The sequence below is a fragment of the Perca flavescens genome, chromosome 1, assembly GCF_004354835.1.
Source record: "Perca flavescens isolate YP-PL-M2 chromosome 1, PFLA_1.0, whole genome shotgun sequence".
NCBI classification, from domain to species: Eukaryota; Metazoa; Chordata; class Actinopteri; order Perciformes; family Percidae; genus Perca; species Perca flavescens.
Genome location: NC_041331.1, coordinates 37,972,624 through 38,260,981, shown reverse-complemented (window position 1 = coordinate 38,260,981; position 288,358 = coordinate 37,972,624). Strand labels below are relative to the sequence as shown.

Here is a 288,358-nt window from a genome sequence, read left to right as displayed (position 1 = left end):
TCTATCTATCTATCTATCTATCTATCTATCTCAACACACAGGTCCAGGGTTCGAGTCCGACCTGTGACAATTACTGCATGTCTTCCCCCTCTCTCTCCCCTTTCTCACCTAACTGTCCTATCAATTAAAGGCAGAAAAGCCCCACAAAATAATCTTTAAAAAAATAAATAAATAGAAATGTCCAATGCAGAAATGGTTTCAAGAGACTCAGTTAATGCAGATCTTCAGTAATCAATCTATTCATATTTATTTAGTTTGGCATTTTGGGGAATATGCTTATTTACTTTCCTATCAGAATCCAATTTAAGGCTCTGGATGTCCAGGCTTAAAACTAAAGGAGACTGTGACTTCAAGGTTGTTGCTCCTAAACTCTCTCCCTTTGGACTTAAAATCTGTGGGAACCTTTAAAAAGCAGCAACCTGTTTAATATGATCATTTTCAATTTTGTTGAGTTTAAGTCTTCCAAAGTCTGTATTAAAGGTGCTGTAGGTAGGATTGTGAAGATCCAGGACTTAAGTCAAAAAATGTGAACATCAACAACTTCGCAGTTCCTCCTCCCTTTCTGTTAAAGCCCAAAACTGTCTCCTAAGCCCCTCCCCCCACAAGGGAGAATGAATGCATGTGCATGAGCAGTGATTGACATGAAGTTAGACCCGCCCACCGCCCCCCCCGGCCCTGATTGGTGCATCTGAACAGGGAGCCGTGTTTTTTTGCAAATCGCACTACAGGCTGTAGGTGGTGCTGGATTTTTTTTTTTTTTTATTACCTGCTTCATGTAGTTCTACTGGAACATAGGGTCATAAATATGACAGAAAGGTAGTTTCATAAGTCTTACCTACTGCACCTTTAATGTCTGTTTTTATGTTGGTGGCCTCATTTCTTTTGTCAAGTACTTGGTTGTCAAATGTGATGTATAAATAGTTATTAACTTCCTTGTTCAGAGTTGGATGAAGAAACCATAAATATGAAGCTACAGTCCGCAGCTGGTTATCTTAGCTTAGCATAAAGATCGGAAACAGGAGGAAACAGCTAATCTGCCCTCCGTCCAAAAGTTTGAAAAAAAACAACAACCTACACCATACCATACAAAAACAGAAATAAAAGTAGAATGTGGTGTACCTATTTTTTGGTTGGGAACCAGCAGAGACTTGTCACGCCTGACCAGGAACTAGTTACATCACAACTCCACATAAAACCACAACTTTCTGGTTTTGTACGGGAGATATGATGTGTAAATTAGACTGCTTTAGATGTGCAAATAGGCACATTTTGCCACCTTTGGACGGAACAATGCAATCACTTTCAACTTGATTCTTGTTCCGTTTTCAAAAAGTGATCTTAAGTACCTGGATCCGGCAGCGACTCTGGAGCCGCTGCTGTTGAAGACGACATGCGTGGCGTTGGTAGTGAACCGGGTCAGGATGCCATCTGGATCGCCGTCAGGAAACGTGTGGATCTGCACTGTGTTGTTGGAGCTGGCCGTGACCAGCTTTCCGTTCTGTGGAGGGACGAACACATCTCAATCCTCCACTGACAGCTGATTCATTACAAAGGGTCTCAGTAGAAATCAATCATACATTATCAAAGATCCCAAAAAAAAACAGCCACAAGATAAAATGGCCAACCTTGAGTGCGAGAGAGTACGCCTTTTCCCCGACGGTGATGAACTTTGGATCGTCATCATCCAGACCTTCCCATATCCGAACATCTCCATCATTCCCGCACGTTACAATGAACCTGAGGACGATGTCAACATGGTCAAGTGTGCTTTTTTTTCTGTCAATTTACTATTGCGCAAAATGAGGATTGAGAGTAATTAAAAAAAAAATGTATCCAAACCACAGACTGTACATTTAAATGAATTAACATTGCTTTAAAAATGAACAATATAAAAAAATATTTAAGACTCATAGAGTGACCAGTGTTCAACAAAATACACTGTATATATTTTCATTTCCGAGCAAAACTGACTAGAGTTTGAACATCTAACTTAAATAACAAGACAGTAAAGAGGTAAGTTAACGTTAAATGTACATACATTCAGTAAGTAACATGTAGTTATATAACTCTTTTCACATTTACAAATAACAAAACATACAATATGATAGCTACAAACTGAAACAGTGCACAATTTAAATAATACATAAAACAACAAAAACATGAATAAAGTGGGAACAGGGCAACCAAACGCCTGTTTAATAAGACATAATATCGGACTTACTTCCCGGAGTCATCGAAGCAGACCTCGGTGTGTCCCTCCGAGTGGCCGTAGCGCATCGGCTTCCTCTCGCAAGGCATTTTTCACAAAACCACCACACTGACGAGCACAAAAACACAAACAGTAACCAATACGTGAAGGTAGGACTAACACGTGAACATTTCACATTTGTGACACATGTGTAGACCACAGTTATCCACTGCCCTGTCTTTTTAGCTCCCATAGCTGTTTTAGATAACTAACGTTAAGATTAGAGCCGAGGAGTTGAGCTACTTCATCGCTAACAATACAGCCAATGTAACGTTAGCGAACTTACGGTATTTTAAACTCAGCGGTCGGCTCGATAAACGGTGTTTACGAGGTGCTCAACTCTGACTAAACGGAGAGGTTATCTAACTAGTTAAGGCTCGAGAAGAGAGTTGGTCTGACAACTTACAAATTCCCCGACTGACTGTCTCCACAGACCCTTCTTCTTCTCCTGAATCTCCCGCGCTGCGTCAAAAACAAGGAACCGTAGCGTCACAACTCCCGCCAGCTACGTCATTACGCAACTTTCGTAACCCGTCCTACGTTTGAGTGAGATTTTTTTTATTATTGATCTGTCAGATCTTTAACTTAAGTAAAAGTAGCAATACTGCAGTGTAAAATACTATGTTACAAGTATTAGTATCAAAATATACTTAAAGTACCAAAAGTGAAAGTACTCATGCAGTATGACCCTTTGCAAAATCATATATATTAGCCTATGCATTATAAGAGCCTAAGTGATGCATTAATGGTTCATCACTTTAATGGTGCAGCCGGTAAAGGTGGAGCTAATTTGAATAACTTTATAAACAGCTGGGTAGCTTAATGTAGCCTATTAGTTGATTCATATTTTGCATTAAAAATATAAACCTGTAAAATAACTACAGTTACATAGTGGAGTAACAAGTACAATATTTGCCTCTGAAATGTAGTGGATTGGAAGTAAAAATCAACATAAAATCGATATGATCAAGTAAAGTACGGCGAAACTGTATGTTAATGCCGTACTTGAGTACATGTACTAAGTTACATTCCACCATTGGGCTCTGTGCTGTTTCTGCACACATCTGGGACAATTAAAGCACACACTGTAAGCATGACTTTATTCAATTATTGTTTAAATGTTGTTTAAATTGGATGGTAGCTACAGGGCAGCTTTTGATCACCTAACAATGTGATTTTCACATCTAGTAAACCGAAATCTCAGAAGTTTCAAGCCTTAGTCTTACAGTGCACTGTGTATGCTTGTAATTGTGATCATAGTAAATTAGTAAAAATTGTTTTTTACTTTTCCCTTTTAAAAAAAAAATAATATGAACACTGTATTAGAAGTTAGACTCTTAACAATGAATTTGGTTGGTTTAGCAGCTATTCAAGATTTGATTCATATGTATCTACATTGGGTGGAGAATGTATTAGTTATCACTACCAATGTAAGAAAGACTCCTCACATCACCTGCGACTCAGCATCACATTTTGTAAATGTGACTTTGCAAAAGCACCTAAATAAGACAGAAACAAGTATTCACTCACTAATGCTAATACTTTTTTATTATTATTCATTCAAATAGCTATAAATATACAGCAAAAGTACCTCTTGGCTGCCAAAGAAAACCTGCCATTGCCTGTATGAGCAGCGTCTCAGGGGAGAATTTGATTAGTGCAACAGGAAGTACTCTGTTGGCAGCTGGGTGTCTAAATATTACCTGATATATAAACGGTATGTAAAAGCACAACAGCAGTCCTGATACGTGTGCATTAGGCACACATGTCTGTACGTAACAGTCCTGGATGAACTTGAAACATAAAAAAACAGTGTTTCATTTCTCAGATTTGGATATCAAATGTATAGTACATCTAATGTAACACGAGATATTGGCTTTGGAGCTGCTGAAAAATGATGCTGGCTAACTGGATCATACAAGACAACATTAATATTTCATGTGTGTGGTTCAAGAAAATCAATCAATGTGGTTCCTCCTGAACTTTGTCCATTGACTGAGCTTTGACATAGGCAGTCAAAGGGATCAAAGATCGACTTTGTGGCTTAAATCTGACAAAAGTTCATCAGTTGTACAAAGTTGTTAACTCCTGGTGATCAAGTATTGATAAACCTTTGAAAATAATACCTTTTTTAATGGTTAAAATAAAAGCAACAGGCTCAAATATCCCGACTTTTAGTCCCGTCCCTATGAGTGATGATCAAGAAATACTGAATCCTACATTTCCCATAATGCAACTTATAGCTTTATATCTTTGGTCCCTCCCTGCCTGTTAAATAACCCAAATCCAGACTTTCTGTTATAAGTGCGTTCTCTCTAAATTCAAGCTGAGAGGCTGAGTAGTGCTCTCCATGACTAGTTAACTGACCTTTAGGTGTAAAATCAGTGTTCTCCTTTAAATGGGACTAATATACTGTATTTAGAGTAAATTAAATTCCTTTTTATGGTGAAAATCATTGATGCTGATATCATCTGTCCTCTCCAACAGAGAAGCTATATATTTTACAGTGCCTGAATTGGTTCCAAAAAAGGTGCCAGTACCCTAATTCAGCAGTTGCATGACATGATCATCGCATGTGTCTTGGATATATTTATATTCATATGTATCTTGTAGGGGTGACACAAATAGTCAACTATTCAACGATTGAATCTAAAGAGCCTGATTCAACTATCACTGTCCAATCGTCGCAGTGTCTGAAAATGTGGTTATGAAAAAAGGATTTTTCCATTCAGGCATGTCGGATTTTACATAGAATTGCTCTGTATTTCCCAATAAATCATATATAGCCTATTTCTCTATATACATGTATATCAGCCTTTTAATAATACTTTAACAATTAGTTACTTTAACAAAATCAGAATTGTCGTTACTCAGTACTGGCACTTATATTATGGAAGAATTTAACAATTACAGGGATGTTTACTGGGAAAATTAAGTGAAACAAAAGACATTTTATCTTGTTATAGTAGGAAAACCACAGGTATTACTTACAGCATTAACATTATTGCTATTTATTAATTATTTAAGTGTCCCTGTAAGCCATGACAGTGTGATGCACAACACCATAACCCTGAAACGGAAGCAGCTAAATGGAATTCAGCCATCATTAACAGTATTATTTACACCTGTGCTTTTTTCTACCGTGACGTGTGAAAATGTCTTCCGTGAAAATAAGGCCTATTGAGCCTTTAGTTGTCAGCAGATGTTGTTGTTGATTGTTGCCATGGAAGCACAGCTTTTAGATGTTAGACAGTCTATATGTAGGGTGTCTGAATTTTAGGCTTAAAATTAGTCTATATAAGTTTTAAATTGGTCTCAGTTCAGTGTAACTGTCTAATGTTAGAGAGCAAAGAGCTAACATCCTAACTCTGGAGACCAGACCAGCTCTGAATCCCTACATCTAAACCTTAACAGTAATTATGAAATGCACAAAGTGGAAAAAAAACAAGTCTGACAACAGACTGGCCAATTTACTCGAGCATTTAGAAGTAAAATGCTGATATCCGTATGACAAGTACTGAAGAAAAACTTGATGTGCCTGAAAACCTAATGGCCGTATGATGAATATTTCATGCACTGTTTTGTATTCATACAAATAACCTCTGGGCAGATTTTATTTTACACTGCTAGTTCAAGAGAAACTGAATGACACATGAATCAATTGAAAACATCTGTATTCCACCCCACTTATGGGGGGAGAATAGTCTTTTTCATGTCCTTATCTCTTTATTTGCTCTGCTGACGCGCTGGCATTTAGAGGTGTCCTTTGTGGAGAGCGGGATGAATTGTTTTCAGAGCACTACTTCAAAAGCAGCATTTTCCCTACCATTAGCCTGTCTAACTACGACACAGCCCACAGCTGCAGCGTGAACAGACATGGGTGGATAAGCATGACTTGAGCTGTGCCATTAAATCGGTCCAGAGATGACAAAAAAATCGGAGACACAGTCATACGTTAGAGGCAGTGTAAATGGCATTTATTGGTTTCTGTATTAGTGTGGTGAATACAATGTATGCCTCGAGAGGAATCACAGAAATTCAAATGCTTTGAGAATACTGCTTGGTCCTATAGCGTACTGCATTCCAGTCTGTACGGTGGCCCCGAGAGCTAAGAGCACTGCAAGTTTAGCCACATGCAAAAGAGACAAAGCATCATCATTAATTTGATTACACATGTATTTAGAAATAAAACTCTGCAAATAAAAACAGTTTAAGAAAACAGTTACAGAAACAAACTAATGTACTTTTTTTGTTTAAACATTTTGATTGCATGATTCGGATTTGAATTGGCACGCTAGTAATCAGCAAAAGTCTAACACTAGATTTACAGCAAATTCGTGAAATTCAGATAACATTTCATTGCGTTTTGTTAAACTTGAAGCATTTCTGTATTTGGTTGTGTTTCCTCAATTTGTAGCGCTTTCTTTTTCTAAATGCTTTTGGTGAAATAATGAATTGGTGTCTCCATTTATCTACTTGCATGTGTTTTCTTTAAGTTGCAGTGCGCTGAGCTCTCAGGGCCACCGTAACTCCAACATGTTAACAGTTATTCCAATAGCAATACTTGTGAAAGCTGTAGAGGAACAATTGCTGTTCAAATATTCATTTACACAGGAGCTTTAAGAGTGAATGATAAAGAAGCAGCTGAGTTGTATGAAGAATGACATATGAGTAGAAGCTCTGATCGGTGCGGCTGTGCCACCATCTTGTGGCTGAAGAGAAGAATGCAGTCCCATTGAATTAGTTTAAGTCCTTCGTAAGATACCAACATGTTGGAATGGCATATTAAGACAACATTGTGACGTCTACAATATTTGAGCCAAGTTATCAATTATGTCTCTTTTTCTGTCACCCATACTGATTGCCAACAGAGAACTTGAACCTGTTTTGTGTATCAAATAAAAACATCCTCTCGTCTTCAGTTTGCCCGACTTTCCCACGAGAAAGTTAATGTGGTTAACAACATCCGTCTTCACACAAAGTCTTTGGAAGGAGATGTGGTTTGAATTTTGTGATTAGTTTGACTACAACAGTGTTGTTTATATGGCTATGTTGGAAAGGACCACACTGTAAAATGTTGTTTAGTTGGAAAGTTAATGAGGAATTAATGTGTTTGGATATAACTAGATGCAGTTGGATTCTCTGTACCTCAAACCTTTGACAGCACTGGTTTAGTGCGGGACAACAACAATTGCAAAGAATCACATTTTTATGACATTAACGTACATTAAAGGAGGTATGGTATCAGCCAGGAAACCATGAAAGGTGCAGTTCCTCTAGTGGCCACTAGATATACAAGATGCCCAAACAAGACAACTCTGATTGCATTGAAGTCGAGAGGAAAACGCTCCAACTTCATGAGTCAATATTCCACAAAGAGTGAGGGTAACAGTTTAACGTCTTGGTGAGAATCCTTACTCCATTAAGAATATTAAGGCAAGTGTTTTGGGGCATGATCGCTTATTAATTACCAGATGGCCTGAAGCAGAACACAGAAATCCAAGGCTTCAAACCATCCCATAGCACTGAAGGAAGATACATTACGCCCCTTGAGTTCATACAGTAGATGAGTTCAGACCTGTAGAGAAGGCTTTGTAGGTTTAATTGTTCATCTCTTGATGCATCTAGATCAACAAGCATCTTAAAGAGATCTCCAGTTCTGCATCTTTTAGACCTCAAAGATCTGCAACAGCAAATGTACGTGGAATTCAATGGCAAGATTCTTCTCTCTTTGCCAAGGGAACCTGCCTTTGCTTGTGCTGTCTTTGCCTATCACGGTATGAGGCCTGCTTTGGACTGTCACACAGCGCAGGCCCCGTCGCACTTAATGTGGTACTGTCGGAGGTAGTCCCTGAGCTGAGGAGGCAGCAGCAGGTTATCTATGCCCCGGTAGGTGGTGTGGCTACAGATCACAGCCCTGCACAGGTGCTGGAGGGTGAAAGGGAAGGTCCGTGGTAGCGGCCGGGAAAGGAGGGGCTCAAAGAAGAGGCAGGTAGCCGGGTCACTGTAGTGTCTCAGCAGTCCCGTCACACTTGGATCCCGGTACATGCACGGGTCGCGCACATCGAAGCTGAAACGCTTGTCGTTCTGCTCAATGCGTGCGTGCAGGGAGCGGCTGTAGCGTCGGAAGCTGACTGAGAAGAGGAACTCATCCTGGGCAGAGTCTCGGAGAAGAAACGTTCCCTCCGGTTTGCCCTCCAGCAGATCCTCTGCCTCAAAGCGGTTCAACACGCCCCAGTAACAGGAGCTGTTGTTGATCTGGAGGAGATCCGGGACCAGGATGTAGTCAGTGTGGCCACAGCTGCCCTCTGCTCCCCCATGAGGACAAGAAGGGTTCCAGTCCTCCAGACTGGTGCCTCCAGGCCCGGGAGAACAGCAGATGTCCTCCCAGGAGAGAGGGGTCTGGGGTGGGGAGGAAGAGGAAGATGACGTGTTGGGTTTGAGGGGAGCCTCCATGTCCATGTCCTTGAGGGCACTTGGGTGGGTGGCGTGATTTTTGATAAGGTGCCAACATCGGGCCAGTTCAGATTTGGGCGAGAAGGGACACTTGTCCTGCATGAGCTCCGAGACGTGGATCTTGCGTTTGGACCAGAAGAGCACCGAGAAGGGTCGCGAGGAGCCCGATGGATGGTGGTGGTGGTGATGGTGGTGGTGATGGTGAGAGCGCAGAGGGAAACACTGGCCCACAGCATCCTGGAACTTCTGGCGCAGCGAGCGGCGGGACAGGGCTTTCCGACACACTCCATCAATGTCTGCAGATGTCAAGGCGTCCCCGAGAGTGCCGCAGCTACACTTTCTCTCTCTGCGCCGCCTGGGACAGGATGTTGACCGCACACCAAGCTCCTCTGTCCCCTCCGCCTCCAGCCCCCCGGGACTCGACCCGTTGCGAGAGCTCCGGGAGCGTTTCTTCCTCCGCCAAATGTAACTGTCCGCACTCCAACTGCGGAGGCCACATTTGGGACGCGTGTCCGAACCTCGTGGCTTCTTCTCAGACATGGCTGCTTCCTCTTCTTACTCTGTGGCACATTTAAAAACAGGCGTCTCAGTTCAATTTTATTTATAGTATCAAATTATAACAAGAGTTATCTCAAGACACTTTACAGATAGAGTAGGTCTAGACCACACTCTATAATTTACAAAGACCCAAAATATCCCCCAAGAGCAAGCAGTGCGACTGAGTCGAAACACGATTGTAGGGCCATTACTCACATCACATTAACACATTTACAAAACAGTATTTAAAATGTAGTCTATCAGAAAATATTATTTGCATCACTGCTAAGTCCTTTTTTTGTGTCAGAAAGATCAATTTTGAAAAGGTTCTCTTTAGAGTTGGGACCTTAATGGTGCCATAAACAACAATCTTTCAAATCAATGGTATCTAAAATACTTCCTAAGAGCCACGCTGGATTCTTAACTCTTATTTTTTACGCCTTTTTTAGATGTATTTATCAGATCCATTTCGTTTACACCCCAAACAACTTTATTTAATCTGTGTGTGCTGTGCAGGAGTGCTATTTAATCATGTGGTACGAGACTAACAGGCTGATCACCTCCAGGACCAATGGCAAGAAATCAAATTAAGACTGCAGAGTTCAGAAACAGCCTGCAGACGAAAACGGATCAGTTCCCATGAAAAAACAACCGAGATTGGTTTAACTAACCAGGCAACATTTAATGCTTCATTCAGAGATAGTTCAGGAGGAAAGTTTTGTTGGATTGCCTACAAAGCTTTTGTTTTAACACTTCAGTTATAGTCTGTTTTAGTTCTATTTGTACATGGCAGCAGTTTGTAGGCTCAATACAAAATAACACTCTAATTAAACTGATCAGCCTGTGAGCAGCAAGGGGTTTAACATCACAGGCTGGTAATCACTCTCTGCTATTATTAACTCTTAATGCAGGAGATTATCTTACCTTGCAAACAGTGTCAGACATCCACATCCACGGTATGACCAGTTGTTCACTGCACATTAGCGGACATGTGTGACCCCGCCTGCAGCCAGCTCCAGCTCTAACAGACGGCAGACTGTTCCGCTTCCTATATAATTATGATGCCAATTCCCAGAGGGGGCAGCAGTTTCCTCTGTTCCTCTCTGGGTTATGAATGAATGAATGAAGGGAGGGAGGTGGAGTGGGGTCGAGCCGGGAGAGGGGAGGGGAGGGGAGGGAGGGAGGGGTGCTAGGGGAGGTTTGTTTCAGGTTAATGGCAGTGAGACATCCGCTTCTCTCTCTTACATCTTCTTTACACATCCATTGATGAATTCCACATCCAACAAAGAAAGAGAAAAGATCAGACCAGTGCAACCGGAAAGTGCTTTTTCATTCACAAAAGTGAATTATTTCTGTCAGTAATTCTATTTCTGCACACTGATTTGCGTTGATTTAATTTCATCAGAGGCCCGTAGCTTAACTTAAAGCATCAAAGCACAAAGCACATGGGGAGCTTTAAATCTGTTTAAGTCTGTCTGCAGAGGATGCCAAACTGCAAGCAGATTATTCGGGTTTACGAGCAGCCTGTATCGCAGACTCTGTCTAATTAACAATTCAGCCCAGTAGAGGACATTACGAAGCGTTTTAAAAAGCTTCACTTATTGATTGAATAACCTTTTTGAGTTTCCCAGTTCAAACTTCCAGCAAGTGCTGCTGAAAGGACTCATCTGTCAAAGTGATGTCATACACACCGTGTGGATGACATTTTGGAAGATCTATAATTCATGAAACAAATAGACTACATCTATCAGACAAATAATATTACTCCCAGTGGTTTTGTGTGTGTGTGTGTGTGTGTGTGTGTGTGTGTGTGTGTGTGTGTGTGTGTCTAACAGATAAAGGATAGTCATCAATAAATGCCTGACATCTCTCAGATAATGTAGTGACACTCAACTTCCTCTTAAGTGAATATTGAATGCTCCTCACATTATCACACAGCCCAGCAGGAGGATAACGCCACATGTTCTGGCAAACAACCAGATCAATTTATCTGACTCCAAAATAGCAGCAAGAAACTGAAAGTAAACTGTCTGAAGTTTAGCTGAAAGAATTGGACAACCCCAGTTCAGGTCAGATTAGTTAACTATTACTATACTTAGCCATTGGCCCATTTCTTAGTCACACTTTGCCCACTTCAATAGTGGTTTGGGTTATAAACTGGACCCCTTTCTGTTTCTTTTCATTTTCTCAAAATTTCTTCAAATTCATATGAGCAATCCATTCGTACGTGGTACTCAATCTCTAAAATCCAATGTTCGAAGAAAAAGAAGACTTAAGAGTCTACGGCCATGCTAACAGCTCTTTTGTGCTTTTCACAGACACATTATACAACGTACAAGAAAGAAATAAAAGATGAAGAGACCACCCAAGCCACGTGTTTAAAAAGTGCAAAACTAAGAACACAATACATAATGAAGAAAAAAAAAACATACACAATAAAATGACATATACAGTACAGGCCCAAAGTTTTGACACACCTTCTCATTCAGTGTGTTTCTTTATTTTCATGACTATTTACATTGTAGATTCTCACTGAAGGCATCAAAACTATGAATGAACACATATGGAATTATGTACTTAACAAAAAAAGTGTGAAATAACTGAAAACATGTCTTATATTTTAGATTCTTCAAAGTAGCCACCCTTTGCGTTTTTTTGATAACTCTGCAAACCCTCAATGAGCTTCATGAAGTAGTCACCTGAAATGGTTTTCACTTCACAGGTGTGCTTTGTAAGAGTTAATTAGTGGAATTTTGTCCCTTATTAATAAAAAAGCAAAGGGTGGCTACTTTAAAGAATCTAAAATATAAGACATGTTTTCAGTTATTTCACACTTTTTTGTTAAGTACATAATTCCATATGTGTTCATTCATAGTTTTGATGCCTTCAGTGAGAATCTACAATGTAAATAGTCATGAAAATAAAAGGAAACACATTTGAATGAGAAGGTGTGTCCAAACTTTTGGCCTGTACTGCACACACATGATAAAATGATAGCACATTTGATGCAGAGATGCAGCCCAAAGAGGCTTTACAAAACAACTAAAAACAATGTTAGTCCAAAAAAAAGTATGCTCACAATACAATAAAACATTAAATACAATACTAATAAAACCCAGAAAAAAAAATATATAAATAACCACTAGCTCCAATAACCAATCCACCCTGAACAGTATTTTGATTTACAGTGGGTTCAAAAACAAATCTTTCAAAAAGTTTAGTTTATTACATTATTTGTCAGGGACCATGCACACAAAGCATTAATCTCACACAAGCAGAAGAGATGCATTTGACCAGATTCAGCTACTAACTGATTTGCATCTGCACTCCCTGTGCAGGTACACAGACACTTATACAACTAAAATACAAGTCACAAATACAATGAAATACTAAATCCAAATTAGTTTATCATGTTTTTTATATATGTCAGATCTTGCAAGAGCCATCTGCTGCATCATAAGCTGTATTTATTATTTAATCTGATTACACAAAGGGAGGATGACTGTAACTAGGCAACACTTTCATCATGTCACTCACAGATTCTCAGAAACTTGCCGTTTACCGCAATCTCCATGAAACATTCAGCCTCTTCATTGAACGGCAGCACAAATTGATTGGGTGGAATAATGGATCGGAGAAACACACGCACACGCACACGCACAGACACACACACACACACACACATGGTTTTCCATTATATCTACTACTCTCTTATTTAAATTATTGAACTATTGGACACAAGATGCCTCTTCGTTACTAAGAAAAGTCAGTTCTCAGTGTATGTGCACTGGATGCTTCAAGTTTTCCAAATCACAGTTGTGTAAATTGCATATTGGACCACTGTTGGCTTCCAAACTTTGATATCATAAAATCAAGCTGAGCACAGAGAAGATTTCCTCCGTCAACAGATGAATGTGAACGCACGTCAAGTGTCCAACTGTGCATAGCGAAGCTCAAACATCCAAGGGAAGGAACAATAAGCACATTTGTGACTGCAGGGGACTTTAAGTAATGGGGCGTACCCTTTAAAATGCCAGTGTACATTTAGTGACGTGTTTGCTTGATTGACATTACCTTAAGCCTACCACAGCCAGCCATAGTGGTTGTCACTTATACCAAGCGACTTTTCACGCGATTCTACTGTCGCAGACACATTTCTAATATCACAAATGAAAAAACGAGAGTCTTGCAGTTGTGACACGCTCCCGTCGTCTCAATCATTTGGTGTAAGTTGGTCATAAAACTTTTGCCTGTCTCGATGTTCCGACAAAATCAAATGTGTTTGATGTTATCATACGTTTTAAGTCTTGGTAATAAAATCTTCTAGTCTGTGACTCAATGACATTATGACCGATTGTCTTTAGATGTGAGATGGTGCCAGACTTTAGTCTTTTTAAAGTCTTTTCAGAGTCTTCTAGTGTATGGTAGGCATTTCTTGTGCCACTTAAGCCCCAAAGCTCTTGCTACATTTGTATGTGTGGCTCTAGAGGAGCAGCAAAGCTAAGCTTACTTGTACAGTTTTTAGTATAAACACATATGAAGCCTGCTCACATCTGCTGTGATCTTATAAGGTATGTCCGTGGGGTGTGGTGCAGAGTTTTATCCAGGAAGTGCATCCTGCAGTGGGTGAAATCCAGTCGGCCCATTAACCTGCAGCAGCCAGAACTTGACCAGGGGCTCATATCAGTCCACATTACAGAGGCATCGATCTCGGGAGCAGCACAGCCTACAGGAGCAGTTATGAATAATTGATGCTGCTGTGATTGAATGGAGACTCTACTCTGCTTGTATTTTTATATGAAGGCTATTACAGTACTTTTTATTGACCTTTACACAGTCAAGAAGAGTGCAACTACAAAATGCATGTGTTACAGTTTCAGAGGCAGTTTGTTTGCATTCAGCATCAAACGCACGTGTTCGGTGAAATCATAATTTTGGTTAGTTTATATTTTTTTATTAAACTGCTCACTGACTGTTCTGACGATGAACATCACAAACCTGCATATTTTATGGCGGAAGTGGCCATATCACAAACCTAAAGCTGCTCTAATATCCAATGATTTTATATCAAGAAGGGATAAAATGACCATACTATATATAATATGACTGTGTGTAGTGAATCGACTGACTGTGCAGTTCCCCCTCAGCTCTACACGCCATTTTAACTTCGTTCAGCTCATTGTTTTCGTTCTTCAGGGTGCAACATTACTATTTTGGTCCACTGTCACCGCTCTCATCAGTTTTGTTTTTTGGCCACAACAAGCAGCTGTAAAAAAAAAAAAAAAAAAAAAAAGCTCTAAAACACCACTGTCCAAACAGACACCGTTTTCAACTAGCTGGTGAACGTAGCAGAGCATTTAGCAGCTAAAGAGACCGATATGGAGAACCAGAGCTAAAAGGAGAGACCTTTATTACTTTACTGGACAGCTGACACATCCCAGTATCAAGGAATAACATCCTCATGGGATGATCCCACAATTCACAATCGTGGTGGACCATGGACCATGATAACCTTTAAAGGTCCCATGGCATGAAAATTTCACTTTATGAGTTTTTTTTTAACATTAATATACATTCCCCCAGCCTTCCTATGGTCCCCCAGTGGCTAGAAATGGTGATAGGTGTAAACCGAGCCCTGGGTATCCTGCTCTGCCTTTGAGAAAATGAAAGCTCAGATGGGCCGATCTGGAATCTTCTCCTTATGAGGTCATAAGGGGAAAGGTTACCTCCCTTTTCTCTGCTTTGCCCACCCAGAGAATTTGGCCCGCCCATGAGCGAGAGACATCATGGCTTTCAAACGAGCAAAGTGGCAGTTGGTCAAGGCCACACCCCCACCCTCCACCTTGCCCCCCCCTCTCTCCTCCTCAATAGCTACAGACACAGAAATGGCACATCCTAAGGAAAGCTCATTGTGGGACTGGCTCTAGTGGCTGTAGTTCTGCACCAAGGCTGAATTTCGGGGAAAGAGACTTCAGATACAGTATTAGGGGACCACTAAGGTCTATATAAAAGAGACGTCAGATACAGTATTAGGGGACCACTAAGGTCTATATAAAAGAGACTTCAGATACAGTATTAGGGGACCACTAAGGTCTATATAAAAGAGACGTCAGATACAGTATTAGGGGACCACTAAGGCCTATATAAAAGAGACTTCAGATACAGTATTAGGGGACCACTAAGGTCTATATAAAAGACACTTCAGATACAGTATTAGGGGACCACTAAGGTCTATATAAAAGAGACTTCAGATACAGTATTAGGGGACCACTAAGGCCTATATAAAAGAGACTTCAGATACAGTATAAGGGGACCACTAAGGTCTATATAAAAGGAGACTTCAGATACAGTATTAGGGGACCACTAAGGTCTATATAAAAGAGACTTCAGATACAGTATTAGGGGACCACTAAGGTCTATATAAAAGAGACTTCAGATACAGTATTAGGGGACCACTAAGGTCTATATAAAAGAGACTTCAGATACAGTATTAGGGGACCACTAAGGTCTATATAAAAGAGACTTCAGATACAGTATTAGGGGACCACTAAGGTCTATATAAAAGCATCCAAAGAGCAGCATGTCATGGGACCTTTAAAGGAACACGCCGACTTATTGGGACTTTAGCTTATTCACCGTATCCCACAGAGTTAGATAAGTCCATACATACCCTTCTCATCTCCGTGCGTGTTGTAACTCTGTCTGACGCACACACCGCTAGCCTAGCTTAGCACAGATCCTGGAGGTAAAATAACAAGGTCACATGAGACACAGCCATCTTCTAACCGTATACATACTGGGAACTATATTCTCAGAAGGCGAAGCACTGCTACTTCTGCTACTTGGGCGGAGTGATTTGCTCGCAGCACACGCAAAGCCCCGTGGTGAGGAGCAGAGAGTAACAACGGTGCTTTTCAGGTGTTGCGCTAATCACCCGGCCCAAGTAGCAGTGCTTCGCCTTCTAAGAATTAGTTCCCAGTTTATATACGGTTAGAAGATGGCTGTGTCTCATGTGACCTTGTTATTTGTACATGCTGTGACTACACAAATCACAACATGGAAATAGGAACATGTTAGCTAGGCTAGCGGTGGGTGCGTCAGACAGAGTTACAACACGCACGGAGATGAGAAGGGTATGTATGGACTTATCTAACTCTGGGGGTTACGGTGAATAAGCTAAAGTCCCAATAAGTTGGCGTGTTCCTTTAAACGAGTGTTTTAGTTGCCTAACCCTGATCACATACAATTCAATTTTCAATTCAATTTTATCTATAGTATCAAATCATAACAAGAGTTATCTCAAGACACTTTACAGGTAGAGTGGGTCTAGACCACACTCTATAATTAACAAAGACCTAACAATTCCAGTAATTCCCCCAAGAGCAAGCATTTAGTGGCGAGGAAAAACTCCCTTTTAGGGAGAAACCTCGGACAGACCCAGGCTCTTGGTAGGCGGTGTCTGACAGGGCCGGTTGGGGGTGTGATGAACAGTTGCAATGATAGTCACAATAAAGATAATGGATCAGTGACTAGCAGGACGCAGCAGGACACTGCAAGGCACCGCAGAGCATAGCATGGAGTGCAGCAGGACCACGGCGACAGCTGCAACCAGGATTTTGGTGCCGCCTTAATCCAAGGAAACATGCTAGGTTAGTAACAAGCATTTCAGGGACATGGATGCACACAAATGGAAAGAGAGAGGAGAGAGAAGCTCAGTGCAACTAAAGAAGTCCCCCGGCAGTCTAAAACTATAACAGCATAATTAAGAGAGACAGTGTATTCTTGTACACTAATGCCATGACCACAATGTTACCCTCAGATCGTCAGGGTCAGGTCCGCTTTCTGTCCCCGGAGTCAGAACTAAACAGGGAGAAGCAGCGATCAGTTTTTATGCTCCACAAATCTGGAACAAACTCCCAGAAAACTGCAGGTCCACTGCAACTCTCAGATCTTTCAAATCAAGACTGAAGACTTTTCTTTTTGACAATGCCTTTTATTAAATCAAACTATTATTCATTTTATACACTGTACTGTAACTTTAATTCTTGTATTTTATACCTGTTGCACTCTATTTTAGCTTGTTTTTATTTTCTATTCTCTTTCATCGTATTCAAATGTCCTTTTGTGATGTGTTTCTTTTGCACTTTGTCTTGTTGCTTTTAACGTTTTATGTAAAATGATTTGAATTGCCTTGTTACCATGCTTGTTACTGAAAGGTGCTATATCAATAAACTTGCTAATATTGACGTTCTTGTCTGGTGATAGTTTTGCCTGACAAGATGGCAGCACTGGAGTCAATGGATGGAGGAGGTAGGGGAAAAAAGGAGGAGGGGATTTTAAAGGGAAATTGGACACACCCCTTGTTTCTAGACTCACCTGTCTGTGCAGGATCTCAGGTGGTTTAGATCCTAATTGAATCCCAAGTCAAAGTCCAGCTTATTTTTTTATTTACTAGAGAATATATTCTGGTTAACTTGCATTTTGTGATCTAAATGACAGAAATGCTGCCTTTCGTTAACCATTTTTGTGTGTGCATCAGTCCTTGGTGGAAACATCCCACCGTGTGTGTGTGTGTGTTGGCTGGGAGGCTGTATCACCATGTGAATTACAGAGATGGTAAATTGAATCAGCTGGGAGTCTCTGGTTCCACTGGTCTCCAGTTGTTTTCATTGATCAGTATCAGAAGACTCCTCCGACCAACGGCAGCGCTGCACCTCTCACTTTAGATACCACAGGGTCTCGTTACATCTCACTTAAAGAAATATTCCACCATTCTTTTGTACGTGCAGCAACCTGAGCTGTGGGATATTTGCCTCAAAGCAAAGTGGATGTTTGACTTCAAAATATAGATCCACATTTTTACTTGCAGAATGTGTGTTGATGCTCTAGTTGGCTAATTTCTTATTTTTGTACGATTGCTTCTCTCACCTTTATGATTGGATTGTTATATTTCCAGTTCCTCCACAGTAATTCTCGCTTTTAAATAACAGTCCTTACTCTTGATATCTTTTTTGATGCACCTGTCTTAACAAGACAGAATTGCAAGGGATTTTTTATACCTTAATGACATTAAATGAATTAAATGACTACCTACAAATGGAATCAATCTGCAAACTTAGATAAATAATGGATGTGTATTTATGACTTATAATAATAATTTACAGTAAAAGTATGAGGAGTGTTTAGGCCTTCTTATGACAATCATCCCTTTTTTATTGCAGTGACAACACCAGAGACGAGAAGTAACGAAGTACTGGTTCTTTAGTTGAGTATTCCCATTTTATGAGACGTTATACTTTTACTTTACGACAGATGCTGCTCTCCCTCTTGCCCTCCTCTGTTTTTTTTTTTATCTTTCTTTCTTTTCGTTCTTATTTTGTTTCTTTTCTGCCGTCTTTTTGTCCTTCGTTATTTCTTTCCTTTTTCCAACTTAACCTTGACTTTGCTCCTATACCCAATAAGCACTTTTACTTTCCATTTTCACTTCACTTTTAAAGTATAACTTTGTTGGAATTAAGTTCCTTTTCTCCGTGGTACTGCTACTTTTACTTAAGTAGGCCTACTTAAGGATTCAAGTACTTCTTCTACATATTAAGACGGCACATGTTTGCGTGTATCATATGCTCATTGTTTTGTATCCATTAAGATGCAGACAGGGTTGGATATTCATCTGCAGACATGTGAGCTGCTGTATCGAATGTCCTCGGGGGAGATTTATTTATGTCTGCACCCGCTCTGCTTCCCGCAAGCAAGGTGCATCCAGAGAGGTTCCTCCTCTCCGTCATTTTAGAAAGAGCGTAACCCAAGCCAGGCTGGTCACTGGACTCTGGACCCAACACACAAACGCACACATGTACACATTGGTATATGATATTGAGGCTATATATGGTATATTGTATGAAGTGTATGCTTGTATGTATTTTCCTGCAGTGACATGTAATGCCATACAAATATTGACTATGTTTTGTTCTTTGCTACAAGCGTGGTTCGATGGCAGATTGGAATTGTTGAAAAATACGTCAGGCTGGGGCACCTGGGTAGCTCACCTGGTAGAGGCCTCACCCATATAGTATAGGGGTTTACTCCTGGACACAGAGGCCGTGGGTTGGACTCTGACCTGCGGCCCTGTGCTGCATGCCATTCCCCCTCTCTCTCCCCTTTCATGTCTTCAGCTGTCCTATAAAAAATAAAGGCCGAAAATGCCCACAAAAAATCTTAAAGGAAAACGCCGACTTATTGGGAATTTAGCTTATTCACCGTAACCCCCAGAGTACAAGTCGATACATACCCTTCTCATCTCCGTGCGTGCTGTAACGCTGTCTGACGGCTCCAGCGGCATCAGGCCAGCACAGAACATGCAGGTGAATGGTTCCAGTAATCCTACTGCTCCGAATAAGCGACAAAATAATGCCAACATGTTCCTATTTACATGTTGTAATTTGTAGAGTCGCAGCGTGTACAAAAAACAACGTAACATGAGACACAGCCGTCTTCTAACTGTAAACAAACCGGGAACTATATTCTCAGGCGGAAGAATATAGTACTTGGGCGGAGTGATATGCTCGCAGCAAGCCTGTCTGAGAATATAGTTCCCGGTTTGTTTACTGTTAGAAGATGGCTGTGTCTCATGTTACCTTGTTTTTTGTACATGCTGTGACTCTACAAATCACAACATGTAAATAGGAACATGTTGGCGTTATTTTGTCACTTTTGTCACAATTTGGAGCAGTAGGCTAGTTGGAACCAGTTACCTGCAGGATCTGTGCTAGGCTAAGCTAATGCTGGAGCCGTCAGACAGTGTTACAGCACGCACGGAGATGAGAAGGGTATGTATCAACTTGTCTTACGCTGGGGGTTACGGTGAATAAGCTAAAGTCCCAATAAGTCGGCGTGTTCCTTTAAAATAGAAAAGATTTGGTTGTGTAGTGTATAAATGCATGAGGTTGATGTAATGGCGTCTTAGATATGAATAACCTGCCTGTTTAGTTTGTTAAAGGTACCCTAAGGAGTTTCTGACCACAGTGCTATGGAGCATTGATCTTACTGTATGTGTGCATTTCTGCCGATGGTTTTTACATTTTTCCACTGAACAGGTGGTGGAAATGGGCAAAGAAACAGCAATACACAAGCAAAGGCGGAGAGGAATTTTGATAGGAAAGCTTGGATGTGAAAAGAAACTTTGTGTACAATAGAACTCCACATCAGGGAATCTTTAACTGGGAACACCAGGATTCAAGTGCTTTTATTTCACAAGGCAAAAAGCAAATCAAAGCATCACCATGTTGCGGCCTTTGTAATGAAGGGTTTAATAGGAATAAATGGTTCTCATTGGATCATTGTTTTTTATTAAGATCATTTGTAAGAACAAAGAAAAGACATGTCCAATATGGAATTTAGACGTTATCAACTACACGTAAGTTAACTTAGGCTACAGTAACAATACTATTGAATGCATTTCCTTTAGATTATTTTTTGGGGCTTTTCCCATTAAGTAGATAGATATGAAAGGGGGAAGACATGCAGCAAAGGGTAGCAGGTCAGATTCAAACCCTGTGCCGCTGCAGTCCACTCTTACTGGGTGAGCTCGAGGACACCCTTGCAGTTCCTTTTCTTTTTCTTTTTTTTTAAAGATTTTTTTAACATTTTAAAATGTGCATTCCTGCATGGTTTGCACCCACGTTTTCTTTTCTTCCACCTTTTGCTGGTGCATTGCTAACATTTCTTGCCATGTTTTAGTCAGTGGAGTAGCACTTTTTTACAACCGTTTGAGTTTTCCTTTTCTTACAAAGAAAAGGATAGTCACACCTATGAAATTGCATTTTTGTAACCCTTTACTGTCACTTTAACGTAAAGACCCCATCTTCCACAATTCTTTAAAAATTTACTGACAATTAAAAAAATATGTCTTCCTGCTTGTTCATCCTTATGGAAACGGATGCACAGTGCTGTAATTACACCTCACCCTGGCCATGTTGTGCTGTGTCTCTGTGAAACGATAAACTTCAACTGGAAGCAGCAGCATCTTTGTTTTCCTTCCACTGCTGTTTCAAGACAGCAGGAAGTGAGTCAACACTGTTTTACACTCGTCATGTAAAGACGCCCTGACCGGACATCACAGCATGAATCAATATTAAGAGGATGAAGAGGATGAAACTCCAACGACGTAACATAATTATATCTAATTTCTGCCACATGCCACTGAATCACAAGCACACAAGAAGGCAGACATCTAGTTACACTCTTTAACATCATACGCCTACATATTACAGCCTCAGCTTTAAGACTCGCACCCTTTATTTTACACTTTATTTCAACATGCTTTTTAATGTTTACTGGACCTCTTAACATGCAGGTTTTTTGTTCTCTTAGCTTGAAGGTTGAAAAACCCCATCTTATTCCACGTTATTAATTATTAGCATATCATATGTTTGTTTATGTAAAAATGATCTAGTAACTAAAGCTGTCACATGAATGTAGTGGAGTACAAAGTACAAGATTTCCCTCTGATTTGAAGTGGAGTTAAAGTATAAAGTAGCATAAAATTGAAATACTGACGTAAAGTAGAAATAAATGTACACCACTGGTGTACATAGGTACAATAGGTTGACCTTGAATTCTGGTCTCTGCAGAAGGTTACTGTGTTTTTCAACAGCGTAATAATGTGACACTGTATTGATTCTAGAAAGGAAGTTCTTTTTCCTGTCAGAGGGGGGGTCAGAGGTCAGAGGTCAGAGGTCAAGCTCAGCTTAGAAACATAATGTAGCTGGTCCGGATGCAGTGTTGATGCTTGTGATTTCTGGCATACAGACACACAGATTGTCCCCTTCTGGATGATGAAATGGACACACAGATGACAAATGTGAATTGAATTTAGGAAAATTTAGGCGCAATGGCATATCTGATGAAGGAAAGACTGGGACAGTTTATAAGATTCTGACTGAGTAGCAAGATATGAATTCAGTTGTGATTCTGTGAGAATTCACAGATCCATTTTCTCTTTTTTAATCTTCCCCTTAACATTTAAAAGGAATCTACATGTATGTGTGTGTGCTCAAATATGGCTTCTGGAAAGAAAATAAAGGATTAAATATGAATTACTAAACAGACATTAATTAAGAAGTTCCCCATACTTTAAGAGTTACGCAGAACATTCGCCAGGAGTCATTCTTGATGCCTTAACATCTCTCTCAGAGAAGGCCAAGGATGATTGGGAATGTCTTGCTGCTTGTCTGCTGAATCTCTGAGATCTCTCATGTCGCCATCCATACTACTAGTGCTAACGTTACCACCATCATGCTGCAATGATTTGCCGAAAATTAATGCCGCCGAATCTGTCGAGTCGTCTTGTAGTGGTGCGTCAAGTATATTATCAATTAGATTGAATTCGGTATTGATGACGCAAAAAATAATAACGGTAACTCCAGTGAAATTATTTGAAACTTGTTAATGAGGACTAGATTAGGACGATATTTAAAGCTGACCATTCTGGTTTCCAACTTCGCCCCAGGTGTGTCTGTTAAAACACGGACGGAGACAACTTCTCTCTTTTGATGCTTTAATAAGATCAAGCAACGTGCAACCTAGCTAACAGGTGAAGAACACAAACAACAGAATCACTAGCTAACTTACTTAAAGTTTGCAAGAACTATAAACCAATACAACAACAGGCTTAAATTAACTGACAACATAAGTTATACGACTTACAGTCAAGGACGCACACACACGATCTAACTGGTTATCCTCCGGACAGATTGTGTCTTTTTCTTTTCTCTCATTTTTCTCTCTGTGTGGGCCCGCTCGCCAACCCAGTATCACGCCTAAGCGTGTAATACACCCGCTGGTCCACTGGGTTTTGCGTGTCAGTGTCACGGTTTGCCTCGCCGAGGCGTGAACATTACACGCATTATGAAGGTACTATACCAGCAGGGGGCGATACTTTTCCTCAATGCCAACAATTCCCCGCCGACCAAAGAGAAGAATAGTATATTCCAACTTCCTTCCCTACCAGGTAAGAGGAAGATACATCCTTGATAGATTAATGTATTTTAAGTAATGAATTGCTTTTGTTTCAACTGTGTTAACTATATTACCTGTAAGTGTTGCCATGTTAATTTAATTTCGTGGTAGAAAGCCGAAGGTTATTAACGTTAGAGATGGGAATTGAAGGATTTAGGAAATAAGTAGCATAAATAAGCTAGCGCTAGCTCGTTTTAGCATTCCAACGTTAGCTAAAAGGCTAGCTTTATATAGTTTTAATTCATTAATGGCTTTTGTTTAAACTGTTATAGATTGTCTATGAGTGTTGCCATGTTAATTGCATTGCGGTAGAGAGCTGAAGGTTATTAACTAGCTAATAAGGTAACGTGATTTACATGAATACCTAACGTTAGCTCTAACGTTAGCTGCTGAAAGGCTATCTTGACAGGTCCGGCGCGATCCGTCGGAACTGGTCATGTCGTGTCCGGTTGGATCTATTTAAGCAATCGTTTATCCTTATTTTGCGTACTTTCAATAATGCTGTAAAGTGTTGTAAACATAGTTTTAGCCTCGTTACCTCTGACATTATGTGTATTCGTGAACTGTAACGTTAGAGCTTTGTAATAGTGAGCTCAAATAGCAAACGTTACTGTCCCTTATTTTGCTAATATTCATGCAGTTTACATGTTGAGTATGACTAAATACAAATTGTTTACATTAATCAACATCTCCATCAAGGTTATCTTTTTTTCATTTTGATACACTTCTGTATTTTTTATGTGAGAAATTCATGCTTGCTGCAAGATAAATAACCATGTTTTGTTTTTATTTTCCTCTCTTTGACAGCTCCTGTTACCAACCACCCTTATCCCTATTACATCCACCTCTACAGTACCTCCTTTATTAATAAACCAACGGCTCTTTTAAGAGCCACTCCTAATATTTTCAAGACACACACACACACAGACATTTTCTCTCTCTCTCTGTCTCTCTCTCTGTCTCTCTCTCTCTCTCTTGTATTTCACATTACTGTCTTACTGACCAAAAAACACAGTGCATGAACATTTGAACATGCCTATGGCATTCTTTTTTTTCTGACAATGTTTTTGTCTCACTTATTGGCCTATTGTCTTCAAGTGAGTATTGTCATTGTATTCCTTGTATATTCTTTCACATAAGGGACTTGAAAACATTATACTGCACGGCCTTCATATTTAACCACATTCTGTCTAATACAAGCTGCATCATGTCAAAATGCTTTAACGTAATTTACAGAAATATCGTTAGTCTAATATTAACATTTTGATTTCTGATTTGGTAACAAAATGCTTGCACACGTAAAGTCAAGCATGATGTTAGGTTAGTCGATCACAGTCTTCCCATTCTTTCTGCTGATTTCTCACGCCTGTATCCACGTCTTCATAAAGCTGCTTACACACCGACCAGACGGCTGACCGTTGACAGAAAAGTCAGTCGAAATGATCAGTCTTCGTGTTGGTCCAAAAAGTGCCACAGAACACACCAAAGAGATGAGACGTAAAACATCTCTATAACAGCAGGCGGCACTAATCTGTAATGTTGCCCAAGAAATGAAAACCGGCAGCTGATTGGACGAACGCGTCACATGGGTTTGTTTTCTCCGGAAATTCAAAGCCAGACTGTCATGGCGGCTCGTTGAGAATACGATGTCATGTTGTACTAAAATAGTTCACCAAAACGTGTTTCTGAAAACATTTTAAGGAGAAATAGGCCGTGATGCAGTTGCTGAATCTGTCTTCATTTCAGATCAACAACGGGAAACACCGAACAGATTCGAGTCACTGACCTCGCCAGACTGTCCAACGGCTGATAATCTCCTTGGTGTGTCAGCAGCTTAAGAGTTTTTTCATTTTGGCAGCTTATATTTTGTAGTTATATATATATATATATATATATATATATATATATATATATATGTGTGTGTGTGTGTGTGTGTGTACCTACCTACCTGCTATTGGTTCTCATGACATCCCTATTTATCATAATCTTTTTGTGTCCCTTTCTGTTTGTCTTACTGTATTTCTGATAGAAATGCCAGGTCAGGGGACAACTTTAAGAAAGTGTGTGGTCTGCCACACAGAAATTAATGTCGCGTGCAAAACTTGCAAGGCATGCAAAGCAAAGCAACTTCAAAAGCTAAGGCTAAAAAAAGAATTAGACAAATTTGATGAAAAGCGGGAGAGCTGGGTCCATACCCACCAAAAAAATCGGACCACCTCCCACATCGTGGATGAAGCTTCTATGCTGGTATGTAATTGCTTTTATTATTTCCATGCAGTTAAGTTACACAGTGTTGCTCTGTACATTTTCATGTTAATTTATTTTACTGTCGTGTGTGTGTGTGTGTGTGTGTGTGTGTGTGTGTGTGTGTGTGTGTGTGTGTGTGTGTGTTAGCTTGAAAAATTGCAGGCCCTGGGTGTAAGGGCTGTAATAGTTTTGTCCAAGCCCGGAAGAAAAGAGAATGCCTGGGTTTCAGAGGTTTTGGCACCCCGTTGTCAACTGACAGACACTTCTAAAAAGTGTCTTGAAAGAATAAAGACACTCTATGAACTTGTTATTCAAGGTAAGAATGTTCTGTTATTTACAAAAAAACATTATTGTATTTGATGGCTTGTGTTCCTGTCACAGATAATGCTGTGGTTGCCTTCTCTCAACTAATGGAGCAATCACATTTATAATTATGCTTTTTAAACTTAACTTATTGAGATATGTTAAAAACATACCAGCTAGCTATTTGCTGCTCAAATTTAAGTATCAATAAAAAAAGAATACTTGTTTCAGCTTGGTTGGCAAGCAACACAGCAAAACATGCAGTCTCTCTTTTGGTTTTTACCTCTTAATCAGCTAAAGTACAACTGTAAATAATCAGTTGGTGCTAGACTAGTTAAATGACTCATTTATGTCAAACAAATTAAATTGTTGCCTTTTTTTAAGTGGTAACAGTTTCTGGTAGAGTAAATTATACAGCTATTGTTGAAGACTCAAAAGTGTGCTGCTGCAATTGTTTTACCATGGAGGAAGGATACCATAGCAGATCAAACTATAGAGCCATGTTGGTGGCTGATTTAAATGAGCTATTAGGTATTTTCATTACAGAGTTTTTTGTTTCAGGCCTCTTCAAAATTCTTTACTTTTCTCTACTACTGTGAAGACATAAGTATGACAAAGAAGTGAGAAGATAATGGATTTTGAGAAAACAATTTGAATTCTTGTGAACCATGTTAACATTTCTTGAAACAAATCCTAGCCAAAGTCAAACCTGCAAAATAGGATACCACAGGAAAGGCAGGGTTTAATATGACATCATAAAAATAACCCTTTTAAGATACAGCTAATTAATTCACAACAGTCTTCATCACAGGGAACTTTATCTTAAAATAGTCCAAGTATTATTACTGTTAATCATTTAATACTCCTCGAATGAAGGCTGGACCCCACAAGTTGCTGCAGGACATTCATCATCCCCAGTTGAACCCCAAACTACACCTCAACTGGCTCCACCAACAACACAGGTTGCTGTTGCCCAGCCTCATCCCCCTGCAGCTCCACCTACACCTCAACTGGCTCCACCAACAACACAGGTTGCTGTTGCCCAGCCTCATCCCCCTGCAGCTCCACCTACACCCCCAAAGTCTTTGATTTTATCAGTAGCCTCCACTGGAGCCTCCCAAGTTTGTCAAGAAAAAGGTAAGCATAAGTAAGGGATAATGTAGAGTGAGGCATTATCCTGCCTATTACATGGTTACTTAACTAAATAAATAATAAATAAATAATTTGACACCAAATATTAATTTAAAAACGATAGTATTGCTACCGATAAAGAAAAAGGTCTGTTCCGTCTCTATGGTTGGTATCCTGCGTCCATAGCAACGTAAACTGTAGCTGTTTAATATAACCCTCCGTCAGTCACTCAACACCACAGTATCTCCTCCTCCATGCTTGGCATCAGTGTGTGTGCCTACCAGATAGCCAGCTGTTTGCAGCACATGCATTTCTGGCAAAAGCCAGGGTCCAACATGCATTTAATCCCCCAATTACAGGCTGTGGTAGTAGCTTTCTATTTTACCTCCAAAATAAGTCAGGCTGTAATGGGGTGATGCCCTGCTATCGCTAGCTAGGTGGAGAAAACTCCTTCATCCAGCTGCTGTTTTAATCAGTGCGGGTTGACTGAACTGAACATTATGGTTGCAGGATCACACGTGCACAACTGGACAGGCCTCACTGTAGGCAAAAGACATACTGAAAGAGAGAAGTTCAATAAATAGTGAGAAGCTTTAAACAATTATTTGCAATTTATTATTATTAAATTAAAATTTTAATAAAAACAAGGACACAACTTCAACCACTTTATCAAAAAGATCAAAGCACTACCTTGATTGATCAGTGTATATCCGCCATCTTGCTTTACGCAGCACACTGTTGGCTCTATGGGTTTGTAAATTCCCCCAATGCAGGACTCCCTGTTATGGAGTGTGTGTTTTTTGTGGATGTGTATGTCACACTCCGTACACAGCCACTCCTCTGGCATGCAGTCTCTGCATCGAATGATGGCAGGAGATGTGCATTGGCTGCAGTTCTTTTCTGGAACCACGTTGCAGGACAGCAAGCAGCTCAGATGATGAGACCTCGCTTTCCGCCACTCATCTTGGGCTGCAGATTGGCGCAAGCCCCATGATGTGGAGGTGGAAGGATGCCCACTTGCATCTGGAATATTGTCTGAGGTCTGCAGAATGTCCTGCAGTTTGTTCATCTCAGTCTCTGAAAAGCAGGTAAAATAAAACAAACATCCATTTCATGCTTTTTACTAACTTGCTTAATTATAGTAGGGTTTCATCTTACCAAATAACTGTTGAGAGGAGTCTGATTGGGTCACTGTGAGAACCTCCTCAGCTGACTCAAAAGGAATAGAGTCCTCACTGGGAACCACGGAAACTAAAAAGATAGATAGAAACAGGCTGTAATAGGCATAAAAATACAATGTTTGTTTGGTGACTTCAGGCTATAATATGGAAGTGTTACATGTAAATCAATATTAGTTACATTTAATATAATATGAACCTGACCAGGACTGCTTCACTTACATTTCACATCCTTGGATTAGTTTAGCAGAAGTTGACATTAAAATTAACATTGCAGATTGCATTTATAGTCCTAGTTTAAAATATACATTTCAAAATAGATGAAGACAAAACATACATAACAGATCCACCTTATGGTTTTCTAATGGCACAGTTTAACATATTTAAAAGGAAAAAAATATAAAAAATAGGAAACAGAAACCCTATTAATATCCGAAAATAAAAGAAACACCCCCTATTTTTGTGGTCAATGTTATAAAAGGAAACAACAAAAACAAAATGTAATAACATAGGGCTTAGATAAAAACTACCAAACTACATATTGGATCTAATGAAGGTTAATTCCAATTCTTGAGGTGGGTAATTAGAAATAATCTTGGAAGACTACCTGTAGCTGAAGCACGATTTCGTGTCTCTCCACTTCTGCTTCTTTTTAGCAGTGGACTTCCTTCAGCATTTTTTTCCACCCATCGGACCTGAAAACTACTGCCTGTAGCAGAGTCTGCTTCGCCCTTGGCTTTCTTTGCCTTGGATGGCAGAAATATAGCATTGTATGACAACACTGAAATACAGTTATACAAATATAATTTTCTAATTCCCACACTGGCAAGATTACAGTCTTACTTTTTCTTGAGCCAGAAGCATATCAGCAAGGAAAATAGCATCTTCTGCTTCCCAGTCGTCTTGCTGATCAGCCATTTCAACAATACTATGTTGTATAAGTGAGACAAAAACATTGTCAGAAAAAAAGAATGCCATAGGCATGTTCAAATGTTCATGCACTGTGTTTTTTGGTCAGTAAGACAGTAATGTGAAATACAAAAGAAGGAATAGAATGACAATACTTACTTGAAGACAGTAGGTCTTCTAGAGGAGAGTGCAGTGCTGGCCTAAGCACAAGACAGAGAGAGTGAGCGAGAGACAGAGAGAGAGAGAGAGAGAGAGAGAGAGAGACAGAGAAAGAGAGACAGAGAGAGAGAAAGAGAGACAGAGACAGAGAGACAGAAAGAGAGACAGAGAGAGAGACAGAGAGAGACAGAGAGAAAGAGAAAATGTCTGTCTGTGTGTGTGTGTGTGTGTGTGTTGTGTGTGTGTCTGTGTTGAAAATATTAGGAATGGCTCTTAAAAGAGCCGTTGGTTTATTAATAAAGGAGGTACTGTAGAGGTGGATGTAATAGGGATAAGGGTGGTTGGTAACAGGAGCTGTCAAAGAGAGGAAAATAAAAACACAACATGGTTATTTATCTTGCAGCAAGCATGAATTTCTCACATAAAAAATACAGAAGTGTATCAAAATGAAAAAAAGATAACCTTGATGGAGATGTTGGATAATGTAAACAATTTGTATTTAGTCATACTCAACATGTAAACTGCATGAATATTAGCAAAATAAGGGACAGTAACGTTTGCTATTTGAGCTCACTATTACAAAGCTCTAACGTTACAGTTCACGAATACACATAATGTCAGAGGTAACGTAGGCTAAAACTTTGTTTACAACACTTTACAGCATTATTGAAAGTACGCAAAATAAGGATAAACGATTGCTTAAATAGATCCAACCGGACACGACATGACCAGTTCCGACGGATCGCGTCGGACCTGTCAAGATAGCCTTTCAGCAGCTAACGTTAGAGCTAACGTTAGGTATTCATGTAAATCACGTTACCTTATTAGCTAGTTAATAACCTTCAGCTCTCTACCGCAATGCAATTAACATGGCAACACTCATAGACAATCTATAACAGTTTAAACAAAAGCCATTAATGAATTAAAACTATATAAAGCTAGCCTTTTAGCTAACGTTGGAATGCTAAAACGAGCTAGCGCTAGCTTATTTATGCTACTTATTTCCTAAATCCTTCAATTCCCATCTCTAACGTTAATAACCTTCGGCTTTCTACCACGAAATTAAATTAACATGGCAACACTTACAGGTAATATAGCTAACACAGTTGAAACAAAAGCAATTCATTACTTAAAATACATTAATCTATCAAGGATGTATCTTCCTCTTACCTGGTAGGGAAGGAAGTTGGAATATACTATTCTTCTCTTTGGTCGGCGGGGAATTGTTGGCATTGAGGAAAAGTATCGCCCCCTGCTGGTATAGTACCTTCATAATGCGTGTAATGTTCACGCCTCGGCGAGGCAAACCGTGACACTGACACGCAAAACCCAGTGGACCAGCGGGTGTATTACACGCTTAGGCGTGATACTGGGTTGCGCTCGCGGTGTCAGGCGCGTGTCCGCGCTATTTTCCGACATGCACTCACAATCACTCCTGATAGACGACCTGTTGTACAAAACTAAAGTAACGAGCACATTTTCTAAAATGGAAGGAGTAGAAAGTACCGATATTCGTGTTAAAATGTAAGAAGTAAAAGTAAAAAGTCGCCACAAAAATAAATAGTAAAGTAAAGTAAAAATATCTGAAAAATCTACTTAAGTACAGTAACGAAGTATTTGTACTTCGTTACTTCCCATCTCTGCAGACGGGGACATTATTTGCTTTATAATTTCAAAAACCAGGCTCACGGGAGATTATGGCACCAGCACACCTGAGGCACACTTACAGGCTTTCATAATGAAATAATACACACAATTAATAAAACCTTAAAATGGCACCATCTTAGAATAGAATGGAAATGCTTGCACATTTAAAACATATTATTACATTGGCTACTTAAACACCCAAAACACCAAAGTACGATAGTGGACCAGATGCAAGCTTTTATTTTGAAAAGTAGAAGCCCGACGGCACCAGACAGGAGGCTCCAGGCTGCAGCCATACAGTCTTGCATGTTTTTTTCAACGTAGTGTGAAACACCAGTGTTACCCCATTTTTTTAATCTTCTTTCCAGGGGCCCAAATCGGCCCAAGAGTGCATCGGCCCTTCTGGTGTTCGCCAGAACTGCCAGATTGCCAGATTGCCAGATTGACAGTCCGCCTATGGATGCCTGCTGTAGCAGCCTTTGGTGCAACACTACAGTTTATTATTGACTCATGTGAAGCACAGGTGACCCATTTTTGAATGCAACAATGGAAAGTGTAAACGTACTAATGAAAGGTGTGTTTCAGGCCTTAAACTGTACTCAGACCGGAATTAACAAGTAAAGTTTAGTCCCAGTTTATGGTGAAAAGCAGGCAGTTGTAACCGTTATAATTAGGGGATTCTCCAGTTGTTTGAGTGATCTGATATTTAATAAAATCCCGAAATCAATCTTTTAATATATGCCTTTTCACCATGGATTTTTGGTGCATTATAAAAAATGTCTGAGGGTTGCTTCTTGCTTTTACAATTTACACCACAAGTTCTCTGATAATGTCTTATAGCCAAGCAAAATTTGTATTGTATTTGAAATTTCTCCAACCTAACTGATATTAAATAAAATCAGAAATGTAATGAAATCATGATCTTGTGAATCAGAATTAAATCCATTGGGGAAATCATTGGTGATACCCAGCCCAAGTTATAATAGTGCAAAAGTAATCAAAATATAGGGTACTTAGTACTTACTACCAAAAGTTGAAGTATTCATTGTGCATAATAATATACTTATTATATGATGAAATTAGTGATAGATTAATAGTACACATTACTTTAATGTTGCAGCCGGTGGATGTACTGTAAAGCTCATTTAAACTACTTTATATACTGCTGTCCATCCATCCATCTTCGTCCACTTATCCGGTGTCGGGTCGCGGGGGGAGCAGCTCCAGCAGGGGACCCCAAACTTCCCTTGACAATTGGAAGCAACATTAACCAGCTCCGACTGGGGGATCCCGAGGCGTTTCCAGGCCAGGTTGGAAATCCCTCCACCTAGTCCTGGGTCTTCCCCGAGGCCTCCTCCCAGCTGGAAGTGGCTGGAACACCTCCCTAGGGAGGCGCCCAGGGGGCATCCTTACCAGATGCCCAAATCACCTCAACTGGCTCCTTTCGACGCGAAGGAGCAGCGGCTCTACTCCGAGTTCCTCACGGATGACTGAGCTCCTCACCCTATCTCTAAGGGAGACGCCAGCCACCCTCCTGAGGAAACCCATTTCGGCCGCTGGATCTCATTCTTTCGGTCATGACCCAGCCTTCATGACCATAGGTGAGGGTAGGAACAAAAACTGACCGTTAGATCGAGAGCTTTGCCTTCTGGCTCAGCTCTCTTTTTGTCACAACGGTGCGATAAATTGAATGTAACTCCTTCACTTGGGGTAAGGACTCATTCCCTACCTGGAGTAGGCACTCCATCGGTTTCCTGCTGAGAACCATGGCCTCAGATTTAGAGGTGCTGATCCTCATCCCAACCGCTTCACACTCGGCTGCGAACCGATCCGACCGAAAGTCCTTCTCCATGTCTTCTACAAACTTCTCCCACACCCGCTGCTTTGCCTCTTTCACGGCAGAGGCTGCAGCCCTTCGGGCCCTTCGGTACCCTGCAACCGCCTCCGCAGTCCTCCGGGATAACATATCCCGGAAAGACTCCTTCTTCAGTCGGATGGCTTCCCTGACCACCGGTGTCCACCACGGTGTTCGTGGGTTACCGCCCCTTGAGGCACCTAAGACCCTAAGACCACAGCTCCTCTCCGCAGCTTTAGCAAGGGAAACTTTGAACATTGTCCACTCGGGTTCAATGCCCCCAGCCTCCACAGGGATGCACGAAAAGCTCCGCCGGAGGTGTGAGTTGAAAGTCTGTCGGACAGGGGCCTCCTCCAGACGTTCCCAATTTACCCGCACTACCCGTTTGGGCTTACCAGGTCTGTCCAGAGTCTTCCCCCACCCCCTGACCCAACTCACCACCAGATGGTGATCAGTTGACAGCTCTGCCCCTCTCTTCACCCGAGTGTCCAAAACACACTGCCTCAGATCAGATGAAATGATTATAAAATTGATCATTGACCTTTGGCCTAGGGTGCTCTGGTACCAAGTACACTTATGAGCATCCCTATGTTCGAACATGGTGTTCGTTATAGACAATCCATGACTAGCACAGAAGTCCAACAACAAACAACCACTCTGGTTTAGATCAGGGAGGCCGTTCCTCCCAATCACGCCTCTCCAGGTGTCTCCATCATTGCCCCCGTGCGCGTTGAAGTCCCCCAGCAGAACAATGGAGTCCCCCACTGGAGCCCCATGCAGGACTCCACTCAAGGTCTCCAAGAAGGCCGAATACTCCGAACTCCTGTTTGGTGCATATGCACAAACAACAGTCAGAGTTTTCCCCCCCACAACCCGCATGCATAGGGAGGCGACCCTCTCGTCCACCGGGGTAAACTCCAACGTAGCGGCGCTCGTGTGAGTAGCCCCCGGCTACCAGAGCCAGCGTCTGCTGCCCGGGTCTGGTCCGTCGAGGCCCCTGACCTTCACTGCCACCCGTGTGGCAGCGCACCCGACCCCAGCGGTTCCTCCCACAGGTGGTGGGCCCATGGGCTGGAGAGATGGGAGCCACGTAGCTTTTTCGGGCTGTGCCCGGCCGGGCTCCGTGGCAAACCCGGCCACCAGGCGCTCGCCGACGAGCCCACCATCTGGGCCTGGCTCCAGACGGGGGCCCCGGGCTTTTTCCGGGCAGGGTCACTCCATCTCTACCTCGTTTATTCACTTATTATACTGCTGTGTAGTTATGAATGGTAAAGTACAAGTGCCTCAAATTGTATTTAAGTACTGTATCTGATAGATGATGCAATGCAGTCTTTCCTACAAGCCATCACCAACCAACACACTTTTATATGACTTAAGTAGAAGTAGGCTGCTCACCATAACACTGACCTTCATGGAGGAGTGGCAGTCTGACCACTCAGTCTTTCTTAATTATACTTTGGGGGCCCCGGGCTTCCTCCGAAAAAAAAAATACTTTAGCTTACTAGCATTAGAAGCTACAGACCAAAAGAGCAGCTGCATGGTTTTGTGTGTTGTGTTGTAAACCGCAGGCTGAGTATTGATTAACTGAGGATTTAACCGAGTACTTTTGGGAGCTCTTTAAAGCATGACCTCATATCCTACTATACCCCTTCACGATAGGACGCAAAGTGATTTCTGTTGCACCGAATCCTAACGTGACCACTGCTCAGACAGTGAAGCGCGAGAAGCTGCAGCAGTTGTTGCACGTTGTTAGACAGTGACGGACTGACCACCAGAGAATCCCCGACAGCCTTTCTGTCTCTCTGCAGCTTATCGCCCCGGCTCACATCCTGCCTGTTTCCTGGATTCTAATGCACAGAGGTGGAGAGCAAGGGGAGGGGATCATTTGAAAAAGCTTGTGTGTCTCTTGCTAGTCATGTAAACATTTGCAAAAAAAAACAACACAGAAAATCAATAGCAGAGAGGATTCCAGTAACTCTGTGTCCGTGCAGCTTGTCTTACAGCGGCCCCGGTGACACAAATACATTAACATACAGACGCATGAAACATGGTCTGGATGTACACTGCCAGTTTGTCCTGTGTTGGGCCTAAATTCAGCTGTTCTGCAAAGTAAAATTCAGGTTAGCTTAGCACTCGTAAAGCTCCCCTATTTCTTATGCCTGCCTGTTAATTGATCAAATGACTGTGTGTAATGTGAGAAGAGTCTATACATCTACAGAGAATTTGAGCTTTTAGCCTCTTTTAGCCCATTGTTGTTGTTTTTTTGGTTCAGGTCTCAGTGCTCAAATAGCAAGAGTTTGAATGCATGGCTATTGTTACTGTGTGGTACTGCTGCTTTTACTTAAAGGAACACGCCGACTTATTGGGAAATTAGCTTATTCACCGTAACCCCCAGAGTAAGACAAGTCGATACATACCCTTCTCATCTCCGTGCGTGCTGTAACGCTGCCTGACGGCTCCAGCATTAGCTTAGCCTAGCACAGATCCTGCAGGTAACTGGTTCCAACTAGCCTACTGCTCCGAATTGTGACAAAAGTGACAAAATAACACCAACATGTTCCTATTTACATGTTGTGATTTATAGAGTCACAGCATGTACAAAAAACAACGTAACATGAGACACAGACATCTTCTACATTTATACATCATAACTAATGGTAGCCTGGATGCCAACCAAACTTAGCCCCGCCCACAACATTTGAGGTCGGGAAGTTCGGTCTGGACTTGATCCGTTGTGGAGCAACTATGCTTGAACCAGTACAGGAGACGCTCGCAGGCAGTTTCGACTTACATTAGCTGTTTTAGTTTAATTACTAATGTTAACTAGCATGTTAGTGATCAATAATTAGCCTGTGCCTATGTTATCTCCTTACATATACCTACGCTCTCCGTCTCTGTAAGATTGGGAATGATTGAGATTTCTCTTAGCACAGCTACCAGAAGACTTCCAACTTTCAGACACGTTGTTCACGTCACATTTATGTTGTCTCTCTCAGTTGGAGGCTGCGCAGTAACACTCAGCGCTCACCGAAAAAGTGCTTCTAATATCCTTCACTGGTCTCCATCCAGAGCAACAGGATCTGTTGGTCCAGTTTATATAATGTCTATGGTTGAAACATGCCCCATAAATCCCAGCCCAATGGAGCAGTATCAGACTCATATTCTGACTAGAATCTGAGTATGAAGACGTCAGGCTAAACTTATGGCTATGTTAATGGTGAATACACAAATGAGTAATGCTTAATCAGCTATAAACGTTTAACAGTTTTTTAGAACAGTGTTTGAGTAGCCAGGTCTAATAAGCATTTGTAGGTTTTACAATGAATGGCATTAGGTCTGCACTTGTACACAGGGTTCAAAATGATCACCATCCATCAGCCAAATGCTGGTAAAATACCAGTATACAAGTGGCTGGTAGATTTGCTTCACTCACCAGCCAATGGTTATCTATTGACTGGCTGGTAAAATCTGAACATTTACTAGCCGTTTGGCTGGTGGACAAAAAAGTACATTTTGAACCATAGTTGTACATGTTAATAAGTTATCTATAAACAGTTTTTGCAATAATACATCAACTATTCATAAGTTATTAATGGATTTTAGTTTCTTGGGTGCTCTCTTCAAGAAGGTAAGAGATTGAAGTTTTTCAGATCAAATAAAGAAGTAGTTCTCATGAATGACCTATAAAGCATTAATAACAGATAGATTTTCGGAGCCATTAGTTACGACTTACAACCAGTTTTTAAAGGGTGACTTCTTAGAACGTAGGACAAAAATATCAAAGCTTTCAAAGCAAATATTAAGCACACACTAATCATCAAAGTGTACACTAGCAAAATGAATGTAATAATGGCAATCACTGAGTTTTCTCCTGCATCAACTTTACATTATATTCAGATTTATATTTGATATTAGTTTTTTTTTTATTATTATTGGATGTAGCCTCTTACAGATTGGCAACTTATTTTTAGCTATAATATAAAGGTTAGCGTATTCAGGAAGACTTCTATGCTTCACATTTTCTCTCTCCTCTCTCTCTCTCTCTCTCTCTCTCTCTCCCTCCCCCAAACCTAATCAGCTGAATCTTTCATCAGCTGACTCTGGGTGTTCACTCTTTCATTTAAACCAACCAGATTTTGCCACGATCTCCCGCTGTTGTTGCATTCAAACTTTAAATCTGTTCTCCTCTCTGCTGCTGTCAGTTGTCATTTCAGGCCAAATCGATGCTAAATGTTTTTCAGTTACAAGGCTGTAGTTACTTCTACTGTCTTTTATTTTTTCTCCAAGTTTGTTGCTTTTTTCAAAAGTTTTGTCGTTTGTTTTGACCTTTTTTTTCCTGCTTTTTTCTAAGTTTTTGTCACTTTTTTCGAAGTTTGTTGCTTATTTGAATTTTTGCTCACTTTTGTCGCCCTAGTTTTGCCCTCCTTCTTTCTACTGTGTTTTTTTCAGAAATTTTTATTACTATTTTCGACCTATTCTTGCCTTACTTCCTTCTTTCTACCGTCTTTTTCCAAGGTTTTGTCGGGGTTTTTTTTAAAAGTTTTTGTCGCCTTATATTCATCAGCATTTAAATGTTTTCCAGGTACAAGGCTGTTTTTTAGTAAATCTATCGCTGACATTGCTGTATTGTTCCTCTTTATATAGACTTTCTTTTAACCAAAAATTTTTCACGTTGGTTCTGGATCCTGTACATGGCTTAAAAAAAGCCATGTACTATTATTGATAAAAGCTTGAGAGCCACTGGTAAAGGGTATCTGGGTGTAACATGCTGGTACTTGAAGCTCTGCAGTGCCAGTAAAACACAGTGCAGTCTTCAGTGTGTCTTTATGAACAGAGGCCACACACTGTTAATCAACACTGAAACTATTAACGATGCTGTATGGTAGCAGCAGGCGATTATCTCCCATCTGTTATCTGAAGGCCTTTTGTCATCAGCACGTAGAATTTATCAAACTACAGGAGAGCAGAGATGATTATTACTGTCCCCGGGTGGTTTCAACCTTAACAAAAATACTGTTTAGGGAGTTACTTATCCATAATGATCAATTATGTGAGTTGTCTCAATGTCTCAGGGAATCAAATAGTTGCCATCTGCTCAGAAAAAACAACTGGCGCAAACAGAGAAAATAGTTTTACAGATTCTAAAACTCCTTCCCCCAACAAAAGTTAACGAAAATGGCCTGCCGGTGTCTGTATCTGCACCTAACTCCACTAGTCATTACTGAATAGATTTCAAATGTTATTCCACACAAAGTCTTTGCAGCAGCAAGCTGGGTTTAAAGGAACTGTGTTTGCCTCTAGTACACAATAGATGGCAGCAGTGAGACATGATTAGGGCTTTTACACTGACTGAGAAACAACGATGTCACATGTTTTACCTGTTGACAGAGTTAAATATCAAATATGTGATTGTATTTTTTATTTATTTTTTACTGTCACTTAATAATCGGCCTTGAAGATTGTTTCAATCGCTGCACCTGCAGCAGGACCACAGAAAGAGTATAACTATGCTTGACATTTCCAGTTGGAATATTATAATATTACATCACACATTACAAATCATTTCATAGTATGTATGTGATATTAAATAATCACTGGATGAAAGGGAATTTTGCTCTGCATTCACCAGGGAACCCAACCCAAGATTTAAAAGTTGAAATCTTAACTGCCTCTTTTTAAAGATATGATTGATTGATTGATTGATTGATTGATTGATTGATTGATTTTATTTGACCACTTAAATATAAAAACATATATGAAACAGCACTCTGCGTCATACATTAAAAATACATAAATACTCAGGGATAACACAATAAAGCCCAAAGAATTATTTCCATTGTGGTCCCTATACATTATTCCCTATATATTATTATTATTATAATTTTGGTCACTATTTAACGATTATTTAACACGATTACTCAATGACTTTTGGAAAGATGTTGCATTTATTGAACTTTTAAAAAAAACAGTGAAACAGGTAAATAAATCAACAGTCAAAACACGTTGAACTGTGAAATTTCCTGTTGAACCTTTTGAATTCCCCTTAAAATAAATAATATGAAAAACATATTCAAATGTTGGCTGAGTAAGTTTAGCCTTGCGGAGGGGGGGAGCGTCATTCAGAACACAAGACAAAATAAGAGTTTACTTGCAAAACGGAATGTGCAAAATAATAGTTTTTCTCGAATACATTGTTTTTGTGATAGGAGGCGAAATCAAAATCGCGATTACAATTTGATTAATTGCACAGCCTGAATAATAGAATAAGCTGCTGAATGGCACACTAAATGTTGTTAATGATCATCAGTCTGCCCTTACCTTGGATAAAAGAATTCATATTAAAGGTCCCATGGCATAAAAAAATCACTTTATGAGTCTGCCTATGATCCCCCAGTGGCTAGAAATGGTGATAGGTGTAAACCGAGCCCTGGGTATCCTGCTCTGCCTTCGAGAAAATGAAAGCTCAGATGGGCCGATCTGGAATCTTCTCCTTATGAGGTCATAAGGGGAAAGGTTACCTCCCTTTTCTCTGCTTTGCCCACCCAAAGAATTTTGCCCACCAATGAGAGAGAGAGAGAGACATCATGGCTAGAATCTTAAATTTCCCAATTTTAAGACACATTAAAGAAACCCAAAATCTTAGAAATCAAATGAAAGCCTCAGTCTGAAGCATTACATAATGAGATTTTCAACATGTTATGAGTGGTGAATAATTAATAAAGATTAGAAAACAATAAGCAGGTACTGAAAGATGTGACATCACAGGGTTAAACTGTCAAAGACAAAAACAATAAAACAACATTAAGATGTGTAATGACCTTGCACTTTTGGCATATTAAAGCTTTGAAAGTTACTGAGAATATATGCACATTTTTCTTAATTTTTATATTATAAAAAAATATTTTTTTTTGTATACGGTCGAATACTGTATGATAAATTTGAACATATTCCAATAAGGCCAGTCTGGTAACAATAGAACAGTCATTATGCAGCTGCTACTTTGAAGTTTTTTTTTCTGTCTGTGCAAAACAAATCAAAACAACTTTAAATATGTAGTTCAGCTAGTGAGGGTCTGGAAGGAGGCATTAGATGTGTCTTCAACACGTCTTCAAAAACAGCCTCCAGGACAACTTTCTGGCTGCTTTACTCTTATATATGTATTTACAACTTTCAACAACAACAAGGGAAATGTGTACAAAAATTCCCAAGAGCTGTTTGCCAGTTTTGGTACATCAAACTTCTGAGAACAAAAAGGAAAAAGAAAGGATTTATGAGGTTGCATGGGACTGTGTGGGAATCCTTCTCCAGCTCTCCACCCACACTGACACAGAACAGACCTCACACCTACTCAAAGCAAAGCTGTTTCAACCAGTTTAATCATATATTCTGCCCTTTAACACAAAGTGAAGTTGATTTATTCATCCTGAGAAATGAGCTGCTGGCAAACAACCTATACGTTCATAAATGAGTCAATTACAATCAATGAAATAATTCAGTACAGATCAGGACTTGGAGGCTGCCAGGAGAATCGGTCAGCTTTTGTTATTCATTCATTAGGCAGGTTCATCGCAGGGCGAACACATTACCCGCCAACATCTCTGCAGTCTCCAGTCCACCTGCACTCGGTGTCTTTGCAGTGTGGAGGAGGAGGAAGTACTCAGATCTTTTACTTCAGTGTAGAAACACTGAAGTAAAAGTTCTGCTTTCAAAACTCTACTTATGGGCGCCTGGGTAGCTCACATGGTAGAGGGTGCGCCCCATGTACACAGACTTAGTTCTTAATTCTGCTTTTTTTGCTGCATTTCATTCTCTCTCTCTCTCTCTCTCTCTCTCTCTCTCTCTCTCTCTCCCCCCCCCTTCATGTCTAAGCTATATCCTATCAATAAAGGCCTAAAATGCCAAGAAAAATATCTAAAACTTTACTTATATGTAAAAACTGTCAGCATCAAAATATACTTAAAAAAGTTCTCATTATGCTCATTTCAGAATAACATATATATTATTACATGATTATATTTATTGATGCATTCATGTGTAAAACTCTTTAATGTTGCAGCTGGTAAAGGTGGAGCTAATTTTAATGACTTTATATATTGCTGTGTAGCTTGTGAATGTACCCCCACGATCAATTAGTTCTTATCATCAGCTTTAATAATACAGTGCCTGACAAAAGTCTTGTCGCTTATCTAAGTTGTAGGAACTACAAATAATAACTTGGCTTGTAGTTGATCAATTGGAATCAGAAATATCTTATATAAAAGGCAAAGGCTTCTGGATCATGCTTATTATATCAAAATAAAGTATTTTATCATTCATTGAGTTTCATAATTGAATTAGGACAGAAATGTCAGATTTGGCTTGGACAAAAGTCTTGTTGCATACAAAAATAGAGTAATGACAGGTAGAAATTATATTTTATTTTGAATACACAAACATGCTACAATAACATCAGAGCATATGTAAAGTCATGGTGCCTTGGGAAAAAGAAAATGAGCTTGGAGGACTACATCCATACGTCTCGGCAATGACTCAAATAACTTATTGATGAAGTCATCTGGAATAGCAAAGAAAGCAGTCTTGCAGGACTCCCAGAGTTCATCAAGATTCTTTGTTTTAATCTTCCAAGCCTCCTCCTTCATCTTACCCCAGACATACTCAATAATGTTCATGTCTGGTTAGCACCTTGACCTTCTTCGCTTTCAGGAACTTTGATGTGGAGGCTGAAGTATGACAAGTAGCGCCATCCTGCTGAAGAATTTGCCCTCTCTTGTGGTTTGGAATGTAATGGGCAGCAAGAATTTGTTGATACTGCAGGCTGTTGATGTTGCCATCCACTCTGCAGATCTCTAACACACCCCCATACTGGATGTAACCCCAAACCATGATTTTTCCTCCACCAAACTTTCTGGGTGAAGCTTGGGTCAGTGCGGGTTCCAACAGGTCTTCTGCAGTATTTGCGGCAATTGGGATGCAGTTCAATGGATGATTCATCAGAAAAATCAACCTTCTGCCACTTTTCCACTGTCCATCCTTTCACCAATCTGTGGGCCTTTGCAAATGCAACACAATTTTTTTAGTTGTCTTCTGTTTAATGCTAGTTTATGAGCACTAATTTGGCAACGGAGACCACTGCGTGAGAGAATTCGACAAACTGTTCTTATAGATACAGCGGTTTCTGGTGGCCAGCCCAGAAAAAGGGCTGGCCCTGGACTGTCGGAGCCACAAACTGTCCTCTCAAACAGTTGTCTTACGGGGTCTGCCTGACCTGGGCTTGTCATGAACTTCACCAGTTTCTTTAAATCTTTTTCTTATCCTTTCCACTTGACGTTTGGATACATTGAAGACGTCTGCCACCTCAGCAGCAGACTTGGTCTTCAGGCTATTGATGAGCACTTTGATCAGGTTGCACTTCACATGAAGGTGTGGTGTGCTGGAGTTCTTTTTATACACACCCGGGAATGTGTTAATTACAGTATTTGTCACAGGTAAAGCTCTAATCTGTGATTAGTTGAATCATTTAAAGACACGACAAGACTTTTGTCCAAGCCAAATCTGACCTTTCTGTCCTAATTCAATAATAAAACTCAATGAATGATACAAGACTTTATTTTGGTATAATAAGCATAATCCAGAAGCCTTTGCTTCATATATGCCATTTCTGATTCTGATTGATCAACTACAAGTCAAGTTATTATTTGTTGTTCCTACAACTTAGATAAGCGACAATACTTTTGTCAGGGGCTGTACATCCTAATGTGTTTGTTGATTATGTTATTAATCTGAATCTGCAAAGAAACTCAAGTTAATAAATAAACGTGATGGAGTAAAAAGTACAATATTTGCCACTGAAATGTAATGGAGTAGAAGTATGAAGCAGCAGAAAATGACAATACTCAAGTGAAGTACAAGTGCCTCATAATTGCACCATTGTTTAAGTGTGAAAAGGAACTAACACACAAACCACATACAAGGGTTCAGGGGGAACTCAGTGCTCTCTGTCTATAAAGTGATGGCAGTTGCCTTAATTCATACTAAAGATTGCTCAGTTTTTAAAAAGACAAGGCATTGTTAAGCACATCTTGAATCCTTTACATAGAAATCAGTCCACAGGCTGTTAGAAAGTCAGGGAAGGTCCTATCATAAATGTATGTTACACTCCATTCACACAAGGCAATACATGTAAATTGCTTCACATAGTATCTTTAAATAACACATTTTCCCTTTGACCCACACCTTCACTTAGCCTGTGCTATTATGATTATCACCATTGGGATTATTATAATTCTTTTTATTGTTTGCCCCTAATTTCAACGCTAGATGGGAGAAATTCTTACACAATGTAGCTTTAAATAGACAAATTACTCTCACATTGTAAAGGCTACACTTTTTTTTCTTCTCACTGTTGGAAAACTGATCCAACCTTTACTTGAAACCCACACTGAGCATTTCAAGTCTCTATAAGCTTAATGTCTTGTAAACACACATTCTGTCTAATGCTTTCTGTTACACACTGACACAAACATGGTCAGACAGCTTGTTAAGATATTGTAACACAGGTCTCATTCTACGGTGCATGCTGAAACACTGAAGCCAACAGGAAGACGTGCACAAATGCATTTCCCACCATGGCACCGCTTCAAAAGTCACAGAGCTCATAAAGAGTTTTTGGAGTGGGAGTATTTGGATGCCATCCAAAACCCATACTTTTGCTTCCTGGAGATGAAAACGCAATCCCACTCTTCACTAACGATCTCTTTGACATTCATTAATAACCTACAAAGTCAGGTAGAAAGAACATTCATACATTTCCATATAATCCATTTTCTTACTGAGGGCAATGTGTTTAACACTTTATTTTTAAATTTTTTAGCATTTTGCAGAGTCCTTTATTTTTGCTTGGAATAACTTCTTTTGATCACATGATCATACATCTAGTAGCGAGGAGCGAGGAGCTATCAAATAAGGGCCATGGGATGTACCCCAGCCAGGGCTGCATCTCGGTCCTCGGCTGAACCAGAAGTTGTTCTGTCCCTCCTGCTCCGTGAAGGCCATCACATAGATCTTATTTCTACCCCGTGGACTGAGGAGTGAGCATTGAGGAGGGATCACAGAGGAGCTATAGCCGAGGAAACAGGTGAGCAGCCTTCCTGAAAGCCGTGCAGCTGAAAGGGTTCCTAACTCTGCCCACACAGCTGATGAATTCATATTACATTTATTTTATTAAGTTTTCTGCAGACATATAATGGGTGTTACAACAAATGTAGGATGCAACAAGGTGTCTGAAAGAAAAGAAAAATCAACAGAACAGTTCCACACAGCAATATAGACCCACACCCATCAACCCCCCCTTCCCCAGGGCCACCTGTAAAACTCACAAGTAAAAAATAAAAATAAATAAATAGAAAAAATAAAACAAATAAATAAAATATATATAAAAATAATAAAACAGTAAACAGAAGAAGAAAAGTCACGGTAAGGCCTTCAATAGTAGTCAGTATAGGGCTCCAAGTTTTATGAAATGATCTCAGCGAACCTTTAAGAGAGTGTCTAATTTTTTCAAGGTGGATGCATTGCAATACCTCTCTTATCCAATCGTCATGTGACGGAGGAGAAGCATGCTTCCATTTAAGGAGGATGGCGCACCTGGCCAGCAAAGTAGTAAAGGCAATGACGCAGTGCGCTGTAGCTGGTATACATGTGATTGGGGAAAGGCCGAACAGGACACTCAAGGAATTAGGGACAATAGTGTAATTGAGGGCCTGTGAGAGAGTTCTGAAAATGTTGGACCAATAATCTGATAGCACCGGGCATGATCAGAACATGTGAAGATGATCGGCTAGGGATTGTTTGCATCTGTTACAGGCATCACTTCTGTTAGGAAACAGTTTTGCCAGTCTGGCATTAGTGAAATGGGCTCTGTGAAGCACTTTACATTGAATTAGGGCATGTCTAGCACAAATAGATGAAGAGTGAACTAAACTGAGAATGTTTTTCCACTGTTCGTCGGAAATGTCAATGCCCAAATCATGCTTCCAGGTTAGCTTAAGGGAGTCAATTGGGGAAGGGGTTAAGGAGATAATTTTACCGTAAATGGTTGAAATCAGTCGACTTTGACCAGAGTCGAAGGTAAGAATTGAATCAATTTCTGATTCCTGAGGACGATTAGGAAAATGGAGAAATAACTTTTGAATAAAGTGCCTCACTTGAAAAAAGCGAAAGAGATGACTATTAGGAAGGTTAAATTTTGCTGATAAAGAAGAGAAGGAGGAGAACACTTCGTTTTCATACAGGTCATTTAGAGAAGAGAGACCCTTAGCTGCCCAAATATCAAAGAAGCTGTCTGAAAGGGACGGGGAAAATAAGTGATTATTTGAAATTGGCATATAAATCGAAGCTCTATGTAGACCAAATTGTTTTCTGAATTGATGCCAAATCTTAATAGTATTGATAACTATAGGATTGCTCAAGATTTTGTGTACTCCAAGGGGAAGCTGGGAGCAGATATTAGAAAGTAAGCAACGAGAGGAAGATATCTCTACATGCACCCAGGGCGGACAAGAGGCATGGCTTTTGAAGCCAACCCAATAAAGTAATTTATGGATGTTACATGCCCAATAGTAGTATTGAAAATTTGGCAATGCTAAACCCCCTTCAGATTTGGGAAGCTGAAGGACTGACTTCCTAATGCAAGCTGGTTTGTTATTCCAAAGGAATCCATTCAATTGCTGATCTAAATTGGCGAAAAAGGATTTATTAATGCAGACTGGAAGATGCTGGAAAAGATACAAAAACTTTGGCAGAACAACCATTTTAATAAGGTTTGCCCGACCTATTTCAGAAAGGGAAAGGGAACTCCACCTAGCAATATCTGACTTGCATCTTTCCAAAAGTGGTGTAAAGTTCTTAAAAAACAAGTCTTTAAGCGAACCGGTGATAAATATCCCCAGATATTTAAACCCATCCAAGGCTAACTTAAAGGGGAATAAAGAATGAGGAAGAGATGTAGCCAGCTGATTAACAAAAAATAACTTGCTCTTTTGAAAGTTTAACTTAGATAGTATAGGGGGGATAGAAGCTATGGGGTCGGAGACGTATAATAACAAGTTGTCTGCATAAAGGGAAAGTTTATGGACCATGCCATGATGTGTGATGCCTTTAAATGCATTGTGACTTCGGAGCCAGATGGCCAAGGGCTCAATAGCTATATTGAATAACAAAGGCGAGAGCGGACAGCCTTGACGCGTCCCCCGCTGGAGTAAAAAGGGTGGCGATCGAACACCGTTGGTATGTACCGATGCGGACGGGGAAGCGTACAAAAGCCTTATCCAAGAAATGAGTTTGGGGTCAAACCCAAATTTTCCTAAAACAAAGAAGAGGTACTCCCACTCGACCCTATCGAAGGCTTTCTCCGCGTCCAACGAAACTACGACTTCTGGGGTATTAGATGAAGGAGAAAAAATAATGTCAAGTAGTCTCCGAGTATTGAAGAAAGAATGCCTATCCAATGTAAAGCCTGTTTGATCTGATGAAATTATGGATGGCATTACCCTTTGGAGGCAGGTAGACAGAATTTTGGCTAGTATCTTGCAGTCCACATTTAGCAGAGAAATGGGTCTGTAGTTAGCGCAGGAAGTGGGATCCCTGTCCTTTTTCAAAAGTAAGGATATAGAAGCCATGTATAGCGTCGATGGGAGTTGACCTTCTTGAAATGAATTATTGTACATCTTCACTAAGATTGGGACTAATAAAGTAGAGTATGCCTTGTAGAACTCAACTGTAAACCCATCAGGGCCTGGGGATTTCTTATTTTGCATTGAGTTAATCGCTTCTTTGACTTCTTGGGGGGAAATAAGGCTGCCCAATTCCTTAGCCAACTCTTCATCAATTCTAGGAAATATTAAAAATCTAAGGGGATTGGGGAACATTATCGGAGCTGAAGACTGTTCCGTAGTATAGAGGTTAATGTAAAAGTCTAGAAAAACTCTGTTGATTTCAGCTGGGTATATGGTAAGATTACCACTGGGGGACATAATTCTTGGAATTAATCTAGAGGCAATGGCCGCACGGGCCTGCTGGGCTAGAAGTCTACCCGCCTTATCGCCGTGTTCAAAAAACGTTGCTTGGATTGCTGCAGTTGTCTCTCAACAATATGAGTCATCAGACAATCATATTCTGATTGTAGTAGAAGTCGTTTTTTGTAAAGGGCAGGTGAGGGAGAGACAGCGCAAGTTTCATCAACTTTGAGGAGTTTGTCTAGTATATCCTGCCTTTTAGTCCTTTCAGCCTTACGCATGTACGAGGTGAAGGAAATAATCTCACCTTGAACAAAGGCTTTAAGGGCTTCCCATAAGAATCCACTGTTGACCTCAGGGGTATCATTAAATTCAATATAATTACTAATTTGAGCGGCCACAAAGTCCTTAAACTCATGATGTGCTAATAAATGAGAACTAAATTTCCAAAGTGAAGGGGAGATAACACTAAGAGGAAGATTAATATCAAGCGAGGTGGGGGCATGGTCCGAAACAACTATGGGGTGATAGCCACTAGTGGTAACCAGATGCAACAATTTATTATCAATCAGGAAAAAGTCAATCCGGGAAAAGGTTTGGTGAGGCGGAGAGAAAAAAGAGAAAACTTTAATCTGGGGGTTTTTAAACCTCCAGGGGTCCGAAATTCCCAAATGAGATGAGCAGTTAAAAACTACTTTAGCAGAATTGGATAGATTAATTTGCTTAGAGGACGTCCTGTCGAGAATTGTGTCTTGCACTAGATTAAAGTCGCCTCCTATCAGTATGTAATGATTGTCACTGTTCGGGATTTTAGCAAAAAGGTTGATGAAGAATTGCTTGTCGTCCCAATTGGGAGCATAGATAGAGACTAGGACCACTGAAAGGCTCAGTAGCGAGCCCGATACAATGACATAACGACCATTGAAATCCTCAATAACGTGTTGGTTCAAACAATATATTCTTAGTAATAATAATAACAGCCCCTCTAGCTTTGGCCGAGAATTTCGAGTGAAACACATGACTCATCCAAGGCTTTTTGGATATCTGATGTTTTAAGATGCGTTTCCTGTAGGAATATAATATCCCCTTTCAAATGTTGCAGCTGCGTCATTACCTTACCAATCTTAATGGCCTTATTCATTCCTTTGGTATTCCATGAAATCAGGCGCACGCCTTTACTCATCCTCGCCGTATCGACCGCCATTTAGAGCGATGCATAAAGTTGTAAATGGAACTGTATGGGATTCTGCAACGGGAGAGAGGAGGAAGAGGAGACAAAAAAAAAGAAAAGAAAACGACAACAACAAAAAAACGTGTTTGTGGCCTCACCAGAAATATTCCCCCAAAATACGAACATTGTCCGAGCAACACGGCTCAACGCTTTACAGCAACACAAGACTTCCAACGTCTCTTTCCCACCACATTTAAACGACAACCTACACTTTTGTAAAGAAAATTTCAAGTGATCGAACGAATGTGCGGGCACATAATATAAGTAAACAACAAAAATTAGGTTATGACCATATACCATGTAAATTCGCCAAGAGAGAAAAAATAAATATATTGTAAACTCTTTATAACCATTTTCATGTATGTTCAGAATTCGGCCCGAGCCCGACAAGTACATTTTGATTGACAGCTTTGTAAAAGCCCAAACCCGTTTACAGCCCGACATTATTCAAATGTGCGCATGCACACAGCTCTTTTGCCTTTTGTCAAGAATGCGTCATTTATACATTTTTTAACATAATTTATCCATGATTAACGTATGCTGTAGGCCACTTGGAAGTTGGAACAAAGAAATAGTCCTCCAGAGGCCACCTCCTTTCACCCCCTCATGCACTGATATTTTGCTCCTTGCCTCTCTCCTCCCGTGATTTCTTCGTGCCTCTCCAGTGCTTCCTCAGTGGGAGTGACTAAGATGCGAGGAAGGGAGGCAAGTGGAGGAGTCGGGCATGCAATCCAAGCAAAGTGAGCTGCACTAAGGCTCTTTTCCCTTGTCTCATTTTTCTGCGCTTCACTGCATGAGCTATGCTTAATATACAGTACCGTTGACCAGAATGTCCAATAAATCTATGGAAGATGCAAAGAAGAGTGGGAATTAAGTCCGCTGGTGTTGTTTCCCTGATGTTCATGAGCTCATTTCTGGTGAAAGAGCTCCGGATATTGCAGCAGAAAACTGAATTTAGGACAAAAACGAGACAAAACAACGAGCAGCAAATCACCAAAGGGCCCGTGGTCGGCACCATCTTGGTATCTATCTACCTATTGAGACTCAACTGTAAAGGAATTCACACACAAGCCTTAATTTTCTAACTGCATTTTTAAATCAGTTATCTAAAAAAATTATGGCGCAGAAACTTTGCACTTTCAGTTTCAAGGACCTCAGACTGTCCCACCAACACGGTCGATGAGCTGGCACGAATATTCAAACCTTTTATTGAACAATTGTCGTAAATGTGCATCGCTGCCGGTATGAATAGTCATTTTAAGTCAAACTCGCTACCACCTAGTACCAAACACTGTGCTGAGGCAGAGTCATGGACTCCCTTATGTTACCTCAGGAAGTTGATGGCTACTTTTACCTCTGAATTTTTGCCATTATGTCTTGTAAAACGTATTAAATTAAACATTTACATTTCAAATGGTCATTTCAGGAAAGGTTAAGTATAAACTTGCGCTTTAAGGTGTGTTCAGATCGAAAGTGACTGAATAGGAAGTGTATTTTAGAGGCAATCGCACCGCTTCTAAAGTTAAAATTTGTTCTTGGACTGACAATGAAATGTGCTTTGTATGCAATCTAAATGAATCTTTAGAGGCATTGGGTTGTGCTCCATTTAGCAGTGTTGGTGTACCGCTTGTTACATTGCGGCAAGGACGGGACGACCTGTTTAAATGGAGCAAAGGTTCATATGAGGCAGCAGGTATAACGTTGAATCTCTATCAGCTGATAATCAAATAGCAGCAGGTAATGGAGATGCTCTGGTTTGATCATTTCACAGCTTTTGGCAGATACAGACACAGCATCTTTTCCATTTGGATTCAGCCACTACAAGCCTGGTGAAATATGTGTTTGTTTGTATTGTTCTGCGATGCTGTTGGTACATGTGGTATTTTGTTTACTTTTCACTCACAAGTTGCCACTCACAAGCTGCATGTGCTTTTCTGTTTGCTAATTCAAATGGAGTACAAACCATGCCAAACCGGCTGTGGCATCGTGCTGGTTAGGCTTTGAAGCACACCCAGTACAATTCAAAATACGGTCCCTGGAATTAATTCCACTTATGAGCAGAGGGGCATTTTGGTGTACATCTATATATATTTTATAATTGTATACATATGTTCAATGAGTGTGTAGTGTGAAGGGGCTACAACTTACATGTCACTGTGCAACCCCGTGTTGGAAAATCACAATAAATGAACCTTGTAACCTTGTAAAGTAAATTTGCTACAATAAAAAAAAAAAACTGCAGCATTTCAAGATACGTTTATTAAGTTAAGTTTATTAGCTAATAAACTTCAAAATAATCATGTAAAATAAATATTTATACATTTAAAGGTGCAATATGTAATATTGTATGTAATACTGGCAGCTAGCGGTTAAAATAGTTACTTCACTACCAATTCAAAATACTGGAGAGTCGTTTCCCCCGCTCCCTCCTGCCCAGACTCGAAGTTCACGGAGGTTGCCAGGCTGAGACCGCAGCATTCACAACAATGTTGCTAGACGCTTTGTTCTCCCATAGCCAGACATTACTCCACAGCACAGCGGAGTAGCTAACGGTAGATGCTAGTCTCACATAGCCAGACATTACTCCACAACACAGCGGAGTAGCTAACGTTAGATGCTAATCTCACATAGCCAGACATTACTCCACAGCACAGCCGAGTAGCTAACGGTAGATGCTGGCTATATTGACAGTCATAAAAGCCCGTGCTCACGCGGAGCTCTGTAACCAACTGACAGACACACTTTTTCGGCTTAAAATGACAGTATGAACCGCTAAAAACACAACAACCTCACTGTCCTCTCCACGCGCCATGCAGTCAGGCACACTTCCTCGGCTTAGAATTACAATACAAAACGCTAAAAATACCACTACCTTGCCGACGGAACCCACTTCATTGGCTTAGAATTACGGCAACAATCGCTAAACACACTGCAAACTCACAGTCCTCTCTTTTCAATTTACAGCCCCCCTCTCGTGGCTTAAAATAACTCACCGTTGTCGGCTCCAGCCGCTGAAGAGGCTACACGCTGTAAACAGCCATGGGTTGCTTGCCTGGTCCTCCCGGTAACGTTAACAGTTAGCAGGGTTAGCATGCCGGCGTTAGCCAGGACCAGTCGGGATCACTTTACTGACTATGTCTCAATTGTTTTTGCGAGTAACCAACTCGGGTGCTATATAATTCAATGTGAGTACACAAATGTTGAAATGACAAAAAATGCCCATCCCTAGTAGCTGTGATAAATTAGCCTGAAGCTAATGCTTACCTGTTCAGGAGAAAATAAGCCAACTCTGCGTCCTTTTGGGATCTAAGCTGTCTCCATCTTTCAAATACATCTCCAATATTTACCAGGGGGTTGTTACGTCTCTGGTCACGCAACTGTTAGAAACATGCTGTTTTCTTTTTTTATGTCATGTAGAATCTATCTCCGTTGATCCTGTTCGTTTGTTTGCTGCTTTCATGGCTGTACTACCGTTACAGCTGTAGCGTGCTGGGTTTACGTTTTTACAGGTATATCTGGCAACCCGGCCTGCCTGTCAAACTGGGCCGTTGATAACAACACACAGATCAAAACATAAACATAAATTCCGTCACAGAATGTAAATTTCAAAAAGAAAAAATACTGACATTAGCATTGTTGTCAGAAAAGATAGTATTCCAGTTTAACATGTTTCCTTAAAGGTCCCATATGGTGACACTTAAACTTATATTTGTACCGTTTATATGTGTCTATTAAACATTAATTTAATAGTGTTACCCCAAAAAAAGAGTTGGGTTGATTTTCCCAAACTTTTCTGAGAGCCCTTTTTCTCCCCTCCCACACACGCTTGTATTCCCTGCTGGATGGAATGTTCAGCCCACAACTAAAGAGCAGAACACTCTGATTGGCTAAGCACAGATAAACATAGAACACTCTGATTGGCTAAGCACAGATAAACATAGAATGCGGCCTGGAATCAGAATCCTACTATGAACATGGCAGCGGGATCTGCAAGACCTCCCCAGTTAGAGCCTGAATACTCAAGTTCAGAGGATTCAGGCGAAGAGGACCAATTCATTTCTTTTAGAAGAGGTCAGCAGGACGTTTCAGAGTGGTAAGTTGATTGTGTTTTTATTTTAGTATGTAAGGCTTTAGACAAAGTCAGCTAACGTTAGACAAGTGTGTCTTGAGTGATGTGGCTAAGGCTAACGTTATATGGTGGCTGTGTATTTTGGCCTCTTTTGGGTTTTAAACCTTTGAAAGTTACAGAAACCACTTAGAGTGAATGATGTGTTTTCATGTTATTATCATCATACAGTCGCTGTTACCTGACACACACCCCACCTACTCTTATCCCCGGCTCTCTGTGCACGGCGGCAGCAGTGTCAGCAGCATGACGGTCCCCTGGGACCGCCGGTAAACGATATAGTACGACCTTATTTGTAGTTTCATAAAATGTACCAGAATTTACGAATATGAAAGAAATTACTACGGATATTAATGTTCTTACCTCGGTCTTCGCAATGTTGTTCATATGTAATGTTCAAACATAATGTTCATATACATTCTCCAGTCAGTACTAAATATTTGAAAACACCCAGATCAAGTATTAAAGTGATTTTTTGTTTACAAATGCATTCAAATTGTTTTCATTGAATTAAACCAATTGACATACTTTTCCTGTTTCATGCTTCAGTTGATGTTTAATGTTACTACAGGTGCACATGTGGACATTGTGAGTGGATGCCGCCCGAGGTTGAATTCCTGTTTTACAACACAAAGACGTGTGAGGGCCACAGCAGAGAAGCAATTGGCAACAGAAGCATATAAATGTTCAATTCAATTTTATTTAAAGAGACCCAACAATTACCCCAAGAGCAAGCATTTGGTGTGACAGTGGCGAGGAAAAACTTCCCTTTTAACAGGCAGAAACCTGGGACAGAACCTACTGTTCAGTAGTGATATGAACTGTAGTAGAAATAGTCTGATAATAACAGTTGCAACAACCTGAGCTCTGACTGGCTCAGTGCTGAGATCCTCTGGAATGGTGATCTTCTGCAGCTCTTCAGTAAAAGGTGCTGGGTCAGGGACAACACATAGCCTGTGGAATGAAAGAATTATGTTTTTATTTATTTATTAACATGTAATGTTTAATAGCAATTTACTAAATGTATGTGTGACCCGGTGTGTTGTACGAGACAGACAAATATTAGCCCCCGTTTTAATATTTGAACTGATTAGAACCCAAGGACTCAAAACATAAATAAATTATTTTATTACTTCTCTGTATCTCTGTCTGGTCACAGGCTCATTTGAGTACATGTTTTGAATGGGTGAGGTTGTTCCTGCTAAGCTCAGCATGTCAGCAGAGGGCGCTCTAGGCTTTACAATACACTGGGCATCAGTAGCTAATGCTGACAGTAGAAGTAATCGCCAGTACGTGATGAACGAGTTTAAGTGTGTACGCTACGGAGAGTGATCCTGACCTGAACTGTATCTGTATTTTTACAGAAATAAATGTTTAATGTAAAATAATTTTAACATATGAATTAATTATTTTGCAGAGAGAAACTTTCATCAACAAGAAAGGAAGAGATAATAATAGAAATATGACTAATAAAAACAATAGCAATACGACGCAAGATTTGGCATTAACGAGGTAACTTCAGGTTCAACCCAGGGTTTAGTGTATCACGGCGGTGGATCACTTGTTATGAAAGATATAGATTTTCAGCGGAGGTAATTACGTACAGGGCTATTTGTCGGCTTCTTGAGCCGTGTGTTGCGGTTTGAATTATGTTGTTATATAATTTATTTGCCCTCACGATATCTTACCACTGTTGGGGTTGCAACTAAAATAATAGTTTAAAGCAGTTTATGGAAAGCACAGTGTAATTATGGTCAGATCTTGGTCCTGACTGAGTGATATTAATAAGCGTTGTGATTTGCGTGTTTACAGCATCTGCTTTTTTTTGTCAGCTGTCTTCCTGTTTTAGAAAGCAGTGACTGTATTGTGTTTTGCCTGTAAAATAGTGTCTGTGTTCTTCATATTTATCTAGAATTATAGTTTGCTCTTCTGATGTAAAATATGCGGCTCTGGTAGATGTTTGTGATTGTACCTGCTCTACATGAAGTGCCCTGAGAAAACTTCTCTTATGATTTGACACTATCAATAAAATAAAATTGAATTAATGTTGCATGTTGTTGTGATAATTTACTTACAGAATGTTGGCTCAATTTTCCTTCCTTTAAGGCTTTATCCCCCTTTCTTCGCTTTAGGGAAGGCCAGTTTAAAGGCAGGATCTCCCAGAGCACTTGTTGACTGTGGCCGGTTGGCATTCTCATTGAAGTGGGATGCTGAGAGATAGAGTCTGCAACAACAACAATGCAAATTATGTAATGGGTGTGTATTTTATTACTCCAATACATTGTACAAAGAAAGAGAAGTCTACACACTTTGCTAAGCTACCTGAGCAAATGGCACGGATCAAAACCTATTTTTGTAGTTTTTTAAATAATAAATAGGTCAGATAGTATGTAGACTGTTGCTCATTTGAAATAGCAGTAATAACAAACATGATACATAAATACATATCATGTAGTGCGTAGGACAATATATCGGTATACACTCTCTAAGATCAATGTTATATGTCTGCCCACATTATGTACTGTCTGATAAGGTTCCCATATTTGTTTCCTCTTTTTTTCTTCTCCTCTTTCAACTGCAATGGGAATATACTGTAAGGTCCATAGATATATAATTTGGGAATAACTATTACCAGTAATCATTCAAATGATTACGGTACTTTTGACTTATCAGCTTATAAATACAAATGTAAATTAAATACAACAACAGGTAAACTAACATTTACAAAAATTCAATTTCACAAACCTCTGCTTCTGACGCGAGTCTTAGGAGTGTCCTTGGATAGTTGGGTTCCAACAGATCTTTTAGGAAGGGAGTCAGTCTGGCAGCCAATACTCTGGGAGGTATTGGCCTGGGAAACAGGTCTAATGGCTCCCTAAGAATACATTCACATATGTTAGGAAATATATATATATATATATATATATATATATATATATATATATATATATATATATATATATATATATATATATATAAGGTAGCGTCCTCTATCTACTATAACATAAATGACAAATAAAGGCACTTGGATGAGGCAAATAACACTAAACAGTGGCAGTGCAAACAGTGCAGTATAAGAAGGTATTTAACAAGTTAGATGCAATACAGATATATGTGAATATAATAAATAATAGGTAACTACCTAGGTTAATCACATGTAGAGCTTATAACATATATTGCAAAGACAGAAGGGAGAGAGAAAGAAACATCAAAAGGGTTGGCAAGCAGGGGACGCATTGCACAGAATCGGGCATGTATATCAATAAGGTAATAATTTATTTATATCGTTTATAACATAGTATTAATGTACTTTCTTGCCAGATTCCCTCACCAAGAAAATACTGTATATCAGACGCTGCAAATGGCTAGCCGTGGCGCGTCCTGTCTCATAGCAGGGTGGAGCAAAAAAGCTGCTGGCGCCTCACGGGGACTTGGGGGCGATTTTGCCCCTAAAAAACGGACTTGAACCCGGCGAGAGCACCAACAATATCTCTAGTTTCCTCCTGCCCCTTGATTAACAAACAAACTATAATAGTAGACGACATCACTGTTGTTTGCTGTAGCAAACGTTACTATACAGTTAACTTAGCTACAGCACTAACGTTAGTTAGTTCAGTAGCAAACTAGGTTATATAGTTATAATGTGCACAGTCACCCCCCCCCCCCCCCCACACACACACACACACACACACACAGAGATAAACCGTATGTTAGCTAGTGGTGCCACAGCCAGCTAGCTAACCAGCCAGCTAACCAACCATTAGGAAAAACGAAATTATCAACTCTGTTAGTAATCTACGTTATGAAATAGTTTTCTACTCACCGTTTCAATGCTTGGGAGAGGGTCCTGAATAGTGGGAATGGATCCTTTCATCAACAGTAGTTTTGATACGACATCATATAGCCCCTGATTCAGTAGAACTGCGGTGAGAAATGTGCAGTTCAGTAGATAGCTATCGCTAGCTAGCTACATACAGTAGCTACATACAGTAGCTACCTAGCTGAAAAGCCTGACTCGGCACAGGTTGAGGCAAGTCTCCAAAAATAAAATCCATCCACCTGTCAGCGACATCTTTTTCTTTTGGAAGGCGGTGCAGTGATGTATTTGATACTCCCACCCTGGAATGATGCATTTCTCATGGCCAGTTTTCTGGGAAGACATGACTCCCGCATCTTCCGATTCTTCTCAGCAGCACAAAGCGAACGTTAGAAAAGGGGGCGGGTCTAAGTCGATTTTGGAACACGACACCCATTGGTTACCCGGTTTCTACGTAGCAAATACATCAAATTCTAACTGGCCCGTTTAGCTGGGAGGCGGTCTAGTTCTGTGGGGGGTGGACAAATGGCGGCAGTGAGCGATTTCACATTTTCACAGCTTTTACTTTACACCCCCGAGCCTATATGACACAGAATCCCATAAAAACCCATTTTCACCATATGGGACCTTTAATATCTGATGAAGCATTGGTGTCATTTTTGGATTTATTACAGTACAAATATTACATATTGGACCTTTAAAATGTTCTGTTTTTAATTTATATGATTTTGGCCGTCATGGAATTCCATACAGGTCAACTTGGGAGCAGTGGTGGGGTGTTTGGTGTTTTAAGCCCCCAATGTCGTCTTCCAGGCAGCGCTGTATTATTGTACTATTGTACTACTATTGTATTAGGCAGTGGTTAGGGTTAGGTTGTCACAGCGCTGCCTTGAAATCGACGTTGGGGGCTTAAAACACCATCGAGCCAGTGGTGGAGGAAGTATTTAGATAATTCTTTTAAGTAAAATTACTAATACCACAGTGTAAAAAATAAACAAAAAATACTTTGTTACAAGTACAAGCCTGCATTCAAAATGTTACTTAAGTATAATCAAAAATATGTACTTAAAGTAAAAAGTACTTAATGCAGAACAATTTCCGTGTGACTGTTATACTATTATATATTAGGTTATAGATTATTATTTCTACTCATGCATTAATGTAAAAGCATAATGATTATTTTGATTATGGGTTAATCTGCTGATTATTTTCTCCATAAAACGATTGATTGTTTGGATTTAAAAATAGTGAAAATATTGAGAAATAGTGTAGCCTATAGGCTACTGTTGGGTAGTTTAATTTATAACAAAACATCATATTTTATAAACTTCATATGTTTTTTGTGAAAAATAATCTTTTTGTCAAGTAACTAGTACCTCAAATGTTTAATCACGTGTACAGTAGGCTACTTGAGTAAACGTAGAGTTACATTCCACCACTGCTGGACAGACAGGTAATCTTCAGGGGGCAATTATTGGATTTATTGCAAATTATGGCTATTAGCCTAGCCTACTAATTATCATTTAGAAATAGAAAACAGCATGGTAGTCAAATGTGTTGATTAACTTGATCCGAATTAGGCCAGTTTTATTAAAAAATATGAATTATGAATTGATTAGATAATAGTGAGATAATATAACTGCAAGCATTGTCAGCATCAGGTAGATTACATGAGATCATTCCTGCTGGGAGAGGCTGGCTGTGATGTAAAACTGCCACCTCGGGTGTGTGTGTGTGTGTGTGTGTGTGTGTGTGTGTGTGTGTGTAAGCGTCACAAACCAAGATGGCGGCGGAGCGGACAGCCGGCTCGGCACAGTGACTGACAGACAGACCAGAAACCTCGCTCGGCTGGAGAGCTAACGGTTAAACTCTTGAGACAAACAATAAATAAAAACGCCCGTCACTTCACCTTTTGTTTTTTTCCCACCCGGTAACGACAGTGGTGTGATGAAACTGCACCGGTAGACGACACCGGGGGAAGTTGTGTGTGTGTGTGTGAGGACTAAATTGACGTCCACAAGCGGGTAAGTACGAGATGATGAACCGTTATAGTGGCTGACTGGCTGTGGAGGGATTTACCGAACGGCTGCGGGTTATTAACGTGCTACAACGAGCTAGAAATCCCTTATGCTAGCTTTGTCAAGTCACTTGTGTTGTGTATTTTCTGTTTACATTTGTTTTAACTGCCGCTAATGACAATTCTGCCCTCATTTCGTTTGACCCGATGCCTTCCATGCTTTACCGCTGGTTCATTCCTAACGATAAGTGCCACAGGTTGTTTGCAATTAAACGCCGATTTGTGAATAATTTAGTCACTTGCGCTGCGTGTAAACGCAACGCTAGTCACGCCACATTAAACTTGTAGCTAGTCATCCGGTGATATGTCAGTTTTACCCGCTAGCGTGCGGTCGTTAAGGACCAAAAATAACCCCAAAACACCAGCTACCCTCTCCGTGTGCACCCTCCTTGCCTGAGGATATTTTAGGTTGTTCAGTTTGTACTTTGTGTCTCATAAATTTCCTCTGGCTTAACCTGGTAATTTAGGCAGGGGCACAAAATGTGCAAGGAGAGTCATTTCATGAGGTTATGTCATGTTTTTGTGAAGAATTTGATGTGAAAAAATATATACAGCACGATATCACAAATCGCACATTTACATCAAGGGGGTTTACAACCTGTACAGCATACGATTACCACCCCCCAAAAAAAACATTTAACGGGGAAAAATGGACAGACAGACGTGCAATAGATGTGTGCACAGAATAGTAATAAAATGACAGTATAGACAATCAGGATGACAAATTAGAGACTGCAAACATATATGAAAAAGGACAGACATAAGGCTGTCAGTGGTTTTGGGAGGGTTTTTTGTCTGTCACTGGTGTTGTAAAGCAAAATGTAGAGAGTTCATCACTGGGGAAAAGGGGGGGTGAGGAAACGCAGCCTTGCAGATATACTGTAGCCTACAGTCGCTAATGTGTAAGTTTGGGGGATGCTTTCAATTGTATTGTGGTGCATCACTGCAAATATGTCTCTCTGAGCAAACTGAGCTGCAGAAAGGGAAACACATCCGGAGTCCAGCTTGTTTTTAGTCCACTGCTCCTTGTCTGATGGTGACGGCTGCCATCAGGATTTTACATTCTGATTGTTTACCCCCCCCCTCAAAAAATTCCCCATGCATTGTTTAGTGGTGTCGCACACGCACTCTCTGGACAGGGAAGTCTTGTCAAATCATATGTGACAGAAATACTCTCAAGCCTGTCATTTGAAAACCTCAACTCCACATTCCAGAAAGGTAACCTACACTGTAATCCTGTAAATTATCTGCCTGTTTGGCTTTTTTTTTTGCGTGTGTGTGCTTTTCATTCAATGGTCTCTTCACATATCATGGAATTTCTCAATGTGAGATTCTGTTGTTGTGCACATGATGGACAGGATGTTTGGGTTTTGTCTTATTGCCGTGTCTGTTCATGTTCGGAGGGCAGAAGGTGCGTCCTATTGGAATGCCAGAGAGGAAAAAGAGTCATGCTTGAAATGAAGTACGGCACCACAAGAGTCAAATGGCAGGGATTGCATAGGTTGCTCAACTGGGCTGTGTAGTAGTCTTGTGCAGGTCAGAGGATTTACGGCAGTGAGTAAAAAGATCAAGGCAGCAGACAGCTAGACGTTGTCTGCTTGGCTGATGGAAGACTTCAGGGTATACTCAGTAACCCTGGTTCCTTTTTATCCTGACACCAGCCTTAGGGTTAATGCCTGCTGTCCACCTATTTAACTAACACCAAATGTCCACTCCTGTGGCACTGATTGTGCAAATACCTAAAGGCATAAGTTGCATGTTATTCCCATTTTGCATAATTCAGTGAACAAAACCAAAGTGGGCAAATAAGAGTCCCACTTCATAGAGCTGTCCGTTATAGAATGTGGGTGCTCACCCCTCTCATGCTTGCAAGTTGCTAGCATTCACTTTAACTTGTTCATAAGCACGCATGTTAAATCCCTGAACTGGAAGTTTTCTTTTGCAGTGAGTGGAAGTCTGATGTTTCTGTTGCTGATGCAGAGAAGTCTGCAAAACTTTGGATTGAATAGACCCTCGGGTCTGTAATGGACTGACTGAGCTGAGATGTAACTTTGAATGAGAAATGTCTGCAGTGCTGTTGTTCTCTATCTTCAAATGGCCTAAACCCATCTGATTCCGCGTTTTCCCTGCCTTGACAGTACATTGGGCTTTCAGAAGACAGTCTGATTTAATTTAGTGGAACACAAGTCAAAACTCACTAAGATACTTTTCAGACTGAAGTGGCCTAGAAACTTGGAGCATGTTGGAGCAACGGCTACCACACTATGGATGCCCATGGAGGGAGTCACTCTGGGCACTCTCCGTTGTTGGCTGAGATGGACGGCATAGCGCTGCAGTGTTTCAGTGTTTTCACTGCATAAATCAGCCTGGCGGCTAGCAGACTTTTCCTCTGCTCGTAGCTTAATCCCGACAGAACACCACGGCTGAATTTCAGCCTGCACGCACGTTTTTTTGTTTTTAGCCTAACATTGTTGAAACAGAGCAGCTATCCAGAGATCAAAGGAGAAAGACTTGTGCAACCTCACCCCGAAGCACATTAAAAACTCTCACACTGAGCTAAAATGGAAACCTGCGCTCCAACGCGTGTCTTTTGATTTAATTAAAGGCATTCATTTAAAGGATTCTGTTGTTGTACGGTATTAAAAAAAACATATAACAAATACCTGAATTCCAAAATTCAAAACCGATTACCTGCCCAATGAACAAATATCTGAATAGTCAAATACTGGGATCCATCCCTAGATGACATTATATAGAGTTTCCTTTCAGGGTTTAAAGCCGAAGGCTACAGACACTTACGGTCTATTTTCATAATGATTAGGATACATTATAGTCAAGCTAATGAAGGTTATCGCCAAAATTTAAGTTAGTTTCTAACAGAATGGATTCCTTTTTTTCCAAGGACATGGGACTACAATTTTACACGGATAAAAATACACTTTACTTTGTCTCACTTGCATCTAAGCAGAAGGCTTAACGATTCCTTATAGTTACATATTCAATGCCAACTCGATGTATGCAGCTGTGTTTACAGTTGGAGTGAGTAAAAGAATATACCCTTTACTATACTTTGAATATGAGTTAAAACTTTTTTTTTTAAATGCTTTGGTTTGATGTTGTCCTAACACCAATAGGCGTACACTGCTTAAATGAAACGATAAATAAATTACCCAAATTATGAAAGTGGCTACTATCTGATCAGTTAAAAAATACACAATCTAAAATAAAAAAGTTTTCAGCTTTTGATAGACCCAATGTTATTGTGCAAGTATTGAGGCAGGATGGATGGACAGAAGCAGCACTGATGTTTCAGTGATGTGAGTCATTCTTTGATAAAAGCAGAAGATTGTGTGAAGGTCACAGCGCAGCGTGGTTGCCCTTTTTTAATGCAATGTAGCCAAAAGGAGACACTGTACTAAAAAAGAAAAGCTGCTATAGATTTGCATGCAGAACATCTGAGAAAAGGATTACATGTTCCCAGGGAATACCATCCACAAACGCTACTTAGCTGTAAGCTCAGAAGAGTATTGTCTGCAGGGAGAAAGGCGGGATGTGTCCTCATGCAGTTGGTGGGTGGCATCTGGTGTTAGGCAAGATGAATTTCGTCATTGGGCACTGATCTCATCATCTAGAGTGAGATTCATAGCTCCTAGCAAAGTCATCCGTCAGAACCTCAAAACACATCTCACTCGGTTCAGTTGTTGTTGCTGGGCTTTTTCTCTTATGCTGCACTCGGCAGTAAGAGCTGCAAAGATTACTCGATGTTGGGGACCAAGAAGCTGGCTAAACATTGATCTTAACCAAAAATGGCTCAGACTGAGCTGACTGCAGAGACAAAGGATCTTGGCCTACATGTGAATCCCAAAGCCAGTTTCACCAAACTCCTACAGGCAGAGTCGCCAAAATGGAGAATCTACCTTCAACACGTGTGGGACAAGGCAGACTGGTGGTGAGACAAATAACTGCTTCACACCTGTGACAAAGTTTCAGTTTTCCCATTGGCTGTCGGGTCTTTGAATGCACCACCCCGCCACTAGGAGGTGGAGGAAGGATAAAAGCTGTCCGCGTTTGTGTTTCTTCGCTTTCCACGGTGACCTAGGTTGCTGACAGGAAGCACTAGTCCGGACTAGCTAGCCGGCATCATCTCGCTGGTCGAGTTTTGAGCTGGGACCATTTTCTATCTGTCTGATATACAAAGGGGATCCGAGGAAATACTGGCCGAGTATTCCCTCATCTGCAGCGGGTTTATTCAGCCTGGATTCAAGAAAAGGACGGCGTTCTGTTTCTTGTTTTGTCGACCTGGATCACAAGAACAAAGAAGTTGTTGTAACTTGAGTGTACGTTGTCGTATCTGCCCGAAATTTCTCACGATTGACAAGGGTCCAGACCTGAGGACACCTACAGGCCAAAATGTACTTTTGGTCATAGCGCCCCCCGCTGGCAACAGGAAATCTGCCTTATATGACAAACATCATCCGATTTACATGAAACTTATAATGTGTGGTCTACATGTGATACTGAGCCGACCCCTATACTTTAACCACGCCCACGTACTCAGGCTAGGGCTGGGCGATATGGACCAAAAGTCATATCCCGATATATTTTGGCTGAATATCGATAAACGATATATATCCCGATATTTATTTCCGCAAAGTGAGAGCAGTTCAGTCAAAGTCAAAGCCAAATATGACATGTCACAAGTAGTTTCATAGAAACCGGCTATTTCAGTGAACAGTTGCAAAATCAAATGAATAAATAATAAACAGGTTTCTTCACCTTATTCATGATTAAATGCTCAACTGTTCAAATAACAATATAATTTAAACATAAATATTGTATAACAACAGGAGTACCATTTTTTTTTAAATCAAAGCTCCATAAGGTGCACATTTAAATAAAAAAATATCTTTTAATAAAAAGCCTATAAAATAAAAGAGGCCAATCCAAAAGGAGTCAGCAACTTGCTTGGAGCAAGGATCAAATTTGAACTATATTGATATATGCGACATGGTCTAATTCCATATCTCATTTAAAAATATATCGATATATTTTTTATATGGATATATCGCCCAGCCCTACGTTGACTTTAAGACATCAGCAAATATTGTATATATGTCGTTGGTAGGGCTGGGCGATATGGAGAAAATCAGACATCACGATATTCTTGACAAAATACCTTGATATCGATATTGCGGCGATATTCTAAGGTTGACAGTTGGTGCTTTAACAAAATACTTAGATTTTTGCTAAATAATCATCAGTAATGTGGATATAATGACTAAGTGGGTAAAGGCAAATAATAGAACAGCTAGAACAGTCTGATAAGAAAATGACATCACTTTACTGTAATGCAGCCTTTAAAACCAGGAAAAGACAACACTTATGTCATATCACGATATTACGATATCCAAAATCTAAGACGATATATAGTCTCATCTCACGATATTGATATAATATCGATATATCGCCCAGCCCTAACTCAGGCCACGCCCCCTTTCATAACCTTTGAACCGTTTAAGGTAGAGTCTTGTGTGAGGTGTCATTGAACTCAGCAGAGACTTCATTTTTCATTGGTGATGGTTTGGCCCGCCCCTATGCTTTAGACACGCCCCCTTTCACAGCTAATGAAATGTATGACGTAGAGTCTTGTGTGAGGTATCGTTGTACTCGGCGGGGAGTTCCCTTTTCATCGGTGACGATTTGCGGTCGAAATGCACGGTCGCAAGGAGCGGCGTCCGCCGGTAACCCCGACGCGGCAGAGGCGCGAGGGCCCGTCCATCGCTGCTCGCAGCTTTAATTGGAGTTGTTTTTGTGTTAGAACTACATTTTGACACCGCCCCTCCTCTTTCACTCACTCTCTCTCACACACACACACACACACACACACACACACACACGGACACAGACGCGTCCGTGCTGCTTTGTTTTGCTTTGTTTTTGGTTGTGATATTGTAAAAAGGTATAGAAGTTTATTATTGAAGGATTATTGATTACCTACTGATAATTGTGACGTTAATAAATCTTATTATACTTAATTAGCAGTTGCTTGTGATTATTTGTGTACTTGTTGTAATAATTGCTGGCTAAAAAGGTCCGTGCTCGAAATCACCCCTTTGTTTCTTTTAAAGGATTTTCACAGAAATGAGACTGTTCCACAGTTTGATTATTGGTCCCTGACTTGCAGGGTGGTGCCCGTTTTGATTGTTTGTCGATTTGATACAGTTATTCATAACCATATTCATAACTTTATCAATATTGATAAAACATCTTTTGATAATTTGCCAATGATCAAATCTGTACCCTATGGAAATCCAACATCGATCAGTTGTCACCTATTAAATTAATTGCCAACTATTTTGATAATAGATGAATCTGTTTGAGTAATTTTTTATGAAAATATATATATTTTCTAGTTTCTTCACTCCTCTGTGACAGTAAACTGAATATCTGTGAGTTGTGGACAAAACGAGACATTTGAGGACGCCATCTTGTGCTTTGGGAAACACTGATCGACATTTTTCACGATTTTCTGACTTTTTGTAGAGCAAACAACTAATCGACTAATCAAGAAAAATAATATACAGATTAATCGTTAGTTGCTGCCCGAGTCTGCGGTATGTGTGAGTACAATACAAGTTTGGTTCAGCAGAGGTAGTGGAGTAGTTTTAGGACGGGATTGAACTTTTGGAGAGCCAGACAGACAGTGGACCTATACTTACTACAGGTAGTAGTAAGTATAGGTCCACTGGTCCCACTGTTCTAGATGCAGACCAAAGTACTGAGTACTTAAGCAAGGAAATTGGCAGAAAGAGCAGTATGGACATACAAGTGCATGACTCGAATAGGTGCACAATTTGATTAAAAATAAACTACATAGGTATGGTGGCCCTGAAGTGCAAACCACGACAGCAATTCACACAACATGACAGCAAATCGAATGCTGTCGTGTTGTGGGAACTTTTATTACATTAAAGATTTTTCATGTAGGCTTCTTGGATGCAGCTTGCCACAGTCAAGGCTACACTGGTGAAGGCTGTAATTGTCTGACTCTCCCATTATTCTGCTGTTGTGTGGTCTACTGGGTTCACAAGGCTAAAGGATTATTCTCCATTGTCTTCCCTTTTTTCCCCTCAGCATTCAGACAGAAATGGGCACCTATCAGGATTGACTAAAGACGTCACTAAATCAAAACAGCCGGAATCCAAGGTTAACGAATCACAAATCAGAAAACAAATCATTTTGTCCATCTTGAAGCAAAATACCAGCCTTAAGAACGGTTTTCTGCCAACTAGGGAATTAAAAGATCAGGCTGGGAGAGGAGGCAGGTTGGTGAGATCAGGTTTCCCGGAGCCATGGTTTTAATTCCCACAGGGCTCTGCGTTAGCACTTCCCTGTGCTAATACTGTACACAGAGCCAGGATGGTAACCTCCTGTATAGGGTCTTAGCATAGGGATTGTGATCCCAGTATTTACCTTGATATATTCTGTATACTGAAATATGACCTTGGAGTACATTTTCACTGTTTTTTTCACTGTTGTAGCTGTTTTTCAAATCTCTATTGCTGCAGAGGAGCATTTAGCAGGCGGAACATGAAGTTCAGATGTAATGTTAGAAAAACAACAATGCTCCTGTACCTCAAACCACCAGTACACCTGAACCACAGCCTCATTGAAATGGCTGCGTGCAACATATTGTCCAGTCTTGGTTCAAATTGACACCGGATATGAGATGTTAGCGGTGAGTAAGTGTTATTGAAGTGTCCATCCGCATTAAAGGACAGCGACCCACAGACACAGACCTGACCATATCAGAAATAGAGCTGCAAAGATGAATCGATTAATGATGGAAAAAAATTCTCCTTTATCCAGCTATCTTTTTTTCTTTTTTAAATATGTTTATTGCTTTTAGAAAAAAGTGCATAGAACAATAATATAATTACACAACAAACAGAACATGGCACATCAGGATTTGGTCAAATATGGTTGAAAATTAAGTAACATAAAGGGTGTCATGTCAAAAGGACAAGAAGTGGACATCGACGAGTGCAAGAAAATGGACCAAAAAAAAGGTACACACATACCCATAAACATAAATGCACAGTGGGACACTAAATAACATCTGCAGCCTGCCCCTCAAAGAATCAGTACAGGGTCCCATTTCTTAGGGCTGCTCGATTATGGAAAGAATCATAATCACGATTATTTGGGTCAATATTGAAATCACGATTATTTTACAAGATTAGTCAATGACTTTTGGAAAGACGTAATTATTGAATTTAAAAAAAACAAAGTGAAACAGTTAAACAAATCAAGCTTGAGCTGTGAAATTTCCCTCTAATACTTTTCCCGTTTGAGCTTTTTTCTCTCCATTCAGAACACAGGACAAAATAGTGTGTGTGTGTGTGTGTGTGTATATATATATATATATATATATATATATATTTTTTTTTTTTTTATAGTAATAGCCACATTAACCAGCTCCGACTGGGGGATTCCGAGGCGTTTCCAGGCCAGGGTGGAGATATAATCCCTCCACCTAGTCCTGAGTCTTCCTCGGGGCCTCCTCCCTGCTGGACTTGCCTGGAACACCTCCCTAGGGAGGCGCCCAGGGGGCATTCTTACCAGATGCCCAAACCACCTCAATTGGCTCCTTTCGACACAAAGGAGCAGCGGCTCTACTCCGAGTTCCTCACGGATGACTGAGCTTCTCACCCTAAGTCTGACAGTCTATGCCCAGGCTTGTTCAAAGCTTATATTCTTTTTCTATTTTCTTTACTCTAGATGTAATGAGTTAGGGATGTTAATAGGATCAGTTGCTTGCAGGTAAAGTCTGTAGTCTCTTGCTGCTGCATCACCATCCGTCACTGTCCAAGCTTAATTATCCATAACAAACCCGTCACAGTCCTCCACTCATACCAAGAGAGAAAGATTGCTCTGAGTGGAATTTCAAAACGTCTTTTGAAATTTTAGGTCAACACCTTGTACAAAGTTTTTCGAGACACTTGGTATGCTTACTAATGCTTTTACACTGAAGCACCTCGCAGTAGCATTAGCATATTCATGTTTGGTATAGTATAGTATTTGGTTAGTCCCAGCAGGGCACAAATTGCTAACCCTGACATTGGTATTTCCATTCTCTTCCCATTCATTCTCCTCTCTTCTATGTTAACAGCATTACGATCTATTGAATTGGCCATATATCTCATAGAAAGGCAAGTAGTGAGTGTTAATGGACAACCTCAGTGCCCGACCCTGAGCATCCTCCTCTTGCATAACTTTGAAGATTTAAAATGAAGTCAAGGTAGGTTCTTATCCACCGTCATTGACTAAAGCAGCATTGTACTGTGACCTTGATGCTTGTTTAAAAGGTAGATTTCATAAAAAGGAGAGTGGAAATAATGACAATTTTTTTTTTTTTGTGTATCAATGTAAACTGGTTACTCTAAGTCTGATGAGATCCTGCAAGCAGAAAGAAAATGGGTCTGATAATTCATGACTCCTTTTATCCAAAGTGATCCTGATGCCTGCTACTTAAAACTTCTTTAATCTCATCATGTGGGGTACAACCATAGACCGTAGTCTGGTTACAACGTCCAGTTCTATCAGTGTTGCCAGGTGTATGATAATTATTGAATTTATATCATAATTCACCCCTTTGTCACAGTTATCAGCTATTATTTTATAATATTAACAAAATGACATGGAGCTGATTTGGAGACAGCCAACTACTGTCAACAATGTGTCACAGCAAACTGACCCTGGATCTGACCAGATGCTGTTTCATCATAAACCCCGGCCTGTAGTCTGGGTCCATTGCAGTCAACTCTGTGAACCCTGGATGTATTGTGACCTTTGGCACAGATCGATATAAGCTGCAACGCAAATTCAGTTCTCTGTGTGCCGCAGTCTAAATGTTTGATCATTTGCCCTGAAATATGATCATTCTGAAATCTGTGTACAATTATTCGGATTTCAACACCAGGCACAACTGTGGTCTGACATCCCGGTAGAGCATTAAATGTGGTGTTGGTCAATTTTTCATATTTTGGTCATAAAGGACTCTAAAATCCACAAATGACCAACTAATGTATTTGTATCTCTGGATCCGCCTTTTGTATATTGCATCTTAAAGAGCTTTAAAAGCAGAGACGAGACCTGGGAGTATGAATCTCAGTACTGGGCTGTGGCGTTACACATTGCACCTTTGCTCCGCTGACTGGGCTTTGATCCAAGCTAAAAGAATTATACACCTATCAGTCCATTTTCTTTTTGACACTAATTGGCCCGAAACAAGGTGAATATCTGTGGGTAACACCATGTCTATTGTTACCTTGTTAGAACATGGAAAGCTGTCTAAATGACAGGTTGTTGTAAGATAAGATTGACTTCATTTGTCCCTGAGGGAAAACTTGTTTCGGTCTATGAAAAAAGCACTGCTGCTGAAGAATACAAACACAAAAAACAAAATGACAGCAACAAACACTTGCATGTAGGGCTGCAACTAACGATTATTTTAATAATCGATTAATCTGTCAATTATTTTTTCGATTAATCGATGAATCGGATAAAAAAAAAAAAAAACATTAATTTACATCAACTCAATACATGCATACTTATTGTTTTAGTTAATAGTTGTGTAAAGGTAAGTAACCCAAATAGCAGATACAGACAAGACACACACACAGACAGACAGACAGACAGACAGACACACACACACACACACACACACACACACACACACATTTCATTAAATTATTACCATCATTGTCGTAAGTGTAAGTTAAGTTCGTTTATACACCACACACTATTATATTTGTCAACACTAACTGATATGGGACAAAGCACATAATATATACATGACAACAGATTGAAAAATGAATGGGCCAAAAAAGGCGAGTGAATAAAACAGTGTCTTTAGTCTTGCAAAGTATACCACCCCTGCTTTACTACTGTTATTACCGAGCTAACGCTAGCTTGTCATGCTAGTCAGCTGGATAACGAGTAAACGGCAGCACCAGAAGAGCTACTGGAGGGACGGTACGTTCCTCACTTCAGACCGGAACAGAAGTAGGATAGTGTAGTGACTTTACCCTGCTGTTGAACTCCCTTCCTCCTCATCAAGGACTCCAACAGGTTTACGTTTTAGGTGCTGACTCATCACCGTGGTGCGCCCGTGCCATGCCGTGTCGCTTTGCTTATCTTGCAATTAACACGTTTCTGATTTATTTAGTGTGAAATGCTCCCACACCTTGGATGACTTGGGTCGTACTGATTTCTCTGCCTCCGCGAGTGTTTCAGAACAACGTTACGGGTCTCTCCGGTCTCTCTCCGTATTTCCTCTACCCCCGCTCTGCTCTTTTTTTCTTTTCTTTCGCTCCGCGCTGCTCCGCTCCGCGCTGCGCTCAACTAAATTTTTTTTATCTCCGCGACTAGGTGGCCTAATAGTTGCGCGACACAACGAATCGATAATTAAATTCGTTGCCAACTTTTTTAGTAATCGAATTTTATCGATTATATCAATTCGTTGTTGCTGCCCTACTTGCATACCTAATTAAAAATACAATATCTGTTGACAAAGGTTAATGCATCCAGACTATTGCAGTGCACACACACACGCACGCGTTTGTTAAGTAGTAGTTGTTGTGTAATTAAATTGACGGGGATACCAGGAAAATCTGTAGACATGTGCCGGTTACCGGTTTCAAGGTATACCGCGGTTTGAAAGTCACCGTTTCAAAACCACTAACATTTTCTGTCATACAGAAAGTGCAGTTTAGAAATTCCTCTCCCAGTGCCAGTGTGCAGTGTGTTTTTAAAAATCAAATGCATTGTGTTCAGTGGAAAAAAAAAAGTAGTTTTTTACCCAGACATTTAAAAAATAATACATTTTATAGCTGTAATTGCAATACCGTGAAACCGTGGTACATTTGCTGAAGGTTATCATACCGTCAGAATGTGGCCGGGTTGGTTCAGTGGGTAGAGCAGGCACACATATACTGAGAGGTTTATGCCTCGACGCAGAGGTTCAGGGTTCGAATTCGACTTGGGATGATTTCCTGCATCTTCTTCTCTCTCTCTCTCTCTCTCTCTCTCTCTCTCTCTCTCTCCCCTCTCCCTCTCTCCCCCCTTTCTCACCTATAGCTGTCCTATCAAATAAAGGCGGAAACAGCCCAAAAAATAATCTTATAAATAAAAAATCATACCGTCAGAATCTCATACTGGCCCATGCCTAGTTATCTGTCATAAAACATTTCCTTCAGTACCGACAGTAAATATGCAAACTTTTCTAAAACACAAACAAAGCTGGCAAAGGCTGACTAAATGTTGTTGCCCATTCCTCTGTTTACCACGTGAGACTGTTCACTCCGCTGATTGGTCAGATGTGTCTGGGGCGAGAGCAAGAAAGTAAAGGAGGTCCTGTGTTCTGGACTAGTGTGCATTTCTGTGAGAGAAACATTGCTATGCAATCGTACCGCTAGCTGCTATTGCTACTACCCAAGCTGATACAGTTTTTATGCTTTTGGCGCCTACCAGAATTCAAAGCCCACCTGGCTACATGAGCCATTTAGCTCAAACTTGCGGGGTACACCTGGTGTCGAGGTCAGATCACGTTCCCACCACACACGAACCGCTCCAGAGTTCCTTCCAGACCGAGACCACCACCTCCTCCTAAGGTGTCTCGGCGCGGTTGTTGTGGTCCACACCTGCCACACCATTACGGTGTTCACACCTGCCCAAACAAATAGCCCCAAGACGGGGGCGACCTGTAGCTCACCCAGTAATAGCGTTCACCCCGTGTAGGCTGAGGCCTTTGCAGCGGCCCGGGTTCGAATCCGACCTGCGGCCCCTTTCTGCGTGTCATCCCCCATCTCTCTCCCTCCTTTCCTGTCTATCCACTGTCACTCTGAAATATAAGGGGGAAAAAAGCCCCAGAAAAGAATCTTAAAAACAAAAAAGAAATGGCACGGAGACCAAAAAAAACGAACCAGAGAGGATTTAACCGGACTTAAAGGGGCTGGTGTGAAAACAACCTTAGATGTTTGGCTGCGGAAACGTGGGACAGCTGAGTTTGATTTCTCTCAGTATTTGTTTGAATAGGTTGAGTTACACATCAGGTGTACAGATTGCAGTATTACATGGAAAAAGGTAAACATATTTCTCTCAGAGGTCATCTTTCCTCCAAAATGTTACACGACTTGATGCTGCTAAAACCATGACGGCCAAACGCCCATCCCTCTGGGCTAACTAGAAGCAGATGCTTGGCTAGTGAGGCTTCCTACTGGCTTGTGTTTATGTTCTTGAGCACATTCCTTTTCACCTCCTCCACGTGTCTGCCCCGCTGTGGCTGTCTCTGTGCTGGATGTCTATACAGCTGGAGCCGAGAGCAGCGACTGGGCCACTCGAGCCTCGCACGAGGGTCCCTTTGGCGAGTTTCACTGGCCCCCGGTCCTCGTGAACTAGAGACGGCTGGAAATCGTTCCTCTGTCACGTTTGCCGAAAGAAAAACCTTGTGGAAGCAACTGAAGGGCTGTTCGGTCTGGACATCTTATCGAACTCCTGCTGTGGTTATAAGTCAGCGAGTTTGGGCTGGGAAGCTTTGTCTATGGCTTTGGCACCAGGCCCTTCAGTTTCAAGTTTCTGGGCCTGTGATGCTTTTCCACTTTTCTCCCACATCGCTCTCTATCCTGCATGATTACTGTCGACTATCCGATCATTTGTGCATCCAGCTGTGCTGTGTCAGTATCTTTTTAAAGCAAGCTAACCACATCATTAGGACACTCTTAGTCAAATGCTGATTACAGCTTTACGAAGACAAATAGTCTGCAAAGTCTTGGCTAAACCTTGTTTTAAGGCATTTGTGCCGAACAAACGCATTTCATAAATGATTCAGAAACCCATAAATATAATGCCTCAGGAACTCTAAAGGGTTCCAGTGACCTTTTTAAAGAGGCTTTTGGCCTGAGCACATCCTCTTTCATACGTTCACAACTTCTTTATGCTGGGAGGAATCAGTTGTGTGACTTTTCTCTGGGCGTTTACCTCAAGACCAAGTCAAGCTTTCCCTTCCAGGTCTGTCTGCCAGGGGAGAAGTAGGGCAGCCAGAAAATTAAGATATTTGGATTAGAACACTTAAGCGGTGATGCAGATTTCTTATGCGTCAGGCACGGTGTCAGTCACAGCTCTACGTCTTTTGGATGCAGTTCCTGGGAGGGAATCCAGTAATGATCTGTGCATGACTACATACAAAATGGATGAGTGTTTCACCCTGTTATGCCGTCTCAGCACTTTGATGCACCTACTGTACAATTTGTATAAATATGAAAGGGATTGTTTTCTGGGTTTTATCATTGTGTCTTTGCAGCATGGGGTCCATTTCAGAAAGCAGGTTTAGTGAAAACTCTGAGTTTGTTCCTCATTCATTCATTCATTCAGTCTGTACCAGGCGCATTTTAGCGCAGTTTGTTATCCGCATGAATAAAAAACGGGGTTGGTTTATTAACTGTGTTAGGCAGGCTATAAAACTTCTTTATTTTTTCACAAAACATGGCATTTCCTTTTGTCGATGATCCCGTTGATGAAGAAGCTGTATTACTTCGCAGGAAGTTAAACATACGTCGGGAGATGATATCGAGGCCCCCGCTATAGATGCATTTATTTCCAGATACTAGCCTACCTGTGTGAGTGGTATTATTTTCCTTCCCAGTCTATCAGTTATGTAGCCTCCATAACCTTATCCGTCCTCATATCACCAACGTCCCCCATTGCGGACATGCTCTTACATCCCAGCACATTTGTGTCGCATTACGTTTTTTTGCAAACGGCAGTTTTCTTTACAACATTGGTGATGCGGAGCATTTTTAGTAAAGCTACTGTATAGCAAAGCGCCGTCAGAAGAGTGTGACTTGCTCTGAAATGTTTTTTAAATGTTTTTGCAGTGTTCCCTGGACACAAACCAGTAAGAGCCATTAAAAAGGAGTTCCACAGATTATGAATTATAATTCTGTTAATGATGGTGCTGCAGCCTCAGAATGGGATTAGTAGGCCTAGGACTTTTTCGCCCGCAGGATTTGCACCTAATCCTGCCTTGTACAGGTCGAAGTTGGAGAAACAGCTAGCTGATGTGGTGTTAGCTAAAGTGGTTAGCACACACCAAATGTTTCGGCCCATGACGTAGACGGCCCTGCTGATTTTGACCAGCTCACCCAGAGACTGAAGGCACGACACATTCAGAAACCCGTATCTCACTCAAAACCGCATGGACGTTTTTTGTTGTTGTATGCGTGTGGAAGCACCAGAGACACAAAATAACACCTCAAATCCCAGAAAAAGTTTTTCATAATATGGGCACTTTAACTCTGAGTGAGCCTACTCGGAGTTGATTGAACCAACTCAAATCAGCTGTTCTGGAACCGAAAACTCTGAGTTTCCCATCTCAGGGTAAATCAACTCCGAGATCAGGGTTAGACTCAGAGTTTGTTAAACCTCCTTCCTGAAACGGGCCCGTGGTCTCTCAGTGGATCAGTCTTTGTTGTGTAACCCAATAATCCTCACAATCACCTTTTTTAAAAGAAGATTGACTGATGGCTTAGTGAAAGTAGCAAGTGTGAAATCTAGAATACATTTTCTATTCTCAGTCACCTGCTCTGTTTCCGTCGTGAACTCCGCAATGTTTTTGTCTTTCTTGAAATATAGGGCAGGCAGAGACAGTAGAGGCGGTTGGATGTCAGTGGGAGTTTAGGATTGTCCCACATATGCACTACATATAAATATATGTAATCCTTATATAACGTGTGCCACAATACTGCTGCTTTTGGTTTGCTTTGTATTTTTAGCAGGCTGACAGCATGGCAGGGATGAGTATCATTCTTTGGCCAGTCATGTGGCTCTGTGGCCGTTCTAACGGGGGTGACACTGCAGAGCTCTCCACTGCCTTGCCTCCGTGGGACTGCAATAAATTAGGTCAACATCTTTTCTTCTTTTTTTGTTGTTACAGTTTTGTACAAAGTGAGGAGTACTTGCTTTGTTCCATGAAACAATACCCTCCAGTACCGTCAGTTTTTTTGGTCATTAGAGTCTCATGCAAAATCCCTCTGGGTCAATAAAACTGCAGTCATTTGCAAGAAACGAGATAGCCGCAGTATTGGCCGACACCCTGTGTAATTCCACGCCTTCTTTTATTATACATTGATGCTGTAGTCTTTAGAAGGACTACATATGCTTTTAATATGTTTTTAAATGGAGAACAATTGAACTTAGATTGGCTTAGCCATTTCATGCGGTTGTCCTGCTTTTGACGAAACCACACATGTTGACCATTAGTTCCTGTCTTTCATTATGCCTGTGAAATACAAGAATGTGACCCCCAGGACCTCGTGCTTGCACACACGCAAAACACTTTCATCAATGTCGCACCTCTTCTTCAGGCTGTCTGCCAGCCTGTCAGCCTTTCCAGACACATGCAGGCTTTTAATGGCAGAGAGAGTGTTGTAAGCACATGTGAAGGTGCAATTGGAATTTGTGCGTTTGTCCCACCACAGATCCTCTCGTATTTTACTTGCTGTTGTTTTCCTCGTGCTACAGTTATTCTGGAACTCCACCAAAAGCAGACACAATGTTGATTTACAGTTTGAATTATTAGTAACAAAAACAATCCGTGTTCTGGGTCGGTATGATAATGAGTTTAGATGTGAAGCAAAGCTAAGCCATCTCAGTTTCAACTTGCATGAGTGCTGCAGTGGACCTGTTTTCATTTGAAATGAGAGAGGACTCGCTTTTTGTATTTTGTGTATATTGCATTGTGTTCGGTCCTGAATAAACATTTCTGAAAGAGAAGTGAGCACATGTCCTACATCCTGTCCTCTGGGTGTTACACCAATGTGTTGTAATGCAAGTGTCCCAGGAACATTTATTAGTCTGCGCTGTGTGTGTTGGACAGGAAGTTGAGTGTAAACTGTGGTCTTGGAGTCAGGATGCTGTGCAGATGTGCAGCCCGTAGAGCTCAATGTGGTCAATCTTAGTTTAACAATGTATTGCCCAGCCGATAACAACAGGAGCACTGCCAGTATAAAGATAGATTTGATACACTGTATGCGATTAGCCCTGGTGCCATATGAGGAAGAGAAGGACCAGAGGCTATAGGTCCACCTCACTCATCTCACTTCTTCTGCCTCATCAGGGCTCACCAGACATCACTTGGCACAGAGAACAAGCTCACTACGACTGCCTTTTTCTCATGGGTTTCTCACAGAATTGAAGAGCTAAGATGCATTTGTAATGCGAGTATAAGAGCCAGAACGCAGTGTTTTCTCACCATCTGTCAATAGCTGGATGTGAAAACCAAAGAAAGAAACACAAGTCGCTCTTTGTTTGGAGATAATCTTGGCTCATCGTTGACCCTGCAAAAATCATTTTATTAAACCAATAAAAACCCAGCTTTAGCTAGATTTATGCAAACAGAACAATTTTCCCCACAGGAAAACAGCAAATGTTCAAAACCGCAAACAATGGTTGGGCGATATCTACTGAATTGGCATATGACGATGTCCACAGTGAAGGGAGGCAGGGTGATGTGTTAGAATTCAAATTTGATATGAATTTATTTTATATTCAGGCATCTTGCACCCTGCGCGCTCCTCTCTGTTGCGCTGCTTGACTGAGTGCTGAGGACTCGGGCTGCCGACGCGGGCTGCTCGAGTCATCCAGACTGAAACTTGAAATCATAGGCACAAAAACAAAACCCCCTACACAAGCTATATCCACCACGGTTAGTAAGTGAACTTTTAAAGATTTTTTTTTTGCGCATCTTTAGGCCTTTATTGACAGGAAGGTTGAAGAAATGAAAGGGGAGAGGGAAGGGAAATGACATGCGGCAAAGGGCCGCAGGTCGGAGTCGAACCGAGCCCACTGCGTCAAGGAGTAAACCTCTATATATGGGTGCCAGCTCTACCAACTGAGCTATCTGGGTGCCCAATACCTAGTTTTTAATATAGTTGTGCTGTTTGATAGTCAGGGCAGCAAAATGTGTAGGATGACACTTTTACATTAAATGTTTTCAACTCTGCGGCTGATCAAGGACCAAAAATCACATTGTTGTGCAGATGGAGGAGATTCACTGGTAGAGGTCGGAATAGAGAGAGCTTTTGTCACTTTGATCTATTCTTGATTCTCTGATGGTGAGGAGAGTAAAAGGAGGTGATAACAGTGGTTTATGTAGCTGTGGTGGCGGCTGAGGTTCTGCTAGCATACCATCACACAGAGTTGTGAGACTGGAGTTGGCAGCTGTTTTAACTCTTCCCTGATCCAGCGCATTTAGACCAGCTAACACACCCTGCTTATTAAGGCTGTCTTCCCACACCCTCTTACTGCATATGGCTGGAATCACAGACTTTGTCCAGTTGAATCATTCCGAATTAAATTATAATCTGCTTGCAGTGAAACGGCTGTCAGGGTGAGAAAGTATTACTGACTGTGTCACCAGAAAGTAGTGTTTGCTCGTTACTCATTACTTCTTAAAAAAGTAATCAGTTACTTAGTTACCCCCTATGGAAAGTAACTTCTTACGTTACTCGTTACTTTTAAAAGCAGGCGTCTCTGGCAGAGACTGAAGTTAATTATTCAAAAACTATCTTTGACCATAGAGCCAATCTCTGGTTTATCAGTGAAGGGTCTGAACTACACTGGAGACTGGATTCTCTACTCACAGTGTGTCCACAGTGTGAACGAGTCCAGCGCGGGTTGAATGCACATCGTCAGGTCATCGGCGTTACTCGTTGTTAGTGTGTATGTAATGTCCATATCTACTTGTAGTACTGGTCGTGCAGCCACGATGGTCCGTGCATCGTCGTAGACACATGCAGCCTCGTTTCTGGAAATCCTTGCGTGTCCGTGCGACTGACACAAGTCCACAGCGGTCCGCTGTGTGTATGTATGAGGCCATCTCCACCGCATCCATCTGTGATGTTGTCAGCTTTGTGTCTGCCTGGCGTGCTCTGTTTGCAGGACGGCCGATTTAACCGCCAGTCCTCAGCGATGCGTACGTGTGTCAGGTAGCTCTCCGCTCAGAGTGCTGTCCAGCAAAAAGCCACAAAGCTTAAAACGCTCTCAAAAGTTTGCGTTGGCTGCTTCTCGCTTGCCATGCAAAAGTAGTTATGTTACACAACACTGGTCATCAACTTGGGAATATTTTTAAAGATATAAAACAGCCATCTGTGCACTAGTCTGTTTTGTATGAAAACTTAAAGACATGTTTTGAATCGTGTCCCATTTCTTCCATCAAATCTGCATTCTTGCTGTGCAGGTACACATTTCCCACACTTCCTAATTTCAGCTGTCATGAACCCAATGTGTTCTTGTGTTTTTGCACGACTGAGCAGGAGAAGAGCGAGAGCACTGGCAGGGGTAAAGTTTCATTTTAACCCACAGAGACAAACTCGTGTCCCGGAGGCTCGAGTGTCAAGACGTTGAGGGATGAATCTGGTCACTGAGGCCGACTAAGACTTTACACCACCACACCCAGAGGCTGCCAAAGAAAGAAAGTCCACTGTAAAACAAAACAGGCTCACAATATTTCTTTGTTCCTTTTATGCAAAGTGTAGACCTGCTTTGTCAAGACGAGATGAGAAGAATATTACGTAATTTCTCTTTTGGGCGTTAGGGCGCAAGGCAATAATGTTTGTAGACTGAAAATAATCGGGTAGAAAATGGCAAAGGAGAACCATTCCTGTTCACAGTTGTTCTTTGAGTTGTCATTTATACATATGCATCCTTGTGGGTCACAGTAAGGGATCTTGGGAACTGATTTATTTTTCATCTTTGTGTTCTTGGAGAGGAAAATGTAGCTTTTCTTTGATCAGTAAGAAAGTGAACACGCTGGCCGAAGCAATACAAAAGTCTTTGATCTTTGACAAAAGATTCTGACGGTATGAAAACCTTCAGCAGAAATTTCACGTTATTACGGCATTGCAATTATAGCTATAAATTAACTTTGTGTTTTATTTTTAAACACACTGCACACTGGTAGTGGGAGAGGGATTTCTAAACTGCACTTTCTGTCCTTTAAGACTCAAAACAGCTCAAAACAGCTCATACCTTAGGAATGGTCTGACAGAAAATGTTGAAACCGTGACTTTTTCAAACCGCAGTATACCTTGAAACCGGTAACCGGCCCATGCCTAGTCTGGTGCGACTCTATTTATGTGACATAATATTATAACTTGACATAAGTGGTACATTTAGTGGTACAAATCAGTTCGTAATGCAAATGTATTTCAACTTTTTATACTTCAAATTGCCTTACAATGGAACCAAATCCCCATAAAAATCAAATCAAGGAGGCAAAAAAGTGCCCTTTTAAAAAGAGGCAGCAACAAAAATTCAAAAGTAAAGCCTCCAGTGGCTGCTCTTTATAGATATCTCATAGTTTCTCCTCACACCATTAATTCTGTTCTCAGTTGTGTCTTTGCCCCAAACATTTTAGTAGTTTTGCCTGAGACTTTTACCTTAGCGGTCCTGACTTTTCTTGAAATGGCAATGTGATCATGACACAGCAAGCTGGATCAATCACTGGACTTTACAAGCTCTCCTCACAAGGTGGTAAACATGTTTGTTGAGTCTCCCTCTGTTTCTGAAACAGAAAAGGCACACTGTTGTTTGGAGATTCACCGTATCAACTGTTGCCCGACTGAAATGATCACAGCTGTATGTCAGTATGTCAGGCTTATTTTCCCCTAACATATGAGCATAATTTGCCAGAAAAACATCTATTCACTCAAAGCAGCTTTTGATTAGGTGCAGATTTTATTCAACCTTATCATTGAAAAATGATTTAAAAAAAAAAAGGTATTACTTAAGCCTGTGCTTCTTCAGAAAGTGAAGCTGGTGTGGTGCAGTCAGGACATGCCCTTCCTAGGACAGATTAACGAAACTACTGTTTGGCTTTTATCAACCTGCTTTATAGGCTCCATGATATCACAAAGCTTCTAATAAGTAGGTTTTTATTTTTTTTATGTGGGACCAGCCTGTAATTGAGGCAGAATGTCAAGTGTGAAGAAACACCTCACTGCTCCCTTTTTAAAATGCTCCCTCAGGCCTGTGTAGCCAGTCAGGCTTTAACTGTGCTGTTTTTAGAATTAGTGAGAAGTTCAAAACCCTCAACACCAACAAATGATCTGTCCTGTTCAGAGCAATGGGTTTTGTGAAAGCTGAACCTTTAGCAAGTCAATCTGGTGAAAGACCGGCAGCTATCTGCCTATACTGAAAATGGCTGTCATTGTACCCTCTCTTTTCTTTTGCCCTTCTTCTGACCCCTCCCCTTAGTAAGATTTATAACTGTCAGACTATTTTACTGCCATAGCAAGGACGCAAGAACCGTCTGTACCTGCTACCACATTGAAAATCAATCTCCCCTCTCTTCCTCTCCCTCTCTTCCTTTCTATGTCTCTTCGTCTCTCTTCCTCCGTCACCGTGCAGGCAGCCGGCGGGGATGGGAGATGATGGAGGACAAAGGCCCTCGTGTAGCCGACTACTTTGTGGTGGCCGGTCTGACAGACTGTTCCAAGCCGTTGGACCAAGAGATCCACTTCGACGACGTCTGCCACAAGACGGCCAAGCCGAAGGCGCCCATCACGGATGTGGCCGTAGTGATCCGCTCGACGGGCGAGGAGGTGCCGCCAGGGTTCACCTGCGTAGAGGAAACGCCAACAGGCCACTCCGCTGATCTTAACAATGGCGGCCTCATGGCACCCCAGATCTTCCTGTGCTACAGGAGAGGTCGAGACAAGCCGCCACTCACTGACCTGGGGTAAGGACCAAAGGAGTTTACAGCCACACAGTTATGCTTTGTGCCAGATGCTGACACTAATATGCTCACAATGACGATGCTAACATACTGATGTTTAGCAGGTAAAATGTTCACCATGTTCACCATCTCAGTTTAGCATGTTTACATGCTTACATTTACTAATTAAGCACAAATTACAGCTAAGGCTTTGGAATGTCATTAGTTTTGGGGGTATTTGACTAAACCATAAACTAAAAATAAATAAAAAAATAAAAATGTTGACCTGATGATGCTGGAAGACTTAAAGGTCCAATGTGTGGGAATTTCTCCCATCTAGCATTGAGAGTTTGTGAACAGGCAACACAGATTTTGATAATGAACAACTAAACACGTTACGCAATGCATCCTTGTCATCCCTAGAGCCATGCTGCTAGTATGGGTAAAAACATGTAGTTATTTAACCACAGCAAAATCATTTTCAAAGCTCTATAAAAACACTTCCTGCAGTATAATGCAAATCTCAACAATGTCAGTGAACAACAGTCCTGCTCAGTTATAGCTCTTATTGGCTCAAACTAAATCTATGCAGCCAAATTGTGAAGAATAAATTATATTCAAACAACCGTCAATACGTGAATGACCAGAATTTGAAAGTGCTTTTGGGGACAACAAAACTCTTATTTACAATCTGCGTACTGCCTTCTACAGAAAGTGTGAGTTTCAGGAGAAAACGCAATTGTATCAAACCAACTGTGGACAGGTTGTTTCTTGGCATTGCTATTGCATTGTGACCGCAAAATCAAGATTGAAGAATCAATTTGTCCTAATAATTACAAATGCAGCTCTTTATCTCTATAATCACAGGGTACGCTGGGATAGTTTGCTGACAGTGATGATGGTATGTACATATAATAAAGAAACTTACAAAAAAAAGGCAGAATAGTTTTTAAAGGTCCTATGACATGCTGCTTTTTGGATGCTTTTATATAGGCCTTATTGTATCTGAAGTCTCTTTGCCGAAATTCAGCCTTGGTGCAGAATTACAGCCACTAGAGCCAGTCCCACAATGAGCTTTCCTTAGGATGTGCCATTTCTGTGTCTGCAGCTTTAAATGCTATTGAGGAGGAGAGAGGGGTGGCAAGGTGGAGGGTGGGTGAGTGGCCTTGACCAGTTTTCAGCCACGGTTGTACCTCTATTTCCTCATGGGTGGGCCAAATTCTGTGGGCGGCGGGCAAAGCAGAGAAAGGGGAGGTTGTAACCTTTCCCCTTATGACATCATATAAGGAAGATTCCAGATTTTATTTTCTCAAAGGCAGAGCAGGATACCCAGGGCTCGGTTTACACATATCACCATTTCTAGCCACTGGGGGACCATAGGCTAACCTGACTCCACCAGATGGATTGCTTCGCATTTGCTTGGCATATCCATCTGGGAACTTTCTGTTGGAGAACTTTTGGGAAGGGGCGGAGATACAGGTTAGCTGATTGGATGAACCATCTGTCTATCACCTATGTTGGTGATAGACGGGCCACGAAGCGTATGAAAATACAACCACAAGCCCGCACCTGCTGCTGCAGGCAAAGCATAGCTCGTTAGCTCAGCATGCAAGCAAGATGTCGGTAAAGGATATTTGACGTTTGTGTAACGAGAATTTAGGAATAAAAGGCACCATTTCAGGTTCCCGGACCATATTCCAAAAGAATAAGAGAGAGAGAAAAAAAGCATTAGCGAGCGGCTAACAGAATTAGGGCTACCGCTGTCTGAAAATACTGGTTAGCTGATTGGATAAACCATCTGTCTATCACCACCTAAATCCGCCTCAAAACCAACGCTGATTTGCCCGGTCGTTTGGCTAACGGCTCCAAATTTTTCTCTACCTCAAGATGCCAGACTGATCTGCGAGTGGAAACCTGGAGCTCGCGAGATCAGGACGGTCTCACGAGGCTAACCATAGGCAAGCTGGGGGAACTCATATTATTGTTAAAAGAGTTATAAAGTGACATTTTGTATAATAATTTGGTATACTGAAACAGAGATGTGATAAAGGACACACATTTTAAAATGCATCTTGACGTTGTAGTGTCTGCTTCTGCTTCATCTGCTGTAGAACGCTGATTCACATTTTATATTGCTGAAATTTCAGAAGATTGCTTTAAATTGATTTTGTGTCCAGTGTCACAGAATTTTCTGGGCAACTGAAATAAATCACTGTAATAAGGTGCACAGAGTCTGAGCTTACCTAACACACACACACACACACCCGGCCATGGTGTTTATGTATTGCATACATGCATAACCCTAACATGTTGCTGTGTCCATTACTTGTCTCATTCCGAGAAACGATCAGCTGCTGCTCTCAGCAAACATTGTGGCTGCTGTTGTTTCTAGAACTCTCAGCTTTGTACCATGAGACTCTGCCCTGCAGTTCCTTAGTATTGTGAGTGATGAAGTTCAGTTTGTGGCTTAAAATCTGGTCCATATCATTTTGGTTCTGAAAAGCAAAAGCGCTCTGTTCTCCCTGTGCAGCATTTTTCCACAGCAGCCACTTTCTGTCTGCCTGGCATTGCAATTTTGCAACAAAAAGTGGAATGGTATGAAGCGCTGTTACAGGTGTCTTCCTCAGCAACATCTTTTGAACTGGGGGAATTCGATACCATTTGTTGAGTCCTCTCACACTTCTGGCTGGCAGGAGGCAGGTGGTGACGATGCTAAGGAGGCTCACACTGGCCTCTGACACTACAGTGTGCAGTGCTTATCAGGCACTGACACAGTGGCTCTGCTCAGACAGTATCAGCAGCTTTTGTGTGCTGATAGCCCAGAGGGGCTGCACTTCCCAGACACTGGTAGGACTAATGGGAAGCTGAGCTGAGGTGTGTGTGTGTGTGTGTGGAATCAGATAAAAACTGCCATCATTTACGTGCATTTTTACATATTGATTTATACATATTACATATGTGACAGTGACTTCTTGCTCAGACAGCAGAGGGAATCACTAGTGTTATCTGTGACCAGTCATATTAATATCAATTTAGCTTTGTTCAATATTGAGGACTAGAAGGAAATATGAGGATCACTGACATTAAGCAGAGACTGTAATCCACCCAAACACTGACACATTCTGTCTTGTGATTACTTAAGTGAGTATCTGACAGCCTTAACAATAGCCACACTCATTTTATTGTGCAAAATAGCACTTCTGCTCTTTACCCCTGAAGGTTAATGTTTCATTTTGTAAGTCTTTTAATGTTTTATTTAGTTATTTTTGAACAGAGGTGTGCTGCCTCAGCCTAAAAAAAATACTGCACAAAACTCCTCAACCTCTTGACCTCCTCACACAACTCTACCTGTTTAGACAGGCATTAACCCTCCTGTTGTCCTTAGGTCAACGTGGATGGCTCCCTACAACGCTCTTCGCAAGTTTTATTTAATTTTATAGCATTTGAAAAAGAAAATGATAAAAGAACGTTGAAAAAAGTGACAAAAATGGGGGGGAAAAACACAAATGTCAAAAGGTGCAGCAAAAACGAAAAACTTTGAAAAAAGTGACAAAAACAATGATGGGAAAGTAACAAAAGTGTCGAAAAAGACGACCAAAGCGTTGAGAAAAAAAAAGGTTAAAATTTTGATCCAGAAAAACAAAGAGTTGCATGGTTGACGGGCAGACAACACAAGGGTTAAAGGTCTAATTTACCAAACACAAGGACCAGTTTAAAGCTAGGTTTATGGTCGCCGCAGTGTTGCCGGCGCGAGGTGCATGAGCCATAATGTAACTCGCCGTGCTCTGTGCTTTCAATATCAACATGGTCGGATAGGAAGACAACAAACATCTGTATGATTCTTCACGTACAGACCACAGGGAGTCAAATGACCTTAAATATGTGGTCTAAGATACACCACACTGGGAAAAGAAGAAACATTTTGTTGGAGGGTGTGGAAAACCATGAGATTGCTTTGTCAAAGCTAAAAAATAAAAGTGTTCGTAACATCGAGAGGCAGCCAGTCATTTCATTTTGGAGTTAAAGGATAGTCCCGTTCATAATTAGAGCAGATAAATGTAATGTTTGGCGGCACGTCGGTGTTTATCATGGCAGCCTGCTTTCCCTTTCTTCCGCTCTCTACTTCTTCTCTACTACTTTGTGTTTATTCACAGATTATTTTGTTTGTATGCCCACTGGTCTTTCGGAGAGTAATGCAACGAACAGAGCGTTGAGCTTCCGTGCATGATTTTAGCAACCGAGGCTTCCAAAGAATTGGTGGCTCTGTCGATGAAGGAACGCTGTCTGCTGCACTGGTCTGATGGGTAGGATGAGAACCAGAAATAAAAAACAGACAAAATTAAAGAAAAAAATCCCCCAGTTGACCACTTTAAATTCTGTTCTCTTTTCAGCTTTTAGAAAGTGCCACAAAATGCCTGTTGAGATCCACTTGAAACATTAATGGAGGATAAGTGCATAATGGAAGCACAAAGAGTATTTTTTTAGTTTACTACTTCTGTTAGTCGTCTATACCTCTGAGTACTTGTCCACTAAGTGGTTTGTGTGAGTGTCCCCTGGTGCCTTATTACAATGCAGTACTGGGTTAATAAGTTTTGACTGACAGTGTACTCCTATATGCATATACTGCATGACAACTGACGGATGCAACAAAGCAAAAAACTGTATATAAGCAGGGGACAGTGATTAATTAGAGTATAGAAATAACCTTATAACATTTGTTTTCTTCTAATTACAGCGTCATACAAGTACAGCATGCACCCACCAAACTTTGTCTTTCACTTTCCACAGCAAAGCCCACATACAAAAGATATAGAATGTGTAATATGACGGAAAGCATGGGGACCTTTTTTGAACTCATTCCAGGCTTTATAAACATTTATTAATCAAGCACAGCTTAATGGAATTACAGTGTCATTGTGACTGGCGCATACTGACATTTGCTTACTGGCAGTGATTTGGGAGGGATTACTTTGAGTATTTTGGTCTTTCTTTTGCTGTTGTTTGACTTGTGTGGCATACACTGTTTTCTGTTTGTTCCTTTCATACAACCTGTCCTGAATGGGTCGACAGCTTTTTACGTTGCTGCACTGGAAACTAAATAAAAACATTTATGTGTAATATTTTACCTTGTGATTACTCCTGTCAGTTTGTGTTTGAAAGCAGCTAGAGCTCCTCACTTGGCTCGTAGTTTCCTCTGTTTATGTGAGCTGCCGTGTTGCTGTTACTGGACACTGAATATGGCATTTGCATGCAACATAGATGCCAAGTCATTCTTTCACCAGCTAGTATAATCACGAGTTACGAAGAAACTAAAATGCCTGATGACTTACTGTAAGTGAAACCAGAGAATTTGCAGTTTTAAATTACTTGTAACTTTCACTTCATTCTTCACTTGTGTGTCAAAAACTTGATGGCTCTTTTACTTCATAGCGTATGTTGTTGTTGTTGTTGTTGTTGTTGTTGTTGCTGTGTAGACTCCTGTAAGTGTGGCAAAAGTTATTGAGTTTAAAAATGACCCTGAGCTGGAAGTTAGGGAGATATCTGTGCACTCTGCCTGCCACTTCATAAGCTGATATATATGTTGTTTTTTCATGAATCGCATTAATTCTGCTTTGCAGTTTATGGTGTGCAAAGCAGACATTAAGCCTAAACATCTCCATTCTGTCAGCCACTGAAAACTGGGATGAATGCCCAATGCTAGACTTAAACGGGAAGCTCCACCTAATTGGCCCAATGAGATCATGACTGCATATTGTGTTGATTAATTCCAGGCGGTAATCACACTAATAACTACACGCTGATGTGGAGTTTTGTTTGGCTGATTGCTGTGTTGTGCCTCCTCCCACAGCGTGCTGTATGAGTGGAAGGAGCGGCTGAAGCAGGGCTGTCACCTCATCCAGACCACACCCTCCGGTCGCCCAGCCAACATCAGCGGCAATTCCTCCCAGCGCATCTACGTCACCTACCGACGGGCGCCCGAGAGCCAGCCGCACACCGCCCTCGCCGTCACGGACATCTGCATCATCATCCCGAGCAAGGGCGAGACTCCCCCGCACACCTTCTGCAAGGTGGAGAAGAATCTCAACAGCAGCATGGTGAGAGAGACACTGGTGGACAGGGAACGCCTAATCATTGTTGACATGCTGCTTTTCACAATGTACTTTTTTACATTTCATTTGTAGTATTTCTTGGTCAAGTCCAGTTATTTCTAGCGTCTGCAATGGAGTTTTGATACATCAACAGTAAACCTCAGAGTCAAAAAGCAAGGGCTTCTTTCTGGAGTCCCCATTTGCAAAAACGAGAGACCAATTTCCCAGAGCAACAGGATGGATACATGGAATTCATTCAGTTGTTTAAGAAAAAGCACGTCGAACGCCAAAAAGTAACGTTACCTGAAAACAGCATGTAGTTTCTTTTTAGCATCTCACATCACACTTTCAGTCACTATGACCACCACTACTACGGTCAGAAACATTGTGCCAAAATATGAACAATAACGTGGGCTTATCAACGGGCTTATCTGCTAATGTTAGCTACCGACCGTTACCTTGAAACCATCCAGCAAATAGACAGTACCGTACGGTGCCGTTACCTGAAACCGGTGATTTAACGTCACCGCTCATTTTACACACAGTTTAACAACAAAACAAAACGCAGAGCGAACATTACTAGTTACGTTTTTCATGTTGGTTTTTAACGGTATGCACCGCCACTAACCTGGAAACCTGTTTTAAAACAGTAACGCTAATACAGCGTGTCGGAGGAATACAGCGTCTCCTGCAGCGGGGAGTCAAAGGCAGAGGGACCGCAGCGTTTGCTAACATTAGCTTCTTGTCTCATCTGGGGTCTGATAAACAGTAAATTCATCAAATTCAGTGTCCACAATGCTATTTTCCCATAAACTGTAGCTGTCACATTTCACTGGACCCGCGTGAGTGCGGATTTCATGTCGCGGCTTTCGTCGCGGGGAGAGAGAGTGGATGACAGTTCGCTTGAGTTCAGTAGAGCAGACGGCTCGGCATATGCGGTGCGCCGCTTCTACATGTACATAGCGGAAACCCTGTTGTGCGTCTGCCCTATTTCTGATACTGTGGTGGCAGAAATTTTAACCGTAGATCAACATAGAGGAAACACTGGTGGAGAGATGTCAGAGCGAAGGGGTGCCACTTAGACAGCACTCCAAGCAGTTGGGATTTATTGCCTTGCTCAAGGGCACCTCAGCAGTGCCCAGGAGGTGAACTGGCACCTCTCCAGCTGGCAGTCCACACTCCGTACTGTGGTCCGTGCAGGACTTGGAACCGGCCACCCTCGGGTTCCCAAGCCAAGTCTCTGTAGATAACTTCGTTAGAGGGTGCAGGTCGAGGGTAAGTGGGCACCCCAAAAATGTCATGTTCTTCATTACCGAATAACTCCTGGAATGTTTTTCATCATAACAAGGTATTAACATATGTTACACCATGACATTTTGATTTCTGCAGACTTCATTGCTCATCCTGTCAGAGCCTTGTCTGAAATTCAAAATGTCAAGACACTTTTTTTAGCCAGACGTCTTGAATCCTCAACTCTACACTATACCGCCGATGCCTCACTTTTCTCAAATCCTTCTCCACACGTTTTAAAGGAGAGCGAATTAAATTGGTGATATGAGCTTCAGAAATACAGTCAACAAATACAAGATGACGTTGAGCTTCATGGCGATGACTATGAGTAAGCCTGACAAACACAAAAAATACTTTCTTCAGTTAAAGATTTGAAATGATGGGTTATGTTGGAAAAATGTAGAGCAGAGATTCTCTGTGGACAGAGAAGGGCAGGGAAATGAAAAAAATAGACTGCATCCCACCTGCTACTTCTTTTTTCCAGTTAATTGTGGTTTTTATGTTGTAAGGAGAGAGATTTCGACCCCTAGATGACTCGCACAAACTGGCTAGTGCATCCAATTATGGAAAATTGTCTAAAACCACCGTGCATTGCCTCAGGGAGTTTTTAAAATGCCATGTGTGTTGATACGGTTCCACTTTCTTTTCGATGAGGGAAGTCCCTCGAGTTTTATGGCCTCTGCTCTCGTGTTTGGTTTAATCCTCACTAAGTATTTGTGCTGAAAAATATCTCCTTTCCATCCGTTGCCCATCATCCCGTCATATTCTCTTAATCACACACACACACATACAGACTCACACATACAGACACACACACACACACACACACACACACACACACACACACACACACACACACACACACACACACACACACAAAGTCCTTGCTGTGTGCAGCGTGCTCTGCATTTGACATTTCATATAACCGGTGACCTTCCCCACCCCCCCTTTGAGAAACTGTGTGTGGCTCATTTGTCTTAAAACAGGAATTGATTAGTGAGTCTGTATATACGTACATTAAATCTACAGAGACTTGTGATGCATGCAGGAGAAGTTGTGGCTCCTCCAATAAAATTGGGATTTAGCTACCTTAATTTTTCAGTCTGACTAATGTAGGAGCTGTGAGGATCATTTTAATATTTCAGCACAGCTTTGGGTGCATACTTCATCTCTAGCCCCGGGTTGTTATAGATTTATTGCAAATTTGAGTCGCCATAGTCCATCTTTCCCTTACAGTGACTAATTGTCACAAACAAGACGTGTTTATCCGACGCATTATCACTTCTCTCTCTGCATGCTAATGGTTTAGTTACTAGATGCACATGTCTGAGTGTAGTTGGACTTTTGGTTGGGATGTGTAGGTCTAAACTGTTGGAGGGGTAATACATCTTTGTACAGTAGTTTCTACTTTATCGATAATTACACTGACTGGCTTTATGGGGACATTTTAATTGAGGCCAAATGATGAATGATTATAGGCTGCACTTATACAGTGCTTTTCTGCCTGCCAGTGGACAAAGGGCTTTGCAATTAACCTCTCATTTACTTACTCACTCACTCACTCACTCACTCACTCACTCACTCTCAAGGCTTGGTTATACTGGCGCGTGACACCATGGCGCGTGACACCCTGGCGTGAGCCCCCGCTACGTGCATGCTTGCTCGCAGACGTTTATGGTCAACGTATTGTTTGTTGCAGCATTATCCGAAACACCAGGGAGTGTACGAACCATAGACTGTTAATGGAACAAGATAATCCGTGAATAAGCAAGAGATGTTTGTACATGCAGCCTGCATAAGACTTGGCCAGTGTTCCCAGCCGACCATTTTGAACTGAAAACGGAGCGTGCCGCGAGTTACGAAAATTCAGAGGTGCACGACCACGCGCTGGAAACGACCGACGTGGTGACGGAATTTCATGGCTCGCGCCAGGAACACCGCGGCGACCATAAACCTAGCTTCCAACAGATGGTGGTCGAGGAGCTTTGTATGGTTCCCAGAGACATCGTGCTGACCTTCATCAAATTGGGTTATCATTTCATTTTTTTAAATGCTAAGTTTTCCCGTTGTGCTCTTGTTTTCAGTGGGGCTCCTCGGTCTACCTGTGTTATAAGAAGTCTGTGGCCAAAACCAACACCATAGCCTACAAAGCAGGTAAGTCTTCCTAATCCCATAACTACCAGTGCACACAGATCCAAATACTGATGTGTACCTCCTGTTCCCTGGTATATATTTCAGATAACCAATACTTTCTCTCCCCCCTCAGTTCTTCCCCTAATCACTTATTCTACTTTTGTGAGAAAAACAAACTAGTCAGAGAATGATTGTAGATGTATTTGGAAAGTTACTTGTTGTATGAATATGAAATTGGACAAGTTGTACTAAAAAGTAAGTTCATTTTGAAGTAAAAAATATTTATTGCAATAAACATATTGCCTGTTTCCCTATGTGTTGTTATAGAAATGTCTGTAGAGAGGAGGGTCTGCTGCAGAGTAAACTGTCTGCATGAGGACATTCTGCTACAGCTGTGCTTGCAAGTTCAGGCTTGTTGAAGCATGTTGATGCCTCAGAATTGGAGCTGAGATAAGCCTCTGCACACCAATATCCTTCCCCCTTAAAGGGTTAAATGGTTGCCATATATTTACTGGTAATATGAGGCTTATTTTACATTAAATCTTTGCGATTTCAGTTCCAAAAACCGATGACAGAAGATTGTCATTTTCTGATAACACTGTTGGCTCTGTGTGGTTGTGTTTGGCTCAGCTTCAGATTGGCTGGCTGATGTTTTGTTGTACATATCTTGAAATGTGCAGCAGACTGTGAATGGTGCGATGCTATCTGTTTCTCACTAGCTTTTTGGATAAGTCAGCTCACAGAAGTTTTTATTTTCCACATTTCAGGCCAGGAAAAATCCAGCATGCTTCATGCTTTGATATTTGGAAACAAACATGTTCTGCAACATCTGACTTTATTTATAGACTAATGCAACAGTTTTATCCAGAACTGAACAAACTAAGTTTCTTCTGTTGGTGGACAGGCATTGGAAATTAGCAGTAGCTATAAATGCTGTGATGCTATACATTGGAGATTTGTTGCACAAATGTCTGTGTCGTTAGCCTAGAAATCTAGATGCACCCTAGTGGCAGCAAATGTAATTTGCAGCCAGGGGGTCTAGCAACTCTCCGTTGGCTTGCGAGCTGGAAAAGCCAAACTCTGGCCGGGCCAATCACATCGTGTACAGAGTCGGTGGGCAGGCTTATGGCTGCTGCTGCTAGCGAATAGCGGTCTTTCGAATCGGCTTTGGCCGCGACTCTGGAAGACTTGGAGTTAAGCTTTTCTTTGAGAAAAGAACAAGGAACGGCACTGAAGTCATTCTTAAAAAACACGGCAAAAGTTTAATCTGTCAACTAGTTCCGCTACCTTCTTCGTTGCTCTTCTTGGTTGTAGCGATATCCTATTGCATGCAGAGGGAATTTGAAAGACAACTGTTTATCCCATCCCTTGGGTTGAGCCCTGCCAATGGGGAGTTCCCAGACCCAACATCTTCATGTGGGTCTGGCTTGTCAGGCTACTATGTTGTAGCATCTGTCCATTCACATTCAAATAAACATGGAAATATTGTAAATGTGTACATTTAGCTGTAGAGTGTATACAAGACCTTCCCCGGTGTGTACATTATAGTAGCCTAATATTTAGTGAGAAGAACTGTCAGGAACCTCCTGAATTGATACTATGTTAATTCTCAAAGTTGCATTAATCAATTTATTTGTATATGAACTCAAACGACTACAGTATATAATATGAATGGAGTCACTTGCACATTCCATTCCGTGAGAATTATCATCGACTTTGCAGCTCTATGGAGTTTATTAACCCTTTTTAGCTTATTGTTTTGCAGTTACAGCACAGTTTTGGTTCAGTCTCGGTGCTCTTATCATCTCCATTTCCACCAGCCTCAGGCAGCTGATTACAGAGGTTTTTCTTAGGAGTTGCTGGAGATCAAACAAGAGTTAAAATGATAGTGAATATTGGACTCCCATTCATCAGGTTGACACAAACAACTACTTTCCAAAATAATAAGTGTGTTTGGGCCATAGAGAGTAAATATTCAGAGCTCAAGGAGGCGAAATTAATCTGCGCAAATGTTCCACGTAGATTTGAACTTTGGTGAGCTCTGAATACCTTTTTTAAAAAGAGTCGGAGAGTCCAAAATGGATCAAGCCATCTTAGCTTATTAGCCGTGTTGCACCACACACTTTCATTCAACCCGAGTAAAACATGTTTCTCAAAAGAGCAATGGTTTGCAGCAGACTGTTACGCTATGCTACTATTATGAGTTTTCTGGGTGACCTTTAGCAAGCTCCAAATATAATTCACTGTATTACGACAAAAAATGAGATCAACATGCAACTTATATTGCAGCCAATCTAGACACCAGTCTTATAATGCAAATGTGGAAATCTGGGCATTGTTCCAGACAATGTTTTTCGGACTCTGACGTCTGACTTTGTTTTTGATGTTGTGATATACTGTAGGGTACATTTCATTCATTACGGTCTTAAAAAGGTCTTCAAAAGTCTTAAATTTGACTTGGTGAAACCTGTAGAAGCCCTGGAAAGAGAAGCTCCGGGAGATGTTGACCAGCAGTAACCTGGCTGGGCTGGCTGTCCAGTTAATGGTTAGCTCACCAGCTGCAGCATTTCACCAACTGGCCTTGTGAGTAGTGATTATGTCCCCAAGCATCCGACCCTACCTATTTTAACTCTCTGCAAGAAAGCCAATAAGCAGTCAAACTATTCCTTTATAGGGTGCTAAACTCACTGGTGCTGTTGATAACTCTATTTATTACCTGTGTTGTGTACTCTTTTCACAAGGTTTCCATCACCACCATGTAACTTGTTACTGTATCTATTACAACTGCTTCTCATCGTTTCTCACTGAAGTCAAAATGACAGTTTTCCTCATCTATAGAGTCTGTGCATTACTTCTTTAGCTGTGCACTTGCAGGCGTTTTCATGATGAATAATTGTGTCAGATTATGTTAGTGTTAAATGATACAGAGACGTAAGAAATGTATATAAAATTGTACACCAGTTTAACATTCCCCCCCAAGAATGTGAATGTGCATGCTTGTGCATTTACAATTTTTTAACATTTAATGAACAAACCTTTGATGATGTTTGAAGGTTTGTCACTTAGGAGGCATTGAGTTATTTTCGAGTTCTCCACAGTTTGTGCCTGTTAATAACGCTTGTAGAGTCCTTGAGCCAAAGTTTGATGAAGCACAAAAAGTTAAGAAGGTGCAGAAACTGAAAATCACTACATCATTGTTTCTTGTTTGTGTTCACAGACAGTGACTAATGACCCAAATGCCTGATGATTACCAAGCACTGATTGCTTATTACAAAGCCAGGCATGTCTAGTGAGACACTGACTCAATAAAGTACAGTCTCTTTGTGAACTGAACTGGTTTGGTTTGATTTTGAGCTTTGTGGAAAGGCAATTTTGCATTTAAATCAGCTGTTGATTGGTAATCACAGGGGAAGGGTGCACTTTGCAGCCCTCTAAACTGAGTTCTCTTCCTGTTCCAGGTTTATTCAGCAGATATCCAGAGGAGGACTATGAGTCATTCCCACTACCAGAGTCTGTCCCTCTCTTCTGCCTTCCCATGGGGGCCACAATCGAGTGCTGGCCAGCTAACACCAAATACTCCCTCCCTGTTTTTTCCACCTTTGTCCTCACCGGAGCCTCCGGAGAGAAGGTAAAATGGAAAAACAAATGGATAGATTCACTCTTCTCTTACTACTTTTTCTTTCATTCTCTCTCATCCATATGACAACAATGACACACATCTCAGTAGCAGCATCAGACATGAGAGGGTGTCAGTGACTGTTAGACCTCATCAACAGTCTGTAACTGCCATCTATACAGCTGACACGACCACAGACTACTGCACTACAGTGGGGCATGAGAAAACCACAATGCTCTAAATGCCAGACGGGAAAGTGGGTCAGGCAGGCATGTTGTTTTTGTCAGGTGAAAACCTTGTAACTCCACATCTAGTGTTTCTTTTTGAAAGATGATCCTGTTTGCTGAAGAAATGAATAAAACGCAAATAATAGTAGTAAATGCAATTACACTTTGTTAGTTTATTTGTTAAAGGTGCCCTGCCATACAAAACCGTTTTTACTTGCATTTTTTGAAATATGTTAGGTCCATATGTGTTTGTGTTATGTTGTGAATGTGAAAATGAACTGCTACCTCCTTTGTCAGCTCTATCCACTGAAAAGAAATAAGCAGAGAAATCAGGCCAATTACAAAAGCTGGTCAGTCTGACATCATATTGCCTGAGATCATTACTATTCATTAGCTTGCCCAGTTGGGCTGGGTAAAGGATTCTAGCTGTAGGCCAATCAGATTCAAACCGCTTAGCTTGTTGAATATTAATGAGAACTGGCAGAAATCGAGCTGAGTCTTCCTGTAGGCTTTCTATACCACGCTAGAATGGCTTGAAACAAGGTAACCAAGGGATTTTGTCCACAAAAAATGTTACAGAGTCCATGGTAGAACTTCAGACATTACCACAAAGTAATGAAATACGTGTGGCAGGGCACCTTTTAATATTAAGGACAAGGCTGACCAGACATCAATGCATATTCTCTCTCTCTCTCTCTCTCTTTCTCTCTCTCTCTCTCTCTCTCTCTGTCACTTGCATGTAGTTACACACAAACAAACAGCGTAGAGTTTACATGCACACTAGTGTCCCCGAAAACATTATATTGTACTTTTAAAGGCCTGGATAAGTTTTTTGCCCAGTTTTGTTACGCTAGCTGTGTCTAAGGCGAGATGTGGTCATTAGTCACTAAAGCAAGAATTTAAATGATGTAATGATAATCTGCATGATCCAGTGAAAGTAAGCCTTTCACCAGTAATGAGAAGGATACATGGATTACCTAAAATGGACCTACCACATCCAACAGAGACTCTAACAGAAATTTGAGTATTTTACTTCAGTTGGAACGGAAATATGAGGTACCCAGTGAACCCACTGAAAACACATCCTGAAAATTTTTTCTATAATGGGTATGGCAAAAACCTATTTTCAAATTTAGTGGTAACACACTAGACCAATTCGACACACTTAAACACGCACTCCAGTGTGAATCAGTATGTATGAAGCAACTCACAGAAACTCCAGAACCCCTCAAATGACCCATCAGTTCTCATAACCCATTATCCACCTCAGATTAGCCTCTTAAACTGGAATTATGCTTCTTCGAAGATACAGGTAAATGTTTTTGCGAACATATGCAGGAAAGGGTGTTATGGGTAAGGCCAATCAGCACATCTCCCAAATTCCAGCAATGTGTAGTGTGGATCTGCGTGTCAAGCGAGCTGATTGGTTGATCCTACATCCTATGGAGAAGTTTTCTTTATTTTTCCCGTCAGAGTTTGGGTGTACATTAAAGCATAGTACTGCTGCAAGGGATCTTCTAACAGAGCAGAGGAAACTAAACTCCTTTTTAAGGCACTTAATGTTGTTATCATCCTGTTCATTTATGTTAACAATCAAATTCTTTCCCGTTTGTTTCAGGGTTATGATGGTTTGTTTACACCGGACTGAAATTGGCTTCTGTTGTAGTTGTCTAAACATGACACTGCTATACCTTGTAGATTATACCCCCAAATTCCACAACTATAAAAGAAACGCGCACGTGAAAATGTCCAAATGACACCCGTGTTTGTTCACTTACATGCAGCCCAGAGAATCCAAACACAAGCCCCTTTCCTGCTGTGCTTTGGAAGGTGGCCGAGTCTGGACCAGGCTCGTGTTGATGCATATTAGTGAATTATGTGGTGAAACACAATCGTGATTAAAAACAAATAACATCCAAAGCGTACTGATGTTTAGATAGCAGCGGCTCTGCTGAACAAGGCCAGTTAGGGGTCGGCAGCGATCGTTGGTGCCAAACCCTCTGTGGCCTACTGCTGCTGAGTCGAGTTTGCGTGTGTGTGTGTGTGGGTTTTGTTTGCATGCAAGTTTGGAAGTCCTCAGTTGGCTGGGCAAGCCGCCACACCGTGCAAAACGGCCGGAGGAAATGTGCGCAACTGGCAACTAAACGACATGCTGGAGAGCCCAAGAGCCTGGGCGTTCATCTACCATGTGTTTGTGTACGATTAATTTCATCCGGATGACCACTGCAAAGAAATGCTTGGGCTTTCCGTTGGTAGCAGAGTTTACTTATTCAAGTTTAGGGGTAATGAACCCACCGTTATACAAATGTTAAATTCCGATAGTATCAGAAATAAAAGTATCACAGTGTTACATTACTATTAATGATGCATTAACATGTAAACAGCATTTTACTGTTGCAGATGCTCGAGGAAGAGCAAATTTGAACTACTTTAAACACTGTTGGATTGTTACATTTATTACAGCGAATCCTATTTTAGAAACTAATCACGAGATATGTTCCAAAAGTCATTATATGCAAAGTAACTGGGAACTAAAGCTGAAAATAATGATCAGATAATGGTAATAATCAGAAAAATAGAAATACTAAAGTAAAGTATAAGTGGCTCCAACTAGGGCTGGGCGATATGGACCAAAAGTCATATCCCGATATATTTTGGCTGAATATCGATATACGATATATATCCCGATATTTTTTTCCGCAAAGTGAGAGCAAATGTTCAGTCAAAGCCAAAATCAAATATGACATGTCACAAGTAGTTTCATAGAGACAGTTGCAAAATCAAATAAATAATAAACCGGTTTCTTCACCTGGTTCATGATTAAATGCTCAGCTTTTCAAATAACAATAAAATGTAAACCTAAATACTGTATAACAGGAGTACCTTTTTTGAAATCAAAGCTCCATATTTGTGATTCGTTCCAAAGGTCAATTAAGCTTTTGATATTAATATAATCTACTTTGTTCAAAATGTAATGCCTCATGCCTATAAGCCTAGGTTTATAGTCCCATTCTTCCACTTGATACTGCTTCCACTTAAGTAAACTAAAAGATGAACTATCGACTACAAAACAAAGAAACTAATTAATGTGTTAATACAAAGAATATTTATTATGATCGGTTCACAGATCTGAGTCCAAACGGAAACTTCACCCTTCTGAACTAAGAGTTTCTGCTTCAAGGTGAAGTTTAAAACAGACTGAAATGTCCAGGCTCATTCCTCCACTATTTATTTCTGTATGTATTTATGCGTTACATGTCATTTTAACGGGCACTGAGCTCCAGATCCTGCAGCCGCAGACGGTCTCTGCTGCCCCGCTGTAGCTTCTCTCCGTCCGCCTGCTGCCGGCAAACTTATTGGAACTTTCCGCCGATATCGACATACAAGTCGTCCTGGACTACGTGTAAGATCCTACCGATCACCACTCTGTCTTTGGCTGGTCCGATCTGGATCAGCGGGGACCGGCGCAGCAGCGAGGCAAAGCTGTGTTTTTCCCGGGGAAGAGACGCTGCGGCCGCCACGGAGCTCTCCGCCTCCCCGCTGCCGCCCGGAGCTCAGATTGCTGGTCGAAGGCGGCATACATAATCATAAAACACATTGTCACCTGTTAAATGTTATTCATTGCTGTTTGTTCTTTTCATTTCCTCTATCGAACATAATTAAGCAGTACAAAAGTCCGGCATCTTTAGCGTTGATCTGAATGCTTCGGACCCCTGTTCCAAGATGGCGGCGGTTTTGACGTATGTTTAGAACCTCAAGGCGACGTCTGTGTATATATCTATGGGAGCAAGGATCACATTTGAACTATATCGATATATGCAATATGGTCTAATTCCATATCTCATTTAAAAATATATCGATATATTTTTAATATCGATATATCGCCCAGCCCTAGCTCCAACTTGTACTTAAAGGTCCAGTGTGTAACGTGTTAAGTTGTTCATTATCAAAATCTGATTTGCCCGTTCACAAACTTCCTTCCTTCCTAACTTCCGTCCTTTTTCATGAATATTTTAAACCACCATCAATTCCAAGTATTCCTATTGGCTTAAAATTTTACATTTGCATTTGCATGAACTGGGCTAGACGCATAGATAGTAGTATATACTGTCGGTACACGATCCGTTGTGCCTGCACGATCCGTTGTGCCTGCACGATCCGTTGTGCACATGCGCAAAATGTTCGTGCATGCGCTGTTGTACGAGGATTTAGGACAATGCACGATCTGTTCCACACTTCCGGTCGACAGCCAAGCTAACGTTAGTTTAGCTAACAGTTAATTTGGCTAACCGCTAGCTGAGACAGCATGTAATAACTTTAAAAGACCCTCAAAATAAAACTTGAAAATAAACGTTAACATACAGTACAGGCCAAAAGTTTGGACACACCTTCTCATTCGATGCGTTTCCTTTTTATTTTCATGACTATTTACATTGTAAATTCTCACTGAAGGCATCAAAACTATGAATGAACACATATGGAATTATGTACTTAACAAAAAAGTGTGAAATAACTGACAACATGTGTTATATTTTAGATTCTTCAAAGTAGCCACCCTTTGCTTTTTTTATTAATAAGGGAAATAATTCCACTAATTAACCCTGACAAGGAACACCTGTGAAGTGAAAACCATTTCAGGTGACTACCTCATGAAGCTCATTGAGAGAACACCAAGGGTTTGCAGAGTTATCAAAAAAAGCAAAGGGTGGCTACTGCGAAGAATCTAAAATATAAGACATTTTTTCAGTTATTTCACACTTTTTTATTAAATACATAATTCCATATGTGTTCATTCATAGTTTTGATGCCTTCAGTGAGAATCTACAATGTAAATAGTCATGAAAATAAAGAAACACATTGAATGAGAAGGTGTGTCCAAACTTTTGGCCTGTACTGTATATAACAGCTGTTACATCAGTTCTACTTTACTTCTGCTCATTTAAAATACCATCACTCAATATTTGTCTTTATTGTTATTACTATAAAGTCTTAATTTAGCTGTAGCCTGCTTTTCCCATTAATGTTGACTTAACGTTATTTTAGACTGAATCTAACTGTCAGCTAGCGGTTAGCCGAATTAGCTGTTAGCTAAACTAATGTTAGCTTCCCGACATGTATTCAGAATCCAGATTTCAGGAACAGGAGTCTTCTTCTTCTTCACCCAGAAAAAGAAAAAAATATATCAAATATTGAAAAGAGCACGAGACCGGCTTTTTGAAGCGTGAAGTTCTACCGTAGCTGTAATACGTACTTTGAACTGCGCGGTGCGAGAGAGTTGATTGCGATATATGATCTCAACATGGGAGAAATTCCTACACATTGGACCTTTAAGTACCGTACAATACTTGAGTAAATGTGCTTTTCACCGCTGCCTAAACTCTTCATTATTAAAAACAAATCTTAATTCAGACGTGAACTCTTGCCACATCTTGCCAATCCTGTTTTGGTTGTCTTCATTTTTTTTAAAGTTTTTTTTTTTGTTTGTGAATACTTGTACTTGTGTGTTGCAAGTTGTGTATGACAGAATAAACGCAAATCAACCCTGTATGAGGCCCTAGAATAAGTGGGGATTGGTTAAAAGAGCAAAAAAACAAAACGCCACAACTGTTTTGTTTGGATTAAACACATGAATAAGCAGGTCTGATTGTCATTCATATTCATCGGACAAAGATACAATGCCTCGTTTCTAAACACAACATATGACACACACACACACACACACACATTCACACATTCTCAGTTCAGTCATCAGCAAACAAGGACATGGGTCACCTCGGTCCATTTCGCGGTAAAATGTTAAAAAAGTGACTCACACAGGCGGCCAGCAGATAAGCCAGTTAGCTTGGATCCGTGCGTGAATTGGGGAAAGTCTCATATTTCCAGGAAGCAGAGAGGATTTATTTGGCCTAATGCTGCTGCTGGCTCAGCTAACCGCTGTTTGTTTGTCTGCATGGTATTGATGATCAATAAAGGTTAAGCAGAGGTGCACTGTTTTCTTTTTATGCTTATTAATGTTTTCATTTATTTAAGAGTGTAGGGATGATTCAGAGGACTGCATAGAGGTTTCTAAACTGTCTGCTACTTTTCATTATTAGTACATCCGTTGGACTTTCCCATCTGGAAATCATTGTTAAACATTGACAACATAATAATAGTAGTAATAATAAGGTTATTTATTTAGCACTTTTCAAGCATTAAGCACAAAGTGCTTTCCAGATTAAAAGATTTACGGGATATGAATTCGGAATCCGAAACCCATGTAAGGCTGTACCCCCCAAGACATACAACAATTAGAACGAACAGCACTTTAATAAAACAGTGAAAGTGCAGGATAGAATATCAATAACAAAAGCACTAAAATGATAATAAAAATCAAGCATAATTGAAATACGTAATGACAGTAAGATGCAAATAAAAGTAGCAAAAAGGAAATGCAGTGTTGAGATGTTATAATTACACGTGAGGATATTTTGAGGTGTCCCCACTTCTTCAAAAGGCTGTATGAGGGTTAAGATTTGTTTTTTTATATGGTTAATGTTACTTGTTATGTGCTCAGGAATGCATTTTTTCAATAAGACTCCTCGTCGTTATAGAAGTACATATGTGTGTGTGTATACAAACATTACTGTAGATAATTAAATTGGCTACGTAGAGCTAAAACCGTCTTGATTAGCGGATTCGTTGATAAGTCAACTAGCAGAAAAGTAATTTGCAACTATTTGGATAACTAATTGTGGTTTTTCAAGCTAAAATGTCAAACATTTGCAGGTCCCAGCTGCTCAAATGTGACTATTTGCTGCTTTTCTTTGTCATATTTGAATGTAAATTAAATATCTTTGGGTGTTGGACTTTTGATCAGATAAAACAAGCAATTTTGAACGTCAACTTAGCAGATCTAGGAAAATGATAATTTGTTGCTACCCTAATGCTAATGAACACAGAGATGTGGTGGCAGGTGTATTCAAGGAGAGTTTTGAGTGTGGTGACCTCTGAGCTGCACATTTCTACAGCAGGCCAACAGAAATGCTTTCCCAGTTTGCCCTTTAAATGAAGTGTCGGTGTCAGTGTCTCATCATAAATTTATATCCGTAACGATGAGATCCAACGTGGCTTCAGACTGTTTTTAGAAAGGTCTCGTACATGCAGTTACTGTATGTGCTACATCTGCATCTACCGCATCTGGTGAGTTGTGTATCCAACATTTCCTCCTGTTTCAGGTCTACGGTGCTGCCATTCAGTTCTATGAGCCCTTCCCGCAGGAGTGTCTGACTGATGAGCAGTCCTCCCAGCTAGGTCTCTTGAGCCCCGATCCACCCAAACCCTCCTCCAACTGTAAGGGGACAGCCGCCAGCAGCGCCACTAACAGCACCACCACAACAACCCCACGCTTGGTCTTCACCAACAAGTGTATCTGTCTGCTTTCCCACTGGCCCTTCTTTGACGCTTTCCGCAAGTTCCTCACATTCCTTTATCGCTACTCTATCTCCGGCCCTCACGCTCTGCCCATCGAGAAGTGAGTTCTCTTCATTTGGCTCTTAATTACACCATTTTATGCTGTGTTAGTGTGTGCTTATTTTGACTTTTCACATTACGTAGTGGTAGAAGCCACTGGTTCCCAAAGTGTTTTTCCCCCATTCTATATTCTCATTTAAAAAAAATCTTTAAACAAACGCCTCAATGTTACTGAACAATCGAACATGGGACTATTCCAGATCATTTTCTGAACATACAGTGGCTTGAAAAAGTATTCATACCCCTGGAACTTTTCCACATTTTGTCACGTTACAACCACAAATGTAAATGTTAATGCAAATAAAAAAACAAAAGTGTGGCGTGCAAAAGTATTCAGACTGGAGCTGGGCGATATATTGATATCGTGATATGAGACTAGATATTGTCTTAGATTTTGGATATTGTAATATCGTAATATGACAAGTGTTGTCTTTTCCTGGTTTTAAAGGCTGCATTACAGTAAAGTGATGTCATTTTCTGAACTTACCAGACTGTTGTAACTGTTCTATTATTTGCCTTTACCCACTTAGTCATTATATCCACATTACTGATGAATATTTATCAAAAATCTCATTGTGTAAATATTTTGTGAAAGCACCAATAGTCAACACTACAATATCATTGCTGTATTGATATCGAGGTATTTGGTCAAAAATATCGTGATATTTGATTTTCACCATATCGCCCAGCCCTAATTCAGCCCCCCTGAGTCAATACATTGTAGAACCACCTTTCGCCGCTATTACAGCTGCAGGTCTTTTGGGGTATGTCTCTACCAGCTTTGCACATCTAGAGACTGAAATTTTTGCCCATTCTTGTTTGCAAAATAGCTCAAGCTCAGTCAGATTGGATGGAAAGCGTCTGTGAACAGCAATATTCAAGTCTTGCCAGAGATTCTTAATTGGATTTAGGTCTGGACTTTGACTTTGGGCCATTTTAACACATGAATATGCTTTGATCTAAACCATTCCATTGTGGCTTTGGCTCTATGTTTAAGGTCGTTGTCCTGCTGGAAGGTGAACCTCCGCCCCCATCTCAAGTCTTTTGTAGACAACAGGTTGTCTTCTAAGATTGCCCTGTATTTGGCTCCATCCATCTTCCCATGAACTCTGACCAGTTTCCCTGTCCCTGCTGAAGAAAAGCATCCCCACAGCATGATGCTGCCACCACCATGTTTCTAATGGATTTGTTTCAACAATGGCTTTCTTCTTGCCTCTTTTACAAAGGCCCGATTTGTGGAGTGCACAACTAATAGTTATCCTGTGGACAGATTTTCCCACCTGAGCTGTGGATCTCTGCAGCTCCTCCAGAGTTACCATGGGCCTCTTGGCTGCTTCTCTGATCAATGCTCTTCTTGCCCGGCCTGTCAGTTTAGGCCATGTCTTGGTAGGTTTTCAGTTGTGCCATACTCTTTCCATTTTCGAATGATGGCTTGAACAGTGCTCCGTGAGATGTTCAAAGCTTGGGATATTTTTTTTATAACCTAACCCTGCTTTAAACTTCTCCACAACTTTATCCCTGACCTGTCTGGTATGTTCCTTGGGCTTCATGATGGTGTTTGTTCACTAATGTTGACACTAACCTAACCTCTGAGGCCTTCACAGAACAGCTGTATTTATACTGAAATTAGATTACACACAGGGGGACTCTATTTACTAATTAGGTGACTTCTGAAGGCAATTGGTTGCATTGGATTTTATTTAGGGCTATCAGAGTAAAGGGGGCTGAATACTTTTGCACGCCACACTTTTTTTCACAGTTTTTTATTTGTAAAAAAAAATTTGAAAACCATGTATAATTTTCCTTCCACTTCACAATTATGCGCCACTTTGTGTTGGTCTATCACAGAAAATCCCAATGAAATATGTTTGCATTTGTGGTTGTAATGTGACAAAATGTGGAAATGTTCAAAGGGTGTGAACACTTTTTCAAGCCACTGTATAGGTTTATGTTCTAACCACCAAATAAGTCAAGTTTTGTGTCACTTTGGCATGGCGATGCGTCTAAATATTGCAATACCCACAAGCCTTGGCCGCCATTTCTATGTAGAAGAAGCCAGTAAGATGCTTTGTTGTTCAATTGGTAAACATTTTTGCTGACGGGGGCGTTAGTGGCGCATGTTAAGCTTGGTAATTGGATACATTTTGCCGAAATGCACCTTGGGAGTTGTAAGTACCTTCTCCTCTAAATATTTTTATGTACACAGGGCTGTACTTTTTTATTTAATTTTATTTAAATCAAAGAACCAGACACTTTCTAATGCAGTTTTTCATCTTTTGTACTGATTTTGACCAGGTGAGTTTCATTCTGTAAAAGTGCTCCAACTGTGAGTCAGGTAACGTTGTCTATGGGAAAAATAAATGGGACTTTTACTTCTGGAGCCAGAGGCGCCTGTAATAGCTCTGAACATTTTGCAACTCTATTATTTCAGCCAATAAGTCCTCTGTTCTGTCGAAATGCTGCCTGATAATTGAATGATAGTGTTTGACAGGATTAAAATCACTGACAAGGGCAGGTAAAATTAAAATCCCCCACCTCCCCTAGAGAGATAATATACATATATAGTGCTTTTGTCAACGGGCGTGACAAGAAATTTACTATATGGTGTCAACCTTACTAAATCAAAGGAGATATTATCAATATGTGATATGCAGTGCATCGGGACTGACAGCAACACCTGATGTTTATTTTTGGTATTGTAGTGGAAATGTTTTCCATTTTTTCTTTACACCGGAAGCATCTTTGTGCTTGCAAATGTAATACGCGGTGTAATAATCCAATCCAGGTCCAGAAATACAAAATCCATCACCAACACTGTATCATGTTTTAACTTGGAATATATTTACTTGACATTACCTCGGTTAGGTGATTTGTAACAGAATGTTCATGCTTTTCATGTTTTACTGCTGCTCATAACTCTAACCTGTCTGAAAAGCATTGCCTGATTATTTGGCTGCCAACTGCTGATATTTTTGGCCTCACATCCCCCTTATTTCTTTTTTTCCCAGGCACATCTCTCATTTTATGCACAAAGTTCCCTTCCCTTCCTCTCAGAGGCCTCGCATCCTGGTGCAGGTAAGTTTAGATCACACGAGTGATGGGATGTTTGCTGCATATTGTGCACGTTAGAAATGGGTGCTTATCATTTTGCAGACAATAGTGTTGTTTTCTGGAGGTGTTTAGAATTGCCTGTGGGGTGTAGTAGTTTAGGTCCTCCATTATGGATGAATATTTAAAGGGTGAGGCTATTTGCACCCCTGGTAGGCTACAATTAGCGGTGTATGCTATTCGTACCCCAGTGCACACAGCAATGTGTTCTATTAATACCCCGGTGCACATAGCATTGTGTTCTATTAATACTCCATCTGGTACCATCCATACTACTCATGTATTACACATTTTTGGAATATTGCTCTGTGGCCTAAATAAAATCGTTGCAGTGTCCAATATTTCGCACACTTCAGAGAGACGTTGATACATACACTTGCTTGGTTCTCGACCTGGGGGGGCACGCCCTGACTTGTGCAATGGCATGCAAATTATCCAATCCAAAATAAAAGAAACAAGATCTCTTCACTGGGGAATCGCACCCCAGACTCCTGGGCCATAGCTCACTGTTGTAACCACTCATCTAGCAGTTCAAGTGGAATGTAGTACAACCGTTGACCACTTGGTGTCTTTAAGCCTCGGTTGCTAGGTAACCATACTGTATACAAAAAATAGGTACTAACTAACAAACTAATGGTTGTATGCTTTCACTGAAGACCGCGCAACTGTAGTATCCATTTTCCGCTAGAAATTCAATTGTCATAAACTTTAGAGACAAAACTTTCTTAATATGCCAGTTTCTGCTGCCATGATTTCGGTGGACGCAAGCAACATGTTTTTGTTGTTACGTCACAGGGGGTGAATAGCTCAGCTGTGTGGCCTAGGCTATTCGTACCGGGGGTGCAGATAGACGCTCTGATATTGAAATGATTCAGTGCAGGCGTATTTTTGCTCGGTTGGTTTTATCTCACTTTCCAGCTTTTCTGCAGCTTTCCCCTCATGACAGCCTGATGTTGAGCCAGCCAGTGTTTTCTCCTTTACCGCTCAGGTAAGAGCAGCTGCACACATGTTCTTCTGGTGATATCTGACAGCACATTCTGTAAAATGTAAAGGAATTATGCAGTTTATGTACATGCAGAAAAACATAGTTCAGATGTGTTGATTTGTTTGATACCTTTTCAATTAGAAAGCACAAATAGGCCTCAAATACTGTATTTAATCTTTTCTATATTATCAATTTTGAGCTCCCTTCATACAATTGAAAATGGAAAACAGAAAATGCCGAGTTCAGTCACAGTATTATTGGTCTGAAGATTCTTTTGGAACCCAAAATATGTTCAATGGTCAGAAAAAGACCCTGTTCTAGTTCCCTTTATTGAACTTGAATTTAGTACATTTGTTTTTTTTCGTAGTGGCGGTCGGTTTTCCATGCTGCTCCAGAATCTCGGACCAGAGAACGCCGTCACCTTGCTGGTGTTTGCCGTCACCGAACACAAGATCCTGGTCCACTCGCTACGACCCGCCGTACTGACCAGCGTCACTGAAGCGCTGGTGTCTGTAAGTCTGAGTGGTTATTTAGTTCCCTCCAGGGGTTGCCTCACCATATTGACTTCACACTCTTTATGCTGCTGTCCTCTTCTTTGGTCAAATGAAATGTGAAAGAAAGATATTTCAGTTTAGTTAATGCACTTATTAGTATTGTCTTATATGGTTGTTCTAGTTACTGTGTTGGTCACCGTCAGTTAATACATAATACAGCACAACAAATATGCATCTTTTTCTGATTTAAAGAAAACAAAAATATATACGTAGAAAAGAATAAAATTAAATAAGTAAACAAATAAAAAATCAGGAGAAAATAAATACATGGAAAAAAAATTCTAATAAAAGATGTTTGCATTAAAAAGTGGACAAAATAAATAAATTAGTGAATAATATGAATAAAATCAATATAAAAGAAGACTGGCTGAATATATTCAATTAAATTTTATAGTTCTCTCAAGACACTTGAGATACACAGATAGACCAAACATTTACAAAGACCCAACACTTTTCCCACGAGCAAGCATTTGGTGCAGCAGTGGCGAGGAAAAACTTCCTTTTAGGCTGAACCCTCGGACAGACCCGGGCTCTTTGTGGGCGGCATCTGTCGCTGCCGGTTGGGACACGGAGACACTGATACAGGTATAGAGAAACATGATTCATACTAATTATAGCAGTTGGTTTGATGAACAGTGGCAGTTATAGTAACAATAAAGATAGTATAACTATGACTAGAAATAATCGTTGTAGCAGTTCAGGGCGTTGCGGAGTGCAGTAGGGCATGACAACAAGACCACGGCAGCTGCAACCATGATTTAAGTGCGCCCCAATCCAAGGAAAACTGCGAGGCGAGAAAACTCCTAGAGAAAAAATTCAAACAAACCGTAAACATTTGAGTAGACTGTTGACCTGTTTTGAAATCATTCTAATTGACCTGCAACATTTGACAAAGGAGCACTATCTTCCTTTTTTTTTTTTTAATCTCACTTTCTCATCTTCATCCTCGTCCTCAGATGATCTTCCCGTTCCACTGGCCGTGCCCGTATATTCCTCTGTGCCCCCTGGCGTTGGCTGACGTGTTGAGCGCCCCTTGTCCATTCATTGTAGGAGTGGACTCCCGCTACTTTGATCTTTATGACCCCCCACCAGACGTGAGCTGCGTGGACCTGGACACAAACACCATCTTCCAGTGAGCACAGTACACACACAACTTCCCATTGCTGTTGAGCTATAATTCAATGAAATTTGATTAATAGTGTCAAATCACAACAGGAGTTATCTCAGGGGCACTTTACAGATCAGGAGGACTTGACTACACTCTATAATTTACAAAGACCCAACAATTTCCCACGAGCAAGGATTTGGTGAAACAGAGGCGAGGAAAAACTTCCTTTTGGGCAGAAACCTGGGACAGACCCAGGCTCTTTGTGGGCGGCCATCTGCCACTGCCGGTTGGGACACGGAGACACTGATGCAAATATACAGAAATATGATTCACAACAATTATAGCAGTTGGCATGATGCGCCGTGGCACTTATAGTAACAATAAAGACAATAGAACTATTTTCATGCCAAAAATGAAGCACCCAATCTGCGAGGCGAGAAAGCATAAGGACTCCGGGGAAAAAGTTCCCCGGAGATAGGTTAGTAACATGCATTAAAGGGACATGAATGCACACAGATGGAGAGAGAGAGAGAGAGAGGAGGTCAGTGTATCATAGGAAGTCTCCCTGCATTCTAAAACTATAGCAGCATAACTAAGAGCTGGTCTGAGATCTATTGATGTGAGGAATAACATCTGTAAAAAGACAGTTTTGCAGAATCTGTCTTTGTGACTCAGTTGATTTCTCATGGTAAATATTGAAAGGAGTAACTACAGGGGCAGTAAGCCACATATATACTGTACCGCACTTCCAGCTAAGAGCTCAACATTGTTTCCTTTGCTGCATCTGTTTTTTTCTTTCCAGACCACATAACTGCTAAGTCATGAGTTCTAAGTTTAGAGACCGGGCCATTTTCCTGAAGTCTGGGTGGAAATGGTTATTTTTGTAGTGTCAGACCCGCTTTAATATGAAGAGAATGCATTTTTCAGTATAGTGTTCACATAGTTTTGCCTCATTACCAGCCAGACAGCGTTAGGGTGGTCTGAAGTCCTCTGGCCCGACTGTTGTCCATGTTGGTTTAGGCCTCTCAGCCTCTCCACGGCTCACTGGGTGTTTCTGCTTTTCCAGCAATGAAGATAAGCGAGCCCTCACATGGAAGATCTTGCCAAAGAAAGCCTGTAAAAACCTGATGAATGTGCTGAGCAATCTTTACCAGCAGCTGGTTGACGGTGAGTTCTATGCTGATCGGACAAACGATTGTAAAAATGTGTTAGATTTTGTCGTATTAGTTTCATGATCAGTCCTGCATGCAAGTACACTTTCAGCAAACCTTTTTATTTTGTGTTTAGTTGTATAGAAGGTGGCAGGGCTGTCACTTTTTAAAAGATTCAAGCTCAAACTAATTTGAACTAACACGTAATTTGTTCGAAACATAGACTGTATATAAAGATGGTCACATGACAGCTCCCCAAAAGTGAAGTCAAAACATCTGGATCGCCCCCTGGTGAAAGGCTGCGGTATAGGTTCTAAACCCGCCCACTCCATGTTAGCGGATGGGACATGGACAAAACTAAAAAAACAAAGTACCCGTCAAATAAATTGGTTGGTTTCTGTCATTTTTGGTAGTTCTCATTTTGATTTGTTAGAAGTGTTTATTTTTTATAAGTATGGTTGTAATTAGTTATTTGATGCTATATGAACGGGGTGAAACGTCATAATTGACAGCAGCTAGATTGACTCGCGATTGAGTCATGCTAGTGTCTGGGCGGGACCTTGATACCGCGGCTCCACCGCCCGATCGCTACCGCGCAGACTCTGACTCCAAATGACGTCACCAGCGCATGATGGCAGCACCCGTATCCGGGATATTTTGGCTTTATTTTTGTACAATGGGAGGAAGTGGAGACTCGTCGTCCCTCTCAACATACAGTCATGGTCCGAGCCCACATATGGTGTTGCATCTTCTTAAATGATATTTCTAACTTCTGACCTTCAGCGTAATAAAAAGTGTCTTCTTTATTTTTTGGGGATTCTGTTGTCTTTACAATTTGTTCTCCATTCAGTCTGTACTCTCTCAAATCCACTAATTGAATGCCAGCAATAATCCCATCATAGAATAATTTCCTTATTACCCGTCTGCCCCACCATGGTGCTCATTGCATTGTTGTCGACTTTCTCTGCCATTTGTGGAGCGTGCTCACTGGGAGACCATGGAACCTGCTGCTTCTTGAGCTGCAGAAATTGAATAAATGAATTTTCTAAATCAGTGAAGTTGAAAATCTACCCAGTTTCTGCCAGAAGTGCTTAATATTGATATGCCTGCCAGTAGTTTTAGTGGAGACATTTAAGCCTTTAAAGGACTTTCGGAAACTCTGATATCAGTTTATTTTTCCCAAATATGCAAGCCTAATTCTCATTTGCGATATGAATACTTACTTTAAGCAGTGCTCTGGCCATACTGTAAGACCTTTTAATACCTGTCCTTTGATCATAACAACTTAATCAAAATGCAAAAAATGTATCATTTTCAGCGGCAGAAGTGATGATTCAACCTTTATGTTGACATGTAGAGATTCTAATACAGTATGTAGCGACAGCTGCTGATGTCCCCCCCACCTGTCTTCAGGTCAGCAGCGGCCTGATGGGCTGATGGAGCTGAGCATGAGTGAATCGTCAGAGCTGAGCTGTGGGAAGAGCCTCCACGCCCTGGAGCTGGAGATCCAGGAAGCCTTCCTGCGCTTCATGGCGGCTATTTTAAAAGGCTACCGCTCATTCTTACGACCCATCACCCAGGCGCCCTCTGAGAAAGCCACAGACGCCAGTTCGCTCTTTGACTTGCAAGGTACGTGGAATAGAGTCACTCTGACCACTTGTAGCCAAAGCAACTATTTAGCCACATGCGGTGTGTTGGAGCCAAACAGCCAGGTCAGAGTCACAGAGGAAACCGGGCGAATGGATGAACCCAGCTGTCTTTTTTCCCCAGCAGCCCCCTCAAACTCATCACACACAAACCAAAAACAAGTCCCATCTATGAGCCAATTTTTTTTCTCTCTGAAAGAAATGTATCTGAATGACGATTCCCACCAAAGTGTTTACTGATCACAGATGGTTTGAGCTTTGCTGCTTTAATACCAGTAATCTGAAAGACGTGTTCTTTGCAAGACCAGCCAGTCCACCACAAACTCCTAAGAAAGATGGAGCTGATTGAGCGCTTCGTAGAATTATTGGTTTACTGTGCTTTCTTGAGAATAAACAGAAGAAAGCCCATAATAACTGCTTGAGTTAGACACTTTTGTATTCATTTAAATAGAATATAATCCGAAGGAGCTTTGACATGTTTCGACAGGTGTCCTTTTGATGAACAGATTGTAAAATTAATGTTAATAGATAGTACGTGGATTCTGAGTTAAGATTATTTTATCAGACTTCTATTTCCATGGTCAACAATAAACTTTCATGCTCAAGGATTTTAAAACGTTTGAGACAAACCATTTCAAACTAAATTAAATTTCTTTTGGCGCCAACCTGTTTACACTGGTCTCTGATTTTCTGATCTGGACATTTTCTTATTCTTATGGAGCTATTTTTCTGATCATTTGTGGAAAGGGTTCAATGTCAGTCAGTCACTCTGTCAGGTTTGGTGGTATAGCCCTGTATCAAATTGAAGATCACTTCTCAAATTGCTCTACATACCCATTACAACATGAGCTCCTCCAATGTCCCTGCTTGCAGTTTTTTCTACAAACATCTGGAAATCACTGGGGTGACCTCCCATGCGTCGTCAGTTGCTTAGATCATATCACACATATATGCAGTGGAAATGGGGCATTATGCAGGCTCGACTTGCTTGGAAATGTTCTTTTTTGGTTCACTATTAGCTAAAGTTATGCATATATCCTGTACTTTTTTTGGTATCACCTCAGTTGAGGTTCTAAGCGAGTCGAGCCAATACCAAAAGGTGGAGTTAAAACACTGCGGACCACTGATTGGTCAGAGAGAATCATCACTAGAATCATCACTCGACATCCTGCACAAACCCGCCATTTTTAAATAGGTAATCTAATGTCAATAGCCACCAGAATTATTTTATTCACTAGATATTTTTTTGAAATGGCAGACTGCAAAACCACGTTGTGGTCAATTGACGACGTGCTAGTCTCGCTGGCTACTCCACACAGCATGGGGGATGGGAGGAAAACGTGCTTTGGTTTGATGGCATTTCTTAAAAACCATTCAGAATCGTCATGGGCTGCGCTAAGCTCCGCACAGAGCCGCTGCAAAATAGTTGTGCGAGAGAAAACTCTGATTGGACAGATAGTCTAGCTAGCTATCTGGATTTACCCTGCAGAGATCTTAGGAACAGTCAGTAGTAGTTCTTATAAATCCACCGAATTTAAAATTCCAACACAAAGAAAGCAGAAGGAAACGGAAAATACATTCACCCGCAGAATTTCCTGCAGCACCGGAGTATTCAGAGAGACCATGGGCGTTTCCCAATCTGTGTTCTTCTATTGACTTGTGTTCTTGTGTCCCTGTGAAACGTCATCTCGTGTTGCCAAAGTACTGTCCCAATACACAAGTTCGCATTTCGCCAAGAACAGTTAAAATTCCCGGATGTATTCTTGACACGCCCATTTCCCGAGGATACATCGGTTGGTAACTTGTATGAAGTTCGCAGCACCTGTATCCCAAAATTCATTTCAGCATTCAATGATGGTTGGATTTCCAGTACATAGACAGCCCAAAAACGGGACAATTTTAACAATTTTCGCCATCTTATACATCACTAAATTCACTTCTGAGAACATTTTAGGCGAGAAATGAACGGTTTATATTTCGAATATAGGCAGTCTTGCGAAAATCTTTGCCGAATTGACAATTTGCTCCAAAGTTTTCGGAGTTTTCGGAGCTCCGTAAAATGACGCGGCCGCCAGCTTGCGCCTGCCGGGGCTGCTTGCTCGGCGCTCGGACAGTCACACTCGGAGATCCCGCTGTAAGACCGAGGTCTTTTAGACCGGTCCCGTTAACATGTGGTTAACTGTCTTTTCGGAGTTAAACTCAACAAGCGCGCGCCAATTTAATTTAAACTGACTTAAACTTATATGCTAATAATAGTAGGGATCACGTTCCACTCTTTTGAATAAGTAAGAGGTGTTTGAGCTAAACCATAAACAATAAAATTAAAGCTCAATTAGTTTTATTTTTCAATATTATTGCAATAGTTGTAGCATTATGAGGTTTTCTTGTCTGGAGATTGTTTTAATACAAAGTGGTTATATTGTTGTGGTTTTTATTTCTAGCTGGTATTTTGGAGCCCTGCAGGTAGCCTCTGTGCTGGGAGTGTTGAGCAATAACAGGAAGAAGGCATCGTCTTAAACTGTTAACAGCGTTTTCTGTGCTTGTGAACTTGTGAGTTAATTCTTCCAAGAACAACCAGCAAGAACGTTCTCCCCAAGAACACAAGTCCGTAGTTTGCATTCTTGGTATTGAGAAATGCCCCTAATCTAACTTCTAAAAGACTTGGGTTTAGGAAAAGAAAAACAATAAATGGATGGGTTTAGGAAAGAAACATTGGGGAAAAACGCCAGACACGGGACGCGATCCCAGCTCTCCTGGGTGAAAATCCTGTGTTTTACCCATCTACCACCCCCAACCAACCTCACTCCGCGGACTTACGTTCCTTCATACTACTCCCTACGGCGCAAATTCACACGTAATGTAGGTCAAAGGCGGCCGAATGGCGTTGATAAACACGCTAAAAAGCAATTATGCGTCTTGATAACACTCAAAAACGGCAAATGAATTGGCGTGTCATACATACGCCACTTTATAAGATCAGTCTCGATTACAGCAGTTTCACTATGACAATGAGCTAAGAATTCCGCCTACATTGAGAGGGTACTATCTGCCGTGGAAAACGAAATTGAGGACGGTACCTGGTATCAAAAGTGAGTCGAGTTGAGCTGTACTATGCAGTGAAAATTCAGCATAAGTCAAGGTTCTTGGGACAAAGATGCAAGCTGATTTTTATGGCCAAGTCGGTGAAGTCAGTTGTACAGTTCCAGTGCATGATTGGTGCTAATGGGTCCATGAATATATAAATACGGCGTCATCTGTAGCACCGTTCTCTCTACAGCTGGCCAGCCTAAAAAACAGATGGCGTTGTTTAATACATGAGCTTTCCTAACTGTCCATCCCCACCGCTCAGTAAATACACACAGAAACTGTTTGGATAGAAAGGCTGGGATTTGAGAAGATGCTGGGTTTGAAGGTTCAAGGCTGTTTGCAGACTGAAGGTTAGTCAGTTAGAGGCGCAGCTGCTAAATGCTCCGGAGGCGTGAGTGTGGCCTCTGGATGGGAGCCCACGAAAGCTGGTTGACATCACAGCTGAAATGAGTTAGGGTGAAGTCATGGCTGCTCCGCTGGAGGATAGCTGTAGCCAAGGCCACGTCCAGTGTGAGTTAAATGATACAGCAAACAGAAATGGCTGCAGTACATTACATCATGACATGACGAAAGGTGTAACAGCTAGTGCATCATGTGTATAAACTCCTGACCTAATATCTATAACAAAAAAAATTACAGAATGTGTTTGTGTAGACTTTGTTTCCCTGCTGCCCCCTTAAAAAAAAGAAAAAAAGAAAGTTTCCTCCATATGATTAAAGTGCTTTCAGTCTAACATCTGTGACTTTAACAGATTGCATCTGGATTTCCTTCTGCTTTACAAATTGTGGAATTGGGAATTGTTAGTTGAGGTTTGTGTGATATTTGTTACAATCACAACAAATCTAAATTCTTTGAGGACCTATTTTGGTCTACAATATCCCATCACCACTGTCGGGGGTTGTGAGCAAGCAGCAACCTCCAGCGCTGAAAAATAAAGCCAATGCGAAGTCCCAAAACTGCAGTTCTTCAAATTTCCCCCTTCATGACAAGTGTGGGGTATAGATGTTGACATTTAGGACTTTAGGGAACTCTTGTCCATGTTGACTTAAAAGTTGAGTTTCAAAGTTCAATCTTGTCCTGTGGAAAACAAGTTGACAAATCAATTTCACCTCAAGGTTTATTTAGTAGCTGTTCTGGAGTTGTGTCACTTTGTGAAGATCACGTCATATGATCAAAAGCTCCAGAACAGCTATTAAATGGACCTTGAGGTGAGATGGTGTTGTCCACTATTAATTCAATAATTTGTGTTTGTCAACACTCAGTTTAGATTTTTTTTATAATTTACCATATTCCTTATGGAATGACTCAGAGCTTGTCAGGGTCAAGGTTTTAATAAAAAAAAATGTGATCCTTTTGGGTTGATGTTTGGAGGTTTCAGTGTTTTAGCATTTTTTATATTTAATCACATAATGACTAACTATGTAATAATGGCTAAACTAGAGGCAAGTGTAGTCAAATTAGTGATATGAAACAAAGAAAAGCACACTTTCTATTTGAAACGCTTTAACCAGCAAATGTAGGAATAATGTACTTGATTCAGCAATTCAAATCAACTGATCATTAAATCACTAGTTAGGACACTAGGATGCGTTTTTTTAGACTCTCCTGGAAGGCGGTACCTACTGAAGAAAAGACTGTATAGTGAAGTTACTGAGAAGTTTTGTTCAGAGTCAACATATGGTCCAGTTTCAGGATTAAAATATTTATCAGCTTCAGGAATGGTTTCTCTGCAGCGGCATGTCAGTGTTTGGCTTCCACCTCTGTGTTGTGAGCCAGTGGTCATCCATCCTGCTTCCAGTCTCACAACAGCAGCAACCTATTAGTCAGTTAAGCTGCTTTCAGCATCTATTACGGAAGCTATTCACCATGTTGTCGTACATCCCAAATTGGCCATTAGACTAATAACATTGTGTTGGCTTGCATTATCCAAAACAAGACAAATGGAAGAGATAGATCCTTCTAATGGCTTTCTTAACCACACAATCACGTAAATTGCTCTTGTGAGGAGTTACCTCTTTTCTGTTACGGCCATAGACAGTATATAAGAATGGACCAACAGATCCTGTTGCTCTGGACGGAGACCAGTGAAGGATATTAGAAGCACTTTTCTGGTGAGCGCTGAGCGTTAATGCGCAGCCTCCAACTGAGAGAGACAACTTAAATGTGACGTGAGCAACGGGTCTGAAAGTTGTAAGTCTTCTGGTAGCTGTGCCAAGAGAAATCTCAATCATTCCCAATCTTGCAGAGACGGAGGGTGTAGGTATATGTAAGGAGATAACATGGGCGCAGGCTAATTATTGCTAACTATAATGCTAGTTAACATTACTAATTAAACTTAAACAACTTATGTAAGTCGAAACTGCCTGCGAGCTTCTCCTGTACTGTACGGTAATTCCTCTACTATGAGACAGTAAGTTGCTTGGTTATGACACAATCGTTAGCCTATTTTTATGAAAACATCTGCTACGGAGCCATAACGTGAGGTACAAGGTAATGGAGCCTTTTATACATTGCCGTGTTTCTTTAGAAATAAACAATGGACAAATAGAGTCTTTAAACGCTTCAGATGTAAAGTTATTCGCTGTCAAAGTGACGTTGAAATGAATGACAGTTAATGGAATGCTAACGGGAGGTGATCGCTTTGTAGCATCAAAATGGCGCCATAGGAGGTTCGAGTTCTGAAGCGAAGCTTACCCCCCTTGGTTACGGCTGAGGCGAATGTAAGCGAGGCTTGGACCCAAATGCAGTTAAGACAGAGCAGAGTTGCGTTCAAAAGATTTAATAATAGAAAGAGTCCTCGAACAACAGGCAAGATATCCCAAAAATACAGATGATACAAAAACCAGGAACACGGAACAAGCTGGAACACCGAGTACATACCAAACCGGGCAAGAGTAGCACGGCAAAACAAAATCTACTACAGAACAGAGACAGCATACAACAGCAAACGGCACGCAATAATCCGACAAGACTGAAAGGAAACACAGAGACTAAATACACAGGGTAACGAGGTTAAACAAGGAACAGGTGACACAAGGGAAAGGAACAGGTGAAACACATTAGGGCTGGGCAGAACAATCAAAAAAGGCGGGAAAGCACATGGCAGGAAGTAAAACAAGACATGACCAGGGTGAAATGACAAGACTTCAAAATAAAACAGGAAACAGACCATACACAACCATGACATTTTCAGTAGATGAAATGAGTTGAGCTACGAAAATAAAGCTGCTGTTATATCTTAAATTATCTGTAAAATCATTCCTCACTTTAGTCAAGAAAAAAAGTCTGCATAGTAATTTTACTATAATTTTTTAAAAGCTAACCTAAACATATATGTCCTCCAGGGTTCTTGAAGAGCCGCGACCGATCACATCAGAAGTTCTACTCGCTGATGACCAAAACCCAGATGTTCATCCGCTTTATTGAGGAATGCTCCTTCGTCAGCGACAAAGATGCCAGTCTGGCATTCTTCGACGACTGTGTGGACAAAGTAAGCATCGTAGTTATATACAGTATCTTACAAAAGTGAGTACACCCCTCACATTTTAGCAAATATTTCATTATATCTTTTAATGGGACAACACTGAAGAAATTACACTTTGCTACAATGTAAAGTATTAAGTGTACAGCTTGTATAACCATGTAAATGTGCTGTCCCCTGGCATGGGGTACTTTCCATAAGATCATCTCTCAATGCAAATCAAACCAGCTATTAGGCTAACCGACATAAAACCATGCCAATCTCTAGGTATGGTGAAGGGTATGTGATGATGTGGGGCTGTTTTAATTCCAAAGGCCAAGGGAACTTTATCAGGATGCATAGTATCCTGGATCCATGAAATAACTGGCCTTTAAAAATAAAAATCTGCCTGCCTCTATGCGAATTTAACATAGGGGTGTACTCACTTTTTGTGAGATACTGTATATATTCTCTGCATGTCATTCTGTTATGTTTGCACTTTTGTTTGTCTGTAAGCGTGCTATGTCCATAACATAGCGTGTTTGTGACTAAGAATTTCCTTTTGGGGACAATAAAGTCTAAAATCGAAGCCTATACCATATACTGTATGTATGTGTTCATTTAGATGCAGTGGAATTTTGAAAAAATTTACAAAAAAAAAAAAGCCTTTCTCGTTTTCCTCTTTAATTTTACACTAATCTCCGTCTTCTGTCTTTTGGAGTGGTTTTCTTTCTCTCCAGGCCTCTTTGTGCTCCACTTATTGTAGTGTTAGTAGTTTACACTCCTCTGTGTAACTTCACCTGTGTTTAGCCAAACTGCTCCTTTTCCAATTTCTTGTGTTTTTCTTTCTTTCTCCCTTTCTGCCTCTGTTTGCGAGCAGCTCTACAGTTCAGAGCGGAGTGCAGACAAAGGAGGCAAGGTAAGTCTAGTCTATTGTCGTGGGTACATTTTGTTTTCAAATGGGGGATTTGTGCATGTTGCATGGTCCCAGCAAACAACTAGATTACTTGAGATCCAAATAGTTTGTACAGGAAACAATGTTTGTCTCCTAGACTCCTAGAAGCAGGTAAGCATGCCTTTAGACAACCCTCAACCCCTGCAGCTTTAGAGTGAGCTTTAATGTAATTTTTCACCAGTGTTTGATGCAAATGAGTTCCTTGCGATCCAAACTACAGTACATTACATTCTTCGTATCTTTCCATATTTAATGACTATTGGAATATATTTTTCGTCTACATCAAATTTGCCGCAACAGCGATTTGTCCTGAGACAGCGAAAGTACAGTTTCACAGAAAATCCATGTGCACAGTTTTCTGCCCTAAATTTTTCATGACTCGAGAGAGTTAGAGCTTTTAAAGCTTCAGTAGTTTCTGAAGTGCTAACTGAGCTTGAAGTGTTTTTTTTTTCTGCATCCCCTCTGCTCATTTCCTTCAGTGGGACAATATGAAGACCCTTGGAGAGGCTGTCAGTGAATCGCCTGTGCTCCACTGGCAGCATTTGGCGTATCATGTGCTCAGGGTAGTGTCCCTCCATCAGACTGAGTGTATGCTGAAGGTTAAATTTTGTGTTTGCAGTCTTAAAGTCCATGCAGTCTCTCGATTCCCCAATTGAGTCTGTGGGTCACTGGTTCTTGCAGGTGACATTTGTAATAGACCCTGAAATAGACTTGGCTGTCCTTGGTTTACGTGTGTGTGTGTGTGTCTGTGTGTCTGTGTGTCTGTGTGTGTGTGTGTGTGTGTGTGTGTGTGTGTGTGTGTGTGTGTGTGTGTATATATATATTCTGGTTGAAATTGAGACATAGTGGAAGCGAATCAAGAGGCCACTATCTTGCCCGGGTCTCCTCGTCCTCCCTGTGTGTCAGTTCCACGGGCGATTAAATCCTCCGATTGTCTTTCTGCACTGTGGCCCCACACAAACACACACACACACACACACACCCATGGCACACTCTGCTACACATAAACCCACACACAGCAGTCACATACAGAAAGGGTTAGGTTAAGGTTAAATCGTATTGACCCCTGAGGAAAAGTAGCTCATTGCTGCAACAAAACAAATTAAATCCAGCAGCGGAACAAGACAAAAGTCAGATAAATCACACAACTGAAATACAATTACATACATTTAAAGCTGTAGAAATGCAAACCGTAAGGGGAGAAGAGTGGATAACTTAAAGGTATATATGAAATCAGTTGCTTCTGTATTAACTACCCTTAAACCTAATCTGCAGTCATTCAGAAGACACTGGGTATCTCTCTCTCTTGCTCTCAGCCTCTTGGAAAGCTCCCCGTCTGATCCAGATGAACTGAATGTTCTTTGAGTGACATTAACAAGACGTTCCCGTCTCACCTGTCTGTTTTTTTTCTTCCCCTGATTGCTGTACCGACAGCAGGCCTGCTTGTCAGACAGATTGCTTCTTCATCATCACAGTTGTCTCTGTGGAGCAAAAAAAATATAACTCCTTGCTTAAATATCCACAGGTATAAATGACATTATATTTGTGAGTGTGAGGGGTGCTGCAGAACTCTGAGTGATCATGTCTAGATAGGAAGTATTTAGATAGTTTATTTGACATTATGAGAAGGAAACGAGAGCACAGAAAAGACCAGAGAAACAACGAAATAGTTCTTCTTGGCCTAAAAACAGACATATGGGCCCATTGAGACCCGGAAAAACCATCCGGTGACATCCTGTTGTGTTCTTTAACCACCCCAATGTAGTACAAGGAGACTTTATGTTTCACAATTGTTGTTTTCCATCAGATCGTTTATAGATCTGGCCATTTCCGACCACACTTGAAGGCAGCTTCACTTCATGGAGAAAGAGAGAAAGACAAGAGACGGAGGGACTGTGCTTTTTGCTTTGTTGTTGCAGGAAACCGTCTGCTGTTACACAAACTCCTGGGCAGTGAATGCTTGTGTTTACCCTCATAGTTTTTTTTTCTTGTGGCAGCGATGGAGACAGTAATGTTTGTTTACTGTACGGGACTCTCACACCGCCTCAAAAACTGACTGCCAAGCCGATTGCCAGTTACATGATGGCCACCCCAGGCCAGGGTGACGTTGCATTTCTCCAAAAGTTAAATCTGTTTCAACCTTTTGCAGCAATGCAGAGTTTTTTTCGGCTCCCGTCTGCCGCCGCAGCCTAAATGCACTACCCCCATTCAAAATTAAAGATAGAAAGAGTCCCACACTTTACAGCTTTGACTGAGGTTATTATCAAACTTTAATGATTATCAGACCAACAAGACTGAATTATGAACTTTCAGCAAGTGCTTTACTTCTCTTCCATCCGACCATGAATAAAATCATCGCTGACATTTGGAGTTACTGCACATATTTTACTACAGCAGAGCTGACAGATAAGACTTCCAGTTTTCTGAGGATATAAAAAATGAAGGGTCTCGAAGGGAAGCATCATAAATTGAGAAGTGCTTAGTGACAGGCCTTAGAGCTACAAGCGATGATATTATAGGTGTCGTCCATTGCGCTCACTGCATTTCATTTTGTCACAGATGTGTTTTTTCTTCTGGCACCTTTTTAATAAAACCTGAGCACTTTTACTCACCATTAAGCAGCAGTAACCTGTTATGTTCTGGATGAGGGGTCATGTCTGGAGACGTGCTGGTAGAAACTCAGCTTTACAGTAATGGAATGTTCCCACCATGTTGATTGCGGGCTCGTACCTGCCGTACCTCCTACAAGAGCCTTTACAATAGATTGTATGCTACTGTAGAATGTCAGTATAGGTATTTAGGTGATGAATCTGCAAAGTAAGTGATTGAATAAATGTAGTGAAATAACAAAAAATATATAATTGTAGTGGAATAGAAGTATAAAGTAGCAGAAAATGTTCCTCAAAGTACATTACTTAAGGAGATATTTTGCTGATTTAAAGCCAGCTCTGTTTCGTGGCAGTGTGGACAATGTATTTAGATAAACTGTGTTTGGCTTCCCTCCTGGCGCCGGTACACGGAGCTCCCCGCGGAGCAGGGCAGCGAAGGTGTCACACTGTATCTGTAAACAGGGATATACAGTACATAGCGAAATGTTGCATAGGAAGACAAAGTCTGCTGCAATAAACATTGTATGTGCCATGTAATGTTACTTTACAGTGTATGCTACCTTCCTGCTTGGATTTATATTTAACAGTGATGGATAATATGGACATTTTTAAACTGTAACCTATGTAATTTGTATAATTTGACTTGGCATTGAACAAAATATTACACTGTGGACGACAGATGGAGGAAGCCGGAGAACTGAACTGTACAGGCTAGTTTCAGCTTTGTGTGTGTGTTGACAGTGGTGGGCTGCAGAGAGGTAGAGGGAGTATAAAAAAACGAGAGAAAAGAAAGAAAAAGGGAAGCATGCTCACTTGGGAAATCTAGGTCACCTGCTGTCATCCTCCCTCTGCTCTCCCAGACACTCGTTCTGTAGAAATCCTGTTATCAGGGTGACGGCTACAAAGCTGCTTTTAAAATGATCCTCCAGTCAAAAATAAAAGGAGGTGAATCAGCCTGTGTTAGGCCCAAACCTCCCTATGCAAACACTGACATATTTATTACAGGGCATAATGTTAAGTTACTCCCTATTTCCATCAGCAGTGGTAGATGAAGGGTCACGGTACCACCACCCAAACATCTCTGTTTATGTCTGTGTGCTCTGTCCTGCAGGTGGACGGTGACAGGCCGGAGGAGGCCAGGCTGATAGAGATTGATGAATCTCAGCGCAGTGAGCACACAGTCTTCATCACACCTCCAGAGCTGCCTCCTCTGCCTGAGGGGGAGGAATATCCACTCTGCTACAGGTAATAACTCTACTTATGGAACCCACATTCATCTCAAATGGGAGACTACACGTTCCTTTTTTCAGTGGTTCTTAAGGTACTACAATATTACTTGCGTATATCCATTTTTTGCTACTTTGTACTTCTACTCCACTACATTTCAGAGGCAAATATTGTAATTTTTAGTTCAATACATTTATGTGATAGATTTAGTTAACTTTGCAGATTCAGATTATTAATACAAAATGTAAATCAACTAAAAAATGATGACATATTATTGTAGATTAAGCTACTCAGCAATATATGAAGTAATTCATTCTTTGTAATTAATGATGTGCCATTATCAATAATGAGCACTTTTGGTGCTTTAAGTATATTTTGATGCTAATAATTTATGACTTTTACTTTAGAGTTTAAATGCAGTATTTCAACACTGTAGTATTGTTACTTTTATTTAAGTACATCTGAATACGTCTTCCACCATTTGTATTTTTAAACTTTTATTGTTTTATTCTTGGCCATTTCTTATGTTTTGATAACATTTTTATGCTTTTGTAACATTTTGCAGTAAGTTATTGTAACGACCACTAACATGAATCATGAGCCAAGTCAGTGCCTAATCACTCAACATTGCCGAAGCAGAATGTGGAATTTGCAACGCCATACAGCAGGTGGAAAACTAAAACATCTGAATAACACATTGAGTTGAAAGTTGGTTAACTGATTAGCTGATTGAGGGCCAGCAGGAGTCCAGCTCCCTTACTGGGACCAAAGACTGAACACTGCCGCTGGACTGCATGGATCTGAATATGTGCTATTTGTATACTGCAGTCGTGTTTTTTTATGGCCACTATAACCTTGGAATGAATCATTTTATGTTAGATATTGCCAAAATGTACTTTTTTTTTCTATGCAGACACTGGGAGAAAATGTGTGCCTGCTGTCACCAATGTACTAATGTTCTTCATCAGGTACGATGGTTTCCCAGTGTTAAGTCTTGACCTGTTTGACCCTGTGGATGGCCTGCGGACCCCTTCCTCCCGCCTCGCTGCCAGGCACAGCTGTCCCACCAGCCCTGCCCCCATGTTTAGACGCACCAAGCAGGTCAGCACAGCAGTAAATCACTAATGTCACACAATGATTTATTGATTTAGCTATTGAGCTGATGCTCTTCTCCAGAGTTACCTAAAATAAGAGCTGCTATTTTTCTAAATTGTCAAACTTGCAGCCTAAAAAAAAAAATACTATCTCCAAAATTCAGATGATCTTCCAAGAAAAATGACTCTTAAAATAAATGAGCCAAGAAAATTACTCAGTTTTACAATTGACAATTGGCATACATAAAGGACTGCCCTTATCAATCTGTCAGTAAGGAAATGTGGTAGTAAAATGGATATGATTCACGGTGTCAAGGGTAATGGGCTCAATTTATAATCTAAAAGATTAGATTTCAGCCTGAGATTTAACTTTTACATCATTGAGCCTGACTGGTACATTGAAGAACTTCTTTTCCTCACCCTCCTTTTCATCCCCAGGAGATCAAAACAGCCCAGAAGATAGCCAAGAAGTACTCGTCCATCCCCCAGCTGTGGTCCAAGTGCCTCCTCCGTCACTGCTACGGCCTGTGGTTCATCTGTCTGCCAGCATACGTGAAGGTGTGTCACTCCAAGGTGCGGGCGCTTCGCACCGCCTACGACGTCCTCAGGAAGATGCAGGCAAAGAAACTGCAGCCCCCCGACGAGGTACATTAGCCATTCCCATAGATTTTTACTATGTCATTTTTTTTTTTTACAATTATAACAATTTTTTTTTTTTTTTTTTTTTTTTTAGATCAGTCAATTGTTTGAATTGGGCTATTGTTCCACACTAAAGTACATTTTTACAAATTACAGGGCCCAAATTAGAATTGGAAATTACATTGTTGAATAAAATAAATGAGATCATGAGGTTACCTAGGCCTTCTTCAAACTGTCATCATTACAACAGATCAGTTGGTTGACCACATTTTGTTCTGCATCAACTGACCCTCACTGTCTACCGCTACAATTGCGCTTACTTTATCGAGCTGTGTACCACAGAGGAGAGTCTGCAAGTAAGTGGCGGCATATTGCCGGTCTAGATTAAACCAAAAGGAATAATGTAAAGCGCGTTGGAAGTACAACTAAGACAACATTGACAGAGAAGCGGCGCTTCACAGATGAAGTGGTGAAGAGAGATTGGCTTTTTTATGATAGCAAAACCAGCACAATGAGCTGCAGCCTTTGCCGTAGGTACTCGACAAATATGACCTGCTTAATTTTTTTTTTTTGCAGTTTTATGGCCAGTTGAAAAATATTTTGTCCGGTACATTTTTTTCAGTTTACCAGTCATTGACAGATGGACCAAAAAATGTATTTTGGACTCTGTGTACAATTACTGTACAGGTCTGCTACCGGGTGCTGATGCAGCTGTGTGGACAGTATGGCCAACCCGTCCTGGCAGTCAGGGTCCTCTTTGAGATGAAGAAGGCCGGAGTCCACCCCAATGCCATCACCTACGGCTACTACAACAAGGTACAGTACATGCTTCTATTAATCATAATTAAGCCAGAAATGGTCCTGAATGTTTGGTAAAGTGATGTTCTCTAAATCTGCCAGTAAAAGCAGCTTATTTACAAAAAAAGTGGCCTTGGATTTAACGGGGGGGCGGGACTCACCAATGCCTACCCAGTGCAGTGTCTCACATAGGCGCAAATATAAATATATTAGCACTGGGACTCCCAAGTGCTGTACTGTCACCCTGGGTGTGGTGTTCCAGATGTGGGTGTGTTTAGAATATTCTGCTGATTCCGTTGTACGTTTGCCTCATGTGTGAACACACCCAGGACAGCCGAATGTCAAACAAGTCTCTGTGAACCCTGTCCAGTGGGATACTTAGTTCCTTTTCCATCAGCTGTGATGGATGAAGATGCAGACTTAGGCAGAGCAATACAACACAATAAGAGTGAAGGGTGAATAAGGTGAATTGGCTACTGTACAAATTGTATTATTGTGACAGGCTATATATGAAAAAAATATCATGAGTACATCAGAACGTATGTAATTGTAGGTTTCATATCAGATGTGATCAAATAAATAAGTCAAAGTTTGATTAAGTCGATATTAAGGTGCAGAGAAATATAAGTTCCTTTTGGGATATTCTAGAGAAGTATTGCTGTGTTATAAATGACATAACTGTCAAGTAAATCATAACCGTCAAGTAAAATGACCTCTAAAAACAGTGATCAAATGCAGTTTCTCAAAAAGAGAAAGACCTCAGGAAACGGCATGATATATCATAAAGCAGACTGGTTGCAGCCTAGATGTCGATTGTTTATTCATGATTCACATCAGTCGCATAAATTATTGCGTCTAAATTATTACACCGCTGTGCTCAGTTGCTCCATCACAATTCATTCCTCTCTGCTCGGCGCTTCATCACGTTAACATCTCTGCAGACACTCTGCTCGCAGATATAAAGAACCATCGGTGACATTTGCGGTCCTCCCCCCTCCCACGGTTGTACGCCGTCATGTGCGATCATTCCCAGGAGTCAGGAGGATGAATCGTGGCTCTGTTATCATCGCAACCTGTCCTTAATCTGGCAACCCAGGTAGCAAAAAAGTAAATTGGCTGATGTGGGAGCAGGCTGTCAGGAGATGAGGCCTCAGTAAAGGTTACCCCGTTGTGTGTTTTGACGCCTCAGAAGATCTTATTTCATCTTAGAAATAGAAGGCTTAGAGGCACAAATTCCACAACTGACACAGACGGTGTCCACTGTAGCTGCTGCATCAAACAGTTGCGGGTGTTCCCGTGATTTAACTTTGGCGCTCCTCTGTAAAAGGATCTTCACGCCAAAGTCATCCATGTTTGCTGTAGTGATCTGTGTCTGCAGTTTAAATATACCTGTTCCCTGCAGAACAGCACTGCAGGTGAAGCACAGTGTGATAGCATGTTTCAATTCAAAGTTAATTTCCAAAACAGTACTGTTAAGTGTCTTATTTCTTAGGTCAGCTCTCAGGCTTCCGCCAACAATGGTCATACAAATATGAATAAAAAGAGAAAAGCATGCAGATAAGAAGTGAGAAGCTGTGTTAAACTTATTTTTTGTGTAGATGAAACAACACAGATTTTGTTAGTTTTGCACAGAGCCAGGCTAGCTGTTTCCCGCTGTTTCCAGTCTTTATGCTGAGCTAAGCTAACCACCTGCTGGCTGTAGCTTCATATTTAACGGGCAAATATGAGAGTGATCTTAACATTCTTATCTAACTCTCAGCAAGAAAGTGAATCAGCACATTTCCCATCGACTTTTATAGGGAAAAGAAAGTATTCACTGCACTTACAGTCCTCTCTCAGACACTAAAGTGTGACTGTGGCCAGATTGCTGTGCTTTAGTTGTCTTAGCATTGTTATTAACATCTGCAGGAGTGCAGCCTCATTTCACCTGACCCAAATCCTGAGAGCCCTGGCACAGGAGCAGCCAGCGTAATGAACCCAGTTCTGCTCAGTGGCATAGCAATCATGTTTTCTCTCAGGGGGCTTCTGAAGTGTATTTTAGGAGCAGACAGAGACTGTTGAACGTGACTTGGCCACCAACACCTGAAGTGCCTTTCCTTTTCCTTTTCTGATGTCGAGAGCGACTGTGGAGCAAACACCGCTGCAGTTTATGCTGTTTGATGAAAAATGAATTCAAGATTATTTTTATATGGAACAGGGATTGGGTCAGTTTTAGTTCACTCGCTTGAAAATGTTGAAAGTGAATGAATGAAGGTGGAGCTGCACTACACATAATATTCTCACAGTGTTCAGACCCTTCATGTTCAGTGATATATTTAGTAGATGAATATAAGAACATTTCATGGTGGAAGTTATTTGAAACAGAAAAAAAAAAGATCCATATACTTAAAAATGAATTGACTCTCACGCAGCTACAAAACAGATCTGATCAGAGACTTTTAAATTGTTTTTGATATTTCGTTCCTACTTCTGATGTTTCCCCTCCTCCACCTCTGCTGTCTCTCTCCTCTTCGTGTCCAGGCGGTGTTGGAGAGCACGTGGCCCTCCAGCACCAGAGGAGGATACTTCCTGTGGATGAAGCTGAGAAATGTCGTCCTGGGCGTGGCACAGTTCAAACAGGTGCTACGGCGACATGCTCCCCTCACACAGAGCCCTCTGTCAGGTAACCGTAAAGCTCTGCATGTCTGAGAAAAAGAAACCTTGTTGCTGTCTCACTAAACTGTTGTGAAAAGACCTGCAGCGATCCTGCAAACTTCACAAATATCCAAATCTGAGTTTTTTTCTTTTCCGTTTGCGTTCTTTAATGTACACACTTCAATTTTTGTGGTAAAATCCAGCGTTAAAGAGAAATGTAACACTTTGCTTTAGCTTTAACATACCCTCAGTAAAACATGCATTCAAACCCAGAGCAACTCTGAACACACAGATCAGAATCAGTTGATAGTACAATAAAAGGACTGTAGATATAATTTACTCACTCAAAAAATCATTCATTGTTGGCAATAAATATGGAAACACCTTAAAACTTTGCATTGATGGTGTAGGTAAAAAAACAACTAATGTCACATTACAAACATAACTTTAACAAACTAGTGAGTGAAAGATTCTTAGTAACGTTACTAGGGCTGGTCCGAATACCATTTTTTGAGCTTCGAAGCTTCGGTAGTAATGAGCATCGAATATTCGAAGCTTTGGAGAGAGGGGGCTGAAAATATTTAATAAATTAATAAACTTTTAACCTCTCAAGGATCACCCTCCCGTCAACGGGACACTTTGTGACTGGGGCGTCGCTGTAACCTCGATACAACTTCCACTCATGAGCGTTTTTATAACTTTAAAGTATTAAATCTTCAAAATATACAGCCATGTACACAACTGTTACACAACCCAGCCGTAATCTGCGCCGCCGAGAGTGCATGCGAGTCCAAGGAAATGTAATATCCAAGCTTTATATTCCAAAACGATCTCTTCGCCTCACAATGTTGAAGTTTCTGGCCGAATCACAACGGAAAAACGGGAAACGGTTTTCCACTTCCGCACTTTTTATCGCAGCTAGCTTCTCTGCCCAGCTTGCTAAATACTCGAAGTTGGCGTCATCGTGTACCGACAGTCTCTTCTTCTTCTTCTTCTTTGTAGTTTGTTGGCGGTTGGCAAACCAACTTAAATGTGCATTACCGCCACCAACTGGACTGGAGTGTAAACGAGAGATATATGCAGAAAATAAATAAACAAAAAAAAAAAAAAAAAAAAAAAACGAATATTCGAATGTCAAATTTTAAAATCGAATACCAACCCACCGAACGAATATTCGAATATTCGAATATTCGGGTCCAGCCCTAAACGTTACACACGAAAACAATGTGCGTGATTTAAATAAATCAGGCTAGTGTCTAATGATACTCGATAATCCACTATAATCAAAATGGATGATGATCCAAGACTTAGAGAACAAATTAAAGATCCAAAACAATACATGGGGATCCTACTACCATCTGAAATACAAATCGCATCTATCTCAAAAGATATCTCAAGGTAAAATTCTAATAATCATATATATCCAATAGTCATAATAAATTACCAGCAGAGTTCAGAGGATAAACTATAAAACACAACTATGTCAACACATGTGATTTAACTCCCCTGCATGCCAGTGAACACCTGGACACTCTGATGCATGCTAATCCCTGCCCTGCTAATCCCTGCTTTTTTTTTTTTTTTTTTTTTTTAAATACTCCCAGTATTAAGCATTGTGTTCTTAAACGCTCCTCGGTTTGAGTGAGACAAAGGTTCCTGTGGAACACACTCATCCATACACACCACTAAGAGACAAAAGCCACTCTCTCACTCCGCTCCCCCACACATCATACGTAATATGCTTTTATAGTGACACAAAAGGTGAAAACAATTGGCAATCTCTCACTTTACGTTTCCTCTAATTTTCTAATAACTTCCTAAGACGTTTCCTGAAAATAACTATGTAATTTGGTATGTTGTAGGGGAAATAGATGTAATGCTCTGTATCAGTTATTTGAATTAATCGTGTTGAGTTTAGGCCTGCACGATTCGGGGAAAAATATGAATCACGATTCTTTAGCTTAGAATTGATATCACAATTCTCTGCCACGATTTTTTTCCTCACGAAGTGTAATGTTTATTGCACACATGAACCATGACAAAACCAAACAAATTGGCGGTACCAAAGATAGATTTGTTTTTTGGCACCTATAGCACATTGCGCACCACCACAAGCCTGTCAACATAGAGGCTTCAATGAATAAAGAAAATAATATACATACTAGCCATTTAAGTACAGGAGGCTACCAGAAATAGTGACACATAACACATTGAACCTAACATGGCCCTGATACAGGCTCTGTCTGAACATAATTAAAACATGTCAAAGTCAATGTCAAATGCATTCAATAAATTAATTGAAGGATAAAAAAATAAATCAAAGTAATTTAAAAATTAAATCGGGAACAGGTGACTCGAGTTCGCGATTTAATAACGATTTATCGTGCAGGCCTAGTTGAGTTGTGAGAGGGATTTCCTTAAAATCTTGACCTAAAAAACACCTTTTTAAACCCAAGTAAATATTCATGTATTATTTGTAACTTAATTCCCCATATATATTAAATGATTATTATGCTTTCTTGTAGGCAAGTTTCCCATTTGTGCATGTTCATCTCACCTGCTGTGCACTGACTAAAAGACCCTAGTTTATGGTCGGAGTTAGTTGCAGTGCAACAATTGACTCCGGATCTTTGTTTTCCCTAAACTTACAGTAGTACCAATTTACATTTAAATGTTTCTAAGTATTTACAGTTGCACATCAGTTGCTTTCTAGAATATGTTAGGAAACTATAGGACCTGTAAATAATTAAAGTAAATAATTTACCCTGGTAGCTGAAATGTATTTACATGAAAAATGATGTATTTTGAAGACAATTGTCACATCTCAACATTATGTATGAAGTGCTTTTAAGCTTTTAAACGGTTACTTCTTTCATGATGGTCCAACTGGATTCATATCATATTACAGAAGCAAGACACTATCACATTTCTGTTTCTTCGAGACGTTAAAAAACCCTTAAAACACAGACTCAATGGGACAGTTCTTGTCATCTGCTTATCAACACATATTTAAAATGATAAAAAAAAAGAACAGTTGTGGAGCAAAAATGGCGCCCGGCTTCCTTTTTAACGGCTTGTTGTCTTTGGGCAGATGGCAGTGACCTGGACGCTCTGAGTCACGGCAGCCTGGATAGCTCTGCCGACACTAACCTGGCCGAGCAGGGCCCCTACGCCAAAGTAGAGCCCACTGACGATAGATCTAGCACAGGTACACTCAACGTGGCTGCTGCTTGACTCCAATCTTTCACATGCAGCCATCTTGTTCTACATCTTTTTCTTCTCTCGCAGTGACATTTTTTTTTAATCCTCCTTCCTTCATTTGTCCCACTCACTGACCATCCTCCTTCCCTCTGCTGCCTGTTTTTCCACCTTCCTTCCGACCCTGTTGTCCATCCATGTCTCTTCCTGGTTTTGCGGCTGTGGTTTCTGCTGTGCTCTGTCCCTTAACCCCTGCCCTTCACTCTGGCCCCTGCCTGTGTTGCCCTTGCATACAGTCGGCCGTGAGGGCGGCAGCATGGGCGCCAGGGCCCCGGTGGCCCACTCACACTGGGGGGGCTCTGAGCTCAGAGAAGCCACCCTCCACCCAGGTAATCCTCTCTGTCAGTCTGCATGTCTGTCTCTCTGTCTCATCTCGCCGGAGCTGCAACGTTTTTATTTTCTGTCTTCTTCAGCCCATTCATCGTCACTCTTTTCTTTTCTGCCTCTGTGGTCTCTCGCCTTCTCTTTCTGTCCTTCTCTGTGTCATCTCTCTGTCCGGCACATCACAGTCTGCTGCTCCTCTCTTCCCCATCTCTCTCTTTTTTCACCACAGAGTGATTTGTCATTGTCAATTATGGCGAGTAATTTCCCAGAGGCCCATTCTTTTTTTGATTACGGGAAAAAAAATGTGAATCATGGAGATGGCACCTCGGCAGGAGACGTCGCCAGAAAGAAAGAGAGGGAACCACAGCTCAGCAGGAGGGAAGGACCGCGATGTGCAGATCATTGATTATTACAGTCCTGAAATTAGTTTTGTCACTCGCTATCAGTTTTAAAGCCGAGCTGTGCAGCCTCATGCTTTATTTAGAGATGAAGGTTCATGGCAAAGATGAAAGAGGAGAACAAATCACCAGACAGCTGGTTGCCTGGAGACACAGGGAAGTTTTAGAGACAGATGGAAGAGTCGGCCTGGAGTGACGGCAGGGTTTTTTTCCCCCGCGAACGTCATGTCTTAACAGTTAAATTCATTAGCAGCTGTGAAACTGCAGTTAGCTTTCTTTACAGTTAACTGTAGATCTCTGCATGCCCTGAGGAGGATTCTTTTTATCCACCACAGCTTAACTGCTTTTTCCTCTCCCTTCTCTGCAACAGTGATTTGCCTTCCAGAAATGCGGAGATGAAAGGGAAGCCTCACTAGCCTTTTCTCTTAGGGCTGGGTCAAAAATAATTGACTCTCCAATTAAAATCGGTCTTTGTTTGAGTGATCTGATAAAATCCCGAAATCAGTCTTTTAATAAATGCCTTTTCGCCATGGATTTGGTAAATGAAGAACAATTCTTGATGTAAACATGAACCTGGTGCATTATAAAAGATATTTGAGGGGGGCTTCTTGCTTGTACAATTTACAGCAGAAGTTCTCTGAGAATATATATTATTTATATTCAAGCAAAAGTGGTATTGTATCTGAAATTTCCCTAACCTAACTAATATTGAATCAAATCTGAAATGTAATCGACTTGGGACCTTGTGAATCGGAATCGGTTCGGGAAATCATTGGCGATACCCAGCCCTATTTTCTCTAAATGTACGTTTTATTTACTTCACATTTTAAATGTCAAAAAAGCTTTTTGTTTTGGCTGTTTTCAGTAGATACTGTGAAAACCAAGGGCGCTCAAACCTGAATCAGTAATAGGAGAGGTGTCACATACAGTGCTGTTAAAAGTGCAGCTATTTTGAGAGAAGTTGCCGTCTTGAAAAATGTGTTCCTCTGCATAGGCTTTCCATGCGTTGTGTTGCATATTTCTGTGATCTTGTGGTTTAATATCCGAGACTATTGTGGCCTTTGTATCTAATGTATGTGTCTTTCTCTCTGTTCTCTCGGTTCTCAAGGGGATCAGTCAGATTTGGGTTATAACTCGCTGTCCAAAGAGGAGGTTCGGAGAGGAGACCCCAGTGCTCAGGACGCCGCCCCTGACAAAGATGACAAGAAGGAGAGCGACTGCAGCTCCTGTCAGTAGTCTGTCTGATCTCATATCCCCTGATATTTCTGTCCACTGTACATTCTAAAAAAGTATAAGTTGGCAGCCACACAGGATTTCCCCTTCCCTTGCCTTGATCGTTCTCCTCCAGAGATGATTCATTCTTTTAGTTTTTTTCGACATCAAAGCATTGTCGTCGTGTGTTGTCTTTCAATGGATTTATTTTTAATGAACAGTGCCGTGTTTCAAGCTGTGCACTTGGTAAAAAACAAATACAAATAAAAGCTGATTTAAAACTGTAATTTCTGTGTTTGCAGTGTCAGAGACAGAGAGTGCCAAGGGGAGTAAAGACTGCCTCCCTCAGCTGGACATGGAGATCCATTCCTCCTTCAAACCCCGCGGTATTGTTCGCAGCAGCTGTCCATATAACGATTCATCCTGTAAACCCAAGAGCTCCGCCAGCGCAGGTGAAGAAGAGAACTTAAGTAGATTTAATAGTTTTGCGGAAGTGGGTGGAATTGCTGGTACATGTTTTTCTCCACATTCCCCCTTCAAAGTTTTCTTTTAATGATATCCTCAAATAACACTTGCCGGTACTGTAGATCTCTGTCATGGGCATCAGTTTTAATTATTTCAATACCCATGAGCCTCAGCTGCTGTTGCTATGGAGAAGAAGCCAGACGAATGAATCAGATCTGTAGTATATGAAGAGCACTTTGCTCTTTTTCAGAATTTGAAAAGTGGTAAGATTTCAACTGCTGAATGGATTATTATCTTATCTTTACAAAGCATAATCTTTGCAGCCCATGCAACCAAATTTTGAGCTCAGTGTTGTAGATGTTTCCTACTGAAATGTTCCTTGGTCTTAGTTTGCATAAGTACACAGATTTGTGCCTTTGACTTATCAGGAGAGTTTTATGTCCATCCAAGCCTTGAAGTGCCCTCCAACAGTCAGTCACCTGACATTGTCTATGCAGAAAATGAACAGGACCTTTACTTCTGGAACCCAAAATAACCAGCTCCAGCTTTATAACTCTGTTGCTCACTCATGTCACTTCTTCCCCTCCCTCTCTCTCAGGGCACGTTGCAGGTCTCCTCTTCACTTCCTCCCTGGAGGAGATTGGTGAGGTCCATGCCAACAGTTTGCTCAGGAGACATAAGAGTGCTCTGGAGGAGGTGGTGGGCAGCGCCAGCAGCGGCACGGCTCTGGACTGGCAGGGCGTGAGGGCCCGCCGGCTGAGCGGCGACACGGTGGGCAGCAGCGGCAGTGGCACCACTGTCCTTGGCCTGGGTATGAGCCAGGGCGAAACCGACCCCGATAAGATTGCGGGACACCTGGGCGCGGATGTCAAAATTCTCTCTTGTGCCAACTTCAGTAAGAGTAGGAGGCCTCGTTCGCTGGCTCTGGGTGGGTTAGAGGGGGCAGGTGCTGCCAGAAGTTGTGACCACAGGGAGGAGGAGGAGGAGGAGGAAGAGGAAGAGGAGACGGAGGGACAGGACTCCAGTGATGAGGACAGAAGTAATACAGAGGCCATTTTTGATTTGGAGGACATCGATTTAGACAAGCCTGCCACAGGGGCTGGCTTCAGCTCCCACAAATCCAACAAATATAATAAGAAACCTGTCAAGCGCAGCGTCAGCTACAGTGGCATGAGCACGGTGACGTCCAGAGGAGCAGTGAAGCGCACAGACATACAGACGGGCTACGACCCTCTATCCCTGCTGGCGGCAGAGTCCCAGTCCGAGCAGCAGACTGAGGACCAGTACCCAGACGGGGACGAGGACAGCACGCCGAGCGCCCGTAGAGACCTAGCTAGAGAGATCGAGCTCTACATGAACCACATGGGCAGCCCGCTGAGTAGCCGCGCACCCAGTCTGGACCTGCAGGACCCGGCCAGCCCCCTCCTCCTCCACCCCTCCTCGCTCTCTGCCCCCCGCAGAGCCAGCCTGCCCTACAGCTCCCCCCTCAGGACCGCCGGAGTACCCCGCTCCCGCACCTTCCACCCGCCCTCTCCCTCCCAGCCTGTCGCACGCCAGCGTCTATTGTCGTCGCCCTCCTGTCGCAGCTCAAGCACCACCCCCAGCGCCAGCCCTCGACCCAGCCCCTACAGGGAGAGGACAGACAGGATGAGCCTGGCGTCGCCTTCGCCGTCCTCGTCCTCTTTCGCTCTGGACACTCTGCTCACACCAACGCTCGACGTATTCAAGACCAGCATGTTCTCTGCTGGGAAGGGCGTGGCAGAGAAGGCAAGCCGCTGGTACTCCCGTCTCGCCACATACACCACACCAACCAAGGTACAGAGTCTTGTTGTCTACCTTGACTTACTGTTGTGTGGAAGTGATTGAAAATAGAGATTGATTTTAAAAGGGATTAATTACCCAACACATGCAGGTTTTAGTCTCAGCAGATTTATTTGATGTCATACAGAAAACTTACCAATGTAAACCAACGGCTGCCTGGATTAGGAAAAAAAATCTAAATCACAGGGTGTGTAAACCTCTTCTGGCCAATGACCCTGTTTTTAGGCCCCAGTATTTTTTTTAGATTGAATTGTTATGAGAGTCTGAGACGTGAATCTTTTTTTGTTGTTATCTTCTGTTTTTAAGAGCACAAAGAGCTCGAGATAAACCTATATAACACTGTTGGGATTGTATTTTAGGACTATATCGGTTTCTGTGGCATTCAGTATTAAGCTCTTATATACAGTAAGCAGTAGTCCAAGATGAGCCTAAAGTGGGAGTGCTGCTGCCATCTTGTGGCTTTTTGAATGTCAGTGACACTATTCTCCCCGTGGATGGTGTATAAAGCCTCGATTGACCAACTATCTATGATAAACTATCTTAACTAAAATTTAGTTTGGAGATGTGGCAACACGACTGTGTGTGAATTCACAGTCATGTTTCCTTAATCCGCAGGGCAGTTTGTTGGTTTCCTTTCTAGTGTTTGTATATAACATTTCTAGATTGTGTTGAGGGAAGGTGCATGCACAAAATGTCTTTATTGTTCCCTTTAAAATATATAAAATATTGTTTTGGGGCTTCATGTCTTAGTTATTAATGAACTAACTAACTGTATCTACTGTTGCTGTGAGTGTTATAGTTTTCAAATTAGACATCTGTGCACTCTATGATGACACTAACCTGCCCGGCTCTCCTCTGTTCATCCAGGACGGTCACAGTGACCGTGTGAGTGTGTCCTCCCTCGGTGTTGGAGATCCAGACTGCTCCTCCCTGCTGGATGAGGAGGACTGTGGGCAGTCAGAGGGCTCCGTGATCTCTCCACAGAGGAATGGCCCTGCGGGGCCCCGCAGGAGCCCCAGACGCAGCAGACTGGACAGCCCCTCTGCAGGCTCCAGCCTTGGGAGGCCCACATCTCTGCTCCCTGGTAACAAAATGGCCACACATTCTCATTTCACTGATAGAGTTGAAGGATCATTATATATACAGCTTTTCTTGTTAGTTTCTAATATGATCAAATGCCAAAACAGTGGTTTACTCTGTGACCCGTTTCTCCAAACAAAATGTTTGATTATTTCAGTGTTGGCCCTCTCGATTCAATATTCATTCTTCATCAACATATTTGCCTCATGCTTAATGACAAACAATGAGACACATAAACAGAAAATGTAAAACAGGCTATATGAAAGCACAAGACATATTTCCCACTTTCCCCAAAACAATACAGTAGACACGTCAACAGAAGAAGTGATTGGTTATGTCGTCCCAGATGATGGTGAAATGTGAAATATGTGTTGACCTGTTATGTATCGTCACATATTCTGATCATCCTTCATACTCCTGCAGGATGTGTCCTCTCGCCTCCCGGCTTCCCTCTGCCAGATAAGTCGGACCTCGGCTCTTCGCGCTACACCAGCAACACCAGCATCTTCAACAACTACGCCATGGAGGTAAAACTACATGGTGGAAAGTAGAAAAGTAGAATTCAGCAGTTGGGTCACAGTAGTTAAATACTGTTAATGTCCGGAAAGCAGAAATAATGGTTTGGACAAAATATTTTAATGTACAAATATATTTTAACCAAATATCTTTATGGAAAGCTTGGATTAAAGTGTGTTTTCTTGCATTTACTCTGGATTTTTGCAAAAGATATAGAATGTTGTGAATTCTCATTTTCTGGAGTTTTTTTTTACGGTCCTTGCTGCCGATTCTCAGAAAGTGAGCATTTAGCATCTAAGGCTTTTCTCTGCACTTATTTGCCACTGTATGTATATGGTATTTACTCTGTATTAATAGTTTTAGAAAGTTTTTTTAATAACTTCCAGGAATAATAAACTGCGTTGCAAGCTAATCATAGATCCTGCCTCAGTAGAATATTCCATTACATTGGTATACACTGGCTACAGCAGTTCAAACTCACATTATAATGAAGCTGAGGGCATACAGCAAGAAGTATTTATCCAGTCTGTGACATAACATTGTACTAATAAAGTAAAACCAACTGTAACAGCTTTTAAAGTTGCTTTACAGGCAATACAAATAAAATAAACATAAAGATAAGGGAAATCAAAACGATAGGGGATCCTTGTTGCAGAATATAACGGATCATTACATTACATGTCATTTAGCTGACGCTTTTATCCAAAGCGACTTACAGTTGCTACATATGTCAGAGGATGCACGCCTCTGGAGCAGCTATGGGTTAAGTGTCTTGCTCAGGGACATATTGGTTGATGTATCACAGTGGGAATTGAACCCAGATCTCCCACACCAAAGGCATGTGTTATATCCACTGCACCATCACCACCCATCATTAGTGGTTTAACTAGATGTTATTTAAAATCGTAATCACCTCCGTAAGCTCGTGTGTGTGTGTGTGTGTGTGTGTGTGTGTTGTGTGTGTGTGTGTGCGTTTCCAGCTGCTGATCTCCAGCTGTTCTCGCTGTAAGACGTGCGACTGCCTCGTGTACGATGAGGAGATCATGGCTGGCTGGACCGCAGACGACTCCAACCTGAACACCACCTGCCCCTTCTGTGGAAACCCCTTCCTGCCCTTCCTCAACGTGGAGATCAGGGACATGCGAGGACCCGGCAGGTAGGCCATTTCATTTTTAAACTATCCACTGATTTTTTTTTTTTATTAAATGTTGCTCATAACTCTTTATATTAGTATGTTTGTATACCTCATAGTAAAAAGTTGACTGAGAAAATAAAAAGTTGACTGAGAAAATAGGTTTTCCTGGTCTGTAAAAACTAGACTTTAAATCTCAATAGGATGCATTTGTCTCCTTATTAATTTCTGAACCCTGCAGTTTGATAAACCAGTCATCTCATAAAATGAATTACCCTGCAGAAAATAAACAACCGCAGACTTGACTTTCCCTCTTCTCCTCTCCACAGGCTTTTCCTGAAAGGCAGCCCGTCGGTGGATGAGGCGATGACCTCGTCATACTCCGCCTCCACAGGTTTGGACACGGGGACGTCCACCTTGTCCACCCCCTGTCCTACAACAGCTGTCTTCCCTCCCTCCCCTGTGATTGCTGTCCAGGAGTGCTCAGGGAGTGAATGGTACTCACTGTCACTCAGTTTTACACTGCATTCTTTTCTATCTTGTTTTTTCTTTTTTCTTTTTTTAAATGCTGATCTTAAAATTAATAGTTTTTCTGTTTGGTTTGTACTATTTAATAAGTTGTAGTTCAATCAGGGAAAGAGGGTGATTCAATCATAGAAAAGATTTTCCACATATTCAATTTAAATTCAAAACAATAAAAATAAAAATGAGTCCAATAAATTCAGCATATTTTCATTCTGGATCACCACTGAAAGCTGTATCAAAAATCTGCAGATTCCGTTTGAGTCGGTTTATTAGAGATAAACCATATTGAAATGCTATAAGACGAGCAAGATTGTTAATTGACTGAAACTGGGGCAGTATCTTTTCCCAGCTCGTTTTTTATTCAGTTTCCAGTTTGTCTGATGACACAATGCTTTTGGAATAGTGGCCTACTGTAGCTGCATCCACGTGCTCCCATCTGCATTTTAAAAGAGTGATGTAAGATGATCTGCAGCACCTGGTCCTTACAAAGCTGTGCGTGTGTGCGTGACAGAGAGACCACGTGTTTGTATAAAAAACCATCATGAGGTTATAAAATGTGTGAGCATCAGGGATGAACAGAGTGCATGATACCCTGATGCCAATACATTAGGCAGCAGAATAATATTGTGATTTACTGTATATTGTTTGTGTTTTTGCTGAATATTATTGTGATTTAAACATCTGGATTCTGTTTTGTCTGTGTTATGTGTTCTGTATGTAAAAGTAAAACTGAACCACACCTTGATTCACTGTATTGCAGACTAAAAACACCTTTAACACAAAAATAATTGTGTTTTTATTTTTTAAATGTTACAAGCTGACTGTCCTCACTGCGTCTTCACAGGGCTCGATCAACCAGAGCTCAAGGTATCAACATCCCCTCGGAGCACAGGAAGGGGGCGCTGCCCCCCGGAGCGCCCATGGCCCGCAGCGTCAGCGCCTTTGGTCCTCTGGACGAAGCATCCCGACTCGACCGCTGTGTGCCGACGTCAGGCAGCCTGCCCAGTCGTCTCAATCAGACCACGGTATGTCTCAACACAAATATCACTGATGTTACTCCTATTTCCCACCCGGCGCGTCTGCGCATAGTAACAAACGCACAGAGAATTATTACCGGGCCCTGCAGTTCCCCTTGGCTTAAATACAATACTTGTTTTGGTTTTATGTTCAGCAACTTTACGTTTGCATCATCAGTGTCTCAGAACACTATGGAGTACATAACCAATTTATAGTGACATTATTATAATGACAAAACAGTTTCACAAGAAAAAATAACTTAATAAATAATAGACAAATATTAAAAAACAGAGTGAATGCTTTGAAAGTGTCACATTGTTGAAGATGAGAATGGAATTGGTTTTCATTCTCCTTATGAAAATCTTGGTAGTGTTTGTTTTTTCTAATAGAGTTTTGGTACTGGTATTTGTTGTACAATATTAGATTGTCTATGCACCAGGCTTAGATCAGGTTTTGTTATTTAAGCCCACCTTGACCAGCAGACCATTCACTTATGGCAAAAATTAACCTCTCCTCATTTTATTTTTGTCCCACCCAGGAGCCGCTGAGCATGGATTGGCGGCTCCACAACCCTGAGCCGGTGACGGTTCCCTACCTGAGCCCGCTGGTGCTGTGGAAGGAGCTGGAGAGTCTGCTGGAGAACGAGGGCGACCCGGTGATCACAGAGGCCGACATGGTGGACCATCATCCCATCATCTACTGGAACCTGGTCTGGTACTTCAGACGGCTGGACCTGCCCAGCAACTTGCCCGGTCTCATGCTCACATCTGACCACTGCAACAGAGACTCCCAGGTCAGACACAAACACACACACACACGCACGCATGCACACACACAATTATGATTATCGTATAGATAATTTAAACTTTCTTAATAGTTACAAAGTGCTGTTGGATTAAAAGTTTTGAGTTGCACCTACCTTATCATGCCCAATAGTGATGTCATAGTGTACTGACACGCCTTAAAGTACACTTCTACATCACCTGTTAAAAGGGATTGGCTTAAACTTTTGTCATGAAAGTGGAGACAAATGGTAGGCAAAGTGTTATGTCAAATAAAAGTTAAAGTAGTATTGTAGTGCGAATAGTATTTTCGAATGTCTTTTTTTTACGATAAACAAAAATAATAAGCCTGATTTTATACGGTAAAAATGTTAGTGCCTGTGGCATTAATTCTAAGTAATGCACATGATGTAGTGGAGGTTAAATTATGTGAATCAGAAGAGTTTAGGGAGACACAGGTAACGATATATTTTGTCTGTAAATGTCAGACTGACTCAAGGTGCCTCTCTCTCTCTCTCTCTCTCTCTCTCTCTCTCTCTCTCTCTCTCTCTCTCTCTCTCTCTCTCTCTCTCTCTCGTCAGGTCCCTCGTCCCTGGATGTCGGAGGACAGTAAACACGTGTTGATCCAGATCCTGTGGGACAACCTCAAGCTGCACCAGGACTCGATCCAGCCTCTCTACATCCTGTGGAACACATACAGTGAGTCCCACTGCTCTCACTCTCTCTGTCTGTCTACAGTTTCAAATTCATAACTGGCAGTCGTGTAATTTACACTCACGCGAGTACTGACTGCTGCTTAAACTGTTTTTTTTTCTGTGAAACAGTGGAACTAAACTTTAATGTATCCTCAAAGCAGCAAAAGAAACCCGAAAGAAAAACAGAGCAACAGAAAAATTTATTAAAATAATAATAAAAAAAAAAAAAAAAAAAGCAGGAGAGACTGAGATTAAGAAACAATTTAAATATAGATTTGTTGTGTTTTGTGAACTTCAGGGAGCTGGAGCTTCTCCCAGCATGCTCTGAACCAAAGGCAGGAACAGATCACTTGTCTGTGATCTGTTGTTGTTTGTCCTCAAATCTTAGCTAATCTAATCTCTAATCTTAGTTTACTTTTGAAGAAAATGAAAAGAAAAAAAAAAACTTTAACCAATTAGTTGTGTGACTACAATGGTATGTATTTTGTGTTATGTAAGTTCTACAAGTCGTTATAAGATCTGTTGACATGCCAAAACATTTCCTATATACGGGAGTCATGGTTTAAGTTTTGGAAGCACTGGTCTAGATAGTGTGGCGGTGTGTTTCCACCCATCTGTTTTTATGCACATTTTCAATTTGCACCGAAATAAAAGTTGAAATATCACAAACGTTTGGCTGAGTTGGAAAAGTTGGTTTATTGTTAAACGCAAAATGCAACAAAGTACAGCAGAAACCGACTTTAAACATGACGTACGTCAACGTCAACTAAAGAGATGAAAAATGGCGGCAGAGGAAATGACCAGATCTGTGTGGAGCGACGAGGAGACGGTATCCTTCTTTAAAAAAAAAATACATATTTCCATTATGTTTGTCCATATTGTTTTCGGTCGTTTGAGTTTGGACTGGCACTCTTTTAATTGCAGCATCTCGTTTGAACCATCTTCTTCTGAAATGGTTAAATGGCGCCTGACTGGAGAATTAGCACCCCCAGCTGTTTATCGTGATGTGCCTAACTCCTAAGATTTGCACGACAGGAGTGGATCGAAACGTGCATCAATTTGCATTACGTTTTGTCAAATTTCTGGAAATTTGTTTAAAATTTGCTCTAAATTTGGTTCAAAACTTAACTAGTGAAAACAAATACTGTTCACAGGAAAATCGCACCTTTAGTTTGCTCCCCAGACCTTCAACCATCATCAAATCATTTTACAGTAGGTAGGAAAGGAAAGTACAATTGCGTTTTTGTCCCTTTTTTAGACTGTTGATGCTTTTTTCCAGGTCAATAAACCTCGTTTATAGGAAATCATACCAAATGTTTGAGTCAAAAAAGCAGAAATTATTAATTGTTTTGACTAATATTAGAGAAATGTATATGTTGATGGATAATGAAAGACTTGTGTATATCAAAGTTTAGTCAGAATACTGTTTAGAAACCGTTTAATTTATTTTTTTCAAATGCTATAAAATGGAATAAAACTTCAATGAAAAAACATAGTGGTGAAAGTAGTGATCATTAAATTGTACTTGCGAAGTGCCTTGTAGGGAATCATCCATGTTATTTTGGGGTAATTTGGTTAATAAGAAAAGCCATATTTTTAACATAGACCTTTTGATAACGGGTCAAGTTTGACCCGAGGACAACAGGAGGGTTAAAAAAAGAGCGGAAACACTGAAAATTCTGAAAAAAGGCCAAAAGTCGTGAAAATGTTTTTATGCTTGACTCAGGTAGAAAAGTGTCTGGATCGACGAAATGCTACAACGGGAACAGGCTTAGTACATTAATCATGATGTACGTGATTAGTAAGTGACTTGAACATCCACCGATGAAGAAGGCGGCGGAGATCAGATCAGATCTGCGTGTAGCGATGAGGAGACTCTAGAAGCTCTGACTGGAGCTCTTTTAATCACGTCATCTCGTTACAACTCTCCCATGTGAACCCGTCTGTTGCTTAGCCCAGTTTGTAGTCATTGATTATTTAATGGAGAGGGAGGCGATGGGCGGCAGCTAGCTCCTCCTGGGAGTCGGCTAATCCGTGTGCTAACAGGCTCTGTCTGCTCTCTGTCTTTCAGGGCTTAATTGTACTCTGTTGTTAGAGAGTGAGTGTTCTTCTCTGCTGCAGACTCCCACAGATGAGTCCTGTTGCTTGTTACTGTCCGAGGCCTGCTGCTGCTGCTGTGTCTCCCTCTGTTATGTGCTCTTTGCCTGATGCATTGTAGTGTCGTCTGTGGAAAGTCAGCCTCTACTTTTTCCATGGTTTCACAGTGTTTTTGGAATGAAAGTCTCTGTGCAGTGTGACATTTTACAGAGGGATTCTTTTTTTTTTGTGGTTTCGTGAAACTCTTGTTGGAAACGTGTTTGTGTCAAATACAACCCTGCTCTGTATTTGAATGTAGGTTTGCATCTCTGGTGAATGTGTTTCTCCACTCGCTGACATCCAGATGTTTTATCCAGCAACTCCTAAATATGGACATTGTTGTTGTACTTAAAGGGCTGGGTACTGAACACCAGCCTCTTCCTGCTGGTTCTCCTCAGTACCTTTTAGTTTGTATTTTAAGGGGTTAATTTTCCCATTATATTTCAGACAAGCTCATCAATCCATTTCTAAGAGAGAAATAGTGTAACAACATTCTTAAAAGAGTGCAACAGGTATCATGGAGAAGAAGAAATGTAGAACATAATAAATAATGCTCTCAAATTAATAGAAATTACTTCTTTGAATCATAATTACGTAGAAAGCTCTATGAATTATTTTCTCCATTACACTTGCTGGGTTCTGCATAAAAGTTGTGTCTCTAAATATTATAAATAAGTTAATAATAATAATCTGTGTTGTATGGTTTTGGCAATTCTAAATTTAATTTAAATTTGTATAACCAAGTTTTTATTTATTATAAAATTTAAATTGTAACATTAAAACGTCTTTTTTATTAAATATTCTTATTGAAAAAAAGTTGTATAATAATGAAATATTTCAGACTACTTTCTATAGTACATGCCAAGCTTTTATGTAATACACACTACTCTAAGTACTAACAACTTTTTTTTTCCAATATAGTTTTGTTACTTTTACTAGATCTAACTCAGCATACACTATATGCCAAATGAAGTACTGCTTTACACCAGTACAGGTACCCAGCCCCAAGTACTTTTCATCGGAGTGAAAACCTGTTTCATGAGAACTAATCAGAGATCGGAGATTTAAAAAAACAAAAAAGAAACACTTTCATTTTGCATTATTGTTTCATGACTCCAGTACTAATGTGACGGCTCCAGTGCTGAACTGAACTATGTGCGTGTGTTCCGGCAGATGTGGGTTACCCTCTGTCCCGGCCGGTCCCGGAGGAGGAGAAGCCGTTCAGCGAGGAGTTGCTGCAGAGCGTGGTGAAGAGCATCCAGAGGAACGACGTCAGCCGGCCGATGGCTCAGCTGCTGCAGCTGCTGGCTCAGACGCTCGGAGTCAAAAGGCAGAGGTCAGCACCGACGCGGCAAATCAGGATCGCTTATTTAAATTTAGAGCAGGGCTCTTCTCTTGTTCGATACCGGTACGGGTACGGATACCAGTACCGTGACGTTGATACCGGTTCCTAAATGAAACTTTTTTCGATACCAATTTCATAAAACAAAAAGAAGTTAAAACATTACACATTACGGCACAAATCTTATTATTTATTTTTCTGCTCCGACTACTTGAGCCCCGTCTCTGTGCGTAACATAGAGTTTTTTCTGTGCATCTCTACGATGTGTAACGTTAGACAGACAATCACAAGCATTAGATCCTGGTAGAAACATGCTGCATGCTTATTGGCTTATTCAAATTGGGTATTGAATGACAAGGCATTTTTCGATACTAAGGGACCACAATGGAAATAAGTCGGGGGCTTAAAACACTGATAAACGAGTTGTACTCTGATTGGAGGATGAAATTAAACAGTATGCTGGTATATATATTACTTCTTGATGGAAATAATAAAAATAATTATAAAAAAAATAGATTATTAATACAAAATATATATCATCTAATAAATTATGATATATTATTACAGTTTAAACTATCCAGTAGTATATAAAGTAGTTAAAAGCAGCTCCATCTTTACCAGCTGCGTCATTAAAGTGATGAACACACTAATGCATCAATAATTATGATCTCTATAATATATGTATTTTGAAACTCTGCATAATGAGTACTTTTACTTTTGATACTTTAAGTATATTTTGATGCTGATACATTATGTACTTTTATGTAACATTTGTAAATTTGAATGCATGACTTTTACATTCACTTACAGAACAATAACAAATTTAGTGGCTTAAAAAGGGAGTCTGACGATTTCAAACAGTCCCATTGTTTATGAAACTGATATGATAATTGCTATGAAGGCAGTATATCCAGTGGAGTTTGCCTTGTAAATCAGTCTGTATTATCATTGAGTTCCACTCGTATTTTCCACAAAATATGGCTAAATACACTGCGTCACAGAAGAGTATGTTATTTAACAAAATTAATTTTGGTTTAACTTATAATGTGGTTGTATTGAAAGAGTAAAACATACATTTGTGTTTAGAAAAGGAAATGATGAGAAGGCTATGTTTTAAAGCAAATTGTTAACTCCAGTGACTCTCTCCTCCTCAGGAGTTTGTACAGAGACGTCCTCTTCCTCTCTCTGGTGGCTCTGGGGAAAGATAACATTGATGTTGGTGAGTCTTAATTTGGTGTTTAAATGACTACATGATGTCATAATATCACATATTCCAGTTTTAAAGACACAAACGTACCATTATTTTAACAGTCTCAGTGGTTTAATCTTTTGTTTAATATATACATTTAATTTAAAAAAATGTATTCAAGTAAAAAAAAAAAATAATCAAGAATTTGGTTTAAACCCGCAATAATTGATTTATTTGGCCACGAGGGGGCAGCATGAACAAGCTGACCCAAAGCAGAGCATGGGAGTGAAGTGGACAGGTGAGAATTTCCGCTCCTTGGTCACGGAGCTATTCCCCGCTCAAAGCCGCTCCACGCTCAACTCTGATTTCATCCCGCTCACCTCAAATCGCTCACCTCTCGCTCCAAAAAAAAGAAAGAAAAAGAAAGCTGCGTTGTATTCGTCAGATGAACGGCGCCCACCCTCCCTTAGTGCCCGGAGCTCCGCAAGCAAAAAGTCCGCCGGTTGACGGGCGCTGGAGGCATGGAGAGGGAGGGCTGAAGTAACACAGAGACGGGCTCTGGCGTGCTTCGACCTCACAGTGTGAGCTAGTACCGGCTCACACTAAAATCTTCCTCCACAGCGCTGCGGAGGAGGGTCTGGCTAGTCCAAACAACATTCTGGGATGGGAGAAAAACGTGCTCTGGTTTATTGGCATTTCTTTAAACCAATCACAATCATCTTGGGCGGTGCTTAGTACCGGACGGAGCAACGGCGCTGCTGCCAAACAGCCTCGGGAAGGAACTTGTTTTGGTGGAACGTGTGAACGTTCAAAAGTAGTTTTAGTCGTGCAACAGAAAACTCAGATTGGACAGATAGTCTAGCTAGCTGTCTGGATTTACTCTGCAGAGATCTGAGGAGCAGTTAACCATAGTCCTCACAAATCCACCGGAGGTTAGAACGCCAACACGAAGAAAGAGGAAGGTGACGGACGTCGGGCCGATAAGAGTGACATCTGGCGGAATTTCCAGCGGCAACGGAGCAATCCTGGAACGTCGTGGATATAGACTAGTAGGACACTAAAACGCTCCATAGAGCTGAGGAGAGCTGCAGAACCAGTTGATATTCTCCGAGCGTGAGCACATAGTCGTTTGATCTAATGACGATGGAAAAATGTTGCTAAGAGCAGCTTTAAAAGGATAGAAATGGTGAAGCTTGATCAAAAGACTGTTTTTGTTTCATCTCTTCTCCCCTCAGACGCCTTCGATCGGGAGTACAAGTTGGCGTACGACCGCCTGGTGCCGAGCCTGGTGAAGCTGACCAATAACTGTGACCGTCCTCCCAGCGCCGGGGTCATGGAGTGCCGCAGGACGTTTGGAGAGCCTTACCTGTGAAACTCTCGCCTTCGCACAAACCAGGATCAACTATCACCGCCTCCCCTTCCCCCCCCACGTCATCGCTTTAAGACGAGCTCAGGAAACCTGTTGGAAGACTGTGAATGTTTTTGAGAAAACTCATGCAAGTGATCATGAACAGGTACAGTGGACGGCGTTCAGCGTTACGTAGCCTGAAAAAAAAAAAAAAAGAGCCCTACAGACACTCACACCGTTCATAAACACGTTTCTTTGGAAGTCCTGTGGAAGTTATACTGTACATACACAGCAGTAGAGGATCTTTTTTTAAATGCAACATTTCTATTGTATAGTCAAACAGCAAATGAAGACTAATATTAGCAATATTTTAACTTGAAAACTCTATTTATACAAAGTAAGCTTTATTTATTGTAGTGTCTTTACGTCGGCGTTTAGTGTTTTATCGTTGTCGCCGGGCGTTTGCCGTCTCGCAGTTTCAACCGGAGCGCCCGAAAACACAATGTTGTAGTACGGATTTTAGTGTCTGTTGTAAAAGATGTCTAGGTTTTGTGTGCTTTATGAGTCAGAGCATCAAACACACAAAAAAAGGTTTAAATTAGAGCTGCAATGATCAGTAAATCCACAAAAAAAAAAATGTATTCAAGGTTTTGGACTGTTGGACTGAAAATGATGACATGCTTTATGAGTTGACAAAATAATCAGCAGATTGACCAAATGTCATTAGTTGCAGCCCTAATTTAAATGTTTAAAACCACTTTTGAACGCTGCCTTTAATCTTGAATGTTAGTGCAGAATCTGAAGCTAAATGTCCGCTGTACTGCCACAACCATTAACTACAACGCTTTATATTTCATTCAAGTTTTGTTCCTAAACTGAATATTTTTAGTGCGTTTACAAAACTTGTTTTTGAACTTTAAAAAAAAAAAAAAAAAAGTTATCGTTCAAACGATGACGAAATATTTACCTTGCTTCATCAGTGGAGCGCTGCGTACTAAACGTGCCGACTCACTACAGCGTGAACGCTTTGTCCTAAATATACGGAACCAAATAAGATGCCAGCCCAGTCACTTTTCTGTACGTAGTCACTGTCGAAAAACACCGTTTGTGATTTAATGTTTTGGCAGCCATATTGGAGGTTTAAAGTTCTTTTTACAAGAAGCCTGTTGCATCTCTTAAAACAAAAATTCTGGTATATTGCAACTTGGGATTTTTAATTTCGTAATGTTATCCTTCAATTCTGTCAGCGACTATAACATTGTACTCGCCAAAATAATAGCTCACGGCGCTACAACAAAGTCTGACAGGACAAGAAACTTTTTGTTTTGGGGCATTTCTGCCTTTATTCGATAGGAAAGCTGAGACATGAGAGGGGGGGAGAGACACGCAGGAAAACCGTCACAGGTCGGATTCAAACCCTGGACCTTCTGCGTTGAAGAATAAACCTCTGCACACGTTCGCCCGCTCTACCAACTGAGCTAAACGGCCACAAGAAACCGTTTTTTTTTAACTGTAAGGTGTCCTTGAGTGCTATGAGAGGCCCCCATAAATAAAATGTATTACTATTATTATTATTATTATTATTATTATTATTATTATTATTATTATTATTATTATTATTATTATTATTATTAAACATGACCAGTCAGAAGATTGGACAAACCAGTCCATCCAGATGAAAAACCACTGTATTTGGAGGTAAAACAAAGTGAGCACACACCCAATTTGTTGGTAATATCCCAGAAAAGGGAGCTTTCCCCAGGCTTTCTCTAACTATTTAGATATGCATTTACATAACCAGCCTTTTAAAATGTTTATGCATGCACTACATGTCGGCACCGTGACAGTATTGAACAAGTGAATCTCTCGTTTGTGTGTTTTACATCAATTGATGAGCTCTGGATTGTTTTTAATGTGAGTGTTGCACCTAAAGGTGGCTTCTGTGATTTCTCTACAGTGCATTATTAAGATTTTATGATTGTCATCGCATTGTTTTTTTTGTTTTTTTTAACTATCTGCACGTACATTAAGACGTTCTGTACAAAGCACAGCTTTGGGAAAAATGTTTTATTTTAAAATACCCCACGCGGCAACATCTTGTTTCATGCACCAGCTTTATCTCCTCCATACCAAAAAGGATTCTCATTTGAGTGCCCACAGGAAATAATTATGATGCAGTAACAGAAGGTAGGAGAGCGATTCTTTTCTATTTGGCGTTTGCCATTTCACCACATTAATGAATGAACAGAATTTTCTGGATCCCACAGACTCATTTCAGAATCATTTCCAAGTTAAATATTTTCAAAACATGATGATACCATGCAGATAATCCCCTATTCTCCTATCTCATGCACCGCAAATGCAGAAATGGCGACATTTAAACTTCAGTTCAGTTTTTTTCCCCTCCAAACCGTTTCTTTGGAAAACAATGCATGAGTGAGTGACTGCAAACTAGAAGAGAGTTCATATTCTGTGTCAAAATGCCCTCTAAGTAAAGTTCAAACTGTTTTATTTAACATGCACTAGTAAAAGTACAGGAAGTAAATCAGGAGTTTAATATAGAAGATGCAAAACAGAGGCACACAGATCTGTAAATGTGTGACTTCATATTGGGAATGTTTGCATTTTTCTTCTGAATGCATACAAAAATCTCAACTTCTGCATTTTTGAAGCTAAAGTTCCGATTTTATTTCCATTAAAAGGATGGAAGTGAAACAGATATTTGTTGCGGGTTGTGAACGTGTTGAAGAGATGCTGCCGGGGGAAATAATACCAAATGGATTCTGGATAGAACTGGATGTAAGCTGGATAAGAACCTGTCAGTCAGCACACATTTCTTATCATTTTCATGTGTATGTTAATCAAAAGTGAAGACTGACGCAATGATTGAAGGAGGACCTTCGAGTCTAAACTCAAGAAGGTCTCATGAATGTCAACCATGTGTGTAATTCGTGGAAACCAAAACTGGAAAAGTCAGCACCTTTCACTTTGCCCCTAAAAAGTGAACCAGGAGAGGACACTTCATCCGCTGGAAGAAAAGCTGCCATTCATCTGTGGATTTTTGTTGTTAAAAAGTTGTACAAAGTGAATGATTTTGCAGAATCTGGGGCCATGTACATTTTACCTCGCCCTTTTGTAGAAATCACATTTTATAACATGTGCAAAAGGTCCTTTTTAGATGTGATGAAGGTTCTGTACAGCGACCAGATCTATGGGACTGTTTAACTGTAAATAAAATCACTTTCACTCATTGTTGGCTTTTTGTCTTCTCTTTTTTAAGTACTTCTGCAATACTAACTTTTAAGTTATGGCTATGATGAAAACACTGTTGGTGGATCTAACTATTGAAATGATTGCCATGATGAAATTTATACAAACGCTGTATGTACGGTCCACAATTATCAAGGTTCTGAGTCTGGAGCTATTGACCACTGGTAACGCTATGGAGCAACGTGTTTTTTTTTACTACAACTGGGTCCCTGTTGTGTTAGTCTATATCAACGACGTTTCATTTTTTGGGATTGTTCAGGTGCCGCCAGAAATTCCGCCGGATGTCCCTTATTTGAGCCTGATGTCCCGTTACCTTCCGCTTTCTTTGTGTTGGCGTTCTAACCTCCGGTGGATTTGTGAGGACTATGGTTAACTGCTCCTCAGATCTCTGCAGGGTAAATCCAGACAGCTAGCTAGACTATCTGTCCAATCTGAGTTTTCTGTTGCACGACTAAAACAACTTTTGAACGTACACATGTTCCACCAAAACAAGTTCCTTCCAGAGGCTATTTTGTAGAGATATCGTGGCTATGTCCGGCGCTAATTGCCGCCCAAGACGATTGTGATTGGTTAAAAACAGCAGCACTGTGGAGGAAGGTCTGGCAGTCCGAGACTACCTTTTGTTTATATCGAGAACACGCAATAGGTCTCTGGTGGCTCCAAACTCATTTCGAACACAACAATGCTCGACACTCGTTGGAAACCGTGAAGAAGAAGAAGGCATGGATGTAAAAATGGATGTATTAACCCTTGTGTGGTGTTCATATTTTTGTTACACCAATGTTCCCGGGTCTGGTGGACCCACCACATTATTAGGCTTTTAAATCAATACAGCCATGACAATTTATGTAAAAATACTTAATAGATGTTTACTTTACCAATGATATATATATATATCATTTATGGTTCATGTTTGCCATTTACCCTTGTGAGATCACATTTATGATCATATGATCATTTTAGTTTTTTGTGAGAAAATAAGGAAATTCAATTATAGAAAAGGTACAAAAATAGAAACAAGATTTTTGATCATTATTGGTGCTTATTTCTTAGAACTCAATCAGAACAGGTGAAAGAGCATGAAATGTAACAATTTTGGAACTTTGTGTGGGAATAGCAGGTGCAGAAAGACAACATAGTTTCATAGCACCTACATTTAAATACACTCGGGTCCATTAGACCCGAACGCCTCAAATGTAATAGTTATGTGTAGGGGGGTGTACCATGTGCAGTCATTGAAAATAAGTTATTTTTTTATGTTCTTCACAGAAAATGAGCCAAGGCCAATGAGTTTGAGTCAGATGAAATAATAGATAGCATAATTTTTCTTTCAGCCAACATTGAAAATGGGTCCCACAGACCCGAACACCACACAAGGGTTAAGAGAATGTGAACGCGAGTTTTCCACCTATTCCCGCCCTCCTGTGCTGTAACTGGCTAGTACTAAACCTAACCACGACCTCTTTGCCCTAACATTCGTGCACGGTTTTGCTAAGGTTTCTGGGTTGAAAGACATGTTTCCTTGAAACGATGTGCAACGGGCTTTGAGGTGCGTTGTCTTTTGTTTGGTGGGTGTGTCAGAGAGGTTACCCAATCGGCAGCAACGTGAACGTAAACTAAACACCAAAGCAGGGTTTTCAACGCACCACAGTTTCAGTTTAAATAAACGTATTGCTACGTTTTGTCGAGGCTGAACGCACCTCTTAACTGCGTCAATCACAGTACAGTAGGGTGGGAAAAAAAAAATTGTGTAATGTAAACGATGCAGGATTAGGAAACATTTTTATTTTTTTAAATATTGGCTTTGCTTAACATAACTTTTGATTACAAGAAAACTCCACAGGGCGCCTTTAAGTTACGGTCAGCCTCTATAAGACTTTGCTAACATGCTAATGTTGTCATGCGAACTGTATGCATGGTAACAGCAACATACCAAATGCTAGCGTGTTACCATTCTTCCTGTTAACTTGTTAACATTAGCATGCTAAAATGCTAAATCCTAGATGCCACTTTCACTCGTTTCCCCAATAATATTGCACACAGGAGTCCAGTTCACTGTTAAAAAAATAATTTATTGCAGCATGGAATTTTAATTTGAAATGCTGATAGTTGTCCTATCAATAATACATGTTTGCATCCACTTTAATCCAACAAGAACATTTAAGTAACATCTGACAATGTGACACCTCTCAGGGTTTTCTCACAGCTAAGACACACAATCACGGTTTGTCTCCACCACAGTTACGTTGACAAAATTAAATATTTATTCACACAAAAACCTTTTTTTCTACACCGAACAAACACGACTTTGAATACAGAACTGACTTTTAGAGAAAATACTGAACGTTGAAACTGACGTTGCATCCAGCAGTTTTGAGTTGCTGCACAGTAAACGTGAAACCTTCACCGCTGTAGTGTATTTAGTTAACGTATTAAAGTCACCAAACATTCGACATTCATCAACATCATTAAATATTGAAACGAAAACTCACCACCCGAAAACCTCTTTTTAAAACAGTCAGTGGTGGTGTTCTGTGTTTGTTGCATTTCTGGTAGTTTGATTGTGTGCTTTTCTATTTTCGTTGTAGATAATTGTGCAGTCACATCCAGATATTTCCAGCAGCAGGAGTATTACAGGAGAAAACATATCTAAAACAGTTTGTGTTAAAGTGCTCATATTTAGCTTTTTTCCCATTTCCTTTGTGTTTATATATCTTTTTTTGTGTACATTATAGGTTTACAAAGTGAAAAAGCCCAAAGTCCCCCCCAAAGGGACTTACCATCTCCAACAGAAAACACTGTTCACCAACTGCTCCAAACAGCTCTATTGTAGTCCAGCCTTTACTTCAGAGACAAACGTGGTCACTTTGTAACACACGTTATAATGCTCGCCTAGCTGCTAGCATGGCACACCCTCAGACTCTGCTTCTGACTGGCTAGTAGTCCTTACCTAGGTACTGTGCATGTGTGACTCCCAACAAAGATGGAACAGAAGTGTAATGTCACACTCTGTAGCTAAAAGGGAGAGCTTAACACACAGGGTGAAAAGAGGAGCTGCAGCAATCTTCAGTGCAACAAAAAGTTTTTCAACAAAATTTTAAAATTAAACCATGTGAACCGGTTCTGGTACAACCTCTACAATTATGAACCTGAAAATGAGCACAATATGAGCACTTTAACAAAGTGAGGGTTTCTTTCTAGAGCTGCAATTTTGCACCAAAGTTAAATAGTCTTAAAAGGGGAAATTAATCATAGAAAATATGAAAATACTAATTTCTAAACCCACAAGTGCAGGAAAAATACAGAAATGCACTGCAAGCATTTTAATAAATTTAAAAGAGGAAGTCAACACTAGTTTTTTTTTTATTAATCAGATCATTGTTTGCATATGATGTTAATATAGATTACACATTTTGTGTGTAAAAACAGCTTTTTCTGCTCAAAATTAGCTTGAATGTGTCTGAAGGTTTGATTCAGCCCTATTCTCTCTCCCCTCCCTAACTAACGTAACAGCTTTGTAAAACAAAGCCCGAGTGCGCTTGGAGTGAAAATGTGTGGGACCCCTGAAACACTAAATGTGGGTTTTTTGATGTCAGAGCTTTTCCTGGTTTAGCATGGGCCTTTTTGGGAACTACGCACGGCAGTAAGCATGACCGGTATGCGTACAGTAAATAAGTCTGTGTTACCTTAATCAACAAAAATCTATACAGTTACCGGTTATTTCTGACATTTTGATAAACACAAATGTATATTGTGCTTGAGTACATAAAGCCCCAAATAACAAAACTGGTTTACAAAATGATATTAATATTTAAGTGAGTCCGGTACAGCCTGACTCTGGAGATAAAACTGAGATTAGCTCTCATATTCAAGTTTATGTTCTGCTTGTTCAGCGGTTGTTTGGTAAATTGCTCTTGAACACATTAAGAGACGATTTGAATTGCTATTTCTATTCTCAATTCTTATCATTTTGGTGCTTGGGATTTTCCTTTGGGGCTGGCTAAAATCTCTTTTCGGTCGTCTGCACACTTGGCTTTTTCCATCAAGACTAATTACCCATTACTCTCAAAGGGATTGCATAAATGCATTCTGGGAATTGTAGGAAACCAATTTCTGAAGTAGAGAACGGAAAGGATAATTTTGCAAACCAGGGTTGTGTTCGAAATCACTCCCCTCTTTTTTTTTAAGTGTACTATATTGTGAATACATTTCACACAATTCAGACACAACTAAAATGGCGGAAGGTAAATACAGTGCAGTACACAACGAATACAGTCATTTTGGACACAGTTATCACAAAGTAGCTGCTGGAAAATGTTGAAGATCACAGACTAATAATGTAAAACTACGTTGAGGGTGGATTTTTTTTCCTTAAAAATCACTGCTTGTTTGGTGTTCCTACTAGGGGTGACCCCGAATAGTCGAATATTCAATGCTTTGATCGAAGGAGCCTGATTCAAAGGCAGTGTCACAGTCGAATCTTCGCAGAGGCGGAAAGCCCAGTCCAGACCAAAGATTTGTGACGAGACGAGTTGAAACTTGCAGCTACTTTGCAACGCGCCGGTCTGCAGCGTTCTGAAAGCTGCCTTTTGCCACTGCGACGAGACGGTGTATCATCCTTATAGCAACAACTCTTGTACTTCCGTTCTTAACTTACGACTTTCGGGCCTTTTTTTGTAGCTGGATATCATCTGTTGCATCTAAATATGAATGTGGATAACGTTAGTTAGAGTGAGATATTTGCTACTGCTTCTTTTCTAGTTGAGCTGAAACGGCAAAAATGATCAACGATATGCAAGACTTAAAGGACAAATCAGGCACAAAATGAACCTAGGGGTTAATAACACGTGTACCGAGTCGACCGTTCTCTGGGATGTTTTCATACTAATCGAATGTGACCATTTTTAGCGCAAACTGCTAATTAGCTTATAAAGCTAGTTGTTGGGGCACGGTAAAGGAAAAAGACATCGCTATTTCTACACTACTAACAAGGTTCAAAATAGCACCACACTTCCACGGTAGCATAATGAGGGTCCCTACATGGAAACCGAAGCATTGAGAACTTTGTAAGTGTAAACACAGTTTATTAAAAAGATAGTTTATAAAGACAGTACCGTGCTTGAGCCTTGTACTGGTTACTGGTTGCACGGCGTTCGTCGTTCGACTGGTCGTGACTGTTTTCCCAAGATGGCGCCCGCCTGTATACGTGAACGGTACTGTTTTTATAAACTATCTTTTTAATAAACTGTGTGTACACTTACAAAGTTCTCAATGCTTCGGTCTACATGTAGGGCCCCTCATTATGCTACCGGTGAAGTGTGGTGCTATTTTGAGCCTTGTTAGCGGTGTAGAAACAGAGATTTCTTTTTACTTTACCCTCTGCCCCGACGACTAGCGTTATAAGCTAATTAGCGGTTTGCGCTAAAACTGGTCACATTCATTTAGCATGAAATCATATCCCAAAGAACAGTCAACATGGTACACATGTGTTATTAACCCCTTGGTTCATTTTGCGGCAGATTTGTCCTTTAACAATGACTATGAAAATGAAAATTATGACTATGAAAATTCTTAGCCGGGGACACCCCTAGTGTGCTCCAGGTCAGCCCTTGGACACCAGGCTTGGTTCTTCTATCCAACACATCCTACAGACAGGACTGATCCCGTCTGGACGTACGTGTGCAGCTCGGCCCGTCAGCTCAGATGGAAACGGGGCAGGTGAGGATGCGATCCTCCAGCAGGACGCTGAGCACGAGGAACACAAAGTACAGTACGAACATGGTGAAGCCCAACATTCGGCTCATCTTCCAGCGGCAGACGGCGATGGAGATGATGACGAAGAGGAGCATGAGGAAGAGCAGCACAATGGCACAGAACAGGCCGTTGGAGCTGACCGTAACCGGCTCGCCGTTGTGTAAGGAAGTGTATATGAGCCACGGGACCGGCAGGCTAAAACCAGAGAGAGTTTACAGTTCACATACTTTATCTGATCGCTGCCAGTTAGACAGTCTACATCAAAGAGGAACACTTTCCACATCATAACATTTTATACATTATATTAAGTATTTATTAATGATTAAGAAATCGTTTATAAATCATCAACAAACTCTTCTTAATAGTTAATTAAGGCTTTGTAAAGCATCTATAAACATTAAGATCATTATCATAGGTGGTTAAATTAATGTTACTTGATGCTTTATAAACCACTTATTAATCATGAACTAATTATTATAAACATGAGTTGCAACTTTATAATAGCCATTCAAATGTGTTTAGATGGTTTACAAAACAATTATTAACCATTGACAAAGTATTAACGATATAAATTTATAAACTTATTTTATAATACACTAATGATAAAATAACAAAAATTATAACTTTACAAATAATTAGTAAACATTGTACATCATTATTTCATTGTTTAACTATCTATCTATCTAAACTAAAGTTTAATTAACTATCAATTTGCCTTTTATTAATGATGGTTATTGTAAAGTGTTACCGAGAGATGTGTGGCAGTCACTCACCCTATAGTGATGTCGAAGATGTTACTGCCCACCGAGCTGGACACGGCCATGTCCCCCAGACCTTTCCGGGCCACGATCACGCTGGTGATCAGGTCAGGGATGGACGTCCCGGCCGCCAGGATGGTCAGGCCCATGATTTCCTCTGAGATGCCAATAGTCTCACCCACCTGTACACAAGACAGATTTAAAACAGGTGTTAGTGCCCCCTCCAGTAAAGCATGTAAACTCTTAGCCTTCGTCTTTATTTTGTTATATTGGTGGTTTATTTTAAACATTATTGAATGACTCAAAATCAATTGTTTTTTCATTGCTGTCAGTCTGCCAAATAACCAGCAGAGACTCCAGAAAGTCCTCCGTAAAACCTTTTTGTACAGATTAAATTCAGTCCAATTCAATTTTATTTATAGTATCAAATCATCACAAGAGTTATCTCGAGACACTTTACAGATAGAGTACGTCTAGACCACACTCTATAATTTACAAAGAACCAACAATTCCAGTAATTCCCATAAGAGCAAGCATTTAGTGGCGAGGAAAAACTCCCTTTTAGGGAGAAACCTCGAGTGGTGAGTACAACTTCCTTTTAAGGAGAAACCTGGGACAGACCCAGGCTCTTGGTGGGCGGTTGCCTGTTGGTGCCGGTTGGGGGTGTGATGAACAGTGGCAATTATAGTCACAACAAAGATAACGGAACTATGATAAGAAATAGTAGTTGTACTTACTTTATACTTTATTAGTCCCATCACTGGGAAATTTGTCTTGGACACTGTGCATAGTCTAGTCATGCAAAGCAACATGATCAAAGTACATAAAACACATGATCAAATACATAAAAACACAATAATAGATCATTCACACAATACAGCATCCATTAAAACAAATAAAAACAAATAAAATAAAAAAAAATAGTAGTTCATGACATAGCAGGGCACTGCATGGTGTAGCAAGGTGTAGCAGGGTGTAGCAGGGGGCAAACAAACAAGCATAACTTGTTAATTAATGAGCTTTAGAGGTGCTGGTAGGTGGATTTTGCAACCTTTAGACAGAGCCAGGCTAGCAGTTTCCCAGTTTCCAGTCTTTGTGCTAAGCTAAGCTGACTCGTTGCAACTTCATATTTACTGTACAGACATGAGAGGGATATCGATCTTGTCATCTCTCTTTTGGCAAGAAAGTAATTAAGTGAATTTCCCAAAACTTTTCCTTCAAGTGCTGGAGTTGTACGCGACCAGTGGGGTTCTACAAAAAAGTGAGTTTATGATTATGTGACTGGCTGAAAAACATCTAAAATTCAACAAAAGGATGCACTGTGCACTGAGGCAGCACCTTAAAACTTTAAGCCCTACCTGCTGTGTTTACAACACTACTGAAAAGTAGCACTCACATCACAGATACGTGGAGAGACATGAGACATTTTCCACACCTAGTACCAAACACAAATGTCACAGTGGTTTTTAAATTCCTGAAAACATGACTTGTGTTAAGTGTCAACCAACCTGATGAGCCCACCACACCATCAGGTAGGAGAACACTCCGATCCACAGGATGGAGCCAATAAACGAGATGGCAAAATACCGTCGGGACGCCTGGAAAATACAAAACAAGTTCAGAGAATCTGCGGCAGAACATTGTGACCTGTGATGTAAACATCTGGAAAAATGTTAGATAGATTTGTATGCATGACAACCTTTGTTTATTTCCAAAAACTGAAAGCTATAACTTTTGCTTTCTAAAGTTCTTTTGGTGCATCAGCTCCTTCACACACAACTTCAGTGACATAAAGAAATACAGAAAGGATGCACTGTGAGCCCATATCTAAAAATCTTTTTTTTTTTTACTCAACACCATTCGGCAGATATCAAAACATGTCTGTGTGTGAGTGTGTTAGTGTCAGAGTGTGTTTTTTTCATAAATATAGTAGTAGTAGTAGAGTATTAGACCTCCACGTTTAAACAATTTCATGCCAAAGAAATAATCCACTATTTCCTATGATATCTGATGTTTGTGGATTAATATTACTGCTGCATTAGTTTCACATTGCCAGACCTATCTCCACAGCGCTGCAGAGTAAGCCTGGCTCCTCCACACATACATTGGAATGCAAACCCACAGCGGTTTTTTTCTCCAATGCTGGAGAGCAAAAAAAAACGCTCTGGGTTTGGATTTCTTTAAACCAATCACAATGGTCTTGGGTGGCGCTGAGCTCCAGACGCAGCGAAAATAGTCTCGGGAAGGAACTTGTTTTGGTGGAACATTTGCACCCCGCAAAAGAAAATGCCACATACAATATTAAATGAAGTTAACAATTCACACAATACGGTAGCGTGAACCTGCCCAAGTTCTCTCACACTACACCGCTCCTCCGCTCTCTTCACTGGTTACCAGTGGCTGCCCGCATCCGCTTCAAGACACTAGTACTTACATACAGGGCCACGAACGGATCAGCACCAGCTTACATCCAGGACATGGTCAAACCATATACCCCAACCTGCTCACTTCACTCTGCATCAGCCAACCTGCTTGCTGCCCCCTCACAGCGAGGGAGAACGAGCTCCCTATAGACATCAGGATGGCTGAAAGCCTACACATCTTCCACCGAAGGCTAAAAACACATCTCTTCCGACTACACCTCGGATAATATATAAAAAAAACCTCTTGAACCTGCACTTTTATACGTTTCTTTGTAGCTTCGCTTATTTAAAGCTAACGTACTTGCACTTACTGCTTGTTGTCTAGAGTTTGGACCTTCTCAGTTGAATGCACTTAATTGTAAGTCGCTTTGGATAAAAGCGTCAGCTAAATGACATGTAATGTAATACATTTAAATTTAGCTGGATACATGGTTACACATAATTTGTGCTTACCAGTGCATTGCCCTGTGTAACGTTACTTTGTCCACAGCAATCCAGCCACAATCGGTCCCAAAACGGCCCAGTTGGATAGCAAATCCCATAACGTTAAGCATATTCTTTTTAAATCTTTACAGTCATTTCCCGAAAGAACCAAACAGGCCTGCCTTGTTGCACGATCCAAATGTACTTCAAAACTTGCCAATTTCAGCGCGTAGCTTGGTAGCTCTAAGTTTGCTCTGAGTTTTGTAAAACGAGTGACATCCGGCGGCGTCAGATCTTCCGGCGATTATCCAGTCGTCGATCCAGAGTACTACTGCTGCGTTAATGTGTATGTTGCATTTTCCAGCTGTAGATGTTTAAGGGTGTGGTCATTTTAGCACCTTTATTTACCGTTGGGTAGTTTAATCTACAGTAATGTAGATTCCTATTCTTTAAGATCATCATATGTTTGTAGCGTTGCTGTTCTGTGAGAACCACGTATCTCTAATAAGTCAAATTTTCGTGGCTGTACAGCCCCGTTTTCATCTTTGTGACGATGCATTTTCCAGCTGATCCAAGAGGCTTTTTAAAGACTTTGGAGAATTTTCTCAAATCACATAGGAACACTTGATCCTTGAGTTTATCACAAACATTCAACATCAACACATCTGGAGATACTGTACGTGGTTTTCACTGGACAGGAAGGGGAAGAAAAACTGTCATCTGAAAACTAACTAAAGCTGTCAGACAAATAGAGTGGAGTAAAAAGTGCAATATTTATCTCTGAGATGTAGTGGAGTAGAAGTATAAAGTTGCAGGAAATGGAAATAATCAAATAAAGTAAGTACTCTGGATTTGGCTGGTACTCACCACGTTGCGGACGTCCGGCAGCGTGAGCCACAGCGGGAACACGATGGGCAGCAGGAGCAGATAAGTGGCCTGCTTGCGTCTGGTTTCAGGCCACTCTAAAGACAACGGTTTGTTCTCCTCCTCTTCTTCCTCCTGCTGCTGCTTTTCCTCTTCCTCCTGGCTTTCATCATCATCATCACCTTCACTCTCACCGGAGTCCCCGCTTTCCTCGCCGCCGCTCTCGTCCTCAGCGCTGCCCTCCGAGCCCTCTGAACCCCCCGCTGGCGCCTGCAGGAGAGAGCACACCGGTGAGACAAAGGGTGTTTGTTCTAACAAAGTGTGTTCCCCAAACCTTTTCTGTCACGCCCAAACTTCACATCCTCCTGATGCATGAACTGATTTCATTATTTTGAACTGTAATACTGGGGAAAGTAGTCACATAAGGAAGGCTGAATTTCACTTGAAATTATATCAAAAACATGACCTGCATGTTTCTCCGTCTCTGTTGTGCAAATTAAAAACAAAAGTTAAACTTATTAGAGGCTGACCTGCTACACCAGGGCTTCTCAAAGTTGGACCAAGGTCCACATCAGGACCAAAACAGCAAGTCAATTTGGACCCCAGAGCATTGACAAAGGGGCTAAAAACGTCAAAAGGCGACAAAACAACAAAATCTTCCTTTTACTACATGAAGCCAAGAATACTGCTGTACTTTTACCGCATGAAAGCTCAAAAAACGGACCGAACGTTTTGGATGTTATTGCCAATTGTTCCTAGCCTGGCTCCGCCCTCCTACGTAATATTCATTTTCCTTCAGTACGTTGTCTGGGTTCGCGGGTTTTCTCCGGGCCAATCTTTACCGGTCCAATCAGCGAACAGAGGGAGTGGCTGAGAACGATGACGTTGAGGTTGTGCGCTAGTTTGAGTTGTAGTTCTGTAATGGCGGCGGAGAAAGATGCGAGCGAAGCCATTCGGTCCGTTGTGGCAACGCTGACAAATATCCAGAAGTTAAAGCCAGAGCAAGAACAGTCTCTGCTGAGTTGTGTTGGCCATGATGTCGTGGCCCTCCTCCCCACCGGGTTCGGGAAAAGTTTGATTTTCCAGCTCGCTCCGTTAGTGGTGAAGCAGTCGGCTAAAGCGAACACTAGCGATGCTAAGCCGACGTCACGACCAAACGTTAGCGATTGGTTATGGCAGATCCAGAGTGGCTCTGGGCAGATCCAATAGTTTTAAACTTCAACAGAGTACCCGCCTTCAAGGAAGTTAACACTTGTCAATGGAGAGAGACCAGACTCTCTGTACAAATGAAATGGACCAGAGTCTGGTAGGGCCAGGCTAAATTGTTCCGGATCTTTGACCTGGAATAAAAATCAGATGCGGACCTTTGAGTGATGTGTTTAAGAACCCCTGTGCTACATGGACACTGAACTCAACAACAGCACGACCGGCTTCTTCATATTCTGGATTTAAAGGACGCGTTTGCTCAATGAGAATCCCTCGATCTATGTTTGACATGTAACAATGTCTGCTTGCAGTGGTGTAATGTAACTTAGAACATTTACTCAAGTATTATAGTATATAGTAGCATTGTGTACTGTTTTACCTTTAATACTTTTAAGTACTTTTCTTGATTATACTCAAATACTTTTACATTTTTAATGCAGGACTTTTTTGAATATTTTAACAGTGTGGTATGCGTACTTTTACTTCAGTAGAATATGTAAAACTTTCTCCACCACTGGCCTGTTCAACTTAGTTTCACTCCACATATCCATTACAGAATTCTCAACATCAGGTCTGCAGCACTCGAGCCTGCTGTCAGATCTTCACGACTTGATGGCTTGACTCCTAAAGGTTGCATTAAAAAGACACACCCACTGTCAGCAAATAGTACAGTTCTCCATATTTAGCACTTATTTAGATTATTGGTTTTTCCTTTACAACGGCATGTTTCTCTTTCTTCATCATGGCCTACAAGCTGTGGAACATGAGGTTATTGTACATCATGTGCTATTTATGTTCATAAATGCTTAGAACATTTTTTTGTATAATGCAACCAGACACATTTGAATTTTCTCTGTGCTCATGATATCACTTAAAATGCACTGTGGGGGTAGTAAGAGCACTTTAGTTGACCCTGTTCTGATGTGCTGATTAGAGGGCTGAAAATCTTGCCTTCAATTTCACTCAAGAAAGGATTATCAGTTATTAGAGTGGCCTTCGTCGAGGCTGTGACTCGTGCAAAAGCACAAAAATCAGGGGTTAGTGAGTCGGTGGGGGGGGGGTTGAATTTCCCTTCTTGATGAAGATTTTTCTGCTACCAAACATCATCATCAGCACCTGGAGATTTCTCAGTGTGACTTTGTGTTTTCTATTTTCAAAATTGACAACAGAACTGGTTATAAGGATGATAACAGTTCATTGTTTTAAACAGTCGAGGACAACATTAACACAGCCTTCACATGCTCGTCAATACTTCTTATTTCCCAGTTGAGTTGTAAGTAAATAAACATGGAGTATATCAGGAGGGTACAGATGCTGTTGGGTCTTTCTCTCAGGAAATATTTAAAAAGTTAGTTAGTAATACGTGTAAGTAAAGGGTCATTTGGTCACATTAGGGATCAAAGTGCTTCTAAAAGTCATGACTTCAAAACTAGAGGATCGAAAGATAATTTTCAGTTTTTTCTTTAAACAGATCTTTGTGAATAAGTGCTTCCGTTTTCAATATTTCAGTCATCCTGTTGAGATCCTCTCTGCAGGGCCGGCCCGTGGCATAGGCAGTGTAGGCAAATACTGGGGGCGCCGGCAGTCCAGATGATTCAAAAAAAGAAAAATAGATTCAAAAACCCGCCAAAAGATTTTGACAAAATGGGAAAAAGACACTGAAAAAAATCAGCGTTAACAAAGTGACAAAACAGTTTTAAAAAGTGACAAAAACATTGAAAAAAGCAATAAAAATGTAAAAAATAAAAAAAAGCCAAAGCTAAAACAGCTAAAATCTTGCCTAGGGCAGCAAACCGGCTCTGCTGCTATGCGTACCTTTGACTCGTCTGGCTGGTCGGCCGTCTTCTCGCTCGTCTCTTCTGTCTTCTGCGGCTGGGAGGTGGACGGCTCGGCCGCAGCGCCCGCTGGTGCACCGGCAACACTGGCCGGCTCAGCTGGCGTGTATTCACCATCTGGAGAAAGAGGAACAACTCGCAGAATGACCAAACAAATACACACAGCAGCAGATATGTATGGAGGACTCCAATTAAGTTCATTCAGTCATCTTCTTATCATGTCTAGTTATATTAACTTGTCTTAATGTTAAACCCGTCAACAGGAAGATCCAGTTTAAATAGTTTGACTAAAGCTGCTCACATACACTTAATTATAATAGGAACAAAAAAAACAATTAAAGATAAACCAAAAAAATAATCATCAGTTAGGATAATAACTTTTTTAAGCCCCTTTTTTAAGTTTTAAGAGCCCTTAAGGCTGTATTGCATCTTATGTAGTATTATATAATACCAAAAACAACAGCAACCCTATTAATGACTAATAATAATAATGAAAGAATAACAAGAAAGCAAATAAAAAGCACTATTTCTAATTTTGTGGTGAAATATATGACTCTTTCCAACAATTCTAAGGATCTGCAGAAACATGGTAACATCTGGGCGTGTCCAGTATCCGATCACATCTGTACTCTCTTTTTTTGTGTAAGCATTCCTTTCCAACACTTTCTTAAACTCCTGGATAACTTCTACAGAATTAATGAATGAATGATCCTCTGAAGGTGTTGATGCTCGTTTCATTTTTTTTTGTTGGTCTTTTTATTTCACATTTTGAGACAAAACAAATCACATTTTTAATGTTAGAGCTGACAAAATTATTATTTTGTGGTGTCTAGAAAGAAGTGCCAGTGATTGGAGGTAAACATGCTCTAGTAATGGAGAAGGGATACACACACACACACACACACACACACACACACAGTCCCATCTGCATGTTAGTCCTCAGGCTGATTGATTCAGGCTCGTTGAGACCTCTCCAGACTCCCTGCAGCCCCACTTTGCTCTGTACATCAGACTCTGAAGCACCTCATTACTCCACACTGTGACGCACAAACACGCCGACTGAGAGGCTCCGCTGATTGTGGAGAACAAACTCCTTATACCCCCAAACCATCTCTGAGGATCGACAACCAACCTCTTATACGAGTGCTGCACCTTCAGTACTCGTATAATCTTATGGAAAAACGAAAGGTTGAAACCAGCAAGCAAACAGTCAAAAAATTAAATATTTACTACAATATTAATACATTACAGAACATGCCTGTTTGTCTTCCTTTGCCTTTTTTAAATGAGAAAATCAATATAAATGTAATTTCTGGGGGTTTGGTACGATGTAAAGACGGATTTGATCTTGTTTAATAAACCAAAATACATTTTAAGTAGATATTGTAGTTTTAGAGGCAGTAACATGGTTGGAACAATATTGTATTTGAAACTTTATTATGCAAGAAATGCTAAATATTACGAGCATGTTAGTGATAATATTAGCCTTCAGGTTAGGCTGCTTCTGAACTACTCAGATTGAAAAGTGCTCTAAGCGATGTTGGGTGACGGCACTTCTTGTTGACGTTCAAAGTATTTTCAAACAAAACGAGGCTAGCTCGACCCTCCCTCCTCCTCATCCCATCCCCTCCCCCTCCCTTCCGTACTTCCGCACTGACCCCCCAAGCCCCACCCCCAAATCCTTCTTGTCAGTTATTGGCTGGAATGCTGGAAGACTGTTTGTTATGTTTTGTGGTGCAGGTTGGCGCAGTTTGTTTTTGTTGCCGTGTGTGGAGCCTGGGCTGTCTACAGAGACCAAGATTTTTTTACAGTGTGTTCAGGGGACAGGCAGCTAGCGGATAGTGAGGACATGTTTGCTGTATGTGACAAATAATGTTGTAGCCTAAAAAACGGGTGTTTTCTTTAGTTGTGAACACAAAACATTTTATATGTAAATATATCTAAAACAACTGTAAATGCTGTTTTTGGTGGGTTAAGACTGGAGTTGGACATCTTCTCCTGATCTGGAATTTGACCTGCTGCTGCAAAGAAAACAGCCACCGTACAGAATAAACCATTTTGATTAAGGTTACAGTGAGGTGGAACTCTCCTCTCCCGCCACACTCGAGAGAAAGCTGCAAGCAGCGATACCGGAGGCCAAGCAATCGTTTTGAACGGGCACTGCACTAGTTGATATCAGTGTTCTTATCTGACTGTGGGCTTTTATCGAGATGTCAGAGTGTACCTTAAAACAAAGAAAAGTGTTACATTCTAACATACAACTCACCTTCAGAGTGGCGGTGATATGACTTGCTCTGTAATTTGCCCGTGACTGGGATGTTCAGAGGCTTTACTTTGTTCTTTGCTGCAATCAAGAGAATCATCACTCATATGCAACATGAGTCCTTTTTATATCAATTGAGAGATATGTCGTCCACGAGCAGTTTTGTGAAGCCGAGTCAACATGCCTTTGACCTTATGCTCACACTCTGGCCATTTTGTAAAGATCGGTGTAAAATAACAAGCCTCTTTGAAACAAAAGCGCTCCAAGGACTTCAGTTAATTACCCACAGCTAAATGTAGATCTACAGACACTTGTGATCAATGTTTCTATTCTTTTCCTCAGAGGAGATTCCATAAAATAGCAATTTTTCGGTGCAGACGAAATCTTGGTACAAAGCAGTGGGACGGTAGCCTAGAAATCTAGACGCACCCGAGCGGGAGCAAATGTAATTTGCAGCCAGGGTCAGGCTAGCAACTCTCCGTTGGCTTGCGAGCTGGAAAAACTGAATTCTGGTCAGGCCAATCACATCCTGTATAGAGTCAGTGGGCGGGGCTTAACATAAGGACGGCAGAGTTGCGACGGTTAAGCGTGAATTCCCTGTTACTTGAAAACAAAAGAAGATGGCTGCTGCTGCTGGCAAACAGCGGTCTTTCGAATCGGCCGAGACTTGGAGTTGAGCACTGAAGTCATTCTTAAAAAAGGAAGATGTGTTCGGAGTTTTGCCGACCGAATACGGCAAAAGTTTAATCAATCAACTAGCGTTGCTCTGGTTGGCTATGAGTGCACAGGGAATTTAAAAGACAACCGTTTATCCCGCCCCTCCGATTGAGCCCTGCCAATGGGGAGTTCCCAGACCCAACATTGTGATGTGGGTCTGGCTTGTCGGAGGAAAATGTAAGATATTGTTTATACTGTATGTTCCCTTTATTTATGATTGTGCTAATGAATGCAACAATCAAAACATTCATATTGAAAAGGATGCACTTGTCAATCCTTTAACACTCATTTTAAAACCTTTCTAACAACCATATCCTCATAGAAGCTTTTAAGGCTCCCATGAGCACCAACTATGATGCTGTAAGAATCATGTACTGCAATTATTATTCTTCAAACAGCCAGTGTGTGAAAAAAAAGCTCAGTGATCTCAACAACAACACAGAAACAACTGGATGCAAACAAAAAAAACATGCAACCATCAAATATATACAAACCACAATCTAATATAACATTCAAAACAAGTTCAGGAACATTGGCACGACAGAATCAGACCGGACAGAGCACAACAACAACAACAGACACGACACAGAGAAAGTCTTACCTTTCCTCTGTACTGACCCTTCCCCTCTGACATCACCATTAAAGCAGGTCTCTGATTGGCAGAGATACAGAGTAGACTAAATACCAAACATGATCAGTCTCCTCCAGTTATGCAACACTTCAATTACATGCACCATAAATATTGAATGAGAATTTCCTTTTTTTAAATCTATTCTTAGTGAAACAATAAAATGTAATTTTAAAATCAAAGAATTTTGCTCCTCAAGTTTCCACATTGTAATTATAATTTTTGACCGTCTTTTTTTTGTGTGTCAGTCAAATAAAGCTCATGTGGAGGTTTGTGATATAGCCAGACGAAACGTGTTCGCTGGTCTTTTGTTGGAGTTACTGACAGGGTTGAACTCAAGGATGCACACGGGAACTACAATCACAACGAGACACACGACAGGAAACAGCGAGGCAACATCTTGTTGCTGCGCTTACCTCTTCTGCCTTTCCTCGGGCCGGGGGTTTTCACGGCCCCTCTAAGGGCTGCCTCTACGGATGGAAACCCACAGCAACCATTTTAACTTCATCGGACTCATTTGTTTTCTATGTGTCTGCATCTTGTGTCCACTCAAACAGATAGAAAGAATCCGTCTGTGCTGTTCAGTGCCTTTCCAAATGGTTTGGCAGTATTTTGTGTGAGTAACTTTTTGCATTTACGTCATTGATGTTCCCACTTCCCTTTAACTTCAGTTAGAGATTTCCTGCAATAATACAAATAGAGTTGACTTGACTACAGTGCCTTGCAGCAGAGGCGATTCCAGGATTTGTTAAGTGGGGTGCGCAGGGGAGGGGGGAATTTTCGTTAGAATAAGCATAGAAAATTGCTTGAAAATATAGGAAATATTGGATAGGATAGAACAAAACAATGTAATTCTGCTTAATAAAACATCACATTCATTATTCATTTTAAACAAATTATATATTTGAATAAAATACACATTCTCTATAGACTGAGTCTACCGCTGTAAAAAAAAAAAAAAAAAAAAAAAAAATCTATTCCAGTGCTGGTTCCAGGTTATCAGAATTTTGAATAGTCACCATGGAAACATTAATTGGTCATGTGACAAGGGCTGGGAAAATTTGGCAGGCAGCCAAGAGACAGTACTCTGATCCAATGGAAATCACAATTGTCCGATTGACAGCACTCTTGGGGGGTGGGGGGTTCTTGAAAGAATCCCTCAAGAAAGAATACCTTTTTTATAATACATTTTCATAAATATCTGCACGTGATGTGCCTTTGTTTGGCAAGTTATCTACAGGAATAAAAAACAAAGTAAACTTGACATGCATGACCAGGGGCTAGCTAGGGCTGTAGCGGTGAAGGAATTTCTCCTGCAGTGATTAAGAGTGGCTCAACAACGTATGCCGCATAGGCACATATCTACATATGTTTTTTGTAAGATTGATGCCCGCAATGTGAAACCAAATTGTACAATGCGGTGCAAAATAAGCTCCGCCTTAGCCAACTACAACAGTAAAATCCTGCATTAATGCATGAATACTAATAATCTAATAGCATCACCGCCCGCCAAATTCACCCACATTTGGCCGATGGCGGGTGCCAATTTCCAACCTGGTGGGAAAAATTACATTAATGCGGTTTATCACCCACGACAACGACGCTGGTATTGTTTTCACCTTGTGTGCGTGTGTGTGTCGTCATGGCAAAATGTAGTCCTGAAGACACCTACTGTAGCGGGAACTACGACACGTGTTTAAACGTCAGCGGACGGATTCTTTTCACGGCGAGAGCATCACAACCATGCAAGATGCAGTCACTAAACTTTACAGGTCTGAAGTTGACATCAGAATGAAGGCTGGAATCAAATATGGGTGTGATCCGAGCAAGGGTGCCCACGGTAGGGGGGTAGAAAGTAGGGAAGGGGCCAAAGCCCGCCTTTCCGGATAACCGTGCAAGATACAGTTGGGAAACTTTAGGTGTGGTTGAGACCAAAATTAAATCAGAATCAGAAGATTCATTGTCATTGTACAAAATGAACAACGACAATGTTTAAGATGCTGCCTGTTCACCACAGGGATGACACGCTGCTGCACCTGCTCCAGAGAGATAAAGAGCTTGTTCTGCTAGCACGCTGGCTCTTATCCAGCTTTTATTATCCTGTGTTGAAAAGCTGATTAAGGATCAGCGGTGGCCGAGCGCTGTGAGAGCGAGGGAACAACGACCCGATGAGTTCGAGGACGGGCTGAAGGTCGCGGCGGTTCATCACGCTGCCCTGACTTACAGGAAGTGACAGGACGGACAGAGCTGAGTCGCTGCATCCTAGAGCTGGAACATTTAGTTCATTAGTCCATCGACAGGAAATGTCATTTCAGCAATCTTTCAAGCAGAAATTCACTAGCTCCAGCTCTTTAGATTTTCTGCTTTTGTGCCATACTTGATATTAATTAGATTAACTGATAAAAGAGTAATTTATAATATAAATAATCACTGGGATATTATGAGGATGAGGTACAAAAATAACAGGACAGTATCAAGTTAAGGTGGATAGCCAAGACAGAAAGTCTGATGTGAGAAAATAAAAAAATAAAAAATGTATATTGCAACTGCAGATTTATGATAAACTATGAAAACATTTTCTCTCTCTCACACCACTCTGGAGGAAAGCTGGCTCCTTTAAATCACTACGGCAGCCCACGGGGGACAGTTTTACCTTTCACATGTGCCTGAAAACTTGATGGAAAAACCTTTATAAATCAAATGTAAAAAAAGATTTAAAAGAGAAAAAAAGGGTGCATTTAAACTCTTTATTACAAACACCTCGACCACCAGGCTGCAGGTTAGATCCTGTTGCTGCAGAAATCGTAATGATTCACGTTTGGTTGGTTCTGGCTGTTACCTTCTCCCAGAGGGTCCAGCGTGTGGATCATCAACTGGAAGATGGTGCTCCTCAGCGACGTGTTGTGGAGGGACGCCGAGCTGCCGCCTCGCTGCAGGACGGGACGCACCTACAGGCCGCAAGACATATAGTCAGAAATCAAACTGCAGCAATAACTTATTCAACTCACGTACTCACTAACTTGTGTGGAATTCAGCTCTTTATTAGACTTGTTACCCAAGATAGGTTACATTTGCCAAACACATCGGCTGGCCCTCATCCTAAAAGCCTTTTCTCTTGAAATGTTAAAAGTGAGCACTTTTACTTATACTTGTATATATATTTTTTGTTATTGTTTTTAAAATAAGAACAAGTATGTAAACTAAGCAGTCAAACGGGGTTGTGTTTGACCAAAAATAAAACAGCTGATTTACATTTTCATTTTATCGTACTTACAGGATTAATAGCTTTACACTGCAACAATAAGGTTGTCTTCTACATGGATCATTAACTGGATGCTGACTTTTTGCCTGGGACCTCCTTTAGCCTTAGTCTTTTATACATCATCAAATATGCAGCCATTAAGTGGATATTTAAAACCGCTTTTACAGAGTTCTCATTTTTTCTAATACAAGTTAGGTGGATACACTGAAAAGTCAGACTGAGACTAAGTTGTTTTCCAACAATTCATGGAGCTAACGTTGGCTCAATGAGCTAGCTACAGCTGATAACATCTGCTCGCGTCAATTGTGATTTCAGCCGTGCAAGAACCAGTTTCCAGCTAGAAATGAGAGGCTGATTTTGTCAACCTTAGTCTGAAAATAATTAGCCATTGTTTCAAATATTTCTATTGTTGTCACCTAGACAACGGTAGGTCTGGTTTAATTTCTCACTGGATGTACAGCACACAACTAAATCTTTTTTTAAGACTTTTAAAAGCGAATTTAACACATTACAATGCTATATTGAACTGTATACAAGACCTTTTACAGCCTTGAAGTTAAAATAACTTAGTGATTTGCAGAAGTTATTTTCAATGAGTGCACAAAAGGTGCAAGAATCTCAGGGATTAAATTCTGCCTTTACATAAGGAATTCAATTACCAACATTATTGAGCAATTTACTGAAAAAAATCAAATGAGCATAGAAAATCAAGGAGCAGTAAAGGGGAAGCTCTAACAACCAAAATGAAGACACAATATGAATCTAACTCCAGTCCACATCAACAATAGTCTATATCCACTATGTCCCACTTCGGGGATTGCTCCGTTGCCGCCAGAAATCCTGCCGGATGTCACTCTTTTCGGCTGGATGTCCGTTACTTTCCACTTTGGAATTTTAAACTCAGGTGGATTTCTGAGGACTACGGTTAACTGCTCGTAAGATCTCTGTAGGGTAAATCCAGACAGCTAGCTAGACTATCTGTCCAATCTGAGTTTTCTGTTGCACGACTAAAACTACTTTTGAACGCACACGTTCCACCAAAACAAGCGGCAACGTGGCTCTGTCCAGCGCCTAGCGTTGCCCAAGACGATTGTGATTGGTTTTAAGAAATGCCATTAACCAGAGCACGTTTTTCTCCCATCCTGGAGTGCTGTGTGGACTCGCCAGACCTTCCCCCGCAGCGCTGGGGAGGAAGGTCTGGCAAACCGAGACTACATCAACAATAATACATTTAGTTTTTCGTACTGTGAGTCTTGTTCTGTCCTCTTGTGGCTCTGATGGCGGTTTGATTGGTTGAATGGAGCTCTGAGGCAGTTCAGGTTCAGGTTTATCTTTAGCTTTTGGTGCAGGAGGAGGAGCAGCAGCAGAGGGAGCAGCAGGAGGTGGTGCTGGTGGAGCTTCACTATCCTGTAAAGTCAGTGACAACATAATCAGTTAGCAGCATCTCAGTAATTCAGTGTACATGCACACAGGGTGCTGTTTGTTGCATTGTGAAACTGAACTAGAGCTGGGTAATATGGAAAAAACAAACAAATATAATTTTTTTGACCAAATACATCACTGTCGATATTATGGCGATATACTGGGGTTGACTATTGGTGCTTTAATAAATAAACAGCTAGTAAGTCTGGTAAGTTCAGAAAATGACATCACTTTACTGTAATGCAGTCCTTAAAAGCGCACAGGATGCTAGTTAACACTATACTTGGCAGCAGGTAACGTTAGCCTAAAGCTAGTTAATGCTACACTCAACAGCAGGTAACGTTAGCCTACGGTTAGCTAGTTAATGCTACACTCGATAGCAGGTAACGTTAGCCTAACGTTAGCTAGCAGCTGGATTAAACACTGTTAAAATGGACAGCTAAACGGTGTAAAGTTTGTCTGTATTTCACTGGAGAGGATTCAAACACCGAGACATACGACAGTCTGCTGCTGCCGTCTAAATTTAGATTAAATATGACTAAAACTAACAAGGACATTTGGCACAAGACTAAGACTAAATTAAAAATCCTGAGGCCCCGTGTCAAAATCTCATTTTAAACGCCTTCATTGTTTCTGTTGATGATGGTGCATATTGCTTAATAAAGTTGTGTTTGATCAAATTACCACACAGCAAACCTAGGCCTGTGTAATAGTGGACCTGAAAATCATCACCACAGCTGTCTCCGTTACTGACAGATAAAGCAGCAATGGTTGGACATGCAGTTAGACTCTAAAACAGGAGGCGGTCTAAGCAACATCATGGAGATGGACGACATGATTCATTACAGGTGATGTTAGGAACACGTTGGCGGTTATCACAGAGAATATATATTCCTTCTGGATATCGAATTGCATAAAGACCCAGAGGGAGTCGAATGAGTTGTCAAGCCAAATAAAACCGGTTACCAGTTAATTGGCAAACAATGCACATCATACCGATGCGATGAACAGAATATTCATTTTACATCAATGTATTTATTTTGGTTTAGTTGATTTTGTTTTTCATTTACATATATAATGAATACACTGTCTCAAATCCCTCGCATGTGCTTAAGAACAAAGAGTGATTGCTTCCAGAGTCTCTGCAACACTATCCTGAATGCTCCCTGCGTATTGTATTCAACAGGTATCCTCTGAACACAACGCAGAGATAAGACTGTAAATACTCAAAAAGGAAAGTGTTGAACAATGCATTTATTTGAATTCCTGGAAGAGAATATTTTAAATCCCAGTGATTCAGACCCATTAACGTGGCAGCACAGACTGACTGCAGACGTGCCTCAGGCCAATTGAAGAATGTGCGGGCGTACTTGAAATACTGAAACGCAGTTCTGCATGTTAATTACCGGCTCAGACATTTGCTGCTTTCTGTCAGCTGCAGGACGCAGTTAGTCTGCAGGGGTTCTGCAAAAGAATAAGCCTTTTAAAAATACATTTTTGTTTTCATTCTAAATTAATAACATCTCTACATACTGGTATTTCGGGGCTGTGGCAGAGTGACGTTTCAATCACACGCCGTCTGTGACACCTGGAGTCCTTTCTGTTCAGCAGGATCAAAGGATTTTACACAAATACAGGCTGTCATCTGCTCAGAACCACAAACCACTGTCCCTCATTCACTGTATCCGAGCAGGCAGCAGTCCCAACTGTAGGGAGATGAAAGGTAGAAAATATACTGTGTACAGATGAAGTCTGAATGTCTGGTAATAACTGCTCTGCAGAGACATGTGTGTTGTGTTTTGTTATATCTGGTTACTGTATGGGTTTTTTTTGCTGAGGGGGGTTGCACAAAAGCACAATAGTTTAAAATCAACAGCTGTTGAGTTCATTCAACACTTCATATTAAGTATGTAAGGAGTTCTTTTTCCTGATGTATCACAGAACAACTTGCACTTGAAAGGGTGACTACTGTTTTTTTCAACCCTATTTTCCTATGTTTTTGTGTCTAAGTGACTGATGGAAACAACAATCTTTGACATTGGTCCAGCAGCAAGATCGCTGCAGTCGGCAGCGGTGAAACAAGCTACAATGTAAGTTAATAGGGCTATTGTCCAGCTTGTATTTACCTTCACCATAGTGCTCGTTTTGCCACAGACAGGCTCAGATTAATATTCTAAGTGTCTGACAACATTATGGAAAGCATTTCTAAGGAGGTCGACCTCTGTTAAAGAGTAAGATCCTTTTTTTAAACATAACAACATCTGCGAAATTGCGTTCGCTTAACCCACCATGTAAATAAACAGTAATTTTAGCATCGTAAAATACACTTCATTCAAAGTTCAGCAGAAACAAAATAAAACTATGAAAAGATTGTCTTTCCACTTTTCCAACCATCACAACTCTAGTTTTGGTTGAAATAAACACATAGTTTACCAATACATGTGAAAATATGTTGGCTCTACACACACTAAAAGTATTGTTTTTTTAAATGGAGTCTGGTGGGTTTAGCACTAGAGACTTCAGAGCTGCTTCTGGTTAAACAGAAAGGTCTCAAAGAGGTTTTAAAGCTCTATCTCTGAAGGGATCCTTTCCATTATGTTTTCAGACACTTAGAATATTAATCTGAGCCTGTCAGCGGCAAAACGAGCACTTTCGTGACGGTAAATACAAGCTGGACAATTGCCCTATATTAACTTACATCGTAGCTTGTTTCGCTGCTGCCGACTGCAGCGATCTCGCTTAATACTGGACCGAATGGGTCAAAGATTGTTGTTCCAGTCAGTCAAAATAGGTAGATAAAAATGGAAGTTACCCTTTAACATAAAATAAAACAACAAATTTGATTGTGCAGTGATTTGCCAAATTGTGGTGTAAAATATATCGATATCAGGAAAAATATTCTGTCTAATATTACAAATTTCTCAATGAATTGTTTGGTCTATAAAATGTTAGAAAATTTCTCAGAGCATGAGCAAGTTTACATTCAAATTGCTTGCTTAATCCAACCTATGATCCAAAACCCCAAAGAAAGTCAGTTTAATGTAAAAAAAAAAAAAAAAAGGCAAATATTTACATTTAAAAAGCTAGAAACAGTGATTTTTTGGTATTTGTGTTTTAAAATGAATTAAACGATTGATCTATTATGAAAACTCTTGCCGATACATTGTCTGTCTAATTAATCGACTTACCGTTTTTGTCTCTCCTTTTAACCATTTGACACAACACAAAAGTTTTGCTCTCGACAACAGACACATAACTGATCAGAAAAAGCCAATTAGAAAAAACTGTCACTGTGAAACCAACACTATCATCACTGGAAACATTGCAGTGTAGCATGGATTAGATTTATTTTAAATTGCAAATTAGTGAAGGAGCCATATTGCGGCTGTTACCAGTTATTTGGAGTTACCGACGTGGAATGGAAAGCTGAGTGTTCTGTCATATAACTGATATGACACTGAGGCAGCACTGTATTTAATTATTAAATCAGCTTTGATGGACACAGACTGATAGAGAACACTGGCAGAGGATTGATTCCTACAACCTCAGTCTAAAAGGCAAATTATATCGTTGTGCATTGCATTAGGGCTGGGCACTATGTCGATATTATATCGACATCGATATATGAGACTAGATATTGTCTTACATTCTAGAAATCGTAATATCGTGATATGACACAAGTGTTGTCTTTTCCTGGTTTTAAAGGCTGCATTTCAGTAAAGTGGGTAGTTTTCTGAAAAGTTAATCCTACAATATCATGGCAAAATCGGCATTGATGAATTTGGTCAAACATATCCTGATTTGATTTTCTCCATATCGCCCAGCTCTACATTGCACGCTTTCCTGAGATATATTTAACCACAACATACACCTTTGAGCTACTTTTTCCCCCCCAAATGTGCGTCACCAACTGACCTTCTCCGGCTCCTCTGCGGTCCACACCTTGACGATACTCATGTGCTTGTTAATCTGGCTCTTGACGGTGTGCTCGATCTGACTGTTGAACTTCATGAAGCTGACGTAGCTGACGTAGCCCAGCACCAGCATCATGCTCTCCCACCACAGGATCATGTTGTCCAGGAAGAAGACGATCAGCATGATCAGGTCCAGGATGTAGAAGGTGACGTCTCTGAAGAGCGGCCACCAGGTCAGGTGCAGCATCTCCCGGGAGAACACGGCACACATGCCGATCACGAACAGGATGTTGAAGACGGCCGAGCCCACGATGGTGCCGATGCCCACGTTGCTGTGGGAGATGAAGACTCCGATCAGGGAGGTGAAGAGCTCCGGGGCGGAGCCTCCGGCTGCCATGAAGGTGGCCCCGGCCACGTCGTCAGAGATCTGCAGCTTGGTGGTGATGACCTCCAGCCCGGGAACAAAGAACTCATCGCAGACGATGGCCAGTGCCACAAACATGTAGATCATGCCGAGGACGTGCAGGGCCACCCATCCCTGCTGTCGCTGCTCCACTGAGAAGATGTCCTCTGGGTAATCGCCCTTCCTGTGAGGGGGCTGAGGTGGGGGGCGAGGGGGAGCGGTGGTGGTTGGTGGTGGTGGAGGAGGTTTGGGGGGCTGAGGATCTACGTATATACACTGTTCAATGTCTGTCCTGTTGACGATCATCACCAGGGGAGGTGTGGTGCTCTCAGGTGAGACAACCTCCTCCTCCGTCTCATTGGACGCCATCACCTCCCGAATGTTGACCTTTACATCCCCCGCCTCTGCTCCGAGAGCGTCATACGTCTGGGCGGAGGCTCGCGGCTCTGACAGCCTGGCCTTCAGAGTCAGCGTGTAGACCAAACACAGCAGCACACCTGAGACGAGGAAGAGGACGCGACTGCGCTTGAGTCTCCTCCTGTGAGGAGAGTGCCTGTTCACTGCCATCATCGCGGTCTCGACTCCAAAACAGGAAGTTATGCCAGATGCATGGCTATTCTTCGATAAGTGCAGCTCCGTTATGTGGCGAGAAGACTCCGCTGGCAGGGAGGAGACACACACCCGTACACGGAGAGCGTTTCATCTTTTTCAGCGGGCAGTTTCAACCTGTGGAAGGACTGAAAACAGAAAGCAGTATAAAAAAATAATAAAATCACATCATCATGAACATGTGCATTTTATATGCCCTCTCTGCTTGCATAGCTGCAGAGGCAGAGCTACTGAGGGGAAGTGCGTGTGTTGGGTGGGGGGGGGGGGGAGGTGATGGGGGATGCAGACAGCCACCTGTTACTATGGCTACATAATCACACAGGCTTTGGCTTCTCACAAAACAGGAGTGCATTGAAGACACATTAAACATATTAAAACGGGAAGAAAAAAAACCGGACTTGCTTCACAATTAAATCCGAAATGGCCTCTGATTATATTTAGCGTGAGCTCACGCACGGATACTGATGAAATGCGCGCGTGCAGTAAATGAAACGTTAATTAACCCTACCCGTTGTGTATTAAGATGTCCAGGTTAATAAAAAGCACCAAATCTGTGACTAAAAAAAAGGGCGTGCTGAGGTCTAATTGCAGGGTAATTGAGGCCAGCGCGGATTATCATGTAACAAACCATTAATCTATATTCCTTCACCATCCAATAAAAATAATAAAGACACAATAAAATCCAGAAAGCGGCTGTGTGCAGTGCGTGGTGGTGCGGGTCTTACCTGTAGCACCGGCTGCGGACAGTCCCTCCAGCTGTGCGTAACGGGCGCAGAGATGCTGACTCCGGGTTTTGGGGAGTTACGAGGGCGCAGCGCATGTCAGGGCTTGAACGAAGCTCAGCATAATGCTGCTAAGAGGATTAGAAACCGAACACCTCTCATCTTCCCTTTCACACATAACGCTGTATCAATACACCAACATTCAAAGTGATATGCTGGTCGCAGCTGCCAATTTGAGGTGAAACCTCTGCGGCGGCGGCGGCGGCTGTGAGCGCGGTGCCTGTTGAATGTAGAATAATGAGATTCTCAGAGGCTGACAGGAGGAGTTTGGCCGTTGTTTTGGGTGTGGTCAGGTGTAGCCTCATTTGAGGAGCGTGGGGAATTGATTTTATTTGTCTATTTAAAGAGAAGAACGTGAAAATGAATGTGGAAAACAAGTTATCTTTGGGTTTAGCAGAACAAAATATTTGCTTTGCAGTGAGGATTCACAGCATTTTAAAATGGACAGTTTCACATGTTCACATATGAACAAAATGTGTCCAAAACACATGTATGGTTTGTCGTTACATGCTGTGACATATTTAGTGTAAAAACGTACTTTTACAAATTTCAGGTGCAATTTTTTATTTTTTGGTGATTTCAGTAAGGCCTATGTGGACTGTAATTCGAGTAGATTTAAGTAAAGATGGATCAATGATAAATGAAGGTAAATGTGACCAAATTATTTTTCACTGTATATATTTACAAAAGGTCTAAAACTTAGCGATAAAGCGATAATCAATTTTAATATGATTATATAAAATAATAATATATAATAAATTAAACATTTGACATCCAGTCCAGTCCTTGCTCACTAGGTGTCTTCACTTGTTCTGGTTGATTAGAAACGCTGGGGACTACACAAGGTCCCCATACAGTCCAAATAAGGATGATAAAGGTTTAAGTTGTCCTGCCCTAACAGATATAACAAAAAGACTGAGGGAGATGTGTCTGAACACCCACACAAAAAAGTCCAATCAGTCAAAGTGAAAACACCTGTGTGGTGGCTTAAAGAGTGGCAGGGGGCCTTTACAGAATCATCATTACACTTGATTATAGTCTAAATCCTCAACGTTCCATTTCCGGGATTGCTCCAACATTTAGGCCGGATGTTACATTGCCATGGGCTTCCTTTGTGTTGGCATTTTAAACTCCCGTTGATTTATGAAGGACTATGCTCCTCAGATCTCTGCAGGGTAAACCCAGACAGCTAGCTAGACTATCTGTCCAATCTGAGTTTTCTGTTGTACAACTAAAACAACTTTTGAACGTACACCCAAACAAGTTCCTTCCCAAGGCTATTTTGAAGAGGCGGCGTTGCTCTGTACGGGGCTTAGCGCCGCCCAAGACAATAGTGATTGGTTTAAAGAAATGCCAATAAACCAGAGCACGTTTTTCTCCCATCCTGGAATGTTGTGTGGACTAGCCAGACCCTCCTCCACAGCGCTGCAGAGGAGGAAGGTCTGGCAAAGCAAGATTACACTGATTATAACTTCATTGAACTGTTAAAAGAATATCAATTTTAAAAAAACTAGAATAGTCCTGGAAAAATATTTGTTCAACTGTTACATTTTCTTTAACATTTAACACTCTTTTTCTTGCACAAACTGACATATCCAACAGTTTCCAGATTTCCCTGAAAGCCTCCTGGACTCTCTGCCAGGACACAAAATGTATTACAGTGACACTTTTTTGTTAATCTTTTTAGAAAAGCAGAAAGGTTAAAGGGATAGTTCTGATCTTTTGAAGTGGGGTTGTATGAGGTCATTATCCATAGTCAGTGTTTTAGCTACAGTAGATGGCGGTCAGCACGCTCCCAGTTTGGAGAAGCAGGCAGGAGTACCGACATGGAAGCTAAGGAAAAAAAAAAAAAACATCTTTGACAATTCACAACAGAAACTTAGATCTTAAAAAAACAGCCCACCTCCAAAATAGGAACTATGATGTTTATTTTTATCAGAGCACCATTAATTGTGACTTACAATCAAGCCTGAATCTGCCTGCATAAGGACTTTTGAAATGCAATAAAATGTCAAGCTGTATGTCCACTACACATCCTTACCAAAAGACACCTTTAAAAATCAAAATATGTATAGACAAACAAATTAAAATCAACAAAAAAGAAATATAAAACCAAAAAAAGAAAAGGCTCAAAGCTGAACAGATTGGAAAGGACAAAAGACAACAAAGAACTCATGTACAGTCAATGGGGAAAAGAAATTATGAGAACAGGAAGTGGTTGGCTCATCAGGACAGTTACCAAGAAGTGAAATATTTCTTTCATTAATACAACACGGATGAATATTTGATCTTTCAGAGTACAAGTTTACAGTAATGACTTCCTGAGTTTATGAAGGTATGTTTTTCATATCTCGGACGGTTCAGTGGGACATGTGGGCTCCAAATGGAACAAACCATCAAAACAAAGACTAGTAATAATAATCGCCAGGAGTACAGCTCAAATCTACTCATGAAATCCCAAAGATTTTCGAGAAGCTGCCGCTCGTTAAAGACATGAATTGTCCAAGAAAATATGAGCAACAAATTCCCGTTTAAAGCTGAAGTAGGGAAGATATTTAAAAAAATAATAATTACTGGATTCCTGACGCAGATATTGATATTAGAGTAAAACAAGCCTTCTTTGACCGTGTTTCCTCCACACAGTTGCTAGTAGTCAAGGAGGACATGGATGATTAAAAGAACATGATGGACTCTTCAGAAGTGGTAATTATCTTCACAGGAGTTTCTGCGCGGGAAAGTCGCCGGACGACACAATCTTCTGACCGTAGCCATACTGAGAAATCCAGAGAGAGTTGTGTGGAGCTGATGGTCTTAATTAGCTTTGTATCAACTCATTTGGCAATGGCTTGAATGTAACGGACGTTCATTATTATAAAAATACTCACTAAATCTTTAAAGTTGGTTTGTTAAAGAGAAGAATTGTGTCCAAGATATGTACTGAATAGGATGTTTTAAAATACTTTTTTTTTTTATTATTGTCAGTTCTCACCATATGAACTGGTTCAAACAGCAACGTGTACAACTTTTATTGTGTTGTACATTTTTGTTTGTAAAGAAATTAGACTATCTGGAGAACAACTGCAACGCACACTGACCACCTGAATCATTTGACACACAACTGTGTGGGCTTCAGAGTTGTTATTCTAGATTTGTGTTTTCATTGATTTGTTATTTTAATGTCATCTTTATGTTTCAATTCAGTTAGTTTTACAGAGTGGGTTTTCACGTTTTAGTTTAGTTTGTATTATTTAAAAAATATTAGTATTAGTTTTAGTTTATATTTTATTAGTTTCATTATTATTTTTTATTATAATATGGGGGGTATTTGTCAGGGGCAAGATTTAAGAAGTTCAGAATAGGTATTACAATACAAACAGAGACATCTCAGTCTCTATAAACATATGCACCAAAGCCTCATCATGCTTGTGTTGACAAATTTGATCAAATTGACAAAGACTAAAACTAAAGCCATTTCCTGTATATTTTTTTTATTTTAGTCAGCTTTGTAAGTACACAATATTGTATCAGCATTCATTTTTAGTCTAGTTTTTATTTTTATTTCAGTTAACTAAATCGTTTTTTTACACCAAGTTTTAAATTTAGTTTTAGTTAACTTTAATAACCTTAGTGGGCTAACTTAGAAACAGAACAGGTGCAGGTGTTGCCTTCATCTCAGTGTCCACATGTCAGATCCATGGGGGGATAGAGGAAGCAGCGTAATGTTTAACTGGAGTTTTTAATAATACCACTAGGGGAGCCAAAGGTCTACATCTTTAAATCCTACACATAGTGGCTTTAAAGCAGAGAGAACTCCGGAGATGCAGTCCGTCTAGAACTGGCAGAAATGCACAGTACTTGTGGAGTTACAGTAGCTTTAGTGTTAACGAGCTAAAAGCATTTAAAATCAAAAGGCAAGTTCAAATCTTTTTGTGAAGCCCTTCGTCCTCACCCTCCATTTCTGTCCTTCTTTACACTTTCTCCTATTCTGCTGTTTGTACTCTTTCAGCACGAAGTTACACACAAAACCACCCTGAAATGGCAACAATCAATACTTCCTCAATGACGTGTCAATCCGACATCCCCTCTCAAATTGCAGCGCCTTTTCACAGGTCAAACTTCACAGGAAGGGAAAGAATGGAGATCTTTATGCATCAGCTAGCGAACGCATCCCTGCCTTTCTTCAATGAAGAGAGCGGGCTGTGAAGTCCGATGGCTAAACCTCAACCAACTGATAGGTGAAATAATCAAGCCTGCATGTACTCAAATGTATTTTCATATTTAATAAGTTCTATAATGTGTTATTAAGATCGAGGGAGAAGGTCACAGGGAGGCTAAGAGGCCCCTATGCGTGCGATGGTGGCATCTGGTTCAGATGTTTAAGTTAATAATAAATTAGAGACCCTGATTGAGTAACTGATGACCTTTGGAGGGGGCCTACAGGATGCTTGAGTCTATCAGAGCATCGAAACCTGTCAGTATTAGGATAATATCATGGATGAGGGTTTCCAGATGTGAGTTTCAGGATCTATAAGACTGTAAGGTCAATCCGAAGTTCGGAGAGAGCACTTGGGTCTGTGCAGCGGTGCATGGAGACGCTCTCCCGCATGAGAATCTTGTTCAATATTGAATAAAGCTGCCTATAATCTGAAATCATCTGAGTCGTCATCTTTGAGCATCTCCATCATCAATTTCCAGAGAGTGCCATCTCTCAACAACTTAAAATCTTTTGTCTCTGCTGTAAAGCATCACATAATAGTTTTATGCGTTTTAAACAATCACATTACATGATTCATTATGTATCATATATTATTATTTATTATTTGAACTGTTAAAAGCCCTCCTAGGGACAGGTGTTGCGAATTAGCCATGGCTACAAACACTGTGATACAGGCATTGGATTGTTATTTTTGTAATAATCTATGTTTTTTGTATCTGTCCCTATTTAAATAAACTACAAAATAAATAAATAAAATTCACAGTTAACAACTCTAAAATCCTGATTTTATGCCATGTCTCTCTCACAGCTTTCAACAAAAACAGTTTCGCAGGACAAAAATAAACATTTGTCGGTCATTAGGTATAAGCATAAATGTGTGTCCTTATGTAAAGGCCAGTAAGAAGGATAGTGTAAGCAGATATAAATATTCCTTTCTTCAGTAATTTGCATGGCTTTTTTATTATTCAAAACAGTGAGTGACAAGGCTCAGTGTTCGTAATGCTCCTCTGAAAACAACGAGCATCTAAATTTGACAGTTTATAGTTAAGAGCCAAAGTCTTTTCATGCAAAGGCATCTGAAATAATCGATTCAAGAACCATAAAAGTGGTGTTTTAGTTTATCAACTTTACATCGCTCCAGACACATTTTTTTTAAAGAATCTACAAGTTCACATTCAACTTGCAGAGCCGTGAAACTTGCTTGAGATTGTTGCCTCTTCATGCAGTCGCAAGCAGGAACAATTTTCAAACTCTCTCTAAAATACATTCCGACATTTGAGAAACAAAACAAGCGTTTTGTTTACAGGCTTTTCAGATAATAACACCCAGACGAAAACAAGCAAACATGGACATCAGGGAGATGAACATATTAATTTGCCAACTCTTGAATTTCAAATAATGCAGAAAATTCTACATTCCCAGAGACTGAAGCGTCCTTAAACACACCGACAGAGAGAGTATCAAAACTGTGTTGGCTTTCAATTGCAAATATGCACAACAAATATAACAAAATATAAAAGGTTAATCAATATTGACTGTGAAGGATCTGATTTTGAATTATTGGGTTAAAAGAACCATTAAAACATGTTTTGAAAAGCAGTTTTGAGGGTAATAATATTATTTTTGAACCAACAAGGTATAAATAAAGCAAAAATGGCTGATCTGTTGCAGTAACTTTGTAAGCAGAAATTGTTTTCCTAAACCACATTATTTTCAACTCTAAAACAAATTACTCCTATGTTCATATATGTTACCCTACCAAGAAAATCAACAAAAAAATCCATAAAATATTTCTGTCATAACGGAACCTTAGACAGTGCAGACACAGAGATACATCTTCATTAATTATGGACATTATTAAGAGAATAAACATGGTAGAAGTGAAGCACTGGATCAACCTGTACAGTGTTCTAAAGTGAGTTGTTGAGATGTTACAGTTTTTTACAAGATTGGTCTGGAGAAGTTTAACAGTTCACGCGGTGGAGTAAGGTAACCAGTACTCCATTATCAGGTCAGTGTGTGTAGGAAGATGATAAAAAGGCAATTACAGGAAAAGAAAACAGCTGCTTTATCTTTAAGTGGACGGCAGTTCAGGGTGTGTGGAAAATAAAAGTGCTGGTGAGTTAGTGGACTTTCCTTTTCCTCGAGCGGTATCGTCTCCTCCGCTGCTTGTACAGGTGGCGGAAATTGAAGAAGAGTCCTGGGGAGGAGAAGAAACCTTTGTCAGCATTACGTTGATACACTAGTTTATGTTTGTCTCATCGGGTGGCTACACAAACCTTATTTTTTATTTTTTTTGATAAGAGCAGACAAACACACAAAAAGCCCGGTTTGCATAGAACTAAACAATTAATTCATCCACAACATTTCCAGAGACATGTTTGCACAGGACTATAGTGAAAATCCAATAAAATCCATGTCTGAAAATACAGTCAGATTTTACGATCTGTTTACCTATGATTTGACAAAGTAAAACCTAAGAAACATATCCTTGGTAGCGTACGATTGCTAAAAAAAAAACAAACAAAAAAAACACACATATACTTTAGATTTTCCAACGCTGACCAGTGTTTAAGATTTTCTGTGTAATTTTTTTTTTTTGACATTTCAGGCAGGCACTACCTTCTATTCAATTCATTTCACTACGGAAATCCAAGCGCAAAGAATCTGAGAATGCTTGGGGTTTGGTAAAGTAATCCATCACAGTGAACATCAAGGGCCCTATCTTGCACCTGGCGCAGCGTGGCGCAAAGCCAGACGCAAGTGTCTTTGCTATTTAAAGACCGCAGCGCCCACGTCGTTTCAATATCAAATGCACCTGCACCCATCTTTGCGCCCATGGGCATGCTGGTCTAACAGGGAGGTGTGTTCAGATGAATTCTTGGCATAATTTTTTTTTAATCAGTGTGCACTTAAAAGAGATACCAATGGCATCAACTACAAAAACAAAAGCAGATTTGACTTTTAGACTGTGATGAACAAGTTTGTAGCTTGAGCAAGTTGATTTTTATGGTGTAATGAAATGAAGGCAATTGAAAGGAATTTGTCATAAATAAGGTAAAACACGTGGACCACTTTAATGGTCTTTAAATGTTTACATTAAGTAAACTAACTACAATACAACAGGCAATATTTAAGTGGTTATTCAGACAACAACCTGAAATAATTAATAACCGTTGAAAACTATGATGTTTTCATTTTTATCTCATATTTTCATCGACATGAAACCCAAATGATTCTGATTGCGAACTATTACCTTTTTGATTTTATCATACAGACCACACTTGAAATAAGACACTTCCTCTTCAAAAGTTGATTTTGTAAGCAACCTTTTTGACCTGACTTATTACTCTTTCATTACTTTTATGCAGTAACGCGTCTTATGGAGCTCAGCGCAAGTTCCTACAGGAAGACTTCATATTCCTTTTGTCATCACTCCTAATGATCAGCTGTTTCATGGTATGTCACTTGTCAGTAGCAAATCAGATTCAGCGGTGTCGTTAGTTAAACCAATCAGAGTCGGCCATTTGTCATAAGCCTATCACAGCATGACATCCTGTTTTAAATCTGCTCTTTCCCCTACGGTTCAGTTGTTGTTTCAGGAATAGAGTGCGTCCCGACTCCTCCTCTTCTACCTGCGGTGGTCTTGCCCTCGGCCTCGGGTATAGTCAGCGTTTGGCTGTCGATGGTGGTGATGTGCACCTTCATCACCACCACCAGTGTCTGGACTTCATCAGGGGATATTTTTGGGTTTCACTAACCCTTTATGACATTTGGTTTCGATGGAGTCCAATCTTCAGAGACTCGTTACATTTTCATGTTTGTCTGTACAATAAATATGTTCATATTTGCAAGGAAGTCTCTCCTGATTGAAATGTCTCCGCCGGTAATGTTAACTATCAACAAACCAGCTGGGAAAAACCCGATAGCAGGTGGGCCAGCAACGTGAGAGTTACAGAAAGGTAAGCTGACTCAAAATGATCAAGGCCTGTGGGTGTAGTAGTTGGCTGTTTTGTTCAGATGTAGATAGAAGGTGAGTCAGAGAGGATGGCAGTGTGTTAGTGGATGTCTCACCCAGGAACATGAGGACCAGGTAGAGCTGCAGAGTGTAGGAGAAGCTTATAGAGTGTCCCAGCGGCGCAGGGAGGCGGAGGCTGAACAGACGTGTCTCATCAAAGATGGGAAGGGACTGGATCACAGCCACCGCTGGAAACATGCACAGAACGACAAATGTCAGCAACGACTAACATGTGTACCCCTTATACTTTCTCCCGACTTTTGTTTATGCCACAATTTTCTAAGTAAACTAGTCACCAACCTTCAGCCACAGTCCCCAGTGGGTACAGAGGGATCCAGAGGCTGTATCTCAGCCACGTTAACAGCTTCCACTCTGTGCTGATGCAGGCCAGCATGTAGAATGGGTACCTGATGTGGAGAAGGAAGAGCTGATGTTACAGAAGGCAACAACATGTTCACCAGATATTGGGGGGGGGGGAGGTGATCTGAGCGGACCTGAAGATCTCGATGGTGCTCCACAGGTAGAAGACGAAGAAGACAACAGATTTGTTCTGCATCTCTTCCAGACTGCCGAAGATAACAAACAGAATGACGTTTCTCCCTGTCACCTGCAACATCACAGAGCACAATAAAGAGAGATCTCAGATTAACCACACTAGAGTTTAGAGGAACTAGAATCTTAATGCTACAGCATACAGTTTAGACAATCGTGAACCCGATGTGGTTTCAACAAGAGAATAAACGTGTGCACAAAGTTACATCTATAAAGAAGTCGGAGGTCGTCGGTTCAATCCCCAGACCAACAGGATAAAAATCTGGGTGGGGAAAGTGAAAGAGCAGCGCTTGTCCCTCCCTCATTCCAACCACTGAGGTGCCCTTGAGCAAGGCCCTTAACCCCAACCGCTCCAGTGGAGCTGCCCAGTGGCCAGCAGATCAGACTGTGGTTGTACTGGGCAGCTTCCAGGTATGAATGTGGAACTGTGTGAATGTGACAGGTCGTCATTGAAAATGAGAATTTGTTCTGAATCGACTTACCTGGATAAATAAAGGTTAAATAAAAAATGGTTTTCAGACTTTGTGGAAGAACATGACTGGCCTGCGAGAGCCCTGACCTCAAAACCATCCAACACCTTTAAGGGGCCAGTAACCTTCACTGGAACGGCTCCTCGGACGGTCGCACAGGCAAAGCAACGTTTGAACAATCTCAAAGTCGCCTTTAAAATTTGTTAGATAACGATTTCTGTCACTTATCATGTTTATAACTGAGTGAAACACTATGAATGCCTTCCAGGTCTGAAAGTAGGGCTGCACAATTAATCTTATCAATTTTATCGCAATCGCAATATGGACTAGTGCAAATATCCTAATCGCAGGGGGGTGGGGGGTGCAATATTTATTAAAAGGCAAAATATGTCTCAAACCATTCTGAATGAAGTATAGTGGTGCTGCAGAGATGTTGCAGCCTACAAGTCCTATCCTACAGACTACAGAAAACATCTTTGTTTGGTACAGATCCTTGCAAAAATCACTATGATCATTTTAATTTCTTTTAATTTTCAATGGAAATGAGAATAATGATACAAAAATGATTACATTCCCTCCAATATCGTGAATCATATCGCAATCGCAATATCAGTCAAAATAATGGCAATTAGATCTTTCTTCATATCGTGCAGCCCTACCTGAAAGCAGAGATTTGACTTGAAGCGTAAATAAACACATTTACGCCTGTGAGACGTGAGGTTGCATGGATTGGCTGGAGTCTGAATGGAACAAATCCCTGTAGCCAGGTTCCAACATCTGATGAAAAGCTTGTAACCTGAGGAGTGGCGGTGTTGGAATTTTAAACTTTGGTGGATTTCTGAGGACTATGGTTAACTTCTCCTCAGATCTCTGCAGGGTAAATCCAGACAGCTAGCTGGACTATCTGTCCAATCTGAGTTTTGTCTCGCATGACAAAAATTTTTAAACGTTCACAAGTTGCACCAAAACAAGTTCCTTCCCGAGGCTATTTTGCAGCGGTAATGTTTGAGTGTCCACATACTGTTGGCATATGTGAATACTCCTTTCACGATTTACAGTAAATATTTTTTGTTTTTGTCATCAGGCTTGAAATCACAATACAATGAGAAGTGGCTGTCTCCCTGTGTTACCTGTAGCATAGCAGGGAAAAATCCAGTCTTAACCAGACCCAACAAGGGATTAATGACCTCAAGCACGGCCATCATCTGACAGAAATACATCATATCAGCCGTGGTGTGGAAGGTATCATAGAACGAATCTGTGGCAGACAAAAACAAGACATAATTAAACAGCACGTTGCATGAGCCACTATCCATAATCCTCATCATTTGCAAAACAAATCCCTGCTGTGTCGTGTTCCTGTTTCAATTCAAATGAGCTCATCTGTGAATAGCTGCTCACAAACAAAAACACAGACCTCTCTCTCTCGCTCTCCGTTTTACTGGACCTCCTGCTTGTTTTATTTGTTTGTATGTTTTTGTGTTCCATTAACACTCACCCTGAAACTGCTAATTATTTTATTTATTCATTATTTAGTCTATAAGATTCAAAAGCTATTAAGTAATACAATTGTTTGTTTTGTTCCTGTTTTTCAAATCTTTATCTACTCCATCCCTGTACAGTCTGCCAATTCTGCTGTTCCACGAGTGTGTCTGTTCTCACTTTAACAGAGATTCGTGCGATGTACTGAATAAAGCCCAAGAACGATACAACTGACATTAAGGAGACTAAAAATAAAATGTGATGTGCAGGTTTCAGGTCTCTGCAAGCAGCCGTTTATGGCATACTGAATTGAACTGAAAATAGCCTGGAGTTAAACATTCAGTATGTATGTGAAAATGGTTGGCAGTAACATACACAAAAGGTAGTTAAGACTCAAACACACACAAAAAAAAACACACTTTAGGTCCTTTAAATAAACTGTTCAAAGTGAGATTTAAAAGGTGAACTCAGTGATAATTGTGGTTCTTATCTTCATAGTTTTGGCCATCTCAGTTATGATAACTCTGTGAGAGCTGCAACGATTAATCGATTAGTTGTCAACTTTTAAATCGCCAACTATTTTGATAATCGATTAGTCGGTTGGAGTAATTTCTTTAAGAAAAAAGTTAAAATTCTTTGATTCCAGCTTGTTAAATGTGAATAGTTTGTAGGTTCTTCACTCCTCTGTGACAGTAAACTGAATATCTTTGAGTTGTGGACAAAACGAGACATTTGAGGACGTCATCTTGGGCATTTGGGAAACACTGATCCACATTTTCTGACATTTTAGAGACCAAACAACTAATCGATTCATCGAGAAAATAATCAACAGATTAATCGACTATGAAAATGATCGTTAGTTGCCGCCCTAAACTCTGTACTCACCAAGCTAATAGCTGAGCTCTAGAAACATGGAGACATCATTAAAAAAAAAGTCAGATAGGATAAAGAAAAAATAATAAAACCCGTATCGTTTGTCTCGAGTGACATATGAGAACATAGGGACAACAGACAGGTTGTAAACAAACCTGCAGTTAAGCCCAACTTATTTGGAAGAGCAAACAAATGCGAACAGTAAAATTATTACTCAACCTGTCCGTTGTAAATATCACAGTTTACAGACGGACTTCCTACTTTAACTTTGACCTACCATACATACCGTAGTTGTGAGCACACCGTTTTCCTGTGCAATGAGGGATTACTACTGACAATGGCTAAACTGTTGGCTTGTATACAACTTGTCTGATTGTCTGACTGTTTCTCGCCCCTTTGGACATGGTAGTGGCGAGGTTGATGTGCTCCCAGACCTCAACAGATAACTTGGTGAGAACAAAATCATGGCTGATAGGAATTACGGCCCAAACTACGAAAATAAGACTGAAGCTGAAGTAAACTGGAGTTATCCTATAAAACGCCACCTATTTTTATGCAAACACAGCTCCAGCACACGCAAAAATGTCAATTTTGTTTTTTGTTTTTACAGTAGAATTTAATAATGTATATGCAATTAAATGATTACACTCCAATCTTTACCTCACAGGTTTACCTCACTAATGACACACTGGTTTTGGCCCACTTGTTGGCTCGTTTAAAACCACATTATTGTCAGTGGTAAGAGAAGTAATGCAGATACTGTGCATTTAGAGCAACCGTATATAGTGCAACAGCAATAGTTTGGTGAGACAACACCTGAGGCAGGAGGACCAACTTGTTGTGGTCGCACAACCTTTAATTAACATGACACATATTATTTACTTTGGCCAGTCAGAATTATTCTCTGCAAGTAACTTTGCCTTTCTGTCGCAGATTACCTGGATATAAACATAACTTCATTGACTCACAGTAGAGATGTTCCATACCAGCGGAACATCTCTACCGTACCGATACTGCCTAAAACGCTGGTATCGGTATTGGGAAGTACTGGAGTTTATGCACCGATCCGATACCACGTAATAAAGCCCTAAAGAAAATCTACGTTAAAGTAGTTTATTTATGTTCTTTTTCCGTTATTACGGACTGTCAAACTGGAGAATAAAAGAAAGTTCTGTTGCATTCATTGTTTGTGTTTGTTCATGTTTCACAAAGAGTTTAACCTGAGCCAGACAGACAACAAAGATAGAAATCATATCACATCCATACAAGGATAGTAGTTTACAGTTGTTAAAACATAATAAAATATATAACACACTGGTATCGGATCAGTACTCGGTATCGGCCGATACGCAACTTCAGGTATCAGAATCGGTATCGGGAAGCAAAAAATAGTATCGGACCATCTCTACTCACTAGTGTTGTTTTTTTTACAAACCTCGACCAAGAATGAAGAGTCGAACCGTCATGTTGACAAAGATCCAGGAGAATCCCAAGAACTGCACCAGGTTGTACATAAACAAGTAGCCTTTCTTCAGCCCGAGGTATGCTGGGGGACAGAAAAAAATAACTCAAATGAACTGATGCTAACGTCGCTAAAACTCCTCCTACAGGACAGTACATGTTAACATCAATGACAGCTGATATCAGAAACATTTCTGAGAGCTTTTGATGTTTGCAGGTGAAGAGCTCAGCGCGACTCACGGTCTTTACGAACTCTTGACTCCACACTTATCTTGTTTATATTCTCCTCCTGCTGAAAGAAATCAGAATCATCAGAATCTCACTCTGCAATGACCAAACATGTTCATCATTGTGTTTCATATTTCAGTGTTTCCCACACATAGACTAATGTGTGGCCTCACTATCAACACCGGCTGGCGCACATTGCGTTTTGTTATTTATTTATTTTTTTTAGACGCTACTTAAAATACGTTCAGCTGCATTTCATTCATTCATTCATTCATTCTCATTCACACACACACACACACACACACACACACACACACACACTCTGTCTCCATTGAACACCTTTACACAATCACACATTAAAAAGTGCTATAAAAATATTTTATATTCTGAATACAATGTTGTCAGTGTGTTAATGTTGGAGTCCCGACCCGACTCTTACCAAACAAGCGATTGCGCCTGCTTTAGAAAGTTAACTAGTCGCAAGTTTGCAGTTGGGTTGTAATTTTTTACTCTTACACTGAATGTTTGCTGCTTCAATCCAGATGAGTATTGAAAAGTATTTTCCGCGACTGAAAAAGGCACGTGTTGAGGATGAGGACCAGCCTGAACCGGAGCTATCAGTCTGAAACAAAGCTCAACAGTCCGACCGGTGTAATTAGTTATGTTATTAATTTGTTTACAATTTTTTCAGGCTTCAACCAGTGAAAGACAGGGTCAGTGAGAGAAAGAGATAGATTTGTTAGGCATTGAAGTAGGAGAGAAGGACAGCATCCAACAGTGCCCCCCCCGACACGTGCCACAAATTGCTTTCTAATCTGTGGGAAACGCTGTATTTACTTTATTGCTCGCATGGGAAATTAAAGAAAATGAAAGCGTCTACAAAATAACCAAAACAATAACTTTTGAGGATTTAATCAACAAAATATGAAGAGGCAAAAATGAAAAACAATCATAAACAAAAAAACAGAAAAGATTGGTTGAAATAATCAAAGCAAGAAGTAGGCCTGGTTAATATTGAAAGCTCAGTTATTGCTACAAGTTTTGGTTCGGAAAACATCTTTGTCCACCAGCTCCAAGCCAAACCGAGTGGATCAGATGATGGAATGACTTCTTGACTACTTTTTTTTTTGTCTTTGAAATTTGATTCTATGTCGTTGTAAATGAGGGCCACCCGTCAACGATTTCTCGAGTATAAATAAAGGTTGAATGAATAAAATGACTATGAGAAATAAATGTTGATCTTCTCATTTGTTTTATTCCAAAACAGATTTTATTGGATCATTTAGGAAAACTTGCATAGCTTTCCCGTAATAGTTGCCATGTTTTTTTTCTCCCAGTGAGAGGTGGCTTTGTAGAGTCATGTGTAAGAGAGGTTCACATTTACTTCTCAGTGAAGAAGAGAACTGTCATACAGCTTATTTGATAATTACACCTATCCCAAGTTGAGCTATGCCAAACCAAAATGAGAAATGCAAATTTTTGTGGGCACGAGGAAAAAAACAGGCTATGTAGCTTCACCCAGACCTCTTTTTCTTGGCTGCACCAACTGAGACTATAATAATCCCATAAAACCTGTTTGCATTAACAAAGACTACATTTTGTTGCCTTCACAACAGACTCACGCCAGGTTTGCAATAACAATCAAAACCCTCTTCCATGTTAGACAAAATGTTACTCTCATCAGAGTGGCCTTTTATTTGTTATTTGCCAAGTTCCTACCTTAGCCTGAAGCTCCATCTCTGCGTCAGACTCGTCCAGCCAGCGATCGAAGTCCGGAGCCAAAAACAGAGGCTTCTTTTCCTGCAGTGTCAGCCGGTCCCACCAACGCTCCTCCTGCTTCTTGATCTTGATGTCCACCTGACGCTGGGTGGACTTATGGTTGATCTGACAACAAAGTATTAGAAAATGTATATGAGGTTGTTGTTTTTTAAACTTTGACACACAGAAGGAAATGACATAATGTGAGTAGCTGTTGTGTGAACACAGTTTGTTCTTCTGTACCCGAGAAGAAAACAATTAGAAACTTTGTTGCAGTTATGATAAAACTGCGGATTTTTCATCTGAATAGCAAAAAGGAAATTATATGAAATGTGCTATTGTGCAGAAGTTTGTATTGGCAGAATATGTTAAAAACTAGACAAATAATATGGTTGGTCTTTATTGCATTTTAATTATTATTCCATTATTTTGTTTAAATATTTAATTCCAGTTATCTGTAAGTTAATAGCAGACACTGTAGGAAATCAAATCAATAGCTGACCTTGCGCACTGTGGCATTTAATTTAAATCGTATTACAATAATGCAAAAAACAACTAATTTCAATATAACAATGGATTTCACCACTTATTAGTAAAAGATGAATAAAAGATGAATACCTCAGGTCTAACAGGTTCCAGGAACTCCAAACTGAACTTGTATTCATTATCTCCTTTAGCTCCATGGCCCTGTGCTGTGGAACAATAGGATTATATTTTTTTATATTATAACAATATTAAGCTTTACAATGTGTTTCATACAGAAATTGCTATCATGACAGATGTAATAAATAATGTGAAAGTTTGTGGAATATTTTAGAATGTTTCACTTCAAAATTGTCATTGTGCAACTGTCCTGAATTGTTCTTATTAAAAAGGTCCCATCTTTGGATGCTTTTATATAGACCTTAGTGGTCCCCTAATACTGTATCTGAAGTCTCTTTTATATAGACCTTAGTGGTCCCCTAATACTGTATCTGAAGTCTCTTTTATATAGGCCTTAGTGGTCCCCTAATACTGTATCTGAAGTCTCTTTTATATAGGCCTTAGTGGTCCCCTAATACTGTATCTGAAGTCTCTTTTATATAGGCCTTAGTGGTCCCCTAATACTGTATCTGAAGTCTCTTTTATATAGACCTTAGTGGTCCCCTAATACTGTATCTGAAGTCTCTTTTATATAGACCTTAGTGGTCCCCTAATACTGTATCTGAAGTCTCTTTTATATAGACCTTAGTGGTCCCCTAATACTGTATCTGAAGTCTCTTTTATATAGACCTTAGTGGTCCCCTAATACTGTATCTGAAGTCTCTTTCCCCGAAATTCAGCCTTGGTGCAGAATTACAGCCACTAGAGCCAGTCCCACAATGAGCTTTCCTTAGGATGTGCCATTTCTGTGTCTGTAGCTATTGAGGAGGAGAGAGGGGGGGCAAGGTGGAGGGTGGGGGTGTGGCCTTGACCAACTGCCACTTTGCTCGTTTGAAAGCCATGATGTCTCTCTCTCTCTCTCATGGGTGGGCCAAATTCTCTGGGCGGGCAAAGCCGAGAAAGGGGAGGTAACCTTGCTCCTTATGACCTCATAAGGAGAAGATTCCAGATCGGCCCATCTGAGCTTTCATTTTCTCAAAGGCAGAGCAGGATACCCAGGGCTCGGTTTACACCTATCGCCATTTCTAGCCACTGGGGGACCATAGGCAGGCTGGGGGAACGCATATTAATGTTAAAAAACCTCATAAAGTGAAATTTTCATGCCATGGGACCTTTAACATATTTTCACTCTTTACATGCACCAATGAAAATACTAACCTCTGAACTGAAGTGTATTGTTTTCTTGCAGGCTGATATCAAGATTCTAAAAAACACAAAAAGCAGCCATCACGACCAACCCGACACTGACGCACACAATGTAAATTAAAGGATAAGTCTGGTTACAGTCAATAAATCCCATGAAAAGATCAAAACAAATGTTACGCGTTAGTCTCTCAATACTTAGAGACTTCCCTACCCTTTCTGTTGCACTAAACCCAAAGCCCATTGGTTCCTGCTGAAGATGTAAATCTGAGAGACTGGGCTCACTTGTGTGCAGGATTCAAAATTAACTTTTTCCCCCGCCAGCCAAATGGCTAGTTAATGTTCAAATTTGACGAGCCACTCAATAGATTACCATGGTTTTTTTGGCATATGCGTGAAGCAAATCTACCCGCCACTTACATATTTTACCAGCATTTGGCTAGTAGATGGTGCTAATTTTGAACCATGTTTGTGTGTGTTGTATTTAGAAAGGCTCAACTACAGTTAGTAGTGTCACATTGGTGTAAAGGAGCTGAGAAAAAAGGATTTGTACTGTAATGTTTAATGTTGTAATTTATTTTTTGTTCCAATGGATTGGTAAAAAATGGTATAGAAAAAAGGATCGTTCAGGAACCAGTGTCAAAATTCCGGTAACTGTATTGGCATTAGTAATAATAATAAAAAAAATTCAAAGATACCCAGCCTCAACATGACAGGTGTTCTTCCATCAGCCTGTTTGAGTTCTCCTAAGAGGCTTCAATAAGATCCAGAACAACAATTAAAGGCCATGCATCTTTTATAAGACATGTGTCTAACAGATACAGGACGAGGATGGGGAACCTGTATTTCACGTTACTAATGCAAACACACGGTCAGCAGAATGAAATTATAGTAGTTGGTTAGATACTCAGTGATGAGGTGAAGACATAACCCAGCCAAATTGACAAATATTATAGATAATTCTGAATACACGGTTTGACTGGCTTAAACAAATCATTAAACATCTTAGTGTATTTTGAAGATGAGCTGGGCTTGGTATCTTGGATTGGACAACATGTAACTGGAATATTATGGTATATGATTTGACATTTAAATACATTGATTTTGTTAAATTGAAATTGATTGACTGATCTGAGAATATCAGAAGTATTTGGTTAGTAGTTGAACTATGGAGTGTAGCTAGCTACAAAATAAGGAAGTCAAATTGTCTTTTTCAACTGTTATTCTCCATGAATTAATTCATGTGTTATAGTGTTAGTTTGGACAACAACTTTTTTACGACATTACAGTGACGCTAAACAGACATGCAGACATAGCATTTAACGTTAGCGTTTTATGACTACGAAGACAGAAATTAAACGAGCTAGCTAACGTTACCCGTTAAAGTGTTATTTAGGCGGCAAAAAAACATAAACATATTTTCTGAACACAGAACAAATGTGTATTATTAGTTTTCTTCTGGCCATCACAAATAAACCGTAGAGGTCAATTTAGCCATATTATTAACGTTACTGAACATCATCACTTTAGATAGCTAGCTAACGTTAACGGTTATGCTATTCGTAGACCTACTCTTTGGTTACACCCACCACAGCATTAACAACATAATGTTTAAAGACATTTAAACACATTCGTTCTTGAGCAATAAACGACAGGTTTTTGTGAGTTAAAGCTTAAAGCAGCCAGTTGGATGTTGTGGTCCTATAACGTTAACGTTACCTTTGTATCGCTCAGTTCCACCCGGAGGAAAATCTCTCCGTGCCGCTGAGCCCAGTAAACATGGGGAGTGAGAATCTGCATTGTCACTCTGTGGTATCTGCTATCTACATGCCATACAAATGAGAAACATGTAATGTAAAGGGATGAACAGGGATCCTCATCTAACAGTCAGTTGAGTTCTGACAACCCCCACACACACAACAGAGGGGATAGGCTAGCACAACGGAACATACTTCCGGGATGTAAGTATCTCTCTCTCTCTCCCCCTCATGGATGTATTAAGAAAACGCTCCCCCCCACCCTTGGATGGCAAAGGCATATGGGCATGTTCTCTTAATATACATCCATGCCGCCCGCGACATTTTTTCCCCACTATGGCCACGCCAAGACCCGCCCTTCAATAGCTACTATTGGCCATGCGTCCATTCTTACGCAAGGCAGCGTAACCTGATTTGTACAGGGCCTATCCCCTGACCAATCGGCTATCCTAACCTTAACCACTCGAGGTGAAATGTCTAACCCCAACCAATCAAGCTGCGTAGTAATTTTGCGTCCCGCCCTACTCTGACTGTCTTTTATTGGTTTACCTTGACATTCTTACCCTAACCTCAACCAATCCCACTCCTTTTACCTAAACCTAATCCATAGATATATATATATATATATATATATATATATACCTGTGATATGTGTATATATCTATGGGTTAGGTGTACCATGTACTAGCCAATCAGAGGGGGAGTAGGGCGGGTCATGCCTTCCTTAAAGTAGATCGTGCTAGATCACACCCATACCGTCTCGCACCACTGGGATGTATTAAGAGAACACAGATCATCACTTGAGCTTTCCGTCAGTCATTATTATTTATTTATGACAGCCAAAGACTGACTGTAACGGAGCTTTCTAACGCATATGGTTCCCCCATGCCTTAGCCATCCTAGGAAAATAAATTGGCTTCCGGGAGGAGGTCGCTTACGGACTTCAAAATAACAATGTTTTTCCCTTCCCAAAAAGGTTACGTTAACGTTATCTAATTTATTACATTTAGCATTTCATAACACACTGCTCATACTGTAGCGCGTAGGCCTAATTACCCCTTAGCACTTTATTCTGTATATTACCACTGTATGTGCACTTACTGTTTTTTGCACTTCTAGATGCTATAACTGCGTTTTCTTGTTTAGCAAAAATAGGTCTTGATATTACTATTCATATCTCTCTACCGTTGGGGGTCCTGTCCCTGTCTCCCAGGTTGGGAACCACTGTTCAAAAGCATTGTGGGTTTGGGTTATGTCAGCTGTGTTCATCAGCAGTGGATTGTCTCCAATTTCACCTCGCTCCTCCTCCTACTCATGCTCAGCAAGAAAATGCATTTAGTATCCATAAGACATTCAATAAGGACAGTATAGATCATTATTTATGTTTGTAGATTCGCTTGATGACTTTATTGTAGTTATTGTATAGTTAAGCCCAGTAAGCACACATACGTCGCCATGACGTATGTGTGCTTACTGGGAGGGTGTGAATCACATATACTTTATAAAATTATAAAATTACTGGCCAAAAAAAGAGTGCAATTGCAAGTATTTGGGTCCATGAATATTGGAACTGTATTGTCATCTGTAGTATCAGGGCATTATACCACAAGAGGGCGTAAGAGACTGCCTTTCGTTAAGCAGATATACACTGTGATAATTTCCACTTCAATCAGCCCCTTAACTCGAAATAACATCCAGGTTAAGGCAATATAGGCTACTGCTCAAATGCCCTTGCAACTAGGCTATATGTTGGCAAACATGTTTACATGCATCAATATTCCAGAAGTAGGATCTATATCACTGGCAGTGGCCATTCATCTGCATATTTGTACTTTTACTTTAGATACATTGAGCACATTTTTAATTTAGGGTACGTTTTGTCAACTTTTGTTTTCTTAAATTGTGGTATTAGCTACTTTCACCGTGTATAAGATATGTGAATACTTGGAGGATACTACTTTGGAGTTGTAGTATTGCAACTTTTTACTTAAGTAAGGTACAAAAAGCATGTGCTTTCTGCCCAAAACAATATGAGCGAGAAAACCGAAAAGTACGATCAAAGTAGGATGTATTGAATGCATCACTGTAGAAAACTTCCCAATTTCCGGGCTACGGGACATTATTTAAAGACGTTTATGTTTGTTAACATAAACAAACATTTGGAATTATACTTTTTAGTGCTAACGTGTACTCTAAAACGCCTTCCGGTCGCCTCTCTGTTCAGTTCCAAGGTACAACTAACAGGTTAGCTAGATTATGTGAGAGTTCACCGAGTCAAAGGGTATTTTACTGGACAGTTGATACCTCGACTGTTTAGCTGAACTCGGTGCGGTAACGTTAACGTGTGTTTTCTACATGAAGCAAAATGAGCCGAAGAGGAGAAACAACCGAGGAAACCTCCAGAGCGTCAGCTCCCACCCAGGCTAACGTTACAGACCAACCAAAGAGGATGAAAGTTATTCGCGTCGTTTACCTCATCGCTGCTTTGGATATCACATGGATGTTTTTACAGTTTTCTGTCACCCCTGTAAGTATTTCTATTATGGCACGAGCAGGAAGCTAAGATTTCCGTGCCTGTCGTGAACGTAAGGACGCGTCACTGATGTTGTTATTGACCAATGGCCATATAGCTTATGATAAGTGTAAAAGTGATTATGTGTATTATATGACACGTTAACAGTAGTTGTCTTTGTTACAATTTCACTAATTTACAGCAGCACCCTCACATCCTCAGTTGGGGGCGGTTCCTTCAATACCACATTTAAAAATACTTCATTACAAGTAAAAGTGCTGCATTCACAAATGCACTTAAATAAATGTACCTAGGCGTACGTATTATCAGCAACATGCACTTACATTGACTTAATCAAAAGTTCTCATTATTGCAATCAGGTTGGCTTATGTCATTGTTATATAACGTTAATTATATTCAGTGCTGGAGGAAGTAGCCTACTGTATTTAAATCCTTTACAAAGTAAAAGTCATAATGCCTCGCTTTGGAGGAGGGTCTGGCAATAGGCCTACCAAACACGTTTTAAGACATGTACAAATATTCTGCTTTGAATAATAATTTTAGCATATTCAAAACACACATTTCATACTGTACTGTGTATCTCCCCCGTAGCTGTTTATTCTGTATTTTGCCACTGTACATATTTACATGACTCTGCTTTTTGCACTCCAGGTTAGATACTTATAATTGCATTTAGCTGTTTGGTATTCATCTCACTAATGTTGGGGATCCTGTCCCTGTCCCCCAGGTTGGGAACCACTGTGCAAAAGCATTCATATTGTGGATTTGGGTTATGTCAGCTGTGTTCATCAGCAGCTGCCTATTTTTTTAGCAAAGTCATTATTTCAAATTGGAAATGCTCAAGTAAGGCACAGTTACCAGTAAGTGGTACTATATTTAGTTACTTTCCAGTTTCCACCTTTGTTTTTAAGCAATAGGCCACACCCAGAATGCAGACTATGCCAAAACTGTCTGCTCGGCTACATTGGTCAATGAAGATATATAATAAGGTATTTTAAAAGAGGCTTTGATGGACAGGACAAATCCAGGTGGTTTATTGTTTTAGGTAGACTGTTGTAAAGTCTTGTGACCACTATTACCTTTGGACTAGAGGCTGCAAGGAACTGTGGCAGAAATGGAAAGCATATGACACAATGTAATGATGTAACCAGAGAAACAAAAGCAGAATCCCAGTACAGTAAACATAGACCAATCATGTATAGGCTATACGGTTTCTCTTTCTATTCTCTAAAATAAAATGCTTGAACAGCTTTTTCCAACTGTGACCGTGAAGTTGACTGCAGAGGGTGCGGGAGAAAATTGATTTCCACCCAAGAATCTTTTTTTCATCGCTATCTTCCATCGCATGACATGACATGAATGTTGCCATAATATACATGATATCCAGAAAAAATGATGGTCGCCCAAATAAAGTCACAGTTGGGATGTGTTGACTGGTAGAGGTGGTTTTCTTACCTGGCAAGAAATTCATCGGATTTCTAGATAATACCTGCATGTTAACATGACACATGATTGTGTGAATTTAAATGTGTTTTGATTATGTGTCTGTCTAGTACTTGGCAAAGAAACTTGGTTTCGACACCTTGTGGATGGGTTATTTACAAACCATGGTCGGTGTAATCCAGCTGGTTGGGGGTCCTATGTTTGGAAGGTAAGAACAACATAGAAAAGTGTCTGTTATACAGCAGCTACTTTGCCAGACGCGCATGGAGGTACCTACACTGTTTTCGTGTGGCAGAAAACAAACTCGGTTTCTGGGTTTTGTTGTCGTCTGCAGGTTTGCAGATATCTTCGGAGCACGAGCAGCTCTGTCTCTGGCGTGTTCTGCAACAGTCGTTTTCTTTCTGCTGCTGGCCATGGCAGGGAGTCCTGCCATGCTGTTCATCCACAAACTTCCCACAGTCTTCATGCACGTTCTACCTGGTAATCACCACTCATCCACAATCCTGCGGCTCACTCAGTTCCACATTTTAAAGGGGTGATAGAATGCAAAACCGATTTTACCCTGTCATAGTTGAATAACGACAGTTTGGTGGGTAAATAGGACATACATAGAAGCTCAAAGTCCCACTGACACCCCTTTACTATGAAAATGTCATATTATTGAAACTGCAGCTGAAAACGGGCGAATCCCAACAAAGCTGGAAGTTGACGTCAACCTCCCAAAAACCGGAACCTTTGTCAGCCCATGGGTGTATTAAGAGAAAGGTCACGCCCCAACATTTACATAGGCTACACAACTGACCTGAAATCAGATAGTCTCTGAATCTAGGTTGCGCAGATCTCTGCTATTCCATTACAAAATTCACTTCTGAAACTTTTTTATGCGAGAAATCAACTATGTAAGGCTCAAATATGGGCCGTTTTACGAAAATGGATGGCTAATTGCAAATTTTGTCCGACTATGTGTCGGAGTTCAGCGCCGGTGCTGCCTGTGTTGTTGTCTCGCCGCCTGGCCTGCCTTCCTTTACACACCCCGGCCTGCTCTGTGGTACTTGGAGCTCCGTCACGACTGGCAGCCCACAGCACTCCATACCCGCTCAAAGTCACCGGTTTTAGGATAATGGACTACTAAACGCTGGTGCTCTGACAGAGCTCCAGGGCCTGCAGCTCCCGTCCTCCTGCTAGCTAAATGCCCGGTGTGTGTGAGTGAGAGCACGGTCAGCGAGCTTGTTACGCCAGCAATCTGTTACCACAGGTTCCAGTTAATCTTTCAATGTGTGTAATTATATTGTGTTGAGTTATTTAAACAAACGATTGGGGAAATAAACGCCGCTTGTCCGCGAGTGTCATTGATAGAGCCTGCGGCTGGATGTAGCTCTATCAATGAGAGCTAGCTCCTCCTAGAATTCCTCTGAAATTCAAAATTATTCATTAACTTTGAATCGTACACCGTGTTAGCTTTATAAGACATTTAGGGAGATCTTGTATAAGTGGCGTGATGAAATTCAAACTGTAAATATACAGAAATTACGCCAAAAATTAAGCTAACTATCTGTGATTTGTAGCTAGCCACTCATAGCTAGGATTGAAGGGACAGTCATAGCTAACGAAACCCCCACTGTTAACAAAAATTCATCAATTTGAAATCGGACACCGTTGTTAGCTTTATAAGACATTTAGGGAGATCTTGTATAAGTGGCATGATGAAATTCAAACTGTAAATATACGGAAATTACATCAAAAATGAAGCTAACTATCGGTGATTTGTAGCTAGCTACACATAGCTAGGGTCGAAGGGACAGTCATAGCTAACGAAACTCCCACTGTTCACAAAAATTCATTAACTTGAAATCGGACACCGTTGTTAGCTTTATAAGACCTTTAGAGATATGTTGTATAAGTGGCGTGACAAAATTCAAACTGTAAATATAGCTAGTTATGCTGACAGCCAGCCAAGATTAACTGGAACTGTTGTAAGAGATTGCTGGTGTAACAAGCTCGCTGACTGCGCTATCACTGTCACACACGGGCCATTTAGCTAGCAGGAAGAGGGGAGCTGCAGGCCGGGGTCTGTGAAGGAAGGCAGGCCGTGCAGCGAGGCAGCAACACAGGCAGCACTGGCAGCTGAACTCCGACACACAGTCTTACCAAATTTGCAATTAGCCATCAATTTTCGTAAAACGTCCCATATTTGAGCTTTATATAGTTGATTTCTCGCTTAAAAAAGTTTCAGAAGTTAATTTAATAACGTAATACCCCGACAAACAATGTATAACTTTGCAATGAGACCTGCTGTCAGTCTCCCATGTGTTTCTATGTAGATTGCTCAAACGAATCAGCGCGTAGCTCATTCTGAATATTCATGAGCATACCATATTTGGAAGAAAAGCTCTTGTTCCAAATAGAGCCATATTCACAGGGTAGTTAAGGGCCTAATAAAATAGCAATTTTCAGCCCAACCAATGTTACATACCCCATTACGAGACCTTAAGGAACAGTGTAAAATACCCTATATAATCATTCTATCACCCCTTTAAACTTCAAACCTAAAAAATCTTATCTAAATTAGCCTTGTTGTTATTTATTTATTACTCCTTCCGCATTTCTTGCTTTGCTGACTTTGTGGTTAAACTAAGTCTGCAATCATGACAGAGAGTATTAGGGCCAGTGTTAAGAACAGAAACATAAGGGAACAAAGTCATAATATTACCGGGGGGAAAAAAATCTCTTTTTTTTTTCAAGAATTTTGTTGATTCTGGAACTACATTAAAGGTCCCATGACATGGTGCTCTTTGGATGCTTTTATATAGACCTTAGTGGTCCCCTAATACTGTATCTGAAGTCTCTTTTATATAGACCTTAGTGGTCCCCTAATACTGTATCTGAAGTCTCTTTTATATAGACCTTAGTGGTCCCCTAATACTGTATCTGAAGTCTCTTTCCTGAAATTCAGCCTTGGTGCAGAATTACAGCCACTAGAGCCAGTCCCACAATGAGCTTTCCTTAGGATGTGCCATTGAGGAGGAGCGAGGGGGGGGAGGGGCAAGGTGAAGAGTGGGGGTGTGGCCTTGACCAACTGCCACTTTGCTCGTTTGAAAGCCATGATGTCTCTCTCTCTCTCTCATTGGTGGGCCAAATTCTCTGGGCGGGCAAAGCAGAGAAAGGGGAGGTAACCTTGCTCCTTATGACCTCATAAGGAGAAGATTCCAGATCGGCCCATCTGAGCTTTCATTTTCTCAAAGGCAGAGCAGGATACCCAGGGCTCGGTTTACACCTATCACCATTTCTAGCCACTGGGGGACCATAGGCAGGCTGGGGGAACTCATATTAATGTTAAAAAACCTCATAAAGTGAAATTTTCATGCCATGGCACCTTTAACTTTTTCTTCTCTCAATATTTAGAATTTATTCTCAAAATCTAATTTTCTCCCCTGCTAACAATGTCCTTCAAACTTTGTTGTATAAAATGAACATGCAAAATAAAATAAAATAAAAAACATTTTTATCGTATAATGTAATTCTGTATGTAGGAAAATATTGATTGCAAATAATCAGTAATAATGACATACCCACTTTATACCGAATTTCATATTGCCATCATATCCATATTCTGAGCATACGTATGGTGAAACATTAACAACTGGGCATTTAAGACACTCCCATCTGCTATTGAGCAATGTTCAAGCTGTCTTTTACTTTAGAAAATTTGATATTCACATTTACGTTACTGGCTCAGTCAATGGTATATGTACTACTAATACATAAGAAGTATTTGCCTGGGTTATGACTGTGAACTAAATATAGGTGATATCAAGTGTTAATGCATATTACAAGCAGTATGCAGAAACCATGAAATATTTAGTATAAGTTCAAAGTTTCACCCTTATGCACTACTCTACTTTTTATACCATTTTATCCTAATTTTATTTTTTATTCATAATCCTAAAAATGGATGCAGTTTCACTTGCTTTTATTTCTTCCCCCTTCTCCTGTCTGCAGCATCTCAGATGGTCGTTGCAGACCTTTCAGAACCTGAAAAACGGGCTGACGCTTTATCCAAACTAGGTCTGTGTTTTGGCGTCGGTATGATAGCTGGCTCCACGTTGGGCGGCCATCTTAACACACGCTATGGGTGAGTGCCACTGTGTGTGTACGATGAGTTTACATTGTGTGATGTGCTGAAGGGTGGAGAGGTGGATGGGGGTTTTATCAGGCGGTCAGGGTTTAAAAACTCCCGTAATTAATGACAGGTGGCTGGTTTTTTGAGCACTTGGATACACTGCACTAGTTCCAGGTGTTACGTGTAGCAGGGAGGAGCAGGGAATGGCGGATCCAAAGTGCAGAGAGAGCAGGCAGGCAGGCAGGCAAACGTTGAAGTGGAGGATTTAATGAAAACAAAAAGCGGCAGTACAAAGACTGGAAAACTCACAAAAAATAAACTGACGCAGGCACAAACACAAGGCACAGGGAGGAAACACAAGGGCATGGCTACAAAACGATCTGACACAAGACAAGGGGAACACAGAGGCTAAATACATGAGGTGATGGGTAAATCAGAAACAGGTGAGACAACAGGTGAAGCACATCAGGGCAGGGCAGGACAATCAACAAAGGCGGGAAACAGAAAGCAAAGCTAGACATGACAAGACAGAAGACCAGACTATCAAAATAAAACAGGAAGCAGGACAAACAGACAAAACATGACATGACCTAGATACAGACACTTGACACAACACCAGGGATAACAGAGACGACAGGAACACAATTCAGAATAACAAAAATGGGAAACAAACACACAAAATACAACATGGTCAAAACAGGGTAAACAGAAATATACAAAACAGGCAACAGAAATGTCCATAACCACAACAGAAGGGATCATTATGGTGAGAAACATCCAATCACCAAGTTTTAAGGGTTGGTTACCCAAGTTAAGAACAACTTTGGCTGCTCCCGAAATGTCAATGATTCAAATCATCAGGACCTTTATTTTTGATTACACACTGGGCCACTGGAAGCTCTTTGCTCCACTCTCTTTGCCAATGTCTCTCTCTAAAGTAAGACACCAATTCTTAGACACCTTGTTACATCCTGCTGCCCCTGTATGGGGCCATTATTGTAGCAAATATTTGCCATGTGTGTGGAGAGGCGTGCAACTGTATTTCTATTCATGTGTGTAATCAGATCTGTAAATGTGTGAAATAATCTCTATATACTGTATCTACTGAGATTTGTGAATTTGTACAGGAATCTGCAAATGTGTAAAAGAATCAGTGTGTGTGTGCATAATTACATTTGTAAATGTGTAGTAAAAAAAAATCTCCAAATCAGTATTCAGATTTGTAAATGTGTAGCCAAATCTGTAAGTGCATATTGGTTAAATGAGTGTTTTGCTCAAACAGCAATTTAAATAGTAAATGTATATAGTACACCTAAAATGTCCAAAATATTTGTTCACCTAACTCTGCTTTTACTTTGTATTTCTCAGGGAGACATTTACTGCAAGTTTTGGTGCTGTGGGGAGTGCCTTCAGTTTACTATTGGTTTTAAAGTTCATCCCAAAAACTACCAAAGTTCAAGCTCCAACAACCAACACAGACAGTAAGACACACTTCGGTCTTCTACACCTAACAGTAATGTTCTCAGCTGTTTGGGAATCTGTATACAATGCAGATATTTTCAGGCTTATGGCACACATACATTAGGAAGTAGGAGTTAAAGTCCTACCAAAATCATATCCCTCATACCTTTTTGCAGTAAAAAATAATGTCAGATGGTTTTAAAGATTTATTTACAATATTTTTATATTGTTAAAAATGAATGAAAATGAAGAAAAAATTGTATTTGGTGTAAATATCAGGAATACAGAAAGGTTTGTGTTATGACTACCAATTTTCATTATTTTAACTTTGTTTCTGGAATTCTTTTTGTCCATTAGTTTGGCATGGCAGGTGTGCTACAATATCCATGAGCCATAGCCACTGTTACAATGGAGAATACCACAGTCAGAGGTTTGATCATTGGATATGTGGACAAAATGCGGCACCATAGTTACTGAATACATAAAATAATTGACCCAGAATCCAAAAGTAAACTATAGTGGAGCACATAAAAGAATTGAAGCTCTGTGATTGGATGTTCCTTGCTGTAATGCACCTTGGGACTTGTAGTTAACTACTGTTTTTTTGTACACAGATTTCAAATTTTATGAAAGAACCTGATTTTTACTTTACAACTGGCTAATGATGCCTCAGGCCATCCAGCAGGGGCTTTCTTAAACTAGGCACTTTAAATTTATGTATGGTTTTCATTGTACAGCATTTTTATATTGAGCATTTTTAATATTGAGGCTTCATGTGGCTTTGTTTGTCTGTTTTTATGTTTTGTCCTCTGATGTGTTGACTTTGCACTTTGAGCTACTTGCACATTTTTTCCAATGCAGGTTACACTGCAAATGGCTAATAAAGTGAATCTGGAATCTGGAATCCGGTGTGTGTAGCCAAGAATAGAATGCCCCGCTCAGCTGTAGATTGTGCGTGTTCATTATCGCATCACATTCTGTTGGAATGTTATGTCATAGTATGGGTCTTTTTCCAATGCAGAGGTGACAAGAGAGTAAACCTTTACATTTCAAATCTCATTGAGACCCAGTGTGAGTCTGTAGAAAATCAACAGGAAAGATGGAGAGCTTTCAGATAGGTGACATCGATGACAAGCATTTGTATAAGACAGACCCCATGTCAGCTTATCACCATTATGTCCTGTCATCCATCCTTCCCGATGCTGAACGGGAATATATCTGCACGAAGAAGAAAAACAAGGAACTCGAGAAGGAAAACGAGGTCCTCAGGAAGAAAGTTGACTTTTTGATGACTGACGCTGAGCAGTTCAAGGCAGAGCGGCAAAAAATCCAAAAGGTGAGCAAGAACAGAGACCACCAGCGGACCCAACTGTTGCACTGCAAGGATGAATTGTCTACGTTGGGTAAGAAGATGGCGATCAAGGAAACGGACCTGAGGCGGCTGCACAAGCAGAATGAGGCCCAAAAGGAGGAGCTGGAGTCCACGAAGACGGAGCTGCAGTCGGCGAAGCAGGCTGCTGTCGCCCAGAGGGCCGAGCAGCTACACCTGAAGGAACGACTGGACCAGGTGATCAAAGAGCGAGACGGCCTGAATGACGTGCTGCTGCGCTGCAAAAATGAATGCTCCGAGTTGCGCAACAAGATCAGCAACCAGCAATCGACCATGAACAAGAGGGTCAGTCAGTGCAAAGAGCAGATGAAGCAAATCCATCTCCTCAAGCTGGAGAAACAGACACTTCAGAAGGAGAGGGGCATCATAGACGGCGATGCAGAGGTCCAGAGGCGGGAGCTCCGAAAGTGTGAGGAAGAGCTCCACACACAGAAGGAGAAGCTCAAAGAGACCAAAAGGTTACGCGCTCTTGAGGATCAAATAGGGAAAAAAATACTAATGATCCAACAAAAACCGTACATGCTCAAAAAACCCAGCCCAGTGGTGCCTCTCCAGAAGGTTGAGTCCTTACAGAGAGAGCTCCTCGCCCAGGCTGAAGAGCTGAGGAAAACCCAGAAGCGGTGTGAGGAGCTGCTGGAAAAACTGACCAAGGTAGCGGCACAGTTCCTGCAGTGCCAGGTGACGGTCAGAGACCAGAAAGAAAAGCTCAAGGCAGTAACCGCAGAGAGGGACATGTACAAAAGTCAGACGGAAAAAGTGGGGATTGAATTGGTTGAAATAAAAAAGGGGCACCGCAGTGAAAAGCAGCGCAACAGAGCGGCCAAGAGGATAAAGAAAGTCAGGCTGTCAACTGGAGACAGATTAAAGGTGTCCCATCCCCCACCAATCACCAGTAAAGTCCAGATGCAGTCCGAATTAAGCATTATAGGGACAAAACTGTAAAATGTGCTCTTGGATCTTCCCAGCTGTCCGAGGAGACTTTGCCTCTTCCAGGGGTTTTTGTTGTCTTCTCAGGGAGCTCGGGCTGGGTCTTTGTCCATCAAGAAATTTCTATATAAAAATAAACTGACTTAAGTTGATACTGATCTACGTAGTTATTTGTGGTTCTTGTTAGTGTAAAGCCCCTGACACACCAACCTGACAGCTGAAAGGCAGTCGGACTGGTCAATCAGCTCCCCGAGGTCCAAAAAGTGCCTCGGAACACACTGAAGCGACGCCGTCTTGAGCGTTGGTTCTGCGCGTGCGCGAGACATAATACAAAAGATGAAAACCGGAAATGACAACCCGTCACGTGGGTCTGGCTTCTCCAGCCGATAGTAATGGCGGCTTGTTCGAAATACTATCTCGTATTTTACGAAAATGTTTCACAAACGTGTTTCTGAAAACATTTTAAGCGAGAAATAGGCCCTGCAGTTGCCGAATCTGTCTTCATTTCAGATGGACAAAGGTCAGTTTAAAAGATTTTCGTCAGATTTTGAGAAGCGTTCGTCACTCATCCTGCACGTTATTTCCGAGTTAGCACTCCACCAATCAGATTGTGTATCGTTTGCAGGGATAGACAACTATATATTGTGTTTAAAATTGTGCTACAAAAAAAATCAAGCATGCTGGTTGGAGAAGAGAAGATTTTTCAGTTCATTTAGTTTTGGAGTTGGTCTTTAAGGGAAAAGTTGTTATTTTATATGAAAAAAACACCTAATTTAAATAGACATGAGCTGCACTTAAATCTTACTGTAGGGTTAGAAAATTGGAGTTAGAGATTATGTAATATGTCAGGTATCAGGCTGTTTGTACATCAGTTTTTGGTCTTTTATTCTTGAATTTACTACAGGTGAAAACAAAAGCAAGTCAGTATTCAACCTGGGAGAGATCACAAGACTGATGAAGTTTCCGGGTGTGAAGCGGACTTTTCTTGTGAAGATAGTTGCAGGTTTGCCATCAGGTAAGAGTTCTTCTGAGAAAAGGTGTGATCAAAGATACAGGAATGTATTTACTTCAATATATTTATCACTTTCCATTCCAACAAATCGTGAAGACCTGATGTGTGGCTTCCCACTTCATTTTCATGATGATTTATTAGACCGAATATATCGTTATGTCTGAACAACTGTTTATTTAAGACTATGTGTTTAGAGGCCACTTTTATAAATCCGACTGGAACATGTAAGAATGTTCAGTCTGGCTTCAGAGGAGCTACATTTAAACAACTTTGGACATTTTATTGAAGCACTGAAACTCAAATCAAATTGAATTGCTTTTCTCCTTCCTCAGGCATATTTCAAGTGATGTTTTCCATCATTGCAATGGACTTCTTCAAGCTGCAACCTGAGCAGAATGGCTATCTGATGGCTTATTTTGGCATAGCCTCAATGGTAAGAGTCACACAGATTGAAATACAAGAGAGGTTGATTGTGATTTCAGTGATTTATGTATGTTTTAAAGGCTGCAGCTCATGATGATATCAGACTGTAAGATAAAACCCGGATGTGTGTTCAGGTTGTTCAGGGAGGAGTGATCGGTCGGCTGACAGCGAGATACTCGGAGAACTCGCTGCTGCTTCTGTCCATTGGAGTTTCTTCTTTGGTGGGACTGGCTCAGGTACACACAAAAACACGCACAAAAACACACACACACACACACACACCAGAGCTGGGGAGTATTAAAAGTACATTATGTGTTTATTATAACTAGTGTATTGTTTGCAGGGATAGACAACAATACATTGGATGTTTAAAATTGTTTTGAAGTGCTCATATTATGCTTTTTGGCTTTTCCCCTTTACTTTATTGTGTTATATATCTTTTTTCTGCACGTTATAGGTTTACAAAGTGAAAAAGCCCAAAGTCCCCCCCAAAGGGACTTACCATCTCCAACAGAAAACACTGTTCACAAACTGCTCCAAACAGCTCTATTGTAGTCCAGCCTTTACTTCAGAGACAAACGTGGTCACTTTGTAACACACGTTATAATGCTCGCCTAGCTCCTAGCTTGGCACACCCTCAGACTCTTCTTCTGACTGGCTAGTAGTCCTGACCTAGCTACTGCACATGTGCGACTCCCAACAAAGATGGAACAGAAGTGTGATGTCTCACTCTGTAGCTAAAACAGAGAGCTCTACACACAGGGTGAAAAGAGGAGCTGCAGCAATGTGCTGTACAACAAAAATATGGGGTTTATTGAAAATTAAACCATGTAAACCTATTCTGGTACAACCTCTAAATTATGAACAATTATGAACCTGAAAATGAGCATAATATGAGTACTTTAAAATAAATTGTGCTACAAAACAAATCGAGCATGCTGGTTGGAGAAGACATGATTTTGTTTTTTCTTCTTTTTCAGTAATATTTTTTTTATTCATTTATTTCCTAACTTCCTTCATTTTGTATTGCTTCCCCAACCATAGTTGTTTAAACATTTACCCTTTAAGCCACTAGTATGAACCTGCTGGTGGCGCTAGTCAGGAGATCACCATAGTCGTTAGGCTTCATCCTCTGTGTGTCAAAAATGTTTAATGGCAATCAACCCAGTTGTCGAAGATATTTAAGTCTGGACAAAAGTGGTGAACCGACCGACATTACGATTGATTATAGTGCCATGCTGCTAATATAAATATGTGTTGGTTACAGCTTATCAAATTTCAGGAATTCTTGCATTGCTCCTTTTCATTGCAATGTAAAAACTGTTCATATTTCTAATGTTTTCACATCTACAATAATTCTTTCTTTAGGCTCAAGTGATTGGCATTTGTTGATAATGAAAATACTCCAGTTGGATACTTTTATTTAGATATTTCGGTTACACTTTACTTGAAGGTATCTACATAAGAGTGACATGACACTGCCATAAACGTGTCATAAACAAGTCATAAACGTTTATGACAACGCTTCTTTTAGTAAGTGTCATTTGGTTTTGGCATGACAAGTTAGGGTTAGGGTTAGGTTCATGTGTCATGACAGTGTCATGTGTTCTTGTCACTGTCATGTCACTGGTAAAGTGTTACCGATATTTCTTTCTTTCTGCAGGCTAACATGCAGAATGTGTTCCAGTTCTGCCTCATCGTCGTCCCGATGGTTTTTTCTCTCAGTGTGTTTAATGTCATCACAGACAGCATGCTCACCAAGAGCGTACCGTCCTCCGACACAGGTGAAGTCATCCTGCTTTTCTGCTTAAACGACATTCACAGCAACCACACAACGTACGTCTGGCAATGTGGGACTACTTAATGTGTGACTGCATCTGATTACAGCTACTTAAAACAAAAGGAGGGAAAGAAGTGCAACCTTACAAAATTAAAATATCTGATGTTTTAGTGTCAGGTGTAAAATGACCCAAATCTACAGTGGCCGCCAGAAACTGTAAACTGGATTGAGTGTTTTTTTCTGTTGTATTTGTTTTCGGGGTTTGTGTGCTTTTCATTTTGCATCGTTTCTGTATTTGCAGCGCGTTTATGTATTTGGTTTTGTTGTGTGTATTTGCAGCACGTTTGCTAAAGGCTGCACGTGTGGCCAAATTAATGAAGAAGTTTTTTTATGTGTTTCTTCATTTGTATGTGTTTTTTTTTTAGTCAGCCACCGTACAAACCGAAACAGAAAAGAATCTGAAAACTACAGGCTCACCTCATATCAGAAACTGACAATTAACTGACTTCAAAATGCAGATTACTAAATTGTTTATTGAACCCACTTTGCTCTTGTACTCAGGCACGATGATGGGACTGTGTGCGTCTGTCCAATCTCTGCTTCGCACAGTCGGGCCGACTGCTGGCGGCTTCCTGTATGTGAACTACGGCATTTCGTCTATAGGCTTAATGCAGTTTGTTGTGAATATCGCTGTGTTTGTGCACCTGCTGCAGCGTAGCCTCAAGAAGACAGACGTGCAAAAGGAATAAATAAAAAAACTCTGTTTCTGAAAAGCTTTTTTTCATATTCAAAAAACCTAATAGAGGAAATGGAAATTCGATGTGTTCTACAGGTGCATATATTTAAATCACTCTGCCACAGTTTACATGATGAGATAAACTCAAGTCTTTCTACTTCTTCATTACTTGGATTTTGTATGATTTGTTTATTCTGTGGTGGAGATTCAGGACTGAACCACTAGATGACAGCAAACCCTCCATTTTACCTGATGATGCTTTTATTTTCCAAGGTTAATCATTTACATTAGTTACACTTCACTTGGCAGACATTGAGATTTTATTAAACATCATCAGGAATTACATTAAATATAAGACCAATCCTAATTGAACGTACTATCAGAACCATTTAAAAAAGAAAAAAAAAAAAAATCAGAACCATTTTAAAAGAAAGTTTATTTTCCTGTTTGTCCTATTGTTTTTCATTAAACCTTTAAACATACATATGTATATTTATTTTTGTACATTAATTCATTTAAAGGCAGTGGTGTATTCCAGACTTCCCTTTGCATTGAGTCACTTTATCTGAAACTAAACATTGATCCTACAACTGAAGTTAGCTACTAGTCCCTTTTCAGATTCAAGTTTACCATTAAAAACAAGTCATAAGCTTTAAAAAAATACAACACATTGTTAAAGAATAAACTAGTGGTTCTCAAAATCTTTTGGCTCGCAACTCTGGACAAAAACGTCAGTGTCTAGTTGTGTCTCCTTGTCACGTTTCAGATGTTTCTCAGTTGTTGTGCTGTTACACCAAAGAGAGATGTCCCCTCCAACGAGATAAAATCACCCAGTATATCACAAATAATCCAAAAGATAGAAGTACATTTTTCTTCTTTCTTCTCCCATTAATCATCTCATGCTGGCTCAGATTGGTCTTGTTACTCTTTTAAGGGTCCAGACCCCTAGATTGGGAACCACTGGACTAAACTACCTGTATGTTTTTATTTCATTTTCATGTATTTATTTCTAAGGAAAACATATTAATGGGAAGATTACCCAAACATTTGCTGGGCAAATTCATTCTCCACAGAGGATGACCCTGCTACATTTTCAATTCAATTTTATTTATAGTGTCAAATCATTACAGAAGTGACGTCAGGACACTTTACAGATAGAATTGGTCTAGACCACACTCTATAATTTATAGAGACATAACTATTCCCCCAAGAGCAAGCATTTAGTGGGACAGCGGCAAGAAAAACCTTCCTTTTAACATTAATCAACACTACTGTAAATGTGCCAGTTGTCTGAGACCAGATCAACGGCATACAGCAAAACATTAGTACAGTAAATACATCAACAATATCCACATTTAGTAACCATGCAAGCAGGCAACACAAAGCAACAAAAACTCAGCCAAGCAATGCTAATTATAGACATTTTTTGACAAATGCAAACATGCAGGACAGCGATAAGCAATGAGACATAAATAAAATACAACAATCATGATGGAGATCTTAAATAAAATATAAAGTTGATAAACTACCTCCAGCAACAGTGAAATGCTACGTAAGCATTGATGCAATAATAATCTATTAATGTATCAGTTACATGGTCTATTTTCTGCAGAATGAGAACTTTTACTTAAGTAGGATTTTATATGCAGGACCTTTACTTGTAATGGAGCACTTTTAGATAGTTGTATTTGTACTTTTACTTAAATAAAGAATCCAAATACTTCTACAGTGCACACAGTAAGCAACGCAAATATGTTTTGTAACATGAAATCATCAGTGCAGAAAAACAAATGACGTATCTCAGTTGCCAAGCTGCAGCATGTTGAAATTATGTCATAAAATCTGCAGCAGGTGTTTTCATTGTTTCTACAAAATACTCAGAGTTTGAAATATTACGCCAACAATCCGGGATAAACTTGATCTTATTTTAACAGTAGGGGGTCGTGGTCTTACGGAGTTATCATGGACCAGGCTACAACTTCAACAGATGTCAGTGGTGTGATTTCTTTGCCAATTTCTCTGGGCCAAATGTCTGCAGCTGCATTTTCACTTGCAGTAAGCAAACCGATTTAATGCTTTAGTTAATCTTAAACATGCTTTTGTGCATTCATATGAAGAGTGAAAACTCGTTTAAGGCCAGTGGTTCAGGGAAAAGGACAAGAAGAAAATGTTTTCTTTCTGCACAGCCTTCAAATGTCAAGTTCATTTGAATTCAAATTCCTTACCTGGCAGGGTGTGATAGTCGGTTTAGGCGAACTGCACCTTTAATGTGATCAGTGGCAATCCTATCATCTGAGCCTGATCCCACAGCTACACTCCCTCATTTCTCGCTGAGTCGTCTCATTGCTCGTTGCTGCCCTGCATGTATAAAAAGAAATGGCTGTAATCAGTGTTACTTGGCTGTGTTTTGTTGCTTGCTTGCATGGCTACATGAATGTGAATACTGTTAATGTGAATACTGTTGATGTATTACTGTACTAATGTCTTGCTGCTTTCTGTTTCTCTGCATGGCTTCTTGAGAATGTTTTTTTTCTTGCTGTTGCTGTCTTTATGGCGTCTTGTTGTCTTCTGTCTGTAAATTTTAACCTGTAATGTCTTGCTCGATGGTGTTTTAAGCCCCCAACGTCTCCTTCTAGGCAACGCTGCGACCATTGAATTCAAGGCACCTAGCCTTAACCCTAACCCTAACTATAAACATTGCCTAATCCTAGTGCCTTCCAGGCAGCGCTGCCTGGAAGGAGACGTTGGGGGCTTAAAACACCGATAAACGTCTTGCTGCTTCCTGTTCCTCTGGTCTCAAAACATCTCGCCCAAGGACTACAGTTCAAAATTAGCAGTCTGGCTAAAACTGTCACATTTACAGAATGTTATGAATGTGCGTTGTTCTTAAAGATAAATAAATGAAATTAAATGTTTTCTGCACAAACACACATTTGATGTACAGTGTCTCAGTGTCCATAGCGGTGCAGCTCCGTCAAGTTTTTGTCTTGTAAAAAATAAGCCACTTTACTTGCTCTTGAATCTTCTACCCTGTGTCTCTCTATCTGACTCATAGAGACTCAAAGGAGCTGTAGATGGATTTGAAGGGTGTCACTGTATCTGTGGACCCAGGGGGGCGGCCCTGACCACTGGAGGCGGTGCCTTGTTACACTTGGCCCTTTGAGTCATGGGGTGCCGGGACAATGCTGCTGTTAACACTCCTGACGGGGACCTTTGGGTTCTCTGAAAGTTTAATGTGACTCTGCGAGCGACCTGCGCTCACTGAGGTCAGAGATGAGCGCGGCCCGGCGTCGGTCCAAGGTTGCCCTGTGTTGGTGCATTGGAAACTGAATGCCAGCGGCGGGGGGGCCATCAGGTCCTGGGCTTGTTTTGTCCCCTGTGGCATGGATAATGAGGCATCCGTCTCCACCTGCCGCATGGGGAGACGAGGCTCACTGTCTCACTTAAAAAGAGCACAGGTTACCTATCTGATTTGTCCAAGGCAGGCCAGGGACATGATCTGAAGCAGAGGAGCCTTCAGCTTAAATGTTTTATACCACTGCTTTCTTATTTCTGTTTGTGCTGCACCACACGGAGCTCCTTATCAGAACCACTTTGTCTTGTTAGGTGCATCTTGAAAACTAAGATCCAAATCAACCAAACATGAGCCACTGAAATTGTGTTATTATTATTCCCCAAGAAAGTTGGACCTCTTGTATTGATAGCATGAGCCTAAAGACAAATTACTTAGTTACTTTAATTTGTATCAAAGCACAATTTTTGCGACATTGTGCCGATTCTTGCATACAACAAACCTGACGTTCATGTGACAGCAGCTCAACATGGCCACCAACAACCGCCCCCGTCGTCCTCTCCGGCGGACCTTGTGGAGCTCGTGGAGTTGGCCACAGGAACGAAAGGTGATCTTAGGGGGGTTTTGTCTTGGTGTAATCAGACAGCGACATCATCAATCATGAGAGGGTGAATTACAGCGGGTTACAATGGGTGATAAGATAATGAGTGGGGCCTCAGCAACCTGGTGAGGGACAGCTCGAGTTCCCGTCCTGATTACATGGCATCAACCTGACTGGCTGTAAACCTCTTTGAGGACGCTGGCTGCACAAATCCAAGATGGAGGAAAACACTTTTTTGCAAATGGACTATTCATATAGCGCTTTTCTAGTCTTAATGACTAATCAAAGCGCTTTTACATTTTTCACACACATTCATACACTGTCTGAAGCTGCCATATATGGTGCCACCTGCTCATCAGATAAACATTTATACACCGCTGGCGCAGCATCGAGAGCAATTCGTGGTTCAGTGTCTTGCCCAAGGACTCTTCGACATGGGACTGCAGGGCCAGGGATCCCACCACCGACCTTCCGATTGGTAGACGACCACTCTACCACCTGAGCCACAGCTGCCCCAATACTTGAAAACACTTTTTTGTTCAACAACATCATAGTGAAAGTAGCAAAGGAGAGCATGCAGGTGAAATTAGCTCATTTCATGGTCATATCCATGGTTTTGAAATCAACAACAGTAGTTGCGAAAGCAGCATGTCTTAAACCCCCAACAATTTTTGTTACTTAATGAATCTGACAATATCAAAATCATGCATACTTCACTCAGTAAATGGCCACGCGTAGGCACGTAAGCAGGGTTTGAACTTCTTTTTCTTCTTCACAAAAGTACTTTTGTCACTTTTCATGCGAACAACCAAGAGCAACACTATGAATGCCTTCCAGGAAAAAGTGTGGGCCATTATGGACATATTTAATACAACCATCTTCTCGATCTCTGTTTCTGTATCTGTTTGTCACATGCACTTGAGACGGACCACACAGATGAAACACCTCCTGTGTGGACAGGCCTTGTTTTGTGTCTCTTTGTGATCATTTAGTGTCTCTTTGTGGTTGTTTTGCCCCTTTTTATAGTTATTTTGTCTCTTTGCAGTTTCTTTGTAGTTATTTTGCATCTCTTTGTGGTTGGTACACGTCTCTTTGTGTAACATTTTGCTGGTGATGACCAAGGCGGCCCCTGACACGTTGGGCCCCTGGGCCTGTGCGTTGTAGGCCTTATCAGTAATCCATATCTAAAATACTGATATATTTTTAACATGTATTGATGCCAATGGGTACCGACAGAAAGACGAAGTCCCTACCCTTCCGTAGGACCTCATGGAACCTTATCTAACAAATAAATTAAATGTGTCCTGTAGTGAATGAGGAGTTTTGATCCTGTTTGAATTGAGCCATGAATTACATATATGATGTTCGTCAATTTAAAAGATAATTTTGCAAGTGAAGAAAGTCACAATTTGTCGTAGCTTTGTCATAGCACCACCACTTAGTTTTGTGTGAAACAGCTCGCACAATTTACGTCACCTTGCTGGGTGCTCAGTGTGCTCTCTAGCTAGCTTAGCTCTGTTCCACAACACATGTAACATTGTCGTACCTGATGTGTTTTATCCAGCGTCTTTTTACCAGCCAGGAAGCAAAAAATGAGCAAGATCCACTGCTAACTGTAACATTACATCCTGGTATCAAACACACATTGTAGCTTTAGCGAGACGTCACTTATGCGACCTTGGGGTAAGAAGTCTTTCTAATTACATATTTTCACAGTCTTATACTATAAACAGTTTTACGACAAACTGCAACTTGCAAAATTATCTTTTAAATTGACGAACATCATATGTGTGATCCATGGCTTCATTCAAACGTTATGAAAAAAGAATTTGTCTTTCCCCATTCACTACCGTACATATTTCTTCCGAAATAAGGTACCATGGTGGTCCACCGGAAGGGGAGGGACTTTGCCTCTCTATTGAAGTATTTTTAATCTGTTATCAGTATACATGTCGCCAGCCTGCAGGTGAGACTGGATGGGGAGAAACCCCAGGCTGTGTGATGAATCACCAGATATCTTAATACATAAGCTGCCCTCTCCTCTGTATCTGTGCTGCCATGAAGCATGCTCGGTCGTGTGTCAGCAGCTCTGAGCCCCATGACGCCCGGTCTAGTCCACACTCTCACTCCCTGACATGTGCCACCGCTCGCTAATCCTCCTGTGATGCTCCTCTCTGCAGCATCACACTCAACAACAGAACAATAAATGTCCACTGCACTCTCACTGGCTCTCGCTGCATCAGACGGGATCTTCTATTTTCCCCTCTGTAGAAAAAAGCCATATTGGTTTTCTATAGGCTACAATTTTAATTCATACACAGGAGCTGCTGCATGTTGGCTGATTATCTTACAGCGTACCAGGGAACATCAGGAAGGCTCCTTTGTACATGTTGCGCCACGGAAATTAATTGTTTTCTTCAGGATTAAAACAGTTGGAGATTTGATAATATGGTTGAAAAGAGAGGATTTGGATATCATTTTAATTATGGCTGAGCCGATTACATACATGACAATATGATGCATTAGTAAAAGGCGGGAAAAAAGTGTGCCAGGCAAAGCATCTGATTGAATTTGCGGCTGTAAGCTCTGCATGTTATTTGCATGACTCATATGGAGCAGCATCTGTGTTCTTCAGATAAATCCGACCGTTATTGGTCATATTGGTCAGCTTAGGGGCGAGCACATATGACGCATTATGGGCCAGTCTGAGCTGTTCATATAGTCAATTTTAGGTACACGTTTAGGTAGAGCTGGATAATATCTGCAGCATCTGGAAAGTTCAGTTTGAGGTGTAAAACTCCTAACCCAATTTTTAAAAAATATTTTTCAGAATATAAAACTGCAAAAATAAAAGAGACATTCATGAATAACTCATAAAGTCAATTTAGATTTAAAATGTTAAATGTTACTGAGAAAACTATATAAACATTATACTTTTAGTATGTGGTGAGATACATCATTAGAAATGAGTCGACATGCTGAAACAATGTATTCTTGTGTTGTATCAATTTGTATTGAAAGCAGATGAAATTTTATTTAAAGGAACTATCAAACAGAAAGTAACGTCGGGGAAAAAATACCTGTGCCTCCTCCTTGTTAGCTTAATTCAAAACTTTACTCTGTTTTACTAGAATGGTTTTCATGTTCCTACCCAAAAAAACAAACAAAAAACTATCCCATCATAATTATTGGAAGATGCTAAAATGCTATATGTAGTGGCTTTAACTAAACAGTAAGGCTACATTTGAACTACCCACATACACAAACACAGTTGTCAGTAAACTCCATGAACCAAGAGTTTTCCAGTTAAAATAGGTTCAACAACACTAACAGGAAAGTGTCAATCAGTCAGTCTAATCCGGCAGAAGAAGTGTGTTTGTGTGTGTGTACAAAAAGTGTGTAGGTCCTTTATAGTCGGGGAGCCAAAGTCTCAAAAATGGGTTGAACCTGACATGGTCTGCCAGACTTTTTATTTGTGCCTAAGAACCAATAATTGGAGGGTCCGCTCTGCCCAAAAATCACGAAATTGTGGCCATTTTAGTGTATGCACCCTTTATTTTTTATCCGAAAAATGTAAAGAATTATTGTTGATGTGGGCGTTTTCTCACTTTTTCCCAATATTTTCCTCTTTACTTCATTGGCAATCAACTATTCCCCCAAGTTATGACATCAGTTAATATGCTGTATTGTATACTATTCTTTTCACCAGAAAAAACACAAATAAAAAGTATGGCAGACCATGTCAGGTTCAACCCATTTTATTGAGCTTTTGAGACTTTGGCTCCCCGACTATTAAAAGAGAAGTTGAGGTTTGGCTTCAGTACAGTCAGACATTCCTTGGAGCTAGCTCACGTTGCTTTACTTAGCACAAAGACTGGAAGCAGAGGAAAGAGAAAACCTCCACAGAAAGCAGACAGTTAGGCCTTCCAGCATCTACATGTTTACACGTTGTATCATGTTAGATAGCAAGCTAGCCACCCTACATCAAAGATTCATCTGGGGTTAGTTCAGAGCGGGGATGGTGTACAAAGCTGGCATCTTCACCATGAGAACGAGACTTCTGAGATGCTGCATTCAGTTACTGTGCCAAGCTAAATTGCTCCAATGTAATGACTTTATGCATTAGCGAAATGTTTTCCCCCTGTACAAAAACCAAAGTGTTCTGGTTTTACGAGGCGTTATGTGCTCTTTCTGTCTCTTTTTACCTTTGGACAGAGCCAGGCTAGTTGTTTCCCCCTGTTTCCAGTCTTTGTGCTAAGCTAAGCTAATGACCCAGCGGGCTCCAGCTTTAATAGCCCATACATCCCAGATCCCAGATATGACCATTATCCCAGATATGACCTTTATGTTTATGTGGTATGTAGAAAAGATATGATAGAACTTTTTTTACCCCAAGGGTTAGGGTCAGGGCTTCTTGTGCAGTAGTTGCAGTGCAAATTAAGAAAGAGTGCAGGTATAAAATATCAATAAGGTACAAATCAAAAATAGATATAAAAAAAATATACACAATGCCAAAAATATAAACATGTTAACAGTAAGGATCATAAAAATATACAGTGCTATCTGGGTTTCTTATTACTGTCAAATATTTGACTTTGAATGCTTATTTGCTTTCTTGCAAAGAGTTGAGAGAAGATTGTTACAACTCTCATGTTAGTGCTTTAAAAAGCGCCATAGATAGAATAAGACTGATAACTTGGCCTACAGTTTAATGTACTGTTTTAAATGAGATTACATACCTGTGATATTTACTCAGGCAATTGATTTCCTCACTCTGATTATTATTTGGATGGCAGATGGTGGGTTGGTGGTAATCCCAGCTGCCCATTGGCTTGACCCCTTGCACTCACCCCCACCCCATCCCCCCCACACACACACACCCCACCCCCGATATCTTAACGAACCCGCTGAGCCGCACGGCCAAAGAGCTGCTTTAAACTGGCGAGTAATGGCTGTGTCAGCAGTCAGTAGATGAGCCAGAGGGAGAGGGGGTGAGCGGGGTATTAGAGCCCCATTAATGCTGGGTTCTATTGTTGACGAAAGAATGTATTGTAAACACTGTAACTGTTCACTCCCGAGGCTCACAAAGAAAAGCTTTCCAAGTTATATATTTTCCTTTATCATGTAATATAAGTAGTATTTCTACTTTGTTTTTATATGTGCATGGAGGATTTTGTAGAAAATAACTAAGACAAACTATTTATGTTTGAGCACAATTTTCCAGTAAAATGAAGCGAACAATTAAAAGTAAAAATGTCATTATTAATTTTTTGGACAGTTATCTTTTTAGATCAATTGATTGATTTTTAAGTCTAACTTGTTTTACACAAGCAAATCAAGTCACCAGAACTTTAACTAAGGCCCTAAAAAAAGGGTATTTTCTTGAAAAAAAAAAAAAAAAAAAAAGTTAGGTATTCAGTGAATAATTGTAATTTTATGGGATGTTTGTAAAGTCCACCCCCCCCCCATGTGCCATGAAATAATTTCTACTATTTCCATACAACAAAAGACAAAAATCAATTTCCCAAATTTCCACAACAACATGAACCACGGTAGAAAACTCTCACGTGTCTGATGTTAAAGGATAATTACAATTTTGCACAAAGTTATCAAATGACCATGTAAAAAGTACGTCACTTCTTAAACTACAGTACATCTCTCCATCTGTTAAAACAACGCGGTGGCACTGTATGGTCGCAGTAATGTAACAATGGTCATTTCAGTTACCTCATTTGCTATAATCTTCTTGTTTCCTCTGAGTTTCCACAGGGGTCCTAATCCAATCTAAAGTCATCTGAACTAATCCACAACAGCAGCAGCAGCAGCAGCAGCAGTGGTCGAGGTATATTAGGCCTTTGACTGGCAGCCATCTGCCAGACGTGTGTCTAATAATTAGTTTGTTTTACTCAACTGATGACAAATGTACCTTAAAGACAAATCACTTTTGTCTACTTCCTCCAAGACACCACAAATCATTTATTAAATCATTATTAAGTTAATAAAAAAAAACGTATAGTTAACAACTATTTGTTTTACAGTAGAAGCAATTACTGTAGTTTTGCACATAATAAAAACTGAAAAATATTCTGATATAATGATATAATGAATAAAATGAATTGGGCTAATAATGAGGCAACATTTTCCAAATTTCCATATTTTCTTAACTGTTGTAAGCTGGTTCACCATTGTTTGCGTTGTCATAATGATAGACCCACTGGTTATTTAACAATCTCCATTACTGAAAACTCAATACAATAAGACTACAAACATAGAAATATAAGGACATATTTGCATTTCAATTAAAAGCATAATATGTTGTATTACTCTTATAGATGACAAAGATATTAAGTTGCACAGATGAGAACTGGTTTCTTCCTCTGGCTGTTGAGTAGGCCTGCATGATTTGGGGAAAAATATGAATCACGATTTATTTAGGTTAGAATTGATATCATGATTCTCTGCCACGATTTTTTTCTCACCAAGTGTAATGTTTATTGCACACTTGAACTATGACAAAGCAAAACAAATTGGCAGTACCAAACATAGTTTTTTTTTGGCACCTATAGCACATTGCGCATCACCTCAAGCCTGTAAACATAGAGGCTTCAATCAATAAAGAAGATAAAGTACATACTGGTTTATGTTTTAAGTACAGTAGGCTACTAGAAATAGTGACATATAACACATTGAACCAAACGTGGCCCTGATACAGGCTCTGTCTGAGCTCCTTGAAAATGTCTTTACATAATTAAAACATGTTAATGTCAATGTCAAAAATCGAAGTCATTTAAAATCGAGATCACGATTTTATAACGATTTATCGTGCAGGCCTACTGTTGAGGTTGAAAAACATGCAGGAGAACAGGATGTGTGAGCTGTGTGATTTGATGTGTTTTTATTACTGTGAGGATTTATGAGGGTCAGACATACAGTTAGACAAACACATATACAGGTGTACAATTCTCACTGATAATTGGTTGAAAAGTATTTCAAATATGTTGGATATTATATCTAAATTTACAAAGAAATAGTACAAAAAGTACTGCATCCATAAAGTGGACTCAATTAGAGGAATTAGATGTATCCAGTTCTTCATTTTGGCCAAAAGCCTCAACAGTGTTGAAAAAAAACAACTAACTAAGATGTTTTCATGCTTAACCCTAATCACATCAGAAAACGCTTACATGCATCGTTCTGGTTAAAACAACAATGTTTTTAATTTTTAATTAATTTGGAGGACTTGTTGGATTTAGTACCTCCTATCAAAGGAAGTACTGCAGTTAACACTAAAAGTTGATTTCTCCTCTACCATATATGGAAAACAGGAAATCCTTTATGTTTGATTTTGCCAATGTTGGGTAATGTTCTGGATTTTACCTCTTTTAAATATTTGGCTCCTGTAAACCAGCTTAATGAGGACACCGTTTCAAAGACCACGTCACAGATTTCACTTTAAGTGTTTGAAGAGTTGAAGTGATTTTTCTTTTGCCGTCAGTTAGATTAGATAGACTATACATTTGATGCTCGCTGATATAGACACAAGAGGCCTCTGCTTTAGGCAGCATGAAGTTTTTTTTATCGCATCTATTGTGCGCCTTGAATGCAAACAGTGTTAATTAGAACAAAACACAACAACCAAACAATGCCAGCAGCAGCAGTTGGCTGCTAAGTGTCTGTGGATCTCCTAAACAAACCGCGGGGCCCTGAGATGCATCAAGAGGCTCAGCCATGTCCAATCTGACATTTATCTCTCCGGGCTGTTCTGCTGATGGCAGCACGACGTCGCTTTAGGAACCAGCTGTTTACTGTCAGAGATCTAGGTCAGGACAGAGAGAGCTGGACACAAAGCCGACCACGCTCCCAGCCTCAAGTACATCTGGAAGTTTCCCTGAACGATCCAGGGGGGCTGGAAAGACGGATATTTAAGATTAAAAATGTTATTGCTATTTCAACATGGTGGAAGCTAGTAAAGGAAAAGAAACCTCAGAACAGAGCTGAGGACATAAAACACATGGCAGAAACATGAAATGACCATGACAGCAACATTTGAATGGAAATCCGGCCAATAGTTTTCAAGATAACAGAGTTATTGAATTAAAAAAATGTATTTAGGTCAGTTTATCTATTCAAGGATATTGTCATTATACAATACAGGATCCAGGCCCTTCCCTACTACCTACCCCTCTACTTTCGGCGCCCTTGCTTAGACCGCACCCATCTTCAAACTTGTCCCTCATTTTGATGTCAACTACAGACCTGTTAAGTTTTCTGACTGTATCTTGCACGGTTGCAACGCTAAAGAGGAGACAAAATCTGTCCGCAGACACACACACACACACACACACTCAATATATCACCGCCTATCCATTATAAACTTCTCTGTGTTGACAGACTGCTGGGAGTTCATCTCCACAGAGATGAAGACCTGACTCACAGGTAAGAGGCTCAGCAGCCACGATCAGATCCCAAAGGCAGCTTTATCACACCGTTATATAACACACACACACACACACACACACACACACACACACACACACACACTGAAGCAGGGCTGATGTGAGGACGTAGCCACACTGCTGTCGTCAGCACTGGCCAGATCAGATTTAACAACCCCCAACCTCCTCATCTCCACCCCTCCTTGAATTTCCTTCATGATCCATGGTAACACTCCCTACCCGTGTGTGTGTGTGTGTGTGTGTGTGTGTGTGTGTGTGTGTGTGGCCCGGCCGGCTCAGGATGGCGAGTTTGAAGGCGGTGATGTAACCAGGTGCGAACAACAGATTAAAGATGGTTCCACACAAACACGGCCGACATGTTTGAATCAAATCACTTTTTTATCAGTTGCTCAGTTGTCTGATAATAGAAACAAAGATCTATCAGCTGGAAATATATAGGAGTTATCCTTCAATTGAACAATTGGTAAATCAATACTTCAAGTTCAAGTTTTTGTGTTGGTCATTTCCACATACAACATATTTAGAAAGTAAATGCTGTTTCACACAGAAAAATACACACACAAATACATAAAATGCAACATAGAAACAAATGTACAATTAAAAACCATTCTCCGACACTGGTGATTTGTGTTGGTGATACACGCTGTGTATCAGTGGTAAAAACCTGGGACTTAAAAATCAGAAAATCCAATCTAAACACACATTAAGATGCTGCAGCTTTATCACACAGTTAATGGAGAGTTGTGCTGTCTTGTGTTTTCACCGAGACTCAAACTCATTAACGTCTTTCTATAACACGGCTCCTCTAATCATACTTTGAATCCTGGATATTAGGCTGCTCCCATGCTAATCTGTTTGTCTTGGCATAATCTATGGCCTGCTCGTGTAAGCAAGTCTTGGCCTAAAACTTGATGGCGTCACAGTGTAGCCTACTGCAGCTTATTATTATAATGTAAACCGCCATAATGCTGCATAATTGGCCCAGCAAAGTCATCTTCTAAACATAGAGAGCGGATCTGATCTGCAGCTCAAAACTGTCACTCTCCTACAGCAGGTGTCACGTTTGTACAACAGGGGACAAATGCTCGTTTGTTTGTTGTTTTAAATGATCTACTGTGTAATCGGAGTATGTGCTTTACTTTTTATGTGTTGTATTCTTTTCTCTTTAAAAAAAGAATATTTTCAATCCCATTTATTTGATCTCTCCTTCTTAGGGCTAAGCAAGATATTATGGAAAAAAAGGCAACAAAAATCAGTGAAATCTGTTGGACCTAGGAACAAGTGATTTGTTTTTATTCAAATTTAGGAATATTATTAACCCCCTCTCAATACACTACACTGTTTGCATAAAGCACTACTAATAAATATGTCCCGTAGATCTCAAGAGCTCACACTCGACACTGACTGCACTTTGGGTCCTCAGCAATAAACCCGCCAAGTGTGATGAACGGTTGATTTTTTCAAGTATTTCTCTTTGTGATGAATTACCAAAACAAAGAGAGATTAGAAGAGTGTTTCTTAAACATATTTTTTCAGGCATTTTTTATCATTGGCAGGTGACACAAAATATGAAAGACTTTCCCAAATTTGTATGTACATAGTCAAAACAATGCATGGTTGATTATATAAGCTATAGGCTATGCAAAGTGTTGTGTGTAATGACTGAAATGTGTTTGTAGCTATGATTGTATTTAGTATTTATTGCATTTTGCACTAGCATTTATAGAGACGATAATGACTAAACTAAGGAGAGAAGAGGAAATGACGTGCAACAAAGATGTCCAGTCGAGCACAAATCATGAAAGTGGCAATTATGTCAAGTCAATAAAAACATTTGCTTATAAAAGAAAACGTTTCTTAAAGATTGTGCAGTCTCAGTAGTGCTAGTAGGTAGGGGTGGGGGGAAAACTGATACAGCATAGTATCGCGATATTTTCCATGGCAATACTGTATCAATACACAGACGCCAAGTATCGATCTATTATTATATATGTGTTTGTCTGATACATAAGTATCGTGTTGATATCGTATGGTGAGGCCTCTGGTGATTCCCACCCTACTAGTAGTTAGGTCCTTTGAATTAGAAACAATAAACATGGAAGACTGATAATCAACACTAAAGGTTGAAAAATGCTTAGCTGTTTGCAACCTGAAGAGAAAAAACTGCAGGAATGTGAATGACAAACATATCAAAAATGTTTAGAACACCCATCCTCCTTTATTTATTTTCATTTTTTTTGTAATTATGACTGCAGTTAATAACTGAGAGTTTGCAAATCCTGACCCTGTTATACCTCACATTATTTGAGTGGATAATACACGGGAAAGCAATAATGCTGAGGTCCTTTTGCTCATAAGATATTGAAAAGGCACCACCAGCACATTATAAGTAAATTAAAGCTGCATAAAACATGAAGAAGAGATGAGTCGTACGCTAGTTGGTTAGTTGGTTCTTCTTCTGAAGCTTTTTAACTCTTGACAAGTTATAGTCAGTCCAGTGCAGTCTGTTATAATTCTATAAGTATAACCGCTGCAATATTTTATCATCATAAGCATAGAGTAAAAAAACAACTATAGAGTACACGTTGGTACTTTTTTTTTTACATTAAAGTAAAACAAATCATTTATATGTTGAAAGTTTAAAAGGTTGAAACTGAAATATGGTTTCCTCTGGACTCAGGTATAAAAATTGACACAGATAAAATATCAATATAAAAACACCTTATAAGTGCATGGCAGCATACAAAACCTGGGTGCAATAAAGATCTGTATATAGAATACATATATACAAACTTGGTGTTAAATGTTGCGCAAGTTTTAAGCAAATTTCTGCCTAAAACTTACAACATAACTTACAATACTTACAATATTTAACAACAAGTAGTATGTGCAGTATATAGATTACTTTTTTAAATTATAGATTCAATAAAGTGTGAATCAGTGCATGTTCCGTCATGTACTGTAAATATATTCAAGGGGACATGATTATTAATTGAGCACCATTAACTCTGACACACAGCGTTTCCTGTAGGTTTCCCAAAAACATGGAAAGAAGAGAGACCTCTGGAGGTCAAAAACAGCAGAAGAATCTCCTCACGTGTTAGATTAGATTAGAGTAGATTGACTTTATTCATCCCAAATGGGGAAATTGCAGTGCTACAGCAGCTTTTCTTCTGATTCTCTTGTTGTTTGTATCAGTTGCTATGGTGACGGAGAGGCTGGTGAGCTGCAACCATTGGCTGCAACAAGGACCCTGTGTAGACTCAAACCTGGGACATTGAAGTGACATACATTTCCACTCTTTTTATTCTTTATAATGTAGGTTGCAACCACTCTCTTTTATTTAAACATTTTTCGTTGTTGCACAAATTATGTGCATAGATGGATGTAAATGTACCTAACGTGACTCTTTTTTAGAGACATGAATGACTTCATATCCGCATCAGTAATCAGTGTGTAATTGGGTGAATCCAGGCAGAAATCCTGCAGAAACACTGATCCCAGAAGACTAATTAACTGGTAAATCTTACAAAGGTCAACAGTGTGTTGGCCAAGGATGAAGAGAGTAGCCACCATATGGCTAAAGATGCCCACAAGAAGTGTGTCTTCACTGCTCTTTTAATCTTTTGGGCTAATTGTGTCCCCCCCCTCTGTCTTCTGGTGGCTGCGGCTGGTGCCCAGGCAGACAAAATGTGGTCAAACTCTAATCTACTTAACTGCTCTCCACTTTGTTTTTCCAATTATGGTCAAGCTGTGTTATTGTGGAGCTGGAAGTCGCTGACATCGACATTCATTTTGCCCTCTGAGCAAATTTTCTACTTAGAGTTTAGCAACGATGAAAGACAAGACAGAAGTTGTTTGGATTTTTTTATATACAGATTAATTCTGAATGAACAATTATTTATATATATTATATATATATTTCTATATGGATGATGGATCAAATGACTGTGATACATTTCTGATAGTAAGGATTTAGCCAGGATTAAAAAAAAGAAATACTAGCATCATGAGTTCAAATACCCTCTCCGAGACTCTCCTCCCCTGAAAAACGCTCCCATAAGTCGTTTGTTCAAGTATTAATTACGACTAATATTTAGGTTTGTAGTAGCAGCGCCCTCTAGGGGCCTGCTGTAATTATAACGGGAGCAAAGCAGGAAGTGAGGTGACAAAGTATACAAACACAGAAGACTTTACCCGGTCGACCGGGGTTTGTGTCCCGTTTTATACCAAAAGTAAGTGGGTAAGAGTTTTTTTCTTACTTTACGGAACAAACAGAACAAAGTCATGTTCTGCGTCACGTGCATAATCCAAAGTTAATTAACGTAACAGATGATTTTAACCCAAACCACAGTCTTTTTCTCGACTTAACAAAGTAGTTTTGGTGCCTAAGAATAACCAAACTGCGACCTGCTACGTTCTCTGGTTTAGATATGAGGATGGACAACACATTCTCACTCCCATTGTGTAAAATACGCTTGGTCAGGTGCCTTTGGCGTTGTTATTGGCGTTAAAAGTCTCCTTTAGCGTCATATCTAAACGCGCTTTATCTAAATGCGCTTGGTTGGGACTATTGCCGTCACTTTTGACGCAGTTAGGTTAAGGAAAAGGTCGTGGGTGGACTAGTAAAAAGGTATGTTTCTAAGACACGCGGGACAAGAACGGGACGGTTGGGTTCAGGAAAAGAAGAACGGGACAGTTGGGTTCAGGAAAAGAAGAACGGGACAGTTGGGTTTAGGAAAAGAAGAACGGGACAGTTGGGTTTAGGAAAAGAAGAACGGGACAGTTGGGTTCAGGAAAAGAAGAACGGGACAGTTGGGTTGACACGTGGGACCAAACCCCGGTCTCCTGGGTGAAAGTCTGTATTGTTTGACCCAACCAACCTCCCTGTGCGGTTTTCCAGGCGTTCATACTACTCGCTACCGTTGTTGCTCTTAATGCTACGTCAGAGTGAGAACGGGTTGGAATGGAAAACGCTCCTGTGGGTCGTATTTTCTGCCAATTCTAGAGGCGCTAATGCATGAAATGCTCCTGAACATTAACCACGTGTTTAAAACGGTGCCAGTCGCCAACACATTTTTTTCCCCTTTTCTTTGCCCTTGTTTTGTTGTATGGGGAATGTAGAAGACAGGGTTATTTCAGCTAACACGCTCCTATTACCCCACTGTACACCACCTGCCCGCCAAACAGCAGACAGACAAATTTATCGACTATCTGGTGAAGAAATTGGAACATTTAGCGGTAAAAAGAACAGCCGTTTTTTTCTCAGGAGGGGTGGAGACGAAAAAATAATGAGTCCAAATGAAGATTAATGTTGTTTTGTGTCTGCTGGATGCAGCTCTATGATATGTCAGATGTTGCGGTTTCAGCTTGTTGAAAACTCAATTAATGCAGCTTTAAATTGTTCATATGTCCAATCTAAGATCAGTCATGATTGAGCGCAGTTATTAACAAGCACAGAATAAACAGCAAACAGACAAACAAAAAACAACAGTACAGATGCCAGCGCGCAGATGTCAGAAACATGGCAGCTTGTGTCCTCTTCAGATTAAGATCATTCACTTGAACCGCTCAACTGTGTCTAGAAAACAAACGCTGAAAACGAGCAGAAAGTCGCGTCAGAGGAACGACATCATTAACAACAGAAGCATTGTTTGACACATGCTTTGAATTTATGAACTGAAACATTTACGCTTTCACAGAGATCCTCCATTGACTCTTCCTCCAGTTTGATTTTCACAATCACGAGTATTTTTAATGGCTTTTTTGTTTTTTAATCACGGCCTTATGGTAAAGTACTTTAATTTCTCCCCATATTGTCTGACATTTTGCTAAACAACCAGTCAATTTTATTCTCTGGTTGTGGCAGCTCTGGTCCTCCAGACTCCTGTTAGCTGCAGCTCAACACTGCTGCCTATGTAAATGCCACATGGATGATGACTCTAGCTTCTTAATAATAAATGGGAGACCCTCTTGAATGAGCTAAATTAGTGTCGGCTAAAACATCAGCCATTCAAAACTCTATTATTCCCTCTGTGACCTTTTTCTTCCGGCAGCCAGAGGGATGCGGATGATCTCTAGTTTGTCAAAAAAGAGTGAAATGGGAGTTAATAGGCAGCTCCTCAGCAAACACTGGGGGTGATTATGAATGGCAGGCAATCACACAGATCAAATATACAGCAGGGGGAAATGGAGCTGTAATTCAGAGGAAAAAAAAAGTGGGGAAATACAAATTGAAGAGGCTGGTAAATATAATAATGTGCGCCTCGTGTAATCATCCCTTTGAATGCAGATACCGAAGAGGAGTGTTGACTGATGGATGCCCTCATGGACAGAGGAGACACGAGGAGACGTAGCTGCATGGGAACTGGTCTAAAGTTACAGCAACTCTTTTAGCAGAGAGCTTTAGGAGTCACCATCACTGTGTGGGAAATGAACATTTTAGATTTTAGATTATTAGTACTCAATGTATTAATTATTATGTATTAAAAGGCAGTTATTGTGAGGTACATTAACTTGACTTTTGACTTCAGCAGGAGGGGCTCAGGAACTGAATGTCGCACATGCCTGACTGAATCGACATTGTCATGAGGTGCCTTTGTTTCACTTCATGACATTTAAGGCAAGCTGCTCTGAAAGTCAGGTGATGACACCTTTTACAGGACTCCTCTCTTTGCTGCATGAAGTAAAGAATCAGATTCATCGTCGACTCTGTAATCTTTCCCGAAGAAATTTTTCCACAACTGTAGCTGTTTCTTTCCGTTTTTGTTTGCAGACATAATGAAGATCCGAGTCTGAGCAGCACCAGCATTCTGGTAATGTGACTGATTGATCCAGTAGATGAACAGTAAAGATTAAGAGGATGACAAAGAAGCATGCTGCTTACACAGCACGTGGGGCTAATCCCCCCCCCCCCGGGCTCCCTTTTGAGGAGCTGCCACCGAGGAAGCACCCACAGACAGTGACGGACCCCGGCGGCCGGAGGGAGGACACGCAACCTGTTGAAGTGAAACAAGTGTGAGCTGGATCTCATGGCAGGACCCCAGCCCATCTGCATCTCCACAGCAGAAGCTACAACACAGTAGAGGCTCAATTTACCATCCGCCCACTGGGGACCACTGGAGGCCTGACAGCTACTTATTTCAAATTTTAAGTGTTTTTACTACAACAAACCCAAAAGGAACTTGAACTTTTCGTCTGTCATTCCTGGAAATTGTACCTTGAAAATTGACAAACTCCAGAGAAGAGGACTAATAGCTTTGCAACAAAGTTTCTTATCATTCGCCATCACTCCAGGAGCCATTTTTTTTTAAAATAAAGAAATGATGGAGGATCACCTGTTGAAGCTCCCCATGATGTCGTCCTCGTCCCCCAGTGAGTCTTCTTTGAGCGGCGGGATGGACGATAGCAGAGGAGGTACGAGTTTCACATGTTGACCAAGAGCAACAGGTGTCCAGGAAGCCTGAAAGAAGGAGCCTGGGGGGGCACACTTGGCCTGTAGTAAAAAAAAAAAAAGTAGACTAACGGAGGTTTTTGATCACCTTGATTTTTATGTTTCTGTTTGAGATTCTCATAAAACTGTTTTGTGCCTTATTTCCGTTTTAAATATTTAACATTTAACCATCCATCAAAGAAAGTTGCATTACATTAAACATCACTCAAGCATAATGATATGCACAGAAATTAATTTTGTGCATTTCTTAAATACAGTATACTAATTAATAATAATAATAATAATAATTATTATTATTATTATTAATTCAATACTTAATTAAATGTAGAACAAGACCAAAATAAATATGTATTATGCAACTGTAAGCAATTCCATCTGAATGTATGTATAATGAATGGGTTTATTTGGATTATTATCCGTAATCCTGCATCGTTTGTGTTAGTTGTTAATCTGCCTCTAGCCATTTTATTGTTTTAATTTCATGATCATCCACTAAATGAGATTTTCAGGCCTAATTAAGGCTGTGGCAATAGACTGAGCTGACTGTGCAGATGGCAGGCACACGTATGAAACAATACCAGAGCACATGAATGGCACTAACCGACGGGCCCCTGTCACTGTGTTTTGACTCACAGCCAAGAGTCCGTCCCCGGGCAAAGCCCTGAGCCCGGCTCTGGTCTGCAAAGTGTGCGGAGACACCAGCAGCGGGAAACACTACGGCATCTACGCCTGCAACGGCTGCAGCGGCTTCTTCAAACGCAGCGTGAGGAGGAGGCTCATTTACAGGCAAGAGAAAAACTTCAGATACCAAGATTAACAATGTCCCCCCCATCCCATAAAAGCCAGTTACTATACAAAGTGCAATACAGTATGGAAGGCCAGGATCCTTTAAGCACTTTTATCCAAAACATTCTCACAGCCATTAGATTTATATCCAACAAAACCCACACATTTTGTATAATTTTGGACAGGAAAAGATGGCCATGTTTTTCAGAACGAAATGTACATTTTTGTCACATCAAAACAAAATTAAATCACTTGTTTTTTCAACTGATTGTAATTGAAAATATATATGCTTGTTTCACTTGAGCATATTAATGCAAACAAACTTTTTAGTGCCATAAAACATGACTAACTTTAATAAAGATTTAGTTGTTGTTTAGTGTGTCTGTGTATTAAAAACCCTGTAATTCAATTTAGGATTAAAAGTAAGATCCCATCCCTTTAAAAAACAACAACAATATTGACAGTGAAGCTATTTGTTTAGATTTGAATTATAGATAGTGTCTTTAAATTGGTCGTGGGTTATTTTGGTGAAGGTTAGGCTATGATGTATTTTAAATTTAGGTTAGGATTGAAGGTTTGTTCGTTGTGGCTTCAATTTCACATACAAGTGTGTAGGAATTTCAGATACATTTCACCATAAGTATGTATTTGTAATAATCACATACAGTATTTCTGTTAGTTTTGAGTGGACTCTCCCTTTAAAGTCTTGGTTGTGGGTTAACAGGTGCCAGGCCGGTACAGGCATGTGTCCAGTGGACAAAGCTCATCGCAACCAGTGCCAGGCGTGTCGGTTGAAGAAGTGCCTGCAGGCGGGCATGAATAAGGATGGTAAGTGTGTTTAACATGAGTAAAAGTGTTTTTTACCAAGAGATTTGAAGAATTTCAAAAAAACGAACATCAATTATTCATCTTTAGATCCAAATAATCGCTTTACACATTGCTCTAGGACATACCTGGGCCTCACTAGCTCACCAGAGTTTTTTTTTTGGAACATTGTGATGTAAAATAGATATCAGGCTGTATGCAAATATACAATACAATATTTAAGAAGAAATGTAAAAATCCAGAAAATGCCGTTAGACCTCAGGGGGTTAACCTGCAAAAAATACATCAGATAATGCTAACAACTACACACTGACCACACACAGGAATCTCATGATTATTATTCTGATTATTTCCACCTTTTCCTTCCCCGTCCTGTCCTTTTCCTCTCTGCAGCAGTACAGAACGAGCGGCAGCCCCGCAGCACAGCTCAGGTCCGCCTGGACTCCATCGACGTGGACCCTGAGAAGGAGCACCTGGCCACCACACGGGAGCCCACCTCCTCTTCCTCCTCCTCATCTTCCTCCTCCTCTTCCTCCTCCTCCTCTGTCATCACGTGGCCCCACATTACCTCCTCCGTGTCCATCAACTCCTCCGCGGCCCCCCAGCGCTGCACCAGTCCCCAGAACAACCACCGCTTCATGGCCAGCCTCATGACGGCCGAGACCTGCGCCAAGCTGGAGCCCGAGGATGGTGAGGAGGGCTTGGGATTTGAGATCATATTAGATAGAAGGGATGCTTTCATTTTATGGTTCTTTACGTCACCCCAGTTTTTGCATCCAAATCTGTGATGTAAATTCCACAGGAAAACTGTGTTTTAAGAGCATGTTGTCTCCGTAAACTTGAATATTTGTGTTTGAAACTGGAAATATTGGGTCGAGACATGATGCAGGAGGGGAACATTCAGAAAACAGGGAGAGGAAGGCAGTTTTATTGGATGGGAGAGATAGGGGTTGGTCAAAAAACATGTTTTGTATAGAATTTAATTTCATATAAAGTCTACATAATTGTAACATGCCAAGTTAGTAAGAATATGAACAAATTAATACCTATAGGATGTTTATAGGATGCTAATTTCACTGTGGGTCTTAATCACTAAATTAAATATGACATAACTTACTGATTAAGACTTGAGTCATTTTATCAGTGGCCCTCCTGACATTAACATGCTTCCGTTTTGCATGTAATTTTCAGCATGTAGCAAGCCAGTGTTAGCATGTTAACAAGCTAACAGGCCAAAGTTAAAGTGTTAACATGCATACGTAAACTAGATTGAGCTCTGCACGAGCCTGACCTCGTCCTTTCTGTTTTCAGTTGACGAGAACATCGACGTGACGAGCAACGAGCCGGAGCGAGCGTCCTCGGAGTACCACATGGCTCTGTACCCGTCCAGCTCCGAAAACGTGTACGAGACGTCAGCGAGGCTGCTCTTCATGTCAGTGAAGTGGGCCAAGAACCTGCCGGTGTTTTCCAACCTGCCCTTCAGAGACCAGGTGAGACTCGTACATATTCTGTACTGAATCTATTATTCTTAAAATGTTTTGGTTGTGACGGGACAAGTAAAAGTAAGTCATGATATATTGTTGTTCAGAGAAAAAAATGAAAATGCTGACAACATTGATGTTTTCATTTGATTTTAGTTACCCTAACTGTAGTTCTAGTAAATAACAACCAAAAAGACTCACAATTATTTAATTTGTCCATTTGTCCAGTTTTGTATGTCAAGAAAAAAAGGTTGTCAATTGTTAAATATTTTTAGTATATAATTATTTTAGTTGTCAAATATTTTTGATCATATTTTTCATTTCATAATTTGCACTGGTTGACAAAAAATGAGAATGGTCAAAATATAAACTTGTGATATCTCATAATGTTGACTTTGTAGATCAGGACTTACAAACTAGTTATCAAAACATAATTAAATGAGATGCTTAATCATATAAACATATAGAAAAACAATATGAGTTACAAATTAATTATTTTTAAACACTATTATTTTGGAAACTATGCAATATGAATTCATACTGTTACTGCTGATAATGATTTATTTTATAAATATACATTATCATTTATCAACATGTTGTTACTTTTTGGCAGGAATGGCCTTCCATATAACCCTACTAACTACTGTGACTAACCAGTGAATCTAAAAACAGTTACATCTGCTTCTGAAAGAAACGTTATTCTTTTTATGTGATTAACCATTTTTAATTTTTTTTAAACAAAATACAAAACATACAACTCACAACATGAACAAACCCCCCTCCCTCCCTTTTGTCATCACCACTCAAAAAAAAAAAAATCGAGAAAAGACAACACAGTAACTACAATTTTCCAGATCATTCAACAAAATAGTCACAAAATAGTCACAAAATAGACAATAGACCATAAACCTAATAAACATGTATATAAATGACAACACCAGAAGCCCATCATACACATCTCTCCCCGGCACAAAGCTTCATAGGAGCCCTTCAGAAAGCTCAGGTACTTTCCCCATTGTACATCCAACCTGGCAAACCATTCAGAAACTTTATTCTTAATTGTCACATACACACAGTACAATGTAGTAAATTTTTATTTCTGCAATTTAACCCATCCTAAGTATATTAGAGGCAGTAAACAGCTATATATACAGCATCTAGGGAGAAACTTGGGGTTCAGTGTCTTGCTCAGGGACACTATGACATGTGGCCGGAGGAGCCTAGGATTGAACCACCAAGCCACACAAACAGTTTTGACATCCCGACTCTTGTTGGTGTCCCACCAGGTGATCCTGCTGGAGGAGGCGTGGAGCGAGCTCTTCCTGCTCTGTGCCATCCAGTGGTCTCTGCCTCTGGACAGCTGCCCGCTGCTCTCTATGCCAGACCTCTGCCCCGGCATGCAGGGGAAGACCAGCTACACCAGCCTGGACCTGCGCCTCCTGCAGGAGGTCTTCAGCCGCTTCAAGGCCCTCGCCGTCGATCCCACTGAGTTTGCCTGCCTCAAGGCCATTGTACTCTTCAAACCAGGTGAGGCCAACAGGATTCTAAGGGGCCGGCACTATAAATAATGAAGACGTCGTTCAGGCTTCTATTTGGTGATATTACAACCTAATAATGGCACTGCAATAATAAGATTCTAAGGGCCTAAGTGACTGGTTTAGATCAATAAATCTTAACCACTACCGGGCAGGTTAGCTTTCGGTTCCTAAGCATTTCAGTTTTTCCCTGACTTTTCCTTTAGCACCGCTGCCGATCAGATTTTGAACATACTGTATAATGGGATTACCGTAACCATTGCTGGGCAAATTCATTCTCCACAGAGGATGAGCCTGCTACATTTTCAATTCAATTCAATTGTATTCATAGTGTCAAATCATAGCAGAACTTTACAGGTAGAGTAGGTCTAGACCACACTCTTTAATTTACAGAGACCCAGGAGCAAGCATTTGGTGCAACAGTGGCGAGTCAAATCTTCTAACATCTTTAAACAGGCAGAAACCTCAGACACAAACTTTCCTCTCGTGCCACCCATAGCTGACACCCAAAATGTCTGCTTTGCACACAAAATATGTTATAATCTTTTTGACTTTCAACTTTAACTTTATTGTCCCTTAAAGGAAATTGGCCTTGCAGCCTGCAGAAGCATAAATTGCACACACAATACATAAAAATACATGCTACCACATACAAATCATACAAATGCAATATTAAAACATAACCTAAAGCCCACCACATATCCATGCTTGAAATATAGCTGAGAACAAGGCCGTAAGGAAGCATTTTTAAATATTGGGGGGATGTGTCCCCTACAAAATACATTATGATTACTGCCTTGGCTGAGAAAATGTTTGGTCTCATGGTAATAAACCAATTTCATGTTAAAAACTTCATGGTCTTTTCTCTGTTCATTTTAGATATAAATAATTCAGTGGTCAATATAAATGAGTGTAGTTGTGTGTAGAGAGTGACACCACCACCAGCTCATATTACACAGCTGTTCTTTCAGTATTGTTTTAACAGTATTTGTCTGAATTTGACTCACGTTGGTGTTTGCTCTCCTCCACAGAGACCCGTGGCCTGAAAGATCCAGAACAAGTGGAGAACCTGCAGGATCAGTCTCAAGTGATGTTGGGACAACACATCCGCTCCCACTACCCCAGTCAACCAGCCAGGTACCTTTAAATGTGTTTACACTGTCACATCTCATTTATCTGTAGTCTTAGATTGGAAAATGAACGTTTTAGGTTGGTAATCTTGCTGTCCCCTTTCTTCCTCTACTTTGTATTTAAAGCTTTAGTGCGTAACTTTTTGCTCAATGGTGTTTTAAGCCCCCAATGTCGGCTTCCAGGCAGCGCTGCGACCGTTGACTTCAAGGCACCTAACCCTAACCCTAACCATTGCCTAATCCTAGTGCCTTCCAGGCAGCGCTGCCTGGAAGGCGACGTTGGGAGCTTAAAACACCAAACACCTAACTTTTTTTAAATTAATGAACATCCGTTACGTTCAAGCCATTGCCAAATGAGTTGCTACAAAGCTAATGAAGACTATCAGCTCCACTCAATTCTCTCTGTATTTCTCAGTATGGCTGTATGTTCAGAAGATTGTGGCGTCCAGTAGACTTTGGCTACTAGTAACTGCGTGGAGGAGAAATGGGGGCTTGTATCATATGGATGCGCCGACAGTTTTGATGTCATTACTTAGAATTCCTCATGGGGCGACAGAAACTACCCACTATAGCTTTAAGTTAACGATTTCCTTCTATCAACAACCCTCAAAAAGGGCTGTTAGCTGTTACAGTAGAAATTAGTTTCTAAAGAAATTGTTTTTTAAATTTTCCTCTTCTATTGAATGAATTTGTCCCTTTTTGAGATTTTTTTAAAGGTCTCACTTTAAAATCTTGGAGGACAGATGCCAAAATGTAAACTTACTTACGCAAGGACGGGCGCCTCCCCCCCCCCCCAAAAAAAGCTAATTAAAAAGTTAATTCAGAATCATTCAGAAAGTAAATTATGTATTTTGGATAAGTTCTGCCAGTATAAAGACAAACTCCCTGAATTTTGAATTCAGAGCTGTAGATTTAAGACTTAAGTCAGACTTATGTCACAAAAATTAAGAGGTTGGACCTTAAAATCAATGGGAACAAAAATGAATACTACCAAAATACCAAAAATATTGGTCTCAGCAATTATTAAAAATGCATGAACACAGTTTTTTGTTTTTATTGGTCAGTATTAAGACCTAAAAGACTTCCATGTTGACTTGTAATTTGGCTACACATTGTTTGTGTAGTAGTGTAGTATTGTGAAGTTGATCATATTTTTGTTTATTCAGGTTTGGAAAGCTGCTTCTTCTTCTTCCCTCTCTGCGTTTTGTGAATTCGGAGCGGATAGAGCTGCTGTTCTTCCACAGGACCATCGGAAACACTCCCATGGAGAAACTGTTGTGTGACATGTTCAAAAACTAAAAACCTTCACCCACACACCCATTCAGTCATCAATAATCTTCATGTATTCTTGCTTTGTATTCCTGTATACATATCAGAGAATCTGCGTGCTGTTACTTTTTTAAAGGCCACTTTATTATTGTATGTTGGTTCCACGTCAGGTCATTCTAAAATCTAATTCAGTTCCTATCATCATGCTTGCTGTCTATTTGTATCATATTTAGACTTTGATTTGTGTCAGAAGAGACTCCTGATCACATTTCATCATCTAGTGTATCATTATTTTTGTCTTTTTTGTGACATTTACAATGCAGATCTTTATTGTTTGGTGATAGATGGACTGTATATCCCTGCTGTCATTAATGTGACTGTTATATTCATGTTTTCATGCCTTGATAAAGTAAAAAACAATGCTTGAAAATGGTTTTTGATTTGGTTTTTTATAAGAGTTTGACAGGAGATGATGTAGCCATTAGACTTTCACTATTCAAAAAATACATTTGAAATATGATGTGGTAGCTACAACACGTGAAAGGTCAGTTTACTGACACACTTTAATGCAGAGAACCATCCAAACAGTGCCCTCCTCTGTCTACTTTAACACACAAAACGCTCAACACACACACACACACACACACACACACACACACACACACACACACACACACACACACACACACACACACACAGCCTTAACATAAAGTACAAGATGAGAGTTGAGTTGCAGTTTTTCTCAGATGTTCAGATGCATCGTTAGAAATAATCTGCCCCATTTGCCGAATGCCAATTTCTTCTTTCGCTTATATATTCCAATTAGTTTAGCTAAGGGCCTGTTACAGTAAATGCTTTTTACAAACAGGAGTCCGGTCTTTGGGTAATTCTGCCCGGAGAGGCTGTTCTTAGGAGATGGATGGATACAGTGAAAAAAAGGGGGCTTCGGTCTTATTTGTTAATGGTAAATGTACCAACTATTACCATTAATGTGAAACTCTGTGCCACATATATTTAGACACCCTGTATAGTGACAGTATTGCAGTATTACGTATCCAAATAGTCTTCTCTACTTTAAAAGGAGATGTGAAAGCAGATGGTTGTAGCTGAAGCGAGTGCTGGTGTTCCTTAACTAAATGTCAGTCTGATAAGAGACGTCACTCAGTATTTACTTCACCTTCTAAATCCATCACATGAAAAACATCAGACATCAAACCCATTCAGTTTCGTAGGCCAGTGCTGCAAGTGGAATTGTAAAAGATGACTCTGGGCAAGAAAAGGGAATTCACAGCGTTGCTTTTAGTCAAGTTATTTATTACTCTAATACTAAGAACTTTAAGAGCATTTGTCTTTACATAATTGGAGGCCTTTTTATGTTGTAATAGCAGCAGTTGAGTGTTGTGGGTCCCGTGTAAGGCCCTCAGTCAGAAAATCCTGCTGATCAGATCAGCTGGCCTTCGCCAGCCTCTGTCATATGAGCGAGCTCACACATCCAGATTAAGAAACCTTGAACTCTCAAATGAGATTCGACCAATGTTACAGAAAAGTGTGCTGTGAAATGAACCTTTAAATATTCTTTATGATGCACAAAATGAGCAGCAGAAGATTTAACTGGATCACTGGAATCTTTATCTGGAGCATAAAGATCCCAGTGATCCAGTTAAATCTTCTACTTCTACTTGGTAAAGTTGAATGGTTTTGATGGTTTTATTTATTGATTTTTTGGAAATCTATCAGCTGCTGTAACTGGGCACTCTTAATGTTTTCCTTCATTTCTTATTTTAAATTATAAAAATGATACACAAGTTCAGAGTGATGAAGTCTTACCTACGGTGGCTGACAGGGGCGAACGCACTGCTTACCTAGCTACTGCACATGTGCGACTCCCAATAAAGATGGAACAGAAGTGAGATGTCTCACTCTGTAGCTAAAACAGAGAGCTCAACACTCAGGGTGAAAAGAGGAGCTGCAGCACTGTGTAGTACAACAAAAATATTGTGTTTTCTGAAAATTAAACCATGTAAACCTATTCTGGTACAACCTCTAAATACAATTATGAACCTGAAAATGACCATAAGAGCACTTTAAGTTGCAGAGCTGTCGGCCACTGTACTTACCTCACGTGTAAAACGATCCACATTCTCATTTTGGCCTTTCCTAAGCTCTTTTCACACAAAGGTTGCCCCTGTTTAAATGAAAGATTTTCATGTTATTATAAGATTAGTCTCTTAAGTAACAGGCAGAGAGAGGCAGCAAGTTAACACCCCAAGTCCCACAGAGTGCTTTATTTCAACATGAATACACCAAACATATGCACTCTATCAGACATTGTGATTGTGATAAGATGAAGCAAATCAATATTGTTTCTACTTTTGGTTTGGTGAGGGTGGTGTTTCACTTCACCAGCAAGATTTTAAAACACAGAGGGAAATGTATTCGTGTAGGCACTGTGAGACAGTAAGAGAGATCACATTTTACAGTATTTCTGACATCAAACTAAATCCTTCTTTGGTTAAAATGTATATATATATATATATATATATATATATATATATATATATATATATATATATATATATATGGCTGCAACTAACGATTATTTTCATTCTGGAACAATCTGCTAATTATTTTCTAATTATAATTTTCTCAATTAATCGATTGTTTGGTTTGTGAAACTTCAGAAAATGGAGAGAAATGCCGCAACAATTAGTTTCACAACTAAAAACATAAACAAAATAAAATGATTAAAATAATAATATGACAAGCAGCAAATCCTCCCATTAGAAATGCTAGAACCACGAAATGTTTGGCATTTTTGCATGAAAAATAAGTTTGCTGACAATTTTCAAAATAGTTGCCAATGAACCTTTTTCACAGCAGACATTTTGACTTGTCATAGAAGGAAAAGCACAGCTGAAATTGATAACCTTAACGATGGCTCAATTTGTAAAGTACTTAGTAACTACAGCTGTCAAATATTTTAAGTGATGTTAAAATAACAATATTTCCCTCTGAAATGTAGTGGTTGGAATGAGTAGTGAAGTAAAAAGTGGAATTCAAAGTAAGACAAGTCCTTCGAATTTACACTGAAGTACTTAAGTATATATATTTACATTTATTTATTGAAGAGGAATAACTCCTTGAGATGAACCATCTCGTTTTCGAGGGGGTCCTCTTGTTCAGGTACAGAAATTGACATTGACCTTACAGCGGCAGTCAAACAGAAAAAAAACAAAAAAACAACAACAATAAAAAACAACAACTTACTTTACGATAATAGTAAGTGCAAAAATATATAATACATAACTCATACAACCAAGACATTCACCCATACAAGACTCTCCAAAGGTTGCTCACTCATCCCTCAACAAAGTAAACACATGAACTATGTGAAATATGAAACATATATGTACCGAAACACACATCTAGACACCAGTAAACATGTATGCACACATAAATTTAAGGAATTAATGCACGCTTAAAATAGGTTTCATTTAGTCCCGTTTAAGGGTATCAACTCTATCAGTGGTAACCACTGTAGAGCAGTAGTGAAGTAGTGGCCACCAATAATGCTCCAGCATCTGTCCTGACCTGTACACTCAAACCAGCACATAGATCTAAAAAAAAGTACTTAAGTAAATGTACTTAGTTACACTCAACCACTGAATAAATGGTACTTAAATCCTATTTTAAATGAATTGTAGTATTGAAGTTAAGTGATGATTTAGAAGATCACATCCAGAAGAAATAAGTTAAGTTTAGTTTATTAGTTTACACATATACTACAGATTAATATACTCATATCATATCATATATCATATAATCAATAAAAGATGTGATGGAGAGATGGAAAAGCCCTCATAGGGGCTTAATCTGGGCACTCTCCAATGCATTATCCAATTACAAAGGTAGAAACCAAAACACTAAAAAGAAAAGAAAAGAAAGAGAATAAAGCCCAATGAAAATTACACACAATATCAAATCAACAGAATAAATACAAAAGGAACAATAATATTAGGAGTTACATGGGTTGTTTACAAAGACATTCCATAGGGATAACATTGCACAAACTTGTAACAGTTTTCTTAAATTGCACAAGTGTTAGCCTTGAAAAATATGATGGCAAAGCCTTTAATATCACTGAACATCTGTAATTTAAACCAAACTGAAGTTGAGATGTTCAACAGATAGGAGGCCTGAGTTCAACATAACTTAAAGGATCACCAGAGGTCACACTGGGTCAGTTTCTTCCTCCACTTCTTCTCTTATTCACTGTGTTGTTGACCCTCTCTCTCCTCTTACTCCCCTCTGTGCAGTTGTTAATCTGTGTTGAGCTCTCAGTTGAACTGGAATGTGTCTGGGTGTTTGGGCCAAACTCTCCTGACAGGTTACAGCAGCAGCAGATCACTGAGCGAGGTTAACCGACTAAAAGAAGAGGAGGAGGATCCGGAGCCCTCTGGATCTTTAACCGTCCTGCTTCATCCTGTTTGACACGACTGAACAGCTACGATGAATCAAAGCATGGTCGAACTTGAGCCTTTTGAATATTCCTACTATGATTATTCAGACTGGTACACAAACAACGCAGAGCCAACCAATCCACCAAAAGAGTGAGTACAAACCCCCCACTGAAGACAATTTCATGTTTAAGTCTAAAGGGCTCTGTAGTATTGATTTTATGTACAAGTGCACTTTGGGAAATTGATTAGTTGATTGCTGATAACTTCATAATCGCAGCAAAGTGGTGATTTTAGGTGATTTTACTTGTTACTGTGCTTGATTTGAACATTTTCAAAGATGAAAGCAGTTCTGGAACCTGCACAATTAAGTGTGATTTTACTTGAGCAACTTGTAACCTTAAAATCCAACAAGTCCTCCGAACCATACCACAATATGGGTCGTTTGTTCCATTCCCTGTAATTCAGTGGTGTTCAAACTTTTTTCACTGATTTGCCCCCTTTGAAATATTTTTTTAGCCAAGTACCCCTTGACCAGAATATTTTTGGTAGTAAAAAAAAGCATATATAAAGTAATGTAATTGTATTCAAACAGGGACAATGCACATTAAACATTAACCTTGTATAAGAACAAGGAGAGATGCATTGTACCAAGTTGTAGCACAATTGCTATTCTCGCCCCGTAGTCTCTGGGCAGGTAGGTGAAACAACACATATTCAATGCAAGTGAGGTACAAAACATCAAAATATACAATTTTACAAACACATTCACACTTAATTTACAATTGTGTGCAAAGTTGCATCAATACAATTATCATGGGCTCACTCGTCCCCACATCCTAAAACCCATGAGCTATGCAATCAAAATCCCTCCCATTGCACAAACACGCACACGCACACGCACACGCACACGCACACGCACACGCACACACACACAAAAATCCCAACACAAAGGAAGTGGACATCTGGCCAAAAAGAGTGACATCCGGAATTTCCGGCGGCATCAGAGCAATCCCGGAAGTGGAACGTCGTGGATATACAGTGGGGGAAATAAGTATTTGACCCCTTGCTGATTTTGCAGGTTTGCCCACTTACAAAGAATGCAAAAATCTACAATTTTAATCATATGTACATTCTAACAGTGAAAGACAGAATCCCAAAGAAAATTCCAGAAAATCACATCATATGAATTTATTAAAATTGATAACCATCTGATGAGGAAAAACAAGTATTTGACCCCCTGGACAAACAGCATGTTAATATTTTGTACAAAAGCCATTATTGGCCAGCACAGATGTCAAACGGTTTTTATAGTTGGTGACAAGGTTTGTGCACATTTCGGCAGGGATGTTGGCCCACCCCTCCCCTGCAGACAGCCTCCAAATCATTCAGGTTCCGAGGTTGTCGCCTGGCAACTCGCATTTTAAGCTCCCTCCAAAGATTTTCAATCGGATTCAGGTCTGGAGACTGGCTAGGCCACTCCAGAACCTTGATGTGCTTCTTCTTCAGCCACTCTTTTGTTGCTTTGGCGGTGTGCTTAGGGTCGTTGTCGTGCTGAAACACCCATCCTCAACCCATCTTCAGCTCTCTCACTGAGGGAAGGAGATGTCGGTCCAGAATTCCACGATACATGGCCCCGTCCATCCCCCTCAATACGATGGAGTTGTCCCGTCCCTTGGCTGAAAAGCACCCCCAAAGCATGATGTTGCCACCACCATGCTTGACGGTGGGGATGGTGTTCTTTGGGTTGTACTCTGTGTTCTTTGCCCTCCAAACACGACGAGTTGAGTTGAGGCCAAAAATTTCTATTTTGGTCTCATCTGACCACATCACCTTCTTCCAGGCCTCTTCTGAGTCGTCCAGGTGGTGAATGGCAAACTTCATGCGGGCCTGTACATGTTTCTTCTTGAGCAGGGGGACCTTGCGTGCGCTGCAGGATTTCAATCCATGACGGCGTAGTGTGTTACCAACCGTTTCTTTTGTAACTGTGGTCACAGCTGCCTTCAGTTGATTCATCAGTTCCCCCCTTGTGGTTTTGGGATGATTCCTCACCGTTCGCATGATCAGGGACGCCCCACGAGGCAAGATCTTGTGTGGAGGCCCAGACCAAGGGAGGTTGGCGGTGGTGTGGTGCTTCTTCCATTTCCTGATAACTGCACCGACAGTTGATCTTTTCTCTCCAAGTTGCTTTCCGATTCTCTTGTAGCCCATCCCAGCCTTGTGCAGATCAACAATCTTGTCTCTGATGTCCGTAGAAAGCTCTTTGGTCTTGCCTATGGTGGTGATGTTGGATGCTGGTTGTTTGGGTGTTGACAGGTGTCTTTTATACAGGTAACGAGGTGAGGCAGGTGTATTTAATGTAGATAATTGGTTCGGATTGGGGCTGTGTCTTAAAGAAAGACTAACTGGCTTGTAGGAGCCAGAATACTTGCTGTTTGTCCAGGGGGTCAAATACTTGTTTTTCCTCATCAGATGGTTATCAATTTTAATAAATTCATATGATGTGATTTTCTGGAATTTTCTTTGGGATTCTGTCTTTCACTGTTAGAATGTACATATGATTAAAATTGTAGATTTTTGCATTCTTTGTAAGTGGGCAAACCTGCAAAATCAGCAAGGGGTCAAATACTTATTTCCCCCACTGTAGATCATAAAGAACTCATAAAATCATATGGATCACTTATTCAAGCAATCATCAGCTGTGCAAATCATAAATCAACAATTTTAACAACATGTATCTGTTTATTATTGGTTTACAGATTTTTGCCAATAATTCAGCTTTGTTCATTTTAATGTGTGTTGCCTCTTTGTCAGAGTTATTTTACCATGTGACCCCACAGTGGACGACAAGCTCTTCCACATATGCATGCTGTCAATATCTGTAAGTATACTCAGGTTTAATAAAATCAACTGCAGGCCTATATTTGCAAAGTAAAAGCCCATTTTGTTGGGTATTGATGTAGATTAGACCACTTGTTCCCAACCTTTCTGTCTAATGATGCCGTTATGTAAGGGGTAATTCAACAAACCCGACCGGGTGATCAGGACCCGTTGCGACAAGTGACAGACGGAGGGTTGCAATAAAGAGCTACAGTGTTTACATTGCTATGGACGCAGGATTCCAACCGTAGAGACGGAACGGAGTATTTTCTTAGATAGAGATAGATCCTCTCCAAGTTACCCGGTAGTTTTGGTCTGTTACCCGGTAGGTTTGGTAAGATGTGAGCAAAGAGAGTGCAGAGCCTGAGCCCCCCAGATAATGGAGTGTCGAAATAAGGATCTGGTGGTTCACTGTGTCAAAGGAAGCAGAAAGGTCCAGAAGGATGACGACGATGAAGAGAGAGGTTGCTCTAGTGATGTGAAGCTGCTAAGTGACAGCAAGGAGGGCAGTTTCTGTTAGTAATGTCTGTTCATGGCAATGGACTTTGAGCTGTGAGCCGTCAGAATTATGATGTAAGTACTGTACAGCCTGAGTCAGAATCAGAATAAGCGTAGCCCAGTGTTGCCCAAACCTTTTGACGTGAAAGATAGCGGGCAGTGGTGGCCAAAAGTTTAAAGAAGCGAGCCTGTGACCAGGAGGTCGCCAGTTCAATCCCCAGACCAACAGGATAAAATCTGGGTGGTGAAAGAGCAGCGCTTGTCCCTACCTCATTACCACCCTACCTTATCCCCAACTGTTCCAGTAGAGCTGCTCAGTGGCCAGCAGACTGTGGTTGTACTGGACATGTCGTCATTGCAAATGAGAATTTGTTCTCATTCAACTTACTAAATGTATTAAAAAAAAAAAAAAAAAAAACACAGATTCCAGCTTTTAGATATTATAGTACAGAAAATGTCTGAAACCCATGACCAAAATAGTCATATATTCTGTCATTGTGTTACTGATGGATCGAATTATAGTGAAAATTAATGATTCCCCTTTTTACTGGGGACCCCCTGGAATCCCCTAGAATCCCCTCAATGACCCCTGAAATACCCCAAACACAATAATTACACTACATTGTCCTCCAAAGTAAAGCATGAGGGAAATACAGTGACTGTATATTGTGTTCTGAAGTTTTTGCATTTTCCATCAAGTCCTTCAGTGTTTTTTTCTATAAATGCATCAGCATGCTTTATCTCAGGCAGACGTTCAATTTAATGATGTTTGACCCAATATAAATGGAGGCCACATCGGAAAACTCCTCATACTGTACACACAGAATGGAAATTGACCTATTTAAAAAAAAACAATGTGTACAAACTGTGACAGCTGGGTCACCGCAGCTGAGCAGAAATAACAAGATGTAGTCTGAAGAAAGTTCAGAAATGAGGTTCTTTTTTCAAGGCACTCATGAACAATTTGCCGCTCTATCCCGACTTCCAATTGCATCTACAAAGTTGCTTTGCTTTGTTATTCACGTAGTTTCCATGAGATACTGTAGCTGGCAAACACTATGAAAAATTGAATTTAGTATTGACTAGAAAAGTTCAAATTATTGGGACTAAAGGAGGTACAATACAGTATGACTTAAATAGTTACTTACATGAGTTATGTAGCAGATATCGGCCAATCAGCTGGTGACGTGCCAGACAAAAATTAGCAGCAGCAAATTAAGACAAATAATGATAATAATAATAATAATAACTTTATTTATATAGCACCTTTAAAAACAGAGTGTACAAAGTGCTATGACAGAGAAGCAAGGCAAAAAAGGTCTTTTGATCCGGACCGCGGTCCGGGGGAGGTTTCACACCTGTAATTTTAGTTCGGATCAAACTAAAAAGTCCGACAGTCCGGACCAAACGAGGTATGTGTGAAAACGCCCTAAGTTGAGCACGTTTTGGTTTCAGATTCACGTTTAAATAGAGATAAACTTATTTGTTCTGCCTCCCACTTAAAAACCACAAAAACTACATTTTCAAGTCATGTTTTCAATCAATTCCCCCTTATAGATTTCAGTGCAAAATACAAATAAAACAAGCAGAATCTTCTGTGGATAAAACTAAGCTCATCTAACCTGTCTAGATGAGAATGTCGTTGAATGTTCGACAAAATTAAACGTTGAACTCAAAGTCCACTTACTAGCTTTTGATCCTACACTTTTAACCACATGTCACTGTTTTGTGATGATGTGAGCAAATGTCTGAACCTGTCAACATTTTCAGGAGGAAACAGTGATACGATTTTGTTGATGCAGCAATCTATTTTATTCCAGTATGTACTGTGCAAAGATACACTGTTATAACCCTAACATATGATGCATTTACTTTACTTGCCCTGTAGCTGGTGGTCATGTTAATCCTGGCAGCTCTCACCAGGAAGAACAAACTCTGCCAAGGATTTACAAGAGGATCCTCCAGTATCTTCAGGTGAGTATTGGGAAGTCTAGGCATGAATGGGACATAATACTGCAGTCTCATATTAACTTAATGTTATTGTTCCTGATCTCACAGTCCAGTCAACTTCCTGGACCAGACTCAGAAAAAAGGCCTGGTCATGGCTGTTTTTGGGCAGGTGTTTAGCAAGCTGTCAATGCTCGTGCTCGCCCCAGACCCTCTGCCTTTCTCCAAAGATACTCCAGCGGACATTAAAGGTGGACATTTGGATGTTTAATTTGTACTGAAAAACAGAGCTGCATTTATAGGCTACAATTTGTCAAGAGTTGTTGTCAAAATTATATTTGCTATTGTGCTTTGAGGATTACATTCATGGTTCTAAAGAGATATTTTAGATGATTGTAATTAAAATTCTCAGAATACACAGAGTAATCTATTTTTAATTCATTTTTTAAATGACTCGTAGCTTTTTAAGATATTATGTTAAGATGAATTCACATGATAAGTAGTAACATCAACTGTGACAGTGATATAATCACATGCAAATTCTACACATAGTGGCTTTAATTTAAGTTTAGGGACACTGAATGAATGTAAATAAGTTTTAAGATAAAATACGTCAAATGTTACAAAGGTTAGTAGAACCTTATAAGCTACTTTGGAAATGGGGCAGGACTTCATGTCCTTCTTTTTTGTTTAGTCAATATTAAATATTTCATGAGAGGTCGCACATCAGGGAATGATACATCCCTTTCTTTTATCCCTTGTTTTTCAGAGTACATGAAGATAATCGCCATCTTCTACTATCCTGTCCTGTATTATCCTCTGTTGGTCTGTTGCTCTCTGCAGCACAAAGCAGGTTACGTGTTTGGGACGCTCCTCTCCTTCACTCACTTCGGGGTCCTGGTGTGGCAGAAGTTCGACTGTCCAGTGACTCCAGAGGTGAGACACCAACAACATCTGTAACTGGTGTATATCCATGACTTTTAACTTCCGGGATTGCTAAAACAACTTTTGAACATGTCCCACCAAGACAAGTTCCTTCCCGAGGCTATTTTGCAGCGGCACCGTGGCTCCGTCCAGTGCATATTTATTTAAATCCTTTTTTATTTTACCTTTACTTAGCCAGGAACAGACTCATTGAGATTAAACATCTCTTTTTCAAGAGATACACATACACACAAAATGAAATACACAAAAACACTAAAAACATAAAACAACTGAATCAGCAAATCCCTCAAAGTCTACCACAATCCTAAACGCATCAGGCAAAGTATCTACAGCCAGACGTGGCTGCCTCCAAGTCAACCTTGTAAAAGTGACCAATGAGACCATTATTAACTAACAGTGTTGGGAGTAACGCGATACAGTAATGTATTCCTTTTTGCTGTAACGCAGTAATATAACGCATTACTAATTAAATTTCGGTAATATCATTACCCGTTACAATCTCAGTAACGCGAGTTACAACGCATTTAAATGCAACATTTTTGAAGAATTTCCCAACACCGCGAAGCATTTGTTCACAGGAAAAAAAAAAAGCCGTGCGTATTATTTTATAACATCTGTGTCCCAACAGGTGACGGTACGTCAGCTCGGACAGCTGTGTGTCCGAGCCGCTGACAGATTTAAACATGTCGGGAATTAATGTTTAGGCTTGCTAGTACACGTAAATCATTGCAGTTTATCATCCGTGGAGAGTAACTCTGCCTGTAGTGGAACTGCTTCGAATGACGACCAAAAACTCTTGTCTTTTACTGTGACCATTTACTGTTCAATATGTTGCTGTCATGAACGGTAATAATTATTACAGTTGCAGTTTTACAAACAAGAAAGTGAGCAACTTAGCTTGACGGACATGTTGCATCTCAGTAAGCTAGCAAAAGTACACAACAGACAACTTCCGTGTAGGCTACTTCAAAATAAAAGCACTTCCTGTGACGGTTCGCAGTAAAACTATATTACTGTTAAAAAAAATAAGGTTGTGGACCTTTTCACATATCAGCTGTAAATCAAGTACTGTAAATAATATAAATAGTTAGTTTTAATCACACTATAATTGACCATTTCCTTTAGACTGTTTTAAACTAAACAACAGCACTGGAATTTCTTATTCAAGTGCTTTAAACAAACATTTTACAACAATGCCGTACTTCAGAAGATACTTTTAATTGAGTATTTTCATTTTCTCCTACTTGTATATTGTACGTTTTACTTATCTATTTTTTATAGCTTTAGTTACTTTGCATATCCATATTAATTATACAAAATATTATGAATAATCTATGATGTATCAAAGTGGATAAAGAGGAGACTTTATTGATCCAATGGTGAAATTCACAAGCTAGCTGCCAAGTCAAACTTCCGCTATTATTTTGGTGAAAGTAACTCAAAAGTAATGCAAAAGTAGTGTAACGCAATACAATTCAGAGACAGTAATATTGTAATATAACTAATTACTCTCAAATGACAGTAACTAGTAATCTATAATGTATTACATTTTGAAAGTAACTTGCCCAACACTGTTAACTAATCAGACTCATTAAAGGAGAAATCTGGCGCAAAATGAACCTAGTGGTTAATAACACATGATAACCGAGTCGACCGTTCTCTGGGATATGTTTTTTTTTAACGACGAACGCCGTGCTTGAGCTATGTTACTGGTTACACGGAGCTCGTCGTTCGACTGGTCGTGACTGTTATCCCAAGATGGCGCCTGCCTGTATATGTGAACGGTACTCTCTTTATAAACTATCTTTTTAATAAACTGTCTGTACACTTACAAAGTTCTCAATGCTTCAGTTTACATGTAGGGCCCCTCATCATGCTACCGTGGAAGTGTGGTGCCATTTTGAGCCTTGTTAGTGGTATAGAAATAGCGATATCTTTTTACTTTACCTGTGCCCAAAGGACTAGCGTTATAAGCTAATTAGCGGTAAAACAGGTCACATTCGATTAGCATAAAAACAGATCCCAGAGAACGGTTGACTCGGTACACATGGTATTAACCCCTGGGCTCATTTTGCGCCGGATTTCTCCTTTAAGTTTCATGGATCTCTGTAATGTGTTCCATGTAGAGGGAGCAGCAAACTTAAACGTTTTAATTTTTATTAGCACCGCCCAAGACGATTGTGATTGGTTTAAATAAATGCCAGTAAACCAGAGCGTGTTTAACTCCTCCGCAGCGCTGTAGAGGAAGGTCTGGCAATGAAAGACTATGATGTAACAACACTCAAACCATGGTGAAATAAAACCACAACGGTTTTCGGGACGATTCTACGTGAACTGATTCTTCAAAACATTCAATTTCTTTATATTTTTCTCTTCACAGATCTATAAGTACTACGCTCTGCTTGCAAGTCTGCCTCAGCTGGCCTGCCTTGCATATCTCTGTGTCCAGTTTCCTTTGTTGTTTGTGAAAGGACCAAAGACTGACGAGGTGAGAAAAGTTCAGCCTGTACAAAACTACCATTTGTCCTCTGATATAAATGTAAATACCAACATGTAAACTAATCTCTGGTGCAACTGAAGCAAGAAAAACATGAATTTCAACTATGTAAAACATAACCACGATTACTGTAAGCAGCTTGTGCAGAACAGAGTGGGTTTAACTCAGCGTCCTTGAGCAGATTATGACGAGGAAGTTGCTATTTTTTCCCCTTTCAAACATATTCATAGAGTTTTTGTTTTAACAGCAGGTTTAATCTGTCTACAGTTTTCATTCATAATTTAGAAGAGAAATCCCTGTGATGAGAGTCAACAAATAAGCAATAAAACCAGCACTTTCATTCACTAATATATTATTTTCTTGTATTTGTATGTATGCTTGTTGTTATTGCTCCTCCACTGAGAATGATGATTTTCCTTTCAGGTCACGATTAACAAGAATGGGCAATATCAAGACATAATGTTTCTCATATTGAAATGATGCTGAACCATCCTAAGAGTCACTTTAGCAAGATTTTTGACTGTAAATCATTATGGAAATTAAACCCATGACCTTCTACTAATAACACCCTCTCATACAGTGACTCATTATGAAGTGATCATTTGATGTGAAGTCTGATTCCCTCTGCTCACAGGACCTTGACAGCAGCTACTACACCAAATATGTAAAGTTACTTCTCAAGAAAAAGTCCTCAACTGCCAGGTGAATGGAGATTAAGTGTGTTTTATGTGTTTTAAAAATATATAATTTGAAAATATAAATTGTTAAATAAGGTACGGAAGTCATCTTTCTTAAAATTTAAAGAAAGATCTTTCACACTGCATGCGGCTGACATGATATGTTCTATGTGTTTATATATGTTGCAGCTCTTTAACTACAGACAAACCAACGCTGGCAGAGAGAATACTGGAGGTGCCTAAGAGTTATATCTATACACCAGAAAAAGGTGTGAGCACTCATACAAGTAGAGATTTTTTATTTTTATTTTTTTTTTTATCTATGTCTGCTCAGTGAACAGTACACATTTTAGTCCCTAAGGCTGAATTCACACCAAATCAAGCGTGATTAGCGTAGGGTTGTGCAGCAGTGTGGGAGTGTCACTTAAATAGCCCATTTTTGTCTCTGTTATGTTTCCCATGCTGCTAACATAAGCCATGCTGCTAGTGTGCAGGGGATTGTCTGTCTGCATCGACAGATTAAGAAAACACATTTACTTTCAATAACCAGAATGTGAGGCCTATCGTTACAGTTTAAACTGCTGCACAAGGCCAAATTGAGTGACTACATGTGAAAACAGTGCCGCAAACTCGTTTTTATTTTGAATGAAAGTAGCAGCACTAACTCCAAAAGTCGCTAAAAATCACCAGATGATGCTTAGATATTGGTGACATCATTGCGTGTCATTTGCATAAAGCTTCGTGGCTGTGTTGGCTAACTGCCTGCTGCTCATGGCCGAAGGAGAAAGGGAGAGGGACTCGTGCTGTTGGCAGAGGAGCTGTGCACTTTAATTAAATTTAAAATTTAATTAAAGAAAAAAATTTGTCGCTAGTCACTTTTTAGAAATAAAGTCGCTAAGGGGGTCTGAAAAGAGAGGGAGAAAGCTGCCATTTTGGCAACACTACGTGAACTATAATGTTAGAGTACATTGTGCTTTGTCTGATGGCACCAAATGCTATTACGTGATTGGCCACTGCAGCATGACGGGTTTAATTTCTCCAAAAAGTTGATTCTGTGTCAACTTTGTGCCACAGGGCTGCTGCAGGTTTTTTTCTCCCCACTGGTGCAGCCTAAATGCACTACCCACATTCAAAGGACTGTTGTTGATTTGGTGTGAATGCGGCTTTTATCTTTGAAGTTATACAGTGATGTTGAATCCAAATGACTGAGATAAACTCCACTGTAACAGAAGCGACTGTGAGTTATTCTTCCTTTTCATTTCTTTCTCTTTAGTGTTTCGTTTTCCACTAAAACTGGCAGTGTCAGCGTTTGTTGCCCTTGTGGCAATATATCATGTAAGTTGTATGTACGCCGCCGTCATGACCTTTACCCTCTTAAATCAGACAAAAGATGGTTACTGCTGTCTGCCATTGTGGAGCATAAATGTATCATGTGAACGTCTTCACTGTTCAATGTGTTTCAGATAGCATTGTTGTTAGTCGTCCTGGTAGTCCCCACTCTCCATATCGTCCGTGCCGGTATCGATGAAAACATGTACTTCCTGTTACTGGGCTTTGGGATCGTCCTATCAGATGATAGGATGGAGGTCGTCCAAATTCTGACCTTCTATACTTGGCTGCTGGAAGGTATGTGGGGGGGCTACAACAACAAACAAAATCTGGGAGTGTGTCGTTATAAAGCAATTGCCTAATTTTTTATTTCGCCCCCCCATGTTGTTTGTTAGTGTGTTTCCTCTGTGCAGTGACCCTGTCTTGTTTGGTCAGTCTCATCATGATCATGAGGTCCATGATACTTCACAGGTATGTGCAGTAAAACCCTGGCGTTTAACCATTATTATAAATTGTCTATCTGCCTGGTTTGATGAATAAACAAGACTTTCATTTATAGGTTTACTTTGTACCATCACTGCATGAGTCAGTGCCCCACTTGGGCCACCCTAGTCATAAAAGTGTGGACACGACCCTGAGGAGTCACTGGTTACAGAAGAAGCTCTTTTATAGACCCAATCACAATGTTTGTTTACAGTTACTTCCAGGTAGAAACCCCCCGTGTCCCGTACATACAATTTAAAGGCGCTAAGCAAACAGGGACGAGTAACAACTGGATATTCTCTCATCTCATTTCCACTAACATTAGGTTGGAGACCTAATTTACCTGTTGGGTCATAGACTTAATGGTCCCATGGCATGAAAATGTCACTTTATGAGGTTTTTTAACATTAATATGAGTTCCCTCAGCCTGCCTATGGTCCCCCAGTGGCTAGAAATGGTGATAGGTGTAAACCGAGCCCTGGGTATCCTGCTCTGCCTTTGAGAAAATGAAAGCTCAGATGGACCAATCAGGAATCTTCTCCTTATGAGGTCAAAAGGAGCAAGGATACCTCCCCTTTCTCTGCTTTGCCTGGCCAGAGAATTTGGCCCACCCATGAGAGAGAGACATCATGGCTTTCAAACGAGCAAAGTGGCAGTTTGTACAGTTTGATTTGGTTTATCAAAGATGCTAGCAAAATAACACAGTACATTAAATCAGCACAGGTTGGATTTCTGTGTTTAACTATATATCTTTAAACGTTATAGTTACAGAAATAATTCAGTATCAACATATATTCACCTTATAAAGTTAATATGGTCACTTGGTGAAGGTGGTGGAAAACTATGGAGCTAAATCGGGGCCAAATGTTTTGTTCATTCGAAAAAAATATATATAGTTGAAAAAATAAAGCTTGAAATTGAAAATTTAAGTTTTGGTCAAAACTTGGAAAAAATAAAACCATGTATTTGAACTAAAAATAAGTGTACCAATTTTTCTTTCAGTTTGAATAAAATATAGATTCAATTCTGGAATTATTTTGAATAAATTATAAATTTTCATTTTTCACTTTTATATTTGTTTTCAGTTCCACATTTCATGTTTTCAGATTCAAAAGTTATTTTTTTTTTTACGGCTTCAAATCTTTTTTTTTACGGCTTCAAATTTTTTTCGGTTTCAGATTTGTTTTTCACTTTCAGATATTTTTTTTTTCGGTTTGAGACTTTTGGCAATGATTTGGCATGGGGGGCGTGGCTTCAACTCAGAGGGGCGTGGTATTATGAGTGACAGCCTATCAAAGAAGGCAGAAGACTCCTCTTTCATGTTGACTTCAGGAAATGGTGTTACTGTGAGAACTATGACTGAATGCTTTCTATCCACTATATACATGTGATTTTTACTTAAACTGATGCCAGTGACAAAGTTCCATTTAAAAAAATGTTTTGGACAACAAATGGTACCAATTACATTATAAGAGCAGTAAACTGTGCCAGATTGTGCAGTTCAGCAGGAACAATGACTTCTCCCACTTCCATGTATGACTTATAGCACCACAGTATTCACTGGCACCAGCCCACAGGTAGGACATGTGAAAGATATTAGCATTTTTGAATAGATACTTTGCGACGTTATCCCCTCAGTGGCATTTTTTTTTTGTGATTAACACATAAAAAGGAAAATAGGTGGACAGCTGGACAAAGCTGGCAATCAAGCATCGCTAGCACTAAAGTTAGCATTAACTAACGTTAGCTTCACACTAGCTGGTGTTTTTACACTAATTTCAGTGTCCAGCTCAAGTTTTTTTTACTTTAACGTGTATTGGTCTTTGTTAACCTCGGTTTGTCAGAATGACCATAACTTGACAGTGGCTGCAGGGAAGAAGGTCTCCTTTTATAGAGTAGACAAATATGACTTTACATTAATGCTCTGACCTGATAAATTACGTTTTACACTATAACGTTACATGTAACAGCATGACAGTTATGCCTTACAAAATATGCCAAGTGGGCAAACTTTGAAGGCTTCTACCACAGCCTAACTTAAGTATCAGAATACACTAACTTGTCTTTTTGTATTTGTATGTCTTACTGTCTGTTTTCTGGACGGTGTGTGTCCGTAATAAAAGCTTTGATTGATTGATTGATTAACAAAGCGGACCAGGACAAGTTATGTTGTTTAAACTAACCATGAAAAGGTAACACTAGCAATGTTAGTTATCTATAATGTTTTACATTTATAAGGCTGTACGGCTGCAGGCAGCCACTGTCGAGTTATGGTCATTCTGACAAACAGAGGTTAACAAAGACCACTACACGTTAAAGTCAAAAAACTTGAGCTGGACACTAAAATTGGTGTAAAAACACCAGCTAGTGTGAAGCTAACGTTAGTTAATGCTAACTTTTGTGCTAGCGATGCTTCATTTCCAGCTGTCCACCTATTTTCCCTTTATGTGTTAATGACAAAAAAAATGCCACTGCGGGGATAATGTCCCAAAGTATTTATTCAAAAAGGCTAATATCTTTCACATGTCTTACCTGTGGGCTGCGCCAGCAGGTTGCCTTGGTGGAGCGGACGCTATGCTGACTGACGAGTGAATACTGTGGTGCTACATTCAATGTCATACATGGAAGTGGGAGAAGTCATTGTTCCTGCCGAACTGCACAATCAGTTTATTGCTCTTATAGTGTAATTGGTACCATGTGTTGTCCAATACAATTTTTTAAATGGAACTTTGTCACTTGCATCAGTTTATTAAGTAAACATCACATGTATATAGTGGATAGAAAGCATTCAGTCATAGTTCTCACAGTAACACCATTTCCTGAAGTCAACATGACAGAGGAGTCTTCTGCCTTCGTTGTTAGGCTGTCACTCATAATACCACGCCCCTCTGAGTTGAAGCCACGCCCCCCACGCAAAATCGGGGCCAAAAGTCTGAAACCGAAAAAAAATTATCTGAAAGTGAAAAACAGATCTGAAACCGAAAAAAAAAGATTTGAAGGCGTAAAAAAAATAAGTTTTGAATCTGAAAACATGAAATGTGGAACTGAAAACAAATATTAAAGTGAAAAATGAAAATTTATAATTTATTCAAAATAATTCCAGAATTTAATCTATATTTTATTCAAACTGAAAGAAAAATTGGTACACTTATTTTAAGTTTGAATACATGGTTTTATTTTTTCCAAGTTTTTACCAAAACTTAAATTTTCAATTTCAAGCTTTATTTTTTCAACTATATATATTTTTTTCAAATGAACAAAACATTTGGCCCTGATTTAGCTCCATAGAAAACAGTTGCCTGTTTTTACATCCTGTAGACGCAGACAAAATTAACATTTATTTGGAGTCTTTTGTTTTTTAGCTCTGCTTTGGTCTTTTGGTAACACTTTACTTGAAGGCATCTACATAAGAGTGACATGACACTGTCATGAACACATGACACTGTCATGACACAGTCATGACACATGAACCTTAACCCTAACCATAACCATAACTTGTCATGACAAAAACCAAATTACACTTACTAAAAGAAGCGTTATGTCATAAACGTTCATGACTTGTTTATAATGTTTATGACAGTGTTAGGTCACTCTTATGTAGATACCTTCAAGTAAAGCGTAACCTGTCTTTTTGGTCACCAACTGAGAAATATCTGCTACGTGGTAACACAATTTTAAGTTATGTGATTGGATGTTCCTCCATGTAATGCTCGCTGGGACTTGATAATAAATGACTGATAATTCAACCAGTTTCATGTCCATCCAAGCGTTGGAAACAGTCACTTCACATTTGACCTCCTCTCCTTTCTTGAGATTGAGATGCATCCCTTGTTTTAATTTGTTTCAGGTCAAACCTGAAAGGACTGTATAAGGGAGACATTTACAGCATTTATAACAGCCAGAAGACCATCCGTCCATCTAAACCTGGTATTGTCTGTTGGATGGGTTTGACAGGATACCAGGCTGCGATCGTCTGCCTCGGTGAAGCTCAAATACACAGAAAAATACACACAAATTCTTACTTTATTGAAGGATAAAGTAGTAGTTTTCCTACTGTCCACACGTATCAGAAAGAGACAAACACCAACAGTGAATTAATCCCACTCGTAGGATCAATTGAAAGTATACTGCACAACACACTCAAAACATTTTCAGACCCCTTTACTTAGGCTAAAATTGTCACAACATCAGTCCACACTTGATAAGCCATAATGTCAAAGCTAAAACAAAGCTTGCCCTTTTGCTCTGATATGCATTGTCTGCTGTGAGACCTTACATACACAGCTGTGTAAGTCTTTTCAAATTATGTCCAGTCAGTTAAATCTACCCCAGGTGGAATTCAATCAACGATTATCAAGAAATGGGATGCACCTGAACTGGGGCTATATAAGGGGAAAAAGTGAATATAAAGGCAGCAACATAACAAAATGTGGAAAAAGTGAAATGGTCTGAATACTTTCTGAATACACTGTATCTAGCTAAAACCTGAAAGCTTCTTCCTCTGTGCCATAGAGCTCCATTGTTGTCCAAAAACTATTAAAAACACATCAGTGAGCCACACTGTTAACATGAACACACACATTGTAGTTTATTGTGACCACACACCGTCCTGCTGCCACAAATACTACCTAGAGCATCAAAATGTGGATAAATTCGCCACTGAAATTAGTCCCCAACAAATGCTTTTGCAGTGTCCTCCTATTTGAGTAACATTTGATAAAAATTACACTGACCAGCTGTAAAATATGTTTTTGCTCTGTGTTTAAAATGTACAAGTTCAGGCACAAATGGTTTACGGGGCTGAATGCAAAAGACAGGGATTATAAATTGGACAGTATGCAGAGACAGACTTTTGTATTTTCTCAGGATTCTTTGACAATATATACCAACAATATAGACTAATGTTGGCCTTATCCTTTTAGTTAATGCTAGAAGTCAAGAGTGAAATAGGAGAATTCATTCCTCAACTGTTTTATTAAAGAATGTTTTGAAGAAAAATGAAAATACCTTTTGGAAATGTGTTTTGACAAATGGCCTGTTTCTCTGTTGTGTCGGCAGGAATGGTTATTCAGACTGTCGTGTTTTTCATCTGCTTCTTGTTCCTGGTGTTTTTGATCATTATCCCTGTTTTTTACGGCCGCAATATCATCGTTTTTGAAATTGCTGGGAAGGCATGGTGAGTCAGCGACCTTTATCTCTTTTTTTCATTTTATGATTAATTATCAAAACAGAGACTATATTTTATATATTTTTCATTTTCCATCTTTGTGATGTCTCAGGCCGGGCTGGGTCACACTGATCCTGGTTACAGCGCTTCAACATGTGACTGCTAAGTTTGCTTTTATCAAAAAAGAAGCCGGTACGACTGACTTGAACAACAGGTATGAAGCTCATTAATGTGTGATGTGATAATAATAGGATTAATGCTACATTTTCAGGATGAAACCATAGACTGTATAATATTAATGGACAATGCATCCGGTTCGGCAAAATTCTGCAAATGCGGAAGTGCCTTAAACCTTCCAGCAGGGGGCGACACATGCGGTTGCAAAAGGAGGTCGGTTTCTGTAGAAGTCTATGAGACCCACTTCTCACTTGATTTATTACCTCAGTAAACATTTTCATGAGTTTATGGTCTCAATCGCTATTTTTTTAAGTCTTCTGCAACACAGAAGAATTATGGTCTCGTTGATTTTAAAATCAGCAATAAAGCAGGGGGTGTTTTAGGGTGTGGCTATGATGTGATTGCCAGTGAAAGTGTGTAACGTAACGTGGCTCCTCCCTCACTCTTCCGTCTCGTCTAAAATCGTTACATCCGGAACCAGGATGGCTGCGCCCGTAATGGCAAACTTGACAACTCATAGCAAATCTCCACAAACCAATGGGTGACATCACACATGCTCTGTCCATTAGTATTATACAGTCTATTTTAAACATAAATGTGTCTTAATTGCTGCTTGAACAAACAACTTATGTGGGTGTTTTTCAGGGAAGGACAGTTTCCTTGTCACAGACTGAATAGTACAAATAATGCCAAGTAAACTGATCTAAAATCAGTGGTGTGCCCCTTTACCAGAATACAGAAAAATAATACAACCATCATTAAACCATATTTTATGGTGATTTCCAGAGAGAGTCTGTTCCTCCTGACGTACCTGCTGTTCCTGATCAACACCCTGGTCGGACTGGTAGTCGCTATATGGAGAATGGTGATAACAGCTTTGTACAACATCGTCCATCTTGGTCGTATTGACATCAGTCTTCTGCACCGCACTGCAGAGTCCTACGACCCAGGTATAGGCTACTCTTTTATAGTTTTTAGACAACAATGGAATCCTATTGCAAAGGGGAATAAAGCCCTATTCGCACAGGATTAGTATCATCTGGGAAACTTGTGTAATTTAGAAATTACCTTCCCACATCTGATTTTTCGCGCATTCGCAGAGGATAAGCAAAGCTTGCTTTTACTTGAATTTACTGAATTTACTGTGAGGCCGCCGCACCACACTTGGGTCGGGGTTTTGTATTGATTTGTGCCAGGCTCGGTAGTTAACAGAGGCGCATACCCTATCCCCGCCACGGCGGCACCCACACAGCATCACTGTCAACCCTTGGACGAAGCCGCGGGGAGCGCGTCGACTCAGGCTGGAGGTCTCTGGTTGGGCAGTGGTCCAGACTAGGTTGGCCATGAAAGGTGACGTTCGCAGCCCCCCGCGATCCAATATTGCGGGGGGCATAGGAATATGCCGGAATATGGTAGGTCATTTGCAAGGGAATTTTTATTTCACAAATTACAGACATCGCACGGGATTAAGATCACAGCCAAACTCCCTAATTATTACAAATGACTAGAGGTCACCAGGTAACACTAATCCTGTGCGAATAGGGTTTAAGATATATCAAGCTTTAGGTACAGACAATACTTGTTAACTTAATTACTAGTTTTGTACCCATGTAAATATCAATTGTCAGGCAGAGAACTGAATACATTTTTGACCATGGTTAGTCTGACTTTTGCCATGCCCTGTGACCTTTGACCCCATCCAGCCTACCGATACTACGCCCACTCCCTGAAGGTGGAGGTCAGCCAGTCACACCCAGTGATGAAGGCTTTCTGTGGGCTGCTGGTGGACATGATGATCGAAGGCGGCAGAGTTGGGCAGAAAATAAGAGACGCAGAGGAAGGTAGAGACCCTGAATTACAAACACACACAAACAAATGAGCTTTCAATTTCGAGTCAAAATCGCAGAATTGGGGTAAGGGATTTGAGAGGAAGTGACATACTGTTTTAATTATGCTTTGTTCCCCTTGACCTATGTTCTATATCAGTTATTATTAAAATTTAAATAAAAAAAGTTGGAAAAAAAAAAGAAAGAAAAAAACAATCACAGGATCGGCCAGGACTCTCCCAGTATGTTTTTCTCTTTCCACCCTTGGGACTCTCTGGTGCATTCAGGCGCACCTTTTTAAACTAATGGTGCATTCAATTGTGCCTCGTAAACTCTGAGAAACTCAAACTGTTGTTGCAAAGTACTCCTGCTTTCAAGCTCCTTGAGTGGCATTGCTGTCCCTGTAGAAAAAAACATGTTTAAATTACAAATTGAATTGAATTGTGGATTTGGAGAATTGTGAAACCCTTCCTATAAACAATATACACTATAGCCCCTGTAATGCACCCCTGAGGCTGTAATGTTCATTGTGAAGAAAACCAAAGTGTTAGAAAGATAGACTTTAGTATTCAACAAATGAAAATATGGACCTGATGATGGCACTAGATGAAAAGTCACAGAATTACTAGAATTATAATTAAGTTTACATAAAACATTGTCTGCACCAAATGTCACGGCAATCCATCCAACAGTTATCAAACCACAAACGTGAATCTGTCTGTACTTAAATTTGTCAAAATCTTTCAATTGATAAGGGAAATTTTAGACCTGCTGGTGGTGCTAGACGAAGAGTCAGAGGATCCTCAAAGTCTGTAGCCTTTATCCTCTGGTGACCATGAATGGCTGTACCGAGCGACCAACAGAAAGACATTGAAAGGGCTATGATTGAAGTTGCAAGATTTTCAAAACATCAATCTTTAAAGCAACATCCAGTATATTCATTCATCCCTCAGTGTGGTATCTCATTCTACCTTGACAGCCTGCTCCTCCATGCTTTCAGGGATTCAAGAGAATAGGCCGAGCAAGGCAACCAGCCGTCGGAGGATTCGCTGTCGCTGGCAGCTGCTGTACACACTGGTCAACAACCCGTCCCTGCTGGGCTCCAGGAAGCACTTCCAGACAATGCAGACCTCGGAGAGCGTCCTGAACGGGACCCCCAAATGCAGCACAAAGAAAGGCAGCAAGAAGGACACTGGCATGTCTGCTGCCGAGCCAGTCCAGTCCACTGAGACCCCGTCAAACCAAGATAAAACTGATTGAGATCCCTAGTCTATATCATGTTGTTGGCAGTATATGCCAAACAAAATCCTATTTAGCAAGTATGTCGCTAAATCTAGTTATACATGAACTGCAACCAATAAAATTTTTTTAATTCTTCTTCACATCATCTAATGCCGTTTTAAAACATTCTCGCTTTCTATAGTATCTGCACACAGCAACTACAATATGGTTAAGATTAGATAAAGATCGTTGTAACGGCACATAAACCATAGTTAAAGTATGGTTAGAGTTAGGCAACTTAAACATTTGGTTAAGATTAGGGAAAGCTTGTGATACTGGGCTCGGTGATCAAGGCCAAATGCAGAGCTGTGTTATTTGGTTGTAAACCTGCCATTTTGTTTTTGTGTATGAATGCGTCCAGTCTGATCTTTTTTGGAGTACACTGTATATTCTCATTGACATAATGCTAGATTTTTACACAGTCCAGATGAGGACACAAGAATAAACTAAAAAGTCAGTCACGGTTTATCCCAAGAGTCTTTAATGAAGGTTAAATTAGGCCTCGGGTTAATGCAGTTCCTGTACAGTTTGTCGACGCATGCTGGTTCTCAATGTGTTCTCAGTGCACCGTGCAATTTAATGACATTTGAGGGGGTTTGTAAATTTATCAACCAAGAAAGAACTATACAATTTCTCATTTAAAGCAAATACATGAAAATCTCTGGAGTTGCAATAATTTCATGCAATATTGTTACCTTTGGTTGCATGCCAGTAATTACTGTACATATACTATCTTAATATTATTTGTTAGAGGTTTGTGTGTGCAACAGTTTCTACTTCTATTTCAGCTTCGCTATTATTGTGGGATGAATCATATGACGAGATATTGAGGTTAATCACATTGCATATTTTCAAATGATCAGATCATACTTTTCTGTTACATTATGTATTTTAATGCATACACATACACACAAATAAACTGTTTTCATAACCTCTGACAGATACATGCTTGGGCTCGAATAGAAATTTGTGTATATCCCATTTTAAAATTATAATAAAATAAAATGTGTAAAGGCATCCAAATGTTTTTCTCTATTATTGAATAGTGTGAAGTGTGTATGAGTTGTACTCATTTTCAGTTACTAAATAGCGTTTTAATTTAATCTTCCCCTTTTTATCATCCCCCTCATTTTCAGTTACTTGGTTTATTATTTGACCTATTTATTATCATTTCATTTTCATTTGATAAAAAAAAAATCAACACAAAAAGAACAACACACTAATTAACTTAGCTAACTAACTATTTTGAATTTAAAGGTGTTGAGAGAAAAGGGCGAGCGATAGATGAGCAATCATAGAATATTCCTTTGTCAAAACTTTATTGAGGCACATAGGATGAGGAGAGTTAGAGAGGATATTTAAACACTTTGGTAAATCCTACTACTTCCTTTATTACAGGGGTATAAAACAGAAAAGAAATACAAACAAAGACCCAAAGTTACTCTTCAAGTCAAGAGTACTTGCACAAGATACGGCATACTGCGACTCACAACGACAGGCAGCATGCAGGTCTAATACTGTACATACACCAGGGTGACCCAGATACAACAAGGCAATAACTTCAGCACTCAGAAGTGCTTGTACTGTTACACACTGCAGTAGACTCGGGGGATAGTATTGTCCACATTTTAACTGGCAACATGAAAACAGTTATCTTCATAGGAATGTTCACAGTATAACTGGACAACAAGCTCATAGCTGCAGGACACAACTGTTCTCTATTTTACATTTAAATTCCCGTATGACAGGATTACGTTTCTGTATTTTAGATTGCACTCTTACTACGACAGCACAGATTTACTGCAAGTAGTTTAAAGCAGAATATAGGTACATTTTAGTTACAGTTAACCCATTTACTACTTCCTACATGTAGTTGACATATTTCCTAATAAGTTAGCTATGCAAGCTTTGTTATATTTAATTCAACGCATCTTTTTTTGCTGTCCAACCTCGTTAGTCTTCATCCTGACGAACAGTTGGCAGAAATCAGGGCTTTTTTTTTAAGTCCATCAACTTTTTACTCATTAGCAATTTATTAGGAACAGGTTTTAACAAAGATAAAATAAATAGACAGAAGCAATAATTGTGTTTATAATGACCTGTTCTCTCCTCTCCTCCAATACATTTCATTATACTAACCCTGTGTTAACCTACATATGACTAATACAAATTATAACTGAAACATTTTGTATTGTTTTCGGGTATAAACATTTCTTCCACGAGGAATTTTCTTTGTTGATAAAAAAAAAAAATGTTTGAAAGAATTTAGAACCCCTTTATTGTTTATTTCAGGGTTGACTTTATCGTCTCCAAGAACATTTTGCCAGCTAATCAAACTGAATGCTGCTACACAATTATCTCACTGTGACAAATTACACACAAAAAGCACAAATGAATGGCCTGTTTACTGTTTCATTATATATAATAGGATGTTATATTTTGCCCCTTTCTATCATTCAAGTATAATTTAAAACAGATTTGACAGAAATTTGTTCGATAGTCGGACCGAAGAACATGGGCAGCTACAGGAATATTTTACAGGGGTATTTTTGAACGTTTTTTTGTTAATTATGAAGTACTGCACTTCCTTAAATATATTGGAAAAAATATCTGGTTCATGCATCCCATGATTGTCTATTACTATGTGTATTTTGGTGCAGATCTGGATCCAGATACACTTTTAAAAATTATTTGCCATTTTCTATTAATAAAATAAAGAATTAGAGAATTGTACAGCTGTGTTTAAGGTGCATACTTTCTGTGTGCTTTTTAGTAAACCAACTAAAGCTGTTGTTTACCCCTGTTTCCAGTCTCTGTGCTAAGCTAAGATAACCAGCGTATGGCTGCAGCTGCATATTTACCGGACAGACATGAGACTTGTAATGATGTCTCATCTAACTCTCTGCAAGCAAAGCAAATAAGCACATTTTCGTTAATGTCGAACGATTCCCTTTAACACTGCTCATGCTCTGAGGAAGGCCTCTGGCTAAAAAAACGTCAACAATGATATCTTAATAAAATATGAAGAAGCACAGACATTGAATGCTTTGATGGTGTGCTACCTTTTTCTACTTTGATAGCTAGACCCAGTTTCCCTCTCTGAAACACAAGATGGTTGTACTTTTGCTCTCTAGCGTTGTTTATGAAAGTTGTTTTTCAGAACTGTACATAAATGCATCACAAATTGCCTATTTTGAAAGGAGGATATATCCAGCTACAAAAAAATATATATGGGCGACAAGGTGAACACAGCCTAGTTCAGCTTTCACTAGAATCTCTGGAAAAAACTAAATGTCTGGAAAACAACCAATGACAATTGATAGAGCCTTGCAGCTGGTAGCCTATCTAGTGACTGAATGATGCAGCTCTGGAAGTAAAGCAAATGTATTTTGAGTCTTGTCAGATCACTGTGGAGCAAAGCAATACGTCAGGGCTACCTTTGCACTGCTACAGAGATCCTAAACCATCGGCGCAAACTGAAAAATGATCCTGTTCTACCCTTTAACCACATGCAAAAGTAAACTGCAAACAATGTCAGCAATTACTGATTTGGATATATGTAGTTGCTTGTAATATTCACTGCTTCAGCTCCCAAAGGTAACCTATCACTATACTCAGATCCGACTTCACAGTTGTCTAAATTCCCCCTGCACTGAGACAAAGAGAAGGACTCAGTCATGATACTTTCTTCTGTGTCCGCCTCTTTCTCTCCATCTCTGCTCTCCGTCTCCCCCTCCTCAATGTCCAGCTGGCTGCCGTTAATCTTCCTCTGAGACTCGGTGTGAGGCGCGCGGATGTTAAAGTTGGCGGCGAGGTTCCTCTCCATGTGGTACTGGTCTTTGGCCTTCAGGATCAGCTTGTAGGTCTTGCTGCGGTATTTGTACACCAGGTGGAAGCACGTCGCTCCGAGGAGAGGCACAGTGGACACGGTCAGGAGGCAGATGCTGACAGAAATGATGATGAGTAGGTTAGGTACCCTCCTCCTGGTGGTGAACAGCACCTGGACCTCACAGTCCTCCCCTCTGTAGGTCAGACAGAGGGAGTAGTTCGTGCCGGGGCGCAAACCGCTGAACAGATACGTGTTGACGCCCTCTTTGATCCTCGACCACTGCACAGCTGAGTGTTTGCGGTCGGCAGCGACGCACAGATACAAGCCATTTGAATTGACTTTTTCGGCAACATCTGAAAGGCCGTGACGCTCTTCACTGTCAGCGTTGACGTTCTCATCGGATGTGGTGCCGGCTTTGGCGGCCCGATTGGCGCTGTTGTCTCTGGGTATGAGAAGGGGATTGAGTCGCGCTGTTGCCTCGGTTTCTGACACCCCCAATGCAATGACACCAAAGTCAAATGTGTACTGCTTGATATCATCCAGGCTCCCGTTAAAGACATAGCTCGAAATGTATCTTGTGTTAGCCGTAACGCCACATTTACTAACACGCGATGGATACGTTGTTGCCTCCTCAGATGACTGGATCTCTTCGGTGGGCGGGAAAGTGGGTGTGATGTCCATGATGTCTTTTCTCTTTAAATCAGGGAGACGCACTAAATCAAAAACAGACGTTTTGTCTGTGTGATGTGTAGATGGGTGGGTTTTAGCGTAAGCAGGTGTTGTGGTCATTTGTTTTACGGGTGTTGGTTTAGGCGAAGGCACCACCTCCACTGACACTGAATCTTCGGCTCTTCCAAACTCATTCGTGGCCGAGCAGCTGTAGTTGCCGCCGTCTTCCTTCCTGAGGTGTGAAATGATAAGAGTCCCATTATTAAAGACTTTGACCAGATTATAGGACAGTAAGGATTCCTCATCTGATTCTGCCGAGTCATCATCAGTGAAGGACAAAGCCAGTTCTAGCTTCTGGCTTTTGCTGCGAATATTCCACATGACCAGGGGGTTTGGGTTTCCTGTGAATTCACAAGTCAACACCAACGTGCTGCCCTCGTAGAAAGTTGTGTTGTGGATATTTGGCTCCGTTCTTATTGTCACATTTGGGCCTGTGCACTTTGACTCGGGCATTTTTCCGATCACTTCGCCTCTAAGTTTCAGTGGAGTTGCACAAATGATCAAATGCTGGTCCGGGACTGAGATGGTGGCTGTTGTAATCCAGTCTCTGAGCCAGTTGAGGGAGCAGGTGCATGCAAAAGGATTTTTATAAACCTGCAAGTAGGACAAAGACACCAAACTGTCAAACGTCCCTTCAGTTATGGTTATGAATTTGTTGTTGTTGAGTCGGAGGGACTTCAGGTCTTTGAGGTTGGAGAAGGCGTCCCTCGGCAGGTGGACCATCTCGTTGTGGTTCATCTTCAACATATGCAACCCTGTGAGGTTCTGCAGATCCTCCCAAGGAAAGTTTACAATTCTATTGTGGCTGATGTCAAAGTTACGCAGATGAACCAAAGGCGTGAGGGACCCTTGTTCGATAAAGACGATCTCATTGTGGGCCATCCAAAGCGACGTGACCCGGGTGACATTGTCGAAGCTGCCCAGTGGTATCCAACTGATCTTGTTGGCAGAGAGACTCACAGTTGTCACATTAGGAGGCAAACCGTCTGGGATTTCAGTTAAGTCTTTGTAGGCGCATTCAGCAAAATGGCGGCCGTATTTATCTGAGCAGGTACAGAGCTCAGGGCATCCAAGTCCGGCGGTGAAAACTGTGGCGATCCACAAAGTGAAAAAGAGGATGTCTGCGGCTGCCATTTTCTGCTCCTGTAAAACAGCGTCACAGTCCATCTATCAGTCAGTGGATTCAACTTGATTTATTTAACAGATTTAATGCAAAGTGATTGTAGAAGAAGATTAAGAATAGCAATTTAAAATGCAAATATCACACCAAAGCAAAATATAGACTGAGACTGCTTAACTTTAGCCCCATTTGCAGACGATAGAGCACATAATGGAGCCTGTTGACAGACTTTTCATTCGCATACTATTTAGAGAATCTTCAAGTTAAATTTCAAACAGACTGATAGCTTATGAAGTACTGACTGTGTTAATGACATTTATATGAACCAAACTAAGCTAATTTGCAGAGCTGGAGCTTCATTCAGCATAGTAAATAAAAGAAAGGGAGAACAAGATGTTTAATATAATCCTCTGACCAGTTCCTTTTGTTTTTAAGGATGACTTCTACTGGCAAACTGACATTGAAAGGGTCGATCCAGCCAAATCACAAACATTTTTTTTTTTTTTTTTTTTGCTTCTGGCCACACCTAATCATGCAGATAATTGTGGTCCAGCTGTAGAATTTGCTGAAATGTACATAAAATGACTGCTCTATAGCTTGAAAGGGACATTGCAACATTTTGCTATAATACTTTGTTAAAAGGCAAAAACTTTGATGAAATATCAGCATCATAAGATAATGTACAAAACTGGTTCTGACTGGAATTGCTAGCTCATGTTCAGGCCATGACCGAAACAAGCCCGGAATTCCACTCTCTCTAACCCTGTACAACTGCTTTTGGTTTCCTACTCAAGCAGATTTCATATTCCCCATGTTGTGTGTAAGTTTCTCACTAGGCAGGTGCCAAATTAAATATATTATTCACATAAGACAATGGAGACTGACTTTAGGTTTTCTTCATCTTCATCTTCTTCATCATCATCACTGCCTCCAATATTTCTGCCTTCAATATTTAGATAATTATTGGAAATATTGTGATTGAATTGTGATACAGAATGCAGAAGCCAGGTACAAATCTGGAGCACCTCCATACAGATGTGGTAGTAAACTAAAAGCTCCTGGACGTCTCCCCAGATCCATATTCTTCATCTATATTTGCATCTATATTCACGTAATATTGTCATACTGATTATCCATATTATAATGTTGCTAGGGGAAAAGGGATCCTATGGTGCTCTTCCTGAGGTTTCTAAGGATAGGAAGTGATATAAGCTGTACCTACAGATGTGACACCCTCGGATGTGTTTTCAAGCTGTGTAAATAAAAGACTGACTCATCCTTAACTGCTCATCCTCACACCATCATTCTCCCGTTGATAAAATAATATTCTCTGACTGGCAGTTGTGACTGACAGCTGTGTGTAGGCTACTGTGAGGACAGAGGAATACACCCACACACCCTGTGGTGTCTGGGAAAACAGAAAACTGGTGCGCAAGCAATCTCACAGCTTATCCTAAAAGAGATTACGGTTTTCGCTTTGAAGCTCTGAAGATGCACTCTCTTGATAAACTGTCTGAACTGTTTAATTAACAGAGGACACAGTAAAGCCGTGTGTTGTGTCACCGGCGGAAGCTTCATGGTGTTTGAAACTACGCAGCAGCCTGTGGTGCTCTGTCCTTGGTGCTGCAGGGCAGCCGCATGTCTGCTGTTTGTTTACAGCAGTCTGGTCCACTGCATGGCATGGCACGCACACCGCTGGGATTCACTCTTGTAGTCTTTCTATGGAACAAACACAACATATAGGCCTAGCTGTCAATGTCCTGACGCTACCGGGGACAAAGTTCATCCACGTAAAAAAAAAAAAAAAAATACCTCGACGCAGGTGTCGCGCATGAATAATTTCTCCCTGGAGGAAAGAAGATCCCTCACCTCTGCGTTACTGCGTGACAAGCTTACCTGCGTTTTTGGTTTTGATCCGTGCGGAGAATACGTGAGCCCGGTGTTTCCAGTCAGAGCAGCGCAGGATGCTGGTTCCAAGTCTGAAGATGAAACCGATCGAGTCCGTGTGTCCGCTTCTACATGGTGAAAACGTGCGTGTGCGCTGCGGAACTTCTGCTGCTTGTGCATATGTGTGTCATACTGAGTTATCTCCCCCTCTTCTCCCCTCACCTCCCCTCCCCTCCCCTCCTCACATCTCTGGACACTACAGCATCGGCGTTTTCACAATTTGTTTTAAAGGGGACACGTCCTTCAATATGACTGAGATGAGGCTAATGCGAGGGCTGATTGTTTTATATAAGCATAGGCTGCTTATACTATTAATACTAATGCAACGTCTTTTACAACTAAAAATAAAAAGTGTATAAATAATAACAATAAGTAACAGTAACAATGATTTTTAATTTTTTTTTATTTTACCTTTATTTTAGCAGGAATATTCCCATTGAGACATATAGTCTATTACAAGGGAGTCCTGGCCAAGACAGCAGCATACAAAGTTTCAACATAAAAACACATAAACAGCAAATTACATCAAACAATCAATGATCAGAGTTCAGTAACAGGACATGTGCATTCAGTGACCAGAAAGTCCTTAATCCTGTTTTTAAAACCTGCCATACTAATACAATAATCTACATTATAGGGTACAAACAGTAAAAATACTAACTATAATGGCCTGTGTTTACAGTTCTTTGGGAGCTCTACTGCATTATGTGGAAAAAAGCTTGTACTGTTTCCCTTCATTTCAGGATAAAGGGTATCCAGAGAAGCAGGAAGACATTCACTTTTGGGACTGTATCACTAGAGTATACATCAGAGTATAAATATTCTTGATGAATTCTTAAAACCCTTGCCGATTCAGCTGGAAGAGCGTTAGGGTCTGTTGTTAACAAACTTAAAGTATGTAAAGACCTTGGGTACTCTACTTATTCACAACTTTATGATGCATGCGTTTCCCTCAGATTAATTTATGCGTCTGGGATTTGGGGTTTTAAAGGATCTAAAACAGCAGACTCTCCGCCCTCCTACGTACTTCCGCTCAATTTTCATTTCCCCTTCAGTAGGCTACTACGTCTGGATTTGCGGTATATTGTTGGGTTTTCTCCGGCCAAATATTTGGCGGTCCAATCAGCGAACAGAGGGAGTTGGGTTAGCGTCCATTGGCTCTGAAGTAGTCCATATCAATGAAATTCCACAGACAGCTCGCATCTGTCCAATTGGAGTTTTCTGTTGCACTAAAACAACTTTTGAACGTATACATGTTCCACCAAAACAAGTTCCTTCCTGGGGCTATTTTGCAGAGGAACCATCATTTCGTAGAAATCTTGATTCATTTAGCTCAGATCTAATCTCATCTGAAATCTCTTTGCATCAGTACGGCATGGAGAACTGGGTCTCTTCGACTCCTCCTTTTATCACTTAAAGACACAGATGTGGGTTTCTCTACAGCTGCACAGTGAAATCATTAGTGTTTCCTTAACCTGAGTCTGCATCAATCAGAGTTAGTGTAATACTCTGTTAATAAGCTGTTTTTATCAGCCAAGAGGACAAACAACAACAGCTTAAATGATTGAGAATAAATGAAAAAGAAAAATGTCATGTGCTATTTTATCATTTCAACTAAATGTGTTGAAGAGCATCCGACAAAACAATCAAACAAAAGGAGATATTAGGTTTGAGTTGTCATTACGGCTCTGTTCACCACAGTTCACAGCATCTATTTGTTTTGTTTTTATGGTGGCTCTATGCAGTCCAACAGCTCATAAAACACCAGACTTTAAAACGTTAAATACTTTAAATAAAGACTAAACTAATAAACAATTGTGAAAAATGCATACATTACAATGGAATAATATCCTTAAGTATGAAGAAATCAAGAAATGAATGAAACTCAGCCTTTGATGCTTCTTAATGTGCTGTATGTGAAGCAGCTCTGTGTCCGCTAGGAGGCAGCAAAGGACCAGTCAGATCTGGAGAAAGTTGTGAAACCGAACAGAAAACATTCAAAGTCGTGAAGCGACTGAAACCTGTCACCTCTTAGAGATTCACTTGTAGGCGGTTTGCTGCCATAACCAATTTGATCCATCATGCCCAGGCTGCAGTACAATGTGAAACATAGGGAGTTCATTGTTATAATGTAGAGGAGCAAACTAATGTGGAGGTGGGACCTCACTTTTCCTGAGCAGAGAAGCCTGGTTGCAAATCTAATATGGCATTTGGAATTATAGAGGAGGTATGTTTTTTAATCAGTCAGACTGATCTCATAAAGTGGCGTATATATGACACGCCAATTCGTATTAGCGCCTTATCAAGACGCGTAATCGCTTTTTAACGTGTTTATCAACGACGTTCGGCCGCCATGGACCTACATTACATGTGAGTAGTATGAAGGGACAGAAATCCACAAAGGGAGGTTTGCGGATGGGTAAAACACAGGACTTCCACCCAGGAGAGCTGGGATTGCGTCCTGCGTGTGGCATTTTTCAGCTGTTTTTTTTTTTTTTTTTTTGTTAATTATATTTTAAGCCTTGCCCAATGTTTCTTTCCTAAACCCAACCATGTATTGTTTTCCTAAGCGTGTGACGTTGGTCACCGTCGTGTTTTTGTCGTTTTTTTTGTGTTACTGAAGCCTTTCCCAATGTTCTTTTCCTAAACCAACCTTTATTTTTTGTACACGTGTAATGTTCTCGCCCACCCATGACCTTTTCCTTAACTTAAGGGGCCGTGTTCATTTAACGGAATTCTTCCGTGGGCCCATCACGGAATTTTTTGCGATTCCGTGAAACTGCCACAGATTTTGAATTAAGGGGCCGTGTTCATTTCATGGAATTCTGTGAGATCAGGTTGGGCTGAAACAAGCAACCAACAAAAACATGAGGTAAGATTTAAAGAAAAGTAAAAGAATATGTTTTAATGCCAAATGGACAGTTGGCGATAACAGCAAGGTTCATGGGTGGCTGATTTAAGACAGCAGAACAGAACAAATGTAGGATACTGCAGAGACTGTTGTGTGTATTGCTCAGAGAAAGTGAAGTTAAATCATTTTAAAGCCTTTGTAATCAGGAGTAAACATTTAAAATTAGAAGCAATTAAGGACCACGACTCATCAATAAGCCACACAATATGTTGCAATGACTGCTCTGTAAAAAACTGCTGTAAAAAAAAAAAAAAAAAAAAACGAGTACTAATTATATTGATTTTGTTAATAACTTGGCAGCACTTAAATGTGTATTCTTATCAAGTTCAAGAACGATGCTCATGCATTTCCTGTAAATCACCTTTATGTGGCAGGCTGGTATATAGCTTGTGTGGCCCAAAATTTTAACTTAAGGGCCTGGCTGACAGTAATCCGTAACATTAGTAATAAAGAGGGTAAACGTGAAATATCCCTGGTATGGTCCTTTAAAAGTCACATCATATGCCGCATATGTAATGAACCTAATTCTCCAGCAGATGGCACTACAATCCTTGAAGAAACATGAAGATAATTTCAGTTGAGAAGCAATATTGTTAAAGATCATCTAATCAATAATTGGTTAGAGGACCACTTGTTAGAGACATTTAAAGGCACACTTTAACAGTTCTAACAATAACCTGTTAGTGAAGCAACTCCACCTGATTCCATGCTTTGCTGTTATGCTTTCTTACACTCCAAATTGCTGCAAGACACACATCAGAAGATCAATTAAGAACAGAGAAACATACATTATAGTGAAATAAATATATATTTTGTGTTTTGTATTTCTATAGAGTTTTTTGTAGCCAGCATCCAGACCTGACTTTCCACATTAAGACAATCAACTTATTACCTTAAGAATATATCAAGGGTTACAGGGCTTATGTCTCAGCAGGATTTGGAAAAAACTTGTCAATGCTTTTATCTTTACAGGTCTCCCTAAAGAATCGATCAGACAGCTGCGGATGATACAGAACGCAGCTGCTCGAGTCCTCAATAAGACCAACAAAGTGGATCACATCACTTCAATTCTGAGGTCTTTACTCTGACTTTTTGTCAATCAAATAATTCATTTTAAAATACTGTTCATTTATAAATCCCTGAATGGTTCAGACAGAGCCAAAATATATTTCTGATCTTCTGCTACATTATGAACCAGGTCGTGTGGATCAGGTCAGATCTGCTTTCTGTCCCCGGAGTCAAAACTAAACATGGAGAAGCAGCGATCAGTTTTTATGCACCCCCATATCTGGAACAAACTCCCAGAAAACTGCAGGTCCACTGCAACTCTCAGATCTTTCAAATCAAGACTGAAGACTTTGCCTTTTATTAAATTATTTGCACTTTGTCTCAATGCTTTTACTGTTTTATGTAAAGCATGTTGATTTGCTTTGTTGCTGAAAAGTGCTATATAAATAAACTTGCCCTGCCTTGCCTCGCCATTAGCGGTACTGCATCTTAAAGCATTTCAGCTCTGATAACAGTAGAGACCACATGGGATTAAAAACTGATGTGATCAAGGCCGACAGAGAGGCCTACTGAGATCAGACCATTTCTTAACAAATCTGTTCACTCTGTTTCTGGGTCTCTTGTGTTGTGCACCTAATTATGTTTAACTTAAAAAGCCTCACTGACCCACCAGGGGTCAGTATCTGTAAACTTATATGTTGTGGACAAACCATTTTCCAACCTACAATACTGTATTTGAAATGCTGGCCAAAATCTCAAAGCTTCAAATACCAAAAATGTCAGGCTCCCGTTAAAAAGTTGCTTAATAATACATCAAACAGATACAGAGCAACATGCACATTCCTTTGGAGTTGTGTTTGTGTCCATCTGATGAATCTAAGTCCAATATTCACTCTCCTTTCTCCAGAAAAAACTGTCTCATCAGTTAGTTACTGCCTGCTGTAAACAAGGTTGATGAGAGCGGTGAGACAAAAAACAATGACCTGAAAACATTACAATTCTCCATAGAGCTGAGGGGATCTGCCTATTTGATAATGTTATCAGGGTTTGTCACCATGTCACCATCTTGTCAGGCTTTAAATCTTTAGCGCGTAACCTTTTGTTATTAATGAACGTCCGTTACATTCAACCCATCGCCAAATGAGTTGCTACAAAGCTAATTAAAACTATCAGCTCCACACAACTCTCTCTGGATTTCTCATGAGGCTATGTTCAGAAGATTGAAGGCTTGTATCATGTGGACACGCCGACAGTTTTATTGTCATTACTTAGAATTCCTCACGGGGGCGACAGAAACTACGCACTATAGCTTTAAGTAATGCTTTTTCGTCCGAGCCACAGTGACTCAGACCAATCAGCGTCCTGTGAGAAGCTACTGGCAGCTACAGGCCTGGTTTAAGTGTGTGATGACACCGAGAGCAGATTGTTCACTCAAAACATGGATGTATTATATTAACTGGACACCCACTATATGCGGCCCACTGAATATGTGCAGTACTGTTTGTCTCGCCCGCGAGATCCTGCTTGGCCCATAGACTTTACATTGTGATGACATCACAGGTTTTTAAATATTTTTTTCTCGGCTTGAGGGGAGTTTTTCAAATATATAAAGTCCATGGATTAAAAAAAGACTCATAACTGATCTTGTTTGCAGTTCGATGTGTCCTGGCAGCAGTTTTACAGATGTCTTTTTATTTTATTTTTTACAATTGTGGCTTATGGGAAAAATCCTTTTTTTATGCCGCAGGGGAATTTTTCATTGCAATGCCTGGATTGGCCACTGGACAAAATTGGCTGTAAGGCTGAGCACACTTCCTGGAGGCATGGTTCAAAACAATAATTGTTCTCCCGAAGAGGTTAGTGTAGATGCTGCAATATCAGTTATATCAAAACTGGAGCAAAAGAAGGGCACTGAAAGCTTTTCTGGATGGAAAATCTGTTTTCGCTCTTCTCCCGACTGGCTTCTGCAAAAGTTTGATAGAATCTGACCCTGCCAGGTATTTTTTGAAAGCGCCTGTCCTTTTCCAAACTGATTCCAATGACGGCTTCTCAGATGGTTCTGTGTAACAAACCATCTGACGTGTCAGCTTAAAAAGTCTCCTGCTCATCACAGAAATCCACAGATCGATGATATAAAACAGTGTCAGAGGTTCTGAAGGAGCATTTTCTCCCTTTAACACACTTGAACTTACAAATGCACCAGACGTGGTTTCAGTGCACTCTGCTTTGCATCAGGATCCAGCCGATGCAGAATTTAATCAAGTCATCTTCCATATTTCACACAGCCACAAAATTAAAAAGAGATCACAAGTGTCAAAGCAAATTGTAGCTTGGCTCACCTCCACCAGCCCCACCTCTCCCCCTGTGTGCTCCATCCATTTCCCCGGTAACTTACACCCCTCAGTTTCAATGTGATTTCGGCAGTAATGTGTTTCTATTGCTCTTCCTGTGATACCCTGCGGTATCGCTGCACCGCTGTGTGGAGCGCTTGGAGGGCTTTGGAGAGCCTCATTTACCGCCATAATCTTTCAGTCATCGACGTGCTAGCATGGTGTCATGCACTCATGCACACACAATAGAGAGGTGGAATAAGCCTAAACACAAAAAAGGGTCCTTGTATATGGCTGAGTTGAGGGAGAATTAACATAGTGAAGACGCTGCATTATGCAAATGTATTATGGTTCCTCTCTGACAGTGCTGGTAAATTGGATGATGTTTTATGATGATGTAAGAGTGAATTAAGGCACGACGGATCGGTGCGTTTAATACCTCTTTGATATGTGTCTTCCTTCCCGAGTCAACTCGCCCCGCTCCGAGATGCCGAATTCATCAGCTTGCCTTCGTGGCCCTTCCCACAAGCTGTTATGATTCTTGGCGTTCAGGCTCAGAGAGTCAATAAGACAATAAAACTGTGTTGGATTAGTCTGCAGATGAACAGGGGACGAGGCTGACTGTAGGAGCTGAGAGTGTTAAACCTTACTAAGGGAATAAAAGGATTTGAAATGTGTTTTGGCTGCTGAGTGGCTCACCCGGCAGTCGTTTAATTGAGTTAAAAATACAAAAAAAGATGTGGGTTTTGTGGTGAGGTTTGCAGTCATTTGTAGAAGTAAGGATAAATGGATCATCAGGAAGGTCAGCCGCTTGGAAATAAACAAGAATGAATCCTGTTACAGGCTGAGTGAAATAAGGGAGGCTGAGTATTGCAGTAATACACACACACACACACACACACACACACACACACACACACACACACACACACACACACACACATATACAGCAACGCACACAGCACGGCGGCCTTGGCTTTGTTCTGAAGCTCTTAGCCGTTTGTCTAGTGTTACACAGGCTCCATTTACTCCTGATTGCCTGTGACTCTCGACCTCTGAACCCAATCCACACAGGTGCTGCAGGACGGACCATCAATACTGGCAGCAGGTTGTTTTTGCCTCTGGGCTGCTGGATAAATGATGCCCTTGGTAGACACACACAATTCAAAAGAGAATCACAATCACACACACTCTTACAAAGACAAAAGGAGAATCCTGTACCTGTGGTTGTGCACGTTTTAGTGCATTTACTGCAAGTCACATTTACAAGTAAACATTCACTGCAAAATTGTGCTGTCTTTAAGAAAATACTTTGTTTAGTTTTCAAGCATTTAGTGACTTTAATTCATTTCTATATGATATAAAAAATCTCTTAGCAGACTTATGTTACAAGTCAATGTGGCGCAGACTTTTAAAAAGCAATCCACCTTAAACAGCATTACCACAGAAATGAATAGGGTTGGGTATGGTTTTGATTTGAACAATTCTGATTCCAATTCTGATTCTTCCTTTCGATTCCAGTTATTATCGATTCTCGATTCCATTTCTTTGAGGGGTGGGGTTGAAACGAGTCACATGCTTATTATATTAGTAATTTGATTTAAAGAAATGCCAATAAACCAGAGCACGTTTTTCTCCTATCTCAGAGTGCAGCGTGGACTAGCCAGACCAGAGGGAGGTCATGCAATGCCGGACTAACAGTTTGCTGATTCAATGTTTCCCAACCTGGGGGTAGGGACCCATCTTAGTGGGTCGCAAGATAAACCTGAGAGGTCTCAAGATGATTCAAAGAAGAAGAGAAGAGACAAAAGATACTTATACACACAAAAAAATGATCTTTTCTGATGTTTCTCAAATTTTAGCTTTTTTTTTTTTAGACCTCTAAAAGTCATTGAAATGAAAAAAAATGAAGAATGAAAAGATTTGGTAGAACTACTCATAACACATTGGCATATGCTACATGTGCAGATGATGCATATTTTTAGTGGGTCATCATAAGGTAAAAAAGGTTTACAAATGAATGGAAACCATTGGCTGCCTGGAACGGTAGAAAAAATACACCTCAAAAATCTAAAACTTTATAGCTTAAATTCACAATTGGTCAACAAAAACATGATTTGTAGAGTTTGTGTATCTGTAATTTTCATGTCTACACTTAAAGCAACATACTGGGAGTTTTTCATATTTTAATGAACAGTTTCAAAGCAAGCAAACTATTGATTTCATTTTATTTCAGTGAGCTAGTCATTGCATAGAAATAAAGCTGTTAGCAGCAACAGCTTAGAAAACTCTCTGTAAGTGGATTCAAGGATGCTTCAACTGAGATTTCCGTGTCAAATGTAAAACTGTAACCTATATAATGCAGGAGCGCACACATTCATATTATCCTATTATTTTTCATCTTGTTTGTCTCCTTGGTTTGGCTGTTCTACAAACATAGATCATCAGTACAATGCTGTTGACTGAGTGTCCTTGAATGCACCTTTAAGGAAAAATGCTCACTGTGAACGTCAAGTTCAAGTCTCTGCAAAGACTTTCATTGTGCGCTAAAATAAACAGAAATCAGTGTTTAGCATCTGGTATGCTTCTGAAGAGGATCAATTGTAAAGTATAGGCAGTTTGCAACTAATGGGCGAAGATAATGCAAAACTGTATGTTTTTAGGTCAGCTCGTTTTCCTTCTTCAGAAGATGACATCTGCTGTTTTCCCTTCTTGTTCAGTATCAAAAACACGTCAACTGAGCAAAACAATCATCTAAAACTCCAACTTGACTGTGTAGCATTATATTACTCTGATTCCTATCAATCACTTGTTTCCTCTCCTTTTCTCCTTGATGAAATAATCTCAAAAACAGGACATCTTTGTCCTATATGTGTTTTTTAAGTGTTAAAGGAGTTGATTTCAAGTAAAGGTCTTAAAAATAAAGTAGAAGTAGATACTAAAACCTACTTATTGAATGTGTGCGCTGAAAAGTCAAAAAAGGCAAACGAGATGTAGACAGATTGTAAGACATGTAAAAGGGCATCACGCACATACAGTACTGTACTTTACACACAGATACTTTCACTCACGCTCTCTCTCACACACACACACACACACACACACACACACACACACACACACACACACACACACATTCAGGGTGATGAATCGCGGCCAGGAGGCCTTGATTTTGGGACATCATCCAATATCAGGCCTTGGGGAAAAAGATGAGACGATACTCATATATATATATATATATATATATATATATATATATATATATACACACACACATATATACACACACACACACACACACACACACACACACACATATACACCCCGGCCACATAACCCCTCCCATTCCTCCTCCATCCTCCTGCCCCTCCCATCCCCCTTTCCTCCTCCCCATTTCACTGTCTGAAGCCCTTGTTACAGATACAGCAGATTTAGTTGGTGGGGCCAGGTACCGAGGGACGGCACACATCAACTCCCCCCATCCTCTCCCTCCTCACCTCCCGCCCCAGCCTCCCATCACACAGGGAGTAAATGTATTCATCTCATCCTCTCCGGCCAGAGAGGTCACAGCCTTATCTCGCCCTCTGCTGTAGCGCTGTCAGCTCACCAGCCACAAACCATAACTTCTAACTGCTAGCAAGAGCTCCGTGTAGTCGGAGGCCGGCGCGAAAGACAGGGAGGCAGTGACGAGAGGGGGGGGAAGACGAACAAAGAGGAGACAGGGAAGAAAAGAAGGAAAAAGGGAAAGGGGAGAGGAAAGTAAGAAGAAGAGGGGTGTGTCGAAGGTGAAAAGGATGGAGCATGAAATATAAAAAGCATCCATTAAAGACCAAGAAGGGGAAGAGAAGTGTGGAGCCGATTGTTGAGTCCCATAAAGAATGTAATGTCTAATTGTTTTCTTTATATCGTGTAGGGATTAGCCTTGTTTTGTCTCATTTAAAGGTACAACCAGCTATATTTTACTGGCACCATTATACATCATCACGGTTTAATCAAATGTTGTAGCTCAGTGCCAGCCACTTTAGTAGGACCAGTATCGTAATGTTTCAGTTATGTTTGCAGAGAATTCAAACTTTCTAAACAGGCATAACACGTGCCATACCCTGGCTATTTGCTGGGAAAACTCCACCTTTCCCAGTCTTGTAAACTACACACTGGCTCTGTGCATTTGTCGGGAAACTTCCACATTTCTACACACTGACTCTGTGTATTTGCTGGTAAAACTCCTCATTTTCAGGAACTGAACACTACACTCCTTGTATTTGCTTTGAAAGCTCTTACTGTAATTTCCAGGCTCCCTGAACTACCCACGATGTCTTTTGAACTTGTTTTGAATTCCCTAAAACCTTACCGAACACTTCAACACTGATGCACAAGATTGTATTTGTTAGGCAGATAAACAACCTATTTTATCTTTAAAGTCAGTAACAGGTAGTAAGTTTAAAGAATATGTCACCCTCCCTTCTTGACTAATTTATCCCATTAAGTTTGACTTTCTCAGTCGCCTCAACTAGTGTTCAGCTTTTAGGAGAAATGGCTGACTCTGTGAGGAGAAACAATGCAAGTGGAGCCTCTGCGAAGACAAATAAAGGGCAACGCGGTGGCGAGCTCGGCGCCATTACAGACGCACTAATGGAGAAACAGATAGAATTTTTTTAATCTCACTTCACGCAGCTGAATGAGTTCGCAAAGGGCACAGACAGTAAGCTGGATGTCATCTGAACTGAACTGGCATCGCTCTCAGGGAGTATGAAATGTTGACCATAAAAGTTGCTGTTGAAGACAACTCAAAGGTGGAGGGATTATATTTCCAACCTGGCCTGGGAACGCCTCGGTATCCCCCAGTCGGAGACTCGACCACGGATAAGCGGACGAAGATGGGTGGATGGATGTTGATGGGGGGGTAGGCCAATCACCGTCCCCCCAATGGGAAAAGAGCGACATTCACCTTTTAGGGAATGTTTTCGGTCTAAACAGACTGTGCTCCTTTCTAGACCTCAAGGAAGATTTTAAATCTACCAGGTACATCCATCTTTTTTTTACCTCCAGTTTAGAGCAGCTCTTAAAGCGCATGGCGTATCGTGGCAGCATCCTTTGCCTGCACATCCACTTCACTAGCGCTTCATTACTAAAAGTGATTCCCAGGGCATGGTATCCACGCCCTGGGAATACACCAGACACTTCCACTAGACAGAGTATGGAGGAGGGATTTCCCAGGGCTAGAGATGGATTTTGACTGAAGCAATGTATGGAATAATGTTAAATTGGCTTCTAGAAACCGACCACCAGCTAATCCTCTATAATTTGAAAAATTGATGTTTGTAGGATTTATTTGACCTCTTGTAGGCTGTGCCTAATGAAAATTATTGGTGATGCTCCATGCACATTGTGTTCGCTAAAGACCATGGCCACATTTCTTCATATGTTTTGGGAGTGTCCCCCTGTTGCACAGTTCTGGCAAAATGTTGCCTCAGAACTGACGACATTCATTTCTGGGACAGTTCCCGCGACAATACCAGTTCTGCTACTGAATGACACTTCTTCACTCCAGATTTCTAAATGTCAGAAAAGGATAGTCCTTAATGGCCTTACAGCTGCAAAGAAAATGGTGGCGGTGTTCTGGAAGCCTGAACACACTTTGACCACTTTAAGCAGTGGCTTCTGACCTTTCTTGACATAGTTTATATGGAACTTTCAACAGGTACATGTGGAAATGTGGCTTTTAATGGCAGAGACATTAAAAGGCCGACTGTGATTACAGCTGCCAGCCCACGGGGTCCTCGGGAGGGTGGGGTGATATTGTTTTGCGTATGTAAATATACAGTCCTTATTTCATTTTAATTCATTCATTCACTTATTCATTCATTCATTCATTCATTCATTATTATTATTTGTTTTAATTCTTTGGGGGGTGTTACATGTATGTCCTGTTACCTGTAACAAGCTGCTGATTGTGTTTATGTTGTTTGTTGAATAAAAAAACATTTGATCACAAAAATAAATAGAATTTGGTGGAAAAAAATAGAGGTTAGTGCAAATAGAAGTAAATGCATTTTACAATTGTAGTTTCCTACAGCTGCAACTAGACGCTACTATAGAGCCATATTGAGTAGTAAAGAGTAGACAGTAAAGATACTGGCATTTCATGAAATACTTTCAAAAGAGAAATTGCAGCACACGCAGTCACCCGGTTGGGAGATTTTCCCGTGAATTAAGAGTCTTGGGGCCTGAAAATGATTTCAATGACTTGTGAAGACAGATGAGTATTGCAGTGAATTTAAAGAGAAATGAGGATGGTGTGAAGAGGGGGAAGGGGAGTGAGGGTGGAAGACAGTGGGGTTGCCGGTGGTGGTATGACATGCAGCGCTGCTCCCCTCGACGGAAAGTGTTTTACAATGCAGCCGTCAGATGTAGAGGAAGCCACTTCCACCAGAGTCCAGTTAATTAACCACATCAGTTTCTTAATGTGATCAGTTTTAATTAAAACGGAATTTAATCGGGAGTAGTAACAGGAGGGTAGCGGCGGTGACAGCCGGGGGAGGGGAGGGTGAGGGGTGTGAGGAGGTTACGCCACAGTAGGCAGGTTGCTTAAATGTGTGTGTGTGTGTGTGTGTGTGTGTGTGTGTGTGCGCATGCATGTTTGTGTGTGCTGCAGCAGCAGCCCCGCTTTCCCTCACTTCAGATTTGTGGGCGTCTAATTAATATGGATGGAGCATTAAGCCTTTTGGACTCTGGTGCCTCTCATTTCATGACTATTAATGATTTTAATAAACTGGGCTAATAAGGCCGTTTTTCTCTGCTGAGCTCTGGAAGGGCTATCCGACACACGCCAGGGTCAGGAGGACGGGCTCCCCCGGCCTCCACATGGGAAATTAAAACAGCACTCACAAACCCATTAACGCTACATCGTCCATGCGTTGATCAGAAGCTCAAACAGTGAGAGCACCGTGTGAAACTCTCCGTTTATCACAAAGAAAGGAAGACAGAGGAGGCAGGTCACATGGTGGTGCTGTGTGGAATAGAAATGAGCAGCGAAACCAAAGCTCTTTGCAGACTTTGAGTACGTAACGTTGCCAACTTCACCTGTTTAAGTAATAGCTTTATGTCAATCAGACATCACATACACATAGGAGTCTGTTGTGTAAGCGTTGTGTAATGTGTTATTCAGACATGTAAACGTAAAGAGATAATGCTTGCGTGATATTTAGTAGCCTATACCTTGCCAAAACACATTCTCACTCCCAAGTCGTAAAATACTGACGCTTGACCCCTTGGCATCACTTTTCAACGTGCATGGTAAAACCACTTAGTTGGGGTTAGGAAAATATTGTGTGTGGGGTTAAAAGATGTATGTTTAAGTGACACACGAGACATGAAGGGGACACGAGCCCCCGTCTGAAAGTCCTCCCTCCTTACACAAAGAAGAGGACATACTTTACAAGGGGAAATAACATTTTTACGCTGTGTACCCCACCCCAAGCTGAACTGGCACCGCTCCAACTCCAGTCCGCACTTCGTACTTGGTCTGTACGGGCAATTGAACTGACAACCCTCCAGTTCCCAAGCCAAGTCGTGTGTCAAATGTGTGTCCGACAGAGGACAAGCTTAGAATGGTGAGACATCACGCTGTCTGCAAAGTATTTCCTTAGATATTCATAATTTCATCCATGCAGTTGGCACATAGGTTCTTTGCCACGCTGACGGCAATGCTGTTCGTTGATGTCCAGACTAGATATATCTCAACAACTATTGGATTGTTTGTGAAATGTTTTGTGAAATGTTGTAAAGACATTTATGGTTCCCAGAAAATATACCGCGGTGACTATGATCATCCCCAGACTGATGCTAACATTTGTGGATTTGAGTGAAACATCTCGACAACTCCTGGTTGGATTGCGGTAAGATTTAAAGCAGACATTCTTGCTCACTCAGGATTAATTGTAATAAAACTTTTATTCCAGTGCGATCATCCAATATTTCATCTTGTCCAATACTGTGTTTTATAAGCAAATAACAAAATGAGTTCAGTCTCACAGAGCCACTAGCATGACAGTAGACTCTTAGTCTTGTTTTTTTCTTTTTGTCTTGAGTGTAAAATAAATCTTTCTAAAGACTGATTTGACAATCTCCCAAACAACTTTGGCTCATTTTCAGTGCTTTGAGGTTTAGTTAAACTGGTTTTATTTCCTTTGTGCATAAGCAATGTTGAATTCAATCTCTCTTGTGCTGCTGCTGCACATTTTACATGAATCTGAAAGTGAAATTTAACCAGGTCCGACCTACTTGGATTTTTTTTGCTTTTCAGTATTTTCACATAAAAGTGACTCAGGTGCTTGATTAGATATGAGACCAACAAGTAAAACTGGCAGCAAATGTATTCAATGAGGTGAAACTTTACTTCAAACCCCTAATAAAACCCAGCTTTAACTTCAGATAGAAACACAGTCTGATCTGATCTAATAATGACAAGCCATTTTACATGAGCAGGGAAACGCAACCTTGAAGCGTGAGGATTTTCTTTTTCCTTTTTTCTTCGGTTGAAGCTCCAGTCAGTGGTTCTACTCTGGAGAGCGTTCTGTCCTGTCCTGCAGGAATGAATGTGTCTCATCTCATTTTAGTTCATTGAATCAACTCGGAAAAAGTGAAACACAATAGAGTAGGTGTGCTGCAGAGACGGCTTTGGATGAAATAAGAAACACCACGTTGTGTGACTGAAGAGTGTGTTCTGTTCACAGCGGATCACAAGGTGAATTCTTTTCTTCAATCATGAGGTAAGAAACTGTGCTTAATCTCATCACCAAGGTCTGGGTTAGGTCTGGTGACTTGTTTCCCATGCCTGACAGCTTGTGACCTTTGCTGCCATTTCACACTCAACACTATCCCTGACTGCTGCTCTTTACAAATTTCTTTCTTCCCCCACTGAGCCTCAGAAATTCTCTCCCTCATGCTGATAGACAGGCATTGATTATCGCTTCACTGCAGCAACAAACAACGCTGCTGAATGAGAGCCCAGCAATCACAGCTCAGCCTAAAACGGAGCAAAGAGCACACTCATCCTTGACTTCGTCCTCCTCCATCCTCCCTCTTCCCATTCTGCTCGCCGGCCGGGTCACATCATGGCAGAGATTCTGGCCTTGTGTGAGGAAATTTACAGCCCGATGCAACCATCTGTTATGTAGCAAACGCATTATGTTCGAGCGCCTTCACCTTCTTGAACGCGCTGCTTTGTATTGTAAATGTGCTATTAGCATTCATGAAGGTATTTACATGCATTCACAAGCCACGGTGCTGGTATTTATATCAGCACATAGCACACAGCAAAAGTTATGGCGCTCTCCCAAGTTATGATGGCTCTCCTGAAAGGCACAATTTACCAAATAACTCTCTTGCAATGTGAAAAAGACGGGCGATGAACTGTTTGCATTTATTTCTCTTCTTTCTGTGCATAACTGGCAGTATGCAACATAATTGCACGTTAAACAAATTATGATAATACACTAGAATATATAATGTATACAAAAGTCGGTATAAAAACGATATATTTTTGTTCTCGCTTAATATCTCGCAATCTATCATCTATCTTTGAGTTTTTTTTACCTCAACCTCAAACCAGATAAAGACTGTGTATAGAGGTCACATCCGAATATCAAAATTGGATGAAAAGATAGTTTTTCATTTTTAATTTGAGCACAAAATCGGAAATTGGAAAAACAAGTAGTTTTTTCATTTTGGTTTTGGAAACGAGTATTGAGAAAAGAAGTGACTTTTGCTTTTTGGCTTCATGCCTTTATTTTGAAAAATGAATGAACGAATAATACACGGATTCCAGTAAACTGTGACAGTGAGCCAGCATGACCAAAACCAGGACCCTGAAACTGAAGCAACTAAATGGATTCCAGCCATCACTGAGTTTATTATTCACACTAGTGCTTTTCATACTGTAACATGTCAAAATGTTCCCACTCACCTGCGCACCTGCTCCTAATTGCCCAATCAGCTACCCAATATACACACCTGCCCCTCAGCCACAGCTTTCTTTCTTTTCCAGATTATTTCTTGGGCTTTTTTCATTTTTTATTGTGATAGTAGATAAACAGGAAAGGGGGGGGGAGAGGGGGATGACACACAGCAAAGGTAATGAAAATGGGTAACTTTGACATGGGTATAGAGCCGTGTTTCTCAAACTTTTTTCAATATTGTACCCCCTTTGAATTGCTTTTTTAAGCCAAGTACAAAAGCGCAAAAAAAACATTTAGATGTTTAGAAACCATCACTTAATTCATTCATTATTATAATATAACTATTTTAGGAATTATGTATGACATATTTTGAAATTAACATTTTTAAAAAAATGTCACGTACCCACTGCAGTACTCCAAAGTACCCCTAGGGGTACACGTACCCCCATTTGAGAAACACTGGTATAGAGCACCGCGAGCTGCCGCTCGTTTCGGCGGAGATTACAGTTAAACTACTACTACTACTAGTTAAGATTAGGAAAAAGATTGTGGTTTGGATTAAAACACTCCCAAGGAGCACACATTTCCTGGGTGAAATTCTTTAGTTCCCCACGGGAAGCTCTGTACTCCGAACTACTGAACTCTGAACTCTGAATGCAGACCATTGTGCAATGTTTACTTTAGGATTTATTTTAGCAGTGGGGGCAGGTCTGTCCGAACAGCAACGACCTCATCCACATTGTCAAAATCACTTAGATATTGAGCCATTACATTGAAATTCTTTCAGATAACAGGAGCCTATGATTTACTGTAGCCATCCACACTACCTGAATGCCTTTTTCTAGTCTCCCGTTTCACTCTCCACAACGCTGTCTTCGTGCAAAAAGTCACGTCGTGAGATAGCTAGCTAGCCTGTTCATGTTTCTTGTAATGTTAGCCATAGTTATTTATTTCTTACCTTGATTATGGTGTCTGCGTTTCAAAGCCATCGGTGACGTTTTTGGTGGAGCTGGTCGTTTAATAGTTGACTTGGAAGAAAGCGAACGTTTTGACAATAAACTACATCAACACAACAGCATGTGGAGTTAAACTGGATGGGCCCAATAACCAATAATCGGCAGGATCATTTAAAAGGCAACTGCGTCTATTGTGCGTCTGCCCTATTTCGGAAGATATTTTGCCATGGCGCACCGCCACAATAATAGTCGTTAAGCCTGCAAGTCTTTTTCACAGGGTTTTAAATATCTTCCAGTTTGTTCATGGCGTGAAAGGGAACAAGGTCAAACGTTTGACAATTAGCATCAAAAACTCAACATTTGAAAATATTACAACCATCTGACACCAATGAACTCTCAAATCTGTACATCTGAGGGCCTGAACGAGCATAATAATAGTCGTGAAACATTATGGGGAGATAAATGACTGTGGCCCACTGGCATTTAGCTGCATGTTCCTCTGTATTCTGGAGACGTGCCACTTCTCCTCAAGGCCTTTAACGGCTGATATTCTGCTCGGCTCTTGATGGGTGAGGCAGCAGAGCTAATACGGCCATGGTAGCTTTTATTGCCACATCTATTACAGCCACTAACTATCTCATTTGTCCTCCTGACCAAACAACAATGGCGGCTAGCTGAGTGTTCTGCAGGTCCAGGCTGCAGTTGAGGTGGACGGCAGTCTAAGTACAAGCATAAGTATTTCATTTGGTCATTATTGGCTCCCTCACTGACAGTCATTATTTTTCGTCACCATTAAAGGGCTTATTGCCTCTTTTTTAATTAAGCAAGTTTCTTAATTAGATGTGCAGCATTCAGGCCTACAAACGACCTGTCGCGGTAATGAAATAAAGGCCCAGGTTTATGGAGGGAGAGTGGATAAAGAGAGAGAGAAAATTGTGTGTGTGTGTGTGTGTGTGTGTGTGTGTGTGTGTGTAGGGGGGATGGTGGGTTCCTGCTGTAGAGAGTGATGGTGTTTGTTCGCTTATTGTGTTGCTCAGTGATGAATGCGCTTGCAAGGCGAATAGAGCCACACAAGAAAAAGCTTCACCACGAGGCAAATACTTTCTTATTAGTCACCATTGACATCCTATTTTAGTGTGATGTGATCTAGTTAGTGCTTTTGCAGTTAGACATTTGGCTGCCAAACATTAGCCTCATCTCTGCGAGGCATCAAACGTCGCCTTATAATGAGGACGTGCCCTGAACGGCAACAACCCGCCATCACAAATGGAAGGACAGAACCTATCTGTTTCTGGGAGATGTTTTGTGCACTTGCATCTTTTAGCAGGGTAATTCACGGTGCGCACGTCAATACATCATAGGCCTCTCTAAATTGAGCTTTGAAACACAAAGGGAAGGGCAAACAAGATGGACAGAGAAATCAATCTCCCGCCTGATAACGCAGAGTGAACGCACATGCTGCCGCTCAGAGAATTGACAAGGAGTCGGCATACGGCAATATCTGTCTATCTGCCTGTGATGTCCTCCGAAAACAATCGTCTCTGACATGGCGTACACAAGGCGGCACGCAGCCTCAGATAAGGCTATTTAGTCCTGACCAAGCTTGAAGAATACCAGACATGAATTGCCTCACAGAAATTGAAAGAAGAAATAGAAGAAAAGACAATCAATGTGGACATTTGAGAGAAAATATGTCACGCTGGAAACCATCAGAGCAAGTAGAAAGTTCACCTATTCCCAATGTGTTTTTCTTTCTTTATGCAGCCACTGTGCACTTTAATTTCAAGCTTTGAAGACCTTTTTAATCTCAGATTAAACAGGAGAAGTCTGAAGTAACACCCCCACATCCCCCCCCCCTTGCATTTGTTTCTGTTGGTGAGAGAGAGAAGGGATCGCATGGTGAGAGCACAGTTGCCATGTTTCTGTTGCGCGGACTTCATCTTAGCCCCTGCCTCTGAGCCACTATTGATCTGAAGCACATTAGTTCTGCACTAGGGGACTAAACAAGGCCTACAGAGCTCTGCCACAATCACACAGCAGGCTAAAGACTGGAGACCTTTTGACCGGAGACCTCTGCAGAAAGACTGGAGCTCAGGCACGAACACATCTGCTTAGAGGGAAAACTCAGGTTTTAAAATCCCAGGTCTTATAGTAGTCTTATTTTAGTTGTGGCCAAAATTCCTGATAACATGTTACTGAAGATACATTGCAAAGATTTTAGACTTGGGGAATCTACTCTTTTTGTAGTGCAGGCAACAAAAAAATCTTTAAAAAGTCCAATTTAACTGCAATTATCTAAACTTCATATTTGGCTGATAGATAAAGTCGGGCAGCAACAAGTAATTATTTCCATTATCAATTAATCCCAATGTGGTGTCTTGACATTGCTTGTTGTGTGCAACCAACAGTCCAAAATGTAAGGTTCTGTACTCAACAGTCAGAACATTAAAGCAACACCAAAGATTCTTTTGTACCTTAAAATAATGTTTCCAAAATCGTTTCAGTGGATCATCAACGCGTAACACGGTGAACGGCACTTCTGCATTTGCTTTGCGGCCCTCTATCGGCTATAACCGCACTATGCAAGTTTGCCAGATCGGGTAGTGGATCTGTAGTTCGAATGAGAGTGGTAATGGACAATTCCGCTTCCAACCTGTAGGGGCACCGAAGAGGGAAAGTGCCTTTGTGTTGCTTTAATATAGCAGCAAACAAATATTTGCTATGTAAAGATAG

The 288,358-nt window shown here is 40.5% G+C and overlaps 10 protein-coding genes and 3 long non-coding RNA genes across 24 annotated transcripts in view; 6 read left to right on the top strand and 7 right to left on the bottom strand.

The window, feature by feature from the left end:
- Positions 1-2,744, bottom strand: part of wdhd1 (WD repeat and HMG-box DNA binding protein 1) — a 37,666-nt gene extending 34,922 nt beyond the window's left edge. For 2 of the 3 annotated variants that reach the window (XM_028574397.1, XM_028574414.1), the window contains exons 1-4: positions 2,655-2,744; positions 2,222-2,317; positions 1,626-1,737; positions 1,347-1,498 (exon numbers count right to left, since the gene is read on the bottom strand). In XM_028574397.1, the coding sequence (XP_028430198.1) occupies positions 1,347-1,498; positions 1,626-1,737; positions 2,222-2,298 (341 nt within the window). In that variant the 5' untranslated portion in view covers positions 2,299-2,317; positions 2,655-2,744. The other variant, XM_028574406.1, reaches the window with a different exon arrangement.
- A 5,303-nt stretch (positions 2,745-8,047) lies between these two features.
- socs4 (suppressor of cytokine signaling 4) lies at positions 8,048-9,244 on the bottom strand. Its single transcript, XM_028587285.1, has one exon. The coding sequence runs from the start codon at positions 9,242-9,244 to the stop codon at positions 8,048-8,050; it is 1,197 nt and encodes a 398-aa protein (XP_028443086.1).
- A 16,170-nt stretch (positions 9,245-25,414) lies between these two features.
- On the top strand, positions 25,415-27,421 carry LOC114558128 (uncharacterized). Its single transcript, XR_003692919.1, has 3 exons — positions 25,415-25,504; positions 25,652-25,820; positions 26,684-27,421. It is a non-coding gene; the product is annotated as an uncharacterized LOC114558128 (long non-coding RNA).
- A 25,232-nt stretch (positions 27,422-52,653) lies between these two features.
- On the bottom strand, positions 52,654-54,869 carry LOC114560116 (uncharacterized). The gene is made up of 3 exons (XR_003693158.1): positions 54,801-54,869; positions 54,131-54,279; positions 52,654-53,009 (listed from the first exon to the last, which is right to left on the bottom strand). It is a non-coding gene; the product is annotated as an uncharacterized LOC114560116 (long non-coding RNA).
- Positions 54,870-54,893: 24 nt separating this feature from the next.
- On the bottom strand, positions 54,894-56,452 carry LOC114561166 (uncharacterized). The gene is made up of 3 exons (XR_003693320.1): positions 56,115-56,452; positions 55,879-55,976; positions 54,894-54,930 (listed from the first exon to the last, which is right to left on the bottom strand). It is a non-coding gene; the product is annotated as an uncharacterized LOC114561166 (long non-coding RNA).
- A 1,192-nt stretch (positions 56,453-57,644) lies between these two features.
- On the top strand, positions 57,645-146,280 carry LOC114552899 (C-myc promoter-binding protein). 4 transcript variants are annotated; one of them, XM_028573996.1, is made up of 33 exons: positions 57,645-57,896; positions 79,418-79,748; positions 85,573-85,819; positions 89,188-89,257; positions 92,695-92,864; positions 100,297-100,592; positions 103,600-103,666; positions 104,629-104,687; positions 105,052-105,196; positions 106,195-106,370; positions 107,413-107,513; positions 108,911-109,126; positions 115,575-115,720; positions 116,571-116,609; positions 120,366-120,499; positions 121,450-121,582; positions 122,014-122,220; positions 122,902-123,030; positions 125,533-125,674; positions 128,738-128,854; positions 130,735-130,854; positions 131,141-131,290; positions 131,902-133,118; positions 133,992-134,208; positions 134,628-134,731; positions 135,701-135,876; positions 136,182-136,349; positions 137,222-137,402; positions 137,933-138,187; positions 138,758-138,875; positions 142,181-142,343; positions 143,504-143,568; positions 144,774-146,280. In XM_028573996.1, the coding sequence occupies exons 2-33, from the start codon at positions 79,438-79,440 to the stop codon at positions 144,908-144,910; spliced, it is 5,976 nt and encodes a 1,991-aa protein (XP_028429797.1). In that variant the 5' UTR covers positions 57,645-57,896; positions 79,418-79,437; the 3' UTR covers positions 144,911-146,280. The 4 variants fall into 4 exon arrangements, with proteins under 4 accessions (XP_028429797.1, XP_028429805.1, XP_028429809.1 ...); XM_028574004.1 differs by lacking the exon at positions 116,571-116,609; XM_028574008.1 differs by lacking the exons at positions 116,571-116,609; positions 128,738-128,854.
- A 7,380-nt stretch (positions 146,281-153,660) lies between these two features.
- LOC114556319 (sodium/potassium/calcium exchanger 1) lies at positions 153,661-175,829 on the bottom strand. Its single transcript, XM_028579225.1, has 9 exons — positions 175,363-175,829; positions 173,627-174,765; positions 169,535-169,696; positions 167,867-167,975; positions 161,400-161,536; positions 158,382-158,648; positions 156,177-156,266; positions 154,684-154,850; positions 153,661-154,105 (listed from the first exon to the last, which is right to left on the bottom strand). Exons 2-9 carry the CDS (start codon positions 174,596-174,598, stop codon positions 153,856-153,858), a joined length of 2,154 nt encoding a protein of 717 aa, XP_028435026.1. The 5' UTR covers positions 174,599-174,765; positions 175,363-175,829; the 3' UTR covers positions 153,661-153,855.
- Positions 175,830-180,576: 4,747 nt separating this feature from the next.
- LOC114552624 (very-long-chain (3R)-3-hydroxyacyl-CoA dehydratase) lies at positions 180,577-196,574 on the bottom strand. 5 transcript variants are annotated; one of them, XM_028573591.1, is made up of 12 exons: positions 196,493-196,574; positions 193,982-194,085; positions 192,278-192,323; positions 191,096-191,169; positions 190,439-190,603; positions 188,732-188,783; positions 188,466-188,576; positions 185,806-185,933; positions 184,148-184,260; positions 183,954-184,060; positions 183,710-183,841; positions 180,577-181,835 (listed from the first exon to the last, which is right to left on the bottom strand). In XM_028573591.1, exons 2-12 carry the CDS (start codon positions 194,060-194,062, stop codon positions 181,759-181,761), a joined length of 1,086 nt encoding a protein of 361 aa, XP_028429392.1. In that variant the 5' UTR covers positions 194,063-194,085; positions 196,493-196,574; the 3' UTR covers positions 180,577-181,758. The 5 variants fall into 5 exon arrangements, with proteins under 5 accessions (XP_028429392.1, XP_028429398.1, XP_028429382.1 ...); XM_028573597.1 differs by lacking the exon at positions 196,493-196,574 and adding an exon at positions 195,121-195,197; XM_028573581.1 differs by lacking the exon at positions 196,493-196,574 and adding an exon at positions 194,215-194,444.
- On the top strand, positions 194,977-210,283 carry slc67a1 (solute carrier family 67 member 1). 2 transcript variants are annotated; one of them, XM_028573547.1, is made up of 11 exons: positions 194,977-194,995; positions 196,381-196,546; positions 198,106-198,203; positions 198,330-198,475; positions 201,995-202,127; positions 203,484-203,596; positions 206,798-206,908; positions 207,238-207,338; positions 207,463-207,564; positions 208,992-209,112; positions 209,670-210,283. In XM_028573547.1, the coding sequence occupies exons 2-11, from the start codon at positions 196,385-196,387 to the stop codon at positions 209,855-209,857; spliced, it is 1,275 nt and encodes a 424-aa protein (XP_028429348.1). In that variant the 5' UTR covers positions 194,977-194,995; positions 196,381-196,384; the 3' UTR covers positions 209,858-210,283. The 2 variants fall into 2 exon arrangements, with proteins under 2 accessions (XP_028429348.1, XP_028429340.1); XM_028573539.1 differs by lacking the exon at positions 194,977-194,995 and adding an exon at positions 195,928-196,250.
- LOC114552617 (trichohyalin-like) lies at positions 203,609-206,246 on the top strand. The gene has a single exon (XM_028573561.1). The coding sequence runs from the start codon at positions 204,676-204,678 to the stop codon at positions 205,906-205,908; it is 1,233 nt and encodes a 410-aa protein (XP_028429362.1). The 5' UTR covers positions 203,609-204,675; the 3' UTR covers positions 205,909-206,246.
- A 19,259-nt stretch (positions 210,284-229,542) lies between the features above and the next one.
- On the top strand, positions 229,543-236,702 carry LOC114558793 (photoreceptor-specific nuclear receptor). Its single transcript, XM_028583030.1, has 9 exons — positions 229,543-229,609; positions 230,282-230,432; positions 231,157-231,260; positions 231,651-231,810; positions 231,874-231,947; positions 232,569-232,747; positions 234,025-234,265; positions 235,305-235,410; positions 236,570-236,702. Exons 1-9 carry the CDS (start codon positions 229,546-229,548, stop codon positions 236,700-236,702), a joined length of 1,212 nt encoding a protein of 403 aa, XP_028438831.1. The 5' UTR covers positions 229,543-229,545.
- Positions 236,703-241,181: 4,479 nt separating this feature from the next.
- Positions 241,182-260,815, top strand: LOC114554825 (receptor for retinol uptake stra6). Its single transcript, XM_028576916.1, has 17 exons — positions 241,182-241,282; positions 243,944-244,010; positions 246,396-246,481; positions 246,566-246,705; positions 247,224-247,390; positions 249,780-249,905; positions 250,531-250,598; positions 250,763-250,842; positions 251,847-251,908; positions 252,037-252,199; positions 252,298-252,373; positions 256,233-256,366; positions 257,444-257,561; positions 257,665-257,766; positions 258,516-258,679; positions 259,433-259,570; positions 260,556-260,815. Exons 1-17 carry the CDS (start codon positions 241,182-241,184, stop codon positions 260,813-260,815), a joined length of 2,052 nt encoding a protein of 683 aa, XP_028432717.1.
- Positions 260,816-262,217: 1,402 nt separating this feature from the next.
- Positions 262,218-268,582, bottom strand: LOC114557684 (immunoglobulin superfamily containing leucine-rich repeat protein 2). 2 transcript variants are annotated; one of them, XM_028581302.1, is made up of 2 exons: positions 268,411-268,582; positions 262,218-266,537 (listed from the first exon to the last, which is right to left on the bottom strand). In XM_028581302.1, exons 1-2 carry the CDS (start codon positions 268,579-268,581, stop codon positions 264,378-264,380), a joined length of 2,331 nt encoding a protein of 776 aa, XP_028437103.1. In that variant the 5' UTR covers position 268,582; the 3' UTR covers positions 262,218-264,377. The 2 variants fall into 2 exon arrangements, 1 of the variants encoding a protein (XP_028437103.1); XR_003692826.1 differs by lacking the exon at positions 262,218-266,537 and adding an exon at positions 268,102-268,233 and having other exon boundaries at positions 268,411-268,499.
- Positions 268,583-288,358: the final 19,776 nt, after the last annotated feature.

Coding starts and splice junctions, on each gene's coding strand:
- socs4 (XM_028587285.1), bottom strand. CDS start 9,244: ATGTCTGAGAAGAAGCCACGAGGTTCGGACACGCGTCCCAAATGTGGC.
- LOC114552899 (XM_028573996.1), top strand. CDS start 79,438: ATGATGGAGGACAAAGGCCCTCGTGTAGCCGACTACTTTGTGGTGGCC. Junction 106,371..107,412: donor GACACAAACACCATCTTCCA/GTGAGCACAGTA, acceptor CTGCTTTTCCAG/CAATGAAGATAAGCGAGCCC. Junction 107,514..108,910: donor TTACCAGCAGCTGGTTGACG/GTGAGTTCTATG, acceptor ACCTGTCTTCAG/GTCAGCAGCGGCCTGATGGG.
- LOC114556319 (XM_028579225.1), bottom strand. CDS start 174,598: ATGATGGCAGTGAACAGGCACTCTCCTCACAGGAGGAGACTCAAGCGC. Junction 158,649..161,399: donor ACCAGCCAGACGAGTCAAAG/GTACGCATAGCA, acceptor TCTCTCCTGCAG/GCGCCAGCGGGGGGTTCAGA. Junction 154,106..154,683: donor ATCTTCGACATCACTATAGG/GTGAGTGACTGC, acceptor CTCTGGTTTTAG/CCTGCCGGTCCCGTGGCTCA.
- LOC114552624 (XM_028573591.1), bottom strand. CDS start 194,062: ATGCAGATTCTCACTCCCCATGTTTACTGGGCTCAGCGGCACGGAGAG. Junction 188,784..190,438: donor AGATGGAGCTTCAGGCTAAG/GTAGGAACTTGG, acceptor GATTTCTTTCAG/CAGGAGGAGAATATAAACAA. Junction 185,934..188,465: donor ACTCTTCATTCTTGGTCGAG/GTTTGTAAAAAA, acceptor TGTCTGCCACAG/ATTCGTTCTATGATACCTTC.
- slc67a1 (XM_028573547.1), top strand. CDS start 196,385: ATGAGCCGAAGAGGAGAAACAACCGAGGAAACCTCCAGAGCGTCAGCT. Junction 198,476..201,994: donor CTTCATGCACGTTCTACCTG/GTAATCACCACT, acceptor TCCTGTCTGCAG/CATCTCAGATGGTCGTTGCA. Junction 202,128..203,483: donor CATCTTAACACACGCTATGG/GTGAGTGCCACT, acceptor TGTATTTCTCAG/GGAGACATTTACTGCAAGTT.
- LOC114552617 (XM_028573561.1), top strand. CDS start 204,676: ATGGAGAGCTTTCAGATAGGTGACATCGATGACAAGCATTTGTATAAG.
- LOC114558793 (XM_028583030.1), top strand. CDS start 229,546: ATGATGTCGTCCTCGTCCCCCAGTGAGTCTTCTTTGAGCGGCGGGATG. Junction 231,261..231,650: donor GGCGGGCATGAATAAGGATG/GTAAGTGTGTTT, acceptor TCCTCTCTGCAG/CAGTACAGAACGAGCGGCAG. Junction 234,266..235,304: donor CATTGTACTCTTCAAACCAG/GTGAGGCCAACA, acceptor TCTCCTCCACAG/AGACCCGTGGCCTGAAAGAT.
- LOC114554825 (XM_028576916.1), top strand. CDS start 241,182: ATGAATCAAAGCATGGTCGAACTTGAGCCTTTTGAATATTCCTACTAT. Junction 246,482..246,565: donor GGATCCTCCAGTATCTTCAG/GTGAGTATTGGG, acceptor CTGATCTCACAG/TCCAGTCAACTTCCTGGACC. Junction 258,680..259,432: donor TGCAGAGTCCTACGACCCAG/GTATAGGCTACT, acceptor GACCCCATCCAG/CCTACCGATACTACGCCCAC.
- LOC114557684 (XM_028581302.1), bottom strand. CDS start 268,581: ATGCACAAGCAGCAGAAGTTCCGCAGCGCACACGCACGTTTTCACCAT. Junction 266,538..268,410: donor GATCAAAACCAAAAACGCAG/GTAAGCTTGTCA, acceptor GCTGTTTTACAG/GAGCAGAAAATGGCAGCCGC.